The sequence below is a fragment of the Podarcis liolepis genome (assembly GCF_965112155.1).
Source record: "Podarcis liolepis genome assembly, chromosome: 18".
Classification (NCBI taxonomy): Eukaryota; Metazoa; Chordata; class Lepidosauria; order Squamata; family Lacertidae; genus Podarcis; species Podarcis liolepis.
In genome coordinates, this window is record NC_139572.1 from 10,061,153 (window position 1) to 10,286,086 (window position 224,934).

General features: G+C 48.0%; 6 protein-coding genes across 9 annotated transcripts in view; 2 read left to right on the top strand and 4 right to left on the bottom strand.

Annotated features, from left to right (window-relative positions):
- The window catches only part of JSRP1 (junctional sarcoplasmic reticulum protein 1), a 20,647-nt gene extending 5,428 nt beyond the window's left edge, over window positions 1–15,219 (bottom strand). The window contains exons 1-5 of one of the 2 annotated variants that reach the window (XM_083483946.1): window positions 14,646–15,219; window positions 8,504–8,627; window positions 7,241–7,287; window positions 1,575–1,923; window positions 220–372 (exon numbers count right to left, since the gene is read on the bottom strand). In XM_083483946.1, coding sequence (XP_083340072.1) covers window positions 220–372; window positions 1,575–1,923; window positions 7,241–7,287; window positions 8,504–8,627; window positions 14,646–14,753 — 781 coding nt within the window. In that variant the 5' untranslated portion in view covers window positions 14,754–15,219. The remainder of the gene's footprint in view (window positions 1–219; window positions 373–1,574; window positions 1,924–7,240; window positions 7,288–8,503; window positions 8,628–14,645) is intronic. The other variant, XM_083483947.1, reaches the window with a different exon arrangement.
- Window positions 15,220–30,532: 15,313 nt separating this feature from the next.
- On the bottom strand, window positions 30,533–33,793 carry LOC310697532 (uncharacterized protein; the record flags this gene model as incomplete). Its single annotated transcript, XM_083484252.1, has 3 exons — window positions 33,662–33,793; window positions 32,249–32,413; window positions 30,533–30,850 (listed from the first exon to the last, which is right to left on the bottom strand). Exons 1-3 carry the CDS (start codon window positions 33,686–33,688, stop codon window positions 30,533–30,535), a joined length of 510 nt encoding a protein of 169 aa, XP_083340378.1. The 5' UTR covers window positions 33,689–33,793.
- A 13,825-nt stretch (window positions 33,794–47,618) lies between these two features.
- OAZ1 (ornithine decarboxylase antizyme 1) lies at window positions 47,619–56,812 on the top strand. The gene is given in 6 exon segments (XM_083484210.1): window positions 47,619–47,871; window positions 54,693–54,750; window positions 54,752–54,838; window positions 55,025–55,197; window positions 56,074–56,159; window positions 56,292–56,812. Coding segments are annotated over 6 exon segments (660 nt in total). The 5' UTR covers window positions 47,619–47,746; the 3' UTR covers window positions 56,423–56,812.
- A 3,727-nt stretch (window positions 56,813–60,539) lies between these two features.
- Window positions 60,540–117,460, bottom strand: MYO1F (myosin IF). Its single transcript, XM_083483664.1, has 28 exons — window positions 117,232–117,460; window positions 104,406–104,543; window positions 98,624–98,713; window positions 98,373–98,467; window positions 92,797–92,884; window positions 92,132–92,221; window positions 91,684–91,815; window positions 90,858–90,992; window positions 90,081–90,213; window positions 88,567–88,763; window positions 86,797–86,877; window positions 85,589–85,675; window positions 84,652–84,738; window positions 83,576–83,743; window positions 83,220–83,305; window positions 81,443–81,524; window positions 79,898–80,004; window positions 75,688–75,786; window positions 73,095–73,239; window positions 71,392–71,506; window positions 70,286–70,455; window positions 69,789–69,934; window positions 68,375–68,521; window positions 67,431–67,579; window positions 65,448–65,531; window positions 64,547–64,760; window positions 62,555–62,724; window positions 60,540–61,072 (listed from the first exon to the last, which is right to left on the bottom strand). Exons 1-28 carry the CDS (start codon window positions 117,232–117,234, stop codon window positions 60,996–60,998), a joined length of 3,315 nt encoding a protein of 1,104 aa, XP_083339790.1. The 5' UTR covers window positions 117,235–117,460; the 3' UTR covers window positions 60,540–60,995.
- A 3,866-nt stretch (window positions 117,461–121,326) lies between these two features.
- Window positions 121,327–165,981, bottom strand: ADAMTS10 (ADAM metallopeptidase with thrombospondin type 1 motif 10). 3 transcript variants are annotated; one of them, XM_083483662.1, is made up of 25 exons: window positions 165,511–165,981; window positions 158,080–158,382; window positions 155,333–155,700; window positions 150,751–150,910; window positions 146,763–146,980; window positions 145,525–145,608; window positions 144,487–144,632; window positions 143,328–143,371; window positions 142,962–143,067; window positions 142,192–142,338; window positions 139,833–139,974; window positions 137,739–137,846; window positions 137,369–137,514; window positions 137,214–137,277; window positions 135,855–135,957; window positions 135,609–135,742; window positions 134,110–134,233; window positions 133,640–133,720; window positions 132,766–132,929; window positions 131,387–131,513; window positions 129,600–129,729; window positions 126,348–126,552; window positions 125,225–125,401; window positions 124,643–124,799; window positions 121,327–123,420 (listed from the first exon to the last, which is right to left on the bottom strand). In XM_083483662.1, the coding sequence occupies exons 2-25, from the start codon at window positions 158,165–158,167 to the stop codon at window positions 123,311–123,313; spliced, it is 3,333 nt and encodes a 1,110-aa protein (XP_083339788.1). In that variant the 5' UTR covers window positions 158,168–158,382; window positions 165,511–165,981; the 3' UTR covers window positions 121,327–123,310. The 3 variants fall into 3 exon arrangements, 2 of the variants coding, with proteins under 2 accessions (XP_083339788.1, XP_083339789.1); XM_083483663.1 differs by lacking the exon at window positions 142,192–142,338; XR_014520978.1 differs by lacking the exon at window positions 121,327–123,420 and having other exon boundaries at window positions 124,661–124,799; window positions 125,225–125,427.
- A 10,895-nt stretch (window positions 165,982–176,876) lies between these two features.
- On the top strand, window positions 176,877–208,607 carry ZAP70 (zeta chain of T cell receptor associated protein kinase 70). Its single transcript, XM_083483851.1, has 13 exons — window positions 176,877–177,093; window positions 187,886–188,344; window positions 190,911–191,071; window positions 192,824–192,962; window positions 195,288–195,369; window positions 198,288–198,328; window positions 198,571–198,625; window positions 199,815–199,998; window positions 202,234–202,440; window positions 204,765–204,957; window positions 206,232–206,372; window positions 207,277–207,389; window positions 207,708–208,607. The coding sequence occupies exons 2-13, from the start codon at window positions 187,943–187,945 to the stop codon at window positions 207,823–207,825; spliced, it is 1,836 nt and encodes a 611-aa protein (XP_083339977.1). The 5' UTR covers window positions 176,877–177,093; window positions 187,886–187,942; the 3' UTR covers window positions 207,826–208,607.
- Window positions 208,608–224,934: the final 16,327 nt, after the last annotated feature.

Consider the following 224,934-nt stretch of genomic DNA (forward strand, 5'->3'; position numbering starts at 1 on the left):
CAGGTCCCCAGATGTTGTTGAACTACAACTCTCATCACCCCTAGCTAGCAAGGCCAGAGCTCAGGGATGATGGGAGTTGTAGTCCAACAACATCTGGGGACCCACAGCTTGAGAACCGCTGGACTAGATGATCCTCACAGTGCCTTCCAACACTACAATTCCTTGATTCTGTGTTCCAGTAAGCAGCTGGTCACATCCTGAAACATTCTTCTCCCTTACCTTGAACCACCTGGCAGCTGACGCTGAGGAGGGCGAGGCAGGAGGCGACCACGAGGCATTGGTTCAGGGTCAGGCCCTCCCAAGGGAGCGTGTCCTTTGTTGGCCCTGCAGTGCGGGCCTCAACTTTCCTCTTAGCCGGGACGGTCTTTGTGGCTTCCAGGAGAGAACAGAGAGAGGGAGAGAGTTGGGCACACTTGACCAGCCTGGTGTGACCCAAAGGCTGTTTTTGGTGGGTCCATCATGGGGGACATTCAGTATTAAGACACACATCATGATTTGCGATATTTTGCCAGGCCAAAAAAATTATGAAACCGATATCACACTATGGACTTTGAACCAGTTTTGGATGATATATTGATATATTAAAGGTAAAGGGACCCCTGACCATTGGGTCCAGTCGTGGCCGACTCTGGGGTTGTGGCGCTCATCTCGCTTTATTGGCAGAGGGAGCCGGCGTACAGCTTCCAGGTCATGTGGCCAGCATGACTAAGCCGCTTCTGGCGAACCAGAGCAGCGCACAGAAACGCCGCTTACCTTCCTGCTGGAGTGGTACCTATTTATCTACTTGCACTATGACGTGCTTTCGAACTGCTAGGTTGGCAGGAGCTGGGACCGAGCAACAGGCGCTCACCCCGTCGTGGGGATTCGAACCGCCGACCTTCTGATCGGCAAGCCCTAGGCTCTGTGGTTTAACCCACAGCGCCACCCGCGTCCCTTATATTGATATTTTACCCAGCCTAATGAGCACAAGTGCCGCCTTGTTTGTGTTCTCTGTTGCTCATCTCCCTTGTTCCCCTTCCCTCTTAGTTGTTCCTCGCCCTCCAAACCAAGAAAGCTGTCTGGACAGGCACACACACATGCTACAAGGAGGAAAGGACCTTGAGGACTAGCCGCTTACTGTAGTTTTAAGGAAAAGGCCACAACGCAGGAGTAGAACAGCTGCTCTGAATGCAGGGTGTCCTGGGTTCAATCCTCAGTGTCTCCCAGTAAGGCTGGGAATGCCCCCTGTCTGATATCCTGGAGAGAGGCTTCCGAGTTTAAATCGGCTCAGGACCGTGAAGGAAAGGACCATAAACCCATGCAGAAAGTCCCAAAATCTCCAGGTTGGGCTCAGAAAGATTCCATTGTCTGAAACCCGGGACAGCTGCTGCCAGTCAGAGTAGGCAGCCCTGAGCTACATGGAATAATGGTCCGACTCGGTCTAAGGAAGCTGCTAAAGTGAAGGTTGGAACCCCACCCTCCTGCCCCCTGGCCTTGACCCAAATCCAGCCCCCAAGTCCCTGCAATTTCTGCCTATACAAGTAGGAAGCAATGCTGTCGTCACGCGTGCATCTGGCCCCAAGGAAACCGCATACCTGCTGGAGCTGCAGGCCGCACTTTCTCTGCCGGCTTCTCTGCCCGCGCCGCCTTCTCAACTCGGGGTGCCTTTTCCACTCGGGGAACCTTCTCAGCCACCTTGTCCATCCCGGAAGTTTTTTCTGCTCGGGGCGCCCTCTCCACCACCCTTTCAGCCCGCAGGACTTTTTCTGCCACTTGCTCGGCTCGAGGCTGTTTTGCGGGGACCTTTTCGGGAGCCGGGGGCTCCTCTGCTTCCAGCGATGGCTCGGGAAGCGTGGAGGAAGCTGCTTCTCCGATGCTGTCCACAAATTCATCGAGGTCTTGCTCGACCACGTGAAGCCTGTCTACGTCTTTCCTCTCTATACCCTGAAGTGGGAGGAATTCCAGTGGTTTATTTCATCTGAACACTGAAGACATCCTCTAAGCAGTTTTCTAAAATAACACATAGGGCTCATAGAATCATAGAATCATAGAGTTGGAAGGGACCCCAAAGGTCATCCAGCCCAACCCCCTGCAATGCAGGAATCACAGCTAAACCTCCCATGACAGCTGCTCATCCAGCTTCTGCTTAAAAACCTCCAAGGAAAGATAGTGCAGCACCTCCTTTTCACTGCCAAACAGCTCTTACCATCAGAAATTTTTGTTTAGTCGGAATCTCCTTTCTTGTAACTTGAAGCCATTGGTTCGAGTCCTACCCTCCAGAGCAGGAGGAAACAAGCTGGCTCCCTCTTCCATGTGGCAGCCCTTGAGATATTTGAAGATGGCTTTCATATCTCCTCTCAGTCTCCCCTTCTCTAGGCTAAGCATAACCAGATCCTTCAACCGTTCCTCACAAGGCTTGGTTTCCTTAATCGTCTTGGTCTCCCTCCTTTGCAGTGGTGTAGCGTGGGTTGTCAGCACCCGGGGCAAGGCAAGTAATTTGCGCTCCCTAACCTGTGGATTTGCGCCCCCTAACCCTAACCCCCAGGTGTTACGCCCGGTGCAACCGGGCCCCCCTGCACCCCCCACGCTACGCCACTGCTCCTCTGCACGCCTTTCGGCTTTGCCAACATCTTTTTTAAATTGTGGTGCCCAGAACTGGACACACTAGTAAGCTGATTTCTTCCCCAGAAATCCATGTGAATGACTCTTCATTATTTTCAATAGTTGCATCCCATGTTAGACAACGGGGGGGGGGGGACACAGGAGCCCCCCCATTCCTGATCTAGGTAAAGGTAAAGCGACCCCTGACCACTAGGTCCAGTCGCGGACGACTCTGGGATTATGGCGCTCATCTCGCTTTATTGGCCAAAGGAGCCTGCGTACAGCTTCTGGGTCATGTGGCCAGCAGGACTAAGCCGCTTCTGGTGAACCAGAGCAGCGCACGGAAACGCCGTTTACCTTCCCGCCGGAGCAGTACCTATTTATCTACTTGCACTTGACATGCTTTTGAACTGCTAGGTGGGCAGGATCAGGGACCGAGCAACGGGAGCTCACCCCTTCATTGTGGGGATTCGAACTGCCGACCTTCTGATCAGCAAGCCCTAGGCTCCATGGTTTAACCCACAGCGCCACCCGCATCCCATCCATTCCTGATCTAGGAAGTAGCATTTCTCTGCTGCATGGAGGAAATGGAACGATGCCTCTATTCCAAAGAGGCCTTCTCTCCAGAGAGGGGAATGCTTCTTCTTCTTCCATCAGAGATGGGGAAACCTGTCTCCCTCCAGGTGTTGCTGTCTTCTGACTCCCACATGGTTCTCTCTCTCCCCCCCATTTTATCCTCACAACGCCCCTGCAAGGTGAGTGGCCCAAGGCCCACAAGCAAATGGATGAGCATGGGGGTGGTGGGATTCGAATCCTGCTCTCCCCATCTCTAAACCAACCACTGCATCTCAACACAGGGATAACTATTTGTGGCGCTTGGAAGTGTTTGTCGATGCCTCGTGCTGCTAAAAGGCAGAGAGAGATTTCCAGGCGGGACTTGGGGAGAAGAGCAAGAGCAATCTCCTATCAATTTCAAGGATGCTGTTGTGAAGGTTCACGGCTCTGTAGAACAAATTACACAATAGCAGCCTTTGTGTGCGTGTGTCCATTTGATTGGAATTTCAGGGTCCTTGGCTGCTGCTGTTTTCAGCCTGCCTCAGATAAGATGATCTGCACTGTGGGTTGTGCAACTTGGGGAGCGGGAATTTGGTTGTCTTAACACACACACACACACACACACACGAGAATGCTCTTCTGTTTGATTCTTGCTTTTGTCCCCCCCCCCAATAATATTAATTTTTTCCAAATATCTTAAGCACAATACAGCTTAACAATATTATTCTCCTTTCAACGTATATCTTATCTGAATTAACTTCCCTCCACCCGTCTTCTGGCTTCTCTACATTGCTCTTTCTTAACCGTGATTACTATATATACATTCTATAAATGTCTCTAATTCCTCAATAAATTTTTGTATCATACTTTAGACATACATTCCTTATTATATTACAGCATTACATCTTGTGGTCTAACCAAATGTTTACAATAAACGCTACGAGTTTTATTTCAGTCCTGTGAGTGTCTTTATTTATGTACGGTTTTCTCTAAGCATACCATAAATTTGGACCATTCTTTTTGGAATCTCTCCATCATCCTGCTATCGGATTCTTGCAGTTAGGTAAAGGGTAAAGGGACCCCTGACCATTAGGTCCAGTCATGGCCGACTCTGGGGTTGCGGCGCTCATCTCACTTTATTGGCTGAGGGAGTCGGCATACAGCTTCCGGGTCATGTGGCCATCATGACCAAGCCGCTTCTGGCGAACCAGAGCAGCGCATGGAAACGCCGTTTACCTTCCCGCCGGAGCAGTACCTATTTATCTACTTGCACTTTGATGTGCTTTTGAACTGCTAGGTTGGCAGGAGCAGGGACCGAGGAACGGGAGCTCACCCCGTTGCAGGGATTCGAACCGCCAACCTTCTGATCGGCAAGCCCTAGGCTCAGTGGTTTAACCCACAGCGCCACCCGCGTCCCTCACAGTTTTCTCTAAGTATACCATAAATTAGGACCATTCTTTCTGGAATTTCTCCATCATCCTGCTGTCGGATTCTTGCAGTTAGCCTTGCTATTTCTGCATACTCTTGATTCTTGCTTTGGGGCTTTCCAGGTTGCTAGACTAGAGGAGTCGGTGGCCTGATCCACCAGGCTTCTGTGTGTGTTATAGAGGGTTGACTAATGACATCATAGACTCATTGAGCTGGAAGGGACCCTGATGATCATCTAGCCCAACCCTTTGCAATTCAGGAATCTTTTGCCTCATATGGGACTTGAACCCACCACCCTAAGATTAAGAGTTTCATGCTCTTATCAACTGAGCTACCGAGAGTTTGGGGAAAGGGATGTAGCTAATTGGGAATGCACATCCTTTGCATTCAGAGCTGGCACAAAGCAACATTCTTGGTTTTGAAATAAAAAAAATCAGGTCTTATATATATAATAAATGTTCATAAACGTACCAAGCAAACACGTACATAAATATATAAACCACATGTCTGAAGCAGCACAGGGAAACAGCCCTGAAAGCAATTTCTCTGCAAGGTCAAGGAAAATGGAAAAGCCTCCCCATTGTCTTTTCCTTCAGAAATCCTGTCTTAAGGGTATGGCTGTGTATGAATAGGGTGAGCCTGTGACCTGGCTCAGGAACTAGGTATTTGTCATTACAAAAGACTGGCCAGGCTCCCCAGGGTATCCAATCAAGTGAGCATTAACAGGTAACCTGCCAGACAGGAGGTAAACAACGCGCTCAGATTTCTGTTGCAGACCGCCTTTTCTGTGATGTAGGTATGATGTATCTGGGGGTGGTCTTGGACTCTAGGGCGGGCAATTTAAAATGTCTATATAAGGGCGGGCACACCTTGGTTCGGGGTCCTCCTCCTCCTCCTGCGTGTGAAGGGGGCACCCTCTTGCAACAGTTCAATAAAGATCAGGCTTACGAGCTGCTTTGCTTCTCAATATTCTCTGGTTGGCCTCTGTTCTTTTCTCCGACCGATGGAGAACCTGCAAAGGACTCTATAAGGGCTCTTGTGTCCCCCATAAGGGAATAAGGGCAGATTTTCATTTATTACAGTTTCCTAATTAAAACCAGTTCCTTGAGGACTAGAATCTTACTGTATCCCAGGAACAGCTGCAAGGAGGGAGGAGGGAGGACAAGGTTCAAAAATCAGCTCAGCCACAGACCGGCTGCCTGAGCTGCCCAGCAGGACAGCTTGTCCTTAGGCAGAGACTGGTGAGCTCACGCAGGAACGATGTTGGGACAGGCTGCCAAGCGTCAGTCTCTCCTCTCCAGGGACAGGAGGGATCCTGTTTTCTCATTATTATCATCATTATTCCATCTATTAATTGCTTCCTATGAAGTTGGTGCTGGGAATCTCTTTGAGGGGGTTCGTAGGAAGCAATTAATAAATGAAATGATGATGGTAACGAGAAAAAGAATCCCTTCCGTCCCCCGCAAGGAGAGATCATGCTTTAAAAAATAAACAAATTAACACCAAGTTAATGCAAATTTAAAAGTTGACTTCCCGCCCCACTGCCTGATGTTTCACTATTACTGCTCAATATTACAAACATTTCCAAATTACGTTTTAAAAAACCCTGAAGGTTTTTAAAAATTCATTTCAATGGGTCTTCTCTGAGTAGAACTCAGTTGGGACTAAGTTCTGTCCCAGGAGAGCCAGACCCAAGCACATATCTGCGCCACACACGACATTATTCTGCTGCTTTTAACAGTTGTGATGTCACCCAAAGAATTCTGGGAACTGTAGTTTGAAAAGGGTTCTGAGATTTGTTAGGAGACTCCTATATCCCCACAACAGCTACAATTCCCAGAATTCCCTGGGAAGAGGGACTGATTGTTAAACCTCTCTGGGAATTGTAGCTCTCCGAGGGGAATAGCGGGCTCACCTAACAGCTCTCAGCACCCTTAACAAAATATAGTTCCTAACTTTTGTAAAAAAAACACCCAGAAGCCTTTTTATTAGGTATTTTAAGTCAAGCTATACCAAAAGAAATGAGGACTTTATTTATGTATGCCACTACAGCAGCAAGAATGTTGATTGCACAAAATTGGAAGAAAGACTTGAGAAATACCAACTAAAGAACAATGGCAAGAGAAGTTGATGAACTATGCAGAACTGGCAAAAAATGACAGACAGACTAAGAGAAAAAGACAACAAAGACTTTGAAAAAGATTGGGAACCATTCCTATTATATTGGCAGAAACAAAGAAAGGCCATAGACTTGATGGCAGGATTTAAACAAACATCCACATTATCCACATCAGAAAATGCTTAGAAGATAGTGTAATGGGATGGTGTGTTTAATTTTATTTTTTATGTTTTTAGGTTTGATGTTATGTTATTAACAACTTTTTCTGTTGAGAGATAGCAAAGTGGGTGAAAAGGTAAACAAACCAGAAGCGGAAGATGGGGGAAGTCTTGGAGGGGAGGGAGGGAGGAATATATAGTAAACATTAAGATGTATGTCATGAATGAAAAAGAAAAATTACAAACAAAACCAAAAACTACAGTTCCCGTGATCCTTTGGGGGAAGTCGCAACTGTTAAAGCGGCAGAAATGCTGCTTTCAATGTGAGGTGTGGATGTGGGCCGAGAGAGGACTCGGGGCGCAAGGGTCTTAAAGCATTGCCACACGCGGTCATACTTACGTTTGGGGTGCTGTTGATCTCTTCTTTACTTACTGGTATTGCGGCATCTGTTAAAGAAACCCACACCAATTAGCATCACTTTAATGGTGGGACGCAGGTGGCGCTGTGGGTTAAACCACAGAGCCTAGGACAGAAAGTCGGCGGTTCGAATCCCCGCGACGGGGTGAGCTCCTGTTGCTCAGTCCCTGCTCCTGCCAACCTAGCAGTTTGAAAGCATCTCAAAGTGCAAGTAGATAAATAGGTACCGCTCCGGCGGGAAGGTAAACGGCGTTTCCATGCGCTGCTCTGGTTCGCCAGAAGCTGTACGCCGGCTCCCTCGGCCAGTAAAGCGAGATGAGCACTGCAACCCCAGAGTCGGTCACGACTGGACCTAATGGTCAGGGGTCCCTTTACCTTTACTTAATGGTGGGACCAGCGCTGAGATGATGGGGGAGACGATGATCATGGCCAGGTGAGGAGACTCTGACCTGACTTTGGCTTTCTTCTTCCCTCCTCCTCTCTCTTTCCTTTTGTGTCATGTCCATGAGATTAAGAGTTTGGGGGCTGGCTTATCTTTTAATACCTGTATACAACAAAGCTCCTGAACACCAGGTGCTGGAAATCGCAGGAGGGGAGAGGCTCTCGTGCCCAGATATTGCTTGTGGGTTTCCCATAATGGGCCCCAGAGAGAACAGGATGGTGGACAAAATGTGCCTTTGGCCGGACCCAGCAGCCTCGTCTTCTGTTCTCATGGTGTTATGTACTGAGTTGAATAGGATCCAGAATGCAGCAGTCTGATTGGTCCTAGAACAATAGGATCCAGAATGCAGCAGTCTGATTGGTCCTAGAACAATAGGATCCAGAATGCAGCAGTCTGTTTGGTCCTAGAACAATAGGATCCAGAATGCAGCAGTCTAATTGGTCCACAGGAGCCACCCAATCCAACTCCAGGTGGAAGTGAATCCGCAACCGGATTGGCTTACAGGAGAATCCCGGAATTAGCCAATCACGTACAGCCCATTGTGTAAATAATGTATATAAAGCAGACATTCTGGGGGAACTTCCACTCCTCCTCACCACTATGAACTGAATAAAGAGCATGAAATCCACTCTCGACTCCGAGTAGATTTCACTGGCGACGAAGGTGGGATTCGAACCCACACGTGCATAGTATATTTCACATGTTCTTCTGAAAGGGCGTAAGTGGCTTAGGTTTCCTAAGCCATGCTCCTATCCCTGCATTGCAGGGTCCCTTCCAACTCTACAATTCTATCATCAAAATACCTTCTTTTATCTCCTCCTTCAATGGCTTCTGGACCGGAGACTCTTTCAGAGAATCTGGAGACTCCTCGCTCCGCTCCAGGATCTCGCAGGGACCCGTCGCCATGTCGTCGCTGAGGAACCCTTGCTAAACGCAACAGGAGGAACAAGGCAACGATCTCATCCCGACCAGGTTAAGTCACAAAGCAAGCAGAAGGGACCGGAGCCATGCGAATCCCAGTTGGACTGCAACTTTTGCTTGCACTATCTCTGAACAACTCTCAGGACCCTTAAACTACAGGATTCACTGAAACATGGCTTTTTAAAGTGGTCCAAGGCTTGTGTGTGTGTGTGTGTGTGTGTGTGTGTGTGTGTGTAATTTTTAACAACCAAATTATCAATCAATATATCCATTTATACCCCCCCCTTTTATCCCCCCCCGGACTTCTCTCAGCTCCTCTCTTGGGTTCCTTTGCACAGATTATCCTCTGCATATTGTAAAATTGTACATATCATTGCCTTATTTATCATATATTCAACAAATAAATTGGCGGATGTTTATTCGAAACCTGCCAAGCAGTCCAAATCATTTTGTTGTCTTTTTAAATAATTTGTGAAAAATTCCCATTCTTCCTTGAATAATAATAATAATAATAATAATAATAATAATAATAATAATAATAATTTATTATTTGAAGCCTGCCCATCTGGCTGGGTCTCCCCTGCCACTCTGGGCGGCTTCCAACAAAGATTAAAAATACATTAAAATATTGAAGTCTCGATTGTCCTTGTCACAGAGTTTATATGTCAACTTGGCCAGTTCTGCATAGCTCACTAGTCTTTCTTGCCACTGTTCTTTCGTTGGAATTTCCTCGGTCTTCCATTTTTGTGTTAACAAGACTCTTGCCGCTGTTGTAGCATACATATTTTTTTCTTTTCTTTTCTTGGCAGGTCTAAGGCTGTTTTCAATGCATTGAGCAGAGGGGGCCTTTATTGATCCACTGTGTGTGTGTCTGGAGGCAGTTGGAGGATGGATGGTGGCTAATGGACTGAGGTTACTGTTTTTGGGGGACAGGGGGCAGGCAGGTGTGGGGGCTCCCTGGTCCTGAAAGTGGTAACTGTGCCCCTGAAGGACCAGGTGTGCAGCCTGGGAGTCATTCTGGACTCACAGCTGTCCATGGAGGCGCAGATCAATTCTGCATCCAGGGCGGCTGTCTACCCAGTGGCGTAGCGTGGGGGGTGCAGGGGGGGCCGACCGCACGGGGCGCAACATCTTGGGGGGGGGCGCGCTCGCACTCGCAGCTCTCTGCCCCTACCTGGCTCACTCACTCTCTCTCACTGCAGTGCTGGCTGTGCGAATCCGATCTGAGCCGCCGGGTCGCCGCCCACTGTGGAGGGGGGGTGCCAGGCATGCGGTGCGGAGAGAGAGCGAGGGACTATCTGGGGGAGGGACAGTGCAGCGGCCGCCCAGCGCAGCGCTGAGCGCGGGAGAGAACCACACCAGACCAGACCAGGCAGCAGCAAGAAGAAGCTGGCAGCGGCGGCAGGTTAGGGGTTAGGGGGCGCAAATTACTTGCCTTGCCCCGGGTGCTGACAACCCACACTATGCCACTGTGTCTACCAGCTCCATCTGAGACCCTGCCTGCCCGCGGACTGTCTCACCAGAGTGGTGCATGCTCTGGTTATCTCCTGCTTGGACTACTGCCATGCGCTCTCCGTGGGGCTACCTTTGAAAGTGACTCGGAAACTACAACTAATCCAGAACGCGGCAGCCAGACTGGTGACTGGGAGCGGCCACCAAGATCATATAACACTGGTCCTAAAGGTCCCTATTTTCATCCGAGAAATGTTGGAGGGTATGGGGTTATGCGACCTCCGAGCCAAGGAGATAAATAACTACACAACCTTTAGGAGAATGTCTGAAGGTAGCCCTGGATAGGGAAGGTTTTTTTTAAAAAAAATGTTTAATGTTTTATTATAATGTTTTTGTATATGCTGGAAGCCACCCAGAGTGGCTGGGGCAAATAATAAAATTATTATTATTAATGCCCCAAAAGTGGAGAATTGGTTCTCAATCTAGGAGATTCCCTTTTTTAAAATACCGAGGGGTGGGGCAGCTGAAGGTGGGCGGGGTGGTGGTGGTGGTGTAAGTAATATCCCAGGGCCTTAAACGGCAGTCCAGTTTCCACCCCACCTCTCCTGGAAGATGCCACAGCCTTCATTCACACTCGGATATGTCAAACCAGAGCCTTGGCTGTGCAGTCATCGTCAAAAACCCCATGGCAGCCCTTCTAAGAATAGGGATCTGAAACCCAGCACGCTGGACCCCGTCCAACCTGCAAGACGAGCAGCCCCATTTCCCCGTCCCGTTCACAGCCCAAGCAGGTGTTTGGAGACGCAAAAGGAGCCTCGCCGTGGGGAGGAGGTGCAGTGGGAAAGAGCGTGTCGGATTAGGCACCTGGGAGACCCGGGTTCGAATTCTGACCCAGTCTCAGCCACAAGCTCCCTGGGTGTGCCTGCTTGTTCCTTTTTTAATAAACTGATTTACTAACAACAACAACAACGTGCAAAAAAAAAAGCAATCAAAAGATTGTAAACCTTAAAGCGCCGCAGCCCAGAAAGACAAAAGTACAACAACGACAACGTGCAAAAAAAGACAAGCAATCAAAAGATTTTAAACATACAGCGCAGCTCCAAAGGGAGAATAAAGGGTCGACTCATGCAAACATAGAATTATAGAATTGCAGGGTTGAAAGGATAATTCAGTCCAACCCCCTGCAATGCAATGCAGGAATATGCAGCTGTCTCATACGGGGATCGAACTTGCAACCTTGGTGTGTTTTCAGCACCACGCTCTAGCCCACTGAGCTGCCCTTACAGATAATAAAGATTCATTAAAAAATCAAAGCAATCTCCAGCTTTGAGTTTCATCACTACTGAGAATAAAGGTTCTAATAAATATCTTAAGTAAGCCAGATGTTTGCATATACTGGTGGCATAAAATCGTGGCACATACAGTGGTACCTCGGGTTAAGAACTTAATTCGTTCCGGAGGTCCGTTCTTAACCTGAAACTGTTCTTAACCTGAAGCACCACTTTAGCTAATGGGGCCTCCCGCTGCCGCCGCGCTGCCAGAGCACGATTTCTGTTCTCATCCTAAAGCAAAGTACTTAACCTGAAGCACTATTTCTGGGTTAGTGGAGTCTGTAACCTGAAGCGTCTGTAATCCGAGGTACCACTGTATTACAAAAAAATACTTTGCTTTTACGAGATGTTTTTTGGAGAAGGGCAATTCCCAAACAACCCAGCAACCCGTTCCAACAATCCAAATGATTGATTATCAATTATTATGATTACTGATTGCATTTATATGCCACCTTTTTCTCCAAGAATTTCAAGGTGGTGCACATGGTTGTTCCCTTCACAACAGGGTAGGTTAGTCTGGGAGGCAGTGACTGGCTCCCAAAGGATTCGAACTCAGGCCTCCCATGTCCTAGTCTGTTGTCTCTCTCATCTTAGCCTACTCCACAGAGTGGTTGTGTGAGAAGGAAACACGGAGGGGTGAAGATTCTGCTTGGTGCTTTGAGCAGCCTGGCAAAAGGGCAATACAGTGGTACCTCGGGTTACATACGCTTCAGGTTACAAACTCTGCTAACCCAGAAATAGTGCTTCAGGTTAAGCACTTTGCTCCAGGATGAGAACAGAAATCGTGCTCCGGCGGCGCGGCGGTGGCGGGAGGCCCCATTAGCTAAAGTGGTGCTTCAGGTTAAGAACAGTTTCAGGTTAAGTACGGACCTCCGGAACGAAGTAAGTACCGTATTTTTCGCTCTATAAGACGCACCAGACCACAAGACGCACCTAGTTTTTGGAGGAGGAAAACAAAACAAAAAATATTCTGAATCTCAGAAGCCAGAACAGCAAGAGGGATCGCTGCGCAGCGAAAGCAGCAATCCCTCTTGCTGTTCTGGCTTCTGGGATAGCTGCGCAGCCTGCATTCGCGCCATAAGACACACACACATTTCCCCTTACTTTTTAGGAGGGAAAAAGGGAGTCTTATAGAGCAAAAAAATACGGTACTTAACCTGAGGTACCACTGTAAAGAAATTAAGAAAACCGGAGGTGGGAAGGCTTTCAGCTTGTGGGACGGACATAATTTATGAGCTGCCTCCTGCTGAGTCCCATGGCTGCCCCATGGAACAGGGAGCAAACTTGCTTTCTGCTGTTCTGGAGGGTGGGACTCAAATCTTTGGCTTAAAGTTAGAAGAAATGAGATTCTGACTCTATGATTATATGACTCTGTAAGTCAGCGCGCTCTTCCAGTCTAGCTCAGCATCACCTACAGGGGCTCTCTGAGATTTCAAGGTGGGCACCCGTCCCCAGCTCTGCCGGGAGGTGCCGGGGACTGAACCTGCCGCCTTCTGCATGCCAAACAGGTGTCCAACAACTGCTTTCCTCTTAAAAAAACAAAAAACGGCGCAAGACTCTAGTCCTCAATCAAACCACATTCTTATGCTACTTATTTAAACTGAATATTCATTTAATTGGATCTGTGCCAGATGTGGACAAAACACCTTTGATCGTTTAGCAGAAGACGTTCCCTGTATACGCTCAATCTTGGATTTTGGCAGACTTTCAGCTGCAGGTGATTCCACAGTGAGAATCTCACTGTGCTCCTGACTGGGCCATGGAGCCTACTCTGTTATTATTATTATTATTATTACTATTATTATTATTATTATTACTACTATTATTACTATTGTTGTTGTTATCTGCCCATCTGACTGGGTTGCCCCAGCCACTCTGGGTGGCTTCCAGCAAAACATAAAAACACCACAAGACATCAAACATTAAAAACTTCCTTATTTATGTGTACAACGACAGCAGCAAGAATATTGTATGCCCAAAGATGGAAAGAAGAGGAGGTTCCAACAAAGGGAGACTGGCTTTTGAAAATGATGGCGTTTGCGGAGCTGGCAAATATTAGAGACCAAAATGAGGATAAATTCCTTGACTGGAGAGCTGTTACTGAGTATTTAAAGAACTACAGTACCATGTGGAGATGAAAACGCAAGCAGGATTTGAAACATGAGCATCAGAATTCATTATTGGTTAGCATAAAGCAATTTATCCTATTTTTGTAGGAGAACTGTCCTGTTCACATCAACACACTTTTGCTAGAATATGTAAAGCACATTTCTACACACACACACACCAATAATCCTGTTAACTGTAGCTTACTCCTCACAGAGGTGCTTAGGTTCCCAGCAAGCTTACCGTTTTTTCCCGTGTATAAGACTAGGGTTTTTTTTTTACCCAAAAAATCTGTTTAAAATTGGGGCTCGTCTTATACACAGGTAGTGCTGAGGGGGTGTTTTCTTAATTTGGAGTACCCAAATTAAGGGGGCGTCTTATACACAGAAAAATATGGTAACTAAACAGAGTTCTCAAGAGTCTTTGATCTGGGTGTGAGTGTGTATGCACACATGTGTGCATTAAATGGTCTTGGTGTCTGCGCAAGCTAAAAACTCCCTCCAAATCCTTATTTTATATTATTACATGGTTTTTTAGGATCAAGCTTTTGAATGTTGTAAAACACCCTGACTCCCTCACCTTGAACCCGGTACCATTATAAGAGAAGAAGGGCAAGTTCTGGTACCCCTCTCTAGAAGAATGCTACTGGCCATTATTATTATTATTATTATTATTATTATTATTATTATTATTATTATTCACCCTTCATCCTAAGGTCCCAGGAGCGTTACAGCAATTACAACGCAACTTTAAATATCAGAACACAACATTAAAAGCCATTGGAAACAATTCAACATTGCAGAAATAAGTCGGTCCCTAAAAATACACCGCCCAAGCAGGTTGGAGAGGTGAGCATTCCTCAACATTTGCCAAAAGCTGTATAACGAAGTTGCCAGATGTTCCTCGGCTGCAAATCGCCTCAAGGCATAGGTAAAAGGCGATGCTGTTGATCAATCTATTAATTTCATTGACCCAGTAATCAATAACCACTGGTTTGGAAGCGGGCAGAAGTTAATACACTCTTTGCCTGGCTCTTCCCAACGTCGATGGTTACTGGGCCAGGAACATGTCGAGGTTAGTCTGCTTCAGAAAATGGAAATAATAATAATAGAGTGCAATCTATAGTTATAGATACCTTGCCAGCTTCATGCCTGCATTGATTTCTCAGATGGGGAGCAGCCTTCGCCGCAGCTCCCAGGGAGCTGGTGTGGGGCTTTTGCGTTGACGGCTGCTGACTCAACATCAAAGCGTCACCCAAAAATAGTTTCCTTCCCCATCCCGGGCGACCCGTGGAAGGCGGCCCAGCTGGAATCTAGCCGGAGAGGCTGACTGCAAGCCAGCGAAAGGGGAAAATGAATCTCTGGGAGATCCAGGCAGGCTGGCCGAAAGTTCGTGGGAATGTTGCAAGCAGACAGACGTGGTTCAGAAACCAGAAGCTGGGAGTGCTAAGACGCAGACAGACAGACAGACGGCATGCAGTTCATACCCAGGTCCTTTAAATCCGGCCGTCTGGCCTTCAGATTGTCGCCTGGATCAATCCTGCCCCCCCTCTCTCTGTGTGCATGTCTCTCTCTGCACAGCTGAAATATACAGCAACAGGTGTCCTTCCCTTCCCAGGAAAATTCCAGCCAATGACAGGGACTTTGCCGCAGTTTCGTTTTTCGAAAGCCAAGGGGCTTTGCCCTGGTGGGTGGGGAAGACATGCCCTCCAACATTTCTCCAATGAAAATCGGGATGTCAAGAAGAAGAAGAATAGAATTTATTATTTGTACCCCACCCATCTGGCTGGGTTTCTGGGCAGCTTCCAACAGAGTATTAAAATACAGTGGTCTGTTAAACATTAAAAGCTTCCCTAAAGAGGGCTGCCTTCAGATGTCTTCTAAAAGTCTGGTAGTTGTTCTTTGACATCTGGTGGGAGGGCGTTCCACAGGGCGGGCGCCACCACCGAGAAGGCCCTCTGCCTGGTTCCGTGTAACTTGGCTTCTCACAGTGAGGGAACCGCCAGAAGGCCCTCGGAGCTGGACCTCAGTGTCCAGGCAGAACGATGGGGGTGGAGACGCTCCTTAGGGCTTTAAAGGTCATCACCAACACTTTGAATTGTGCTCAGAAACGTTCTGGGAGCCAATTTAGGTCTTTCAGAACCGGTGTTATGTGGTCTTGGCGGCCGCTCCCAGTCATCAGTCTAGCTGCCGCATTCTGAATTAATTGCAGTTTCTGGGTCACCTTCAAAGGTAGCCCAACGTAGAGAGCATTGCAGTAGTCCAAGCGGGAGATAACCAGAGCATTCACCACTCTGGTGAGACAGTCCGCGGGCAGGGAGGGTCTCATCCTGCGTACCAGATGGAGCTGGTAAACAGCTGCCCTGGACACAGAATTGACCTGCGCCTCCATGGACAGCTGTGAGTCCAGAATGACTCCCAGGCTGTGCACCTGGTCCTTCAGGGGCACAGTTGCCCCATTCAGGACCAGGGAGTCCTCCACACCTGCCCATCCCCTGTCCCCCCAAAAAGAGTACTTCTGTCTTGTCAGGATTCAACCTCAATCTATTAGCCAAAGAAGAAGAAGAAGTCGTCAATATGGGCGCCTTCCAACATATTCTAAAACATAAAACATTAAAAATCTTCCTTCTACAGGGATGCCTTCAGATGTCCTCTAAAGGTTGCTTAGTTACTTACACCCTAGGCTTGGAGGCCACATAACTCCCTACCCCCCAACATTTCTCCAATGAAAATAGGAAAGTCCTAAGGAAAAGAGGGACATTCCGGGATCGAACCAGAAACCAAGATGGCTTCTTTCAGGGCTGTCATAAGCATATGTGGCACCAGGGTGCAAAGATCCGCCCGGTGCCCCCCCCCCCCCGGTTGCCCAGTCCCAGGCACGCAGGACGTCTCGCTGGCTCAGCGTCTCGCTGGCTCAGTCGCCCCCAAACTTGCGGCACTGCAGTGCGGGCTCTTCCCCGGACTCAACTCTCAGGCCTGGCGCCCGGGTGCCCTGCACCCCAGCGCCTATGGGTAAAACGGCCCTGGCTTCTATAAATCTGGGACTATCCCTGGAAAATAGGGACACTTGGAGGGTCTGGGAAAAGTGACAGGGGGTGGCAAAGGACAAAGGCACAGGAGGGAGGGGTTTCTTTCATATTGGAGCCGTTCATTCAACGTCTTGGCTTCTTGTTTTTGCTGTCTCAAATCCCCCATTTCTGTGGTTGTTTAAGAGCTGGTCCAGTGCAGTGGTTAGAGTTTTGAGCTGGGAGTGGATTCGAATCCCCCCGCAGGGCCAGGAAGCCTGGGTTTGTCCTCTGGGGGTGGTCACTGTCTCTCTCAGCCGCACCCACCTCACAGGGCTGTTGCATAGCTGTCAACGTTTCCCCTTTTTAAAGGGAAATTCCCTTATTCTGAATAGGATTCCTCACAAGAAAAGGGAAAAGTTGACAGCTATGGGGTGTTGTCGTGGGAGGTTAAAGGAGAACCACATGCGACACCTGGAACTCCTTGGAGAGGAAAATGTGGGATATGAATGCAATAAAATAAAATAAAATATATATTGGGTTGTCACCCTCTACATTCCACTCAGAGCAGACCTGTTCAAATTAATGGACCTACATTAGTCAGGTCCATTAATTTAAATGGATCTACGGCAAAGTGTGACTGCCACTGGGTACGAACCCACTTTAAAAATAAAAATAAAAATAAAATAAAAGCATCCTCGTGGAAATTTTGTCATAATTTTCGTGGAAATTTCTCATGTAGTACACAGATTTTGACTGATGCACACAGTTTTGCAAGCAAGGATAATAACACATGTAGCTTTCACTAATGCAGGTATCTCTATGTGTACTCAGAGCTGATCCATCGAAATGAATGGACCCCAGATTGTAATATCCATCAGGTTCAATGGGTCTACCCTGAGTAGGAAGAGCATTGATTACAACCCACTTCCCCCCAAACAAATACATTTTTGTACACACCGGTTGCAAAACTGCACAGGAAAATCAAGAGAGCTGCAAATGCCAAATGATATTTGGCTTGTGTGCCGCATTAGTCATACTCAGAGCAGGCTAAGTGAACTTAATTGGCTCAGCTAGCTGTGAACCATTCATTTCAATGGTCTGCTCTGAGAAGAACCTGTTTGGTGGGTGGGTTTGAGAAGTCACTGGAGAGTTTCTCATGAAAACACAATTAAAATTCTCCCCCATCCATTAACATTGCAAAATAAAAAAATGGATAAAACTTACACCTCTCTCTTTCTCTCCACACACACAAGATGGGAAATACATTCACATGAGTGATTGACAGCCTTCAAATTTATTTACTTATTTTAGTTTATTATATGCCCTTCATCCGAAGGTCCAAGGGTGACAACAATTTAAAAATGCAACATTTAAAAGGAGTTCTTTAAAACGTAACCAGTGTTGACACAGCTTATATTAAAATTCAATTTCCAATCTTTCTGCAGGGTGTCAAAAAGCTAAAGCAAGGCTGTAGTCCTCATGATCCTGAATAAAGATCTGATTTAAATAGGAACAGGAAAATCTGCCATTATCTAGCTCAACGATGTGTAACACTGACTGGCAGAGGTGCTCAGGCCGGGAACGTTCCCAGTCATGCCTAGAGATGTTCTGCCTGTGATTCCCCCAAGAGCCCTTATAGAGTCCTTACATAGGTTCCCTATTGGTAGGAGAAAATAACAGAGACCAACCAGAGAATACTGAGAAGCAAAGCAGCTAGTAAGCTTGATCTTTATTGATCTGTTGCAACAGGGTCCTCACTCCCCACATGCAGGAAAGGAGGAGGACCCAGAACAAAGGTGTGCCTGCCCTTATATAGACATTTTAAATTCCCTGCCCTGGAGCTCCAGACCACCCCTCCATACCTCATACATACATCACAGAAGGGGTGTAACCTAAGACCACCACCCCAGATACACCATACCTACATCACAGAAAAGGCGGTCTACAACAGAAATCTGAGTGTGTTGTTTATCTCGTCTGACAGGTTACCTGTTAATGCTCACTTGATTGGATACCCTGGGGAGCCTGGCTAGTCTTTCGTAATGATAAATACTTACCGTATTTTTCGCCCCATAGGACGCACCGGCCCATAGGACGCACCTAGTTTTTTTTGGGGGGGGAAATAAAGGAAAAAAATTTTATTTCCCCCCCAGGTGCGCTGTGCTAAGCCCGAAGCTTGGGGCGTGCGGAGCTCAGCGCGCCCCAAGCTTCTGGGTGCCAGCAAGGTCTCCGCTAGCCGTGGGAGAGCCGCGCGACTCCGTGCGGCTCTCCCAGGGCTAGCGGACCGCTGCGCTAATCCCAAAGCTTGGGGCGTGCGTCTTATAGGGCGAAAAATACGGTAGTTCCTGAGCCAGGTCACAGGCTTACCCTATTCAGACACAGACAGACATACCCTTAAGACAGGATTTGTGAAGGAAAAGACAATGGGGAGGCTTTTCCATTTTCCTTTCACCTCGCAGAGAAAACATTTGGTCAGTTTGGGAATCAAAAATGGTTTCAGGTCGGTCTTCCTGTGCTGATCTATGTACGTGCTTGGTTGGTACATTTATGAACATTTATTATATATCTAAGACTTTAAAATTCTTATCAAACTTGCGACTCTTCAATTCTACAATTCTATGAGCTGCAGCTCTTCCCAAAGGCAACAAGCTGATCATAGGGTTAAGATATCAACTCTGATTTTTCTACCCGCCTACCCCTTTGTTCCACCACCCACTGGGTCATGCAACATCTTCCTTGATGGAGAGTTCTGCAGAATTTGAAAGCGGTACCCCAAAGCAATGAATACATTAGAAATACATATTCTACAGTTTCTGAATCAAGGTTCTCTGATCATGTCAATGTTCCTGTTCGGATTGGAACGGGGGGAAATTAAAAAAACAAATCAAGTGAAAAAACAACTCTGTCCTTCTTCAGATACCTGCATTGCAGGGGGTTGGACTAGATGACCCTTATGGCCCCTTCTAACAATAATTCCGTGGTTCTTGGATTCCAATTAAATAGGCAGACAGCGCCCTCTAGTGTTGGCACCAGACGCTCTCATGTTCTGAGTAAATCACGCTGTTCTGTTCTGTCAATTGAACAGAATTTGTCATGCACAGTGGAAGTGGAGGGAAATTATCCAGATAGATCTGCTTATTTTGAATACGCCTACGCAATTTGCACACTACAATTTACCAGAATTGGGGTCTCCCCCCCCCCACATCAGAAGCTTAGCAATCATTAATATTCAGGACAGTCAACAGACTAAATAGGAAGGACCTCTTTGCACGGCACAGTTAATCTAACGTCTACTTTTTGTGTGAGCTGCTTATAGTTTCTATTTCTGACCCAGCGGCATGCGCTATGCTGCCACTCAGAATGCATGAAGGTGTCTTAGACGGAGTTGGGTGCCTGTTTCTGATCAGGGAAAACCTTCACAGTCCTTGACTGGAGATGCTGGGGACTGAATCTGGGACTGCACGCACCACCTTCCCATCTCCAGGGAATCCATCCTTTTTCCCTTACGGGGTATCCATAGAGTCCTTAAGTGGGTTCCCTATCGGTAGGAGAAAATAACAGAGGCCAACCAGAGAATATTGAGAAGCAAAGCAGCCAGTAAGCCTGATCTTTATTAGACTGTTGCAATAGAGTCCCCCCACTCACCCCATGCAGGAGGGAGGCCGAACTCCGAACAATGGTGCGCAAGCCCTTATATAGACTTTTGAAACTGCCCACCCTGTAGCCCAAGACCACCCCCCGAAACATCATACATACATCACAGAAGGAGGCGGTCTACAGCAGAAATCCTGCCTGCCAGGATACCTGATAATGGCCACTGATTGCTCTACCTGGGCAGCCTGGCCATTCTTTTGTGGTGGTTAATACTTTCGTTCCTGAATCCAGGTCACAGGCTCACCCTATTCATACACGAATTTGCCCTTAAGACAGGATTTGTAAGCCTGCTCGTTATTAAATGGTTGCAACAGGGTTCTCTCTCGCCACACGCAGGAGGGAGGAGGAACCCAGAACAAAGGTGTGCCAAGCCCTTATATAGACTCCCCCCCCCACACTGTAGCTCAAGACCACCCCTCAATACATCATACATACATCACAGAAGGGGTGGTCTACAGCAGAAATACATCACAGGAGGCGATCTACAGCAGAAATCTTGTCTGGCAGGAAACCTGTTAATGGTCACTGATTGCATTACCTGGGCTCACCGTAAAGGTAAAGGTAAAGTTAAGTCCAATCACAGATGACTCGGGGGTTGCGGCACTCATCTTGCTTTACAGGCCGAGGGAGCCGGTGTTTCTCCGCAGACAGTTTTTCTGGGTCATGTGGCCAGCATGACTGAGCCGCTTCTGGAGCAACGGAACACCGAAACCAGAGCAGCACACGGAAATGCCGTTTACCTTTCCGCTGGAGTGGTAACTATTTATCTACTTGCGCTGGTGTGCTTTCGAACTGCTAAGTTGGCAGGAGCTGGGACCGAGCAACGGGAGCTCACCCTGTCGCGGGGATTCAAACTGCCAACCTTCCGATCGGCAAGCTCAAGAGGCTCAGTGGTTTAGACCACAGCGCCACCTGCGTCCCTATTCATACCCTAATTCATACCCAAATGTGCCCTTAAGGCAGGATTTGTGAGCACAGAGACAATGAGGAGGCTTTTCCTATTTCCATCCAAACTGCAGAGGAATATTTGAGGTCACTGAAAGAGTCAAAATGGCTTTAGGACTGTTTTCATGTACAGACATGTGGTTTATATATCTATGGATGTGTTTGCCTTGTAAATTGATGAACATTTAATTTATATACAGTCATACCTTGGAATAAATATGCTTCAGGATAAGTATTTTTGGATTGCGCTCTGCGGTGACCCAGAAGTAACAGAGCATGTTACTTTCGGGTTTCGCCTCTTGCGCATGTGCAGACGGTCAAAATGACATCACGTGCATGCGCAGAAGTAGTGAGATACGACCCGTGCACACACAGTCGCATCTTATGTCCTATTCAGGATGTGAACGAGGCTCCAGAACGGAGCCCGTTCACATGCCGAGGTACCACTGTATTTGAGACCTTAAATGCGTGAGAACAAACCACCCTTTAAAGGAGAGTGGGAGGGTTTCAGACCATTGTTGAAACTGTCACGCGAGGCCGTCTCTTTTTCACAGAGCATTCAGCACGTCTGGAAGATCTGTCCCTGATATTCTCAGGCAATATGCTGCTCTGTGTTCTGAAAATGTGATTGTGGGTGCCATCTAGTTACGTAATTACAGGCCCTCCAAATGTCCCTATTTTCCAGGGACAGTCCCGGATTTACAGAAGCCATCCTGGTTTCTGATTTGATCCCAGAATGTCTCACTTTTCCTTAGGCCAGGGGTCTGCAACCTTTAAGACAAAAAGAGCCACTTGGACCCGTTTCCGAAGAAAAAAAAACTGGGAGCCGCAAAACTCGTCATTATAAAAATAACTTTTTTGTCACTTTTTTATTATTTCTTTGTTTGACCCCTCAGAATTACTCCTCCTCATAGAAATAAACGTTAAATTAACAAGTTACCTTTTTGTGTGTGTGTGTTCTTCACTCCCCTTCAAAACAGTGACCAGCGTACATGCCCCCTTTCAATGCAGTGACCAGCGTACATGCCCCTTACAATGTAGCGGGCGGGCGGGCGGGAAGGTGACGTCGGGACGGTGCGTGACTAACGCACGCACCGCCCCCATGCGACGTCACAGCCAGTACAGCGCCCGCCACAGTGGGGAGTGTCGGGGCGCACAATGCGCCTCCTCCCCGCGCTAGTATCCGCCCCGGAGCCACGGCAAAGGTGTAAAAGAGCCACATGCGGCTCCAGAGCTGCGGGTTGCAGACCCCTGGCCTAGGATGTCCCTATTTTCATCAGAGAAATGTTGGAGGGTACAGTAGTACCTTGGTTCTCAAACTTAATCCTTTCCGGAAGTCTGTTCCAAAACCAAAGTGTTCCAAAACCAAGGCACACTTTCCTATAGAAAGTAATGCAAAACGGGTTAATCCGTTCCAGACTTTTAAAAACAACCCCTAAAACAGCAAATTACCATGATGCACTGATGATAGTCACCGATGGGGGGCTTTTATCCATTTCCGTAGTTACACAATCAGTCAATCAGTACCTGAACTGGGTTCCACACAGTCGCAAAAACAAATTAACCAAAAAAGCCTCAAAAACAAAAATGCAAAATAAAGAGCAAAAACAAAAGCGCCAACTTAATCCATTCTGGAAGGCCGTTTGACTTCCGAAATGTTCAAAAACTAAGGCGCAGCTTCTGATTGGTGCAGGCGCCCCGGAAACAATAGCCAACAGCCATATTGGACGTTTGGCTTCCGAAAAACTTTTGAAAACAAGAACACTTACTTCTGGGTTTTCGGCATTTGAGAACCACGGTACCACTGTATTAGATATTCCTATTTTCAGTGGAGAAATGCTGGAGGGTAGGGAGTTATGCAACCCGAGCCAGAGAAGCGGACACGGAGCAATGGATCCAAACTACAAGAAAGAAGATTCCACCTAAACATTAGGAAGAACTTCCTGACAGTAAGAGCTGTTTGACAGTGGAATTTGCTGCCAAGGAGTGTGGTGGAGTCTCCTTCTCTGGAGGTCTTTAAGCAGAGGCTTGACAACCATATGTCAGGAGTGCTCTGAGGGTGTTTCCTGCTTGGCAGGGGGTTGGACTCGATGGCCCTTGTGGTCTCTTCCAACTCTAGGATTCTATGATTCTATGATTCTATTCTGATTCTATGAAATAAGTAACTCTACAAGCCTTAGAAGACATATGAAGGCAGCCCTGTATAAGTAAGTTTTTATATGTTTGATGCTTTATTATGTTTTTATGTGTGTTGGAACCCACCTGGACTTTGGAGAAACGGCTTCTTCCCCCGCTTTGGCCGTGAATCAGCAGAACAAACCAATTAGAGTCCCTTAGCAGTTTAAGAGCATTTAATGATCACAGAAAAGAACACAGCAGCCATTCTCGGAGCGCAGGTGCTCCCAATTAAGTTTTTCTCCTAACTTCCCCCCCTCCGAGTCATCGTCACATCCCCTTCTTGCAACCTGATCTTGCAACCACTGAGCCTTCTGCATAGCAACTTTATCAGCTTTCCATGACTTTGGAGAGATAGGCTGGACACTATCAAGCAAAGGGGAGTCAGTTATCTCTCTCTTCCTGTTCTGCTTCTCCTAGCTCAGGGGTCCCCAACCTAAGGTCCGCGGGCCGGATAAGGCCTGAGGGACTCGTTTATCCGGCCCACAGCGACCCCCACTGCCCGCTCTTTCCGCGCTGCGCTGCGTGACTGCCCCCTTCCAGGTTGGAGGAGCACCGGAAATAGCTTGTGCGCATGCGTGTTATTTGAGCATGCACAAGTGTTCTTTCCGGTGCACATCCGGGTCGGAGGAGGCCTGTGCACATGCGCACAAGCTTTTTCTGGTGTTCCTCCGACCCGGAAGTGCGCAGGAAATAGCGTGTGTGCACGAGTATGGGCACGCGCTTCCCCGCCCGCCGTGCGATCGGTGCTGGAGACACTGACCCGAGGCGCGGTAAGTTTGCTGACCCCTGTCCTAGCTGTTCCCCACTCAGCTCTGCCCAGCTGTTGCTTTCTGAACTATGCCCCTCTGCAAACCAGTTCTCTAAATCTATGCTGCTCCATTGTTCCTGGGCAGCTTCAGGATCCTGGTCAAGAGCAGGGAGGAGGGGAGGTTCCCACCATTCCTCATCAGAGCTCTAATCCTGTCTGGTCTCTGACACCACCCAACCCAGTCAGATGGTGGGGTATTGTTGTTGTTATTAAGCCAGTGTGGTGTAGTGGTTAAGAGCGGTAGTCTCATAATCTGGGGAACCGGGTTCGCATCTCCGCTCCTCCACATGCAGCTGCTGGGTGACCTTGGGCCAGCCACACTTCTTTGAAGTCTCTCAGCCCCACTCACCTCACAGAGTGTTTGTTGTGGAGGAGGAAGGGAAAGGAGAATGTGAGTCGGAAGACCTGTGCATTCTGTGTGGTGCAGCAGCGGCGGCGGCAACTGAGAAATCACATGATGCTTTCATCAGCAGTGCATGATGGGAGCTGTAGGCATGAGCATGGGAAACTGAGGACCTTAGCCACAGTACTCCCAGCATGCACCGGGGCATTTGGAAGACGCAGCTTCTTTCCATTTCACCCTTTTCTGGCCTTCCCATCTGGATCACAGCAAAAAGGGGAACAGCTCCCAGAAAAGGAGCCTGGTGGCCCTCTAACCATTTTATTTTGTACATTTCTTTGGAACTGTCAATTTCAAGCTAGGTTCTGATAAATTTTACGCCCAGTTCTTAGAAGTTTGATTTCATTGGTATTTTTGCTATGTATTTTTTATATTGTATACTGTAAAAAGCTCAGTGTGGGGTTTTTTTACCAATTAAGTGGCACTGTATTTACATTGTGGTTAATAAACAAGGAAACAACTGAGTTAACTTTAACCATCTGCAAGATGAACTTTGCAAGATTTTCATTGCTCTGCTATGGTTAAGGGATCATGCATAGACAAGGTCGCATCCTGCTCAGAACTCCCTTCTGCTCCCAAGTTTCCCCACCCTGCTGCTCCTTGATTTTGCCCTCCTGATTTAGCAGCCGCCCAGGTGGCTGGTTCAGGTTTCCCCTGCCTGCTTTGCAATATGTTAAGTCACCATTTCCAATTGAAACCGGAGAGATTAGCTTTCTTTTCCTGGGCACCTGATTACCTAGATGGGCACCTGTCAGTCACTGTGCTTCCCTAGGCGAGGGATGCATTGAAACCCTCTGCCAGCAAAACTTGCCAGCCGCAGGTCACCTGGGCGACGCCTCTTGCCTGTGTGTGGCTCCCAGTCTTGAAACTTTAAAGGTTCAAAAGAAAAATAAAACGGTCCAGAGGAAAGTTTGCTCGTTCTTGTTTTTTTAACAGATGTTTTGTAGAGCCAAAGTGTGCCTCCATGACGAGAGGTGAAATGGAAAACCACTGTCAACCGAGGCAATCCCCCCCCCCCCCGCAAAGAAAACCCAGGCAGCCAGTAGAAATGTCTAAATGAACTCCACCCTACAGGGCGGAAAAAAATAAATAAATATGTAAACAGCAGGCTGCAGTTTTGTTATTTATTGACCAGATCACTTGGCTTGCTTAGATAGTTTTAGAAGGCTGGATTTATCAGTTTGCAAAAAGTGCAGGATCTCACCTCTCCCTGGAGAGAGCAAATGGCTCTGTAGGGATACAGGCCATTATTTATTTCTTATCAATTTATTTCTTTTTTTCTTTTATATACTTTATTGGAAGATGAAAATAATGTGTATGTAATTGTAAGTGCACACGGTAAAAAAAAGATGTGAGAAAGGGGGGGGGGTAAGAAAAGAAAAATAACATCCAAATAATATATCAAAAGAAAAACCCACTGGAAAAAGAACGTATAAGCATTACCAGATTGTTATTGTTCAGTCTATATATTTCTATATTCTTTATTGAAGATAAAAAGCAATGTGTATATATAGTTGTAAGTGTACAGGTAAAATATGATGTGAAAAAGGAGGGAATGAAAAAAAAGAAAAGAACACCATATACAATATAATTGAAACTTCAAAACAAAACAAAAGCCACCAAATTAAAATTATTCTAAAACCAGCTAACAACTCCTAAAAGCAATTAGCAGCAGCATCACCACCCAGGACAATGATCAGTCACAGATTTGTTTTCATTGTGTTAAAACCAGGAATGGGGCAAAAATCCCAAGACCCCACCACAGCCTCAAACTAAGGCCAGGACAATTGACAATGACAATGACACAGGCACCATACATACACAACAGCAAAGAGGTTCAGAAAAGCAGTCCATAAAATTGTAGCAATAAGCGGATACCATGTACCGTATGGTTTCCTCTGACTATCCAATACAGAATTAAATAATCTCCAAAATTCTTTTGCTGACCAGAGGGACTCGTGGGGAGTGGCACCCCGACGAGCTGGGCAGAGGAGTAAATCCATACCCCAGGATTTTTCCTTATCAATTGTTTAATGTAGGATTTACAGTTTGGGTAACAAACGCCTTTTAAAAACAGAGGAGGGGCTGCATGCTTCGAAGACGGTGCCTGGAATGAGAGGCCTGTTAGGCCAGGTGTGATTTCCTTGAACATCAGAGGGAATGTGCCCAGTTTAGGGTGCCACACTTTAAAGGAGGATAGGGACAAACTGGAACGGGTGGGGAACAGGCTAGCTTGGAAGGGAGTGGACATGTTTAGCCTGGCCGGGGTAAAAGATGCCCCGCTTGCGGGCAGAAGTCCTCTGCCCAACCCACCCCCCAATCTACAAGGTTAACACAAGGCTGCCAGGGTGCCCAGTTGGTGGTGACCCAAGACGGTCACCAACGTGACTCTGACATGTCCCGTTTCCAGGAGGAACTGGGAGACCTATTTGAAAACTGGATTGTTTACGTTCCAACCTCTCAAAGCAATCAGCGGGTCCCCCCCTTTCTTTTGGCTTGGGAGTTCCAGTGAGTTGTGGCTACAAAAATCCCCAAGGGTCACTCCATCCAAGTCTGCAGTTGTTTGACAGCGGCAGGGGTGGAGCCCAGGTGGGGTGGACCAGAAGCAGCGTATGAAAGGTGAAGACACAAGATTTGCCCACCCTGGAAGAATGGCAGACGCAACTGATAGACTATATGGAATTGGCAGAAATGACTGGCAGAATCCGAGACCTGGGAGAAGAGACAGTGGAAAAGGACTGGAAAAAATTTAAGGACTATTTGCAAAAGTATTGTAAACTGTATGAATGTTAAGATGATGCAGGATAGAAAACAATTTGGCATTAGTAACTTAGTGGAAAGAAGTATGAAAATAAGTGAATCATAAGAACAAGGATGAAATTTGATTAATATTATGTCAAACACAAATATCTAAATATTTGATAACAAAGTTCAAAATTGGAGACATAATATTTGAAAGGTACAAAATAAGAATTGAGAGAAGGTGAAGCACTGCTGAATATAACTATATAAATCGGAACGCAGGAAAGGGAGATGTGAGGAAGTCAGAAAGGAAGGTTATGGAAATGTGGTTTTTTGAAACTTAATCATGCTGTATTTCATTTGTTTTGTGTTTATTTTTCTTTCTATTTTGGTGATGGTGTTTTATGTGTTTGGTGATGTGCTGTTTAAAACCTTTAATAAATATTTTATGGGGGGGGGGGGGGAAACAGAAGCAGCGTATGAAAGGGCCTCAGTCCTTCCGGGAGCAAGTTGCTCACTTGGAGCAATCTGTGGCACTGCAGTCTCTGGCCTGCTTTTCCTTGAGGGCTCCTCCTCTGGCCAAGACACCTGTCGAGGAGCTGTCAGGTGAGCACAGGCCATTCACGGGGCAGGAAAGAACGTGAGGCATGAAATGAGCTTGGATGCACAGGAGAGTTCTTCTGGCTCGACTTGCTCCAGCTGGAGACTCAAGTTCCCCTGCTCTAGTTCCCCTGTCACTAGCTCTCCGGGTGCCTCCAGGACAAAGAGAGTTCGGATTCAGGGAGGTGCCCAGCAGGGCTCATAGTGGCTTGGAAGGGCAGGAAGTAAACAAAAATACAATCTAGTGGTGATACAATTGAATGAGTGGTTTTTTAAAACAATGATATTTCTTAGGTTGCTTTTGGTTCAGTATTTATTTGGTAAGTTGTCTGTTTGTATGTGTTTCCAGGTGGACAGGAAGATTACCCCTCCCACAGATGGGCAGGGACCCCACGGCAGCCCTCTGGCACCAGTGGCCAACACAAGCGGGAACTGTCTCCAGAAGAGGGAGCACCAAGGGGGCTCGGAGCAGGAGCAGGCCAGGCACAAGGGGGTCGTACCAGGGACTGGGCTTTACGCTACCAAATGCCTGGTTTAAACAAGGGTGCTTTTAAATTTCTCCTGGAAACTAATAGCGAGGGAGATGGATGCACCTCATGAGTGAGGGTGGTTCACAAACAGGAAGCCACCACCAAAGAGGCCCTGTCTAGGGGCACCACCAACTGGGCACCCTGGCAGCCTTATATTAACGTTGGGGGTGGGTTGGGCAGAGGACTTCTGTCTGCAAGCGGGGCATCTTTTACCGGGACAGGCTAAACATGTCCACTCCCTTCCAACCTAGACTGTGCCCCACCAGTTCCAGTGTGTCCCTATCCTCCTTTAAAGTGTGGCAGCCTAAACTGGGCACATTCCCACTGAAGTTTAAGGAAATCACACCTGGCCTAACAGGCCTCTCATTCCAGGCACCGTCTTTGAAGCATGCAGCTCCTCCTCTGTTTTTTAAAAGGCATTTGTTACCAACAGACAGCTATGGTCCCCGTCCCATCCGCGGCTCCCAAGCTGCCGAAAAGAAGGGGCAAGGGGCGAGGTGGTGCAGCTCACCCCCTCTGTATTTTAATGTTTGAAATGGTTTTGTTTCATATATATAAATTCTTTCAAAAACTTAATTAAATAATTATATAGAGCGCCAGAAAGCGGGAAAAAGAGTCCGCAGTGGAGGTCATCTGCTCGGAGTTGCACCTCAGTAAAGGCACCATCAGTAAAGCCCCTCCTCTGTTTTTTAAAAGGCTGTATTGTATTGGCCACTATTGGCCGGCTACCCCCCCCCCCTTTCAGCGGCTTGAGAGGCACAGTCGGGAGGGGTGCCATTGTCCTGCACCCCCAATGGCCCTTGTGGCAGCATCCTGGGCAGGGTGATAGAGTGCTCTCCATTCCGGGCTTGGAATTTTTGTAAGGTTGCAAATATAAGCTGCACTTTTAACTTTTCCCGGGCAGAATTTGGGGGGAAAGTGTGGCTTATATTCGGGCCAATAGGGTAATTTCTACATTAAACAATGAAAACCCATGTGTGACCGATCGTGTGTCACAACCTCTTTCTGCAGGTTCCTGGGTGGTGATGTTGCTGCTGCTTCTATCTCCTTTTTTGATATACAGGCCGGCCAGTTGCTCCTGGAAGCACGACATGCCGGGGACACATTTGCTGTGGGTGGACGCGACTGCGGTGCTGGCCAATCCACCGTCTCAGCCACCTGGCCAGAGGCCTGCTCCCCATTTGCACCCTGCTGCTGGCTGGGTTGCACCGATACCAATGGCAGTGGTGCTTTCCTGAAGACCTTCTGGACCCAGGAGACGAGGGAACAGAGACCGAGGTGTGAGGGGTCGTGTGAGGCTCTGATGGGGTGCCGGGAGTCTCCTTGACTGAGTTGCGACTCCGAGCAGATGGCTCCCGCTGGGGACTCTTTATTCCGCTTTATGTCTCTGTGAGAAAAGCAAACAAGTCACATCCAGATTCTGGGAAACCGCCATGATTATTACTAACTAATTAATTAATTGGGGGGACCAGCTGGGGAATGGTGAAAAGTAGAAAGATCAGAGCCCAGGGAGTGGGGGTGGGACGACAGTCAGCAGTCAGTGGGAGAAGACTGGGAAGAGGAGGTGTCTTAAGCTGGAGAGGTAACAGGGCTTAGTAAACTGGGAGAGTCAGTGGCAGAGAGAAATCCACAATAGGGGCAGAAGCTGCAGCAGGAGAGTGGGATGAGGGAGGCCAAGAGGCAGAGATGAGTCCGGCTGGGGAAGACTCGCGATTGTCTCCCCCTCATGCTGCAACAAGCTTGCCTCCCTCCTGTCTCCCAGAATAAGGAGAGGCATGAAAAGGGCAGAGCAGAGGTTGACTGCAGGCAGGTGCAGTCTCCGATTGCTTGAGAAAAAGCCTCGGCAGCTGATTTTAACGGAGTAAGACGGAGGAATAAGCTGCTCTAGGCCTGATACTCCACAGGTCTGTGGAGATCGTGTTTTTGCTAATAAAGAGTTAACTCCGTCTTTGAACTGTGTGGTTACTAACCGGCACTCTGCTGCAACACATATGTACATACGTAGGCGCCTTGTTCTAGGTCAACACCTATTGTCCATCTAGACCAGCTATGCCTACTCTGATTGGCCGTGGCTCTCCAGGGTCTGAAGTTAAGAGAGTCCTTTCCTGATCCCTTTAACCAGAGACACTGGGGAATCAAACGTGGGACCTCCTGCCCTTCAATGCCATTGCGCTATGAGACCTGCTGGGCACCTCCCAGAATCCGAACTCCCATCACACCCTACCTGTTCCGCATCTCCAGCAGCCACCATGCTGTCAGAGCAAACGTTGATGGCTCCCGCCTCCTTCTCTAGGCTGGACAGAGAGAGCTGGTTCTGCAGCTGTGACTTCAGTTCCCTTACTGCGGCCTTCTCCTTCTCTGAGCATCCTTGGTGCTTCCTCTTCTGGGTACGCTTCTTGCTCACATTGGCCACTGGTGGCGGCGGGCTGCCGTGAGGTCCCTGCCCATCTGAAGGAGGGGTAATCTTCCTGTCCACCTGGAAACACATACAAACAGACAACTTACAAAATAAATACTGAACCAAAAGCAACCTAAGAGAAATCTCTTTTTTTTTTTAAAAAAACCACTCACTCAATTGTATCACCACTAGACTGTATTTTTGTTTACCTCCTGCCCTTCCAAGCCATTACCATTGCCTCCTTGATATTGCAGCACACATTGAGGGCTCCTGCCTCCTCCTCTGGGCTGGGGGGCAGAGAGCACTGGTTTTGCAGCCACGGCTGCAGCTCCACTGCTGTGGCCTGCTCATGCTCCTTCTCTGAGTCCCCTCCATGCTTCCTCTTCTGGGGACACCTCCTGCTCCCATTGGCCGGTGGCAGAGGTGACAGAGGGCTGTTGTGGGGTCCCTGCCCCTCTGCGAGAGGGATACTCTTCCTGCCCAACCTGAGCCCCCCACCCCCTTTGTCTTGGAGGCACCCAGAGGGTTCAGGTTGTACTTGTGCAAATAAAACCATGTACCCTGAAGACACCACAGTCTCCGCTGACCTTCAGTCCAAAGAAACCGAACCTACGTAAGCACCTGGAACCCTGGGAGATTGGGGCATGCACAACCACATCTCTGCATTTATTTGTGGATGGGTGGAAACCATAATTGTTAAGCAAGAAATGAAATCATTCTCCTTTTTTGGATCTAATAAGTAACAACCTTGTATTAGTTCTCAGTCGTCCTTAATGTGGAGCGATGGGTTGTGCTTCTATTTAAATTTCAGTCCTTATTCCTAAACGTATTGGGAGCTTGGATCCTGCTTGGGAGTTCCCCCTTTGGGCATCTGGCTGGACACAGTGAGAACAGGATTCCGGACTAGGGGCACCATTGGCATGGGTGTCCATTTTTTTCCTTCTTGAAATATAGCAACCCTAGTTAGGGGGCCACCGCCTCCAACTTATGAGCGTCTTCCACCCCTTTTAAGGCCACCCCAGCCTGCCCACTCACCACTTCTAGTGGTAGGCAGTTCCTAGGACTGAATCCCTATGCACTTCTGGCGTTATTCACTCTTGGCTGCAGGTGTTCTTCTGTGTGGAAGTCACAGCCCCTCCAGAGCATCCCTGGCCGAATTATTGTGGGATTATTATTATTATTATTATTATTATTATTATTATTATCATTATCATCTGTCTGCTAATATCTTCCGGGGTAATGCCAGGTCGCTCCTGGAAGGACCCCTCTTCCTTATCCTGAAGCTGTGGGACAAAAACAAAGCAAAAATAGCAACGTGAAGAAGTCTGAAGGACAGAGCAGGCCAAGATGTCCTCAGAGGATCTCTATTTCCTAAATAACTCATGGGAAAGATCTGCCTAGTCCAGCCTCATTTTTCTCACATTGTATAACCAGATATTTCAACTGGATATTGGCCACCAGAGACTTGCCACATACCCCCTTGAGGTGTCCAGAGCCCTCCAAGGTGTCGCTCTCGTAGGCTTCGTAGTCTAAGCTCAGGGGGCTGTCCGGGCCTGCGTCTCTCTGGGGGGCGAGGGGATTCTTCCCATTTGGGGTCCTCCTGCACACAACCTCAGAGTCGCCAATATCTATTTCGGGGAACTGCGGAGGAAGAGGGAAAAGCTCTGAGCAGTGCTAGGAAGAGGGGAGGGAACTTCTGCCTGCAAGCGGGCATCTTTTACCCAGGTCAGGTTAACATATCCTCTCCCTTCCAACCTTTCCTCGTCGGATTGTTCCCCACCCATTCCAGTTTCTCCCTATCCTTCTTTAAAGTGTGGGACCCTCAACTGGGCACATTCCCACTGTTGTGCAAGGAAATCACACCTGGCCTAACGGGCCTCTCACTCCAGGCACCGTCTTTGGAGGATGCTCCTCCTCCTGTTTTTTAAAAGGCGTTTGTTACCCAAACTGTAATTTCTGTATCAGACACGTCCAACCCACCAATCCTGATTGATCAGTTGATCAGGGGGTTGATCTTGGTTGATCGCAGGCCCAAGGCAGCCCAAGCACAGCACGTTCCTCAATAGCCAAAAAGACAATGACTCCACAGCCAGGCACGAAAGAGCTCCCCACCCCAGCTGGTTGGGAGAGAGAGAGAGAGAGATGTGCTGGGGCGGAGAAAGAAGATGGAGGTAAGAAGGAGCTGGGTCTCTGACAAGGGAAGGTAGGATCAAGACCAGCAACAGCATTGCCTCTGCAGGGGTGGAGGGAGAGAAAGGGAGAAGGCAGGATCGGCATTGCCCACCCACCCTGCACTCATCCCTGCCTCCTTGAGGGAAGCAGCCAGCGCCCACCAGCCCACCCTTCAACCATCATGCATTGTCTCCCCTTCATGCTACGACAAGCTTGCCTCCCTCCTGTCTCCCAGAATAAAGAGAGGCATGAAAAGGGCAGAGCAGAGGTTGACTGCACGCAGGTGCAGTCTCCGATTGCTTGAGAAAAAGCTCTGGGGGGCAGTGGACTTTCAGCCTCGGCAGCTGATTTTAACGGAGTAAGACGGAGGAATAAGCTGCTCTGCTCATTAGGCCTGACACTCCACAGGTCTGTGGAGATCATGTTTTTGTAAACTCCGTCTTTGAACTTTGTGATTAGTGACCGGCACTCTGCTGCAACACATATGTACATACGTAGGCGCCTTGTTCTAGGTCAACACCTATTGTCCATCTAGACCAGCTATGCCTACTCTGATTGGCCGTGGCTCTCCAGGGTCTGAAGTTAAGAGAGTCCTTTCCTGATCCCTTTAACTAGAGATCTTGGGGAATCAAACGTGAGACCTCCTGCCCTTCAATGCCATTGCGCTACGAGCCCTGCTGGGCACCTCCCAGAATCCGAACTCACATCACACCTTACCTGTTTCGCATCTCCAGCAGCCTCCATGCTGCCAGAGCAAACATTGATGGCTCCTGCCTCCTTCCTCTAGGCTGGGCAGAGTGCTGGTCCTGCTCATCTGACCATCGAAGAGGTTTCTTCTATTTTTTGCACTTCCATGCTTTGATTGGCGATGGAGGGCTGCTGTGGGGTCCCCGGCCCGCAGGAGGGGTACTCCTCCTTGTTCACTTGGAAACATATATATATATATATATATATATATATATATATATATATATATATATGCAGGTTTCGGTGTCTTCGGGTGTCTTCCCGTGTAAGAGTTGGGGTGTCTAGGCGACGTTTCGACGAGGTCTCACTCGTCATCTTCAGGCTGGTGCTTTCGGCTTCTTGTTACTGGAACAGAGCAGGATCTCAGTGTTTGAGTTCCTATAAATACTGTTGAGGGGGTGTGGTGTATAGCCTCCAACGTTCTGGGCAGAGAGGAAGTTCCCAGGTTAGTGTGCCTTTTCTTCTTTTGTTCCTTAATTACTTGAGGGATATCTTGAGTGATTTCTTGAGTGATATTCTGAGTACCACTTAGGTGGGTCATTAAGTGTGGATTAGGAACTCAAACACTGAGATCCTGCTCTGTTCCAGTAACAAGAAGCCGAAAGCACCAGCCTGAAGATGACGAGTGAGACCTCGTCGAAACGTCGCCTAGACACCCCAACTCTTACACGGGAAGACACCCGAAGACACCAAAACCTGCATTCCTGTACCCGTGAAAATCTACGAAAGCAAATATATATATATATATATATATATATATATATATATATATATATATGACTGGATAAACCACTCATTCAATTGTATCACCACTTGACTGTATTTGTGTTTATCTCCTGCCCTTCCAAGCCACTACAATTGCCCTACGAGAAGTGCTGGGAACCTCAGAATCCGAACTCAAACCGCACCCTACCTGCTTTGCACCTCCAGCCGCCTCAACGCTGTCAGAACAAACATTGACGGCTCCCGCCTCCTCCTCTGGGCTGGGCAGAGAGCGCTGGTCCTTATAAGTAACAACCTTGTATTAGTTCTCAGTCCTCCTTAATGTGGAGTGATGGGTTGTGTTTCTATTGAAATTCCAGTCCTCATTCCTAAATCTATTGGGAGCTTGGGTCCTGCTTGGGAGTTTCCCCTTTGGGTATTTGGCTGGGCACAGCGAAAACAGTCAAGCCAGAGGCTCCTCCCAGCTCTGCCTTGCCCCGCCCAGGGGGCTGGACCACTCGCCACTAAACCCCGCCCTGCCTCTACCCACATTCCACCGCCCCCCTTCACAACCTATTGTCTTCTCCCCGCCTCCTTTCACAATGGCTCACCTGGATTGGCACAGGTGGCCTCACGAATGCCAGTGCTTGCCCCTCCCCTCCCCTTACCTCGCGCTGATTGGCCGAGACAGGGCATAAGGGGCATGGCTTGGCAGGACCAGCCTGGGGGGAGGCAAGGCGACATAAGCAGCTGGAGGAAATTCACCCCCCCCAAAATCTTAATTAACCAAGATAAAAAAAAACAGGTTTTGAACCAAAAACTTCTAAACTGCAAAGTGAACTATTGCAATCAAATAAAAAAATTATATAGAAAATGTACAACCTACTCCTTGAATGGGAACTAAAAGCTGAAGTAATAAAAGAAACAACGATAAAGTGGTCACAAGATCTGGGCAGGACAAAACATTTAGAGAGGTGGGAAAAATTATGGAGTGTTGACATAAATTTTACGGCTTGTTATTTGATAAAAGAAAATAGAATGAAAATGTGTTATCGCTGGTACCTCACCCCAGTAAAATTGGCAAAGATCTATAAAAAAAAATTCAAACCTTTTGCTGGAGATGTAATGGGGACAATGTACCATATGTGGTGGGGGTGTAAGGTGATTAAACAATTTTGGAATATGATACATGAAGAGCTGAAAAGAATATTTAAGAGTACAATTCTCAAAAAGCCAGAAGCATATCTGTTAGGCTTAATAACCAACAATATCCCCAAAGACAAAAGGAATATATTCCTCTATATCAGGGGCGGCCAACTCCCAAGAGACTGTGATCTATTCACAGAGTTAAAAACTGGCAGTGATTTACCCCCTTTTTGGGGGTGAAGGGCAAAAATGTTGAGCTGTTTTTAGGGGTGCCAAAGTTGTTGAGCTTCTAGTGATCTACCAGTGATCTACCACAGATGTCCAGTGATCTACCGATAGATCACGATCAACTGTTGGACGTGCCTGCTCTATATGACTGCAGCGGCTAGATTACTAGTGGCAAAAAACTGGAAATCAGGGAAAATGCCAGAATTATTAGAATGGAGAATTAAGATCTGTGAATTTATGGAGATGGAAAAATTAACAGCATTGATCAGGGGGGTGCTCCAAGCAAAAAATTAATAGAGAGTGGGAGTGTGTAGAGATATATATGAAAAAAAAATTGGATATGGAAATTAATTTTAATATATACTTAAAAGGAAAGACTCGCAAGGGCACAAGATGATATTATAAAGGATATGATTATTAAGTATAAATGACTGCTAACACAACAAGAAATAATAATACAAATGCCAATCAGATCACACAGGGGTGAGGGGAAGTGGGGGGGGGGGAGAGCAGAGGGTGGTATTTGGAAAATCATTAAGAATGTGATATAAATGTAAACTGGCTGACGACGATTGTGCTTGTATGTTGAAATATTTTAAATGATTGTGATTGTAAGTTTCTTTAAATAAATAAATAAATAAATAAATAAATAAATATTTTTTTAAAAAAACTTATGCATTAACTCTGCTTGAAGGGGAGGGGGGAGGTTTAGTTCTGCTGCCTCCCACCTGGCTTGAAAAGGGGGGAGTGGCTTTGAAAACACTTAACCTTTCAAAGACTTGGGGAAATTTCAGTTCTGGGTTTTGGGGTGTGTGAAAGGTGACTTCGATTTCCTGGTCAGAGTTTGAGGCTGGGTAGTAGAGAGCATCTTTGAGGCTCCTCCAAAGGACAAAAAATGGGAGGAGGTTTGTTTCTTTAGGGGTGGAAAGAGCGTTTTGGCTTCCTTTCTCATTGGCATTCCTCCCACCCACTCCAATTTTATTTATTTAAAATATTTATAAGTCAGTTTGGGGGTAAAAAAAGAGATACCTCTTTCAACCATCAATGTATGCAAAGTTAATTTTTAAAAAGAAATATTCTCTCCCTTGATGCCCTGTCTTTTCCTGCTTAAAAATGCAGTGCTTTTTTCTTTTAAAAAATGTTTAGGGGTAATCTCATTTTGACTCAAGAAAATAACCATTTTATAGTTCAAATCAGGAAAAATAAATACAGTAAATGGACAAAAATATGAAGATTCACAAAATGTTTAGGGGTATGCGTACCCCTGCATCCCCCCAGGAAAAAAGCACAGCACTGAAAAAATGTGTGTGTGTGAAAAAATGGCTTGGCACACCATTGTTCTGGGTTCTTCCTCCCTCTTGCGTGTGGTGAGCGAGGACCCTGTTGCAACAGTTTAATAAAGATCAGGCTTACTAGCCGCTTTGCTTCTCAATATTCTCTGGTTGGCCTCTGTTATTTTCTCCTACCGATAGGGAACCCACTTAAGGACTCTATATGAGCTCTTGGATACCCCATAAGGGAAAAGGAGCAGTTTTGTTTTTTTTATAACACAGATGTTTTCTCCTCCTGGTTGTCCTCTCCAATATATATGGGAAGAGTATATAGTGAAATAGCAGGAGAGTCATAGCCCAGCAGGACAGAGCAGAGCAGAAGATCCCAGGTTCAGTCCCAAGCATCTTCAGGTAGGACCAGGAGAGCTGCTGCTGGTCAGTGTAGATCAGGGGTTGGCAACCTGTGGTCCCCGGGGTTGTTTAAACAGCCCACAAGCTGCCCCTGAACCGAGCCGCCTGTTTGGCGAGTCCCTGTGCACTGCGCTAAACCGGTGCAGCGCGGAGTGGGGACTCGCTTCCACGGCACAAGAAATCAAATCGTGTCTGACAGACGCAGACTCGATCCGGCCCACGGAGCGATCTCTGCGGGAGTGAACTGTCCCATGCGAGGAAAACCTTGCCAGCCCCTGGTGTAGATGATACTGAGCAACATGGACTAATGCAAGGTCTGACTCTGCATAAGGCAGCGTATCAAGTTTCTAGATCTCACACTCACAGAATAGTAATAATATCAACATCAACTTACTTGCTGAGGCCCCAGGTTCAGTTCCCAACATCTCCTGATAGGACTGGGAATCTCATAGAATCATAGACTTAAAGAGTTGGAAGGGACTCCAAGAGTCATCTAGCCCACCACCTGCCAAGGGAGCCTGTTCCCCTGTCAAACAGCTCTTTAGGGAAGCTTTTAATGTTTAACAGACTACTGTATTTTAATACTTTGTTGGAAGCCGGCCAGAGTGGCTGGGGAAACCCAGCCAGATGCGCGGGGTATAAATAATAAATTATATTCTATTCTTACTATCAGAAAGATTTTCCTGATGTTGATTCGGAATGTCCCTTCCTTGTAACCTGAAGCCACTGGTTCAAGTCCTACACTCCAGAGAAGACAAGCTTTCTCCCTTCCATGTGACAGCCCTTGAGATATTTGAAGAAGGCTCTCCTATCTCCTCTTTCCCAAGCTAAACATTCCAGGTTCTTTCAAGCGCTCCTCATCAGGCTTGGTTTCCAGACCCTTGATCTGGGGTCAGCAAACTTTTTCAGCCGTGGGCCGGTCCACTGTCCCTCAGACCATGTTGTGGGTCGGACTATATTGGGGGGGGGGAATATGAACAAATTCCTACGCCCCACAAATAACCCAGAGATGCATTTTAAATAAAAGGACACATTCTACTCATGTAAAAACACGCTGATTCCCAGACCACCCGCAGGCGGGATTTAAAAGGTGATTGGGCCGAATCCGGCCCCCGGGCCTTAGTTTGCCTACCCCTGCCCTTGATCATCTAGGTCTCCCTCCTCCACACACCTTCCAGCTTGTCAACATCCTTCTGGTGCCCAGAACTGGACATCGTGTTCCAGGTGTGGTCTGATCAAGGTAGGACAAAGTTGGACTACGACTTCCCTTGATGTGGACATGAGACTTCTGTTGATGTTGCAATGGTGCAAAGGCACTTTCTCTCCCTGTCGGGGCGTAGCTAGCTGCTCTGGCACCCGGAGCGGTGGGAGTGGGGCAATCCACCCAGGGGGGCGCCGTGGCGAGGTGCCCACGGAGTCCCCCTGGCAGATTCAAGCCCCACGCTGCCATTTCAGGCAGCGTGGGGCCCCGAGCAACCGCGTCATTCCCAGGAGAGACGTGTGGCTCGGGTGTGCTGCAGGCCAGCTCCTGTTGTAAGTGCCACCCCCGGCAGTGTGCCATCTTGGCACCCCATCAGGCATGCCACCCGGGGTGGACTGCACCCCCTTGCACCCCCCTTCCTACGCCCCTGCTCCATGTGGGTTCTTGGCTCTCCTCAGCTCTAACCACCCCCGTCAGAACGTACTCTCCTGACAGAATCCAACTCCCAGACCCCATTAATCTCTCCCCCCCACTTCAACTTACCTCCATTCAAACTGTCTCTCCCTCCACTCCAACTGCCGCCCTTGGAACTGTGGCCAATCAGGAGCTGTTGGTAGTTAACTGTTTGCTGTAGTACGACTCGTGCAACACGTTGGCGACTAATATACACACAACAATTACCAAAACAATTATGCATTCTTTATCAATCTCCCGAGAAAAATACAAAACCTTATGCAAAGCCACAGAGACTTGCAAACTACCCAACCTAAGATGAACTTATTATGTCTGATTTCAATGTATTTTCCAAGTGCTTAACTCAGTCTCTTAAACTTAAGCCAAGAAATAGTATTCTCTATGAAATTGAATATCAATATACGTAGCAAGGCTTTGAGATCAGACAACTGAAATATCCCAGAAAACTGCCTTGGGAGTGTGGTACCTGCAAGCCCTAGTAAAAGGGCCCCATCGGGGGGCAAACAGCGGCCTATTGATTAATTTAATAATAATAATAATAATAATAATAATAAATTTTATTTATATCCCGCCCTCCCCAGCTGAAGATGGGCTCAGAGCGGCTAACAACAGTAAAATAATACAGCATTCTACATGTCAGGGAAGAATTAGAGGTTTTCAGTTTATCAGAGGGAGAAAGCATTCCCCAAGGGGGGGAGGAGAGCAGTGAATCTAATAGAAGGGAGCAAGAGGAACAACAGGGAGGGACCGGCTGTTCCCAGGAAAGGCAAGGGTTCAGTTCTAGCTCAGATTCGGAGGAGGGGAGATACAGGCCAGCTCTAGCCAGGAGGTTAGAGAAAAGAGCGGGAAAGCGAAGGGAAAGGCGCCTTCGCCATTTTGAGAGTGGCTGGTCATGGAGAAGCAGAGCTCAGAAGGTATCTGAAAGAAGTGACTCTGAGGAATAATAGTTAGGAACTGTTTATAACAGTGTTTCCCAACCTTTTTTGGGCAAAGGCACACTTGTTTCATGAAAAAAATCTCGAGGCACACCACCATGCCAGATGGGGAAAGGTCACTTTTTACTTATGTAAAAATAAAAATAAAAAAATAGTAACAGCATAGAAGGTAATGGTTATCTCTTTGATGTCTGATGGGAGGGCATTCCACAGGGCGGGCGCCACTACCGAGAAGGCCCTCTGCCTGGTTCCCTGTAACCTCACTTTTCACAGTGAGGGAATTGCCAGAAGGCCCTTGGCACTGGATCTCAGTGTCTGGGCTGAACGATGGTGGCGGAGACGCTACTTCAGGTATACTGGACCGAAACCGCTTAGGGCTTTAAAGGTCAGCACCAACACTTTGAATTGTGCTCAGAAAGGTACTGGGAGCCAATGTAGGTCTTTCAAGACTGTCGTTACATGGTCTCGGCGGCAGGTAGCAGCGCTCACAGCTTACGGACTGCACCGTGTAACAGGTGTCTGGCCCAGCAGCCTAAGGCGGACAAGCCACTGAAACAGGCATTCAGAATCCATTCATTTCATAAAACCTGCAGGGCTCAATCTCTGTGTTTGTGTATGTGTGTGTTTCTGTTTTGCCCAAGGGTCTGGGGGTGGGAGAGAGCTCTTTAGCATGATGCTTTTAAAACAATTAAATTATCAACAAACAAACCTGATGATACGAATAGCAACGTCAGGTGCTACCGGGGGGGGGGGGAGAAGGGGGCCTACTCGGAAGTAAATACTGCGTCCAGGCGCAATTAGCGCTGATTTAAGGTGCACCAAGACTGCCTAAAAACCTCACCAAAGATATGCAACAAAGCGCTTCATTGCAGAGGGGAGAGTTTGTGCACCGTGGAGGCTGGAGGGCTTCTATTCTACATGCGGGGGTTGGGGGGGGGCGAGGAAAATGTGCTCCATGGGGGGGCGGGGAAGGCAAGAAAAGGAGCTGAGCTCTAACTATAGGCTCCCACGCTTGAGCAGGCCCGACTCGGTGGGGCGGACCACCCTCTCTCCTGGAGGAGGAGGAGGAAGAGGAGGAGGAGATTCCCATCCACGGCGTGGCCTCCCGCGCTCCTGAATGGGAAATCTCTGCAGCCCAAGACTCTCCGCGAGGCAGTTCCTCCCTTCCTGCCTTGAGCCGCTGCCAGCCACGTCCCCCTCCCCAGTTATCTGCTGCCTGCCAAGCCCCGCCCCTCTTCATTGTCCTCCCCTTCTGTTTATTCCCCTTCCTCCATCCCTCGCTTTTTTCCCTCTCTTTCCTTTTTTAAAAAAAATATTTTCTCTTTCCCTTCTTTTTTTCCACCCTTTCTTTTTTCTCTTTCTCCCCCCCCCCCCGCCCTCCTGGGTTAAAGGATTTGAGCAATGGGTCTGGAGGTGGAGCTCGTCGGAGGATTAGCCCGACTCGCCCGCCTCCCTCCCACGGCACACTAGGCAACGTCCGGCGGCACACTAGTGTGCCGCGGAACACCGGTTGGGAAACACTGGTTTATAAGAATGTTTTGTTAATACGCAATAAAAAGTTTTATAAAAGAACAAGAAGCGTTTGTGTGGTGATCTGAAGAGGACAACGACCAGTCCTGACACTACAGCATTCTAAAATCAATTCATTATAAAATCAGATCAAATCAAATTAATGGCAACCATTGGACTGCCAGGGCGCAACAGGTGCAAAACGCTGGCACCCTGTCTTCAACTTCATTAGCATCCATCTACAACTTCACTAGCATCTCTCGGTATTGTGAACAACATCGAACTTACCTTTTGTTGGTATCTTCATGAACTTACCTAAAAAGATAAAGAAAACAAAAGACTGAGCCAAGCACTTGAAAAATCCATTGAAATCAGGCATTATAAGTTCATCTTAGGTTGGGTAGTTTGGAAGTCTCTGGCTTTGCATAAGTTTTTGTATTTTTCTCAGAAGATTGATAAAGAATGCATAATCATTTTGGTAATTATTGTGAGTTAACTGTTTACTGGCAAGGAAAAAACCACACACACTCAGTGTCTCAACCTGCTCAGTAAACAAACTTTTCCGTCACAAGTCCCACCCCTGAAAATCATTGTGTGGGCGAGGCTGCATATACCAGCCTCGATGCAGCAATGGGCAGCAATGGTAAACAAGTATTTTGGGGTTCCTGTTTCAATATGCAAATATACATGCATTATGCACACGATAACTTATATATTGTATTTTTCTGTCTATAAGTCACCCCAATGTATAAGACGCCCCCTATTTTTGTGGCAACAACCAATCGCCAGTCCACCCTTGGCACTATCCGTGTATAAGACGCCCCCTAATTTTTGACATTATTTTTTAGGAAAAAACCTAGTCTTATACACGGAAAAATACGGTACTTTATAATACTATTAAGCTATAAACATTATAAAGTTCCAAATGTAACTATATAGCATAACACTTAACTCTATATTCTTTTACATCTATAGATAAGCATTGTACTCTAAAAATACAGGATCCAAATACATTTTAACCACTTCTAAATTTGCATTTTAACTAATTGCATTTCAGCTCATGGGCTTCCCATTGGGGGCATCTGGTTGGAACCAAGGTTGCAGGTTTGATTCCCATATGGGACAACTTGCAGGGGGTTGGAATAGATGACCCTCAGAGTCCCTTCCAACACTAAAATTCTGTTTCTTGATGGGCTGTTGGCTGGATCCAGCGGACTGTGTTTATGCTGCACAATGAGCCCACCCACAGAAAAGCCACACCAGCCTGGAGCGAGATTTCTCCCCACCCTTTGCAAAGATGCATAGCTTTCCCCTGTGTATATAGATTGAGCCTGACCGTGCCGGCAGCACCAGATGGGAGTTGGAGCCCAAACATCTGGATGGCACCAGGTTGACAAAGGATGGTCCGCACCCAAACCTGTAGATTTTGGACTACAAATCCCATCCCTAGGTAGCATGCCCAGTGGTCAGGGATGATGGGAATTGTAGTCCCCCAAAAAAGTCCTCTCCTCCCTGAATTCATCCAAATCTCCTTTAAAGTCATCAAAGTTGGTGGCAGCCACTGCCTCCTGGAGGAGGGAGTTCCAGAGTTTAGCTATGCACTGTGCGCCTTTTGATGCTAACTTCCTTACCGGTCACGATCATTCATAACATCTCAACATCCGCTCGTTTTGCATCACAGGGATTAGCTGTACTCAGGCCGGCAGAATGGTGCTTCCGTGTTTCGAGGGCAGATCTCTCCCTTGCCCTGTTCTCTTTTCTTCTTCCAGGAAGGGACGCCCTGTAGAGTTAGCTGATCCCACCTAATCTCTCTGTTATAGTGGAGCTGATCCACATTATGAAGGACTGAGTGCGCCACACTGTCCTGTTATTGCAACCCACAGTGTCTCCGGGAAATGCGTTGTCCAAGCAAGCAGATGCCTGCGTTGTATGCGCTTTGTCAGGAATGCATCGGGGCTCGCATTCCGCATGCCTAAACACTTCTCTTCCAAATGCGCACATTAGGCAGTTCATGTACGGAAAGCACTGATGCTGGTTTTTAATTATTCCATTTCTCCATCAAGTAGCTGTGCAATAGGCTGGTTCGTTGTACGATTATTTAATATATATTTTATTTTAAATTTTTCAAACCCTTAGTACATATTTGATACCATTCTTTCTAATACATATGAACTTACCCTCCATCCCATGGTTTCCTTATTTCTCCTTACAGTCATACCTTGGGTTAAATGTGCTTCAGGTTGAGGATTTTCAGGTTATGCTCTGCGGCGACCCGGAAGTAACAGAGAGCGTTACTTCCGGGTTTCGCTGCTCGCGCATGCGCAGATGCTCAAAATGACGCCACGTGCATGTGCGGAAGCGGCGAATTGCGACCCGCGCAGACACGGGTTCCGTTCGCTTCAGGATGCGAATGGGGCTCCAGAACGGATCTCATTCGCATCCAGAGGTACCACTGTATCTTGCTGCATATCATACTTAACAGCCCTCTTCAACTTAGCATAATATCTAATTTGTTTTTCACTGCTGTTCACAGTTTGAATCCTACTTGCAAATTTATCTATTATATTTCTGCAAATATTCTATGAAAGGCTTCCCCTCCTCCCTTAACACTGATTCCTCCTGGTCTCTAATTTTTGTTGCCAGACTTGCCAACTCCACATATAACTCAGCCATAGAGCATCTCTTTTGTAGGCATGGAATCCTGAGTTCAATCCCTTGAGCTCCCTTGCGAAGAGGAGCTGCTGCCAGCCAGTGTAGGAAATACTGAATGAGATGCACCAATAATCTGACTCAGCATTAAGCAGCTGAATAAACTGGCCAAGATGTACAAGACTGTATCAAGTAAATTTTGGAAACGCTGAAGGGTCATTTTTTCATATGCGGCAGACTTGTAAAAAAGTGGCAGGCTTTTGGGAGATGATAAACAATGAATTAAAGAACATGTTTGAAATAGTCACCCCCCCCCCAAAAAAGCCTGAAGCAATTCTTTTTGGGAATAATAGGGGAAGAGGTCCAAAAATTTGGTTAAATTGTTTATGTTTCCACTGCAGCCAGAAATGGAAAGAAGTAGTAGTTCCGACAAAAGAGGAGTGGACATTAAAACGATTGTACTGTATGGAGATGGTGAAATTGATGGCAAAAATAAGAGACTTAAAAGACAAAATGTTTGTGGAAGAGTGGAGATCCTTTTTGGACTATCTGAGAAAATATTATACTCAAATGAAATCGCAGGCATGGCTGGAAATATGAGAAAAAGGAATGAGAATGATAAAGGAATATAATGTACGATATGAGCTGCATCAATGATCTGACCCAACATTAAGTAGTTAAATTGTGTTTAAGAGTTCCTTATTCCCCTCGGTGAGCTATAGTTCCCAGAGTTTTCCTAAGAAGAGGGATTGATAGTTAAATCTTCTGGGAACTGTAGCTCTGTGCAAATAGAGAGTCGCCTGGCAACTCTCAGCAATCCTTGTTGTTGTTTAGTTGTTGAGTCGTGTCCGACTCTGGACCAGAGCAGGCCAGGCACTCCTGTCTTCCACTGCCTCCCGCAGTTTGGTCAAACTCATGCTGGTAGCTTCAAGAACACTATCCCACCATCTCATCCTCCGTCGTCCCCTTCTCCTTGTGCCCTCCATCTTTCCCAACATCAGGGTCTTTTCCAGGGAGTCTTTTCTTCTCATGAGGTGGCCAAAGTCTTGGAGCCTCAGCTTCAGGATCTGCCCTTCCAGTGAGCACTCAGGGCTGATTTCCTTCAGAATGGAGAGGTTTGATCTTCTTGCAGTTCATGGGACTCTCAAGAGTCTCCTTCAGCACCATAATTCAAAAGCATCAATTCTTCGGCGATCAGCCTTCTTGATGGTCCAGCTCTCACTTCCATACATCACTACTGGGAAATCCAAAGCTTTAACTATACGGACCTTTGTCGGCAAGGTGATGTCTCTGCTTTTTAAGATGCTGCCTAGGTTTGTCATCACTTTTCTCCCAAGAAGCAGGCGTCTTTTAATTTTGTGGCTGCTGTCACCATCTGCAGTGATCATGGAGCCCAAGAAAGTAAAATCTCTCACTGCCTCCATTTCTTCCCCTTCTATTTGCCAGGAGGTGATGGGACCAGTGGCCAGGATCTTTGGTTTTTTGATGTTGAGCAATCCTTAGCAAACTACAGTTCCCAGGATCCTTTGCCGGAGGGAGGAGGCCATGACTGTTTAAAGTGGTATGATAATGCTTTTAAATATGCAGTGCAGACGGGGCCAAAGATTAAAATATGTTGACGTCTGGATGGCCTTGCCTAACCAAAAGTGATTCAAGCAGGCGCCAGAAAAAGCTCACCCATGGTATCAAGAGGCAGGGAGTTCCAAAGCCTAGGTGCCTCCAGACTGAAATATTTATTTCCTATGACTGATGTGCACAAGGATGGCAGAATACAGCCACAAAGAAAAAAACAACCCCATACCAGTATGGAGGCACCCTTTATTTAATTCAGTGTTGGCCGTTCTTTTTTTCCCTTCCCTTTTTTTGTATGTTATGATTTTGCAATGTTTAAATGTCTTCATCGTACACCAACCTGCGTGTTTCCTGCCCCCGCAATATTTAGTTTGATGGTTGATAAATATATTTTTTTAGAACTAAATAAATGTACAGTTAAGGGTCAAGGGATTTTTAAGTCTGAAAAAGGTTTGGGGGTGTTGTGTGTGTTCTATATGGGTTTCTCAATGTAACCACAGGGAATTGAATAATAATAATAATAATAATAATAATAATAATAATAATAATAAAATAATTCTATACATGGTTGAGGTAACTGGGGCTGCATCCAGTGAAGTCTTCCAAAGAGGAAACCCATTGAAATGAATGGAGCTTACTTCTGACTAAACATGTTTAGGATTTTGCTGTTATGTTGTATACAACCATCATCATCATCATCATCATCATCATCATCATCATTAACCGGCCTTCATCAAGAGATCCCCAGGGCAGTTCACATAATAAAATACAAGTTAAAACACAAGTGAATAATTAAACCAAAGCAATGAAACAATAACTCCCCCCTTCCCATTTAAAAGGCTGTAGGATATTAATCAGCAAATATAACATAATCTGTTACAGAAAATGTGATAAAAGGGGGATAGAACGAAGGATTTTCTGTTCGTGCCTTGAGGAGCTATTCTATGAGGTAAAGAGAAAAGAGTGGGGGAAATCCACATTTTAAGAAATTATCTGTGGAAAATTATTCTCCATGAGAAATATTTGTTTTATGGAAATCCTGTGGATTGAATGGGTCTCTCAGCGTTCATGCGTGATTATTTCAAAAGTATGCATTTTATGTATTTCAGCTGAGGCAATTTATGAGCGTCTGAGGAGAATGTTTTCTAGGAAGGAGTTTATGGATATTTAATATTTATTTATATTTGTTTTACCTAATAAATAAAACTTATATATCAATAACGAGGCAATTATTTATGAGGGAATAGTAATAAAATACCCCCTCGCGCTTCCACACCTGCGCATGCGCACCTTACCTCAACCCACTGAGGCGCTGCCCCCTCCATATCTCTCTCTCATTTTCAACTAACTTCAAGAATGCCACCTTCTCAGCCAATCGAATCGCCAAGATCATCTCCCTCGGCCAATTAGAGAAGTCCGCTTCAGCATGGCTCCGCCTTCCCTCTTTTATGCGCGTTTGTGTGAAAGTATTCTGCGAGCTGCCAATCATCTTAACCCGCCTCCTTCCTTTTCTGCGCCGCGGCCCCTCAGCCAATCAGGAAAGCCCTTCACGGTGAGTGGGGGAGGGGAAAGAAAATATTGTTTACCTCAGAGAGGAAAAACGGTAAAGATGAAAAAAGAGGTGGAACAGGGAGGGGGAGGAGAAGTGGGCGTGGCCTTGCCCTTATTTGCGGAGGAGTGGGCGGGGCAACCCGCCTTATGCTAGAAGGTAGACGCGGCCTTTGCTCCCATAGGCGTAAAACGCGCGAGGTGGGCGTGGCCACAAGGCCCCCGGGCTCCGCCCACCAGTACATAAAGGCGGCTGTCGGAACGTTCCGCTCCGCCATTTTGTGCAGCCGAAGGGAGAAGGAGGAAGGGGAGCAGCTGCCGCGAGGGGGAGCCGAGAAGGAGGAGGAGGAGGAGGAGGCGGCGGGGGGAAAGACCCGACCGGGGGTTCGGCGACCAGGGGGCGGCCCGGATGGTGAAATCCTCCCTGCAGCGGATCCTCAACAGTCACTGCTTCGCCCGCGAGAAGGAAGGAAATAAAAAGACCCACGTCCCCGCCGACATGCCCGCCCTGCCCGCCAGCGCCGCTTTGAGGAGGTGAGGAGGAAAAGAGAAAGGAACGAGCAACCCCAACCCCCCCCCCAAGCAGGCGCCTCGCTTCGCCTGACGGGCCGCGGCCTTGTCGCGCAGGCCACGCCCTATAGGCCACGCCCCTCGCCCGAAGGGCCCGAGAAGGGCGGGGCTTGCTTTGGCCACGCCCCTCCCCTTCTCTCCATGTCCCTCTTTTCCCCCACTAGCACCTCATACATATAAAGAAATACCTGTGTGTATGTATACGTGTGTGCGTATAGGGAGAGGATAGTGATAAAGTAGGACATGTAGGGGGGCTAGAGATGAAACTATACTTTGAGAAAGGGAGGGAGCTCTAGAGCTTTTTTTTTTAAGAAAGGGGGAAGATATTCAAGTATTTTTGAAAAAGGAAGGGGCTGTAAATGTAAAAGTACTTCAAAAAGGAAGGAAAACCCGCGATTTCCCCTCCCCCTTTTTTCTCCGCCGCCCCCCCAGCACCCCATTTTAAAATATTTTGGGGGGGGGGCTTTATCAGGCATAGGGATGGTGGGGGACCGCAGAGAAAAATATGTTTAATGGGGGGGATGATACTAGAGGTTTAAAACTCAGAGAGGGGTAGAGATTTTTTTTAATGGGAGGGGAATTAGAGATGACCAAACTATTTTGAATAGAGAATAAGAGATGTTTTAAAAGCGATGGGATTTAGTAAGGGAGGAACAGTTTTAAAAGCTAGGAGCTAGCTAAAGATATATAAAATGCCCTGAACATAATTTAGCTATAAGGCACCATTTGTGTTTGTTTAGGGACATGTTTAGGTTTCAGCTTCTGCCTGGTTAGGTTCTGTGGGTGATCTTTTACCTAACACCTCCCAAAGTTCTCTATTCAGTAGGGCCTTGCGGTTTGCCTAGGTGCCTCATAGCTAAATTATGTTCAGAGTTAGGGTGGAGGGGAAAAAGTGCTAGGTTTAAGTCAGGGATTCTTTTTACAAAATAATTGTGCATGGTGGTGAAGTGTCTCTTCGGTGCCTTACACTGCCAACTATACCTCATTGACAACCACTACTCATATACTGAGTGTGGGGAGAGGGGAGAGTGAGTGTCACCTTTGTTCATTACAGAACTCAAAATTCTGTATCCATAGGGAGGAAGGGCAGAGTGAGACCCACTTCTGTTAATTAAGAAACGAAACAAATTGTTTGTTGCTCTTTCACAGAAAACCCAACACACTTATAGCACCAACGTTTAGGAAGAAAGGGGCCAATTTTAAAGGTGGAAGGGGAAGAATGTGAGCCTCATCCTTGTTCTTTTGGGAAGTTCAAGTTTGTCCTTCCACTTTCTGCTGCCCGTACACCTACTTGGCAGCCAACACTTAGAGGAAAGTTCCTACCAGTATCTGTTTGCAGGGAATGAGACTTTATTTGATCACACGGGACAAAATAGAATTTTATCAAACACGTGCCTTTGTGTAAAATGACAATTGGCCAACAGGCACTGAACACTCCACAAAGGAGGGGGTACTATTTTAAATATGTATGTATGTATATGCTAGGATGAGGGAAAGTAAGGTGCACTTTTATATTCTATAGTGAGAAATACTTGCCTCTCGTCCTTCATTTGGTACTCACCCCCCAGAGAAGTCTCTGTCTAAATAGTATGAAGGGACAGATGAAGCAAAACCCATATCTGATCATTGCGGGGAAGGATGTGGGGTCTTCCCTCTCCACTGCCTGCCCCAGAGTGAGGCAGAAGCATCTGCTCCCTAGGAAAGAATGAGCTTCTGCTCTCATTTGTTGCAGACGAGGTCATTGGTTACATGAGAGACCTTCCCCTGATCCAGACAAAATACAAATCCTCTTTTTATCATTAGGGGAAAGGCTTCATCCCTCCCTTGAGACGCAAGACATTTTTAGACACCTTACTCAGTATAAGTTTCAGGGAAATGAGTGACATCATAAAGGGAAAATGGGCACCAACTTCCACTCTTTCCTATCAAAACCTTGGGAGCCTTTTGTGAAAAACAGTTCCTGTACAGGGATACATAAAAGTGGAGCACCTGCCTAATTCCTTGTGGAGAGATATTTACAACCCCTTTGTCAATCACGGGGAAGGCAGTGGTTCTACCTTTATTTAGGGAGATCTACATTAATGAATGAAGGGGACGCGGGTGGTGCTGTGGGTTAAGCCACAGAGCCTAGGACTTGCCAATCAGAAGGTCGGCGGTTCGAATCCCCACGATGGGGTGAGCTCCCGTTGCTTGATCCCTGCTCCTGCCAACCTAGCAGTTTGAAAACACATCAAGTGCAAGTAGATAAATAGGTACCGCTTTGGCGGGAAGGTAAACGGCATTTCCATGTGCTGCTCTGGTTTGTCAGAAGCAGCTTAGTCATGCTGGCCACATGACCCGGAAGCTGTACGCTGGCTCCCTCGGCCAATAAAGCGAGATGAGCGTCGCAACCCCAGAGTTGGCCACGACTGGACCTAATGGTCAGAGTTCCTTTACCTTTACATTAATGAAACACACAGGAATTGTAGAGTTGGAAGGGACCACTAGAGTCATCCAGTCCAACCCCCTGCAATGCAGGAATCTTCTGCCTAATGGGGCTCAAACCCACTACCCTGAGATTAAAGAATCTTGTGCTGTAGCAACTTGAGCTTTCACACATATACCCATCTGACTTTTTTTTTTTTTGCAGAATATCCTATGTATTCATACAGCAAAGGCAAATCTTCAGCAGTGCAAATATTCTCACTGATGTGCATTGTTAAAATAACCACATTTAAACAATTCTTCCAAGTGGATATGTGTAACACTAGGGTCCCAAGTAGAGGGAAGCCCCATTCGATACATAGAGAGTGTGTGTAAAAAGAAAACAGTGTCTTTACTACATAATCCAAATCAGATTTCACCAACCTAGTACCCTCCAAATCTTTTGGGCTGCAATGACCAGTGGCAGTCCTGGCTGGCGCTTATGGGAGATGGAATTTCAAAACCTGTGGAGGGCACCAGGTTTAGTAAAAACCTCCTCTAGATTTCCCATGTCATTGAATTCAGAAATGGGACCGCCTTTTAGAAAAGGGGTGGGGGCTTTAAACAATATTTGAGGTGGGGACAAATTCACAAGGCAAGCACTTAATTCACTCTTGCCAGCAGTAGGGCTTAATAATGTCTCCCTCCACTTTTGATCATGTTAGAAGAAGCACCTCAAACTGAGCATTATTGAGATGTAACTGCCTCTGGGAGAGTGGGGAGTTTCCTAGCTGTTGTTCTCTGGGTGTGGCTTGCCCTGAACTTCCTTTCTTAGTGCCATTAGAGATGACATGGGGCCTTGGCCAACTGCACCTTCCCAGAACTGGCGGAAGACCCACTTCCCCTTCCCCCAAACCTGTCGCCTCGTCTGTCTGCTAAGATCTGCAGGTGCACACTTTATTGGCACTACCTAGGAAGGGATGTTCCTTCGAGAATGAGAAATGGGGGTGGAAGTGAATGCTGGAGACATCTTGGGTGGCACTTGCATCTATTTTGCCCTCTAATAGCCCTTCCTCACTTGCCTTGCCGTTCTTCATGAGCTCAGAAGAGATGGTTGTAGCCCCTGCCAGAAGCATTGCAAAGAAGCTTCTCTGTAGTAGCTCATGCCTCAGCTCCCTTTTCTCAAATCTCAGTGCAAAAGTAGCAGCTGATCCAAGAATGGTGTGTGTTTTTTTTTAAAGAAAAGAAATCTGTTTCTCTGAGAAAGACATCTTGTTTTGACCAAGCCAGGGGTGGGAAATTGGATCTCTGACCCGCTTTAAGCAAGGTCCGGGCTTTTTTTTTTTACATGTAATACTTTACACTGTGGCCTGTTCCCTACATAATTAAGAGGTACAGGCCATATTCCTTTCCTGCTCTGGGATTTGGATCTCTGAAGCATAGTGTACAAGGCATATACAGTGGTACCTCTACTTACGCACACCTCTGGTTACGTATCCTTCAGGATACGCATGCGGCAAACCCGGAAGTATTTTTCCGGGTTTCGTCGCATGCACAGAACAGGCACCTCTGGTTGCAAAAAACTCTGGATCCGACCGGAGCTCCGGAATGGATCCCACCCGCAACCGGAGGTACCACTGTAACTGAATGCTGTGGCAATGGTTGCCTTCATGTTCTTCCTGGCACCACTTGCCTAAAATCCTGTTGCAGAGAGCCCTGTTTAGACTAACCTGCCCCCAACATGGTGTCTTCCTTGTCCCTAATCATTGGCCAGGCTGGGTTTAAGTATGCAGTAGCACTTGGTAGTGTAAACTTGAGTCATCCCCTTCTTGGGATGTTGGTGGGGTGAGCAGCTTGGGCAGCTCTTCTCCCAGAGATTGAGTTTGTCCCTTGATGTGCTCTAGGTGTTGATCAGCTAGGTTTGGATAGAGCAGGGTCCTCATAGAAGGGACCCCTTGGGTCATTTAGTCCACCCCACTGCAGTGCAGGAATGAATGCCCTCCTCCTGTCAACTAACCTTAGGGGGTGGGGCTTGAAGCAGACCACTATTTCTCAGAGCAGCCCTGGCAGCGCTGTTGAAATGACCTCAGAACACAATGCAGGGGGGGTTGAGTTAAAGGCAAATGCTTTTTCAGGGAGCTGAGGCTGGAACTGGGTTGAATCCAGTCTGGAATAGTCTCCCTTCTTGCTTTGAATCCTCTCGGTTCAACAGTGGCTGTTGAATTTACAAAGCCAGAGTGCATAATTTGGATCCGCAGACTGGTGAGGCACAGCCAGCCTATGTTTCAAGTGATTCTCCTACTCAGGAGCACCCGAGACATCCATGCTTGCTCAGATCCAGGCTCGCAGGGGCCTGCCTTAGTTAGGTGATCGATGGGGAACTGGCGATTGGTCCCCCACCTGTGGATTGCAGTCTTCGTTACACTGAATAGAAACAGTTGTCTTTAGATAAGCAGCTTGGGCTTCCTGCGTAACAGGGCCAATTCCTTGGCGGACTGCAAGGATAGAGGGGTGTTGAACCCTGGGCGTAATGGCTACTTAAGGAGAGAGCTGAGTTCATGATGGAAAACACTAAGGGTGGTAGATCTTGAACACTAGAATGGACCTTTTTCTGTGGTGGCTCCCCGTTTCTGGAATGCTCTGGCGCAATCCTTTATCGTTAGGCACCAGGTAAAAACTGTCCTCTGTAACCAGGCCTTTAACTATCTGTGGCTTTCTAGAAGTGGGTGGGGTGTCTTTAATGTATTGCGGAGTTGGGAGGGATCCCCAAGGGTCATCTAGCCCAACCCCCTGCAATGCAGGAATCTCAGCTAAAGCACTCATGACAGATGGGCATCTAACCTCTCCTTAAAAACCTCCAAGGAAGGAGATTTGATTTTAATGTACTGATGTGGTGTTTATTATTTGTCCGTTTGGTTGTATGCCATTTTGAATTGCCCTGAGCAAAGATAAAGCAACTGCCAAATTTAATTAAAAAAAAAAAAAAAACATTCCCTGTGGTTTCCTGCCTGGAACCATTCTCCCACTTATCCAAACTGAAACAGCACAGAGCATTGTAAGACGATGGAGTTAGTAACTGGATGTTGGGCCTGTGGCAATTACAATAGCAAATGTACATGGAAAAGGCGCCCTTAATGAGTAGATACTGCCTGTCCGAAGTCCTTAAAATAAGTCACAAACCATTGTAACCCGGAGCAGCATTTTTCTGCGCCTCAGATGACTCAGTCATTTCCCCCCCCCCCCCACATTGAGCAACCTTGAGCCCAGCTTGTGTGGCTGAAGGGGGAATAAAATAAATCGGATTGTTGTGCAATCCTTTGAGCAAAGCACTGCATATCGCGTTAAGGGATTAGTGGGGCGGTTGTTTCTTTTTTGGCTGTTCAAAATGGTGGATGACAGGGCTTCCTCCCCACCCCTTGTTTATACTGTTTTGCAAATGGCTGCTGGCAGGGTGGTTGTGAGAATTTCCCCCAGGGGAACCTTGATCTGCTTCATCTGCTGAGGTGACGCATCCAGTGAGAGCCTGCAGGGTGAAGGATGGTGCAGAGGGAGGGGCTAAGTGGGACAGCGATTATCATCACCCGCTGTTGATGTTAAAAAGGAGACGGAGCCCGTTCAATTCAGCTGGCTTGCTGTTGACATAGCACTGTACGTGAATGCTGCACGGCTAGCTTGCTTCAGCTGTGCGGGACATTTAAATGGCAGCTTAGAAATTCAGAAATAGGGGTTGGTATTTTGCAGCTGCATGTTCCATTCTTAACGTGTGGATACATGCACTTTTTTGTTTCTGTTTTTAAATGGCAGTTCTCCAATTTAGCTTGCAGGCTTGCTGCTCCCAGTATCAAATTCCCATTAAATTCCCAGTAGAAAGAAGCAAAACATATTATGGATTAATGAATTTTTCTGTATTTTATTGCAACCAGTAAAGGGGAAAGGAAAGGGCTTCCAGTTCTATAGAATGTGAGTGCGGCAAGAGTCTAATAGGGAATGAACATGTTTGTGGGCTGATGGGGCAATAGAGTGCTAGTTAAACAACTAGAATGGGAGCCTTTTAGTCCTCTCCCCGGCCCCTGCCTGCTTCATGGGTTGGAGCTCCCGTTAACTCTGAAAACTTAAGCAACTCCCCAGAGAATAGCAGATAGCAAAACAGCAGGCTTGAATATCAGTGGAGTGCATCCAGATTGTTTTGTGTGTTAGCTTTCAACAGACACAAGTGTGACATTTGCATGATTCTTGGAGTTTGACGCAATTTGTGTGGGGGGGGGGTGTTAGTTTTTGGTAGGCTTATTCAAACTTGGAGCTCATGGTACTAGTCCATAAGAAATTCTGATGTCCTCCCTAGGTGTGCAACCCTGACCGCTTTCCCCCTCTCTTTTTCTCAGTTCCAGAGTGTCCTTCAGTTGCTGTAGTAACCTGGGTCCGGGGCCTCGGTGGTGCTCCTGATGCCCCTCACCCACCCCTGAAGATCCCAGGTGGGCGAGGGAATTGTCAGAGGGATCACAATCTTTCAGCTAACTTATTTTATTCCGTAAGTATGCTTGTGCTCTGCACGTGGGGTTAATCCCTGCATATTTTAAGGGTTTTAGAGATTAGGCTGAGATGTGCCCTTTAACTTCAGTGGGTCTACTCTGAACGGGACTCACAGTAGATTCAGCCTAACGTTTTCCCCACAGCCATAAGCAGATTAAAAAAAACACCTTTCTGTTTCCTTTAGGATAATCGGCTGAATGTAACAGAAGAGATAACATCTAATAACAGGACGAGAATCCTGAATGTCCAGTCCAGGCTTACGGATGCCAAACACATCAGCTGGAAAGCTGTGTTGAACAATAACAACTTGTACATCGAAATTCCCAATGGCGCTCTGCCTGAAGGGAGCAAGGACAGGTAAAGGGCGGAAGGAGTTCAGGTGTGCCTCGGTTGTTGTCATGGTCGGAGTGGGGTGAGGGAGGCCGCCAGCAAATTGATAGCTATGGTCATGTCTCGTTCTTGAATCTGTGGCTTTTACAGAACTGCCCTCAGGGTCTATCCTTGATACACTTCTTGGTGTGTTGTGTTGTGTTGTGTTGTGTTGTGTTGTGTTGTGCGGTGTGCTTTACACACTGATTAGGCAGGTTCACAGCGGATGAGTAGTCTTAATTGGCTGCTATGGCTAAGTGGACCCTCTGTGTTTGCAGACAGTGTGCTGCGGGGGGGGGGGGGGTTGATGTCTTTCAGACTGTGCTGCTGGGCTTCCCAGAGGCCTCTAATTGGCCACTGGGGATCAGGTGGTGCTGGTGGTGCAACAGGGATTGGCTGATGCTCTTCAAATACTAGGTGCCCCCCCTTCCCTTTACAGGAGAATGGAGGAATTTCTCGTTAAATTGGTCCTGGGGAACCTGTGCTATTCTACTTTTGTACCTATTAAGTACATACACGTTTCCTGCTTTTCCACAGAGGTGGTGTGGGGGCTTCAAAAAAGAGAGGCCTGTGTTTAACAGGAAAGGAATGCAGTCCAGGTTCTTCTAAGTTCCCACATGTGCCTCTTAATTCCTAAAACCAGTTCTTGACAGTAGCATTGCGGGGCAGAGGCCATCCTGGGTAATTTCTGTAGTCCGTTCAGCCCCAGGAGATTATTAAGCTATAAATGGCAGCTGCTGGCTCCTTAAGGAGCTTCTGCTGCTTTTCCTCTGCCCAAATCAAAACCACAGTTGCATAAAATACTTATTGAGCAGGGAACAAGAGTTTTCACTTGCTTCCTGTTCTCCCCCCCCCCACCTCCAGTTTTGCAGTTCTTCTTGAGTTTGCTGAAGAACAACTTCAAGTGGACCATGTCTTCATTTGCTTCCACAAGAATAGAGACGACAGAGGTAAGAGAGGCTGGGTGTGCGTGCAAGGAACCCGTGTCACCTCCCCGGTGGCATGAGTGGGAGATGGGGGGCAAACGGGGTGTTTAATTTCGTCTGAGGAACTCACCCTACATCTCTTCTCCTCCCTGGCAGCCTCGCTGCTCCGTACTTTCAGCTTCTTGGGCTTTGAGATTGTGAGACCCGGGCATGCCCTTGTCCCCAAGAGACCCGATGCTTGCTTCATGGCGTACACCTTCGAACGAGACTCTTCCGAAGAAGACTAGATTGCAGTGTTTGCCTTGTTAGAGCTTTTCTCTCTCTTGTTTTCTCTTTGTCAAAGATGAATCTGTAGAAATTTTGTCAACATCTTTAAATGACGCGTAGCGCACAAGCGCCGGAAAAAAAAGAAAGAAAGATGACTTGTTCCTTTGTACGAATTATTTGTGACAGGCTGCTGTGGTGGTGTGGGGGGAAAGATGTTGAAAATTTCCACCTGTTTGTCATCTTGTTTTTTTTCTCTCTCCTGGATTTGTCCGCATGTTGTGATTGTGCAAAGAAAAAAAATAAATGCTCACTCCAAATTAGCAGTATATTTCTTGGAAGTTTAATATTGTGTGTTTGTGATACTGAAGTATTTGCTTTTAATTCTAAATAAAAGTTTATATTTTACTTTATTGCTAGTTTTAATGTTTAATAACAGTTGGTATGTTCGGCTAGGAAGGGGTTTTTTAGCCTGGACTTGGAGAGCAGTAGTGAGGCATGTTGGGTTCTCGGCTCCTCTCATTCACAGCTTGTGTGGTGGAGGCAGATGGCAAGATAGATGGGATTCTAGGGTGCTGAGTGGGCCTCTTAAGATTACTTTCCTGTGTCCTGCAAGCAGGGACTTGGCTGTTTCCTAGGTGCCTAGTAGGGCTGGGCGATAGCTGGTGTTCAACATCACAATATATCACCAGCTAAACATCGCGATAATGTATCACACTGATTGAGAAGGATGGAGCTATGTAGAGTCATTGGCCGGCTTCGTGGTTTTTCCCACATTCTGATTTTTGCATGGCACACACAGACACCATGATTTGCAGTATATTGCCAGGTCAAAAATTATGAAACCGATAGCGTGATACGAACTTATATCATCCAAAGCAGGTTTTATCAAGATATCGCCCAGCCCTAGTGCCTGGTAATCTTAAATTGGGACTGGTGTTTGAGTTGTTGCAGCAGTCCAGACAAGCAGCTGTAGGAAATGTGCACGTCTCTGCATTCTTACTTCTCTACCATGTCCCCTCGCCTCAGTTGAGCTTGTTGCTATGAGAAGTCCCAACCCGTGGCTTCTCAACTCCGTTCCTTTAATCCCAGGTGGCGGCTGGTTTTATACTCTGTAATCCAGCCTCTTGCCAGTGTCTTTGTTAAAAAACCCCCCATCCTGTGTTGCCATCTTGAGACAGTCTACTTTTGCCAGTTACACTGCAGCAAACCATGGGTCCACCTAGCTGAGCATTGTCTACACAGACAAATCGGACGCCAAGGCAAAATGCTTGCTGTTGTGATCTTTACCCGAGGGTCACGTACGTACACTGCTCACAAGATAGGTATTGAAGCGACTTTGTAGCATAAGTAAGTACCGTATTTTTCGTCCTATAGGACGCACTTTTCCCCCTCCAAAAATGAAGGGGAAATCTGGGTGCGTCCTAGGGGGTGAATGCAGGCTTTTGCTGAAGCTTGGAGAGCGAGAGGGATCGGTGCGCACCGACCCCTCTCGCTCTCCAGGCTTCAGGAAGACACCCACAGCCTAGGCAGCCCTACGGGAGTTCCCGCAGGGCTACCTACGCTGCGGATAGCAGCCTGCTGCCCCACAGGGAGGGGGTGCCCTGATGCAGAGCGCCCCTCGCGCGGGGCAGACATCAGCCAGCCCCACAAGCTCGGGGGACAGCAGGGAGGCGCAGCACTGCCATCCCGCTGTTCCCCGACCTGGTTCTTTCCTGGTTTTTTCCTTTATTTCCCCCCCAAGAAACTAGGTGCGTCCTATGGGACGAAAAATACAGTAAACAGAATTGTAGCGTTGGGACACTGCAGTTGTCCCATAAGATGATCAAACCTGCAACCTTGGCATTGTCGGCACCACAACTAAACTTGGGATAGGTCCCGTCCCCCGACCTGCTGGAAACCTTAAGGCAGGTGCAGAAAAATAACAGGTGGAGAAACTTTTTCAACCTTAGAGCTACCTTTTAGGGAATTGCTGACAGTGGTGGGTGGGGCCAAAAATTAAAAAGTTATCTGACCAGCAGGATAACTCTATTCTATACCGCAGGGGTCAGCAACCTTTTTCAGCAGGGGGCTGGTCCACTGTCCCTCAGGCCTTGTAGGGGGGCCGGACTATATATTTTTTTTGGGGGGGATTAATTCCTATGCCCCACAAATAACCCAAGAGATGCATTTTAAATAAAAAGCACACGATCTACTCATATAAAAACACCAGGCAGGCCCCACAAATAACCCAGAGATGCATTTTGAATAAAAGAGCACATTCATGTAAAAAAACATTGATTCCTGGACCGTTTGAAGGCGATTGGGCCGGATCCGGCCCCCGAGCCTTAGTTTGCCTACCCATGCTAGTCTACTGAGTCTACCCAGACCAGCAAGAGGTGTTGCCGCAGTTCATTGGCACATTCTGTCAAAGCTAAAAGCGCTCAAGGAAAGTGAGACAGGGCAGGGCTGGGGAGAGTGTCCAGGGCCAGAGAGGAAGGTCTGCAGGACCTCAGTTGTCCCCAACGCCTGAGGTGCCCCATCTCAGCCAGAAGGGGGAAGAGGGAAATGTTTTGGACACATCTTGCCTAAGCCGAAAATTAAAGGGATGTACCGTATTTTGCGCCCCATAGGACGCTCCGGCCCATAGGACGCACCTAGTTTTTTTGGGGGGGAAATAAAAAAAAATTCCCCCCAGGTGCGGGTCTGGAAGAACCAGGTCGGGGAACAGTGGGAGGGCACGCTCTGCCTCCCCGCTGTCCCCCGAGCTTGTGGGGCTGGCGATGGGGAGAAGTGCGCTGATCCCGGGACTGCAGGCAGCTCTGCGCAGCCATCCGGAGTGGGGCGGGACTTAGCGCCCTGCTCCCGATGGCCGCGCAGAGCTGTGCTGAGCCGGGGACTGCAGGCAGCTCTGCGCAACCCTCGGAGCCGGTCTCCCGAGGGTTGCGCAGAGCTTCCTGAAGCCTGGAGAGCAAGAGGGGTCAGTGCGCACCGACCCCTCTCGCTCTCCAGGCTTCAGCGAAAGCCTGCATTCGCCCCATAGGACGCATAGATTTCCCCTTCATTTTTGGCGAAATTATAGGGCGAAAAATACGGTAGATGTTTTTAAGCAGAGGTTGGACGGCCATCTGCCATGGATGCTTGAGTTGAGATTCCTGCATTGCAGGGGGTTGGGCTAGATGACCCTTGGTGGTCCTTTCCAGCTCTACGATTCTATGCTAAAGCTCTCAGTCTGATGCGAGCAAGATGCTGGCTCCAACCCCAATGAATCATAATCATAAAAATAAAGGCCAATGCAAACCTGAACCTCTAGGTTAGAATGACACTGGTCGAAAGATTCCACGATTCTAAGTCCCATTTGTTGAATTAATTCAACTAAATAGTTCCAATTAGATTTTAAATAAATTGCGATGGATGTTTACTGTTTTGAATCTTGATTGCCTTGTGATCTTCCTGGGCGGGCTTTGCAAACCGCTATTCTGAACCAGGTTTTTTGTAGGGGGTGCTGGTCCCCAAAGGTTTGGCAACCGCTGTTGTGGATAAAACAGCCTGGTGGCCTGGCTAAAAAAAAGGATCTTCCTATTTCCCTACGTGTTCTCCCCCACCTTGGAACGATCCGTGGTCATGAGCCCAATCCACTTTACACAACTGGGGAAGTTAAACTGCAAACAGGCACACCCTTGATTTTTAGCAAATCAAAATGGGCCAAGGCTTCCCCTCCCATGAGCATAGCCAGTTTTAGGTTAGGGGGCTGCAGGCCCCACACCTATCCCCATCCTCTGCCTGGCTCGCAGCAGTTCTCAACCTGTGGGTCCCCAGATGTTGTTGGACTACAACTCCCATCATCCCTGAGCTCTGGCCTTGCTCGCTAGGGGTGATGGGAGTTGTAGTTCAACAACATCTGGGGGCCCACATGTTGAGAAAGGCTGGTAGTAGGTTCAGAATGAAATGTCTCAACAACTGTTGTTCTAAATTACTTCCTTTTAAATTACTTGCTTTTGAACTCAGCGAGGATTTCAGTTCCCAATATTCTCATTATTTCTACTTTTAGATAAGTATTTTTATTTACTTGATGGGGGGCAGCTGCTCCCTTGGCTATGCCCATGTGTGCTTCAAATGAGTGTGCTTGCACCCTAAATTGACATTACGAAGAAGACAATGTGCATTTCGAAACGGTGTTTTTAATTCCTTTCTGGGCCTCCCTGCCTCTCCCACTCACCCCCCCCCCCGCCCAAAAAAGCATTGCAACATTGTGCAGAGAACACATCAAGGCGGTCGTTGTGCAATGCCTCCGCCAGCATGCCTCCATAACTCATATCCCTTTAAAAAATACCCTAGTTGCCGTACCCCTTTAGATAGCACCAGAACAGCAAAAAATATCAACACAATGAGGGCTGGGGTGCAAAGGTTGCCTTTGCTGAAAAAACCCCACATGCCAAAGCGTTTGCAGTTTTGGAAACAGTCAAGGAGGCAGCGTTCCTGACTCCCATATGCTTTGCAACGCATGTGGCAGGGGTTCCTTGCGCATGGCGCAAGCTCTCTTTCAAGAGCTGGTTTTGTATGATCTGGCCTGTTTACTGCCCTGCTTGGGCGCTAGGCCACAGGATGGAGCACTGCTCAGATCTTCTGAACATAATTCCCAGGGAAGAGGCCTTCTCTCCCATGAAGCCGTCCTTTCCACCATCCGGAGGGGTCTGCAAAAACAATATAATAATATATGACAAGGTGTTTGTGTTGCTTGTTAACCCCACGTGCCGCCCTCCATCCCTGCTTCGTTGAAACAGCTGCTGTTTACAACCATCTCTTGAAATCTAGCCTTTTTTTGCTCTCCTCCCCTGCCCTAGCTACGTGCATACGCTCCAACATTCTCTGGTGAAAACAGGATCATTCTACAGTCCCTCAAAGTGTCCCTACTTTCCAGGGAAAGTCCTGGACTTTCAGAGGCTGTCCTGGTTTCTGATTTGATCCCAGAATGTTCAGCTTTTCTTTAGAAAGGTACCCCTGCCTGTCAGGGCCAGTCGTGACCGACTCTAGGGTTGCGCGCTCATCTCGCTCAAGAGGCCGGGGGCCAGAGCTGTCCGGAGACACTGTCCGGGTCACGTGGCCAGCGTGACTAAGCTGCAACTGGCGAGCCAGCACCAGCGCCGCACACGGAAACGCCGTTTACCTTCCCACTATAAAGCGGTACCTATTTATCTACTTGCACTTAGGAGTGCTTTCGAACTGCTAGGTGGGCAGGAGCTGGGACCGAACGACAGGAGCTAACCTTGCTGCGGGGATTCGAACCGCCAACCTTGCGATCAGCAAGTTCTAGGCTCTGTGGTTTAACCCACAGCGCCACCCGTGTCCCCAGCTATTCCTTAGGTCGTCCCTATTTCCATCGGAGAAATATACAACCTTTAGAAGACAACTGAAGGCAGCCCTGGATACGGAAGTTTGTTAATGTTTAATGTTTTATTAAGGGTGGCGCTGTGGGTTAAACCACAGAGCCTAGGACTTGCCGATCAGAAGGTCGGCGGTTCGAATCCCCGTGATGGTGTGAGCTCCCGTTGCTCGGTCCCGGCTCCTGCCCACCTAGCAGTTCAAAAGCACGTCAAGTGCAAGTAGATAAATAGGTACCACTCTGGCGGGAAGGTAAACGGCGTTTCCGTGCGCTGCTCTGGTTTGCCAGAAGCGGCTCAGTTATGCTGGCCACATGACCTGGAAGCTGTACGCTGGCTCCCTCGGCCAATAAAGCGAGATGAGCACTGCAACCCTATAGTCGGCCGCGACTGGACCTAATGGTCAGGGGTCCCTTTACCTTTACCTTAATGTTTTATTATGTTTTTATATGTGCTGGAAGCTGCCCAGAGTGGCTGGGGCAACCCAGTAAGATGGACAGGGAATAATAATAATAATCATCATCATCTTGCAGGAATAGGATGTCCCTACTTTCATCAGAGAAACGTTGGAGGGTACGAAAGTGGCAGAGAGAGCGGAAAGGGTGTCTGGTGGGGAGACAGCTTCAGAAGAAGGGGGCAGCCCTGCACACTTTTGCCACTGCCCGCCTGCCCTATGTCTGACCTCAGACCCACCTGTACCTCCCCCCGCCCAGAGAAATGTGGATTTCTGCCTTGCAAAACCACAGCTTCCTCACCCCTTGCTTGCGTGAGTCACAGACCGCATTGCAGACCTACCTTCCATCAATATATCTATCACGTCGCCCGCGTTGAAGCTGATCTCATCCACATCCTGCCCGACGTACTGGTACAGAGCGCGGCATCGTGGCCCAGAAGCCTTGGGCTGCGGCTTGGGCCTTCCCACGGCCGGAGGAGGTTTCTGGCTGATGCTCCGCTTCCTCTGCGTCCTGTTAAAAAGAGGCAGAAGTGAGTCGGCAGCGGGTGCTTGCAGCTCTGGGTTCGAATTCTGCAGGGCACCAGAGATGTTTCCACCTGCAGGGCTCATCCCGTCAGCAGAATGACACAGGGGAACAGAATAAGGCATTGGGCACAGAATCCTGCTTTTCTGACGGGTGCCCAATTGAATAAAATATTGGGGGGCCCAGGTAAGCTCTGTCCTACAGCAGCACACTGCAAACAATTTGGATAGCAATGCCCATCAACATTTTTGGGACCCTCAAATATTTGGCAGGGCAGGAGCGGATACAAAAGGAGGAACAACAAGAAATTTAAAGAATATTTAGCTAAATATTGTAATATAAGATAAATAGAAAATCCTTGGAAGTAACAAATAGGCTTAGGGGTAGAATAAGGATACGGGGTAGTAAATATTAAGGATTAGAATATTAATAAAGGAGAAGAGGTTAGTAAATGAAAGGAGTTAATATTATTAGAAATATGAAGTTGGAGAACTGTTATAAAGGTGATATAATGAAATTCAGTTAGAGGGGAATCGAGGAAGTCAGATATCAATGCTAAGAGAATTAGGTATTTGAAGGAATAATTTTCCTCTGTGTTTAATTTTATTGTATTGTGTTTTTTGTTGTTGTGTGTTTTGTTATGTCCTTTTGTGATCAATGTGGAAAATCAATAAAAAAAATTGGGGGAAAAAATAAAAGGACGAACAATAGACGAAAAGACAGACCCAGATAATCACACAAGCAAGATGAAAAGAAAAACATAATATAGAAATAATAATAATAATTTTATTGTTTATACCCCGCCCATCTGGGTATATACAAGTAATGATTTAAGGTGGAGAGGCAAGCAGCAGAGTAACCTCGTTTGTTTTCTTTCTGTTTTTCTTTTTAAGGAAATAAGTAATTATACAAGCAGGGATTGATAAATAGATGGCTGAGGGGGAAAGGAAAGGGAGGGGGAAATAAATTTTAAAATCTGGAATTAAAGATTAAATATAAGGAACGGAATGTGAATTGGAAATCAATGGCTGATATAAAGCAGTAATTAGAGGAAAGATGAAACACATAGACAATGAAGAGTGGAAAAACTGCGTTAAATTTGATGTAATTGGGTATTGATTTGTTAAAACTAATAAAAAGTATTTGGCAAAATAATAATATGGAGGGGCCAAGGGACCTCAGACCCTAGGAGTTGATTCCCATGGTTCCCAATAAGTTCAGTTTAATTTTCAAACCGACCCCATGATTCTAGTCTTTATGGTTTTGTTATCAAAATCTACCTTTTACTTCTTGGTCGTAAGTAAAACCTCCAAGCGGTTTGCAAATAATAATAATAATAATAATAATAATAATAATAATAATAGGTACGCAGGTGGCGCTGTGGGTTAAACCACAGAGCCTAGGACTTGCCGATCAGAAGGTCGGCGGTTCGAATCCCCGCAATGACGGGGTGAGCTCCCGTTGCTCGGTCCCTGCTCCTGCCAACCTAGCAGTTCAAAAGCATGTCAAAGTGCAAGTAGATAAAAAGGTACTGCTCCGGCGGGAAGGTAAATGGCGTTTCCGTGCGCTCCTCTGGTTCGCCAGAAGCGGCTTAGTCCTGCTAGTCACATGACCCGGAAGCTGTACGCCGGCTCCCTAAGCCAATAAAGCGAGATGAGCACCGCAACCCCAGAGTTGTCCGTGACTGGACCTAATGGTCAGGGGTCCCTTTACCTTTTAATAATAATATTGCCAGCAAAGGGGGAGGGAAACAGCTTTCCTCGCATAGGGCACCCTGGGGCAGGTGATAGGTTTCAAAATCAACACATACCCTGCCATTCCCTGGTCTGGAACGTTGAGGAACTCCATGTTGTGGTCCGAGGGCGTCCTCGCCTTTGCCCGCCGCGTCATGCCCTGTCTGGGGAGAGCGCTGGCCGGGGGCACTTGTCCAGGCCTCTTGGGGGCGCTGTAGGTCTGTTCCTGGGACCTGGTGCTGCGTGCAAATTGTGGTGCTCCGTTCCTGCATGTACCTTGAGGGGGCGCCCCTAAACCGGAGGCGTTACAGAAGCCTTAGCAAATAAACTCTGCAGAGATTCGTGCTGGTTTTGCTCAGCTGCGTACAACCTGAGCCATTCGTTGCCTAGTCGCCTGGAGCAAACTGTCAGCTCACCACAGGTGAGTTAGACTGTGATTAATGCCCCAATTATTAGTAATAATATTGTTGTTATTAAAATTTGTGTACCACCTATACCTGCAGGTCTCAGGGCAGTTACAACATAAAATCACAATATAAAAGTACAAATTACATAATAAAAAGCAACCCATTTTTTTTTACCCACCCTTCACTAACAGGCCCCAGGGTGCATCACAGCGATTTAAACTTCAGTATTAAAAACAGCTTAGAGAAAACAAGATGATCGAATCTGAGTTTTCATCCAGGCCAATAAAAATTAGAGGGCAGGTTTCTAGACCTCATGGAGGAAGAATGCAGGTTGAAATTCCCAGCTAGTCTATGTGAGACAAGGTAACCCCGCAAAATGGGTTAGCAAAATGGTACTTTATCATCTACCCTTAGATCAGAAATGGGCAATTCTGTGGTTTTCTGGATGCTCCAGGACTCCACTTTGCAGAACCCCCTGGACCATTGAGCATGCTGGCTGCTGGGAGCTGGATTCCCTGTTGAATGTCCATTTTTCTCCCTTCCTCCAAGAAGCATCCTTGGCCAGGCTTACCTCTGGGGGCTGATGGGGCGGCTCGTGATGGCGTTGCCTGCTTGTGGCGGCCTCTGTTTTGAAGGGCCCCTTTCCGTGTTGGCTCTGGAGGAAGAAAGGAAGAGATTTCATAGAATCATAGAATCATAGAATCCTAGAGTTGGAAGAGACCACAAGGGCCATCGAGTCCAACCCCCTGCCAAGCAGGAAACACCATCAGAGCACTCCTGACATATGGTTGTCAAGCCTCTGCTTAAAGACCTCCAAAGGAGGAGACTCCACCACACTCCTTGGCAGCAAATTCCACTGTCAAACAGCTCTTACTGTCAGGAAGTTCTTCCTAATGTTTAGGTGGAATCTTCTTTCTTGTAGTTTGGATCCATTGCTCCGTGTCCGCTTCTCTGGAGCAGCAGAAAACAACCTTTCTCCCTCCTCTATGTGACATCCTTTTATATATTTGAACCTGGCTATCATATCACCCCTTAACCTCCTCTTCTCCAGGCTAAACATGCCCAGCTCCCTTAGCCGTTCCTCATAAGGCATCGTTTCCAGGCCTTTGACCATTTTGGTTGCCCTCCTCTGGACACGTTCCAGTTTGTCAGTGTCCTTCTTGAACTGTGGTGCCCAGAACTGGACACAGGACTCCAGGTGAGGTCTGACCAGAGCAGAATACAGTGGCACTATTACTTCCCTTGATCTAGATGCTATACTCCTATTGATGAGGCCCAGAATTGCATTGGCTTTTTTAGCTGCCGCGTCACACTGTTGGCTCATGTCAAGTTTGTGGTCAACCAAGACTCCTAGATCCTTTTCACATGTACTGCTCTCAAGCCAGGTGTCCCCCATCTTGTATTTGTGCCTCTCATTTTTTTTCCCCAAGTGCAATACTTTACATTTCTCCCTGGTGAATTTCACATTCACCTTGGCCTGGAATTGGGATAAAATTCTGCAAAAGGGTCACATGGTCATGCGGATCGTACCCAGCTCTACCTCTCGTTTAAATCGGAACCAGTGAAGGTCTTGTGTGAGCGGCTGGAGGATGGATAGTGGCCAATGGATTGAGGTTGAATCCCGACAATACAGAAGTGCTGTTTTTGGGGGACAAGGGACGGGCAGGTGTGGGGGACTCCCTGGTCCTGAATGGGGTAATTGTGTCCCTAAAGGACCAGGTGGGCAGCCTGGGAGTCATTCTGGACTCACAGCTGTCCATGGAGGTGCAGGTCAATTCTGCCTCCAGGGCAGCTGTCTACCAGCTCCATCTGGTGTGCTGGATGAGACCCTCCCTACCTGTTCCCTGTCTCACCAGAGTGGTCCATGATCTTGTAATCTCCTGCTGGGGCTACTGCAATGCGTCCTCCATGGGGCTACCTTTGTAGGTGATTCAGAAAGTGAAACTAATCCAGAATGGGGCTGCCAGACTGGGGACTGGGAGAAGCTGATGGGACCATGTAATACCAGTCCTGAAAGATCTACACTGCCTCCCAATACATTTCTGGGCACAATTCAGAGTGTTGGTGCTGACTTCTAAAGTCCTAAACAGCCTTGGCCCTCTATAAGGAGTGTCTCCACCCCCATCGTTCAGCCCGGACACCAAGGTCCAGTTCCGAGGGCCTTCTGGTGGTTCCCTCACTGCAAGAACTGAAGTTACAGGGAACGACAACCAACCCAGAACGCTGGTGACTGGGAATGATGGCTGAGAACATATAAGACCTGGTCCCAGTACGTTTCTGAGCATCAGTCAAAGTGTTGGTGCTGGACTTTGAAGCCCTAAACGGAATTGGCCCTGAAGGAGCATCTCCAATCCCATCGTCCATCTCCAAGGGCCTTCTGGCGGATCCCTCCCTGCGAGAAGTGAGGCTACAGGGGACCAGGCAGAGGGCCTTCTCGGTGGTGGCACCCTCCCTGTGAAACACAGATGCCAAGGAGATAAACAGCTATCTGGCTTTTAGAAGACATCTGAAGGCAGCTCTGTATAAGGAAATCCCCCACTCAGCCCCTGCTTACTGGAGTTCTTGGGGAGGCCGCTCCCAATGGATATGGTCAGTGTCTTGCCGCTTGCTTTGAGGGCTGCCACATCGCCCTGTCCACTCACGAACGACACTGTCCGGGTGCCCCCTCCTCCCCACCCTTCTTTCTTCACACGGAACTGTAGTCTGAGGGACGGAGAGAAGGAGAGGAACGATTAGATCCACAAAAACCTTATTTGTTCATTGTTTCTCTCACATCCAAAGTGACTTGCAGTTTGAACCATTTAAGGACATCCAAGAAAAATATAAAAAACAGCTAAACAGATAACTCAGGACATGCTGACCCCATCCCACTAAAAGAAGGCCGCAATTGCAGACCCTCCCAGTGACCCTGTTTTCCTGGGATAGTCCCGGATTTACAGAAGCCATTCCAGTTTCTGACTTGATCTTTTCCTTAAAGGTAAAGGGACCCCTGACCATTAGGTCCAGTCGTGGCCGACTCTGGGGTTGTGGTGCTCATCTCACTTTATTGGCCAAGGGAGCCGGCGTTCAGCTTCCGGGTCATGTCGCCAGCATGACTAAGCCACTTCTGGCGAACCAGAGCAGCGCACGGAAACGTTGTGTATCTTCCCGCCGGAGTGGTACCTATTTATCTACTTGCACCTTGATGTGCTTTCGAACTGCTAGGTTGGCAGGAGCTGGGACCGAGCAATGGGAGCTCACCCCGTCGCGGGGATTCGAACCACCGACCTTCTGATCGGCAAGCCCTAGGCTCTGTGGTTTAACCCACAGCGCCACCCGCATCCCGCATAATATCATACTTTTCACCTAATACATATTGCATAAAGTGCTACTGCTGTTCTAGAGGGGTTCTGAGTTGGAACGGCAGGGCTGAGGAGGGGAACCGGGTCCATTTCCCAGCGACACTTTGGGAAAGGGGCGGTTTGTGTGCTTGTGTGTGTCGCTGGCCGTCCTGCTTACGTGTCGTTGAAGTTCAGGAGGAGTTTGCTGCGGGTCGCCTCTTCGTAGCGCTTGCAGAGCAGGCTGATGAGCTCTGTCTTGAAGATGGATTCCAGGAACGTGTCGGCCTCGGCTTCGTGGAGGACAAAGAAATCGTCTTGCCTCGTGCTGTGGTCGCCGGAAAAACAAAACAAAACAGGAAACAGCCAGAGAAAAGAAGGCGTTAGTCCTTTTGGGAGAGGGAGGAAGTGGGTGGGTCGAGAGGGAGAGTGGCAGGGAGTCCCTCTGACTCCAAGATGGCCAAGCGCGGAGCAGAGGACCATTCCATTTCAATTCTCTGAATCGGAGGGTTGTGGGTTCGAGCCCCACATTGGGCAAAAGATTACTGCGTTTCCGGGGGTTGTGCTAGATGACTCTTGGGGTCCCTCCAAGTTCTACAACTCAGCTTCCTGTTTAAACCAACCCTTTGTTCAAAACAATGAGGACTAGAATCTTGCTTCAGTTTTCAGGGAAGAAGCTTAGAGGTGGCTTAGAGGGAAAGTAACTCATCATGCGAAAGGCTGGGCTGGATGAATCCCAAGCCGGAATTAAGATTGCTGGAAGAAATATCAACAACCTCAGATATGCAGATGACACAACCTTGATGGCAGAAAGTAAGGAGGAATTAAAGAACCTTTTAATGAGGGTGAAAGAGGAGAGTGCAAAATATGGTCTGAAGCTCAACATCAAAAAAATCCCTAAGATCATGGCCACTGGTCCCATCACCTCCTGGCAAATAGAAGGGGAAGAAATGGAGGCAGTGAGAGATTTTACTTTCCTGGGCTCCATGATCACTGCAGATGGTGACAGCAGTCACGAAATTAAAAGACGCCTGCTTCTTGGGATAAAATCAATGATAAACCTAGACAGCATCTTAAAAAGCAGAGACATCACCTTGCCAACAAAGGTCCGTATAGTTAAAGCTATGGTTTTCCCAGTAGTGATGCATGGAAGTGAGAGCTGGACCATAAAGAAGGCTGATCGCCGAAGAATGGATGCTTTTGAATTCTGGTACTGGAGGAGACTCTGGAGAGTCCCATGGACTGCAAGAAGATCAAACCTCTCCATTCTGAAGGAAATCAGCCCCGAGTGCTCACTGGAAGGACAGATCCTGAAGCTGAGGCTCCAAGACTTTGGCCACCTCATGAGAAGAGAAGACTCCCTGGAAAAGACCCTGATGGTGGGAAAGATGGAGGGCACAAGGAAAAGGGGAGGACAGAGGACGAGATGGTGGGACAATGTTCTTGAAGCTACCAGCATGAGTTTGATGAAACTGCGGGAGGCAGTGGAAGACAGGAGTGCCTGGCGTGCTCTGGTCCAGGGGGTCACGAAGAGGCGGACACGACTAAACAACTAAACAACAACAAAGAGGGAAACGAAGAATGTGGCATCTCACCTGAGGGACACTCTGTTGACAGCCTGGACCTCCACTTTCTTTTTCAGGACCTCTCGGATCTGACCTTTCTCAGGACCCTTTTTCACCTTCTCCCGGCCGATCATGTAGAGGTATTTGGGAGTCAGGATGAAGTCCCTCTTGATGGGCTGATGATGATGAGGAGAAGTTGGTTGCCACGACCTCTCGAAGGGAGCGTGTCCCATCCTCCCTTACTCACCTTCCCCCTAAACTCAAAAACCAATATGTACTGGGCAAAAATTTCAGCTACGAACAAGGAAGTCCTGAGTTCGAATCTCACGTGAAGCTGACTCAGTGGCTCTTAGGCATCCCATTCTCCCTCAGTCTTCCCCATCTGTGAAATGGGGATTAAACGCTCCGATCTGCCTTGCACAGAACATTGGCAAGGTAAAACAGAGGCGATGTTTGTGAACATTTCAGTGCTAATGGAAGGGTAGGACTCTGGATAAAGGATTTGGAAGGGGAAACCTCCACCTTACCTTAAAGCGCCTGTCATATTTGGTGACGGAGTCGGCAAAATCGACCCGCTCTCTCCTGGCCAAGAACTGGCGCAGCTCAGGCTTGTCTTCCATGCCCAAATAGTCCCCCACGAAGTTCCGGTTGATGCTGTTGCGCCGCCTCTCTTTGAAGTTGTACAGGATGTGAGATGCTTTGGGGTTGGGAGAAAAAGAAGAGGCCGGTTTGAAAAGCGGCCAGGCAGACCTGGCCTTGGTCAAAATTAAAAACGCAAGGAGCTAGTCCTTAAGACTGCATACCCTTGTGCGTGTTTCTGACCAGTTTTAAAACCACATGGACAAAATTTGAAATGCAAGGCGTTAGTCCTTAAGGCTGCATACTGTGCCTGTGCGTCTGACCAGCTTTAAAAGCACACAGGCAAAATTGAAAAGCCAAGGTGCTAGTCCTTAAGACTGCACACTCTGCTCATGTTTCTGACCAGTTCTACAAACACACAGGCAAAGTTAAAACTGCAAGGGGCTAGTCCTTAATCTTACATAATGTGCTCGTCTTTCTGACCAGATGATGATGATTAATGGCCTCAGCCCTGTATACCTGAAGGAGCGTTTCCACCCCCATCGTTCTGCCGGACACTGAGGTCCAGCGCAAAGGGCCTCCTGGTGGTTCCCTCCCTGCGAGAAGTGAGGTTACAGGGAGCCAGGCAGAGGGCCTTCTCGGTGGTGGCACCTGCCCTGTGGAACGCCCTTCCATCAGATGTCAAAGGAAAAAACAACTACCAGACTTTTAGAAGATATCTGAAGGCAGCCCTGTTTAGGGAAGCTTTTAATATTTAATGCTGTATTGTGTTTTTAATATTTGATTGGGAGCTGCCCAGATGGGCAGGGTATAAATTATTATTATTATTATTATTATTACTTCCTCCCTCCCACCACTCCTACTTGGATGAAATGTAATTAGATTGTAATGTCCTTGGGGCAGAGACCTTGTTAAAATGGCTATAAACTGCTTTAAAGGCCTTCTTTAGGGTGGTGGGAAAGGGAGACAAATGACCTTCCCCCCCTCTCTCTCATCATCCTGCTTCTCTCTTCACCCTCCCTGAAACATTGGGGTGTCTGTGCAAACCCCTTACCTTCTTCCCGCATCTGCTCGTATTTCCGGATCGCGATGTGGCGGCGCCAAGCTTTCTGGATTACCCGGGCGTATCCGTCAAACTTCCGTTCCCGCATCTCCTCTAGCAGAAAGAGCTGAGTGGCGATGAAGGTGGGAGGGGGAGAGAAAGAGAACTAAAGGATTGTATCGGAAGGTGATCTATCCAAAACTAACGGGGGGTGGGGAGGAACTCATTCCCCCTTCCCTTTGAACTTCCCCCCTGCTCCACCCGAATCCTCCTTAAAGGGTACAAGAAGATGTCTTCCACTTAGGGGTGGCTGATGCCCAGATTTATTTCTGTTGATGTTGCGAGTCTTGGGAATCGGGACGGCTCCCGGCTCCAGCAAAATATGCTAGGATGCTCTCAGGGATGAGTTGGACGCAGATAAAGGGTGGGAGGAACCAGCCGGGGGACTCCCAAGGGAGGGAGGCTCAGAGCCCGGGGAGAGGGTTGGGTGGGATGACAATGAGGGAGAAGACTTGGATGGGGAGGTGTCAGAAGTGGAAGAAGTAACAGGGCTTAGTGAGCAGGGAGAGTCTGTGGCAGAGAGCAGTCCAGAATCGGAGGCAGAAGGTGGAGCAGGAGAGGAGGGAGGCCAAGAGGCAGAGAGGGTGAAGAGTCTCCTGCTGCGAGAAGCTCCCCTCCCTGCTGGTCCCCCAGAACCAGGAGAAGCATGAAAAGGGCGGAGGAGAGGTTGGCTTCACACAGGCAGAGTCTCTGATTGCTCAAAAATAGCCCCAGAGAAGAGGGGATTTAGCTGCATCTGGTACGCAGGCTGAGACCCTCCCTGCCCGCAGACTGTCTCACCAGAGTGGTCCATGCTCTGGTTATCTCCCGCTTGGACTACTGCAATGTGCTCTGTGAGGGGCTACCTTGGAAGGTGATTCAGAAACTGAAACTAATCCAGAATGCGGCTGCCAGACTGGGGACTGGGAGTGGCTGATGGGACCATATAACAGCAGTCCTGAAAGATCTACACTGCCTCCCAGTACGTTTCTGGGAACAATTCAGAGTGTTGGTGCTAAAGTCCTAAACAGCCTTGGCCCTCTATACCTGAAGGAGCGTCTCCACCCCCAGCGTTCTGCCCGGACACTGAGGTCCAGCTCCGAGGGCCTTCTGGTGGTTCCCTCCCTGTGAGAAGTGAGGCTACAGGGAATCAGGCAGAGGGGCTTCTTGGTGGTGGCGCCTGCCCTGTGGAACACCCTCCAACCACATGTCAAGGAAATAAACAACTATCTGACTTTTAGAAGACATCTGAAGGCAGCCCTGTATTGGGAAGTTTTTAAAGTTGGATATCTTACTGTGTTTTAATTTATTGGAAGCTGCCCAGAGTAGCTGGGGAAACCCAGTCAGATGGGTGGCATATATGTATAAAATTATTATTATTATTATTATTATTATTATTATTATTATTATTATTATTATTATATTATTAGAGGGTTGGTAACCAGCTTCACTTGCCTGGGCTGCCTCTTCCTCCTCTTCTTCCAGACTCCAGCCCCCAGCCAAGATGGCCACAGAATGGAGCAGAGTGGGCACAGGGGGAGTATAGCCTAGTGGGTTCAGGTGAAACGGGGGAGTAGCAGAAAAGCAAGGCCCTCCGGTTCATGCAACCTTGCTTACACAACAGCCAAACCCGAACCCAAGTCCCAGATCCTCCGACACCAGAGCGTTCTGCTTACCGACTCGGGGTTCTTGACGAAAACCTTGGAGCGGCCCATCTGGTACTGATCCGCGTCCATGTTGACGGACCGCAGCAAGTGCTGGACCCCCTGGCGCTCATCTCCCTGCCACCTGGGCCACGTCTCTGGGGTCAGGATGGCGTACCTGCCGGAGGAGGCAAACACACTTTGCTCAGGACGCCGCAAAGGCACCTGGAGATATTGGGGAATCCCAGCAGGAATGGGAAAATACGGGGGCGTCATTGGTGGGGAGGGCTGGGAGGGACCTGGCTTTTAACATAAGGTTACCAGATTTTTTTCAATGAATCCAGGGGCTAAATAAATAAATACTACACGTTTGGGACATTGATGCTGCAACGGTGGCGGTGGCAGAGGGGTGGTCACCGCCTTGACCTCAACCACCATGTTTCCCATTCCTCCGAGGCGTCTATCTCCTTTTTCCATGAGCCTGGGCAGCCCCTGAGGTGTTGGTTCTTTGGTGGGGGGGGGGGGAGAGGTGTGCGGTGCGTCAGGCATGGAAGGCGGAGAAGGAGGGTTGAGAGCAGCGGTGGTGGCGAGGCTAGGCCAGCGCGATGCCTCCCCTCCCATCAGAGCAGCCCCAATCCCATTCCTACTTGCGTGCAAGCAGGAGGGGACAGGGACCCCTCAGCTAGGAAGGGAGGCTTCCCTTTGCTTAACTGAGAGATCCCTGTCCCCTCCTGCTTGCACACAAGTAGGAGTTGGGAGGCTGCTCCAATAGGCAGCATGAAGCCTCCCTTCACAGCTTAGTTGCTGGGGTCACAAGAGGTGGAGGCAGCCCGGAAGCTGCATCTTAGAGTCCCTGCACCACCATCACATGGGGACTTCCGAGCAGCTCCTGAAACCAGCCAGAGCCAACCGCTCCGGGCTGCTGAGACTGCCGCTGCTGCGTTTCCCAGGGACATTAGATGAAATCCGGGGACATTCCGGGGATGCAATTTGTCCAGGGACTTAGTCGCAAATCAGGGGACTGTACCCGGGAAACGGGGACATCTGATAACCCTATTTAACACCCGCTAAACATCACAATATACTGATATATCCCCATGTCTGAAATAAGGGTGGAGCCAGGTAGTGGCTTCACGGTTTCCCCCCCGCATCGTAAATTTTGCACAGCACACAAACACATGGTGATTCACAATATATGCCAAAAATTCTGAAACCAATACTGTCTTATAATATGAACTTGAAACTGGTTTTTGGTTATATATCGCTCAGCCCTAGCGGTGGGTAGTCTAGAGGGCTCTGAAACCTGCTGCCTTCTCCCCCCCTAATATTCTGCTAAAACTGTGCTTTTAGGGTGCCCTGCGTATCACCTTGCTAGCGAAACGCAGCCGCTTGCCATCTTATTTTGCCCAGAGGTGTATATATGTGCCTATATCACCATATCCAAATGATAAGCAGATTTGTGCGCTGGGCGTGTACCCTGAGGCTTTGCTAGGAGGATTTAAAAACAAAATCAGGCTCTAACCTGGGGGGGGGGGAGTGGGGGCTCTTTTCCAGCCTGGGAGAGTAGAACCAAAGGCAAAGAGGGGGATTGTAACATAAGATGGGGTTTGTTATGTGTTGAAGTTCTCCCCCTGGACACCAGGGGTATTGTGTACAGTGGTACCTCTGGTTGTGAACGGGATCCGTTCTTGAGCCCCGTTTGCAACATGAGCAGAACGCAACCCGCATCTGCGCAGGTCGCAATTTGCCGCTTCTGCGCATGACGTCATTTTGAGTGTCTGTGCATGCGCGAGCGGCAGAACCCGGAAGTAACCCGTTCTGTTACTTCCGGGTCGCCATGGGACGTATCCTGAAAGAATGTAACCTGAACCGCACATAACAAGAGGTATGACTGTATATAGTTTTCACTCAGGTCCGCATCAGTTAATTTAGGCAGGAAATCATGGGTTGTTGTTGTTCCAATGGTGACAGCCGGTTGCCTATAAAAGCAGGTCGGCTGAGCTATTCAGTTCAGTTCAGTTCAGTTCAGTTCCAGCTTTCTTATAAAGAACTACAGTGGTGCCTCGCAAGATGAATGCCTCGCAAGACGGAAAACTCGCAAAACGAAAGGGTTTTTGGTTTTTTGAGTTGCTTCGCAAGACAATTTTCCCTATGGGCTTGCTTCGCAAGACGGAAATGTCTTGCAAGTTTGTTTCCATTTTCTTAAAACCGTTAATACAGTTGTGACTTGACTTCGAGGAGCAACTCATAGCATGCGGTGTGATAGCCATTTTTGAGGTTTTTGAAGCTTTTCCAAAACTTTTCCGACACTGTGCTTCGCAAGACGAAAAAAACCGCAAGACGAAAAAACTCACGGAACGAATTAATTTCGTCTTGCAAGGCACCACTGTACTTGGAGAAATCTCTGTGACATCTGCTATGTCCACCCACTACTTAATAGGGGTGTAGTGGGGTCTTCAGAACCCACCTTCTGTTATAAAGGTGAAAAAGCATGGAAGCCCAGCCCGACAGCCCCTCCCCACTTCCGACCCCCAGGAAGTAATAATAAAATAATAATAATAATAATTGCTTATTTATACCCCGCCCATCTGGCTGAGTTTCCCCCGCCACTCTGGTCTCTGCCTACCTCTGCAGGAATTTGTGGAAGAGCCTGCGATAGGCGAAGCCCGCTCTGCGGACTCGGATGTTCTCCTTCAGCCCCAGATACTCCACCTGGTGTTTCACCCTGAAAGAGAGGAAGAGCTGACTTGGTTCTTTGTTTTCAAGAGAGTGCTGTAAATGTAAATTGCTAAAAAAGCCAATGCAATTCTGGGCTGCATCAATAGGAGTATAGCATCTAGATCAAGGGAAGTAATAGTGCCACTGTATTCTGCTCTGGTCAGACCTCACCTGGAGTACTGTGTCCAGTTCTGGGCACCACAGTTCAAGAAGGACACTGACAAACTGGAACGTGTCCAGAGGAGGGCAACCAAAATGGTCAAAGGCCTGGAAACGATGCCTTATGAGGAACGGCTAAGGGAGCTGGGCATGTTTAGCCTGGAGAAGAGGAGGTTAAGGGGTGATATGATAGCCATGTTCAAATATATAAAAGGATGTCACATAGAGGAGGGAGAAAGGTTGTTTTCTGCTGCTCCAGAGAAGCGGACATGGAGCAATGGATCCAAACTACAAGAAAGAAGATTCCATCTAAACATTAGGAAGAACTTCCTGACAGTAAGAGCTGTTTGACAGTGGAATTTGCTGCCAAGGAGTGTGGTGGAGTCTCCTCCTTTGGAGGTCTTTAAGCAGAGGCTTGACAACCATATGTCAGGAGTGCTCTGATGGTGTTTCCTGCTTGGCAGGGGGTTCGACTCGATGGCCCTTGTGGTCTATTCCAACTCTATGATTCTATGATTCTATGTTTTAGAACATAGGACAGAATGCCTCTTCTAAGGTGCAGCTTGCCACCCTGTGTACCTTTTTGTCTGACCCAGAAGGTAACGTCTCTTAAGATATATGCATTTGTGAAATTATTTCTTTGCCTCTCTGACATTGTAGGAGATGATATAAATAGACAGGATTGTAAGTTGTTTTTATATGCGATGACGGCAGCAATAATATTATTGGCACAAAAATGGAAACAAGAACTACTGACAAAAGAAGAATGGAGGATGAAATTGATGGACAATGCAGAACTGGATAAATTAACAGGAAGGATTCTTAACCTGCGGGACCAGAGATTGATAGAAGACTGGGGTAAATATACGAACTATCTGAAAAGTAATTGTAATGAACAGATTACGCTAGTAGGACTGCAAGAAGTTTTGTAAGGTGGACTATTTGAAATATTGCAAGAAAGATTATGAGGAGAATTATTGGTCAATGATAATTAAGTGTAATAGAGAAATTAAGAAATGCAGAATAAGTGATAAAAACAGAAAATCATCAGAGGCGTTGACGGAAGTCAAAAATGATGTATAAGATAAGAAATTATGTTATATGAATGTTGGAAATGATATGTTAAAAAAACCTATATATATATATATATGAAGGGAATGCCTCTCCTAAGGGAAACTCTGCTCCCCTCTTGTCATCCTCTTCTAAGACACAGCTTGCCTTTCTCATTCCTCACCCTCCCACCGAAGAGAGAATGGTTTTTCTAAGACAGGGTTTTGCAATCCACACTCTCCCTCTCTCAAGCAGCATAGAATGCCTCTTCTGAGATGAGACATTCAATTATTATTATTATTATTATTATTATTATTATTATTATTATTATTATTATTATTATTTATACCCCACCCATCTGGCTGGGTTTCCCCAGCCACTCTGGGCGGCTTCCAACAAAGATTAAAAATACATTAAAATGTCACACTTTAAAAACTTCCCGGAACAGGGCTGCCTTCAAATGTCTTCTAAATGTCAGGTAGTTGTTTATCTCACTCTTCGTGGCCTTTATGGATCTGAAATCAGCATTTGACTCCATCCCCAGATCCCAGCTATGGTCCAAACTGAGTCTGATTTTGCAGGACAAATGACTTCTCTTTCTTATATAAGCCCTGTATAATGGAACCAAACTGCAGGTCTGATGCGGTCGACAGGGACAGCTATCGAACAGCATCGAGATGACTAGGGGGGTGAGACAGGGTTGTATTTTGGCCCCCACATTGTTTTGTCTATTCTTAAATGACCTAGAAGAGAACTTAATGGACCCAGATGGACACATTCCAAAAATAGGAATGAGAAGGACCCCTTGTTGTTATATGCTGATGACACGGCCATCATCTCGCGTTCCAGACCGGGTTTGAATTATCTGTTGAGGAAATTTTCTGATTACTGTTCTGGAAATGGTTTATCCATTAATTATGAAAAATCTAAAATTTTAGTCTTCGAAAGAAGATTCTCCCAGTCTCAATGGGTGCTGGATGGCCATAACCTTGAACAGATAAAATACTTCAGTTATATAGGGCTCACATTCCAGCATACAGGATCTTGGAAGCACCATTGGCAAACCTCCCTTCAAAAGGTGGAGATTACAAAGCTAGCCATACTCAGATTCTTCTTCACAAAGGGCGGCAAATATGTTCCAGCAGCCTTAAGGGTTTTCAACGCAAAGCCCGTTTCCCAACTCCTGTATGCAGCAAATGTCTGGCATAATGGGGACCTGCCTAAGCTAGATGGCTTTCAGGCAAAATTTCTATGATCTCTGCTGCAGGTACCTGCGTCCCCAACTCCGTACTTCTGTTAGAAGCTGGTGAATGCCCAATTTCAACTAAAGCGTGGTGGGCTGCCCTAAAACATTGGCTCAAGATTTCAGTGTTTAATCTAGGGAAGGGTTTGTACCAACACCTGACCAATGAGGAATTTGTCAGCAAATGGCAGAAAACCGTGGCTAAAAAAGCCACCTCTATTGGTCTGTCTCCCCCCCCCCAACTGTATTACCTGGGCTATGAAGGCGCCCAAAAGGTTTTAAAGCAAAGATTATGGGACAATGCACACAGTGACTTGCGATCTCGGTCACACGCAGTCTGTAGTCCACTGGCAGCAGGAGTTCAATATGGGTATGTCTTTGAGTTAACATCTTACATCACTGTATTCTGCTCTTGCCACTGTATTCTGCTCTGGTCAGACCTCACCTGGAGTACTGTGTCCAGTTCTGGGCACCACAATTCAAGAAGGACACAGACAAACTGGAACGTGTCCAGAGGAGGGCAACCAAAATGGTCAAAGGCCTGGAAACGATGCCTTATGAGGAACGGCTAAGGGAGCTGGGCATGTTTAGCCTGGAGAAGAGGAGGTTAAGGGGTGACATGATAGCCATGTTCAAATATATAAAAGGATGTCACATAGAGGAGGGAGAAAGGTTGTTTTCTGCTGCTCCAGAGAAGCGGACACGGAGCAATGGATCCAAACTACAAGAAAGAAGATTCCACCTAAACATTCGGAAGAACTTCCTGACAGTAAGAGCTGTTTGACAGTGGCATTTGCTGCCAAGGAGTGTGGTGGAGTCTCCTACTTTGGAGGTCTTTAAGCAGAGGCTTGACAATCATATGTCAGGAGTGCTCTGGTGGTGTTTCCTGCTTGGCAGGGGGTTGGACTCGATGGCCCTTGTGGTCTCTTCCAACTCTATGATTCTATGATCAAAAACCTGACAGTACCTAACTATCGAAGGCTTTTCACCAAAGCCAGACTAAACGTCTTTCCTTCTGCAGTGCTGGATGGTAGGTTGAGAGGAGTTCCCTACCAGGACAGACTTTGCTCCTGTGCTCAAGACATCGATTCCATAAAACATATTTTGTTGCATTGTGCGAAGTATGAGCAAGCCAGGGCTGAACTGATACTACCCTTGCTGGTGCCTTTCCCGGGAAAGTCAGAGGCTCACTATGTCAGGCTCCTACTGGAAGACCGGACAAAAGCCAGAACATTGGCAGTGGCAAAGTTTTTATCAGACGTTGCAATAATAAATGAGCCCTATATTCCAAACAAAGTGCTTGATTAACCTGGAGGTAGACTGTATGAACTCTGTATTAATTTGTAATGTTTTGTTGGGTCTCTGGACCATAATAAAGATTGATGGTGATGTTTATCTCTTTGACATCTGATGCGAGAGTGTTCCACAGGGCAGGCACCACTACTGAGAAGGCCCTCTGCAGCGATACCTCTGAAACCAGTTGCTGGAAACCGCAGGAGGGGAGAGCTGCTCTTGTGTTCGAATTCTGCTTGGGGGTTTCCCACAGTTGGCCACTGTGAGAAGAGGATGCTGGAACGGATGGGCAATTGGCCTGACCCAGGCAGGACTCTCCTCATGTTCTCAGTTCTCAGTTGTCAGATCTGGGTCTCCCGCCATCCTTTCTTACCTGCTCTCCTCCCAGTCTCTTGGTCTCTTGGTCTCGTTGGGTTTGATGCAGCGGATGTAGTGGGGGGTGCACTTCATCAAGGTGTTCACGAGATCATTGGCCTGCCTCTTTAGGGAAATAATAATAATAATAATAATAATAATAATAATAATAATAATAATATTTATACCCAGCCCGTCTGGCAGGGTTGCCCCAGTCACACATATAAAAACATCATAAAACATCAAACATTCACCATAACAATTTGATCCAATACAAATAAAGCCACAATAAGTTTAAAATAAACAGGTAAAGGTAAAGAGACCCCTGACTGTTAAGTCCAGTTGTGGACGACTCTGGGTTGTGGCACTCATCTTGCTTTACTGGCCGAGGGAACCGGCATACAGCTTCCAGGTCATGTGGCCAGGAGGACTAAGCTGCTTCTGGCGAACCAGAGCAGTGCACGGAAACACCGTTTACCTTCCCACTGGAGTGGTACCTATTTATCTACTTGCACTTTGACATGCTTTTGAACTGCTAGGTGGGCAGGAGTAGGGACCCAACAACAGGAGCTCACCCTGTTGCGGGGATTCGAACCGCCGACCTTCTGATCGGCAAGCCCTAGGCTCTGTGGTTTAACCCACAGGGCCACCCACGTCCCTTAAAATAAAAAACTTTTATCAAATAAAGCTATATTCAATAATCAATTAGAATACAATAATAAACAATAAAATTAAATCAGCAGATTATAATTAAACAGTTTACACTTGTCAATTACAAGAAATAATAGTTAAACTATAATAAGTAAAAATAATCGCAAGTCACAATGCACTCTTCCCAGCTGCTTTTGCTGTTCTCAGAGTCTGAGAAAGGCTCCTAGGGCTTGATCAGGATTCCCAAACTTGGGTAGCTAGCTGTTGTTGGACTACAATTCCCATCATCCCTGACCACTGGTCCTGCTAGCTGGGGATGATGGGACTCGTAGTCCAACAACAGCTGGAGACCCAAGCCTGGGAAATCCTGGTCTGGACGGTGGAGCAAGGCAGGTGGGAAAAGCCATTGCCTGATGGACAGCAGAAGACACAAGTTTTTTGGTGTTACCCAGCCCAGGGGGCAAATGACAGGAAGTCAATCGCAGGAAGCGAGCGGAGTTAACTCTTTATTAGGAAAAGCAGGATCTGAACAGCAGCACCAGGCCTAATGAGCACAGCAACTCTTCTTCAGTGGGTCTTGAAGGTCCCTGCGTCCCCACAACCATCTAAGACCCCTTCTGTCCAGGACTTTCCCCAAGCAATCGGAGACTATGCCTTCATGCAGCCAACCTCTCCTCCGCCCTTTTCATGCCTCTGCTGGTTCTGGGAGACTAGCAGGGAGGGGAGCTGGTTGCAGCAGGAGGGGGAGACATCCGTGACTCTTCACCAGACGAACTTCCTCTCTGCCTCTTGGTCTCCCTCCTCTCCCGCTTCTGCCTCCGATTCTGGATTTCATAATACATGGATAGTTTTATCCCACGCAAATGCTTCCTAGCTTCAGCTATGAAACGGATCAGGCCAAACAAAGACTCACCTTAATTTTGGATCCCGCTGTGGTGGGTCTCCCTTTCTTATCCGCGTCGAGTTTTTCTGGGAAGAGTCCCCGGATGAACCCGCTGGGAGGCGAAACGTTTGGGGGCCTGGTTATGTCAAGCCAATAAACCCCACCCCACGTTCCCCGAAAGAGAGAACTGAGGTAGCAGATAAGGCAGTCAGACCAAGGGAGTTGGTATTATTATTATTATTATTATTATTATTATTATTATTATTATTATTAGCAATCAGTGCCATGTACTTTCCCAAGCGGACTCATGAGGTCTAGAAACTTCATGCTCCATTTTTAAGGCAGAAGCTGGGTGAGTGTGTGAGAGTACACACATAGCCCCAAAGCCAATGTACCCTCTCCTGCTTTTTCTCTGCCCTTTCAGTGACCAAACAGAGGGATTCGGCAATAATACTAATAATAGCTGTTGCCGGGCTACCCCAGCCACTCTGGGTGGCTTCCAACATATATGAAAACATAATTAAACCATAAACCTTAAAAAGCTTCCCTATGCAGGGCTGCTTTCAGATGTCTTCTCTAAAGGTTGAATAGATGGCCAGAAGAGCTTCCTTTTCCAGGTAGGGTCTACCTTCCTCAAACTGCAGTGACTTTGATGCCACCAGGGCAAAACAGTCCCCTGTTGTCAACACAACTCAGGACAGCTGGTTAATTCTGAAATATTTTTGTCCATCCCACTTCCCCTCCTCCCTGCTTGTCGCTGACCCTGGGCATAGCCAGTGTGGTGTAGTGGTTAGAGCAGTGGTTCGCAAAGTGGGTGGTACTGCCCCCAGGTGGTTGTGGTGGGATTAACTATTCTAAATATTAATAATAATAATAATAATAATAATAATAATAATTTATTTATACCCCACCCATCTGGCTGGGTTTCCCCAGCCACCCTGGGCAGTTTCCAACAGAACACTAAAATACAATAACCTATTAAACATTAAAAGCTTCCCTAAACAGGGCTGCCTTCAGATGTCTTTTTGACATCTGGTGGGAGGGCGTTCCACAGGGCGGGCGCCACCACCGAGAAGGCCCTCTGCCTGGTTCCCTGTAGCTTTGCTTCTCACAGCGAGGGAACCGCCAGAAGGCCCTCGGCGCTGGACCTCAGTGTCCAGGCAGAATGATGGGGGTGGAGACGCTCCTTCAGGTATACTGGACGGAGGCCGTTTAGGGCTTTAAAGGTCAGCACCAACACTTTGAATTGTGCCTGGAAACGTACTGGGAGCCAATGTAGGTCTTTCAAGACCGGTGTTATGCGGTCTCAGCGGCCACTCCCCGTCACCAGTCTAGCTGCCGCATTCTGGGTCAGTTGTAGTTTCCAGGTCACCTTCAAAGGTAGTCCCCCATAGAGTGCATGGCAGTAGTCCAAGTGGGAGATAACCAGAGCATGTACCACTCTGGAAGACAATCTGCGGGCAGGGAGGGTCTCTGCCTGCGTACCAGATGGAGCTGATAAACAGCTGCCCTGGACTCACTCACACCTGAGGAGAGAATGCCTCTTCTGAACAGATAATCTCTATGTAGCTCAGAACTGAGTGCCTCTTCTAAACAGACGTGTCTCTCCATCTCTTGCATACTGCAGGGACTGAATCTTATTCTGCTGAGGATAGGGGAACCAGCAGCCCCTCCAGAAGCCACTGAATTTCACCTCCCAGAAGTGTTGCTGGTTTCCCATCCTGGATCTAGCAAATTCCCAGAGCCTGTTTCTAACTGCCAGATGTTTCCGGGGAAACGCACGACCGCAGGGATCCCGGCAACTCACAATTCGCTGCTTTGCATCAACTCGATCAAGTCGGTGAAGAGCACGTCCCGGTTGCGTTCGCAGAAGCCGCTCACGTCGTAGGACACCTGGAAACGAGCGCCATGGAATCTTAGGACGGCAGAGTTGGAAGAGGGTCCCCCAAGGGTCATCCAGTCTAACCCCCTGCAATGCAGGAGTCACAAACAGAGAATCCCCAGCAGGTGCCGCATGTGCAGAAATGAAATGAAGGGGGGAAGGATCCACAAGAGTTTTATTTAAAAATGGGCTTTAAAAGTAAAATAATACGAGGATAGCAAATTAGCTAATTGGGAACCACTGATGTAGATAAGAATAGCGCCCCACAGAGCTCCAGAGACCTTGCCAGCATAATGGTGGATGATGAATCCCATGTTGGACCCATTGAAATGTTCGTGGTTCCCCACAGCCGACTGCAGCTTCTGAAGGAGTGTCTGGTCAGCTCCGTCACCCTTGGCGTACACAGTGGCGCAGACGTCATCCAAGACGCTCATAATGCCCGGAGGATTCTGGGAGTTGGAAGAAAAGAGTGGAGGGGGGCTAATTACGTCCTGCTTCAGCCTTGCTGGCATTCAGCCGCAGGTCTTGTTCCGCCCAACCTCCTTGTGTTTTGCCTGTTCTCTATGTTAGAATTCCTGCTCCATGATTGCAGTCATGGGATTGCTGTCTATCATATGACGGTGTATGTTTTCATTCCACAGAGTGGGAAGTGACGGAGACAGGATGTTTGTGTTCCTGTGTTCCGTGAAGTGAGACTATTGTCCTTTGTTCTTTTTCTCTTTGCTGTCTGATGCTAGAGAGAGAGGGAGCCATGTTGCAGTGCTCCGTGTGTGTTTATATGTAAAGTAGATTAGCCAAAATGCTGAGTTGCTGAGGTCTGTTACACAACTGCACAAACTCTGCGGATCTCTAAGTGTGTCGGTGTCTGTTGGAATTAGTCGCTGTGATGTTCGGGCTGAAGAAAGCTTTTGAAGCTTCCGAACGATTGACCAGGAGGGAGGGAACATGCTAGTTGGGCATGTGTCTCTGCCAGGGTCCTACTCGAGTGTAGGCTGAACTCCTGACACTCTATGCACACATTTTGGGTCACACCCAATTAAATTCTACTCAGAGCAGATGTGTTAAAACGAATGGAACTAAGGTACGCATGCCCTTAAGTCTGAACAGGCTTCCTCTGAGTACGGCTGTGTACACACCACCCATCGCAAGCCCATGAATGCCAAAGAACCACGGGAAATGTCGTTGGTTCAGGGTGCTGGGAATCACAGCTCTCTGAGGGGTGAACTACAGTTCCCAGGATTATTTTTTTGGAGGAAGTCAAGTGGTTTAAATGTACAGGGTATAGCAGTCTATGCTCAACCATTCCTTTACACATTTTTATGTAAAAGGGGACTTTTTTGGGGGGGGGCTCTCTTACCAGCTTGTTTTCGATGAGGTCACACACCACTTTGTTGTTGAAATATTCGATTGGGGTCCATTTGATCCCTTCCTGCACATACTCTTCCTAAGGCAAAGAGAACGAGCTGGAAATGCGAGGTTTTTTATTTTTAAAGAAACCATAATATATCAAGAATTGAGGAGTTAACTCTTGATGTCACCCTGATTGATGTGTGGGATGGGCACACTTGTTGATTTTGTTTTTAGAAAACCCCCTCTTTTCACCTTTAAAGGGGATGGGGGAGGAAAGCCTTTCCAAACTCTGTTTTTTTTTGTTTCTTGCTATATAATATAGTTGTAAGGCTGTCATCACTCTGCAGTTGATGGCTGCAGTAGCTCCAGCATTACAGCAGAATATTGGGCAGGCAAGCCAGCAGGGTATGTTTATGCATTTCATTTAGACTCTGTATTTCTATATTAAAATACATTCAAGGTGGCATGCATAGATATCAGCAACAAACCGGTTAAAGGCGTTTAAATGTTTAATGACTTGTCTATTGCAGGTGGGAAGAGCCAGAAGAAAATGCAAGGGAAGAGTAAAGGTAAAGGGGCCCCTGACCTTTAGGTCCAGTCGTGGCCGACTCTGGGGTTGCAGCGCTCATCTTGCTTTACTGGCCGAGGGAGCCGGCGTACAGCTTCCGGGTCATGTGGCCAGCATGACTAAGCCGCTTCTGGCGAACCAGAGCAGCGCACGGAAACGCCGTTTACCTTCCCACCGGAGTGGTACCTATTGATCTACTTGCACTTTGACGTGCTTTCGAACTGCTAGGTTGGCAGGAGCAGGGACCGAGCAACGAGAGCTCACCCAGTCAAGGGGATTCGAACCACCGACCTTCTGATCGGCAAGTCCTAGGCTCTGTGTATAAAGTGGTCTGGAGCGTTGCATTCGCCCTTCTGAACCCTGGCGTAGACCTCACCTGCTCTGCTTTCAGGGTCAGCTCAATGAAGATCTGCTGCAGCTTTTCATTCACAAAGTTGATGCAGAATTGCTCAAAGCCATTTCTCTGATGGGATGAGAGAGATTAAAAGGCATTACTCCTCTCGCCCTGACCTAGCCACTGTAATCCATGCGACGGTCACCTCCAGACTGGATTATTGTAACTCGCTCTATGTGGGGCTGCCCTTGAGACTGACTCAGAAACTCCAGCGGGTGCAGAATGCCGTGGCGAGGCTCCTTACGGGGTTCTTGCCGCGGGATCACATTCACTCGGTGCTATACCAGCTGCACTGGCTCACGGTGGGGTACAGGATCAGGTTTAAGGTGCTGGTTTTAACCTTTAAAGCCCTATACGGCCTAGGACCCTTGTACCTACAGGGCCGCCTCTCCTGGTATGTCCCACAGAGGACCCTACGATCTTCAAACAAAAACACTTTGGAGGTCCCGGGCCACAGGGAGGTTAGGCTGGCCTCAACCAGAGCCAGGGCTTTTTCGGCTGTGGCCCCGATCTGGTGGAACGCTCTGTCCCAAGAGACTAGGGCCCTGCGGGACTTGACATCTTTCCGCAGGGCCTGCAAGACAGAGCTGTTCCACCAGGCCTTTGGCCGAGGCAGAGTCTGACCCCTCCTTTGGTAATCCTCGCAGAACTCTGGCCCAATGGTTGCCATTAATTTGATTTGAATTGATTTTAAAATGAATTGATTTTAGAATGCTGTGTTACTTTTATTGTTGTTAGCCGCTCTGAGCCCTGCTTTGGCTGCGGAGGGCGGGATATAAATTATTATTATTATTATTATTATTAATAATATCACAGGGAACAGAGACATGCCTAGTTCAGGTCACAAACTGTGGCAATCAGTGTATTGTGATTTTTGGAGACGGCAAGAGAATTAAACCCCCGCACCTATCTTCTAAACCTGGGGTGGTTTTTCAAAGTGAGATCCGTGTTCCCCTTGGGAGAAGATTCCGGGGGCCACAAGGCAGTGGTGGGCGGGGCCAGAGGTCAAAGTGGGCGGGGCAGGGCATGCAAATGTCTCTCCTGCACCCCCCTACAGAGACACCACCCTTGACCCTTCACCCCAGCAAGGCATTATCGGAGTTCAAGGACCCATTTCCAGCCGCGTGAAAAGGCTCAAGGAGGTGTGGAGCAGGGCCTTGACAGGGGCTGCTCTGAACAAAGACACCTACCTGGAATATTTCAAACCCATAAATGTCCAGAACGCCAACGCTGTACTCTTCGTGAGGCTTCTGAATGGCTCTGTTGATGGACTTGAGGCAAAGGAGAGAGGATTGGTTACCATCCAAACATGGCGGAAGGAGGACAAGAAGGTTGTACAAATGCAGAGCGGACAACTGAGGAACAGGCAGCAAAGCAGGCTGCCATCTTGCCCAGCCCGCTAATCCTAAAGGCAAAGGGTTGCTTCCAGCTAAGTTCCACTCAGAGTAAACCCATTGGACTTAATGTGCCCAAGTAAACCCTTTCCATGGATTTCAAGGGGTCTCGTGTAGGACCAATGGTGGATCCTGCCGAATAGTCCCCCCACTCCTCTATTTCAAAGAACCATGGAGCTGGAAGCGACGAACAGGCGGCTCTCGTCTTTCTATGTTCGGATTTTAAAGGATCATACAGCTGGAAGGAAGAAATGGGCCGCCATCTTGTTCCAACACTCTCAGGCTATTCCTCCCTTCCATATTTGGTGTTCAAAGAACCACAGAGTTGGAAGAAAGAAACAGGCTGCTCTCCAAACAAGTTTCATCCTTCCATTAATGATTTTGAAAGAACCACAGAACTGGAAGTGATGAATGGCCCACTCTCACACTTCCATATTTGCTTTCCAAGGTACCATAGAGTCAGAAGAGGGAAGCAGACCAGTCTCACCCTTCCATATTTGATTATGGCGGCTAATGAATTGAGGTTCAATTCTGACAAGACAGAAGTGCTGTTCTTGGGGGACAGGGGGTGGGCAGGTGTGGAGGACTCCCTCGTCCTGAATGGGGCAACTGTGCCCCTGAAGGACCAGGTGCGCAGCCTGGGGGTCATTTTGGACTCACAGCTGTCCATGGAGGCACAGGTCAGTTCTGTGTCCAGGATGGCTGTCTACCAGCTCCATCTGGTACGCAGGCTGAGACCATCCCTGCCCACAGACTGTCTCACCAGAGTGGTGCATGCTCTGGTTATCTCCCGCTTGGACTACTACAATGTGCTCTATGTGGGGCTACCTTGGGAGGTGACCCGGAAACTACAAGTAATCCAGAATGCAGCAGCCAGACTGGGGACTGGGAGTGGCCGCCGAGACCACATAACACCGGTCTTGAAAGACCTACACTGGCTCCCAGTACATTTCCAAGCACAATTCAAAGTGCTGGTGTTGACCTTTAAAGACCTAAATGGCCTCAAAGACCCAGTATCCCTGAAAGAGCGTCTCCACCCCCATCGTTCTGCCTGGACACTGAGGTCCATCTCCGAGGGCCTTCTGGCAGTTCCCTCATTGCGAGAAGCCAAGTTACAGGGAACCAGGCAGAGGGCCTTCTCGGTGGTGGCGTCTGTCCTGTGGAACGCCCTCCCACCAGATGTCAAAGAGAACAACAACTGCCTGACATTTAGAAGACATCTGAAGGCAGCCCTGTTCAGGGAAGTTTTTAATGTGTGACATTTTAATGCATTTTTAACCTTTGTTGGAAGCCGCCCAGAGTGGCTGGGGAAACTCAGCCAGATGGGTGGGGTACAAATAAAAAATTAATATAATACTTTTATAATAATAATAATAATAATAATAATAATAACAACAACAACAACAACAACCATCCAGTTGGAAGCTATGAAGGGGCTGCCATCTTGTCCCAACACTTTTGGGATCCAAAGAACCACAGAGTTGGAAGCGATAGACAAGACTCCCTGTTGCCCCAGTGGCCCCAGCCTCCCCTAACACCCTGGACCAGGATGAGGCCAGCCCTCACCTCCACAAGGAAGTCAAAGACTCGGGAGTACAGCCCCTTGGCCAGGGCGTCGCGGGTGTAGGAAGCTTGCTCGACGTTGAGGGTCACGTTGATGGACTCCTTCCGGTTCCCCCATTTGCTGTCCATTTTCCGGCTGGTCAGCTTGTCGTTCAGCCGGTTCTTGTCGATCCCCAGGAGGTAGGCAGGAAAGGCCAGCACTGGGGTTGGGAGGGAGAGGCAGTTGAGCATCTCTGGAGAGGCCTGTGGAACTCACGGCCACTGCATAACCCTGAATTTCAGGGCTAGGGAATGATCTTCACATCGGTTCGCACACCCTTCCTGGGCCACAAAGGTTGCCTGATGAACATGGGGGCCAGTTGCCATTTTCCCTCAGCCTAACCCATGGGTAGGCAAACTAAAACCTTCGGGCCAGATCAGGCCCAATGGCCTTCTGGATTCGACCCACAGACGGTCCAGGAATCGCCATTTGGATCACCAGCGCGTGCGTTCTTTCCCTCTCCCTCCGTCTCCCTCCCATGGCGGTGCTTCTTCCCTCCCTCCCTCCTCCCGGCTTTTCCCTGCCCTGCCTAGAGGAGGAAGGGGGCTGGGCTTTGATGGTGCCAGCAGCAGCAGCAGCCCTTTTAAGCAGCCCCTGCCGTTCGCAAGACACAGGTAAGCAGCCACCGGGGCTCGTGGGACACTCCCAGCTTTACAGAAGCCGTCCCGGTTCCTGATTTTTATGTAATTAAAATTCCAGTTATGTCTTAAGAATGCCTCATATCTGTGATTAAAGGGAGGAGGGAATGAAGGTTTTATGGTCTTTTTTGGGGGGTCATACGATTGTATATTTTGCTCTAAGACATGGATAGGCAAACTAAAGCCCAGGGGCCGGATCCGGCCCACTCACCTTCTAAATCCGGCCTGCGGACAGTGTGTTTTTACATGAGCAGAATGTGTCCTTTTATTTAAAATGCATCTCTGGGTTATTTGTGGGGCATAGGAATTCGTTCATATTTCCCCCCCTCAAAATATAGTCCGGCCCCCCACAAGGTCTGAGGGACAGTGGACCGGCCCCCTGCTGAAAAAGTTTGCTAACCCCTGCTGTCCTAATCATCTTCTAGCCGTGGTAATCATTAATCAATTTTAAAACATTTATCTCTGATACCTCTTGAAGGTCACTTTGCATGGGAAAAACACATCCTGCTCTCTCCGAGGCTAGGGCTATTTTCTTACACACACACACACACACACACACACACACACACACACACACACACTACTCTCCAGCTGTGAAGCAGGGCGTTGGCGAGGGGCGTGGTTTAGATAAAAGGGGCGTGGTTTAGATAAAAGGGGCGTGGCCACAGAGTCCCGAAAGGCCATGTTTTCTCCCCCTCTGGGCCTGAGGTTCCCCAGCCCTTTTGCACTGCTTAATTTGGAGCAATATTTCATAGGGTCATAGAACTGTGGCATTGGAGGGGACCTCCAAGGGCCATCTAGTCCAGCCCCCCTGCAATGCAGGTTGGCAAGCAACTCACAATCTGGGCTCTCCACCTGGGCGTAGTTGCCCTGCTCCTGGAATCCAATGTTGCCGAGGTGAAGGATGCCGGCTGTGATCTGTAGGATGAGCTGCTTGTCTTGGCCAGAGATCCCGATGACGTCCATGGCGTTCTGGGGTGGTGTGGGGAAGCCCAGGAAAGAGAGAGAGAGAGAGAGGGAGGGAGGGAGGGAGAGAGAGAGAGAGAGAGAGAGAGAGAGAGAGAGAGGGAGGAAGTCCATCTTACAGCTGACTGCGAATAACAGCCAGTGGTTAAAAAGGTAAAGGGACCCCTGACCATTAGGCCCAGTCGTGGCCGACTCTGGGGTTGCAGCACTCATCTTGCTTTATTGGCCAAGGGAGCCGGCGTACAGCTTCCGGGTCATGTGGCCAGCATGACTAAGCCGCTTCTGGTGAACCAGAGCAGCACATGGAAACGCCGTTTACCTTCCCGCCGGAGCGGTACCTCTTTATCTACTTGCACTTTGACGTGCTTTCGAACTGCTAGGTTGGCAGGAGCAGGGACCGAGCAACGGGAGCTCCCTCGCCGCGGGGATTCGAACCACCGACCTTCTGATCGGCAAGTCCTAGGCTCTGTGGTTTAACCCACAGCACCACCTGCGTCCCCAACAGCCAGTGCCCATTGGAGCTGATAGAGAGGCAGGGAGAGCATATAAGGGTGTTACAGATTTGGGAATGGGGGACCCCTAGACCGTGGAAATTAATAAATGGCAGGGTTTTGATGATTCGGGATGTGAAGGGAAAAATATGACCGCACCATTGTCTCGTGGAATTCGCTCCGGTCGTCCGTTCCGTCCACTTTGTACGTTTCTGACTGGGACAGGTAGTAGTAGTAATCTGGGCTCATGATCCCCAAATTGTGCTTCTGGTCTTGGGAGGCTCCCTCGATGAGCTGAAAAACGAGACACGTGGGGGAGAAAAAATATGCAACACAAACACAGATGGCAGGACTACTGAAGATTTCTGCGGTGAGAGAATGTATGGAAGAGGCAATATTCTTTGTGCATGGACTGGCAGCAGGGATGGTATAATGCTCAAGGTTTGGAAGTTGCACTTTTAACAGATCTTGGGCTTGGAAAAGTGCCTGACCATGCCTACTTCTGGCCGGACAGTCAGTGCACAGTGGTGCATGTTGTGAGCTCATCCCCGTGCCTCCTTGCACAAGAACTTTTCTTTAATTTCTCACTAGTTACAGGTAGGTAGCCGTGTTGGTCTGCCGTAGTCGAAACAAAAGAAAATAATTCCTTCCAGTAGCACCTTAGAGACCAACTAAGTTTGTTATTGGTATGAGCTTTCCTGTGGTATCTGAAGAAGTGTGCATGCACACAAAAGCTCATACCAATAACAAAATAGTTGGTCTCTAAGGTGCTACTGGAAGGAATTTTTTTATTTAATTTCTTACCTTACAATAAAATTGCAAGGCTGTCACCACGCTGTACTTCACCTAGCCACCAGTAGGTGGCCATGGCCACTCCAGCATGGTTGCAGAACAGCAGGCAGGCAGGCAAGCAAGCAACAATACATTAGATGTGCTTCTTAGGCAGATACACATGTAGACCCAGTCCTGCTTCGTCAGCTCCTACCTGGTAATAGATATGGAAGTTCCTCTCGCTTTCGTTCTGGCTCACCACACGGGATTTTTCCAGCAGGAAGTTGGAGATCTTCCCTCCATCGGGCTCCCCTCCACGACTGAACTGGATCTCAAAGTACTTCCCCTGGCAGGGCGAGACGGAGACACAGGCTCGTGCTGAATGTTCGCCCTACTCAGAGTAGCCCCACTGAAACCAATGGGCATGAGTCACCAAGGCCCATTTGTTTCAAGTGCTCTCTGAGTAGAACTTAGCAGGAGACAACCCACAGCAGGTTTTTCAGTGTAGGAATCTCAACTAAACCCCCCCCCCCAGCATGTATTTTGGCTGCGTTTGGCCCCCTGCTTTGAGGTCCCCCATCTTGCCCTATTGGCAGCAGCAGCAACCAAAGCTGGAGGCTCCAAGTCTTCGCTCCCCAAACAACGACCCCGCAGAGACTTACGAATCGACTGGAGTTGTTGTTCCGGACAGTCTTGGCATTGCCAAATGCTTCCAGCAGCGGGTTGGACTGGAGAATGATATCTTTAATGTGCTGGAAGGAAGAGAAACCAACATCAGTGGAACTGAGCACGAGAGAGCAAGGCAAAATGGAACTGAGATGTCCTAAACCCTCACAGCATTCCTGAATCTAGTTTCCCCCTCCTTTTGCAGAGTAAATAACTCTGAATTCAACCCAGGATCCTGACCTGGGGAACCCCCAACCTGACCTGTACCAATTCAGGGGCAAGGCGAATGTTCAGTTCAGGTTTTATTATTTATTCGTGTTTCATTAACCTTGCCAGCTGGTGAGCAGAGGGTTCGATCCTGCAGGGCACCGCATCCCCAGCAGCTTCCCTGCAGAGAGCACGCAAGTGAAGGAAGACCTGGCAGCCCCTCTGACCCATCTAAGAGCCCCAGATTGCTCCGGAGACGGCCGGACTTCAGCAGGGGTGATCTAAGGCTGCTTTGAACCTGACTCAACCCACAGCCAGATCCTAAATCGGCCCAAATCAGTTTGTCATCCAGCCAGATGTGGAGCCCAGACCTAGCCCATGGGACAGGAAGCAAGACTTCAGAACTGAAACAAAACACAGAATTCGGATAGGGTCAAAGGGCGAAATGACCTACCTGCACCTTTTCGCCACCTCCGGAAACTTTGGAAATGTACCCCATGATGTATTTGGCGGCCACCGTCTTCCCTGCACCACTCTCGCCGCTGAAAGACACACGTCAAAATGTCAGAAGCTGCCTTGTATACAGAGTCAGACCAACATGGCCTACCTAGTTCAGCATTGTTGACTGCCGTCTGTATCGAGAGACAAGCGTGCTTTTTGGGGTGAAGTCAAACCGCTGCGTGAGCGGCACAGAAATGACCTCCCCGGGGCCCAAGCCTGGTCAGTGTGTCTGGAGGTCCTGGGATGCCCAGAGGGCAAGACCCACCTTCCAGCCTTGCTGGCGTCCAAAGGGAAGCAGAACAAGACCTTTGGCACCATCTTGGCTGCAGGAGTTGCTGGAAGGAGGCATGCAAAGCGCCATCCAACCGCCAGGGCCGTCTTACCCATAGAGGCTAGTGGCGCGGGGCGCCAGGGAAGAGGCGGAGGCTGGAGGTGGCACCTCCTGGCATCAGCTCACCGCCCTTGCCCACCTCTGCCATGCCGCGCTGAAGCAGCGCCGCACCCGGAGCCTCTGCCTGCCATGGCCACCGCGGCACAAAGCGGTCAGCTGAGCTGGGAGGCACCACGTCCAGCCTCTGCCTCTTCCCTGCCGGAGGAGCCGCCCTCTAGCCACTGCCCACATCCTCCAGCCCCACTGGCAGCCCCGTCCTCCCTAAAAAATTATGGGAAACGTAGGGAGCTTTGCACCACGGCGGCGGATATGCTTAAGACGGCCCTGCCTGCCTTAGGGACTTCGCTCTGGATTTGTGTACGGTTCACTCCTGAGCCCTTTCGTCTCCCAAATATATCCCGTAAGGCAGCAGAGATTTGAGACCCCCATTTTCCTTCTCCTAGATAGGAGACAAGCCCCACCGGTCCCTCACTTCTGAAATAAAAAATTTAAGGTCGTATATATATAATAAATGTTCATAAATGTACCAAGCAAACACGTACATAAATATATAAACCGCATGTCTGAAGCAGCACAGGAAAACAGCCCTGGAACCATTTTTTACTCCCAAACTGACCAAATGTTTTCTCTGCAACGTCAAATGGAAAAGCCTCCCCATTGTCTTTTCCTTCACAAATCCTGTCTTAAGGGTATGTCTGTGTATGAATAGGGTGAGCCTGTGACCTGGCTCAGGAACTAGGTATTTGTCATTACAAAAAACTGGCCAGGCTCCCCAGGGTATCCAATCAAGTGACCATTAACAGGTAACCTGCCAGACAGGAGGTAAACAAAGCACTCAGATTTCTGTTGTAGACCGCCCTTTCTGTGATGTAGGTATGATGTATATGGGGGTGGTCTTGGACTCCAGGGCGGGCAATTTAAAATGTCTATATAAGGGCAGGCACACCTGGATTCTAGGTCCTCCTCCTTCTCCTGCGTGTGAGGGGAGCACCCTGTTGCAACAGTTCAATTAAGATCAGGCTTACGAGCTGCTTTCTTTTCAATATTCTCTGGTTGGCCTCTGTTATTTTCTCCGACTGATGGAGAACCTGCAAAGGATTCTGTAAGGGCTCTTGTGTCCCCTATAAGGGAATAAGGGCAGATTTTCGTTTATTACACTTCCCTCTACAGCACGGGCAGAAACCGCCTTCTTGACCATGGGGCCCAGTCTTGGTCTCGTCCATTTTGTCCGCCGGAGTCTGTCTTTACCTGGAGGGGAAGCCCCTAACTTGCTGAGGGTTTGAGACCCACTGGCTCCCCTCAAAGCCCGGGGTTTGGGAAAGCACCAAAGTTAAGGGGACCCCAAGATGCCCTCTTTGCTTATTATGGGAAGCACCCCTTTGCCCCATGCAGTGGCGTAGCGTGGGTTGTCAGCACCCGGGGCAAGGCAAGTAATTTGTGCCCCCTAACCCGTGGATTTTAGCAGGGGGCAGAGAGCTGCGAGTGCGAGCGCGCCCCCCCCAGATGTTGCGGCCGGTGCGGCCGCCCCCCTGCATCCCCCACGCTACGCCACTGGCCCCATGAAACTTGGCTTGCAATGCAAACCGTCTGCTAGAACGCCGCAGACTTCAATGGGGAAGTTGCTCAACATTTTGCAACAAATCTGTTGCAATGATCTCATCAGGGGAAAACAAACAAAACCCCCAAGCCCTAAATTTATACTGTATATATATTTTCCTTTTCCTTTAACAGCAGGCCTCTTCCTAAGTCACTGCAGCCGTGGTAAAAAAACACAACCCCACACCTGCCCCAGGAGTTCTGCTTGAAGGGCAACGGCAGAACTTCTGCTAGAGGAAGAAGTGTGTATGTTTGTATGTTAGTGTCTGCGTAACCTTCGTGCTGAGTTTTGAGTTGCTCAATCATCCCAGATGGTCCACAGATGTTTCATCGGGGGGGGAGCTGAAGTGGTCTCCTGATTGCTGGGTTTCTCTTTCTTGCCATTGGAATGAGACACCCATTTGAATTCGGAGAAGGTTGATAGACTGGGCAGATAAGCTTGTTCTTGGCAGGCAGAACTATGCCACTGAGATGACCATTTATAAAAAAAGAGGCTCAGGCGAGTCGGGAGTCCTCCTTCTATCTGCCAGAGCTGGGATGAGGAAACTGTGGTCCTCCAGTTATCACTCCCAGGTGGCTAATAATCAAAGATGTTGGGCGTTTTGACCCATAAAGCCCTAAACGGCTCAGGGCCGCAATATCTCAAGGACTGCCTCTCTCCATATGAACTGACCCAGACCCTGAGATCATCTTCTGAGGCCCTCCTTTGTGTGCCTCCTCCTCAAGAGGTCCGGAGGGTGGCAACACAAGAACAGGGCCTCTTCTGTGGTGGCTCCTCAATTGTGGGAAGCTCTCCCCAGGAAGGTTCACCTGGCGCCTTCATTATACACAGATGTTCCCTGAGCTAAGAAGAAGCAAAATCTACGGCATGCAAGAGACGGAGAATGCATTTATTCAAGAACAGGGAATGCCTCTTTTAAGAACAGCGATAGGGAAATCTGCCCCTTGTCTAGGTATCACTGGAGGAATGCATTTCTTCAGAAGAGGTCTCACTACTGAGCCTATTATAATGCCTATTATTATTATTATTATTATTATTATTATTATTATTATTATTATTATTATTATTATCATACCACCCTATACCTGCAGGTCTCAGGGCAGTTCATAAGATAAAAACACAAAATAAAAACACAAAATACATAATGAAAATAAAAACACAGACAACCCAATAACCTCCCTCTTCCCCAACACATTTTAAAAGGGCATCAGATGTCAATCAGCCCAAGGCCTGATCAAAGAGGAACGTTTTGCCTGGCGCCTAAAAATAAATAATGAAGGCGCCAGGTGGGCATCCCTTGGGAGAACATTCCACAAACGGGGAGCCACCACAGAAAAGGCCCTGTTCTTGTGTTGCCACCCTCTGGACCTTACATGGAGAAAGCACACGAAAAAGGGCCTCAGAGGATGATCTCAGGGTCCGGGTCGGTTTATATGGAGAGAGGCAGTCCTGGAGGGATTGCAATCCTGAGCTGTTTAAGGCTTTAGAGCAGGAGTCAGCAAACCTTTTCAGCCACCGTCCCTCAGACCTTGTGGTGGGCTGAACTATATTTTTTTGGGGAGGAAATGAATGAATTCCTATGCCCCACAAACAACCCAGAGATGCATTTTAAATAGCACATTCTACTCATGTAAAAACACGCTGATTCCTGGACCACCCACGGGCTGGTTTTTGAAGGCGATTGGGCTGGAACTGGCCCCCGGGCTTTAGGTTGCCTACCCATGCTTTAGAGGACAAAAACAGAGGGCCTGGAAACTGATTGGCGGTTGGACCAGAATATTCTCAACCAGGGAAGCCCTGATGCATCCAGGTTTCACCCTCGTGACAACCCCAAACCTGGGAGAGGCCGTGACGCGGGGCAAGGGACCGAGTGGGGATTAAACCCCACGGTCTCTCTACCTTGCCAGGACATCAGGCTTCCCAGCTGCCAAGCACCCGGATCATGATTCAATATATAATGATTTATATACAGTGGACGCTCGGGTTGCGAACGTGATCCATGTGGGAAGGACATTTGCAACCCGCAGCGCCACATATGCACATGCGCGGGTCGCGATTCGGTGCTTCTGCGCATGTGCAAAGCGCGATTTAGCACTTCAGTGCATGACAAAGCGCCGAAACCTGGAAGTAACCCGTTCCGGTACAGTCATACCTCATGTTACGTCCGCTTCATGTTATGTTCTTTCAAGTTACATCTGCGCATGCGCAGGAGTGCTAAATGCCATAACGCGCATGTGCAGAAGCGGCAAATCGCAACCCACGTGTGCGCAGACGCACCGCTGCAGGTTGCGTTCTTTTCATGTTGCAGACCGGTCTCCGGACCGGATCCCGTTCGCAACCAGAGGTACCACTGTACTTCCGGGTTTGGCGCGATGCGCAACCCGAAATCGCACAACCCGAAGCGTCTGTAACCTGAGGTACCACTGTATTTCAAAAGAGCTTAACACAACTTTTTCCAATTAACCATCAATTCACTTTGGACTTCCCCTCTGCCCTCCTCCACGCTTTCCCTAATTTTCCAAATAATGTTGCCTGTTACACTCCTTCTGTGCCTTCTCTTCTCCACAATATTTTCAAATACAGGTTTTACTCTAAGGCTACTTGCGCCTCAACACATTTTACAGTATTTTTTAAAATGATGGCATATGCTGAAATGGCAAAGCTACCTGGAAGACTTAGAGAGAAGGACAACAGAGACTTAAAAAAAGACTGGGAGCCGTTTATGTTGTATTTACAGAAGCATTGTAAAGAAGTGGACTCACTAGCAGGGTTTGAGCCGACACTTAGAACAAAACAAACATAGAGATCAAGATGTAATAACGGGGAAATAACAAAGTGTAAGAGGCAAATTGAAAACAGTTATGGTGTAAAAATGCTAAGAATATCGCAATATTCAGCTTAAAGAATGCAATATTAAGGTTTAATATTGCGGGACTTGACATCTTTCCGCAGGGCCTGCAAGACGGAGCTGTTCCACCTGGCCTTTGGTTTGGACTCAGTCTGACTCTTATGTTTCCCTCCCCTTATGGTCTTGATCTATGGGCTGCTTTTAAAATGAGGCTGCATTTTAAATTGCATTTTAACCTGTATTTTAAATTGGTTTTTTCCTTTTCCTATTATGTTTTTACTGTGATTTTACTGGTATTAGCCGCCCTGAGCCTGGCTCTGGCTGGGGAGGGCGGGGTAGAACTAAAATTTATTTATAACAATAATAATAAATCAAGCAGTAGAAGTTAATGTGTAAAGAACCAGAAGAGGAAGTTGAGGGAAGTTGGAGTGTCTGTGTTGGGAATTGTATTTCTTCTTCTTCTTGACATAATGTTATTGTGATGAATATAAAATTGTAAAACTTAATATATTTTTTTTTAAAAAAGCAATATTTTTTAAAAATAACCAACCGACCTTTTCCAGTGCTCCTTCAATCCTGCCTCCTAATTTCACTAGTTGGACTTGCCCATTTGGCAGGTTCTGTCAATTTCAGCCGCCAGTCCTCTTTAGCATGGATAGTGATTCCATCCTGTGTTACCCTCCATTTCCTTACCTGATGATGACGCACTGGTTCTCTCCGTCGATGAGCATGTTTCGGTACATGTTGTCGGTCAAGGCGTAGATGTGGGGCGGGTTTTCGTACTGCGCCTAGGACAGAACACCAGAGAGGCGTGAATCCGGGGCTCCTGCTGTTGCCAGACCCGTGTCAGAGGGCAGGGAGGGGCTCGGCCACCTTAAGAAATTGGAGTGCCCACTGGTGGTCCCCCAACCCGTTCTCCCAGCCCCCCAACTCCAGGGCCTTACTGCTCCTTGGTAGAGTTCCACTTCCCGGTCCGTGAAATAGGGCATTTGCTTAAAGGGGTTGACAGAGATGAGGACGGGTCCAATATAGGTCTGAGAATCATCTGTTAAGGAATAATCTGTCTGTCTGAATATATTTTCTCTTTCTCTCTATAGGTAACCTATAGAGAAATATCAACAACCTCAGATATGCAGATGACACAACCTTGATGGCAGAAAGTGAGGAGGAATTAAAGAACCTTTCAATGAGGGTGAAAGAGGAGAGCGCAAAATATGGTCTGAAGCTCAACATCAAAAAAATGAAGATCCTGGCCACTGGTCCCATCACCTCCTGGCAAATAGAAGGGGAAGAAATGGAGGCAGTGAGAGATTTTACTTTCTTGGGCTCCATGATCACTGCAGATGGTGACAGCAGCCACAAAATTAAAAGACACCTGCTTCTTGGGAGAAAAGCATTGACAAACCTAGACAGCATCTTAAAAAGCAGAGACATCACCTTGCCAACAAAGGTCCGTATAGTTAAAGCCATGGTTTTCCCAGTAGTGATGTATGGAAGTGAGAGCTGGACCATCAAGAAGGCGGATCGCCGAAGAATGGATGCTTTTGAATTATGGTGCTGGAGGAGACTCTTGAGAGTCCCATGGACTGCAAGAAGATCAAACCTCTCCATTCTGAAGGAAACCAGCCCTGAGTGCTCACTGGAAGGACAGATCCTGAAGCAGAGGCTCCAAGACTTTGGCCACCTCATGAGAAGAGAAGACTCCCTGGAAAAGACCCTGATGTTGGGAAAGATGGAGGGCACAAGAAGGGGACGACAGAGGACGAGATGGTGGGACAGGGTTCTCGAAGCTACCAGCATGAGTTTGACCAAACTGTGGGAGGCAATGGAAGACAGGAGGGCCTGGCGTGCTCTGGTCCAGGGGGTCACAAAGAGGCGGACACGACTAAATGACTAAACAACAACATAGGTAACCTTGGCTGAAATGCACCTCCCCATCCCAGCTTCAGAAGCCAGCATTCAAGCATGGACCTAAAACCTGGGGAAGATGTGGCTTTCTCGTTTTCTCTGGCTAGGGAGGGTAGGACTCGAACCTGTGGCTTCAGGTTACAAGTGTAATAAACGAAAATCTGCCCTTATTCCCTTATGGGGTACACAAGAGCCCTTATAGAGTCCTTTGCAGGTTCTCCATCGGTCGGAGAAAATAACAGAGGCCAAGCAGAGAATATTGAGAAGCAAAGCAGCTAGTAAGCCTGATCTTTATTGAACTGTTGCAACAGGGTGCCCCCCTCTCACGCAGGAAAGGAGGAGGACCCAGAACCCAGGTGTGCCTACCCTTATATAGACATTTTAAATTGCCCGCCCTGGAGTCCAAGACCACCCCCAGAAACTTCATACCTACATCACAGAAATCTGAGTGTGTTGTTTAACGCTTGTCTGGCAGGTTACCTGTTAACGCTCACTTGATTGGATACCCTGGGGAGCCTGGCCAGTCTTTTGCAATGATAAATACTTAGTTCCTGAGCCAGGTCACAGGCTCACCCTGTTCATACACAGACATACCCTTTAAGACAGGATTTGTGAAGGAAAAGACAATGGGGAGGCTTTTCCATTTTCCTTCGACCTTGCAGAGAAATATTTGAGGTCAATTTGGGAGGGACAAAATGGTTTCAGGACTTTTTCTGTGGGGTTTCAGACATGTGGTTTATATATGCAGTTATATATATATAACCTTAAATTTTTTATTTCACAAGAAAAGCGATTCCGACTCAAAATTAGGAAGAACATTCTGACAGCAAGAGCTGTTCGGCCATGGGATGGAAGGTGGCAGAGTCTCCTTCTTGGGACGTTTATAAGCAGAGGCTGGGTGGTCCTCTGTCAGGGATGCTTTATCTGTGACTCACGCCTTGCGGGGGGTTGGACTAGATGACCATTGGAATCCCTTCCAACTTTACGACTGTATGATTCTATGAAATCAGAAGCCGGGGTGGCTTCTGTAAATCCGGGACCATTCCTGGAAAATCAGGACACTGGGTGGGTTGATCCTTGCTGAATTCTGTAGGACACTGACAAACTGGAACGTGTCCAGAGGAGGGCAACCAAAATGGTCAAAGGCCTGGAAACGATGCCTTATGAGGAACGGCTAAGGGAGCCGGGCATGTTTAGCCTGGAGAAGAGAAGGTTAAGGGGTGATATGATAGCCATGTTCAAATATATAAAAGGAGGTCACATAGAGGAGGGAGAAAGGTTGTTTTCTGCTGCTCCAGAGAAGCGGACACGGAGCAATGGATCCAAACTACAAGAAAGAAGATTCCACCTAAACATTAGGAAGAACTTCCTGACAGTAAGAGCTGTTTGACAGTGGAATTTGCTGCCAAGGAGTGTGGTGGAGTCTCCTACTTTGGAGGTCTTTAAGCAGAGGCTTGACAACCATATGTCAGGAGTGCTCTGATGGTGTTTCCTGCTTGGCAGGGGGTTGGATTCGATGGCCCTTGGGGTCTCTTCCAACTCTAGGATTCTAGGATTCTACGATTCTAAGAAGCAGCACCGGGACTAAGGAAGAGGAAGGTGACAGCTCCCAGGTTGGTTGTAAATAGCACAGCAAGCAGGTGAGGGCCGGGTGATGGCTGACCGAGGCGAGAGGGGCAGTGCCCCATGGACCCCGAGGTGCCATGGCATGTACAGCTGGCCCTATGCCTGCAAACTCGGTCGCCCTGCAAGCTAGAACCAGCCAGCCGTTCTCTCTGGCGCCATCTACTGTTGGGCTCCCGGGCTCCCACCCTCCCAGCAACCGCCACCACCAATTGCACTTGCAGCGTCGAGAGGCAGTGTCTGTGATTCTGCTCTGCATGGTCCCTAAGCATCCGAGGCGGACCCAGGTTCGGATCCAGCCCTCAGGGGGCGAACCTGACCTTTGAGCATCACCCTGGGCACCTGACTTATGTGGGTTGTGGCGATTCTGGATGACTCAGGCCACAGTACGGAAGTCCTTTTCACAACGGCTGCTGTGGGCGGCGCTATTTTTAAGCAGGAAGATGAAAGCGAGACAACTTTTCAGTTTCGGTGTGTGCGCGTTTATCCCACATAGCTAAAGAGTCCCGTGACTTTGACTAAGCCCATCTCCATCTCTCTGGCATGCTAATTCTTAGAACTTCTGTGGACCTTCAGATTACAGTGGTACTTCGGGTTAAGAACTTAATTCGTTCTGGAGGTCCGTTCTTAACCTGAAACTGTTCTTAACCTGAAGCACCACTTTAGCTAATGGGGCCTCCCGCTGCTGCTGTGCAATTTCTGTTCTCATCCTGAAGCAAAGTTCTTAACCCGAGGTACTATTTCTGGGTTAGCGGAGTCACTTCTCAGAGCAGCACCATGGGATTTCACAGAACTGTGGAGTTGGAAGGGACCCCCGGGGGTCATCGAGTCCAACCCCCCCGCAATGCAGGAACTCACACTGGGAAAAGAGTCCCTCAATGGGAGCATCAAAATTTTTGGGAAATGGGCAGAGAAATGGGCTTGTGGAGCAAAGAGGAGGCTTTCAGAGCTCTGCCGGGACTGCCAAATTTGGAGAGGATGACGGGAGAGGAAGAGCAGGGGGAGGAACGTACTTGGCCACAAACCACAGGGACATCTGAACGGAAGTGACACAGGGGGACAGCAGCACAGGCAAGAGCAAAACTATAAATTTAAGAAGGATGTAGACAAAGGCTGCCTTGGAAATAACCTTCAAAGTCAACAGGTTACTTCCAAAGGTACCCAAACAGAGGAGAAAGGCAGCCATCTGCAGGCCCAGGTCCACTTGATATGCCCGGACCTGTCCAACATAAAAAAATTCTTACTGATAACAAACGGGCTACTTCTGACCCTCGTGGAAAATTCTACACCTCAAGAAAGAGACATATAGAGGCAAAAATGAACAACCTCCCCGAAGCAGCTGATATAAATCATCCAGTACTCCAGTGTTTCCCAACCGGTGTTCCGCGGCACACTACTGTGCCGTGAGACATCGGCTGGTGTGCCGTGGGAGGGAGGCGGGCGAGAGGCGGCGGCGGCGAGGATCCGGCGGGGGTGGGGGGAGCGGGGGCCGTCGCGCGCAACCGAACTCACTTGGCGCGCTGCCGGCTTGTCCTCCTTCAACCCGGGTCGGGCCAGGCCTGCTCACGTCCCCGGATCCCCTAGCAGCAGCCGCACGCTCTCCAAAAGCGCAACGCTGCGCGCAACCGCTCGGCCAGCTGGTGCTCTGCGACTCCGCCCTTTCCCCTCCCAGCGCCGGAGGGTTCGCGCGACCGCAGCTGTTCCCTTTCGCAGCGCGCGGGAAACAATTCCAGGCCAATTGCCTTGTGCCGAAAAGCACCGCCTCTCCTTCTCCAGCTCAGGCCCGGGCCGCCGGCTCCCCGAATGACGTCACGGGGGCGGGGCTTTAATGGTGGTGTGCCGCGAGATTTTTTTCCGGTAAACAGGTGTGCCGTTGCCCAAAAACGTTTGGGAAACACTGCAGTACTCAGTAAGAAATCACAAAGACAAAAACCTAAGCAAAGAAGAAAAGCAAAAATATCAAAACACTAAGGAAGTCAAAGATAACCTACTGTGTCTGCAAAAAACAATGGCAGACACTTTACAACCTAATCTCATCATCCTCTATACCTGGCTTCAACAAATCCACCGCAGTAAAGAAAAAGGCAAAGTACGTAGGAACAATCAAGGCAAAGCCCCAGTCTATATCTGAGAAGGAAACCTCAAACCAGAGCTCTGAAAGAAACACAACAATGGAAGTAACTTCCCGGAACCCTGGAAGGATACCAATGGGCAACACAGGTAGTAGAGAGGTGGTGACCCATAATATCAATGGGAACATACTACAGGTCCGGCAAGTTTCGAGCCAGAAAAAAGGCTGGAGCTTGTTATTAATTCCCCCGAAACTTGTACTCACCAACTACCCAAAACCGATAGATTGCATAGAGCATCTCTTGAACATCTTAAATGACATACTGCCAGGTGTAGTAAAGCCAAGTGATATTGTTTCTATAGAGTATTTATACTATGATGGTCACTCGGTACGAGGAATGATCACCTTCCATGATCAAAATCTGGCCAAACTTATCCACAGAGCAAGACAACTACTCACAAAGGAAAGGATAGAAATACTAAGATTCTTCGAAAATAGGGTACCAAAGACCTCCCTCTTTGAGGCCAAGGGCGATCAGCCAATGGCAAATGAGGATCAGAAAAAGGATGTTGACAAGCTGGAAGGTGTGCAGAGGAGGAGACCGAGATAATCAGGGGTCTGGAAACCAGACCTGATGAGGAACGGTTGAAGGAGCTGGAAAAGAGGAGGCTGAGAGGAGATATGGGAGCCACCTTCAAATATCTGAAGGGCTGTCACATGCAAGAGGGAGCAAGCTTGATTTCTCCTGCTCTGGACAGCAGGACTCGAACCCATGACTTCCAGTGACAAAGAAAGGCGATTGTGACTAAACATCACGTAGAACTTTCTGACTGTAAGAGGTGTTCGACCGTGGGATGGAAAGTGGCGGACTCGCCTTCCTTGGAGGTTTTGAAGCAGAGGTCGGGTGGCCTTCTGTCATGGATGCTTCAACTGCATTGCAGGGGGCTGGACTGGATGACCTCTGGGGGTCCCTCACAACCCAACAATTCTATGATTCTAATTCACTGCCCGAAATGAAAACCTGGATCAGTCAGATGCCCCGACTCTGATCACGGCGGGCGCAGGTGGCACCAACGGCTAGAAGGGAACGCAAGAAAGAACGACGGAAAGGACGAGAAGGATACGAAGATATAGTCATCCATGAACCGCTTCTTGAGATTTTCGACGATGGCGTCTTCGTTGATCTTGCTGAGGAGGACCATGTCGTCCACTCCGCTCTGCTTGACATTGTGGCTTTGCCAATGGAACCGCTCTTTGCTGCCCTGGAAAGATTTGAGAGAGAGAGAGAAGAAAGCGGAGTCAGGCCGGCAGAAGTGGATCAGGAGTTCAGATGGATGGATCTGTCCATTTACGCTTTCATTAAGCCTCTGATTCCACCCCGCCCCCCAGTTTCAACTATTTTGTTATTTATTACCATGGAATCGTCGAATTGTGGAGTTGGAAGGGGACCCCTGAAGGTCATCCATCCCAACCCCCCGCAATGCAGGAATCTCCACTGAAGCATCCAGGACAGATAATAACGCCATCCAACCTCTGCTTAAAAACCTCTAACCCTTAAAAAAACCCTTCACTGGAAGACCACAGGGCGGTCCGCAACACAAAAATGCAAAACGAAAACACAAAATAAGCAAAAACAAAACAAGAGCAAAGCAACAACCCCCCCTCCCACAAACACAGACCCCACCCCCAATATTCCTCAGGTGAAAATAAGGGCATTTCTCACTCCCATCAAGTGGCCCCCCCATTTTTGGCACACAACCCCGCCCCCCGGCAGAGGATTTCCACCACTTCACCAACGGGACACACAAAGCCTGAGAAAACTCCTTAACCCCTTGCAGCTGCCATAGGGCCATTCTGGGATACAGCACAAGATATTATGGGCTGTCCTGTGAATCTGCTGGATGAAAGAGCAGAAGAACGTTCCCTCGGGAGAGTGAGGAAAATTCCCAGGGATGATTCACACCCTGGCCGGCACTTTCTTGATCTCTGTTAAGTTGTGGGTGAACATATCAGACGACACAGCGATTCTTCAAACAGCTCTTGTTTATTCACAGGCCAGAACAGAACTGAACTGAAAGGTTCAGTCAGCCTGCTTATATATAGAGCTCCAGTACAACGTTACTGTAACAATTTTCTAAAACTATCCAATCAGTGAACGTCACTTTCGATCCCTTATTTGCATAACTATCTACAGTATCCCCCTGCTGGCCCAGGGTGAGAACTTCAGTACATAACACTCTCCTGCCCTCGGGCAGAAGATATAGAAGCACGATGAGTCGCACCAACAGGGTAAAGAACAGCTTCTATCCGTAAAAGATCACAACAGGGCAACGGACTTTTGGGTTTGGTGTGCGTGCGTCAGTAAACGAGGGGAATTAAGACTAAGAGAGCTGAGTGGGGGTGCTCTGTAATCTCACTGTAGACAAGTTGTACAAGTGACAATAAAGTATTTCAATTTCAATAAATCAGAAGCTGGAGAGGCTTTTGTAATTCCAGACAGTCTGCAGACCGCCTGAGTGTCCCAACTTTTCCAGGGACAACCCCGGATTTACAGAAGCCGTCACGGTTTCCGATTTGATAACGGAACGCCCCGCTTTTCCTTGGGGTGTCCCTATTTTCATCGGAGAAATGTTGGGGCATAGGTAACCAAACCACCTTTGGAAGACATCGGGAGGCAGCCCTGCAGAGGGACGTTTTTTAAATGTTTTACAGTGGTACCTCAAGTTACAAATGCCTCAGGTTACAAACGCTTCAGGTTACAAACTCCACTAACCTGGAAGAGTTACCTCAAGTTGAGAACTTTGCCCCAGAATGAGAATGGAAATCGTGTGCCAGCGGCGCAGCAAAAGCACACCTCTAGTTAAGAACGGACCTCCGGAACGAATTAAGTTCGTAACTAGAGGTACCACTGTATTATGTTTTTATATATATTGGAAGCTGCCCAGAGTGGCTGGGGCAACCCAGTCAGATGGGTAAGTATTATTATTATTATTATTATTGTTGTTGTTGTTGAACAGGATGTCTCTATTTTCATCGGGAAAATGTTGGAAGGTATGTACAGTCCCTTACCCCACCAAAATTCCACCTTGCCCAAATCTTGCAGGATAAGGATACCCATACGACCCTGAAAGTGGCTAGGTTCCTGGTCGCTGTCCTTACCCAAAAGCGTTGCCAAGGAGCACCACAAGCTAATTAAGGCGTAGTATGCCATTCCATCTTATAGTATTTTGTTATAGTAGTGTTTTAGCGGCTGTTTTTCCCCACGTGCACAAGCTGTTATTTATGTCTTGTTTTTATCTGTATGGGCCTATGGCCGTAATAAATAATAATAATAATAATAATAATAATAATAATAATAATAATTATTATTATTATTATGTACAGTCCCTGGAACACCAGGACGCTTGGAGAGTATGCAAACACAGCAAAAAGGCCCTGGATAGTTTTACCAGCCAAAGGCCTGGTTATAGAGGAATGTTTTTGCCTGGCGCTGAAATATACAACAGCCGCTCGGGTTGCGAATGTGATCCGTGCGGAATGCACGTTTGCAACCCGCAGCATTCGCAACCTACAACTGCGCATGTGCAGGTTGCGATTTGGCACCTCTGCGCATGCGCAAAGAGCGATTTAGCTCTTCTGCGCATGCGCGATTGCCAAAACCCAGAAGTAACCTATTCCAGTACTTCAGGGTTTCAGCAGACTGCAACCCGAAAAAACACAACCTGAAGCGGACGCAACATGAGGTATGACTGTGTGCCATGGGGGAGAGCATTCCAGCAACGGGGAGCCAACGCAGAAAAGGCCCTGTTCTCGTGTTGTCATCCTCCAGACCTCATGGGGAGGAGGCACAGAAAGAAGGGCCTCAGAGGATGATCTCAGAGTCCGGGGCAGTTTATTTGGGGAGAGGCGGTCCTGGAGGTATTGCTCCGTGCAGTGGGCTCATTCCTCAACACGCATCTCTTGATCCTCCATTCAGCCAAGCAAAAATTACAGTCAGAGTTGAAGGGCACATTCTGCAGAGGCAAAAACGCTCTCCAGGAGGGCGTGCAGAGCCAATGAGGGCCATGGGTTGGGACAAGGCTTGCGGGGAGTTATGAGGGCCAGGCAGAGAGGTCCCAGGGGCCGCATTCGGTGTCTTCTCCACCCCCCACTGTAGTCACCGACAGAAGTATTTCCGAAGGGGAAGTTTTAACTGCTCTTACATGCAGCTGATTGCTTAAGAGGTGGTTTAGCTGCAGTGGGGCAATTTTGGAGATCTTGGCCTGTCGAGTCGTTTTGGTCCTTTTAAGATCGAGGGCTGAGATCCGACAAAGTCAGGCTCAGAACAGACCCCCTGGCTTCAATGGAACGAGGCAGGCCTGAAGATTTCAACAATCTATTAATAAATTAATAAATAAACAAACATTGCCCCCCTTGCCTATTTAAGAATGTATTGTTGCTGGGCTGAAAATAAGATGGAGAACTTCCAGGGACAGGCTGGGACCAGAGAATTCGGGACTATTCGGGAGGGAGGCAGGAAGAATTCACCTCGACCTCCTACAGGATTCCCAAAACACAGCTACCCTCTGAAATCTGGGCATCTCTGAGTTTTAGGACCCAGTTCTCCAGCCTCTCCCCTTCTGCAAATGTGTTCAGCAATATGCATTGGGTTTTGGGGGGGGTCAGTCTGAATGATGTCCCGGGTCCCTTCCAGTTCTTGAGATCCTATAACTGTTTTGGGTGGGATGCACAAATTTCTGTTTAGGTAGAAATCTGTGATGTAGGTATGATGTATCTGGGGGGTGGTCTTAGGTTACACCCCTTCTGTGATGTAGGTATGATGTTTCTGGGGGGTGGTCTTGATCTACAGGGTGGCAAAGTCTTTATAAGGCCTTGCGCGCCATTTTTCTGGGTTCCTCCTCCTTTCTTGCAAGTGAGGGGAGCGCCCTGTTGCAATAAATCAATAAAGATCAAGCTTACTAGCTGCTTTGCTTCTCAATATTCTCTCCTACTGTAGGCTGAGCTCAAGGCAGCACTACCAATAGGGAACCTATGTAAGGACTCTATATGGGCCCTTGGATACCCTATAAGGGAAAAGGGCAACTTTTGTTTACAGCACACGAGAGCAAGCTCTTTGGCTTTTATCCCTCTGCAGGACTTTTCTGATTTCCATATATGCCTTGGGGAGGGTGAGGGGACGGAATGCACATAGGCCAATTTGCTGATGTTTAGGGATTTTTATAGAAAAAATAATTTGCAAATGGGTGAGGAAATGCGGTGGGGTTGAGATGAAGAAAAAACAGGAAGCCAAGAGAAAGCGAAGTGAGGGCAGACCACCACAGATGGGGAGGGATTTCTGGAGATCCTCAGATCTGGCTGCTAAACTCAAAGGCCTCTCCTGCCTTCACTGAAACCCTCGTCTGCCCCCAAGGAATTTATTTTGGACGTAGTGGTTTTTGATTTATTGTGGATTGCTAACTTGTTGATTAACCTCACTTGCAGATATTGGAAATGTCAGAATATTATACGTTCAGGAACTGATGAGCGGCTAGCCAATGCTTCAGGATAATAAACAACAACAAAATATTGCAGTAAGGTGAATTGCAAGGAATGTGAATTAGATATAACTGGGAAACCAATGCAGCAACAAGAGGAAACGATGGACACATCGAGAACGGAACCAATTTTTGGAAAAGCTGTATGGAAATTGCTTTCATTTGTGGTTGATGTTCAATTTGGCAAAAAAAAAAGGGGGGGCAGGGGAGAAACCATAGTCTGCCCCTTTCTTGGTGTGGTCACTGTTTGCAAAAGCACCCGGCATCCTCCAGATCGTATGCAGAACACTCTTCCTCTGTGGTTTGGTTGCTGCGGCTTGGAGAGCTTCGGTTTAAAGGAAAGGGGAACTGAGGTAGCTGTGTTGTGAGTGTGTTTGTGTGTGTTGTGAAACCTGTCTCTGCGTTTCCCAGGACATGGTTTCGAAAAGGCGGCCAGAGAGAATGGGGCCGACAATCAGCCCCAAAGCAGTGAGTCCCCCCCCCCCCCAAAATGGCATGTCCTGTGGATCGCTAGGTCAGCGGAGGGTGTCTCCCGCTGCAACTCTGTATGAGTCTCCGTTCCAGGCCTGGTCTCCTCTAAATCAGCAAGCGCCCCACCCCGGGCAAGACCGCCGCCACCCATGGGTTTCCTGTGTCGCATGCAAACTTCAGAGGCAGCAAGGAGGCACACTTCCTGTGGTTAAAGTTAGAGGAGCGATCAAGGGCCTAGTCCTCAGTGAGGTGGCAAACCCGACTCTGGGGAGTGCCGCTTCAGAGTGTTGCAGGAATTTATGTATAGGTTGGGAGGGGGTTGCCCCTCCAGCAGATATCAGGCACATGCAGCCCACTACCAAAACCAGCACAATCGCTTTTGTGACTTTTGTGAGTTGTCCCCACAAAACACTACATCACAGTTTCTTCCTATCTATTCAAAGGGCCTTTGCTGCACGATACCAAATGTAAGAATCCACTGATAAATGTATCTCTGTACTGGCTCACAGGAAAAACTTCGGAAATTCATACAGACACGTGAGCTCAGCTCCTCAGCAGCCCCTCTGCCCGAGTGATAATCCCTGCCATCCTGATACCTGAGTGCCAGACAGGTAGCCATTCCAGAAATAGCAAACCCAGATGAAGACAAAAGGGTGTGATTAACTTGGCTGGGAAACAGGGAAATGTAAATATCTTTTTTGTTACACTTGATGGGTGTTTGGTGGAGGGCAAGAGGAACCATGGGGCAGGGTCCAGGATGCTCAGATTCCTGCCACTAGACCTCCCCTTTCATGATGTAACCATGATGTATTAGTGATACAGTTTGGAGGGTGTAACATGGGGGATCAGCAGCTAATAAAAGTTTGGGGGCTCTTTTGTTCGGGGCTTCCATCTTGTTCCACCTTGTGGCAGGTGGGAGTCCTGTCCCGACAGTCTTCAATCAAGACCAAGCCGACTGGCTGCTGTTTTGCTCTGGTATTCCTGGCTGGTGTCCTTGTTTTTTGTCCAAGGGAATCCTCAGATTTCTCCATTAACAAGAGGAAGAACCTCCAAGTGTCCCTGTTTTCCAGGGACAGTCGTGCACTTACAGAAGCCGTTCCAATTTCTGATCTGATCCTGGAATGTCCAGCTTTTGCTTAGGACGTCCCAGTAAACATCGGAAATATCTGGCAGTGCATTCTTGAGCCTGTGACGGAGGGAGGTGGATAAAACTAAAGTTGGCATCCAAACCTCTGACCCTCACAGAACCATAGAGTTGGACGGGGTCCCAGGGGTCATCTGACATCCAGGGATCTTTTGCCCATTGTCGAACCCACAACCCTGAGAGTCTCATGCTCTACTGACTGAGTAGTAGGTAGCTCATAACAGCTGCATTGATTTATCTATTCATGTTTAGTTTTAATGTATTAATGATTATTCTGGGCAACTTACAAACATTGCCTTCCGGGATGGGCGGGGCCAGAGGGAAAAGTGGGCGGAGCAAACAGAAACATTACAAGAATGTTTTAGCAGGTGCCAAAAAAGGGACAGACACCTGTTGTCAATAGGCGGGGAGTTCCAAAGATCGATTTCTTACAAATGAGGAATTGGTATTATGTGGCAGCTGTTGACAGGCCCAGTTCTGCAGATAGAAGAGGTCAAGGGGGCGCGTATAGGGTATGGCAATCCCACAGGTTAGGGGTGGCTTAGTTTTAGGGATGGACATGATCAATATTTCTTTCTCTGAGTTTCTTATCTGCCCAGATTTAAGTCCTCCACCTTTCTGCATCAATGTGGATCCTCGTGAAAATACCTGTGCAAATTCACCAGAGCTTTAGTTTCAATTTCTCCAAATATGCACGTTTTCTGTAAGCCATTTTCCCCATGCTATTTCCACTATTATAGATATCTGTGTGCACATCCGTAATTATACAGATTTTGGGAGCTGGATCACCGCATCGCAAAATTCAGAAATGTGCAAATTTCGAAAGATCGCTGCAAATTTCGGTCTTGCAAAGTGTAGGTCTGCGTTAAGCGAACCAAATTCCTCCTCTTCCTCTTTCCTCCTTTGAGTGCCGTGCTCTTTTCAGTCCTCATTTAAAAATACACACATTTAAAAATACGAGTGCGAGAAGAGAAGCTGGATCGGGCCCCCAAAAGGAAGCCCATAAGCAAGAGTGAGTTACGCAGCTTCCTAAAGTAACCTCGCCAGATGATGTTTCCCCCCACCTACCCTCCCGCACTGATGGGTCTCTATACTCCTCTTCTGACCTCTCCATTCTGTTTTCACACCTCCCACCACTGTCACTTTTCTTCCAGCCTCTCATACTGTCCACACCCCATGCTGTTAAGCTATTATGGGATTGTTTTGGTGTTTCTGGCCCCTCCCACACACCCCCTTAAGATCTTTTGCCTATCTGCAAACCTCAGGGGTTACTCACAGTTTACTGATATTCCTGTCTTAGAATCATGAAATTGCAAAGTTGGGACCTCCAAAGGTCATCCAGTCTAACCCCCTGCAATTCTGCCCACAACCCTCCCTGGTAGGGCTTGAACCCCCAACCTCCTGGTTCACAGCCAGACGCACTGACCCATTTGAGACCTTTTCTCCCTGTGAGTGTAAAGAAGAGGCAAATTGGCTCTCCCCCCTCTCTCTCTCAGATCAATCCATGCACACAGAAAGCTAGCGCGCAAGGAGAAGGTTGGCATACTAGTTTTCTGGAGTGCAGTAGAAGCATTCCATCGCTACAGCCTCATGTGCTGCAACTCTGGCATGAGAACCGCCATTCGCCGCAGAATGCACAAAGAATGCAAAATTAACAAAAAATAAAATTCTCTCCTCCTGCTGAACCCCCTAATGGTTTTGTCAGATCTTTGGACAGTTAAGTAATAAATCTGATCCTCTCTCTGCAGATCTCAGTTTCTGCTGTCCTCGGGTGCAAGGTGGTTCTTTCTGTTACGCTTTCAGATCCGACTAAACGTCAGGAACTTCCTAAATATCAGGAAGAACTTTCTGACAGTCAGAGCAGTGGACAGTGGAACGCCTAGGAATGTGGCGGACTCTCCCTCCCATTTCCAAACAGAAGTTGGATGGCCAGGGATTCTTTATCTGTGTTTCCTGCCTTGCAGGGGGTTGGACTGGATGACCCCTGGGGTTCCCTTCCCACTCTACACTTCTATGCTTCTATAAGCTGGAGCTTTCAAGCAAGTCGCTGGTTTAATTGTTATGTTGGCATTAGAACCTTAAAAAAGCATTGCTTGACATATAAACTGTTTTTTTTATGACAGAATGCAAGTGTAAAAAAATGGAAGTGTAAAAATTCCCGAAGGCTGTCAAAGCCACTACTTCTCAATTTTTGCAATGTATGGATCATTTTGTAAGTAGAAAAATGAAACCTTCATAAGCACAGGAATAGCACAGCATCTAACCTATGGGAATGAGGGTGTTATTCCGCTGCTTTCCTTTTTCTTTTGATTATGTATATTGTGTTTTTATATTGTGATTTTCTCTTGCAACTGCCCTGAGACCTGCGGGTATAGGGACGTATAATAATAATAATAATAATAATAAAAATAGCATATAAAATTTTATTTCTTAATTGAATTATTAATTATTATTATTTCTTGGGTGGATAGCTGTTCAGTGGAAAAGGCAGGACAGGAAGACTTTGAGTAACAACCTAAATACCTGCATAGAGATCTTTCACTTCCTGTTGTTTTAAAGCTGCAAAGCTCAGCCCCCTGCGTGCTTACTCAGAAGTAAACGCTGCTGTGCCCACTGTGGCTTACTCCCAGATAAATATGCAGAGCAGCACCGAGCGGCGAACTTTCTTCCAACGCGAGGGCCGCATCTCCTCCTGCGAAACTTTCTGGGGGCCAGCAATCAGAGGTGGGCGGGGCGAGAAGTAAAAGTGGGCGGGGCACCAGAGGTAAACCGCGCCTCCTCGCCATAGCCAAGTTTCCACACACCCCTCTCTGTCTGTCCTCCATCCAGGCGAGTGAAAGACAAGATTGGGGTATGAGGACACATTCCCGGCTGTGGGAAAATGCTCAGGGGAGGGAGCACGACCTGGAGAGAGAGGGTGTGCGGCCTCAGCACATTTCCGAGGGCCAGACAGATGCGTGGAGGGCCACTCCCAAGGGGTCTAAATTGAAGCTAAATTGAAGCAGGTGATACTTAGGGAGGTTTAAAAAAAGCAAAGCAAAATGTGAAAACAGTGTGTTTGTCGGCTGTTGAGGGATTGACAGCAATCACTTCCCCCCAACATTTCTTGGGTGAAAATAGGAACTCCCTATTCCATAACCACACAGCCCAGGACTTGCCGATCAGAAGGTCGGCGGTTCGAATCCCCATGACAGGGTGAGCTCCCGTTGCTCGGTCCCTGCTCCTGCCAACCTAGCAGTTCAAAAGCACGTCAAAGTGCAAGTAGATAAATAGGTACCGCTCCGGCAAGAAGGTAAACGCCGTTTCCTTGCGCTGCTCTGGTTCGCCAGAAGTGGCTTAGTCATGCTGGCCACATGACTATACACCAGCTCCCTCGGCCAGTAAAGCGAGATGAGCGCCACAACCCCAGAGTCGTCCGCGACTGGACCTAATGGTCAGGGGTCCCTTTACCTTTACCTTATTCCATAACAACAACAAGGCGTCTGTGACATTGCTCTGCCAGAGAGGAGCATCACAGAATCACAGATGTGGAAGGGACCACAAGTGTCACCTCGTCCAACCCCCTGCAAGGCAGGAACCTTTTTGCCTAACGTAGCACTCGAATCCGTGACCCTGAGACGCATACCCTCCAACATTTCTCTCACGAAAATAGAGACTCTGGGCGGCTTCCAACACATGTAATAACATCATAAAAACATGAATCGTTTAAAAACTGCCTTCAGGTGTCTTCTAACGGGTGCATAGCTACTTATCTCCTGCGCTTGGGGATGGCACAACTCCAGACCCTCTAACATTTCTCCGATGAAAACAGGGACATCCTAAGGAAAAGTGGGACATCCCTGGATCAAATCAAAAACCGGGACAGCTTCTGTAAATCCCTGGAAAATAGGGACACTTGGAGGGTGAATGCCTGGATAGCTCTGTGCTGACAATGCCAAGGTCGCAGGTTCAATCCCCGTATGGGACAGCTGCATTGCAAGGGGGTTGGGCTGGATGACCCTCAGGGTCCCTTCCAACTCTACGGTTCTATGGTCTGACTTCATTTCCTGGTGATGCTAACCTTCCACAGCAATTAACGCCACCCAAAGTGGCCTGGGGGGCGGCGAAGGTGCTGAGATTCCTCTCGGATGCCTGTGACAAAAACTACAATCCCCATTTCCCAGCCTGGAAAGAGAGAGCGGTTGTTAAACCCCGCAGGCTCCAGGAAGTTCTCAAAGAGGACGCAAAGGCAGCAACCAACCCCTTGTTTATAGTTACCAGAATCTAGTACTCCAAGGTAGACTGCCTTTGCATTGAGAGCTCTGCTGGGTCAGAGCAAAAGCCTGCCAAGTCCAGTGGCCAATCAGACTCATGGGATCCTAGAATCGTAGGATCTAGATTCGGAAGGGACCTCCAAGGGTCATCTAATCCAACCCCCTGCAACGCAGGAATCTCAGCCAAAGAGAGTCTCTCCCTCAAGCCTACAAGCAGGGTATGAAAGGAATGAGGTTAATCCCGAAACGCGGTGGTTGCTCCCTCTCCCACTCCCTCTGGTTTGGGTTCTTTGAGGTAGACTTCCTTAGATCATGGAGGCTCCGTTACACCAATAGCGATCGAGAGATCAGCTTTCCTTCCCCAAATCTGTGGAACTCCCTCCCACCAGATGTCAAAGAGAAAAATAACTACCAAACTTTTAGAAGACATCTGAAGGCAGCCCTGTTTAGGGAAGCTTTTAATGTTTAATAGGTTATTGTATTTTAGTGTTTAGCCAGATGGGGGGTATAAATAAATTATTATTATTATTATTATTATTATTATTATTATTATTATTATTATTATTATCTCTGCAGTCTAGTGGACATTACTACATCTTCTGGCAGGGAATCCTGTCAGTTAGAGGAACAGGATTCCCCCCCCCCCAGCCTGTGGACCGGCATGTGGGTCCCTCGTGGGCACTTTGGGGTCATGAGGCAGGGCTGGTGACGATCCCGGCTTGTGGGGAGAGTCACAAGGCCTGGAGGACTTCATTCAAATCTTCAGATTATCCACTCACTGTCTGCTTTCACAGTGCTTTCACATTGCAGAACTTGCACGACTGGTCTGAGATTCTGGCCTGAATCTACTGCTAAGTTTGTTCATTCTGAATCGATTGTTCTGAATCTCCTGATGGGTAGGGATGCCCCGGGGTCCGAGGATCACAGGAAAGGGAGAACAAAACATTATTTCAAGCCATTTTCTCCCTACTAATTTTAAACTCTGTGTTCTAACTTTAGTGTGGCTATGCCCCAGATATACATCTGAACCTTGGACCCAATTGTTAAGCGCGTAAGGACAAAAGAAGCAATTATAATTTAACAGTTTTCATGTAACTCTATTTTATCAAAGCAACTTGAAAAAAAATTATGATGGGAAGATCTCACACAGGTGAAGGGAAGCAGTGGGGAGGAGGGGGGGTTAGGTTGAATTTGGGGTGGGGGAATAATATATGGATATAATAGATTCTTGTAGAATAGTAATATATTGTAACCAGAAAAGAAGTTTAAAAGGGGAAGTAAATGTACTTTTAGTATTTTCATTATTGTAATAGTTATAATTATTTCTTATCGGTGGAAGGCAATGTTAATTTAGGCTTCTTTGTTTTGCTGTCTGTATAAATTATTTAAAGCCAATAATAATAATAAGAAGAAAGACATCTGAACCTGAATGGGGGGTTTACTCTGTCTTTAATTAGCACAACAGAACGTCAGGATAAAGGCAGGTCTCGGTGGGAGTTGGAAGGGCCCTCAAGGGTCATCTAGTCCAACCCCCTGCAGCGCAGGAATATGCAGCTGTACCATAACAACATACAGTGGAAACAGCATCAAACAGAATCTGCCCCTTCAGTAGCTTGGAACAGGGCTTCTGCCTCAGATCGTTCCAAGGGTTGGTTGTGTATTCGCCGTTAGCCACAGAGTAGACCCTCTGAAGTGCGTGGACATGACTAACTTAGGCCTGTGACTCTGAACGTGTCTACTCTGAGTAAAAACCCAGCGGGATGCAACTGATGGATGCCAGTCAGAGTGGCGGGGGAGTGAAAAAGAGCAGAAACCACATCATCGACCTCATAAGGACTAGCCACTTGAGCTGCCCAGCCACCTTCTTGCGCCGAAACACATAGAATTGAGGTCACAGCCCAGCACTTCTGCAAGTTGCTTTTGGGAAGAAGGCTGCAAGCGAGGCCTGCTGGGTTAGGCGTCTCCTCTGGACAGGGAAGCTTAATTTTGCCTTTTTTATTTTTAGCAAACCAGCTGAAGAACACCACCCACCCTGGAATGAATCAGGAAGACCGAAATACACATGTGTCTGAATTGCACATCCTTGCACAAAAAAACAGAAGCAACGTACCAGACACACAGAAATGGCAGAATTCCTTTTTGCCTGGGTAAGTACAACTTAATCCATCACCTCTGAATACACATAAACACACACACATATATATAACGGTGCCACCTTAATTTATCTGAAATAAGTTCCCATCGATTGAGTTTTTGAGTAAGCATACTGAAGACTAGAACTTTTATTTCCCTCCCCAAATTCTCATGCCAAGTGGATGCCAAGCGGTAACTTTCCTTCAAGTAACCCTAGCCGTTTAAGCAACAAGTGGCAAGCAATTTGTCAGGGAATTTGGGGTGTGTGGGGGGCTTACCCCTACCGAACCCCCCTCTCTGACGCCAGACACCTCTGGAACTCGGTCCATTTTGAGCAGTGCAAGCTGGGTGGCAAACCGGTTCCCAAAACAGGAACCGCCACCGCTCACCTTGCCACCCTGAAGCACAGACTTACCATGATCTCTGCTGTGCCCACTCCCCAGGTTGGTGCTGAGACCCCCGCGATGGGTCACTGAGGTTCTCTGTGGGTCATAGATGCATTCCTGGCGCAGGGCAAGGAGCAAGCGGGGAGAGATCTCTCAGCGGTGAGCTTCAGAGCTGTGCAGGCAGCAAGAGAGAAGTGGAAGCTCACCAGAGTCGCAGCAAGTTCCTCTATCCGGCCCTCACCCCCCTCCCCGCCTTAATCTCCCCCTTACTTCCTCCTTCAGAGTTGTGCAGAGTTGTGCAGGTAATAGGCCTCTGAGAAGAGGAGTCAGCGCAAAACTGCACTTTTATTTCAGGATGACACTCTCGAACCCAGTGCCGGAATAGAATCGTAGAATTGGTACCCAAGGGCCATCTAGTCCAACCCCCTGCAATGCAGGAATCTCGGCAGAGGCACAGTTAATAGTTAATTGATCCCCCTCCTCCAAGTTTCCTGTTCTGGAGGGGGGTCTAATTTTTAAAGAAAAATACACACACAGAAGGGACACGGGTGGCACTGTGGGTTAAACCACAGAGTCTAGGACTTGCCGATCAGAAGGTCGGCGGTTTGAATCCCCGCAACGGAGTGAGCTCCTGTTGTTCGGTCCCAGCTCCTGCCAACCTAGCAGTTCGAAAGGACGTCAAAGTGCAAGTAGATAAATAGGTACCACTCCGGCGGGAAGGTAAACGGCATTTCCATGCGCTGCTCTGGTTTGCCAGAAGCAGCTTAGTCCTGCTGGCCACATGACCCAGAAGCTTTACGCCGGCTCCTTCGGCCAATAAAGCGAGATGAGCGCCACAACCCGAGTTGGCCACGACTGGACCTAATGGTCAGGGGTCCCTTTACCTTTACAGACACAGGCCTGGAAATGAGGCCAGATGAGGAACGATTGAGGGAATTGGGTATGTTGTTCTTGAAGCTACCAGCATGAGTTTGACCAAACTGCGGGAGGCAGTGGAAGACAGGAGTGCCTGGCGTGCTCTGGTCCAGGGGGTCACGAAGAGTCGGACACAACTAAACAACAACAACAGCCTGGAAAAGAGGAGACTGAGAGGAAACATGATAGCCATCTCCAGCCCTAGGAGTCCTCATAGGGGAGCTGTTCCTGAAGGAAGAACTGTGAGGGGAGAGACTCCATCAGGCAAGGCCTCCTTCCACTTGCCTTGCTCCACCCTCTAGTCCCTGCTTTGCAATGTGTATTGTATTATTTTATGTACTGTGGCTTACTGTTGTTTTATTGATTATAGTTTAGATATTATTTATTGTAACTGTTGAGTGGATTTCTGTTTAACTTTTATATGTTGGTATTGTTATACTATTCTAATGATTGCTGAAGGGACGCGGGTGGCGCTGTGGGTTAAACCACTGAGCCTAGGACTTGCCGATCAGAAGGTCAGCGGTTCGAATCCCCGCGACGGGGTGAGCTCCCGTTGCTCAGTCCCTGCTCCTGCCAACCTAGCAGTTCGAAAGCACGTCAAAGTGCAAGTAGATAAATAGGTACCACTCCGACGGGAAGGTAAACGGCGTTTCCGTGCGCTGCTCTGGTTCGCCAGAAGCGGCTCAATCATGCTGGCCACATGACCCGGAAGCTGTACGCCGGCTCCCTCGGCCAATAAAGCGAGATGAGCACCACAACCCCAGAGTCAGACACGACTGGACCTAATGGTCAGGGGTCCCTTTACCTTTACTAATGATTGCAGAATGTTACTTTTTTATGTAGGTTGCCTATTTTAAAATTGTTTTATTATCACATTTTTTGTATTGCATTAGATTGTTATAAGATTTTTTGTTTCTTCAGCTTGTAAACCGCCTTGAGTATTGTTAAGATAGAAAGACGGTATGCAAATTAAAAATGATGATGATGCTCTTCAAATATCTCAAGGGCTGTCACATGGAAGAGGGAACAAGCTTGTTTTATTCTGCTCTGGAGGGCAGGACTCGAACCCATGGCTTCAAGTTACAAGAAAGGAGATTCCGACCAAACACCAGGAGGAGCTTTTTGGCAGCAAGAGACATTTGACAGTGGAAGGGTCTCCCTCAGGAGATGGTGGATTCTCTTCCTTGGAGGTTTCTAAGCAGAGGTTGGGTGGCCATCTGTCATGGATGCTTGAGCTGAGATTCCTGCATTGCAGGGGGTTGGACTAGATGACCCTCGGGGGTCCCTCCCAACTCCACAGTTGTATGACTCTATGATTCTGTGAAAAAGCTCTTTCCCTTGTGATGGAGTGAGATGGTGGCTCCAACCGCAATGAATCAAAATCATAAAAATAAGGGCCAATGGAAACTTGAACCTCTAGGTTAGAATGGCTCGTCAAACCGGGTTCTGAAAGTTAATTAGTGCCCCCGCAACAAATTACCGGTTCAGAATGTGGCTCATTTCCTTTTTTAAAATAAACATTAAAAATTGTTAATGTGACAGTGCAATGGCATGGTTTGAACAACAGTGAATTGAGACGATGTACAGATAATTACATGAAAATAAGGGTCAGAATGACTCTGTTTGGGAACAGTTACCAGCGCAGAAAACAAACAAACAACCTAAACAACTAACAGCGATGTGATGGAAAGTTGGGGTTTTCAAGCCCAGTAAATTTTAATAATAATAATAATAATAATTTATTATTTGTACCCTGCCCATCTGGCTGGGTTTCCCCAGCCACTCTGGGCGGCTTCCATAGAAACCAAAAAACACTAAAATATCATACATTAAAAACTTCCCTGAACAGGGCTGCCTTAAGATGTCTTCTGAATTGTTTGTAGTTGTTTATCGTTTTGACATCTGATGGGAGGGCGTTCCACAGGGCGGGCGCCACTACCGAAAAGGCCCTCTGCCTGGTTCCCTGTAACTTGGCTTCTCGCAATGAGGGAACCGCCAGAAGGCCCTCAGGGCTGGACCTCAGCGTCCGGGCAGAACGATGGGGGTGGAGACGCTCCTTCAGGTATACTGGACCGAGGCCATTTAGGGCTTTCAAGGTCAACACCAGCACTTTGAATTGTGCTCGGAAACGTATTGGGAGCCAATGCAGGTCTTTCAAGACCGGTGTTATGTGGTCTCGGCTATGTTTAAGAACATAAGTTTGCAATGAAAAATATATTTGTTTGTGTGTGCCTAAAACTTCTGTCCTCTTAAAAAGTTGATGGCAAAATAAGGGTGGATGAAGGGTTAAGGATGCAATCTGCTCCAGTTAAATTTTGCTTTTCTCTCTTCCCACTCCTTTTGCTTTTAAAAACACCCCCCTGCTGCCCCCAATTAGAAATCAGTCTCTTGTTGCACCAGAGTTGGTGGCACTCACTGGGTGTGTGGATGTGACACGGAATGTACTGCTACCAGTGGGATTCCTGCTGTCCAGGCTCTGTGAGGGAAAGTTGTCAGTTTGGCTGGGAATGAAACTTTACAGGGGTGCTGACTGAGGAGTGGGAAGAGGTCCCAGGAAGTCCAAGGGACAAAAGGACAAGGAGCCCAGAGGCCAGGGCATAGCTGTCAACTGTCCTTTATTTGGCGGGAAAGTCCCTTATCCCAGCGCCGTGTCCCGCCGCTGTCCCTTATTGATGATGTCCCTTAAATTTCCCGGGTTTCAAAGGAAGCAGCTCCTCTCCCTCCCTCCCTGCCGGCCAGGGAGGAGGGAGGCTCCAACTGTGTTGCTTGGCTGCGTTGCTCACCCAATAAGGAGTCTAAGAACGACTGGGGGGGTGGAGCTTGCATGCCTTGTGCTGATCAAATCGGCCACGTTGCCTGGGGACTCGCCTTTGCTCAGCGCTTCCCAGCAGAGAGGTGATGGTGGTTTTCCTTGAGGCTTGAGGCTTCGTTTGGCTGCTGGCTGGGCTTTCTGCCTTTGGCTCGGAGGGGCTCAGAAGTTGAACATACCTGTCCTAGGAAAAGCCCTTATTTTGGCTGCTGATCCCTTATTTTCGAGGCTGCTGGTCCCTTATTTTCCAACTCAGCACAGAACAAACCTCAACTTCACCATGCCCATTAATGCCAATGGGTCTGTTTCAGGTGGAACTAAAATAGGATAAAACCGTATGTTTTTACATCTCCCCAACACCAGACATAGATGCCAGTTCATAATAACTCAGAACCAGGGGTGGTAGGTAGTTTTTTTTATTGTAAAAATCATGCTGTAATTTCTCTCTCTCTCTTTCTCTCTCTCGCTCACTCTCATCGTGGAAACAGGATTTTAAACAACTTCTATAATAACAATATTATTAATACAATATATCTGTATATATTTATATATGAAATGGTGAAATCTGACCCTGCCCACCAGAGGGCGCTCTGAGCAGATTAAGAAAACTAGCACCCGACTATCAGCTAGGAAGGTTCCTTTGGCGAAATGACGGATCTTCGTCTGGTTGTGTCCGGGACCCAAAGGAGAGCAAGTGACCAAGATTTTGCTGGCGGCCAAAATCCAAAACTGTTGCTGGGTATCACCAAAGCTGAAATTTGAACTGGATTCAGTGAAATTTTGAGGGAATGGGAAACAGTTTATGAGTAATTCATTGCCCAAATCCTGCAGGTCCCTTAGACTTACCAGCGGGTTGTGGGGTACTTTGTGGGGTGAGGGCGATCTCTAACCAGATGGGAGAGGGTTTGCCATGTGAGATCCACAAAAGGGGCAAAGGTGAACCAACCAGCCTCCCAGGGGCATAGCAAGGGTTGCCTGTGCCCAGGGCAACCTGTGGAACATTAGCACTCCCCGAGTCCCTTCCGCCAGTCCCGTATTGAACAAAGTCAACAAAAGACTCTGCCATGTTGACCTCTGTCTCTTCGATGTGCGCATCTCGAATGACTTGAGACAAGCATGGGGACAGCGGGACAGGGAATTGGTCAGGAGAGGGTATCTTTTGAAAGCTTGTGCAGAGGGCACCCTAGCAACCAGTCGCCACCCAAATCCATAGCTGTCAACTTTTCCCTTTTTTAAAGGGAAATTCTCTTATTCTGAATAGGATTCCTCGCAAGAAAAGGGAAAAGTTGACAGCTATGGTTGCCAAATCCGCCCATGCAAACACTGGGAGATTTTCTGTGTAAGCTGGTACTATTATTATTATTATTATTATTGAAATTGTGCACAGAATTTTGTGCCACTGCAACTCCCCCACCCCACTGTCTGATTCTGAATTTCTAATTTTGATTGCTCTGGAATTTGGCATGCTGCCCTACACCTCCTTAAAAAGATCATTCTGGAATTGAAACGTACGCAGCTTCACTGTAGGTTTGAGTCTCCCAGGACAGGAAGGGACCTCCACCAGGTTTGTGGGAAACCAAGTGAGGTGAAAGAGTTCCCCCCTCAAAGCACCAATTTATCATTCACGTCCGCAAATTCAAAGGGAAGACCAAGGAAGCATGTAATCCCCAAATTCAGTGGGACATAAACAGTTCTAAAAAATATCCTAGGATCTTCCCTCACTCGCAGGCTCTCTCCGCAAACCCCCGGGCTCTGAAAACAAGAGTCTGTGTCCAAATTCCTGGATCTTCCTCTTTTGCAGCTTTGGACAACCCCAGACCTGGAGATGAACAGGTAAGATCCTGTCACCTGCTTGTTTCTCTTAAGCGAGCCTCAAGCATGCGTGGCCTTGCTGCATTCTTTTCACGGCCATTCACCTGCAGTTCAGGATCCCTGCCCGACTCCCAGACCCAGACTCCTGTGCTATGCCTCCTCTGTGGGGCTCGCAACAGCCAACCCACTGAGTAGGGGAGAATTCTGGGACTGGAAAAATGGGGGGGATGGGATGCTGATGGGGCACTAGTGACTTGGGTGGGCTACTCCCACACTGTCGGGTGGGCAGGGCCACGGCGGCACCCAGCTGTGATACTAAAATAAATAATAATGTCAGAGTTTCAAGTAATGCACTCCACAGCGCCTCGCCCAGGTCCTTTGCCCGAGGCACAGCGGCCCCTCGCACCGCGCTCTGCTGCGCCCCCCCCAAGAGATTCTTGCCTGCTCGTTGGCGGTCCTGGGGGAAGGGATGGGCGGTGGGGTGGGGGAAGGGCACAGCCACCCCTTGACCCGAGCCTTCCCGATTTCCTTGAGGCGCCGAGAGCTGCCCCCCCCCAGCCACCGCTGCCAGTTTAACGCCCCTGGCAGGTTTTGCAGCACATCTGTCGGAAGTAAGGCCGGCTACAGAACTTGAACTTTAGCACCAAAGGGCAGTAGGCGACCTTGTTCACATCTTTGCATTCTGGAGAGGAAGAAAACAGAGGTGGTGGGGGAAAGAGAATGTGTGATGTTAGTGGGTCAAGAGTAAGAGGGGACATGAAGAAGTTTACGAAATCATGTGCGGCGTGGAGAAAGTGAAGTTTTGCTCCCTCTCTTGTCACGCTAGGATGTGTGGACGTCAGATGAAGCTGGATGCCGGAAGATTTGGGGCAGATGAAAGAAAGGACTTCAAGCAGCACAGAGATGAGGTGTAGAACTCACTGCCTGGTAGGCCAGGGGCTTGGGATGGCTGGGCTAGGTATTTGTTGACTAGAGACCCCAGCCCCTTCCAGGCTTTAAGGGTTCTAGCTGTGGGGATGTCTCCTCCAGGCTCTCCTGACCCTTTGAGGAGCCTGGCAGCTAAGGACGGTCTTTTTGGGGTTCAAGAGTGACAAGGCATCTGCATAAAGTGGACCACGGAGCAGGTCCATCTCCTCCTTGTCGCTGCCATCGTCAGAGGACTCTGCTCCCAAGCATTCCTCGTCTGGGACTAAGGCAGTTAGGCCTCGGACCCTTGTACCTACGGGACTGCTTCTCCTGGTATGCCCCATGGAGGACCTTAAGGTCCATATATAGCAACACCCTAGAGGTCCCGGGCCCTAAGGAAGTTAGATTAGCCTCAACCAGGGCCAGGGCCTTCTCAACACTGGCCCCGCCCCGGTGGAACGCTCTGCCTCATGAGACCAGGGCCCTGCAGGATCTGATTTCCTTCCGCAGGGCCTGTAAGACAGAGTTGTTCCGCCTGGCCTTTGGCTTGCAGCCAATTTGATTCCCTCCCCCTCTCTCTTTTTCCTTTCTCCTCCTATGAAGAGACTGCATCCTAATGTTTTAATGTTGTATCTTAATCTTTTAAATTGTATTTTAATCAACTTGTTTTTATTGTTGGTTGTTAGCCGCCCTGAGCCCAGTCTTGGCTGGGGAGGGCGGGGTATAAATAAAATTTTATTATTATTATTATTATTATTATTATTATTATTATTATTATTATTATTTAGGTGAGACCCAGGCCAACCCCTCCCCTGCCCGGCTGCCCTTCTGTGGTCTGCAGGTTCCGGCCCATGCCACGGGTGTAAGTCCCAACAACTGGCCCCGACACCCCAGGGTTCTGAGTTAGGTAACAATAGCGTTGTCTCATGGGGAACAAAGTTTTTTGCCACCCCAACCCCCGGGTGCTTGATACAAATGTTGGAGCAGCACGCAGGTACCTTCGGGGTTCTCTGTGGGTCCCGAGTCACACTTGCTCTCGCACTGCTGTGCCGCTGCAGGCTTGAGGGCTTCTACGCACTCCCCGGAGGGCTGCCCCGTGTGGGTCATGCACTGGACCGAACGGCGTTGCTGGCCAAAACTGCACTGCCCAGAGCACTTTGGGGAAGAAGAATGCAGGAGGGTTAGGATGGGCTAAACTGTACGAAGTAAGATTGTAGTCCTCACGATTTAAATAGAAACACAAGAAGCACATAGAGGGACAGACGGATAGAAAAATGAAATAAATAAAAAATAAATAAATAAATACTACATAACATTTAGGAATTGCCTGAGGACATTCCTGTTTATCTGTTGGATTATCTATTGACTCCCCAAGCCATCACCCTTGGTTTGTCCCAACCAGTATGGCTCCCCAGTGCTTTCACCATTGGTCTGACCCACTCAGTATGACTCCCCATCCCCTTCACCATTGGTCTGACCCAACCAAGATGGCGGACCTCCATTGACTCCCCGCAGTGGCTTGGCCTAGTGGAGCAGTCTTTGCCAGCTCTCAAAAGTGAAAGAGAGCAGCGGTTCCATACCTCTCCCCACTCGCCGGTGACCCACCGCGGGGGTGGACAACGCCGAAGGCTGCACCTTATACTGGTTGGGGGCTTGGCATCCTCGGGACACTGGGAGGTGGGCAAGGTGGAGGTGTGGTCGCCGCTCTTGCAGAGGACAATTCGGTGGCGGAAGCCCGGCCCACAGTTTGGGGTGCACTGTAGAGAGAGGATGCTGTTATGGACTGGGGCAGAGAGAGAGAGAGAAAGGATGGCTGAGCTGAGCTGAGCTGAATTGAACTGAGCGGCTCGTCTGGCACATGACCCAAATGTTTCGTCGTGACAGGGGGTAGTGTGATAAGAATTTTAAAGTCATAGATATATAATAAATGTTCATAAATGTACCAACCAAGCATGTACATTGATCAGCACAGGAAGACTGACCTGAAACAATTTTTTATTCCCAAACTGACCAAATGTTTTCTCTGCAAGGTCAAAGGAAAATAGAAAAGCCTCCTCATCGTCTTTTCATTCACAAATTCTGTCTTAAGGGCATGCCTGTCTGTGTTTGAATGGGGTGAGCCTGTGACCTGACTCAGGAACTAAGTATTTGTCATTACAAAAGACTGGCCAGGCTCCCCAGGGTATCCAATCAAGTGAGCATTAACAGGTAACCTGTCAGACAAGATAAACAACACACTCAGATTTCTGCTGTAGACCGCCTTTTCTGTGATGTAGGTATGATGTATCTGAGGGGGTGGTCTTGGGTTACACCCCTCCTGTGATGTATGTATGATGTATGGAGGGGTGGTCTGGAGCTCCGGGGCAGGGAATTTAAATTGTCTATATAAGACCTTGCGCGCCATTGTTCTGGGTTCCTCCTCCTTTCCTGCGTGTGAGGAGAGCACCCTGTTGCAACAGATCAATAAAGATCAGGCTTACTAGCTGCTTTGCTTCTCAATATTCTCTGGTTGGCCTCTGTTATTTTCTCCTACCAATAGGGAACCTACATAAGGACTCTATATGGGCTCTTGGATACCCCACAAGGAGAAAAGGGCAGATTTTTTTACTGTTTATAACAGTAGCTACTTGTTTAATCGGTGCGTGTGCTTGTGTGCCATGCTGAGTACATATTAGACATTTAAAAAGACACAGAGGCTCTTACTTCAGACCAGTCGAGGGCAGCCCATTCTGGGGGGCAGGTCTGGTTGCCGCAGGGCTCCAGCACGCGGGGGCGTGGGGAGTTGCAGGCGGTGTCGTCCAGGATCTTCTCCTCCGTGGTGGAGATTTTGCGCCGGCAGGTCACGCTCCGGGTGCGGACGCCTTGGTTGCAGCTGCGGCTGCACTCGGACCAATTCCCGATCACCCAGCTGATGGAGGCGAGAGGCAGAAAGGATAAGCTTGCTTCCCCGGTGTGCTGGGAAGGGTGTGGGGAGAAGGGGCAGCTAAAGGCCCTGGCGGTGGAAACGCCCAGAGGAAGGAAATTTGGGAGTTTAAATGAGAGAAGTAAATTTGCTCGGGGCATGTTGCAAAGTCTCCAGAGCTTCCAAGGGGATGGGGCGACTCCCCTATGAGCAAAGGCTGCAAAGTTTGGGACATTTTGGAGAAAAGGCGAGGAAGAGGTGACATGACGGGAGTTTATAAAGTTACGTGTGGCATGGAGAAAGTTTTTCTCCTGACACTAGTACTTGTGAACATCCAGTGAAGCTGAACATTGGAAGATTCAGGGTGGATAAAAGAAAGTCCTTTTCCAAATTGCGCATGGTTAAACTGTGGAACTCCCTCTCATCACAGGGATGGCTGCCAGCTGTAAAAGAGGATATTTTTAAAAGACCAATTCATGGAGGGGAGGGCTATTGATGGCTAGGGCTGGTCAATAAATTGATATATCACCCCAAACCAGTTTGAAGTCCGAATGATGATATCAGTTTCATAGTTTTCGACCTGGCAATATATCGTGAATCATGATGTGTGTGTGTTTGTTATGCAAAAATCACAATGTGGGGAAAACCGTGCAGCCAGCCAATGCCTCTACCTAGCTCCATCCTTTGCAGTAAATTGTGGTGTTTATTTATCTGGTGATATATTGTGATGTTGAAAACCAGATACAATGGTACCTTGGGTTCAGAACTTAATTCGTTCCAGAGGTCCGTTCTTAACCTGAAACTGTTCTTAACCTGAAGCACCACTTTAGCTAATGGGGCCTCCTGCTGCTGCCGTGCCCCCGGAGCAAGATTTCTGTTCTTATCCTGAAGCAAAGTTCTTAACCCGAGGTAATATTTCTGGGTTAGCGGAGTCTGTAACCTGAAGCGTATGTAACCCGAGGTACCACTGTACAGTCATACCTCGGGTTAAAGATGCTTCAGATTGTGTTTTTTCATGTTACAGATCGCTGAAAAAGAGCGTCCACTATATTGCCCAGCCCTAGCTATTAGTCACAATGGCTGTGATCTGCCTTCACAGCTGGAGACAGTAACGTTTCTGGACACCATTCGCTCTAAACCGCAGGAAGGGAGAGGTCTCTTGTGCCTGGATCCTGCTTTCACACAGGCAACTTGCTTAGCCACTGGGAGAACAGGATCCTGGACTCCATGGGCTGATCCACCAGGCTCTTCGGATGTTCTTATGAGCTTCTGTTACTGAATCTGTATTTAAATTAGAATCAGGGCTTGGTGGATAAACCACTAACTGGATTTCTATCAGTGGCTGCATGGATGGTTATAGCCACATTCTGGAAGGATTCGGTTCAAAAAAGGAATGGCGTTTTCCTTACGGGGTGGGGGAGGGGACTGACTCACAATATTGGCAAGTACCCAGGACACCTTTCTGGGGAAATGGTGGAGCTTTCACCCATTCAAAAATCATCCAAGAAATCAAAAGCCAAAGGTTTATGCTGGTTTGCGGATCACTTAAGATGCATTCTGCTCTAAGTTGTGGTGTACATAGGACAATACAGGTTTCCACAATGTATTTCAGGGGAGAAGATAAATAAATACAGTGGTGCCTCGCAAGACGAAAAGAATCCGTTCTGTGATTCTCTTCGTCTAGCGGTTTTTTCGTCTTGCGAAGCAAGCCCATTGAAGGATTAGCGGATTAGCGCTATTAGCGGCTTTTAGCGGCTTATCTGCTGATCGGATCAGCTGATAAGCGGCTTAGCGGCTTAGAAAATGGGGGGGGGAGGGGGAAAAAAACAGCAGGAACTCGCAAGACATTGTCGTCTTGTGAAGCAAGCCCATAGGAAATTCGTTTTGCGAAGCACCTCCAAAACGGAAAACTCTTTCGTCTAGCGAGTTTTCCGTCTTGCGAGGCATTCGTCTTGCGGGGCACCACTGTATTTCAAAAAGAAAGGGAAAGATATGCACAGGTGTATAAAAACAAGTGACCCTCAAATGTTTTCTTGGAGGAGGGGAGAGTTGGTATTTTCCCTGTCTCAATTGGATTGTTGTTGTTATTATTTAAATTTGTATACTGCCCTGTACCTGCAGGCGTCAGGGAAGTTACAACATAAGATTACAATATAAAAACACAGAATACATAAAAAAATGCAAACAAAAAAACCCAATAACCCCCCCAACATATTTTAAAAGGCCATCGGATGTCAATCAGTCATGCCTGGGAGAAGAGGAACATTTTTGCCTGGCACCTAAAGGTGTCTAATGAATGCGCCAGGTGGGCATCCCTGGGGAGAGTGTTTCCACAAATAGGGAGCCACTGCAGAAAAGACCCTGTTCTCGTGTTGGCACCTTCTGGACTTCTTGCGGAGGAGGCAAATGAAGAAGAGCCTCAGATGATGAATGCAGAGTCTGGGATAGTTTATATGGGGAGAGGCAGTCTTAGAGGTATTGCGACCCTGAGGAGTTTGGATTTGATATCCCGCCTTTCACTCCCCTTCAGGAGTCTCCAAGTGGCTAACATTCTCCTTTTCCCTTCCTCCCCCACAACAAACACTCTATGAGGTGAGTGAGGCTGAGAGACTTCAGAGAAGTGTGACTGGCCCAAGGTCACCCAGCAGCTGCAGGTGGAGGAGCGGAGACGCAAACCCGGTTCCCCAGATTACGAGACTACCGCTCTGAACCACTACACCACACTGGCTCTTTTAGAGGTCAAAACCAGCTCTTTGGATTGGGCCTGGAAACTAATTGGCAGCCAGTGCAGTTGGACCAGAATATTCTCAAAGCATTTTGCCCGGATGAGCAACCAGGATGCTGAATTCTCCACTAGCTGAAGTTTCTGAACCATCTTTAGATACAGCCCTGTGTATAACGCATTGCAGTAATCTAACCTCGAGGTTACCAGAGCATAAACAGTAGTTAGGCTTTGTTTGCCTGTTGGATAAAAGAGTCTGGGCACTGGGCCTCTTTTGGGGTGCCCCTCCCCCTAGGATGCATAGGCCCCCCCCCGAAAGCATCTAACTTACGCTGGTGGGCAGGGCTCAGTGTTGCACAATCTCTGTCTCTCGGGCAGCTTAGTGTCGGGGCTGCAGAGGTGGTTGAAGACCGTGGAGCTGTCGGCTTGGTTGCGGCAGACGACGGGCTGGACCTGGCTGCCTGTAAGGATGGCGCTGAGTGAGGATGCTGAGGTCTGAGCAGCGAGAAACAGCAGCAGCTTCTCACTCACTCCCCACACCCTAGGTACCAACTCTCTGGGGCCCTGGGTGCTTGAGCATCCACAAAATTCCCCTTGAAGGGGGATGGCACCCAGGGTCCCAGGCACCCACCGTCGCGGGGCCAAGTTGGCACTCCTGCCCCCCACACCCCCAGGTTCCATAACACCCCCTAGCCAAACAGTCTGCTTTTCAGTGGTAGGAACTGCCTGCCCTCATCCTCATAAAATGTGTTTTCAAAAAGATGTGTGGACAGAAGGAAGGGTTCATCTAGCTCAGAGCTGGCTACACTGACTTGGAGATTGAAACCTGGAATCTTTTCAATGTAAAGCAACTGTTCCACCACTGAGCTACTGAAGTAATTTTCAAGTCCTTGTGTTCCCAAAACAGGGACAGGATTTTTCATTCTATTGAGTCAGGCTGCTGGTTTGTCTAGCTCACTGATTGGCAGCGGTTCTCTAGGGGTTCAGGTGAGGTTTGCTCCCAGCCGCACCTGAGATGCTGTTGGGGATTCGAACCCAGGACCTACTGCGTGCAAAGCAGATGCTCTGCAGTTGAGCGATGGCCTTTCTCCTAAATAAAAAAAATCCTTCCAGTAGGACCTTAAAGACCAACTAAGTTAGTTCTTGGTATGAGCTTTCGTGTGCATGCACACTTCTTCAGATACACTGAAACAGAAGATGCCAGATCCTTCTATATAGTGAGAAGGTGGGGAGGGGTATTACTCAGAAGGGTGGTGGGAATGGGAGATTGGCAGATAGCTGAGATGAGCCTGTAGACGACTCTTAACGACTGCAATAGGTCTTACAGGAAAAGGCAAGGGGTGAGAAGGTGAGAAATGGCTCAGTCATGTATGATGAGATAAGAATCCAATGTCTCTGTTCAGACCAGGTCTCTCCATGGTTTTAAGTTTGGTAATGAGTTGCAATTCAGCAGCTTCTCTTTCCAGTCTATTTCTGAAATTCCTTTGTAGTAAAACAGCTACTTTGAGATCTTGTCTAGAATGTCCTGGGAGATTGAAGTGTTCTCCTACTGGTTTCTCTGTTTTGTTTTGTTTTTATTATTATTATTTTGACTATGGCAGACCAACACGGCTACCTATCTGTAACTTTCTCCTAAAGAAAAGGAGCAAGATTCTAGTCCTCACAGTTCTGTATGGCTTAAACTGGAACATGAGGATCTGCCTTGGAGCAAGTCTTCCCAAAGGTCCAATGAACGTAGCAGAGTCTCTACACTGCTGTCGACACAAAAATGGCAGGGGCTCTCTAGGGGTTCAGAGAGGGGCCCTACCTGAAGATGCCAGGGTTCGAACTGGGAACAGGCAGAGTAGGCACCAGCCCATGGGCCCCACTCCTTTTAGAGGCCCCACGACAACAGATCAATATAAGATTGATGTGATATTGAAATAAAATTGGCTTATTGAAATTGTTGGTTGGTAAAAGCAACAACATATTAGGAGATAATTTGCACAGCTCCCCCCCCCGAGATTTTTACTACCCAGTGGCCTCCACGGGGTTTAATCCAGGGCTGGAACCGGGGACCTCCTGCAGGCATACCGCTGCCGCACCTCTGAGCTGGGCCCTTCCAATAAAGAGTCTTACCTCCGCCACAGAGGGCCGAGCATTTTGTCCACGAGACATACTGCCACAAGTACTGGGCGACGGAACCACGGACGATGGGTGCATTGAACTTGTAGCGGATTCTCTGCAGTTCTTCCCTGACGAGCACCTAGGGGTGGGGGGGAGAGGGAATAGGGAGACATGGTTGGTGGAGAACCCCACACTTTCCCAAAAGGACCTTGGAAGCAGAATTATCTGCTGGAAAATAAAGTAGCTGTTCTGTCGCGTGACTTGTGGGACGTTATTGCAAAACAATTCATGTTTTGCCAGATGGGCACACGAAGGGGCAAAGGTTCACAGAGGTTTCCTACAAAATTTGCTAGAAGGAACTCTTCCTGAGATCACTTCCTTTGTCTGTCTTGGCAGGAAGCTGTAGTACTAAATCCTTCTTTCCTGTCTCAGCATCTCTCTCCAAGTTGGCCACACATGCATGCCTAGTTCAGGCACCATTTTTGAACTCAAGATTTTGGACTTTTGTAACTTAGATAGTGGTTATAAGTCTGCTTTCATTTTGCTATTGTACCTCCTTCTTCAAGACCGAGCTTATGTAAGTAAATACTACTTTTACTTCTTCACAAAGCAATGTCATCATCATTATTATATCATTATACTGAAAAGTTGGAAGGGATCTTGAGGGTCATCTAGCCCAACCCCCTGCAACGCAGGAATTTTTTGCGCAACACAGGATTCGAACCCACAACCCCAAGATTAAGAGTTAAATGCTCTACCAAATGAGCTATCCCAGGTCCGTGGGACTGTTATTTTTAAGGGGGAGAAAAGGGGTACTGCCGGGGAAAACCCAGTCTGCCTTAAAGCACCCCAGATTATTGTTTCTAGAAGATTAAATCACCCTTGTTTTAGCTTCCAAGTTGAAAGCTACAGAGTATGGTAGTCTGCTGATCTCACGCACGTGAGCAAGGAAAGATAACAACTAAATAATATATGCTCTCCTAAGGCCTGAGGTCTACATTGCATGACCCCCGCGCCTACAAGCATCACACGACATCCCAATTACATGGCCAATCAGCTTTAGCTGTGTGCTGAGGTCAAACAAGGGCAAATGGAGTCTGTTAGTGGGCATGACCATAGCTGTCAACCTTTCCCTTTTCTTGCAAGGAATCCTAGTCAGAATAAGGGAATTTCCCTTAAAAAGAAGGGAAACGTTGACAGCTATGGGCATGGCGTCCTTTACTGGTCGCAGGGAGAATCTTGGCTTATCAGGGATCACCCTAAAGCAGTGTTTCCCCAACTTTTTCGTGCCCCACCACAAAAAGCACTCTTCAGTAGAGCACTGGTACCTGCTTTACAAAGACTGATAGTCTTAGATACCGCATTTAGTAACCCCTGTTCAGTCAACGAACCATGACGATGAGGGTGACGTTGGTGGGGCCCAGGGATTCCAGGGACTCCAGCTCGTCTTGAGCGCGTCTGTAGTGGAAGGTGGTCCCGGCGATGTCAAAGCGCCGGGGTGGGTCAATGGAGAGCTTTCCGTTGACAAAGTACTCGTCGTTCTCCCCTCTCAGAGCTGGAAAGAGAACCCGGGGTGTGCGTATGTGTGACCAAGTCAGGGGTGGGCTGAAGCACTTACATCCCACCCCCCCAAAGGATACAGGGATATTTTTCATTAAAATCATAATTGTATTATTTGTTCCCCACCCATCTGATTAGGTTGCTCTAGCCACTCTGGGCAGCTTGCAACAAAATATTAAAAGCACAATAAAACATCAGCCATTAAAAACTTCCCTATATGGGGCTGCCTTCAAATGTCTTCTAAACATCAGATAGTTGTTTATTTGCTTGACATCTGACCACCGAGAAGGCCCTCTGCCTTGTTCCCTGCAACCTCACTTTTCGCAGGGAGGGAACCGCCAGAAGGCCCTCAGAGGTGGACCTCAGTGTCCGGGCTGAACGATGGGGTGGAGATGCTCCTTCAGGTATTCAGGGCTGAGGCCATTTAGGGCTTTAAAGGTCACAACCAACACTTTGAATTGTACTGGGAGCCATTGTAGGTCTTTTCGGACCGGTGTTATATGGTCCTGCCAATGGCTCCCAGTCACCAGTCCAGCAGTCGCATTCTAGATTAGTTGTGGTTTCCGAGTCACTTTTGAAGGTAGCTCCACGGAAAGCACATGGCAGTAGTCCAAGCGGGAGATAACCCACATGCAAAACCAGAGGTTGGAGGTCACCTCAAGGACAACCAGTCTGGGGTATCCCTCCTTAGCTAAGGTTTCTCACCAAGGTAGTTCAAGGAAAGGTTGAGCTCCCGGATGTCGATATGCACCGATCCTTTGGGGATCCATATCACCTCTTCGTAGCCTGTGCGGCAGATGGACATAATAAACCAAGGTAAGTTCTAAGGGGTGCTCAATGTTCAAAAAGCCAAGAGAGAAAATTTGGTGCAGGGAATTGCAAAGCACATGAAGAATTGTGTTGATGCTGTCTTCTACTAAGTCAGTACTGGGATGGGAGACCAGGCTTCAAATTAGCGTTTTTTAAGGGCACTGGTCAATAGGCATTACAGGCATTGGGCAATAGGTGCTATGCACAGCTGGGAACCTCCCCAATCAAGTTCCACCTGTGCAATTTATTTTTGAAAGCACCTGCCTTGGAATAGAAAAACATTTGCCTACAACATGTCAGAACCGTCTTGGCCACTCTCTGAGCTGTACATTTGTCCACCCATTGGGTCACCAGGCAAACCTCACCTCCGTCCGGCAGCGAGTGGTTGAAAAGTCCTTCAATGGTCTCGCAGGAGCTCCCGTCCCCTCCGCAGACTCGGCACTTGTCCTCCTTGGTGTCCGAGCCCAGGATGCGGTCGCAGCCCACGTGCTTATAGGAAACAAAAGGAGAGGTTTGACGGAGGAAGTTCTTGGAAGAGTTAGGGATGGGCGATATCGGGTTTTCAACATTGTGATAGATCACCAGCTAAATGCTGCGATATACTGATATATCACGATGCCTGAAATAAGGATGGAGCTATGTAGCGCGCCAGTGTGGTGTAGTGATTAAGAGCAGTAGACTCGTAATCTGGTGAACCGGGTTCGTGTCTCCGCTCCTCCACATGCAGCTGCTGGGCTAGTCACACTTCTCTGAAGTCTCTCAGCCCCACTCTCCTCACATAGTGTTTGTTGTGGGGGAGGAAGGGAAAGGAGAATGTTAGCCGCTTTGAGACTCCTAAGGGTAGTGATAAAGCGGGATATCAAATCCAAACTCCTCCTCCTCCTCCTCTTCTTCTTCTTCTTCTTCTTCTTCTTCTTCTTCTTCTTCTTCACAGATTTCCCCCGCATCAATATTTTTGCATAGCACATACACACATCGTGATTTGGGATATATTGCCAAGGTCAAAAATTAAGAAACTGATATCATGGTATGATCTTCAAACCGGTTTTGGACGATATATTGATATATCGCCCAGCCCTAACGAGCACCAACCTGGATAGCCTTAAAAGAAAGCAGGCCTTTCTAAAGAGGAATGGTAGAAGACAAGAGCCTGGTTTTGGTTTGGCCAATGGCCCGTTTGCTCCAGCATCCTCTTCTCACAGTGGCCGGCCAGATTCCTCCAGGATGCCCGCAGGCAGGAGACAAAGGAGCAAGCCCTGTGCCTCTCACTGTGATGCATAAAAAACTAAGAAGAGCCTGCAGCTGGGACTCATCTAGTCCTGCCTCCTGTCCTCGCAGTGTCCAATCAAATGCCCCCCTAAGAAGCCCAAGCAGGATGTGAGAGTAATAGCCTTCTCTTGCTCTCCACCATTCTAAGGTAGACTGTCTCTGCCTATGAAGGCTCTATTTGTGAATCGCCAGAAACTAAGTGCCAACCAGATGCCCATGATGGGAAGCCCGCAAGCAGAAGCCGACCATCACAGCAAACCTCCCTCCTGTGGCACCCAGCAACTGGGATTTCAGAGGTAGACTGCCCGAGTCCAGGAGGTGATATGCAGCCATCGTGCCTAGCAGCCACTGACAGCCTTATAGTCCCTGAATTTGTCTAATCCCTTCAGTAAGCCTGATCCAGCAGGCTCTTCTTATGGCCTTAAATCATGCCCCCCCCTCTAAATGGAAAAGCCCCCCAATGCATAAATCTTTCCTTGTAGAGAACGTGGACCAACCTCCCCCTCCCGACGGTCCCAGAAGCCGCCCATTAAACCTCAGTCAGTCGGAGGCCTACTGGCAGCGAGGAGGAGTGGTTACAGCGCTGGAAAATCACCTTGCACTCTCCATTGACACAGATGTCGTTGGAGTCCTGGCGGCAGGGTGTTCCATCCACCACGGCTGCCGCCCTCTCCGTGTAGAAGTTGAAACCTTCCGCCAGGCAGTTGAGCGAACAGGACTTGACGCCTCCTGCGGAGAGGTGGCAATTTCAAACCACTAGATCAGAGAGGCTGGATTGGGAATGGGTGAAAGTTGCCCCACGCCCTCCCCCCAGGGTGTGTGTGTGTGGAAACGGCCTTACCTCCTCGGTACGTCTTCCAGGTGTAATACTTTCCTCGGAAGGGGATATTATCAAACTCGGCACACTGCAGTTCTCGGAAGTCTTGCGAGCCTGGTAGGCAGTCCTGGGGCGGGGGCACAGAAAGATCACCAAATTTATTATCGGCTCTCTGGGGCTGAGAGGTGTTGCTTCTTTTAATGCCTGGAAGCAGAGATGGCGCATTCTGGACCCCACAGTTGACTTTGCTGGGAGGTGCAAGGCAGACGCTCCATGACTGAGCTATAAGGCTGGGAGCTGTTGTCACTTCTCACATCTGCTTATCATTATTAATATTTATTAAATTTGTATACCTCCCTTCACCCGAAGTTCACAGGCAGCTCATGACATAAACATTCAAAACAAGAACCCAAAATACAGTTATTGATTGGGGGGGGGCAATCCTAAACCCTAGAAATTGACAAATGGTAAGGTAAAGGTAAAGGTACCCCTGACCATTAGGTCCAGTCGTGGCCGACTCTGGGGTTGCGGCACTCATCTTGCTTTATTGGCCAAGGGAGCCGGCTCATGTGGCCAGCATGACTAAGCCGCTTCTGGTGAACCAGAGCAGCACATGGAAACGCCGTTTACCTTCCTGCCGGAGCGGTACCTATTTATCTACTTGCACTTTGATGTGCTTTCGAACTGCTAGGTTGGCAGGAGACAAATGGTAGGATTTCGATTAATTGGGATGTGGATGAAAGTACAGTATGCAGAGCTGTGCCAGACAGGAATTCCCTGGGCTGGCTTCTGCAAACCAGCCTGGCTAGCAAATAGCAAATCTGTCAACAATGGCACCGGCTTGAGCCCTAGATTATGGGTGCCCTGTGGCAAGCACAAGATGTACAAAGAACAAATCTGTTAACATGACAAAAGGTGCTGATGTGCCATCAGAGAGGAATTCTGTGGCCTGGGGAAGCAGACGGTGCCAAGGTGATGGGTGTGTGTGTGACAGGGAAAGAGTCTTTCAGCAAGGTGTGCTGGGAAGAAGAAAGGGAGAGAAGGATGGGATCCATCTTGGGCAGGCTGGCTGTAGGCCAGCTGGGAGAGATACCTTGGACTCCAGGGCTGCACAAGCCCCTCTTGAAATGACCATGCTGTAAGATCGGGACTCCCTCCAGGCAGACTGAAGGTGTAAACAGGGGAATAAACCACATTTCTTAAAGCTATGGCAGTCTCCACCGTGTTGCAATTCTCCAAGAGACCACAGACCCTGGGTGAACACTCAGAAACCCTTGGGATCTTGCTGCCTCTCAGCAGAGAGTGGGGGTGGTGCTCATCATTCGTAACAATCCATTCCTTTGCCCCCACCGTCCTCCCATCCCAGAATCCCTTGCTACTCACGTCAGTGTTACAAGACCGGTAACGCTTCCGTTCCCCGAGACAGTATTTCCCACCAATCGTCGGCCTTTGAAAGAGAGAAAAGGAGGAAGACATGGAAAATGGTGTCCCAGGGAACACAGGAGATGTCTTGGGTGTTTATGCAAGTGTCCACTTACCGTGGGCTGTCGCAGTGACGGATGGATGAGGAGACGCCTCCCCCACAAGTCCGGCTGCACTCTCCCCATGGTGACCACGTCCCCCAGGCTCCGTCCACACCCTCTGGCCGTGTGCCGAAAGGAACACACTCCCGTTTGTAGCACCACTGGCGGTGGATACAGAGGATGGAGGGAAGAAGAGAGACCCACCGGTCAACAACAACACCCCCCACCTCGCTGGCATTCATGCGTCTGACCTCAGCAGGACTGCATGATTATGGGTACACTGGCCGCCTGGAAGGGATCCCAAAGGCCATCTAGTCCAACCCTCTTGCAAGGCAGGAATTGCTGTTGTGGGTTAGGGTACAGCAAGGGTGGCCCTGCCTCTTACCCCCCTCTCGATGGTGTTAGTCTGACAGATGGTCCCCTCGGCCGCCGGGATGCTGTTGGTGATGCATCGGTTGCTCTTGCTAAGGCACCAGAGCTCGTTGCAAACTTCCTGGAGGAGGAGGAGAAGAAGGACCAGTGGGTGGGTGGGGGCGCAGGCGGAGCTGGGAGGAGGGGTGCACGGCCGCAGAGGTTGGTGGTGCTACGTGACATCTTGGACTAAGGAGGGAGGTGGCAACTGATGACTGGAGACTGAAGGAAGGATTAAAGAAACACAATAGGTCTCTGTGGAGACTAGGTCTGGGAGATACCTGGTTTTCAACACCAGCTAAACATCACAATATATCACAAGGTCTGAAATACAGTGGTGCCCCGCAAGACGAATGCCTCGCAAGACGAAAAACTGGCTAGACGAAAGGGTTTTGCGGTTTTGAGCTGCTTCGCACGACGAATTTCCCTATGGGCTTGCTTTGCAAGACGAAAACGTCTTGCATTTTTTGCAAGTTTGTTTCCTTTTTCTTAACACCATTAATACAGTTGCGACTTGACTTCGAGGAGCTACTCATAGAACGTGGTGTGGTAGCCTTTTTTGAGGTTTTTGGTGATTTTTGAAGCTTTTCCAAAACTTTTCCGACACCGTGCTTCGCAAGACGAAAAATTCGCTAGACGAAAAAGCTCGCGGAACGAATTAATTTCGTCTTGCGAGGCACCACTGTAAGGAGCTATGTAAAGGCATTGGCTGGTTTCATGGTTTCCCCTGCATCATGACTTTTGCATAGCACACATACACAGGCTGGGAGCCTCAATGTCGCTCCTCTGTAGGCTTCAGCCGGGGCAAAAAACCTGACTAGCCCCACCTCCCCGTAGCTACGGCTCTGCATTAAAGTCAGTGAATTGTAGCAAACTGCACTAAACTCAGTAGACCCATTAACATCAATGGATCTGTCAAACTATGCTTTTACTCAGTGGAGTCATTTAAGTCAGTGGGTTGCCTCGAATTATATCATGCTGTGAGGAGCTCCTTGGGGTATAGGAAGGGCTACAAAGGAAGAAGGTTGCTGATTCCATTTCCCCACCCCCACCCCACCCTCTCACCATTCCCCATCCATTAATAAGCAAAAATACTGCTTTTGAAAATCATCAAAGTGGAGAGAAAAAATTGGTGGAATTCTCATGGGTGGAGTACAGGGGTTAATATACAGTCGTACCTTGGAAGTCAAACAGAATCCGTTCCAGAAGTTTGTTCGACTTCCAAACGTTTGAAAACCAAATCCTGGCTTCTGATTGGCTGCAGGAAGCCACGGAAGCCACGTCGGATGTTCGGGTTCCAAAAGAACATTCGCAAACCGGAACACTCCCTTTCGGGTTTGCGGTGTTCGGGAGCCAAAACGTCCAAGTTCCAGGGCGTTTGGGATCCAAGGCACGACTGTATTCCTTTTGAGGTGGTCAAGGGGTAATAATAATAATAATAATAATAATAATAATAATAATAATAATAATAATTGATACGCCCCCCATCTGACTGGGTTACCCCAGCCACTCTGGGCGGCTTCCAACAAATGGAAATACACTTGGAAGCATCCTTCCATTCATTCTGCAGAGCTTTGCAGTCTTCCCAGGTGCCCACAGTGCAATCAAATCAGTTCAGTCACAGAATCAAAGAACTGTAGAGTTGGGACTCCAATGGTCATTTAATCCAATTCCCTGCAGTGCAGGAGCCACATGCAAAGTATCCCTAAAGAACTGTGTTGGTAGTGCTTCCCATGAAGAAGCTTTTTCTACATCAGGAAGTGTGGTCACCCAGGGAGGCTGTGGGGCACAGAGGACATATTGCCTGGGGAAAATGTTTATTGGGAACGAAACATACACCTGCCTAAAAATGTCCAGAAGTCTCTCCAGGAACTCCCAACTGCCCTGTGAACCAGGCAGAAAAGGGGGAAGCCTCTTTCGCAGGAGGAGAGTGGTTTTTAAAAACAACAGGGCTGTGGCTGGTTTAAAGGCTGGCCGGTGGGCGCAAAACGCCTTGCCCGATGGGGTAAGCCCACCCCTCCACCCCTCCACGTTGGGAATCAAGAGTAAAAGCAGGAAGGCTCTCTACCCCATATTTACACTGGCGAGATTTGACTCCGTACTGAAAGCGGCACTGCTCATCTGCATCGTAAGCCTGTCCTGGGGCCACCGTTGGGTAGACGAAATCCTGCTTGGGTGGAGCATTGTTCAGGCAGAGGCCCATCCCAGAGCTGGAGCAGCAGAGAGAAACAAAGGAGAAAGACATGATGGTCTGAGTGCGAGAAGAGTTTTATTTATAATGAGCTGCAATTCCACATCAACGTAGAGAAATTATGCAAAATTATGCAAGCATAGCCTAAGTAGCTGGCTTCATTCTTCATCTTGTAGAGCATGAAGCTCTTAATCTCAGGGTCATTTCAAGTCCCATGTTGAACAAAAAGATTCCTGCATTGCAGTGGGTTGGACTAGATGACCCACAGGGGTCCCTTCCACCTCCATGATTCTGTGATTCTGTCAGACACCTAAAGTAGAATTTGGAATGGTAGCATTAAACCACCACATATTTTAATCTATAGTTTTAAAGACTGAAGCAATGGAACAAAACACACTGAATAGCCATTTCTAGTTACAAACGCTCAGTAGAAGAGTCGTATTAATCCCTTTGAACATGATCCAACTCAGCTGTTTCCTTGATTTTGTCTTGGAGTGAATCTCCTCAGCATCATCCAGAACCAAGTTCAAATCCAATAACAGTAAGAGCTGTTCGACAGTGGAATTTGCTGCCCAGGAGTGTGGTGGAGTCTCCTCCTTTGGAGGTCTTTAAGCAGAGGCTTGACAACCATATGTCAGGAGTGCTCTGATGGTGTTTCCTGCTTGGCAGGGGGTTGGACTCGATGGCCCTTGTGGTCTCTTCCAACTCTAGGATTCTATGAACACAGCCTTCTATCCTTGTGTTCACCTCTTCATACAGTCCCACCTGAATTCTGGACCTGTTTTGTAGGTATCTGAAGATGAGGTTGATGGGCTGCGCCATTGCTTTCTGCATCTTCTGGCCTTGCCCGCCATGGCCGACACCTGGGCTTGGAATGACCCCCCCCCCCACAAGACAACCCTACTTCTAAGGGATGGGGGCCCCTTCTAAGAAGACGCGTGGAATCATAGAATTGTAGAGTTGGACTGAGGATCATCTAGTCCAATCCCCTGCAATGAAGGAATCTTTTGCCTGACATGGGGCTCGAACCCATGAACCTGAGATTAAGAGTCTCGTGCTCCACCAGCTGATCATTGGAAAGAAATGGCCACCAACCTAGATGGCCTTAAAAAAGGATTGGACTATATGGAACTTGCCGAACTGACTAGGAGACTCTGGTGGACGGTGGAAGAAGATTGGAAGAAGTTTAAAATATATTTGAAAAAATATGTTACTATTTAAATCTTAGAAAAGCTTTGGAAGTGGATATAGGCTGTAGGGTTAGAAGTAGAAGATAGCGTATTTTAAAATAGTATTATTTGTAAGGGATAATATGTGAAGATTTTAATGGTAAAAGTAAGTGTGATAAAAAATGGTTAAAAATTATGATATATGTAAACTGCTAAAGATGAGGTAAAACGAAAATCAGATAGGGGGGAAGCTCACTAAACAATGCTTAGAAAAAATAAGGATAAGACGAGAATTTGTTTGTATTGTTTGTTTTTCTATTTGCGTTGGTTATTAGTGATATAAAATGAATAAAAAAAATTGGGGGGGGGAAGAATTGGACAAAATCATGCAAGGAAGGGCTATCGATGGCTACTGCCCACAATGGTTGCGCTCTCCTTCCACAGTTGGAGGAAGCAATGCTTCTGAGTACCAGTTGCTGGAAACCGCAGGAGGGAAGAGTGTTCTTTTGCTCAAATCCTGCTTGCTGGTTCCGCACAGGCATCTGGTTGATCACTGGACCAGATGGGCCCCTGGACTCATCCAGCAGGACTCTTCATATTCTTATGCACAACAATACTAAGTATGGAAAGCAGGACCCCAAATAATAAATACAGTGGTACCTCAGGTTACATACGCTTCAGGTTACATACGCTTCAGGTTACAGACTCCACTAACCCAGAAATAGTATCTCGGGTTAAGAACTTTGCTTCAGGATGAGAACAGAAATCGTGCTCCGGCGGCGCGGCAGCAGCAGGAGGCCCCATTAGCTAAAGTAGTGCTTCAGGTTAAGAACAGTTTCAGGTTAAGTACAGACCTTCGGAACGAATTAAGTACTTAACCCGAGGTACCACTGTAAACCCAGAAGACCCCCAGCATGCAAAAGGAGCCCATTGTGTCATTTTTGTGTCCACCACTTAAAGGCCAGTTATGGAAAACTTTTGGAACAAAGAGACAGGGGAAATGGAAGTAATGGGGTGGTGTGTGTGATGCTTTGGAGACGCACAGCGGAAAACAGGCAGCCCCTTACTCGAGAAAGCTGGTTATATAGTCCCTACTGCACGTGGACCACACAAAAGGGTTGGTTTTCATGGTGATGTGAGCCGCCATCAGCTTGGCTGTCTCCTGCCCCCGGGAACCACAGCTGTTTCCGACGCCGTCGTGGTTCATGCCAAACCTGGAAGGAGAAGCGTGAAGCCAGAGAAAGAAGGAGCCAGTGTGGTGTAGTGGTTAAGAGCGGTAGTCTCGTAATCTGGGGAACCGGGTTCGCGTCTCCGCTCCTCCACATGCAGCTGCTGGGTGACCTTGGGCCAGTCACACTTCTCTGAAGTCTCTCAGCCCCACTCACGTCACAGAGTGTTTGTTGTGGGGGAGGAAGGGAAAGGAGATTGTTAGCCGCTTTGAGACTCCTTAGGGTAGTGATAAAGCGGGATATCAAATCCAAACATGCCAAACAGGATTATTTGCTGCCTGCTTGGGAGTAAACAGAGCTGCAAGTGGAGAGTCTATTCTGGAATAAACTGGCTGTCAAGTGGGGGAGTCTATCCTGGAATAAATTGATCAGCAAAAGGGGCGTGTATCTCTGAGAAAACTGTCCAACAAGTAAGAGAGCCTAACCTGGCCATTCGGATGTCTTTGACATCTTTAGTACCCCTGCACCAACCCCTCCCACAAGCCCTCTTTTGGGCCTGCGGTTCAGAACACTGCAACATAGCAGAAGTGGCCCTAAAAAACATTAACCAGACACAAGTCCAAACAATTTCCACATCAACCCCACAACCAGGTCTGAACTCTGCTCACGTGTGGCCGATCTCGTGGGCGATAGTGAAAGCTGTCGCCAGGCCGAGGTCTTCGTTGATGGAGCAACTCCGTTCCCGCTCACACATCCCACCCACGGGCGCCAGTCCTGGGAGAAGCAGAGCATTGTCACAGGGAGATGTTATGTCAAAGCAGATTCAGCCACGAGATCCAAAATCCTGATCTGCACATTGCTCTGGAAGGGTAGTTTGTAGCAAAGTCCACCCTCTCCCCAACTGGAATCTGTCCTAGGTTGCGTCACAAACTGATATTGAAATGATGCCTCCCACTCTGCTCTAAAGCGGGGGGGGGGGGGGGGGTAGAAACTGAGCGTTTGAAATGCATTGTGGGAAAAGGCTCCCTACCTACCTAGAGTCCCGCACGGTTTGTTTTTGTAGATGCAGATATCGTATCTAAAAAGCAGGTGCGAGAAGAAGGGAGATACAATTAAGGCACGTTCCATCCTGCCAACTGAACACATAAACGGGGGGCAGGTGGGGCTCGTCCACCTGGGAAGGGAGCCCACCCAGGAGAAGGAAAACTCTGACCCTAAACCTCCGCTGTCTTGTGGCCGAGACATCATTGGGAGAGGAAAAGGCTCAGGAGTAGACCCTCCACAAAAACGGAGCGGAGTCCCTAAGACAGCTGGATGGTGCCTGGTATGCCTCCTTCTGGCAACTCCTGCAGCCAAGCTGGTGCCAAACGTCTTGTTCTGCTTTCCTTTGAGCCACACCAGTGAGGCCACAATGAGGGTCTGGTCATCTGGGCAGCCCAGGACCTCCGGACACACTGCCCAGGCTTGTGCTCCAGGGAGGTCACTTGGGTGCTGTTAGTGCAGCAGTTTGACTTCACCCTTGGAGGCACACTCCATTGTCTCTCATGACAGACAAATGCCAACAACAACAACAACAGCTATTATGGAAATTACAGTTCCGGTGTTTTATAGCTCTTATTTTGGAAAGAAGTGATGTTTGCTGCTCTTATTCTTAAAAATGGAATAAAAATTATTTAATTATGTTAAACAAACAAACATGAAGACAGAGAAACCTTTGGGTTGAGAGAGAATCTCAGCTTGCAAGGGGTTCAAACATGGACATAGCCATGGGTGTGCAGGGGGGGCAGCTGCCCACCCCCAATCAAGTAAATAAATATAAATACCTGATTAACCAATTGCTTTGCAGAAAACTTGGTTCTGCCCCCCCATAATGCCTGCTACCCCTAAAATAATTCCAACGTGGCCCACAAGACCATCTCCCCCAGCCCCGCCCACCTGTCAGCCCTGGGTGACATCAACTGATGGGCAGCATTCAATCCTGCTGGAGTCCGCTTGGCCAATGCATTCCCTGGGGCTGGGAGGATTGAACCACCCTCTCAACAGTGGGCGAGTGGAGGGTTTGATGTCTGGGGGGCAGTCTGAGGTTGGTGTGCCAGTAGCATGCCCCCCCCCCCCCCGCACAATCAGGATGAAACAAGATGTTTCAACTTTGGAGCCAACTGTTCTTTTACCACCAACATGGTTCCGGTATACCTGGTGATCAAAACGGCGGTGTCGTGATTGGCAATGCCGTTGTCCGGGATGGCGTTCCCGTTCCCATTGCGATTCACAATGGATTTCTGCCACTTGCAGAAGCTGTCGAGAGACTTTCCGGCATGGTGGTTGATCTCCAGGGTGGGCTGGAGGAAGAGGGAGAATCGTAAAGGTTTCAGAGAGAGTAAACGTATCAAATTCTCCCACTCTTTGAGACCTCCTGGACAGCATCGTTTGGGGCATGTGAGGAAGGACATTTTCTGTGGCTGCACCAAGACCAGGGAGACAAAGCCCCGTGGCACATGGGGTTTCAGGCACTTACCCAGGGTCTATTTCCTTTGGAGGGTTGAGACACGGCAGAGACCACTGCAGCTTTAAGAAATATGGTTTACTCGCTTGTTTACACCTTCAGTCTGTGTGGCGGGAGTCCAGATCTTACAGCATGGTCACTTCAAGAGAGGCTTGTCTCCCACAGAAGTGCTGTCATGGAGTCCAAGATATCCCCCCCCCCCAGCCAGCCAGCCTGCCTGCAGCCTGCCTGCCCAATATGAATCCCAGCCTTTCTTCTCCCTCTTTCTTCTTCCCAGCACATCTTACTAAAAAAAACACCCCACTTTTCCTGTCACCTCAAGCACACACTGCATCACCTTCGCAACACCTGTCTCCCCAGGCCAAAGGATTCCTCTATCCACATCTTTCATTATGGTAACAGATTTGCTCTTGTTAGGCCGGCCAGGCTGGTTTGCAGAAGCCAGCTCAGAGATTCCCTACCTGGCACAGCTCCATACCCCAATTAATCAAAATCCTACCATCTATTAATTTCTAGGGTTTAGGGGGATTCCCCCCAAAACCTATAGCACATCTCTTATCACCTCCTCTGCAAATATGCTCCTCTTCCCCCACTTTAAAACCAGGGAGAGGACCTAGCAAGCAAGCAACCACCGCCATTTTCTGTTCCCCCTTTTTGCCACCATCATTGTCTGGGGAAGCTTCTCAGTGATACCTGCCCCGGTTCTTTCTCTTGGGGCACCCCCTCACCTGGTCCTCTGTCAGTAGGATGAGCCGGGTCACCAGTATGTTGACAATATTGCCCAGACTTGAGTCTTGGAAAAGTTTAGCAACCTGACCTCCAGGAAACAAGGAAAGACCAGTGTTAAAAAACAAGACGGTTGGTGGCAGCTGAACGATGATGGGCTTTTGTATCTTTTTCAATGGGACAGAGGAAGCTGCCTTAAAACAAGACAGACCATCGGTCAGTGTAGCTCAGTAAAGTCAGCACTGACTGGCAGCAACTCTCCAGGGTTTCTATCTATCTGGAGATGCCAGGGATTAAACCTTTTGCACACAATGCAGATACTCTACAGTGAGCTAAAATATTTCTTAAAAATAAAGCAAGGTCCTAGTGCTCAATATTTATTAATATATTTGCATTTGTTTTTGTACATGAAGTTGCAAACCGTACAAGTGTCCCTATTTTCCAGCATCATTTCCGCATTTACAGAAGCCGTCCTGGTTTCTAAGTATCTCAGAATCTCCTGCTTTTCCTTAGGACGTCCCTATTTTAATCGAAGAAATGTTGGAGGGTATGCAATTGCTTTTTACAACTGTAATTGGTTTAATTGAAAGCATGCCCTATTTTGTGTATAGTTTATACATACACACACACACATACATATAACTATACTATATATGCGTATGTATATATACATATATATATGTAGATATGTATATAAATGTGTGTAGTGTGTGTATAACTTAAAAGATGCTTCATAGGAAGCGATTAAATTAATGAAATATATTACACACTATTATACACACGGGGCTGCTTCCCCTACTTCTGTTGCTCACTAACTCCAGCTACCCCCACCAACCTCATGCTAACCCCAGCACCCCTCTTGTCAACCCTCTTTACATCTCACCCAAACCCCATCCTCTCACGACTCCTTCAAGCCCCACATCCCTGCTTTATTCAAACCTCTGCTTTCATTTATAGCCACCATTTTGCTCTCCTCCCTCGCCCTGAATTCATGCAAATCCAAGCTTGTGTTGGGGCAATTTGTAGCTGCGTGACGACAGCCTTACGTTTCTATGTATATAGGAAGATACATTTCCCAAATGAAAACAAACAGCTAAACTAGGCAGACCTATGGCAAATTGGAGTCAGCCTCCAATAATCGGAGCTAATAATTATCCAAATTGGAGTTAGTTGATGTGTGTAAATGGACTTCAGGAAGCGCTAAGGTACCAGTGGCTGGGTGCTTGGTTATAACACTTACAATATTCATGATGGCCAGGATGTACTGCTCGATGTCCCGCCGGCCGTGGTACCCCACCATCATTTTGTCGGCCACCACGAGGGTCTCCACGTAGCGCTCCGTGCTGACCGACCTCTTCAGCGGAAGCTGCCCCCGTTGGGTGAAGTTGCTCAGCGTCTTCGCTGGGGAGGGTTTCAAGGCCCGCAGCCACCACGGGCGGCCCTTCCACGGCTTCTCGTCTGAAGGGGAAACGGCTGTGAGGCAGACTTTCTTTCTCCTCTGTCCCCCCACAGCGCTTTTTTGGGCAAACCACTCACAATCCCGAAAACCTGCTAGGCCTGACAAATCCAGGTCTGGCTAGTCTCTAAAACACACTAGGCCTGGTCAATCCCTGAGGCTTAGTAGGCCAGGTCAACCAGCCAGCTAATCTTTAAGATGGACTACTAGGCCCTATCAAACTCTAAGGCCTAGTAGGCCCGGCCAGTCCATGGCTTGGCCAACTCCCCCCCCCCCAAGGCCTGGTCAGTCTCTAAATCGTACTAGGCTTGGCCAATACCTGAGGCCTTCTAGGCCCAGAAAATCCCAGAGACCTACTAGGCCCAACCAATCTCCAAGGCCTAGTAGGCTTGGAAAATCCCTGAGGCCTACTAGGCACAGTCATTTCCTGAGGCCTGCTAGGCTCCAGTCAATCCTCAAGGCCTTCTAAGCCTAGAAAATCCCTGAGGCCTACTAGGCCCAGCCAATCCTCAAGACCAACTAGGCCTGAAAAATCCCTGAAGCCTACTGGGCCCAGCCAATCCTTGGCCAATTCCTGAGGCCTACTAGGCCCGGGCAATCCCCAAGGCCCAGTAGGCCTGGAAAATCCCTGAGGCCTACTAGGCTCAGTCACTTCCTGAGGCCTGTTAGGCCCAGTCAATCCTCAAGGCCTTCTAAGCCTGGAAAATCCTTGAGGCCTACTAGGCCCAGCCAATCCATGGCCAATTCCTGGGGCCTACTAGGCCCAGCCAATCTCCAAGGCCTAGTAGGCCTGGAAAATCCCTTAGGCCTACTAGGCCCGGCCAATCCTTGGCCAATCTCCAAGGCCTAGTAGGCCTGGAAAATCCCTGAGGCCTACTAGGCTCAGTCATTCCCTGAGGCCTACTAGGCTCCCCTAATCCTCAGAACCTACTAGACGGGAAGGTAAACAGTGCGCTCTGTTTCCGTCATGGTGTCCCGTTGCGCCAGAAGCAGTTTAGCCCTGCCTGCCACATGAGCCGGAAAGCTGTCTGCGGACAAATGCTGGCTCCCTCGGCCTGTAAAGCGAGATGAGGGCCGCAACCCCAGAGTCGCCTTTGACGGGACTTAACCATCCAGGGGTCCTTTACCTTTCCTTTACTAGGCCTGAAAACTCCCCAAGGCCTACTAGGCCAGCCAGTCCTCAAGGCCTCCTAAGCCTGGACATTCTCTTAAGACCACCTAGGCCTGGACAACCGCCCAGTTTAAGGGCCATGTTATGTACTGAGTTGAATAGGATCCAAAATGCAGCAGTCTGGTCCCAGAACAATAGGATTCAGAATGCAGCAGTCTGATTGGTCCCAGAACAATAGGATCCAGAATGCAGCAGTCTGATTGGTCCTAGAACAATAGGATCCAGAATGCAACAGTCTGATTGGTCCTAGAACATAGGATCCAGAATGCAGCAGTCTGATTGGTCCTAGAACATAGGATCCAGAATGCAACAGTCTCATTGGTCCTAGAACATAGGATCCAGAATGCAGCAGTCTGATTGGTCCTAGAACAATAGGATCCAGAATGCAGCAGTCTGATTGGTCCTAGAACATAGGATCCAGAATGCAGCAGTCTGATTGGTCCTAGAACAATAGGGTCCAGAATGCAACAGTCTGATTGGTCCTAGAACATAGGATCCAGAATGCAGCAGTCTGATTGGTCCTAGAACAATAGGGTCCAGAATGCAGCAGTCTGATTGGTCCACAGGAGCCACCCAATCCAGCTCCAGGTGGAAGGGAATCCGCAACCTGATTGGCCTACAGGAGAATCCCGGAATCAGCCAATCACGTGGGGCCCATTGTGTAAATAATGTATGTAAAGCAGACATTCTGGGGGAACTTCCATTCCTCCTCACCACTATGAGCTGAATAAAGAGCATGAAATCTACTCTCAACTCCGAGTATATTTCAGGCCACTTCCAGATTTCAGGAACAGTAATGGGAACTAAACCGGCCGGGATCAGGAGGCAGAGGAGCATTTGAAAGAGCCCAGAATGCAGAGCGCCAGTTGCTTGTTTTGGGGATTGTTATCTCTCCAAGAGACAAATTGGAAGCAGATTCGCTCCTGCCCAGAGAATGCAGGGAATGACCAGAGTGCTTGAAGAGGGCAGCAGAAGGCCGCTTGGCGGCATTCAATGCAAAATGGCTTTGACAGTGTCCTCTTCTTTACTCCTTCTGGTGCGGGAATCCGATCCTTTGGATTCCAGCTCCCAAGTTAGCGGGAGGCGTGTGTCTCCCCCACAAAGGCAAACCGGAATCCAAAACCACATCCTTGAACCAAGCGTCTGTTAGGTCAAAATGCATTCCTCACTGAGCCTCCCAGATGGCTTTCAAAATTACTACCGCCAAGCAGATTTCTGGCCTGTTTCGGCTCGAGGGCCACATTCCTATCTATGCAACCACTCAGGGGCCACACGCCAGCCGCGGGCAAGACCAGAAAGTGGCGGACTCTCCCTTGGAGATTTATAAGCAGAGGTTGGGTGGCCATCTGCCAGGGAATCTTTAGCTGCAATTCCTGTATTGCAGGGGGTTGGACTGGATGACCCTCAGAGGTCCCTTCCAATTCTACAAATGGGTGCTTTCAAAAAAAATACGTTGATGGTTGTTCAGTTGTTATAAATCATATTTCGCAGTTGAAATCAGCTTACATCAATCAGTCAAGACTCCTAGCTTGACGCTATTCTCTTTTTTTGTGGCTGGATGCTCGGTGGAAAAAAGCAGGACAGGAATACTTTAAATAAACTTCAAAATACTTACATAAGGGTGTTTCACTTCCTGTTGCTTTGAAGCTGCAAAGCCCAACCCAATGCGTGTTTACTCAGAAATAAACCCCTCTACGCTCAGTTGGGGCTTACTCCCAGATAAATATACAGAAAAGAGTGGGGGAACGTTGCACCGCCTGGGGGCCACATTTCATCCTTGGAAACCTTCCAGGGGCCAGGTGGGTCAAAAGGCAAAAGCAGGCAAGTTTCTACACTCAGAAACACCCATAGCTGTCAACTTACAGATTTGAAAATAAGGGACCAGCAGCCTCAGAAATAAGAGATCAACAGACAAAATAAGGGATTTTCCAAGCACAGGTATGTTCAACTTCTGAGGCCCTCCAAGCCAAAGGCAGAAAGCCCAGCCAGCAGCCAAACGAAGCCTCAAGCAGTGGTTCCCACAGCGCAGCAACCCGGCAAAGGGGATGCAGCAAGGAAAACCACTGTCACCTCTCTGCTGGGAAGCGCTGAGCAAAGGCGAGTCCCCAGGCAAGGCGGCCGATTTGATTGGCACAAGGCATGCAAGCTCCACCCCCCAGTCATTCTCAGACTCCTTATTGGGCGAGCAACGCAGCCAAGCCACACAGTTGGAGCCTCCCTCCTCCCTGGCCGGCAGGGAGGGAGGGAGAGGAGCTGCTTCCTTTGAAACCCGGGAAATTTAAGGGACATCATCAATAAGGGACAGCAGCGGGAAACGGCGCTGGGATAAGGGACTGTCCCGCCAAATAAGGGACGGTTGACAGCTATGGAAACACCCCTTCTCTTTATCCTCCATCCCAGCAAGAGAGGCAAGTAAGGACCGTATCCCAGCCATACGAACGCCATAGCTCAGCTGGGAGAGCAGGAGACTCTCAGGGAGGTGGGTTCGAGCCCCATGTTGGTTGGAAGGTTCCTGCATTGCAAGGGGTTGGACTAGATGACCCTCGTGCCCCCTTCCAATGTCTGTAGTGTTTATCCACCCGGATCTGGCCCACGGCATACCTAGCACCCCACAGGCGGCGTCCATGTGTGGGTGCTGGAGAGATGATCTCTTGTAGACCACATGGGGACTGCCTTCGCTCTTGTGCCCCCCACTGATATTGGTGCCGGGGCTCAGGGGCTCAATGAAGTACTCCTCGCCGTCTGCGATGATCACACCATGCTGGAACGAGAAGAGGAGAGGAACGTGCAAAGCGTTTATACGTGGGTCTGCCTCTGAAGACGGTCCAAAAACTTCAGCGGCCAGATCACTCACCAGAACAAGGCGGTTTGAGCACAAATCCTGGCACAACCGCACTGGCTGCCAATTAGTTTCCAGGCCCAATTCAAAGTGCCGGTGCCAACCTTACAAAACCTAGCACAGCTCAGGACTTCAATACCTTAAAGACAGCCTCTCCCTGTATGAACCAACCCGGGCCCCACGCTTGTCACCGGAGGCCTTTATGTCCCCCATGCCAGTGGCAGCAAAAGAACAGGGTCTTTTCTGTGGTGGCTCCCCGATTGTGGGATGTTCTCCCCAGAGAGGCTCGCCTGGCAGCATCACTACATGTGCCAGGCAAAAATATTCCTCTTTGCCCAGGCCAATGGCTATTAAATAATCTATGGCCTGTGAACGTGTGGCAAAGAAGACCGTTAAGACGACTGCTTTCTTATTAGGCTGTCAGTATGCTTTTTATTTATATGCTTTTATTTATATGCTTTTTTGGGATGCGGGTGGCGCTGTGGGTAAAACCTCAGTGCCTAGGACTTGCCGATCGTATGGTCGGCGGTTCGAATCCCCGCAGTGACGGGTTGAGCTCCCGTTGCTCGGTCCCGGCTCCTGCCCACCTAGCAGTTCGAAAGCACCCTTAAGTGCAAGTAGATAAATAGGTACCGCTTTATAGTGGGAAGGTAAACGGCGTTTCCGTGTGCTGCGCTGGTGCTGGCTTGCCAGAGCAGCTTCATCATGCTGGCCACGTGACCCAGAAGTGTCTGCGGACAGCGCTGGCTCCCGGCCTCTTAAGTGAGATGGGCGCACAACCCTAGAGTCGGACACCACTGGCCCGTACGGGCAGGGGTACCTTTACCTTTATGCTTTTTATTATGTTTGTATCACTGATGTTCTGAAATGTGTTTTTAATGTTGTACACTGCCTTGGGATCTCCTGATAAAGAGTGGTATATAAATTGGAATTATTAATAATAATAACAATAATGGCTATTAGCCATTAACGGCTGTGGTTTGCAGGCAAGGCAACAAATGTTTTGAATACCAGTTGCTGGAAAACACAGGAAGGGAAAGAGCTTGTGATTGGGTCCTACTTGCCCACAGGAAACCTGCACTGCAGCTCGTTGGACTAGAGGACCTCTGGGGGTCCCTTCCAACTCCACAATTCTATGATTCCATGATCTGGACGGCCACTGCGAGAGCAGGATCCTAGGCTACATGGGCCGCTGCCCTGACCCAGCAGGCTGCTCTTACGTCCTTATGTTTTGCACCCCAGGGTGACCCTGCCCGCAAGCCACGAGGCGACCCCCCTCTCCTCCTTCCCGGCTGCTCTCTCTCCGGCTGACGCTCAAGTTTTCGGCCGGACTCCTTGCCAGCCTAGCCTCACACTACCCCGCTTGTCCTCGGAAGCGTGACTTGCAGCCAAGAGCAACAAAGCTTTCATCCGGAAAGGAAATCCACAGCAAGGCCATCAACACCGCCCCTTTCTAGGGCTGGGAAACCAGAAACTTTTCATTACACGCACACAGAAGTGATTCAACTCTGGTTCTTTGTGGAGGGGGCTTGGAGGGAGAGAGAAAAAGTTGGGGGACCCACAGACCAACTGATAACCATGCTAGAAGATTTCCAAATGCTTTAAAAGAGAGAGAGAGAGCAGGGGGAACTCTTATTTTTTTAAGAGTTAAAATTGCCCTGGGAGGAGGGCTTCCCTTCCCATCTTATCCCGCGCTGCTCGACAATATTCCTTTTCATTCCGCTGCAGAGACAGGAGAGAAATTCGGCCTGCGTTCGGAGTCGCATCGGAAAGGTTGCAGTGCCTGCGGCATTCAAGTTTAGGGAATTCGTGGGCATGCGATGAAGCTGAACGTTGGAAGATTCAAGACAGATAAAAGGGAGTCCTTCTTTACGCAGTGCAGTGTTAAATGATGGAACTCCTTGCCCCAGGAGGCTATGATGGTCATCAACTTGGATGGCGTTAAAAGAGAATTAGACAGATTCATGGAGGAGAGGGCCATCAGCGGCTACTAGCCAAGGGTTGGCCACTGTGAGAAAGGGATGCTGTGCTAGATGATTCAGCAGGCTCTTCCCAGGTTCTTAAAATGGTGTCCGGTGGCATTTAGGTAAAGGGTAAAGGGACCCCTGACCATTAGGTCTAGTCGTGGCCGACTCTGGGGTTGTGGCGCTCATCTCGCTTTACCGGCCAAGGGAGACGGCGTACAGCTTCCAGATCATGTGGCCAGCAGGACTAAGCCGCTTCTGTTGAACCAGAGCAGCGCACGGAAATGCCATTTATCTTCCCACCAGAGTGGTACCTATTTATCTACTTGCACTTTGACATGCTTTCGAACTGCTAGGTGGGCAGGAGCAGGGACCGAGCAATGGAAGCTCACCCCGTCGCAGGGATTCAAACCGCCGACCTTCTGATCGGCAAGTCCTAAGCTCTGTGGTTTAACCCACAGCGCCACCCGCATTTAAACATTGGCAAAAACCTGCACCTAGATCTCAGGAACAATCCAGCCAAATCTGGTTGGTATCGTTGCAGTTTTGAAAGTTTTAGTCCACCATCTTGATTCAGAATGGCACCTGGCAGTATCCAAATACAGTCATACCTCAGGTTACAGACGCCTCAGGTTGCGTTTTTTCAGGTTACGGACCCGCTGAAACCCGGAAGTACCAGAACAGGTTACTTCTGGGTTTCAGGGGCTGCACATGCGCAGAAGCGCTAAAACGTGTCTTGCGCATGCGCAGAAGCGCTGAATCGCAATCCATGTGTGCGCAGACGCGCCACTGCAGGTTGCGAACGCTGCAGGTTGTGAACGTGCATCCCACACGGATCATGTTCGCAACCCGAGCGTTCACTGTATGGATGAAAACCTGCACCTTGATCCCAGGTACCGTCTTGTAGACCTCCAAGTGTCCCAATTTCCCAGCCGTCCCGGTTTCTGATTTGAACCCAGAATGTCCTGCTGTTCCTTTGGAAGTCCCCATATTCGTCAGAGAAATGTGGGGGGGGGGGTATGCAGTTATGCAACCCCTGAGCCAAGGAGATCCAGTAACTAGACAACCTTTAGAAGATTTCTGAAGGCATAGGGAAGTTGTTGTTGTTGTTGAACAGGTAAAGGTAAAGGGACCCCTGACCATTAGGTCCCGTTGTGACTGACTCTGGGGTTGCGGCGCTCATCTCGCTTTACTGGCCGAGGGAGCCGGCGTACAGCTTCCGGGTCATGTGGCCAGCATGACTAAGCCGTTTCTGGCGAACCAGAGCAGCACATGGAAACGCCGTTTACCTTCCCGCCAGAGTGGTACCTATTTATCTACTTGCACTTTGACGTGCTTTCGAACTGCTAGGTTGGCAGAAGCAGGGACCAAGCAACAGGAGCTCACCCTGTTGCAGGGATTCGAACCGCTGACCTTCTGATCGGCAAGTCCTAGGCTCTGTGGTTTAACCCACAGCGCCACCCGCGTCCTGTTGTTGAATAGGATGACCCTAATTTCCCCGGAGAAATGTTGGAAGCTGTGATCTTGCAAAATCTGGCAGCGAGGTCTTAAGAGGTGCCTGAAGGCATCGTGAACAGGCAAACTACTTTCCAAAATCAGCAGGAAGAGTTCCTGCCGTGCCCAGGTCCTGTTTGTGGGCTGGCAGCAGGATGCCGGACTGGATTTTAGCATGACCCAGCAGCCAGGATCATCTTAATTTCTTACTCCAGAATCCGTTCCGGGATCTTGCATGGTTAGGAAACTGTCTGGGGGTGCATGTCGGGGGCGTTTACTGAGTTACCGCCATGTCCTCAGGCTGGGAGCCAAAGAGACAGTGACAACAGGAGGAGGCATTGCAAAATTTTCCTCCTTGAATTGTAAAGAGGGAAAGAATGAGTCTCGGGTTGAGAAACCAAGGAGAATCTTCCAATGTGAAGAGTGGAAGGAGTCGCCCACGGAAGGTCTGCAGAAGCTTTTCCCCGAAGTGCAAACCTTTTCCACTCGGAAGGAATAGCGTAAATCTCTCTTTGGGAGTGATAATAATAATGATTTTATTTTTTATGTGCCACCCATCTGACTGGGTTTACCCAACCACAGTGGGCGGCTCCCAACAAAATATTAAAAACACAATAAAACATTAACCATTAAAAACTTCCCAATACAGAGCTGCCTTCAGGTGTCTTCTAAAAGTTGTGTGAGGTTTTTTTAATCTCTTTGTTCCGCAGGGAGGGTGCCACTGCTGAGAAGGCCCTCTGCCTGCTTCCCTGTGACTTCACTAGAATCTTACATTGTTTTTAGGGAGCAATGAGGACTAGAACGTTGCCCTGTTGTTGTTGGGTTTTTTTAGGGGAGGGTCCCAGGCCTAGCACAGACGAGGCTGAGCCGGGGGGGGGCAGCTTACCAGCCCGTTGCAGTTGCTGATGGCGACTTTGGAGCTGAGGTACTCGTCTTGCAGGTGGCCAGAGTAGTGGCAGTCCTCGTGGAACTCATGCTTCCGGTCGACCCCGTCGTGCCGCCAGTACTCCACCCGGAACCGCTCCGCCAGCAGGTTCGTGTGCAGCGTCAGGTTGAGGAGGAACTGCGCCCGGTGGGCTGAGACCCTGTAGAAGACCTGCTGCTCCCGGGGGGGCTCGTGGGAGGGGGCCCCCGTCCCGCGCCGGGCCCGCCGCTTTCGCGGGCTCTTCACGTCAAACGTCAGGAAGTCCCCATTCTGGTCCACCTGCACGGGGAAGGCGATCTCATAGTGGTCGAGGCTTGAGAGGAACTCCTCTGGAGCAGGGGGAAGGAAATGCAGAGAGAAAAAAGAAATGGGTGAATCGGGACCTTGGTTCAGTGCCCTGGCCATTCCCAGGGTTTTGCTCGGCGTGGCAATGCACGTTCATTCCGCAAGAGAGAGATGGGGTGCCCCTGGGGCCTTCTAGATGTTGTTGGGGTCGAGTTCCCACATCCCCTCTGACCAATGGCCACACTGGGTGCTGGGAGACGGGAATCCAGCTGCTCCAGCAGCACTAAGTGGACCACAGTTTTTGCCTAAGAAGAGGCATTCCCTGCTCTCATGTGAACACCCCTTCTAAGTAGAGGCGTTCCTCCGACTATATCTGGATGGATAAAGGCCTAGTGAGCAAAGCAAATCATCTCTGGCAGGTCTTGCCCCCCATGAAGCAGCTGCCTCAGTCCCATCCAATCCAGGATTTCCCCCAAGCAATCGGAGGCTGTGCCTGCACACAGGCAACCTCTCCTCTGCCCTCTTCACGCCTCTCCTGGTTCTAGGGGACAATAAAAGAAGGGAGCTTGTCACAGCAAGAGGGGGAGACACTCGTGACGCTTCACCATCTCTGCCTCTTGGCCTTCCTCCTCTCCTGCTGCAGCCTTTGATTCTGGGCTGCTCTCTGGCACAGACTCTCCCTGCTCACTAAGCCCTGTTACCCTTTCAGCTTCCAACATCTCCTTACCCCAGTCCTCCCTTTTCTCCTTCTGCCCACTAATGACCGTACAGGCACTGAGGCTTCTTCCCTTCAGGGTCTCCCAGCTGGTTCCTCGCACTGTTCCTCTGTGTCCATCTAGTATGTGACATCCCAGAAGAGGCAGTCTCCCATCTCCCCCACCCAATTTGGCCTCTGTCCTCGCCGCTGGAAGGCTGCCCAGAAGTAAAGGCAGTCCCCAGGTCAAGAAAGCTTCCTTTCCCCTGCCTTGAGGTCTAGTAAGTAAGTCGTTATATTGCGGTCAATGACCAGTATCAAAACATTGAACACCAACTGCAAAATTAAAAAACACAGAACAAAGTAAAATAATCTAAAATCACATATACATAAAAATAAGGGGGGGGGGGCTTTCTGACCTAGGAATGTTCGCCGGACAATGTGTTATAATCCTGGGTAATAATAGTAATACCTGACCCATCTGGCTGGCTTCCAGAAAATATGGAAAATAATAAAATGGGCTGCCTTCAGGTGTCTTCTAAAAGTTGTGTAGTTCTTCATCTCCTTGACATCTGCTAGGAATTGCGTTCCACGGGGAGGGTGCCACCACCGAGAAGGCCCTCTGCCCAGTTCCCTGCAACCTCACTTCTCACAACGAGGGAACTGCCAGAAGACCCTCAAAGCTGGACCTCAGTTTCTGGGATGGACAATGGGTGTGGAGACGCTCCTTCAGGTCTACAGGGCCGAGGCTGTTTAGGGCTTTAAAGGTCAGCACCAAAACTTTGAATTATGCTCAGAAATGTACTAATCCTTGCATGTCGTATTTTACCGTATTTTTCGCTCCATAGGGCGCACCAGACTATAGGGCACACCTAGTTTTTAGGGGGGGGATAAAGAAAAAACATTTTATTCCCCCCCGGCCCCAAAGAGCAAAGAAGCCAAGACAGTGAGCGGGATCCATCCTGCTCGCTATCTTGGCTTCCTCTTTAGCCACGCGCAACCTCTCCAGCCGGGATGGATCCCGCTCGCTGTCTTGGCTTCGTTTTTAGCTGCAGGGCTAGGGCGGGGGAAGCCCGAGCTTCCGCCAACCCCAGCCCCCAGAACAGGTCCGGGAGCTTGCGGGGCTGGGGGCACGCTCCAAAGGCTTGATAGCTGCCTGAAGCCCGGGGAGCGCAGCGGGAGTTGGCACTGCGCTCCCTGGGCTTCAGGCTTCAGGCTGTATCCGCAAGCCTTTGGATTATGGGGGGAACTCCTGCTGTGCTCCGAAGGCTTGCGGATAGCTGACTGAAGCCTGGAGAGCGAGAGGGGTCGGTGCACACCGACCCCTCTCGCTCTCCAGGCTTCAGCGAAAGCAACATGAAGCCTCCGGAGCACAGAGGGAGCGCTCCATCTGCGCTTCGGAGGCTTCCCATTGCTATCGCTGAAGCCAAGGAGCCTGCATTCGCTCCACAGGACGCACACACATTTCCCCTTCATTTTTGGAGGGGGGAAAGTGCGTCCTATAGAGCGAAAAACATGGTAACTGCTGATGCCCCAAATTCGGCCACCTTGTGTGTCACACCAGGATTGTTATCTAGGAGCGACAGAGTGGCAAGAAACTGTTCGGTATATTTCAGTATATTTATGGAGTGTATTGGCAGAATCAGGTCAGAGTGTAACTCTCTATAAAACTAGCACTGAGGACTAGGAGCTTGGGGCTCCACCTTGCACCACCGCTCCCCCACCATACCTTGCGACTGGAAGGCGTAGCCTGGGAGGTTGCCCACGGACACGGCCGAGACGAGGGTCCAGGTCAGAAGCCTCCAGGCCGTCGCCATAGTGGGCTAGGATGCTCGCTGCGATGGGGGCTGCGTTGGACCAGGCCGAGGGGGTCTGCCCCAACATTGCTTTCGCTGAGCCGCCACGCTTGCTTAGACAGGGGTCCCCCGTTCCTGGGTGTCCATCCTCGGCCGCTGGGTGCTCTGCAGGAGGTGGCAAGGGCGGGGCGGGCGTCCTCTGCGCTCAGCATGTGCCAGGAGTCTGCGGCATCGCTCTGTCGGAGAGGAGCGTCACAGAATCACAGAACAGGAGAGTTCGAAGGAACCACAAGGATCATGTTGTTCAAGCCCCTCCAACACAGAAACCTTTTGGCCAAGCGTGGGGCCCTGAGATGCACGCCCTCCAACATTTATCCGATGAAAATAATAATAATAATAATAATAATAATAATAATAATTTATTATTTGTACCCCACCCATCTGGCTGGGTCTCCCCAGCCACTCTGGGCGGCTTCCAACAAAGATTAAAAATACATTAAAATGTCACACATTAAAGACTTCCCTAAACAGGGCTGCTTTCAGATGTCTTCTAAATGTCAGGTACAGTGGTACCTCAGGTTACATACGCACCAGGTTACATATGCTTCAGTTTACAGACTCTGCTAACCCAGAAATAGTACCTCGGGTTAAGAACTTTGCTTCAGGATGAGAACAGAAATCACGCGGCGGCAGCGGGAGGCCCCATTAGCTAAAGTGGTGCTTCAGGTTAAGAACAGTTTCAGGTTAAGAACGGGCCTCCGGAACGAACTAAGTTCTTAACCTGAGGTACCACTGTAGTTGTTTATTTCCTTGACATCTGATGGGAGGGCGTTCCACAGGGCGGGCGCCACTACCGAGAAGGCCCTCTGCCTGGTTCCCTGTAACCTCACTTCTCGCAGGGAGGGAAGCGCCAGAAGGCCCTCGGCGCTGGACCTCAGCGTCCGGCAGAATGATGGGGGTGGAGATGCTCCTTCAGGTCTACTGGACGGAGGCCATTTAGGGCTTTAAAGGTCAGCACCAATACTTTGAATTGTGCTTGGAAACGTCCTGGGAGCCAGCGAAGGTCTTTCCAGACCGGTGTTATGTGGTCTTGGCGGCTGCCCCCAGTCACCAGTCTAGCTGCCACATTCTGGATTAATTGCAGTTTCTGGGTCACCTTCAAAGGTAGCACCACGTAGAGAGCATTGCAGTAGTCCAAGCGGGAGATAACCAGAGCATGTCCTATTCAATAACAACAGCAGCAGCAATTGTTGTTTTATTGTTTATATCCCACACATCTTGCCCCAGCCACTCTGGGCGGCTTCCAACATATGTGAAAACATATTAAAACATTGAACACCAACAACTTCCCTATCCAGGGCTGCCTTCAGTTGTCTTCTAAAAGTTGTCTAGTTACTGTGGGAGTCACATGAAGCACCGCTGCCTCTGCCATGGAAGCAGAGCTGTTGTGGCTCATAGAGGAGATTTTGTGGCTCAAGAGAGAGAAAGATAGTGGGGGAGAAAGAAAGGAGGACAGAAACTGCGAGGTGCTTGGGACACAAAAACAGTGGGGAGAGTGGCAAGGGAGAAGGACACAGAGAGGATTAGTTTACATCTTAATTCTCCCCCCCCCTAAAAATCCAGATTGTTGTTGAAGGGAAGGAGAGCGAGAGCGTCTGTTCCCAATTTTGCCACTGGGTCTGCAGACAGCTCGGCCGCGCTGGCTTTGGATCCAGCTGCAGAGGAGAGTAATGGGAAGCAGATGGGCTGGAGGGGTCCCTCTCCGCCTGCGAAGAAGCGAGGAAGGATTTTTGCAAGGCAGGCAACGGGACCCGTGGGCCTTGAGCTCTAGTTTTGCAGACCGGGAGCTCGGAAATGTGGTTATTTCATCATCGGGCGATTGCTGACCAGTGGCGTAGCGTGGGGGGTGCCAGGGGTGCCGGCCGCACCGGGCGCAACTTCTGGGGGGGGCGCGAGTCCAGAGGGAAGGGGAACGCCCCTCGCTCAGCCCGCGCATCCCTCGCCCGCCGGCAGCTTCCCCTCCTCGCCTCGCTCAGCGCCGCCGCCGCGGATGCCGCCCAGACCCCCCAGCGCCCAGACCCCCCAGCGCCCAGGGCCATTTCCCGGGGAGCCTCCTCTGGCACATGCCCCGCGCAGGAGGAGGAGGAGGCGGCTCCGGGATGCTCCCTCCCGCCCCGGGAGGCAGAACGCAACGCACAACACACACACCCCCTGTCGCCCCCGCGGCAGAGCAAGGCAGCCAGACGCGGAGCAGGGAGAAAGGCTCGGGCTCACCTTGGGGCAGCCTCCGTAGGAGGAGGAGGAGAAGCCGCCGCTGCCGCTGCCGCTGCCGCCGCCTCCGTGCACCCCCAGCACCGGGAGAGAGGCCGTTGGCCGCCCGGCGGGCCGTGATTCCTTCCTCCGCCGGGCGCCCAAGGGGAGGGGGCTTCGGCTGCCTCGGCCCGCGGGGGCTCCACAAATAATAAATTTAATAAATTCCTTTTTTTAATAAGATATTTATTAAAGTTTTCAATTTTATACAAAGAGAAAAATGCAAAAAAAATAGAAAATATATATATTAAAAACACATAAAATTCACAACTTATTTTTCAATAACATATTTCCCTGACCTCCTCATACCTCCCCTTCTTGTTTTCTAGTTCAAATTATTTGTTCAGCAAATCCTTATCTCATAGCATTACCGCTAAATAACACCTTATTTTCTATCCAAGTTCTTGAAACTTAAACTTTTACTTTAAAAAACCATTTTTTCATAACCTTTTATACCATTACAGCTAGAAACCACTTAATTTCAATCCAACATCATTCAACATTCCTTAATATTGCAGTATTTCTGTAAATAGTCCTTAAATTTCTTCCAATCTTCTTCTGCCGACTCTTCTCCCTGGTTGCGGATTCTGCCAGTCATTTCTGCCAATCCCATGCAGTCAATCAACTTCATCTGCCATTCTTCCTGTGTGGGTAAATCTTGCGTCTTCCAATACTTTGCAATGAGTATTCTTGCTGCTGTTGTAGCATACATAAAAAAAGTTCTATCTTTTTTTAACACCAACTGGCCAACCCAGTGGCGTAGCGTGGGGGGTGCAGGGGGGGCCGGCCGCACCGGGCACAACATCTGGGGTTAGGGCAAATCCATGGGTTAGGGGGCGCAAATCCACAGGTTAGGGGGCGCAAATCCATGGGTTAGGGGGCGCAAATTACTTGCCTTGCCCCGGGTGCTGACAACCCACGCTACGCCACTGTTGCTGACCCAGGGTAGGCCCATCCAAGTTGACGGCTTTAAATTCAGTGGGTCTACTCTGAGTAGGACTCGGCTGGGGGATTTTGGCATAGCAGGCTCTCGTCTGTTTCAGGGTCTCTCTGTCCCCCATCTTAAAAACCGACTCTCCGCAACTGGGAGCCAGTAGTGGCATAATGGTTAGAGTGTTGTACTAGGACCTGTGTCCTGGGTTCAAATCCCCCCCACTTGGCCACAAAGCTCACCAGATGCCCTTTGGGGAGCCAGTCTCCCTCTCTCTCAGACTATCCTCCCCCAGGACCAGGGCCTTCTCAGTGATGGCTCCGACCTGGTGGAATGCTCCGTCTCATGAGACCAGGACCCTGCAGGATTTAACCTCCTTCCGTCAGGCCTGTAAGACAGAGCTATTCCACTTGGCCTTTAATTTGAATTCAGACTGATTTCCTTTCTCTTCCTTCCCCCTCTCCTTTTATGAAGATCACCCGCTCTGAGACCCCACAGCTAATTCTCCCCTGGCCTCTTGCTGGCCCAAGTAGGACCAATTCAGCCAGCTAGCCCTGGGGGTTATCTAATGCTTATATCCCCTAAACTGAATTTTGAATTTTACTGTTATTCATGTTTTTATACTGTATTTTATGCTGCTTTTATAAGTGTGTGTTTTAAATTTGTTTTTAGCTACCCTGAGCCCGGTTTTGAAACAGGAAGAGCGGGGTATAAATAAATATTATTATTATTATTATTTATTATCCTACCTTGCAGGGTTGATGTTGGGGGGTTAAGTGAGGAGGGGGAGTACTGTGTATGCCACCCCGAGCTCTGCAGAGAAAAGGTGGGATCTAAACGCAATAAATAGATAGTTTTCAAGAGCAACAACCACAAAAGTCTCAAGGAAATTGATCAGAGAGGTAAAGGCATGAGAGTGAAATAAAACCACAGCATCACAGAACTGTAGAGTTGGAAGGGGCCCTCCAAAGGTCATCCAGTCCAACCCCCTGCAATGCAGCTGAAGCATCCATGACAGATGGCCAGTGGCGTAGCGTGGGGGGTGCAGGGGGGGCCGGCCGCACCGGGCGCAACATCTGGGGGTTAGGGTTAGGGGCGCAAGTCCACGGGTTAGGGGGTGCAAGTCTACGGGTTAGGGGGCGCAAATTACTTGCCTTGCCCCGGGTGCTGACAACCCACGCTACGCCACTGCAGATGGCCACCCAACTTCTGCTCAAAAACTTCCAAGGAAGGGGAGTCCACAACCTCTGTTCCGTTGTCAAGAAGCTCTTACTGCCAGAAAGTTTTTTTCTCCTGATGTTTAGTCAGAATCTCCTTTCTTGTAACATGAAGCCATGGGTTCGAGTCCTGCCCTCCAGAGCGGGAGAAAACCAGCTGGCTCCATCTTCCACGTGGCAGCCCTTGAGATATTTGAAGATGGCTCTCATATCTCCTCTTTTCCAGGCTAAACATACCCAGCTCCTTCAACCGTTCCTCATCAGGCTTGGCTTCCAGAATGTAGCAAAACCTACATACTGCTTGATTGTGGTAAAACCTCTGAGCATATACATAATTTTATTTGTATGCTGCCTCTGAGTAGGACAACTCTATGATTTGAAGACGAGTGAGGAGTCAAGGGTGTCCCACAAGCATGTGAAGAGCGCAAGGACAGACCAATCTATCCATTTTGGTTCCTCTCAGCTCCTCGTCCTTCCATTCTTAAAGTTCAAATTCTGCAGGCTGACACATCAGTTGGTGCCTTGTTTTTTGAAAGTCCTCATGAAAGTTCACTCGCCCTTTCCTGCAGATTTCTGCAGGCTTGACTAATAGACCAATTTTGGTTTTGCAAAGCATTTTTTTTCCAAAAGAGCACCTTATTTTCTCTTCCATCACCCAGGACAGCCCTTTTTGCACGTCACCTGGCCAGAGAACCATTTTACAGAATTGGGAAAAGTGCACATTTCAACGAACAGCTCCTTTGGTTTTTTTTTTTTGTGTGTCATTTCAGAAAATGCAGTTCGCCTCAGTGCAAACTGAATAGATTTTTCCCCTCTCCCCATTCCTAGATATCCCTTTCAGAGAAGGTCGCTACCTGATCAGAAATTCAACTGCCATGTCCCTGAGTGCCTTCGTGCCAAAAAGGGCACCGCGGGGTGAACTGCTTACCCGTCAGGCAGATATTAAAGGCTCAGAATATAAAAAGAGGCCATGGCCTTTAGCTTTGAAACATCTGAAATGGAGGTAAAAAGAGAACGCTCACCTCCAGCCTCCTCCTAACCCCGGCTCTCATTTCTAATTAATATTAAGCCCAATTATTTACACTCTCAACCCACCAGACGTCACTGAGCAAATGGCTTGGCTTTTCAACTCGACTAAAGTTTGCTTGGATGATTAAAACAACAGGTTGCAAGGGATTAATTGAATCGAGCGCCTGTGGTGCGGTGGAGTGTGGGTTTAAAAAAAGAAAAAATTGGACGGAAGGGAATGCTTTTAAGGATCCAATCAGAGCATATGACCCAGAGCTCCGAGCCAGATACCCAGCTTGAAGAAGAAGAAAAAAAACCACACTGCTGTTGACTTATTTTTCGTGGGCACCCGAAGAGCGGCCGAGACGATGGAGCACGTTTAAGCTTGTTGGGAAGGTAGACGTGTAATCCCGCAATGCCCAATTAGCAGATGCAGGTAATTAAAAGGTTGTCAGAAAGTTGGGAGGAAAACACACACACAGGGGTGCCAACTTAAATAAAATATGGGGGGGGGGGAGCAGGTAAGCCCCACCCTCCATAATTGATCACATGGTGCAGTATCCTCATGCCGTTTGAATGGCAATGCCCATCAATACCTCCATTGCTGCCTCTCCCCATATGAACCGACCCAGACTCTGAGGCCCTTTTTCATGTGCTTCTTCCATGAGAACAGGGCCTTCTCTGCAGTGGCTCCCCGCCTGTGGGATGCTCTCCCCAGGGAGGCTCGCTTGGCGCCTTCATTAAACCCCTTTAGGCGCCAGGCCTTTGGCTGGCTGATACCCAATGCCCATTTAAAATGTGGTTTTTTTGGGGGGGGTGGAGTGATTGGGTTGTTCTTGTTTATGTTTTTATTATGTATTTTATACTGTGGTTTTATGTTGTAACCACCCTGAAACCTGCTAGCATAGGGTGGTACGCAAATTTAATTAGTAATAATAATAATAATTTGGGAGGGGGCTGGCTCTTGCACACAAACCCCACACCCAAAGCCACCATATAAAGGGAGACTGATGTTGGAAGACTGGCCAGGCCCAAGGAGACAGTCAGGGGTGGGCATACATTTTGGGGGCTGGCCGGGGGGGGGGACTAGACTTTATTTCACCCAGGTCAAAGACCCAGTTTGACACCCCCTACACACACAGAGAGAGGCTGGGGTCTCCATGGCACCCCTTTGGAGGCCCAAAACCTGGCAGCCGCCCCCCCCCACTTCATAGCTACGGCTCTGGGGGGCTGTTATGGGGTTCCCTTTGCAACCAGCAACCTGGGCAGTCCCTGTCCCTGGCATTGCCCTACAACAGATGACCACACTTGAAAATAAAATAAAACAACTACTACATCTCAGATTTTGATGAACATGTCAAAGCCACTGGTGGGAATAAATATTTCCTATGCCTTATACTTTCCAAGAAGCGCGGGGTACCAGTTGGGGAAATGCTATACTGTATAAATGCATGAATTCAGCCGCTTTTAGGACCCCTGGGTGATGAGGGACCCCGAAAGTAATGCTTCCTTCCTTTCCTAGTCCATCCTCCACTGCAGATGGTCGAGATCAGCCCTGGAGATTTTTGCATACGTGTAGAATTTTGGGAACGCGAGGCGAACATACTTGGCATCTTGCAGCAATGTTTTCCCACCCACCCAGAAGGCAGCAAGCCCTTCCCATTCCCCGGAACACAGGCAGAGAGAGACAGAAAGCCCCAAGCAAGACATCTTTTCGGGTGGGGGGCCGGGGGGAGACCGCGTCCCCGGCCTCATCCCCCAAACCGGCCGTTTTTGCGCACGGTTTCTGCAACTCCGTCCTTGGAGCGCTTCATCACATCCCCCCCACCCTCCAGCTTTGCAAAACCAGAAAGTTTCCAAAGGAAGAAAAAAGTATTAAATAAATTCCCTTCGCATACCTTTCTCTAATTTTGTTTTTTTGATTTTTCTTCTCCCCGCCCCGGGTTTCTTGCCGGAAATTTCGGTTGGTCGGATGAGAGGTTATCCAAGCGCAGGGCGCAAAGTTTTTCCCCCAAGCAACAGCTGGAAAGAGAAGAAGAAGGAGAGAGAGAGGGAGAGAGAAGCGGCAGAGGGGGGAATTCAGGGGAAACGCTCCTCCTGCAAAAAGTCTTGAGCTAACGGATTCGTTGCAAGAAGGAGAAGAAAAAACTGAAAGAGGGAGAGGAAGAGAGAGACTTCTTTTCAGGAAGCCAATGGAGGTTGTAGGAAGCAGACCGGGTTGTTTAGCAAAAAAAGAAGGGGGATTTTGCCAGGCTAATTAAGAAAAATAAAAGCCACCACAGTGCTTCCCCCCACCTTCACCCAAGGAAAAAAGAGAGGGAGAGAGAGCAAGAGAGAGAGAGACCTCCTTCTCTGGTGACGCCATTGAAAGGCAGGTCTCTTTCTGTTACAGATGTAAGGCACCGCTGGGCTGCTAAACCTCAGCGGGAAAGGGAGGGGGAGACAGATGTGCACCCTCCAGCATTTCACCGGTGTAAATCATCACCATCAGACCTTTTATTGCCATCGCATACAAACATCCATAACATATCAGTACCAGGGCTTTGCAGAGGCCCAGGCCAGGTAGATAATGTGCCCCCCTTTTTTTACCCTGGGATAACTGAAGTCTTATAAATAAGTGAGTATATAAATAATTTTAACAAAAGTTATGCTGACAAATAATTTTATTTCAAGGCTTGAACCGTATCTGCATATAAAGACAAAATGGAAAATATGGATATACAATAGTGCTTTTTAAAAATACATAGGGAATGTATGCTGACCCTTTGGAATTGGAGGCCCGGGCCAAGTGGCCCCCCCCCTGCCTGGGCCTGATCAGTACAGAGTTACCCCTTCCCCCGTGGCACAAAACATTTACCCAAAAAAGGAGAGGCAGAACAGACTATTGCCACAACCGGTGTAAATAGTAATGTCTTGTTCAATAATAATAATAATAATAATAATAATAATAATAGTAATACCCCATCCATCTGACTGGGTTGCACCAGCCACTCTGGGCAGCTTCCAACATATATAAAAACATAATTAAACACTGAAAAACTTCCTTATCCAGGGCTGCCTTCAGATGTCCTCAAAATGTTGTAGTGACTTATCTTCTTGGCTCAGGGGTCGCATAACTCCAGAACCTCCAACATTTCTCCAATGAAAATAGCGACGTCCTAAGGAATAGTGGAAACAGGATGCGGGCTTGCCAATCAGAAGTTCGGCGGTTCGAATCCCCGCGACAGGGTGAGCTCCCGTTGCTCGGTCCCTGCTCCTGCCAACCTAGCAGTTCGAAAGCACGTCAAAGTGCAAGTAGATAAATAGGTACCACTCCGGCGGGAAGGTAAACGGCGTTTCCGTGTGCTCCTCTGATTCACCAGAAGCGGCTTAGTCATGCTGGCCACATGACCCAGAAGCTGTACGCCGGCTCCCTCGGCCAATAAAGTGAGATGAGCGCTGCAACCCCAGAGTCGGCCACGACTGGACCTAATGGTCAGGGGTCCCTTTACCTTTAAGGAACAGTGGGACATTCCAAAATCAGATCAGAAAACGGGACGGCTTCTGTAAATCCGGGACTGTCCCGGGAAAACAGGGACACTGGGAGGGTCTGCTGATGGGAGGAGAACAGCACATCTAAGGTCGGGGGTGGGGAATGTAATATTTAGAGCAGGGGTCTGCCCGCTGTCGCCACCTACTCTTACCAGCGCTGCGCTGCACTGCGCAACTGCCCACTTCCGGGTCGGAGGAGCACCGGAAATACCCGTATTTTTCACTCTATAAGACGCACCAGACCACAAGACGCACCTAGTTTTTGGAGGAGGTAAACAAGAAAAAAAATATTCGGAATCTCAGAAGCCAGAACAGCAAGAGGGATCGCTGTGCAGTGAAAGCAGCAATCCCTCTTGCTGTTCAGGCTTCTGGGATAGCTGCGCAGCCTGCACTCGCTCCATAAGACGCACACACATTTCCCCCTTACTTTTTAGGAGGGGAAAAGGGAGTCTTATAGAGCAAAAAATACGGTGCCTTGTGCGCATGCACAAGCGTTATTTCCAGCGCACAGCCGGGTCGGAGGAGGCCCGTGCACATGCGCACAAGCTATTTCCGGTGCTCCTCCAACCTGGAAGTGCGCCGGAAATAGTGTGTGTGCACGTGTATCGGCACGCACTCCCCTGCCCTCCAGCCCACTACATGGTCGGCCCTGGAGACACCGGCCCGAGGTGCAGTAAGTTTGCTGACCTCTAACTTAGAGAGCCCGCAGGATCAGTCCAATGGTCCATCTAGTCCAGCATCCTGTTCTTACAGGGGCCAACTAGATGCCCCTGCCAGCAGGATCCGTGCACAGGAGCAACTCTCCCCTCTTGTGATTTCCAGAGACGAGGATTCAGACGGTCTTGTAGCTTGCTCATCAGAAGCCCACATCCTCGCCAAAACATCCCTGCCCACACCCTGCCCACATGCCTGTGCATGAGATGCAGGTGGCACTGTGGTCTAAACCACAGAGCCTAGGACTTGCCGATCAGAAGGTTGGCGGTTCCAATCCCCGCGACGGGGTGAGCTCCCATTGCTCGGTCCCTGCTCCTGCCAACCTAGCAGTCTGAATGCACACCAGTGCAAGTAGATAAATAGGTACCACTGCGGCAGGAAGGTAAACGGCGTTTCCGTGGGCTCTGGTTTCCGTCACGGTGTTCTGTTGCGCCAGAAGCGGCTCAGTCATGCTGGCCACATGACCCAGAAAGCTGTCTGTGGACAAACACCAGTTCCCTTGGCCTGAAAGCAAGATGGGTGCTGCAACCTCAGAGTCACCTTTGACTAGACTTTATACACACACACACACACACACACACACACACAGTGGTACTTCAGGTTACAGGCGCTTCAGGTAACATACGCTTCAGATTACAGACTCTGCCAACCCAGAAATAACCTTGGGTTAAGAACTTTGCTTCAGGATGGGAACAGAAATCATGCTCCAGCGGCACGGCAGCAGCAGGAGGCCCCATTAGCTAAAGTGGTGCTTCAGGTTAAGAACAGTTTCAGGTTAAGAACAGACCTCCGGAACGAATTAAGTACGTAACCAGAGGTACCACTGTATATAGATCTCTCTCTCTCTCTATATATATATATTAGTTTTTTAACATATTATTTTCAACAATTATTAAACATACTTTTGTATCTTATACAATATTTTTTTTACTTCCATCAATCACATCTGAAAATTTTCCAATCTTTTCACTTAATTTACATTTCTTGCTTTCACTATTACATTTAAATCTCATAACTGATGTCTCTCTTCTTTCTCTTCTTTGCAATATTTCTTATATTTCTCCTTACAAAACTTATTGTTGTCCTACTAGCATCATTTGTTGATTACAGTTGCTCTTCAAATAGTTCGTATATTTCTTCCAATCTTCTGTGAATCTCTGGTCCTGCAGGTTTCGAATCCTTCCTGTCATTTTATCCAATTCTGCGTAGTCCATTAATTTTGTCTGCCATTCTTCTTTCGTCGCGCCTTTGACTGGACTTAACCGTCCAGGGGTCCTTTACCTTACCTTGACATTTACCTTTACCTTTTACCTCACCCAGCCTGTATTTGAAGTAGTTCTTTCCCTCTCATTAGTTGTCTCACTTACCCAATTCTGGGTAGGAAAACAGGGTGAGTTTTTTAATCCATTCATCCCTTATTGGCATAATACTTTTTAAAATGTAACTTCAAAATGCAGAGCATCTCAATTTGATCTCTTCCACAGAAGCCTGCGACAGGTGATGCAACTGTGATGGGCCTTGTCAGGCAAAGGGGTCCTACTCTGCGGGAGCATAGAAGCGGGCCTACGGAACTCCCTGCCACAAGGCATTGCAATCTGTGCTGGCTTGGGTGGTTTTTAAAGAGGGCCCCTAATGGGTTTGCCTCCACAGGACCTTTTCCCTATGTTCCTAACTCAAACCAGATCTTTATTCAGGATCATGAGGACTACATCCTTAGTTTACATTTAGAGGGAAACGTCACTATGGAAGACAGAGGGTGGGGAATGGATTGGGGAGTCTGCTTCCCATTTTTGAAAAACAGCGCTGTGCAAGAGTAAAAAAACAGATAATGTACATTTCTCATAATGTCACAGGGTGAAATCACTTATTAAAAGCTGACTCCCCTTGCAAAATGGTGCAGAGGCACAGGGTGGGAATGCATTTAAATAACATTAATGATAATAAATAGATATATTTATAAGGGGCCCTTTATGGGATTGGACATGTGTTAGTGTTCACTTTCAAAGTGCCCTCTGGTGGCCAAAGAAGGGAAAGCTTTCCTTTTTTCAGATATATTTTATTGTTACTGCTTTTTTAAATAAATATTTTAAAGGAAAAATCTCAAAGTGATTTGCAACACATGAAAACATCAAAAAAACCACTCCAGATTAGTATTTCAGATCCTTCTCTAAGTTTTGCTTTCCCCTAATTTATTAGACTGGCTTAATTTATAGAGCTGCCCTATAGCAGAAGGACTCTAGAAATTTCACAAATACATTCCAACACATAACAGATTTTTCTTTAATTTTGTTGACTTCCCATCACATTTTCCAGGGTTTTTTTTTATTTATTTATTTCTTCCCCTATCTGCTCTCTCTTATATCGTAACAATAATGAAATAATCTCCATAGTTCAAACCCTGCTTGCGAAAACATCATTCTAAAATAAGAAACACGTCCTTCTTTCTGTAGGTTTCCTCACCCTGAAAGCATTTAAAGACCTGCTGCGATGGGCGCGTCGGTACTTTTCCCTCTCCCACCATTGGGCCCGCTCAGATAAATTGTCCCTCCCTCACTGAACAACCCTTTACCCAAAGGTTTCTTTTCCTTTCCTCTTCAAATTCTAGCCCAGAGTATCCTCACCTTTGTGAGGGGATAACTAGTAAGTTGGAGTCTCAGACAGAATCATAGAATCCTAGAGTTGGAAGAGACCCCAAGGGCCATCGAGTCCAACCCCCTGCCAAGCAGGAAACACCATCAGAGCACTCCTGACATATGGTTGTCAAGCCTCTGCTTAAAGACCTCCAAAGCAGGAGACTCCACCACACTCCTTGGCAGCAAATTCCACTGTCAAACAGCTCTTACTGTCAGGAAGTTCTTCCTAATGTTTAGGTGGAATCTTCTTTCTTGTAGTTTGGATCCATTGCTCCGTGTCCGCTTCTCCGGAGCAGCAGAAAACAACCTTTCTCCCTCCTCTATGTGACATCCTTTCATATATTTGAACATGGCTATCATATCACCCCTTAACCTCCTCTTCTCCAGGCTAAACATGCCCAGCTCCCTTAGCCGTTCCTCATAAGGCATCGTTTCCAGGCCTTTGACCATTTTGGTTGCCCTCCTCTGGACACGTTCCAGTTTGTCAGTGTCCTTCTTGAACTGTGGTGCCCAGACAGGTTTCCTTTAAACAAACAATAATGATTTATTTAAGGCAAAATAGTATATAACACTCATGGATTAGATTTAGGTAACTTCAAGAATACAGTGCAGTTTCTCTTTAATTCAACCTCAGTTGTTTTTGCATTATAGGTTTGGTTCCTTTATACCAGGGGTCAGCAGCGGGGGCCAGTCCACTCTCTCTCAGACCTTGTGGGGGGGCGGACTATATTTTTTGGAGGGGAAATGAACGAATTCCTATGCCCCACAAATTACCCAGAGATGCATTTTAAATAAAAGCACACATTCTACTCATGTAAAAACACGCTGATTCCCGGACCGTCTGAGGGCTGGATTGAGAAGGCGATTGGGCTGAATCCGGCCCCCGGGCCTTAGTTTGCCTACCCATGTTTTATACCTTGGGTTAAAGTTGCTTCAAGTTGAGCATTTTCAGGTTACACTCTGCGGCGACCCGGAAGTAATGGAACATGTTACTTCCGGGTTTCGCCACTTGCACATGCACAGACTCTCAAAATGACATCATGCACATGTGCAGAAGCAGTGAATCGTGACCTGCGCAAGCGCAGACGCGAGTTCTGTTCTGCTCTGGATGCGAATGGGATCCATTCCAGAGGCTCATTCGCAACATGAAAAAGAGCGCAACCCGCAGCAGTGCGTCTGCACACGCGCAGGTTGCGATTCGCCGCTTCTGCTTGTTACGGTAAAATCTGGGTGCGAGGCTGCTCTGCCACCCAGCTCGTCGGACTAAGTCCGCGGTTCCCTGCGGAAGAAAATGAGCTCAGCCGGAGACAGGAGCAAACTGCAGAAGATCCAAATTTATTGCGCAACAGGTTCAAGGCGAGATTGAACCGCGAGAAAGGGGTGACATGAACTTTTGAGATTTCCCTCCATGTCCCAGAATACAGTGCAAAATACATCCCAGTTACATCATGAATACATTAAGGAGAGGTTGGGTTACACAGATTACATCATGAATACATTAGGAAGAAGTTGGGTTACACCGGATTAACATATGGAGGAGGGAGGGGAGAATATGCAGAGCTGGAGATATGCGCAGATAAGCACATCCTGAGAAGACAATGGTCTATGTACGCATAGTCTGTCACCTGGCATCGCCCGGAGGAAGGGCTTGGCAGAGCGATTTGACAGGATTAGGGTCTTGACACCTTGCTTGAGGGATTATGGAGGACAGGGGAGGTGTCATGGAGTCCTAGAGCAGTGTTTCCCAACCTTTTTTGGGCAAAGGCACACTTGTTTCATGAAAAAAATCTCGAGGCACACCACCATTACAGCCCCGTGACGTCAGCGCGCAGCGTCACGCCGGGAGGGACATGAATTGCTAGCAAATTACATAATCACCTCCTTGAGGGCTGGCTCATCTTCTCCGAAGGCAGAACCCCATTAATTAACAGCACAGACTCACACCATAGCCAAGACGAGGGGGGGAAACCTCAGTCATGCACAGTCATGCACATGTGGGGGCTAAATGAGGACGAAGACCGGGCAGAGAGCAGGGTTCAAATCACCCCACCTGGCAGGACAATCCCTGGGTGCTCCCTTGGGCCACTCGCCTGACCCACCTCGCAGGGCTGTTGTTGCGAGGATAACACGGGGAGAACCACGCGCGCCCCCGGGAGCTCCTTGGAGGAGAAAGCGGGCGATGAATGCAATGCACGAAATATATGAGAGGCGACCAGGTTTTGCAGGTGAGGGGCCCCCGCCAGCCTCCGCTTCCAACACCCGGCGCAACGACGCCGAAGTTTCCCCCCGGGCTCGGCTTGGGCAGCAGCGCTGCTCCCCCCCCCCGGTTCCCCTTCGCCCTCGCGGCTCTCTCTGCCGCCCACTGGGGACCCCCCTCACCTGCCAAGTCCGGAGCGCCGGTGGAAGTTGCATGCATGCATGCAGGGCGCCGCATTGCCATTGCACTGCACTCCATGCAACGCCTGCACGCATGCATTGCCTCGCACGCACACCAAGGGGTCTCCCCGCGGTCCGATGCGTCCCCTCCGGCGCGGATGCAGCATTGCAAAAATAACACCCCCCCGACGCAGCCCTACCTGGGGGGCAGCCTCCGCCGTTCCGCCTCCGCGGGGATCCCCGCGCTCCATCCTGCCGCCCGATCTCCGCGGGGGTGCAGGCAGGCTGCGCGGGGTCTGCGCGGAAGAATCCCTGCCCGCCCGGCCGCCGCCGCCGCGCTCATTCCATGGCCGGGAGAAGAGCGCTTCAAACAAAACGCCCAGCCCGCCAGGCCACGCTGGGAAACGTGGTTCGCGCACCCCGCGCAGGCGCGGAGCCCAAGGGCGAGGGGACTACGGATCCCGACAGCCCCCACGCCGGGGACGGAGGGGGAGAGGCCGGGTGCAGGGATGGAGGGACGGGTGGGCGAGCGAATGAGTGAGTGGCAGCCGCCAAGCCTTGGCCGAGAGCCAGGAAGGGCCTCCCCGGAGGAGGAGGTAGGCGCAGAGCGGGAGGGAGGGAGGGAACCCCAGGGGTCATCTAGTGACGGCGCCCCAATCGAAAATTTGACTTTTTTAAAAAAAAATCTTTCGAATTTTTAAATTTTTCCCGCGGCACACCAGGCAACATCTCGCGGCACACTAGTGTGCCACGGAACAGTGGTTGGGAAACACTGTCCTAGAGAAATTGAGCAAATTGGCACGTTGATTTTCTATGAATTTTATAGATTTTAGTCCCTTTTGACATTGACAATTGGAAATAAATGGATATATTGTAGCGAAGAAGGAGGTGAAGAAGACATGCCCCCCCCTCCATATCATGCTCATATGCGTGATGTCATTTTGTGAGACTGCGCATGCGCAAACGGCGAAACCCAGAAGTAATCTTTTCCGGTACTTCCGGGTTGCCACAGGATGTAACCTGAAAGAACATAACATGAAGCGAATGTACCGTATTTTTCGTCCCATAGGAGGCTCCGTCCCATAGGACGCACCTAGTTTTTTTGGGGGGAAATAAAGGAAATTTCCCCCCCTTTATTTCCCCCCCAAAAGCAGGTCGGGGAAACCGAACCAGGTCGAGGAACAGCGGGATGGCGGCGCTGCGCCTCCCTGCTGTCCCCCGAGCTTGTGGGGCTGGCCCATGTCTGCCCGGCGCGAGGGGCACTCTGCTTCAGGACGCCCCGCCCGCCAGGTAGCAGGCTGCTATCCGCAGCGTGGGGAGCCCTGCGGGGAACTCCTGCAGGGCTCCAACATGCTGCGGATGTCTGCCGGGCGCGGGGGACGCTCTGCTTCAGGGCGCCCCTCGCGCTGGGCGGCAGGCTGCTATCCGCAGCGTGGGGAGCCCTGCGTGGAACTCCTGCAAGGCTCCCCACGCTGCGGGTGTGTGCCTGGCGCGGGGGGCGCTCTGCTTCAGGGCGCCCCTCGCTCTGGGCAGCAGGCTGCTATCCGCAGCGTAGGTAGCCCTGCGGGACCTCCTGTAGGGCTGCCTAGGCTGCGGATGTGTTCCCAAAGCCTGGAGAGCAAGAGGGGTCGGTGCGCACCGACCCCTCTCGCTCTCCAAGCTTCAGCAAAAGCCTGCATTCACCCCATAGGACGCACCCAGATTTCCCCTTCATTTTTGGAGGGGAAAAAGTGCGTCCTATAGGGCGAAAAATACGGTAACCAGAGATACCACTGTACTTTCTTTCAGTTATCCACCCCCTTTAATAATCCTGCTGCTGAGGTACTTTAAGTAATAGACCCAAGGGCTCTCCACATCCCCTTCCTTCACTGGGTCTGGGACGTTCTTCTTTTCCTTGGAAGCCTCTCTCCCCCCAAGACTAGATTTGAGTCCCAAGGAGGCTGTTCATTTCCAGCTCCTACTTCTCCTGGCTCAGCCTCTGCCTCCCAGTAAAATCCTGGTCTATTCCTCCTACAGGACACCACACTCTGTCCTTCGCAAGTTGTTTTTACCCAGAACCAACTCTTTCTCCCATTCACTCTTTATTCCTTAACCTGTCTCCTATCCTACCTCCCTAGGTAAAGGTAAAGGGACCCCTGACCGTTAAGTCCAGTCGCGGGCAACTCTGGGGTTGCGGCGCTCATCTCACTTTACTGGCTGAGGGAGCCGGCGTTTGTCTGCAGAATTTTTTCCGGGTCCTGTGGCCAGCATGACTAAGCCGCTTCTGGCGAACTAGACCAGCGCACAGAAACACCGTTTACCTTCCCGCCGGAGCAGTACCTATTTATCTACTTGCAGTGGTGTGCTTTTGAACTGCTAGGTTGGCAGGAGCTGGGAGTGAGCAATGGGAGCTCACCCCGTTGCGGGATTCGAACCGCCGACCTTCTGGTCGGCAAGCCCTAGGTTCTGTGGTTTAACCCACAGCGCCACCCGCGTCCCCTACCTATCTCCTAACCCAGCCTTTCTCAACCTGTGGGTCCCCAGATGTTGTTGAACTACAACTCCCATCACCCCTAGCTAGCAAGGCCAGAGCTCAGGGATGATGGGAGTTGTAGTCCAACAACATCTGGGGACCCACAGGTTGAGAACCACTCCAACCTCAATTCCAACCCTCCGAAACCAACCCTCTCAACTCCCACAACCACTGTCTCTCCCCAGATCCTCTCCTTTTAAACTCTCCCTCCTGGAACCACGGCCAATCAGAAGCTGCCGTCCATTAACCATTTGCTGGTGGGGAAATAAAGGGGGAAAAAGAAACACCTTTTGGTCCAAACGGTCCAGCAAAACCAACTTTTTCGTCACGCCTGCCTCTTTCTGGCTGTGGCTAATCACACGGCTCCTTGTTATCCAATCACCCGGCGACCCAGGGTGAGAGGCTCCGCCCGCCTAGGTGGGCATCCAATATTCTGGCTCCCACAATGCCCTGGGTTGTTGATTCTGTTGCCACAGAGATGCCCTTTTGTCTCTGACCAAACCCAGTTTAATGTGACGACCTCCTTAGGCTGCACTATTCCTTTGAAAAATCAGATTTGAAATAAGAGTGCCTCTAGGCATGCTCAGAGTGACATTAACTCGCACTTCTAAAGCCCAGTCTTTTCTTCTGGGGGAGGCGGCGCAGACTTCATGTAGTTATATTGGCTTTAAATTACTGCCCCTTGGTTAGAAAACTATTATTATTATTATTACTATTATTATTATTATTAACTCACCCTTTCCCATTAATTGAAAACAAACCCTTTCCCCCAGACATGAAAATGAACGCTAATTAGGTAAACATATGTCAAAAGTGCTCGATTGATTTAGATGAGGAAATGTGGAGTTCTTGTCCCTTGTTGCAATGGTCTTCTGGTAAAGATACGGATTTAGAGTATCATCTCAATCCATAGAACACGAGACCCGGAATCTCAGGGCTGTGGGTTCAAGCCCCATGTTGGGCATTCGATTCCTTCATTGCAGGGAGTTGGACTAGATCACCCTTCCAGCCCTATAATTCTTTGATTCAATATGCCAAAACCCAATTGGACATTTTCATTTGTATAAAAATCATTATTTCTCCTTCCTGCGCTGCTGGCAATCCATCAAATTCTTTGACCCAAGGCTTCCAATTTTCCTTTGGAATTTCCACATGCGATGATTCCAACCACTAGGTCGTGTTGCTCCCCCTGACCCCAGGCAAGATGCCTTACCTACCAGGCAGGGAATCGAGACCTGCAGGTTTTCCCATAAGAGTCCGGGAGGAGAGTTATGGCTCTACCGGTTGAGTTACTGTCTGCGGCACAATACTCACACAGTGCAGGAGCTCTCCGTGAGAAAGGAAGTGGCGAATGTGAGTTTTTCAGGCCTAACTTGCGCTCTTTACACCTTCTCAAAACCAGAAGCCTTTCTTCAAAAGCGCTTTTTCAACCTTCCTGCTTACGTAGTACGGAAATTGGGTCAAAACTTCAAAGACACCCCCACCTCACCCTGTCGACTCTGCAGAGCAAACTCAGCCATTTCACTGCCAGAGACCAGACCTCTCTCTCTCTCTCTCTCTCTCTCTCTCTCTCTCTCTCGTTCCCTTTACACCCCTAAAAACTATCATTTTGCTTTGGGATGGACATCTGACTCCATTCATTTCCGCTTAAAAAGAAAGATTCAGACAGAAACATTTACGGAAGTGTCCATTGTCTTCCCTGCCCTCTGATTCAGGTAAGGATCTTGATATATTTGATGCACAGATAACCATTTTTCTCCCCATTTAGTGCTGAACTGGCGCTGGTCCGCATTGGTAAGAAATTGATGTTTCATTGTGGTGGCATCTGCCCTCTGGAACTCCCTGCTTATTGACATCAACAGAAGTCTAGTGTCCACATCAAGGGAAGTAATGGTACCACTCCATTCTGCCTTGGTCAGGCCACAACTGGAATACTGTGTTCAGTTCTGGGCACCAAAATTTGAGAAGGGTGTTGACAAGCATGAGGAGGGCAGAGGAGGGCAACCAAGATGATCAAGGGTCTGGAAACCATACCATATGAGGAACGGTTGAAGGAGCTGGGTATGTTTAGCCTGGAAGAGAGGAGACTGAGAAGAGATAGGAGAGCCACCTTCAAATATCTCAAGGGCCGCCACACGGAAGATGGAGCATCTTGTTTTCTCCTGCTCTGGAGGGTAGGACTCGAACCCGTGGCTTCAAGTTACAACAAAGGAGATTCTGACTAAATGTCAGGAATAAATTTCTGACAGTAAGAGCCGTTCAACAGTGGAAGAATCTCCCTCAGGAGGTGGTGGGCTCTCCTTCCTTGGAGGTTTTTAAGCAGAGTTTGGATGGCCATCTGTCATGGATGCTTTAGCTGAGATTTCTGCATTGCAGGGGGTTGGACTAGATGTCCCTTGGGGTCCCATCCAACTCTACAATTCTGTGATCAGGGGACACCTTCTTCACTGTACTCTTTCCTGTGCTCAGCTAAATACATTTTCGTTGCTGTTTAGACAAGCCTTTCCAGACATGTGGAATCATAGAGTTGGAAAGAATCACAAGGGACATCTATTCCCACCCCGTGCCGTGCAGGAATGTTGACGTACTTTTTAATCTGTTTTCATTTTGTCACAGGTTTTATCTTTGGAAAGTTTTAAAGAATCCCCCCTCGATACTTTTAACGGCCTTAATTCTATTGAGAAACACCACTTTGAGATTGTTGTTCTATAGTCAAGTGGTATAGACATTTTATGGAAAAAGCACACAACAACAAAAAATTGGGGGGTTCAAGGTGGGGTTTCAGGGATCGAACTTCAAGGGGGTCCTTGGTTGTTAAACATTGTTTAGGGTGGGCTGGCGTTGGGTTTAGAGAGACCGGTGGTGTGATTTCGTGTAAGACAGCTTCCTATTTAAATCAGCCACTTATCCAAAACCACAGGACTAGAAACTTCTTCGCAGGAAGAAGGTCCTGGGTTCAGTCCCCTGCCTGAAAGCCTGGAGACCCACCTTCAATCACTGCAAATAGTCCTGAGCTCAATTGAGCCATAGTCTGACTTGGTATATATTGTTGTTTTGTTGTTTAGTCGTTTAGTCGTGTCCGACTCTTCGTGACCCCCTGGACCAGAGCACACCAGGCCCTCCTGTCTTCCACTGCCTCCCGCAGTTTGGTTAAACTCATGCTGGTAGCTTTAAGAACACTGTCCCGCCATCTCATCCTCTGCCGTCCCCTTCTCCTTGTGCCCTCCATCTTTCCCAACATCAGGGTCTTTTCCAGGGAGTCTTCTCAGGAGGTGGCCAAAGTCTTGGAGCCTCAGCTTCAGGATCTGTCCTTCCAGTCAGCACTCAGGGCTGATTTCCTTCAGAATGGATCAGTTTGATCTTCTTGCAGTCCATGGGCCTCTCAAGAGTCTCCTCCAGCACCAGAATTCAAAAGCATCAATTCTTCGGCGATCAGCCTTCTTTATGGTCCAGCTCTCACTTCCATACATCACTACTGGGAAAATATACTACTTGGTATATATAGCCAGAGTTTTTGTTAGGGGGGCAGACCTTTTGTTGAGCGGGGGCAAAACCTCAGTTTGCTATGCATTTTTATTGATTTTTATTCATTGGGGGGCAGCTGCCCCTCCCTGCCCCCCTTGGCTACACCCATGTATATGTCGCTATCTAAATCAGAATCATGAGGACCAGACTAACTTTAGATTTACAATGGAAGGCCACAGCTCAGTTGCAGGAGAATCTGATGAAAGGCAGCGTCCTACATTCCCAGTCAACCCTATCAAATGCTTTCTCCAGAACCGCCAGGACTTTACAAACTTAGTTTTACTTCCAGGGCAAGGCAGGAGCTCCCTGGCTACTTTGCCTGCAGAAGGTCCCATGTTCAAGCTGCCAACCAGTGTAAACAATACTGAGCTTGATGGCCCAGGGGGTCTGACACAGTGCAATGGAGTTTCTTTTTAAAAAATAAAACAAAATGACCAAAAAATCCACATTAAATTCCAGTGCAAATTTTAAAAGATTTCTTTCATATTGTTGACTTCGCATCCCATTTTCTGTTATGTTTTTCTTACCCTCCCCCTTTGCTGCATTCTGTCTTCCCTCTGTTTTATCATAGTCACAACACAATGATTTTTAATTATTTTTGTTGCTCATAGTTCGAAACCTGATCACAGACTCTTCATGTTCTGTGTCCTGCTCGGAGCAAAATCATTGCAGGCTGTTTTATTTAGCTCCTTTGATTTCAGTAAGTTCCTCTGTGCTTACTTAGCCGGACACTACTCACAGTCCTATTCAGAGTAGTCCCCGTTGGACTCGCTTCGGCCCATCAGTTCCAATGGGTCTTCTCTGAGCTAAAATTTGTCAGTGTTTGCAGAGGAAGCGGAGTCTTGCGATTGACATCTATACTGTGACTTGGGGTTGATTTCGGTTTCTCTCAAGTTTTCCACCCTTCCACTTTTCAGTTTGTCATGTTTCCACATCCGTTTGCTAACTTTAATAAAATAATTTTAAAAGCCCTGATGGAAGTTCATCAGCAGTTTTGCCTCCCATCGACGGGTTTCTGTGTGGAGTTTCCCTAATATGATGCATCTCCACGTGTTATTTTTGTGAATTTGTGCACGATTGCCGATGCACATTTCCACCGAGTGTCTGCACATTTTGAGCTGTGCTTCATTTGCGGGGGCTACATCATTCGAGTTCGGAGGCTTGTGAAATGAAATTATGAAGTTGCTAACCAGCTTCTTCTGGCTGGCAAACATGAATGCCACTATTGGTGGTGAACGCTGGGCCAATGTGATTTAGGGACAAGTATTGACTGCTTGGGTCTTGCATGCTCAATAGGGTTATAACTTTCTGACTCCCCCCCCAAAAAAACCCCTGATTTCCTGTGTCATAAAGGGATGAACTTTTGCTTAGAAACACTGAAATAGGGACTAATTGTTCTCAGTTGTGAAAAAAGGTCACCCCGAAAGTTGGAGTCACCATATACCGGTATGTACTTTGAAAATGGCTTCAAGAACTTCTCACAAAAATGCTTACAAAAAAGCATTGCAGGTGTTGGAGAATCACTGGAAGCAGGAGCCATCCGTACTCCAGACACCAAGAAGTGATCCGTGCGCAGAACACGCGGTCCAAGGGATGCGGGAATGTTATGGTGCTTGCAGCAGAAACAAAGTCCAGCTGCAACCTTGATTTATTCTAGGGGATAAGAAGTGATGTACAATGTACAAAACATTGCACAAGTATTAGAAAATTTGCAAGCTCTATTTTCCCCATATTATAATACATGCTATGCATATTACATGATATGTTAAAAAGGTAAAGGACCCCTGACAGTTAAGTCCAGTTGCAAACGACTCTGAGGTTGCGGTGCTCATCTCACTTTAGTGGCCGAGGGAGCCACAGACAGTTTTTCCAGGTCATAGAAGAGTTTGAAGAAGAGTTTGGATTTGATATCCCGCCTTTCACTCCCTTTAAGGAGTCTCAAAGCGGCTAACATTCTCCTTTCCCTTCCTCCCCCACAACAAACACTCTGTGAGGTGAGTGGGGCTGAGAGACTTCAGAGAAGTGTGACTGGCCCAGCAGCTGCATGTGGAGGAGCGGGGAAGCGAACCCGGTTCACCAGATTACGAGACAACCGCTCTTAACCACTACACTGGCTCTCTCATGTGGCCAGCATGACTAAGCTGCTTCTGGCAAACCAGCGCAGTGCACGGAAACACCGTTTACCTTCCCGCCAGAGCGGTACCTATTTATCTACTTGCACTTTGACGTGCTTTCGAACTGTTTAGTTGGCAGGAGCAGGGACCGAGCAACGGGAGCTCACCCCATTGCAGGGATTTGAACCGCTGACCTTTTGATTGGCAAACCCAAGAGGCTCAGTGGTTTAGACCACAGCGCCACCCGCGTCCCTACATATGTCCCTGTATGTTATACAGCTACAAATACAAAGATGAATGTATTGATTTCAGGGTGACCTTTTTTTCCAAAATATTTGGAAATGACAGCTCATTCCTTTGTTTTTAGGCAAAAATTCATGAGGCTGTAAAAAAGTTATAACCCTAATGCTCAACCTGTATAGAAATGGGCCTTTTGTTTTGTTCCCCCCCCTGCAGAAGAGAAAAGGCTCAGGACAGGTTGAGGGGGTGTATCCAAGCACCCACACAGTCCCAAAGCAAGACTCTGGGGCAAACTTTTCCAGCAAACTATTTTGGGGTGGGGGAACTTACCCATTCAACCTATAAAAATAAACTGCCTTGGTCTCCCCCTCTGCCCCAAAAAAGGTTGAGCAATTGTACATTTCCGAGCACAATTCAAAGTATTGGTGCTGACCTTGAAAGCCCTAAACGGCCTCGGTCCTGTATACCTGAAGGAGCGTCTCCACCCCCATCGTTCTGCCCGGACACTGAGGTCCAGCTCCGAGAACCTTCTGGTGGTTGCCTCCATGAGACAATCAAAGTTACAGGGAACCAGGCAGAGGGCCTTCTCGGTGGTGGCGCCCGCCCTGTGGAATGCCATCAGATGTCAAAGAAATAAACAACTACTAGACTTTTAGAAGACATCTGAAGGCAGCCCTGTTTAGGGAAGCTTCTAATGTTTGATGCATTACTGTATTTTAATATTTTGTTGGAGGCCACCCAGACTGGCTGGGGAGGCCCGGCCAGATGGATGGGGTATAAACAAACAAACAAACAAACATATTATTATTATTATTATTATTATTATTATTATTATTATTATTGGGATGCAAACATGTGCACAGTGATCTTTGCTCCGAAAGCAACACCCAAACCGTCCCGTGTTTTCCTGAACCATCTTTTCCAGCAAACTTTCTTATTACATTTTATATTCTTTATTGCTAAATAAAATGTAGAAAATGCACATAAGATACAAAAAAATAGGAAAAAGCAAGAAATAATACCCATGTAGAAAACAAAACAGAAAAAAAATGTGTACATTACAAAAAAAGGCGGGAAAATGTTATTGTAGTTAACCAGACCTTAATCTAATGTGGTATTTATAAATCTGCCCATGGCATGTGGACATCTTTTCCAGCAAACTTTGCGGGGGGGGGGGGGACCTGTAAAAAAAGAAAAAAAGACCAAATCAATTTCTCTCCAGAAAAAGGCGGAACAAAACATGGGAAATGTTGAGCACGTGGGACCCAAACATCCACAAAGTGTCTTTTGCCGTCAGAGCAACATTCAGATTAACTTGAGCATTGTTTTCCAGGAAACACCAACTTTCTTACTTACTTTACTTTCATTACTTTCTTAATGGTAAAAATTAGTAATGATCTGGCCTGCTTTCAAAAGTGCAAACATATCTTCCCCGAGGACCAGGCCACATTTAGCCAACACTTCCTGGAGGCCAGACACATCGGCTGCCTGCTGAGCCGGCAACTGCAGCTTGCCTGCCTCTTCACACCCACCAGCCACAGCGATGTGCAGGAATTTCCAACCACAAACATGTAGTTGCATGGAGGCTGGATGGCTGTTGTGATCGCACACCTTTTAAAGATAGTGTATGCTAATCAGAGACAAACACAGAAGGTTTTTTTGTTTTACTGGTTTTTCCACCTTCCTTGGTTTCCCCTGCAGGCAGAACAGATGCTCTCCCACTTAGGACCCTCGTACCTACGGGACTGCCTCTCCTGGTCTGCCCCGCGGAGGACCTTAAGGTCCATAAATGACAACTCTTTGGAGGTCCCAAGTCGCAAGGTGGTTAGACTGATCTCAACTAGGGCCAGGGCCTTTTCAGTACTGGCCCCGGCTTGGTGGAACGCTCTGTCCCAAGAGACCAGGGCCCTGCGGGACTTGACATCTTTCCACAGGGCCTGCAAGACAGAGCTGTTCCACCAGGCCTTTGGTTTGGACTCAGTCTGACCCTTAAGTTTCCCTCCCCTTATGGTTTTGATCTATGGGCTACTTTTAAAATGAGGCTGCATTTTAAATTGCATTTTAACCTGTATTTTAAATTGGGGTGTGTGTGTTTGTCCCGCCCCCGCCCCCCCAATTATGTTTCCATTGTAATTTTACTGGTGCAAGCCGCCCTGAGCCCGGCTTTGGCCGGGGAGGGAGGGGTAATAATAATAATAATAATAATAATAATAATAATAATAATTAGCTCCCCAAAAGGTAAAGTAGTAGTAGTAGTAGTAATTTTATTACTTCAACCCTGCCCATCTAACTGGGTTTTCCACTGTGCTTGGAAACATACTGGGAGCCAGCATAGATCCTTTAGGATGGGTGTTATCCAGTCCTGGCGGCCACTCCCAGTCACCAATCTGGCTGCCGCCTTCTGGATTAGTTGCAATTTCTGAGTCACCTTCCAAGGTAGCCCCATGGAGAGCACATGGCAGTAGTCCAAGCAGGAGATAACCAGAGCATGGACCACTCTGGCGAGACAGTCCGCGGGCAGGGAGGGTCTCAGCCTGCGTACCAGGTGGAGCTGATAAACAGCTGCCCTGGACACAGATTTAACCTGCACCTCCATGGACAGCTGTGAGCCCAAAATGACTCCCAGGCTGCGCACCTGGTCCTTCAGGGGCACAGTTACCCCATAGAGGACCAGGGAGTCTCCCATACCCAACTGCCTCCTGTGCCCCCAGAAACAGAACTTCTGTCTTGTCAGGTTTCAACCTCAACCCGCTGACCGTAAACCACTGCAAATCCTGTGTGCCATTGTACTGTGGTGGTTGTTGTTTAGTTGTTTAGCCGTGTCCGACTCTTCGTGACCCCATGGACCAGAGCACTCCACTGTCTTCCACTGCCTCATTGTACAGTGGTACCTCGGGTTAAGAACTTAATTTTTTTTGGAGATCCATTCTTAACCTGAAACTGTTCTTAACCTGAAGCACCACTTTAGCTAATGGGGCCTCCTGCTGCCGCTGTGCTGCCAGAGCACAATTTCTGTTCTCATCCTGAAGCAAAGTTCTTAACCTGAAGCACTATTTCTGGGTTAGCGGAGTCTGTAACCTGAAGTGTCTGTAACCCGAGGTACCACTGTAATGGATTGTTTGAAGTCATTTCTGCAACAGGGAAATAAAATTTTAGCCTCCCCATTCCCCACCCTGACTTGCCCCGTATTTTGCCCGACCAAAGGGGGCGAGAAGGGTCATCAAGTCCAACCCTCTGCAATGCGGGAATCTTTTGCCCATTGTGAGGGTCGAAGCCACGGCCTCGCCAACTGCTCTGTCCCGGAAGGCTTGAGAGCAGCCTGGTGTCAGAGGCTTCATCTCGTAGCTACATTTGCACAGCAAGCCCCCGGCACAAACACAGAGCGACCATCTGCCTGCTCTTAAGTCACGTCTTCTGACGACTGAGCTTCCTGCCGCAACTTCCTTCCCCCCAAATGACATACGAGCACCTTCTGATTCTTCAAGAGCCTCCCAGGATCAGAAGAGGAGTGCGAACACATGGATGCCATAAATTGCAAAATCTATCAAGCATGTAGAAGAGACTCCCCAGATGGAAGCTTTTCCAGTGTTTGGGACCTTTTAGCTTAGAGAAAAGACGAAGAAGAAGAGACACGACCCTAGAAATTAGTCATGGCATGGAGAAAAAAAGCAGAGGCATCACCTTGCCGACAAAGGTCCGTATAGTTCAAGCTATGGTTTTCCCAGCAGTGATGTATGGAAGTGAGAGCTGGACCATAAAGAAGGCTGATCGCTCAAGAATGGATGCTTTTGAATTCTGGTGCTGTAGGAGACTCTTGAGGGTCCCATGGACTGCAAGAAGATCAAACTGATCCATTCTGAAGGAAATCAGCCCTGAGTGCTCACTGGAAGGACAGATCCTGAAGCTGAGGGTCCAAGACTTTGGCCACCTCATGAGAAGAGAAGACTCCCTGGAAAAGACCCTGATGTTGGGAAAGATGGAGGGCACAAGGAGAAGGGGACGACAGAGGACGAGATGGTTGGATAGTGTTCTCGAAGCTACCAGCATGAGTCTGACCAAACTGCGTGAGGCAGTGGAAGACAGGAGTGCCTGGAGTGCTCTGGTCCAGGGGGTCACGAAGAGGCGGACATGACTAAACGACTAAACAACAACAATGGAACCCACCTACACTTCAAAAGTCACCTTCAAAGGTAGCCCCACTGAGAGCTCATGACAGTAGTCCAAGCAGGAGATAACCAGAGCATGGACCACTCTGGTGAGACAGGGCGCAGGCAAGGAGGGTCTCAGATGGAGCTGGTAGGCAGCCGCCCTGGATGCAGAATTGACCTGTGCCTCCATGGACAGCTGTGAGTCCAAAATGACCCCCAGGCTGCGCACCTGGTCCTTCAGGAGCACAGTTGCCCCATTCAGGACCAGGGAGTCCCCCACACCTGCCTGCCCCCTGTCCCCTGTGATAGGAATTTTGAGGTCTTAATTATATGGTAATGTTCATAACTGCACATACATAGACCAGCACAGGAAGACCGACCTGAAGCCATTTTATTCCTAAACTGAGCAAATGTTTTCTCTGCAAGGTCAAAGTGGAAAAGCCTCCCCTGCACCTCCATGGACAGCAGTGAGTCCAAAATGACCTTAATAATAATAACAAATGCTAGGATAAGCTAGGATTCTTTTTGCACCAAAAGAAGTTCCCACCAAAGAAGAAGTAAAATGATTCACTACGTGGAATTGGCAAAGCCAAAATCAGAACCAGTGAAGGCGGTGAAGGTCCTGCGTGAGTGTCTGGAGGCGGTTGGAGGATGGATGGCGGCTAACAGATTGAGGTTGAATCCTGACAAGACAGAAGTACTGTTTTGGGGGGACAGGGAGCGGGTTGGTGTGGAGGATTCCCTAGTCCTGAATGGGGTAACTGTGCCCCTGAAGGATCAGGTGCGCAGCCTGGGAGTCATTTTGGACTCACAGCTGTCCATGGAGGCACAGGTCAAATCCGTGTCCAGGGCAGCTGTCTACCAGCTCCATCTGGTACGTAGGCTGAGACCCTCCCTGCCCGCAGACTGTCTCGCCAGAGTGGTGCATGCTCTGGTTATCTCCCGCTTGGACTACTGCAATGCACTCTACGTGGGGCTACCTTTGAAGGTGAACCAGAAACTACAACTAATCCAGAATGCGGCAGCTAGACTGGGGACTGGGAGTGGCCACCGAGACCATATAACACCGGTCTTGAAAGACCTACATTGGCTCCCAGTAAGTTTCCAAGCACAATTCAAAGTGTTGGTGCTGACCTTTAAAGCCCTAAATGGCCTCGGTCCAGTATACCTGAAGGAGCGTCTCCACCCCCATCATTCTGCTGGACGCTGAGGTCCAGTGCCGAGGGCCTTCTGGCGGTTCCCTCATTGCGAGAAGCAAAGCTACAGGGAACCAGGCAGAGGGCCTTCCTGGTAGTGGCGCCCGCCCTGTAGAACGCCCTTCCAGCAGATGTCAAAGCGATAAACAACTACCTGACATTCAGAAGACATCTTAAGGCAGCCCTGTTCAGGGAAGCTTTTAACGTGTGATTTTACTGTATTTTTGGTTTTATGGAAGCCGCCCAGAGTGGCTGGGGAGGCCCAGCCAGATGGGCGGGGTATAAATAATAAATTATTATTATTATTATTATTATTATTATTATTATTATTATTATTATTATAAAAATGGAAGCCTTTTTCGGAATATTTAAATAAATGTCATAGTATGATGAATTCGCGAGCAGGATTTGAACTACAGTGGTACCTCAGCTTACAGACGCTTCAGGTTACATACACTTCAGGTTACAGACTCCGCTAACCCAGAAATAGTACCTCGGGTTAAGAACTTTACCTCAGGATGAGAACAGAAATTGTGCGGCAGCAGCGGGAGGCCCCATTAGCTAAAGTGGTGCTTCAGGTTAAGAACAGTTTCAGGTTAAGAACGGACCTCTGGAACAAATTAAGTACTTAGCCCGAGGTACCACTGTACAGGTGACAGAAGGAATTAGAGAATATTGTATGATTGTAAAGTTATAAGAGAGAGAAGACAGGGATCAGCAAGGGGGAGAAATGAAAAATAATATGGAAAATGGGATGGGAAGTTGCCAAAGCAAAAGGAAAGTCTACTATGCATTGGAATGGGTATGTGAATTTTTGAGAAATTTAATTTAATTTTTTTTTAAGGATATTGGTTTTTTATTTTTTTATTTTAAAGATGGCGCTAGTCCTCGTGAATTCTATTTAGGCACCTGCCTCAGTGCGGTCTACACTGACTTGGCAGACTTGGGTTTCCAGGAGGGGAAGTCAAAAAACCCAAGAAAAATGTTTTGGAGGGCATAGAGTTTGCGGTTGACCACAAACCTGACATGAGCCAACAGTGTGACGCGGCAGCTAAAAAAGCCAATGCAATTCTGGGCTGCATCAATAGGAGTATAGCATCTAGATCAAGGGAAGTAATAGTGCCACTGTATTCTGCTCTGGTCAGCATGCACGGAAGTGGCAAATCGCGACCCGCACGGCCTTCTGATCAGCAAGTCCTAGGCTCTGTGGTTTAACCCACAGCACCACCCGTGTCCTTTGGTATGCAATAGTAACAATAATGCCTGCCTGCTCCTGTTTCCCAGGTGTTTCCCTGAGCATCCTATGACTGCTGCTTGGGCAGCCCCAGGACCTGCCGTGCGATGCCCAACCCGGCTGCCCACCTGCCCTTTTACTATGGCAGCATCTCCCGCTCGGACGCCGAAGAGCATCTCAAGTTGGGCGGAATGATGGACGGCCTTTTCCTGCTCCGCCAGTGCCTTCGCAGCCTGGGCGGCTACGTGCTGTCGGTCACCCACAACCTCCGGTTCCACCACTACCCCATCGAGCGGCTGATGAACGGCACCTTTGCCATCGCGGGCGGCAAGGCGCACTGCGGCCCCGAGGAGCTCTGCGAGTTCTACTCCAAGGACGCCGATGGGCTCTGCTGCCCGCTCAAGAGGCCGTGCAACCGTCCCGGCGGCCTCGAACCCCAGCCGGGCATCTTCGACTCCATCCGAGAGAACATGGTGCGGGAATATATCCGGCAGACGTGGCAGCTGGAGGTACGGGCAGGATCGGGGCCTTTCCTGTGGTTGGGGGGCAGCAGAGGGGAAACATTGCGGCCAGCGGTGAGGCGTTCACAAAGTCAAGGAAGGATTGAACTCTGATTAATAAGAATACACACAGAGGCTTGAAGCAGCATATGATAGTGTCTCTCTGTGCCTGTCTCTCTAGCCCCCTCGGCCCAGGTCGTTTTATTCACAAAAGAACTTTTTACAGAGTGTTCGTAAGAACCAATCAGATTTCTTCTGAGCATTTCCACAAACCCACATGGGGAGAAAGTTAAACTAATTAAGCACACATATTTCTGGGGTAAACAAAGAACAGAACTACAAAGGAGAACATTTGGCAACCCTGGAGGTGATAAACAAGAAATATACATGATAAGGAGGACAGTGATCATTATCACTTTCATGTGAGATCTGTTTCCTGGCCCTAAGATGACCCAGGAGCCTGCCTGGCGAAGCAACTGGGCTGTGTACGTGCCTTGTGAAGCAGGAGAGATGGACCAGGGATGCAGAGGTGTGGATTGATCAAAAATCATATCAAAATAGTTTAAACCCAGTCAACGCAATGCTTTCATTGCTGACACAGATGGCTTACTCTATATTTGTTAAAATAAAAAATTCCTTCCAGTAGCACCTTAAAGACCAACTAAGTTAGTTCTTGGTATGAGCTTTCGTGTGCATGCACACTTCTTCAGATACACTGAAACAGAAGTTGCCAGATCCTTCTATATAGTGAGAAGGTGGGGAGGGGTATTACTCAGAAGGGTGGTGGGAATGGGTGATTGGCAGATAGCTGAGATGAGCCTGTTGACGACTCTTAACGACTGTAATAGGTCTTACAGGAAAAGGCAAGGGGTGAGAAGGTGAAAAATGGCTTAGTCATGTATAATGAGATAAGAATCCAATGTCTTTGTTCAGACCAGGTCTCTCCATGGTTTTAAGTTTGGTAATGAGTTGCAATTCAGCAGCTTCTCTTTCCAGTCTATTTCTGAAATTCCTTTGTAGTAAAACAGCTACTTTGAGATCTTGTATAATAATTCCTCATAGCAATCCACCTGATCACTACACAGCGGAATATGGAGCGGCCCCCAAGGACACGGGCAAAACGTCCAAAGAAGCAGCAACATTTTTGAAAGTTATTTTTTATTCATTTTCAAATTTATAACACATCCACATCAAATTGAAAGTGATTTAAAACACACACCCCTCAAAACCCCCCACTGAATCCCCACTTTCTCAGGTATATTCCAGTTCATACCCTTTTACATGCTACTTATTTTACAGATTTATTTCTGCTTCACATCCATTTTGTTAAGCAAAATTCTCGTCCCTCAGCTGTCCCTTTACAGACTCCTGCATAAGGATTAAACACAATTACATCAAATAAAAACAAGTGAGCGGTTATAGTAATTTAAACATTTCGTTTTTCTTTCCAACTTGGTGTAGATTCATTCTCTTATCCCTGATAGTTTTGCCTGTTTGCGCAAACCCTTTTTCTTTCCATAGGCAAACCAGATTATCTCCTTTCAATGTTCAGTCTTTGTTATAAAGGTAAAGGGACCCCTGACCGTTAAGTCCAGTCGCGGACGACTCTGGGGTTGTGCGCTCATCTCGCTCTATAGGCCAAGGGAGCCGGCGTTTGTCTGCACACAGTTTTTCCGGGTCATGTGGCCAGCAGGACTAAGCCACTTCTGGCGAACCAGAGCAGCACATGGAAACGCCGTTTACCTTCCCGCCGGAGTGGTACCTATTTATCTACTTGCACTTTGAGGTGCTTTCAAACTGCTAGGTTGGCAGGAGCAGGGACTGAGCAACGGGAGCTCACCCCATCATTGCAGGGATTCAAACCGCCGACCTTCTGATTGGCAAGCCCAAGGCTCTGTGGTTTAATCCACAGTGCCACCCGCGTCCCATGAGCCTCTTAAATCCATTATTTGCATTCCATTGGAGTTAAAGCTTTTACAAACCCTCCGTTTCCTATTGGAGGGTACCACAAAGCAGGACTGGGTGATATCTGGTTTCCAACGTCATGATATATCACCAGCTAAACATCGTGATATACGGATATATCACGATGTCTGAAATAAGGATGGACCTGTGTAGAGGCATTAGCTGGCTTCACAGTTTTCCCCGCATCAGTATTTTTGCATAGCACATGTACAGACACATACACACACACACACACACACACACACACACACACCTGTGATTAGCAGTATATTGCCAGGTCAAAAAATATGAAACTCTACAATTCAATGCCACTAGATAGTCATTTACATTTACATTTCCAGCACGCCCCTTTCTTTGAGGTAACCCCACTGCCCTCCAGGAGACCATAACACCCAATTTGAGAACCCCTAGTTTAGAACAACGTAGAATTACAAAAGCAGTTCCTTCCATCTCCAACATCCAGGCATTGAGTGCTGCTCTTATGTAGGAACCAACTGGGGTTAAATGGGAGGCTGATAATTTCCCCCACCAGGCACAGCTTGTCTTGGAGGTTTAAATAATTCCCAGAAAGGCAATAGAGTCTCTGCTCTCTCCTCTTCCTTCTTCGTAGGGGGACACCCTTGAGCAGGCCATCATCAGCCAGGCCCCCCAGGTGGAGAAGCTCCTGGCCACCACAGCCCACGAGAAGATGCCCTGGTACCACGGCCCCATCACTCGAGCGCAAGCAGAAAGCAGACTCTACTCAGGCTCGCAGCCTGATGGGAAATTCTTGTAAGCACGTTGTCAGGGCAAAGCTTCTTGTCTGTTGTCCTCCTCCTCCTCCTCCTCCTCCTCCTCCTCCTCCTCTTCTTCTTCTTCTTCTTCTTCTTCTTCCTCCTCCTCCTCCTCCTCCTCTTCTTCTTCTTCTTCTTCTTCTTCTTCTTCTTCTTCTTCTTCTTTCTCCTTCTCCTCCTCCTCCTCTTCTTCTTCTTCTTCTTCTTCTTCTTCTTCTTCTTCTTCTTCTTCCTCCTCCTCCTCCTCCTCCTCCTCCTCTTCTTCTTCTTCTTCTTCTTCTTCTTCTTCTTCTTCTTCTTCTTCCAAATCATTTTTATTGATTTTCCAAATTTTAACGAATCAACCACAAATTAAAACACATTCAATACAATCTTCCCCCAAAATGTCTTCCTGCACTCTGTCCTCGATATGTCCATAATTTCCTCTCGTTGCTGCATTGTTTTCCCAACCTGTCTGTCGTCTTTCTGTGTTGCTGCCATTATGCAGTTGGGGCACCCATCTGCCTCGCTTTGCAGATTTGGGGCATCTGTCAACCAGGGTGAAGGAGTTGGAATGGCCGAGTCCAGGAACTGCCATCCTAATGTCTCCTCATTTGGCCTGCGAGGCCATTTCAGCCAAGCCCACCTCCCTGTAAGGATGTCAGAAAGAATCCACTTCCATTCCGACCCAGCGTTGCCACTGTTGGCTCTGCTGCAGTTCAGTTTCTGCCCGGTACTAACAGACCCTCCAAGTGTCCCTATTTTCCAGGGACAGACCCAGATTTACAGAAGCCATTCCAGTTTCTGATTTGATCCCAGAATATCCCGCTTTCCCTTAGGACGTCCCTATTTTCATTGCAGAAATGTTGGAGGGTAATAGTTATGAGACCTCCCAAGCCAAGGAGATAAGTAATTAGGCAACCGCTAGAAGACATCTGAAGGAAGTTTTTTTCATGCTCAATGTTTTATTATGTTTTTATATATGTTGGAAGCTACTCAAAGTTTGCTTTGCTTTCAGAACCCCTTACGGTTCATGTTAATTGCTACCTGTAACTAATGGAGCCAATTGGGTTGGACTAAATGACTCTTAAGGGATGCGGGTGGCACTGTGGGTTAAACCACCGAGCCTAGGCCTTGCCGATCAGAAGGTCAGTGGTTCGAATCCCCGCAACGGGGTGAGCTCTTGTTGCAGCACATCAAAGTGCAAGTAGATAAATAGGTACCACTCTGGTGAGAAGGTAAATGGCATTTCCGTGCGCTGCTCTGGTTCACCAGAAGCGGTTTAGTCATGCTGGCCACATGACCCAGAAGCGGTACGCCGGCTCCCTCGGCCTGTAAACCGTTAGGTCCAGTCGCCGACGACTCTGGGGTTGCGGTGCTCATCTTGCTTTATTGGCCGAGGGAGCCGGCGTACAGCTTCCGGGTCATGCGGCCAGCATGACCAAGCCACTTCTGGCGAACCAGAGCAGCGCACGGAAACGCTGTTTACCTTCCTGCCAGAGCGGTACCTATTTATCTACTTGCACTTTGACGTGCTTTCAAACTGCTAGGTTGGCAGGAGCAGGGACCGAGCAACGGGAGCACACACATTCGTGGAAATATCAGACAAAATTGCACTATCTCAGGGGACGCTGCTTTGCATAGGGAAGCTGAGATTGATCGAATGAGAAACAGAAAATGGACGCATTTGCCAGGCCCCTTAGAGAAAAACTAGGTGCCCCTTAGTAGGAACAGAACTGATCCTGACAACTTCCATGCCATTTCCCTCCAGGCTGAGAGAGAAAAAGGAGAAGGGCTCTTACGCTCTGTCCCTCGTCTACGGAAAGACCGTTTATCACTACCGGATCGGACAGGACAAAGCAGGAAAATATTCGGTGGAAGACGGAACCAAGTTTGATACGCTGTGGCAGGTGGGTTGTGTGAGTGTGTGGGGCTGGAGACCCTCCTCCTTCTGGGATTGCCTGCATTGCAATGAAGAGAAGAGAATCATTGAATTGCAGAGTTGGAAGGGACCCTGAGGGTCATCTAGCCCAACCCCCTGCAATAGTTTTTTGTTTTTTTTAAGGCAAGATGGCACTGCCACCCAAGAAGGTGTCAGCAAACAAGGGCAAACCACAAGGTTTCCAGGGGTACAACCTTTGTTGGGGGATGGGATGGGTGGACACCTAAAGGGAGGGGGAGCCCCCAAAGCAGACCCATTTGGACTGATTACTATGATAAAACTTTATTCGCATTAGCCAATGGCCATAGCAACAGTAAAACATTACAGTATACGCAGGAAAGGAAATTTGATATAAGAGCACAATTTAAAGTCCTGAGTCAGCTGTCAGTTAGTGGCCCTTATTCTGATGGCCCCTGCTAGCAACCTTTCCTGTTATCTGCTCATTTTGATCTGATAGAAGAAAGGTCATTGTGGCAGTGGTTGAGCGCCCTGGGATGGTTAGTACGAGTGGGGTGAGGATCTCGTTCCTCAGGTCTTTGTAGAGAGTACAGGTCAGGAGGACGTGTGCCGCTGTTTCGGTGCTACCGTCCCCACAGGGGCAAAGACGTTTCTCAGACGGGATCTTTAGGAATCGACCCTCAAGTACCGCAGATGGCCAAACATCCAGTCTTGCAAGTGTAAAAGCACATCTGTATTTTGGGATAATAAGTTTGGGCAGATATGGGGCCAGAGAATCAAAATGGAGAGGTGGAAAATGAACATACCAAGGGCAGAATTTCCTTGTAGTGGCCAGGTTGTTCTGATGCTCGATATTGTGTCCAGAGGAGGACAACCAAAATGGTCAAAGGCCTGGAAACGATGCCTTATGAGGAACGGCTAAGGGAGCTGGGCATGTTTAGCCTGGAGAAGAGGAGGTTAAGGGGTGATATGATAGCCATGTTCAAATATATAAAAGGATGTCACATAGAGGAGGGAGAAAGGTTGTTTTCTGCTGCTCCAGAGAAGCGGACACGGAGCAATGGATCCAAACTACAAGAAGATTCCACCTAAACATTAGGAAGAACTTCCTGACAGTAAGAGCTGTTGGACAGTGGAATTTGCTGCCAAGGAGTGTGGTGGAGTCTCCTACTTTGGAGGTCTTTAAGCAGAGGCTTGACAACCATATGTCAGGAGTGCTCTGATGGTGTTTCCTGCTTGGCAGGGGGTTGGACTCGATGGCCCTTGTGGTCTCTTCCAACTCTAGGATTCTATGATTCTATGATCTTTTAGACGTTGACCAATTAGACTGTTTGCTATAGTGGGGCCTATAGTGAGTAGGTGTTGTGGGGATAGGCCACTAGAGTGAAGTTTTTGATAGACGGTTTTAAGCCAGGCATTTGGACTGAGTATGTGTGGCAGCTGTCAAGGGAGACAAACAGAAAACCAGATGGGCAGCGGAACCCAATGGAGTGTCATGGAAGTGGACCATTAATTGCAGCTTCCACTCATCAGCATGACTAATAGCCATGTAGAGACTTGGGGAAAAACAGCAATAAGACTCAATAGATCCAGTGGAAGTTTTCTTGACGGCTCTGCGGATTGGAGGGGATTTAGAAGCATGTCAGTGACATGCAAGGGGTAGCAGCCAAGCATCAATCACCATGCGGCCCTCAAGAGGACTCTGTGCGGACCTTGGAAACCTCCCCAGGACACACCCCTCCCCGGCTTTGCTTTGCCACTTCCGTCTAATATTATATTTTATTGAAATAATTTCGATTGTATATAAATAAAGTGATACGGGGGGGGGGAGTGAGGGGTGTGTATATTCCTAGCTAGGAGTGAATGGAGGACAGTGGGGTGTTGTGTGTTAATTTCCTAAAGTTATATTCTGCTCGGTTGTGCAAATAAAACCTCAAAGCAATCTGAGCGTGGGTAGAAATTATCCTGCTATACTCAGATATAGCCTGTGGCTCCGCCCACTTTCCCCTGGCTCCGCCCACTGCTGTCAGGCGGCCCCTAAGAGGCTGCCAAGAAAGGAATGTGGCCCTTGCATTCATGAAAACTGCTGTCATTGTGGAGGAACCCTTCCCCTGGACTATCCCTAGCTGGGCTTATGATTTCGCCTCCCGTATTTCATCTTGCAATCTTCAAGGACATCTTGGGATTCGAGCAAAAGAAGAATGTGGAATAGGCAAAGTTGAGCCCTTAAATAATAATAATAATAATAATAATAATAATAATAATAATAATAATAATAATAATCTATTTCTGTTTCTGGGCTTCTAATGCCCTTCTCCTCCCTTCCCAACTGCAGCTCGTGGAATATCTCAAACTGAAACCGGATGGCCTGATCTATTATTTGAGGGAAAGCACACCGAATCCCGATATGCCAACAGGTGAGACCCCAATATTTGCCACCTGGAAAATATTGGAACCACTTTCAGGGGCAATTCAAGAGTTGTTGGTTTTTGTTTTAACGTTTAGTGGACTTTGTTAAATAGGGACTAGTTTCTTTAAAAAACATATGTGAATTTTTCATTTTTATTTATTTATTTTTCAAGTTTTGATTTTATTGGGCAAATTCGAAAAGTGACGTATCATAGAATTTACATTGAATATTGAAAAGACCAGAGGTCACAAAAAAACAAAACAAAAGCAGTAATAATTTTCCATTTTGATAAAATATCGATCACCTTCTGTTCTATTATTCTACATTTGTATCTTTATACATGACTTCCCGTCTGCACCCAATTTACATACCTTTTTATAACACCGATCATACTAAAATAAATTTCTTATTTCAATAAAGTTCTTCATATACCTAAAGTCTTTTTTTAAAAAACTAAACCTTACATCTTGTTTTATTCCCCACATTATATTATATTATTTACACAGAAATCATTCAAACGCTACCCATAGTTGCCACACCGTGATTGTAATTCTGTAAATATTTTTTAAACATGTCCCATTTTGGAGTAAAGCATTGATTGAAATTGCCTCTCTGTCTGTTCATCAATTATGCCATCTCAGCATGTAATAATAATAGGGGTTGCTCGTGCGTAAGTTGCCGCCTCTCCTGGCTATGTTGCCTGGTTGAACCTTTTCTGTCTGGACAGCCCTTCACTTTGTGGCTGTTTCAGTCGCTAGCAGAATCCGTCAGTGGGCGTTTCTTAAGCCTTTTCCAGCATAAAAGCTGTTTGACGCCAAGTCTCCTCCTACTCTCCCTGCATGGAAGTCTTCTGCGCAGGGAGGGTGTGGGTAGCGGAGGACCCGTGCTCTCCCCGCTGGTCTCCGGCGAGGAGTCCTGGAGCCCCCTCGCCGATTCCCCCACCTGCCCCCCTTTATCCCTGGTGTTGCTTTGATTTCCTTCCCCAGCTGATGAGCTGCCTCTCTCTCTGCTGGGTCCCTCTCCAGCATCACTTGGGAGGCTTCCCTCCGCCTCTGGCTCCGATGTCAGTTCCCTGACACAGCATATTCTAGGATTTTATTTAACCGCTCTGATTTAGATGGTACCTGATCCTCCTTCCAATTCATTGCAATCAGGGTCCTTGCGGCCGCAGTGGCATACGGAAATATTTCCTTTTGGCCTTTTGGTATTTCTTTGTCTAGAATGGCAAGAAGGAAGGCCTCCAGTTTCTTTGGAAAGGATACTGTCAACCTTTTCCCCCCAATTCGTCATATATGATATTCCAGAATTCTTTAATTTTTTTACAGAGCCACCACATGCGGTTTGAATTTTTCAAATTTTACAAGCATCAATTAAAAAGCGAAGCAAAACAATACCCATATCCAATTCTTACTTGTAACCAGGGCCGTCTTAAGGATATCCGGTGCTGTGGTGCAAAGCTCCCCCTTTCCCAGAGTTGTTTCCCCCCTCCAATAATATATAATATTTTCAGTAAATGAACGTAGTAAAAAAAGGAAAAGTTTAACAATAATAAAGACATACAAAAATAAAAGGAAAAAAAAGAAAAATAAAAGAAAGAGAAGAAAAAGTGCATACAACTTATTACCACTTAATTAATTAAAATTAAGTACCATCCATCTTCATAAACATAGTATATGACTTCCTCAAATCTCTTCCATCTGAATTTCTTAGTAATTATACGTAGCAGTTTCCAATATCAGTGTTTCAAAAGACCATATCACAGTCCTAATCATTTTACATAACTTTCCTTATCGTACAATTTCTTATTTATAAATTTAATTCTATTTTTATCCTTGGCCTAATTGTTTCTTTCAAGTGATTACATATCTTTAATATTACAATATTTATTCAAGTGGTCTTTAAATTTCTTCCAGTCTTCTTGATGTTCCTCTACTTTCTGGTCGTGGATTCTCCCGGTGAGATCAGCCAGCTCCATAAATTCCATCATCTTCAATCATCTTCATCTGGTTTCTCTTCAGATCATATAAATCTTTCGCCTTTTACTTTCCCAGAGTTTTCGACCTTTTTTTATTGCTGGAGGAGGCTGGCAGCGGCTGGAGGGCAGCTCCTCCGGCGGGGAAGAGGTGGAGGGTGGACGCAGCGCCTCCCGGCTCCGCTGGCGGCTTCGTGCCACGATGGCCACAGCAGGCAGCACACCAAGCAAGCAGGCCTGCGTCGAGCGAGCGAGGGCGTGTGCACCGCTCCCGCAGAGCGCCGGCTCGTTTTTTCCCCTTTTAGCCTTCTGGCGCCCCGCAGAATTCGGCACCTGCAGGCTAAAGGGGAAAAAACCGAGCCGACGCTTTGCAGGAGCGGCGTACCCCGCCTCGCTCACTCAGCACACTCGTTCGGTGTTCCCCAGACTCTCGCCTGACACCCTCCAGAACTTGGCGCCCCGCGCCACTAGCCTCTATGGGTAAGGCAGGCCTGCTTGTAACTAGCCTTTATTGGCATAAGTTAAAACAGTAAAATCATACAAAGTCATACACTGATAATCCAAACATATACAATATATAAAAGCCTAGATAATTCAAATTTTTTACTAAATCCTTATTTCCCATTTTTGACTACAAGTTCTACTAATGAGTCTAGTTTCCCCCCAATAGTTTTTCCAATAGATACTCTCTCCATTCTTTATTAAAAGTTACTTCTCCCTGGTTTCTAATTCTTCCCGTATGTTTTGCCATTTCGGCATAGTCCATTAATTTTATCTGCCCCTCTTCCTTGGTCGGGACTGTATCTTCTTTCCACCTAGTTCCTTCCAAGCAAGGTTCATGAGGTCTGGAAACTTGGCTTTGTTTGTTTGTGCATGGGAGAGCTAGAAGGACCATAGCTCAGGCTTGTCGTTTGCAGGTGTCACCTAAGCAAACTCTTTCCTCCTGTTTCCAGAAACTGCGACACCTGCCCCACCGGCTCACCCGTCTGCATTCGTAAGTATCTCTTTGTTTGCTTCCTCTCAAATTGTCGCAGTCGGGTACCGCCTTTCAGGGTCGGTTTAAGGACCAGGGGACCAAGATCCTGGGTGAGAGATCAGCCGTGGCTTCCATCAGCGGCCAGGGAAATCCCACTGAACCGATCTCTGTACGGAAGCGAATCCTGAACCTTCAAGGGGTGGAGTAGATGGCCCCAGGGTCAAACTCTGCAATTCTGTGATTCTACGTTTCCTTGCCAGGCTCAACGGAGACTCGTATCACAAAACTCCGATGGTTACACACCTGACCCCATTGGTGAGTAAAGGCAAGGGAATAAACCAGCACCCCAAGGTGAATTGTTGTGTTTTTATAGATAGATAGATACCGTATTTTTTGCACCATAACACGCACTTTTTTCCTCCTAGAAAGTAAGGGGAAATGTCCGTGCGTGTTATGGAGTGAATGCCTGCGGGTGGCGGGGGGGATCTGCTGCAGTCGTGAGCAGAGGATCCATGATTCCCCTTCCTTTCCTCCACCGTGGCTCGCTTTGAAACAGCAAAACGGGAGAAGAGTCGCTGAGTGGGGAGGAGAGAGGGACAGAGAGCCTGCTTCTTTAAAAGAGCAAAGCGGGTGAGGAGAGGAGCCTTCTCCCCTTAAACCCCTCTTCTGCATTATTAGCAGCATCCTTCTCCACCCACCCCACGTGTGCTCCTTGTCCCTTGAGTGCTTTTCCTTCCCTCCCCACTTAAAACGTGCTTACAAAGCACGGATCCACATGGATCCTCAGGATTTTTGCACTGGGTCACCCCAAATTCACCATCAGATCACATAGCATGTCCATGGCTACATCTTGCACCAAAAAAATCACACACCCACTGTTGCCTGGGGCCGCAGTGGTGCAAAAACGTGGTTACAAAGCATGGATCCACATGGATCCTCAGGATTTTTGCATTGGGCTACTCCAAACTCACTGTCAGATCACATGTCTGTGGCCACAGCATGAACCACAAAAATCATATATCCACTGTTTCGTTTAGAATATTTTTTTCCTTGTTTTCCTCCTCTAAAAACTACGTGCGTGTTATGGTCTGGAGCGTGTTATAGAGCGAAAAATACGGTAATTTATTACGGTCGGAGACCATCTTATAAAACACACTTAGGGGTACAATCCCAGAAGGAAAACAAACATTTAAAACAATGTACAACAATAAATTTAAAATTTATAAATGTGATAAGCATATAGACACTTAAAACTTAAGATAAGCTACCACAGAGAGATGACCCAGAGTCACTCCTGGAACCGAGTTTGGGGATTTTCTTAACGAACTAGTTTGGGTCAGGGGATGGTCTGCGCCTACAGATCTGTACACAGAATCTGGTGACCATCCGGGAAGGGGAGGAAGGGAAGTCAATGTTCAATTTAATTTAACGCTTTGCTTTGTTTATGTGACTATGAAAATTATAAAATTCATTTTTTAAAAAAATCTCTTGGGGATGGGCGCAGGCCGTGGGAAAAAGGGCCGGATCCTGCCCATGGACACATCCTGCTACGAAAGCCCTTACAGCGACCCCGAGGAGCTGAAGGAGAAGAAGCTATTCTTGAAGAGGAACAACCTGATTGTGGAGGACATGGAGTTGGGGGCAGGCAATTTTGGCTCCGTCCGGAAAGGCGTTTACAAGATGAAGAAGTAAGTTTGCCTCATGGTGAGCGAGAGCAATGACCTGGCTACCTCAGCATTGCCTGCACTGACTGGCAGCAGCTCTCCAGAGAGTCAGGCAGGGGTCGTCCCAACTGCACCGGGAGAAGCTGGGGGTTGATGTTATATGCAGAACTGGGGCTCAAAGTAAGATTCCAGTCCTCATGGGGCTAACAACCCCCCAGCCCCATTTTAAAATGGATGCTGCCATATAATGGATTGAGGTTGAATCTCAACAAGAGATAAGTACTGTTTTGGGGGGTGTTGTAAACAAAAAATGCCCTTTTTCCCTTATAGGGTATCCAAGAGCCCATATAGAGTCCTTACATAGGTTCCCTATTGGTAGGAGAGAATAACAGAGGCCAAGCAGAGAATATTGAGAAGCAAAGCAGCTAGTAAGCCTGATCTTTATTGATCTGTTGCAACAGGCAAAATAAAAAAATTCCTTCCAGTAGCACCTTAAAGACCAACTAAGTTAGTTCTTGGTATGAGCTTTCGTGTGCATGCACACTTCTTCAGATACACTGAAACAGAAGTTGCCAGATCCTTCTATATAGTGAGAAGGTGGGGAGGGGTATTACTCAGAAGGGTGGTGGGAATGGGAGATTGGCAGATAGCTGAGATGAGCCTGTTGCAAGAGGGTGCTCCCCTTCACACGCAGGAGAGGAGGAGGACCCCGAACCAAGGTGTGCCCGCCCTTATATAGACATTTTAAATTGCCCCCCTGGAGTCCAAGACCACCCCCAGAAACGTCATGCATACATCACAGAAGGGGTGTAACCTAAGACCACCCCTCAGATACATCATACCTACATCACAAAAAAGGCGGTCAAAAACAGAAATTTTAATATTGTTGTTCTCCTGTTGTTGTTTATCTCCTGTCTGGCAGGTTACTTGATTGGATTTCCTGGGGAGCCTTTTGTAGTGATAAATACTTAGTTCCTGGGCCAGGTCACAGGCTCACCCTATTCAAACACAGACATACCCTTAAGACAGGATTTGTGAAGGAAAAGACAATGGGGAGGCTTTTCCACTTTGACCTTGCAGAGAAAACATTTGCTCAGTTTAGGAATAAAATGGCTTCAGGTCGGTCTTCCTGTGCTGGTCTATGTATGTGCAGTTATGAACATTACCATATATCTAAGACCTCAAAATTCCTATCACAGGGGGCAGGGGGCAGGCAGGTGTGGGGGCTCCCTGGTCCTGAAAGTGGTAACTGTGCCCCTGAAGGACCAGGTGCGCAGCCTGGGAGTCATTCTGGACTCACAGCTGTCCATGGAGGCGCAGGTCAATTCTGCATCCAGGGTGACTGTCTGCCAGCTCCATCTGAGACCCTCCCTGCCCACAGACTGTCTCACCAGAGTGGTGATCTCCCACTTGGACTACCGCAATGCGCTCTATGTGGGGCTACCTTTGAAGGTGACTCAGAAAAAAACAACTAATCCAGAACACTGGTGACTGGGAGCGGCTGCCGAGACCACACAACAACTGTCTTGAAAGACCTACTTTGGCTGCCAGTACATTTCCGAGCACAATTCAAAGTGTTGGTGCTGACCTTTGAAGCCCAAAAGGGCCTTAGCCCAGTATACCTGAAGGAGCACCTCCACCCCCATTGTTCTGCCCAGACACAGAGGTCCAGCTCTGAGGGTCTTCTAGCGGTTCCCTCATTGTGAGAAGTGAGGTTACAGGAAACAAGGCAGAGGGCCTTCTCGGTAATGAATAATGTGGAATGTCCTTCCATCAGATGAGGAGGTAAAAAAACCTATGGAAGACCTTTTGGTGTTTCCCTCACTGCGAGAAGCGAAGTTACAGGGAACCAGGCAGAGGGCCTTCTCGGTGGTGGCGCCCGCCCTGTGGAACGCCCTCCCACCAGATGTCAAAGAGAACAACAACTACCAGACTTTTAGAAGACATCTAAAGGCAGCCCTGTTTAGGGAAGCTTTTAATGTTTGATGTATTACAGTATTTTAATATTTTGTTGGAAGCCGCCCAGAGTGGCTGGGGAAACCCAGCCAGATGGGCGGGGTATAAATAAATTATTATTATTATTATTATTATTATTATTATTATTATTATTATTATTATTATTCCAGTTTGGGTGGAATGCCTCTTTCAAAGAGTCTTCCAAAGAGTCCTTTAAGAGCCCAGCCTCCTTTCCCTTCTTCTTCTGAAAGGCCAATGCCAGCTGCCACCCATGGCCATAACCTCTGCTCCCCTCCTCCCTAGGAAGCACATCGACGTGGCCATCAAGATCCTGAAAAGCGGGAACGAGAAAGCCGAGAGGGACGACATGATGAAGGAGGCGCAGCTCATGCACCAGTTGGACAACCCTCACATCGTCCGCATGATCGGCGTCTGCGAAGCAGAGGCACTCATGCTGGTGATGGAAATGGCCTCCGGAGGGTCCCTCAACAAATTCCTCTCCTCTAAGAAGTGAGTCGATCCCACCGCAGATTGGATCTGCAGGTCCCGGGCGGAACTGCAAAACCAGTCCTTTATTTCCAAGGTTTATGGACAACTCTTCTTCTCCAAAGAAGGTCAGAAAGCGGGTGGCAGATCGAGGAAGCAATTCATCCGTTGAATAAAAGGGGCTACAAATAGGCCCTAATGTGACTTCCTTTAGAATTGTAGGTTTGGAAGGGACCCTGAGGGTCATCCAGTCCAACCCCCTTTCTGGAATAGAAATGTCTTTGTCAAGTTCAGCAAGGGAGGGGCCTGTCTCATCTCAGCCGTGAGGGAGTTTTACGATATTGGGATCACACTATAGAATACTTGGCTCCTGAGAGATGTGAGCCACGGGATACCACTAACCATAGAAGCATAGAATTGTAGGGCTGGGAGGGACACCTTCTGCAATGCAGAACTCACAGCTCAGGAATCCCTGGCAGGTGGTGCCCCCAGCCCCTGTTCAGAAACCTCCAATGAAGGAGAGTTCACCACCTTCTGAATGTTAGATTTCCTGCTCCCTGGCTGCAGTCATGGGATTGTTGTCTATCACATGACGGTGTATGTTTTCATTCCACTGAGTGGGAAGTGACGGAGACAGGATGTTTGATGCTAGAGAGAAGAGGGAGCCTTGTTGCAGTGCTCCGTGTGTGTTTATATGTAAATACACATAGATTAGCCAAATGCTGAGTTGCTGAGGTCTGTCACGCAAGGTGTGCAAACTCTGTGGATCCCTAAGTGTACTGGTGTCTGTTGGCATCGGTCTCTGTGATGTTCGGGCAGAAGAAAGCTTTTGAAGCTCCCTAACAATCGACCAGGAGGGAGAGAACATGCCAGTCGGGCATGTGTCTCTCCTAGGGTCCTACTCGAGAGTAGGACGAGCTGCTGACACTGAGGTCATAGAATTGTCGAGCTGGAAGGGACCCTGAGGGGTTGGACTAGATGACCCTCAGGGTCACTCCCAATTCTGTTTCTACCAAACAAAATGCAAGTAAGACCTCCTTGGAAGTCCTCAGGCTAAGAAACTTTCTCCATTTTGGACTTTTTGAGTGACAAAAGAGGAAGGCTGGGCCTGGGACGGAAATGTAACAAAATGCCATTTAGCAGAATAGTACGAAAACTGTAATTTTAATTCCAGCCAGAAATTTTCTTTTCCCCCCCTTCTTCACAGTTTTCATTTTGTATTGTGCTTTAAATGGTTGTGATCCACTTTGAGAACACGTATGAGGGGCAAGATATAAATAAATTAAAAATCCAAATATACAGTACACATTTATCTGTAAGATGTACATGGAACAACATTCTCTCCCCCCCAACACCTTCTGAATGGTATTCCAGAAGCCAGATTTGTGTCTCATTTTACACAGATCAAAAACATAAAGATGCTTAACATCATTTTCACTATTTGACATCTTATTAAAGACAGGAAACATTGCTATGAATATTTTTCCATGAATTTAAACTGTTACTCTAAACAGGGTTTAGCCAGAAATTTTCATGGAGTGTTTATATTAAATAATATAATAATGGTAGTACTAACAAGTGACAGAGAGGGTTGTGGAGGTAAGTTTATTCTATCTCTATCTCCCCCCCCCCGTCTTGCTTTTTCTCTTTTCTTATTCTCTTGATATGTTGATTTTTATCATTCTTTCATACATGAGTTTGGATTTTATTGTTTATTTTTTTAATAATAATGTTTATTAAAGTTTCACAAACAATAAAAAGTTCCAAAATTTAAACATAAGAAAAACTACAAAAATATAAAAATACAAAAACAAAACACATAAAAAATACACAATAGAAAACAGTGAACAAAAGAAGGGAAGGAAAAAAAGAACAAAAAGAAAAACCAAAAGGCAAAACAGAAAATAGATTAGTATTTTCATATCTTATACTTCATTCACTAGTTTCTTGACCTCCTCACACCTCCCATTTTGTATTCCAGTTCAGATATTAAATTCAGCAAATCCTTACCCTCTAGCATTTATCCTCACTCAAGATATTAACCTATTATAAATATCAATTTTCCAATTATCAATCCCTATTTACATTTTCTTAGAAATCTTTTTACCAATACCACTTATTTTCCATCAGACAAAGTTTTAACATTCCTTAATTTTACAGTGCTTCTGCAAGTAGTCCTTAAATTTCTTCCAGTCTTCCTCCACCAATTTTATTGTTTAATATCTTAAACACACACACACACACACAAGTTTCCTCTTCCCTGTTCTAAAGCAATTGGCTTCTCCAGCTCAGGAACCCTCATTAAGTCAATGCCTTAACCGTGGAAGAACTTTCTTCCCCACCCCCAGGGATGAAGTCCCCGTGAATAATGTGGTCGAGTTGATGCACCAGGTGGCCATTGGCATGAAATATTTGGAAGAGAAGAACTTTGTCCACCGAGACCTGGCTGCCCGGAATGTTCTGCTGGTCAACCAACACTACGCCAAGATCAGTGATTTTGGGCTGTCCAAAGCTCTGGCCGCTGATGACAGTTACTATCTGGTGAGAAAAACGGGTTAGGGATCCATTGAAGGTCAGAGAGTGATCTGCTGGGATGCAGGAATGGTTTAGATTAGGGCTGGGCGATATCTGGTTTTCAACACTGTGGTATATCACCAGCTAAACATTGTCATACACGGATATATCACAATGTCTGAAATAAGGAAGGAGCTGGTTTTCAAATTTGTGATATATCATGAGCTAAATGCCAAGATATACTGATATATCTCAATGTCTGAAATAAGGATGGAGCTATGTAGAGGCATTGGCTGGCTTCACTGTTTCCCCCACATTGTGATTTTTGCAGAGCACCCCCCCCCCATGATTTGCAATATATCACCAGGTCAAGAATTATGGAACCAATATCATGATATGAACCTGAAACTGACTTTGGATGATATATTGCCCAGCCCTAACACACATCATGATTCGCAATATATTTATTGCCGGGTCAAAAACTATGAAATCAATATCACAATATGAACTTCAAACTAGTTTTGGACGATATATTGATATACCGTCCAGCCCTAGAGATATCTAAGGGAGGGGGGGGGGCAGAGACTGCTCAACTAGATCCTGAGAAAACAAGAAGGCATTTGACTATATCGAGGTGACTCCATCTACAGCATGGTTAAAGTGTAAGCAATAAGTTGTTGGTGGTGGTGATGGTGGTGATGATGGTGTTATGAACTAGGACCTGAGCGAACAGGGTTCAAACCCTCAGTCAGACTCACCTGGCGACTTTGGGGTGAGCCACAGTCTCTTAATTTTCCTCAGAATAATAAAAATGGGCCAAAGGAGAGTCATGGATGCCATCTTGAGTTCCTGGGAAGAAATCTGGGATAGAAACGGAATAAAAAACAGGTCTTGCCCATTGAAATGAATTTCTAATGACTTACCTCTGGATCTGAGCTGTTGGGAATCACAACTGGGGAGAGTTGCTGCCGTTGCATTCAGAGGTCAGGGCATATTGTCAGATGCCATGAAGACAGGAGGGTGGACTGGATGGGCCCCCTTTGTCCAGATCCAGCAGCCAGGCTCCTCTGAGTTTCTTACGACTGCTAAATAGAGCTTCCATGAGCAGAGGCAGTCTACCTTAGAATGACGGTTAACAAATGAGGGAGGAAGCCTTTGGTTGGCCCCTGTGAGGAGAGCATGCTGGGCTAAGGTGGGGCCTGCTTGGGGAGAGCGAGTCGTCCACCCAAGTCTTCTCCTTCTGCATCACGCACATTACCTGGCGATTCCTCACTGCCCCTCTTCTGTGCCTTTCAATGCAGGCCAAGACAACAGGGAAGTGGCCGTTGAAGTGGTACGCCCCAGAGTGCATCCTCTTCCGAAAGTTCTCCAGCAAGAGTGACGTCTGGAGTTACGGAGTCACGATGTGGGAGGCGTTTAGCTACGGACAGAAACCCTACAAGGTGAGCACCCCTAAGCTGAATAGCTCGGGAGCCCCACACCCTGAAACATTCCACCAGGCTCACCTTATATAAAAACTGCTAGCACATTCGCAAACGAAGCAGAGTCTGCTTTGGTTTCTAATTGGACGGGGGACTGCATGCTTCTGCGCCGCAGGGGGTTGGACTAGATGACCCTCGGGGGTCCCTTCCAACTCTACAGCTCTATGATTCCATGAGAATCCATCTATCTGTCCATAAGAATCTATCTAAAGTAAAGGTAAAGGGACCCCTGACCGTTAGGTCCAGTCGCTGAAGACTCTGGGGTTGCAGTGCTCATCTCGCTTTACTGGCCATGGGAGCCGGCGTACAGCTTCCCGGTCATCTGGCGAACCAGAGCAGCACACGGAAACACCGTTTACCTTCCCGCCGGAGTGGTACCTATTTATCTACTTGCACTTTGATGTGCTTTCGAACTGCTAGGTTGGCAGGAGCAGGGACCGAGCAACGGGAGCTCACTCGAATCATTGCAGGGATTCGAACCGCCGACCTTCTGATCGGCAAGCCCTACCTAGGCTCTGTGGTTTAACCCACAGCGCCACCTGCGTCCCAAGAATCTATCTACCTATATGTTTATTCTTATTTAATAAAATTTATATATATATATTATTATATTTATTATTTACCATGCAGTTGTTGTTGTTAGAGCATGAGACTCTTAATCATATGCATTGCAGGGGGTTGGACTAGATGTATAGCTGTCAACGTTTCCCCCTTTTTAAGGGAAATTCCCTTATTCCGAATGGGATTCCTTGCAAGAAAAGGGTAAAGTTGACAGCTATGACTAGGTGACCTAGCTCTATGATTCTATTATTCTCTGCTCTTAAGACAAACCAGTCAACCAGTTTCTCTGCCACCATTCCACTAGAAAATGAAAGGACCGGAGGTGATAACGTTCCTGGAGGAAGGGAAGAGGATGGATTGTCCCCCCAAATGCCCCCCAGAGATGTACAAGCTGATGCAGCAGTGCTGGACTTTCAAGTAAGACTCTTCTGCAGGCCAATATCTGGGATTCTTTTAGTTAAAAAAACATTTATTCAAAAGTTACAGTACAACTTTCCCCTTGCCATAACATCACTCTGTTAGCCAAGAAATACCCACACCTGATATCTGAGACAGGGAATGCTTCTTCGTGCAGAACAAAGTTAAGTTGCGGAACTCCCTGCTGCAGGGTTGGGAGAGGCCAGTGCAAGTATGAGCCTCCAGGACGCCGGCCCCTTTTGCAACCTTCAAATCTCGTTGACAAATATGCAGCTTCCCCCGCTTAATTTTCTCCCTTCCATTTCCCTCCCTTCCCAGGTGGGAAGACCGGCCGGACTTTTCCACGGTGGAGACGCTCATCCGCACCTATTACTACAGCATCGCTGCCCGGACAGAGGAAAGGCAAGAGGAAAAAGTGAAAACTACGTCTGATTGAGCTCCGGACACCCACCCATATCCCTCCGCAGCCAAGACATCTTTCCGCCTTTGGGAAGGGATGCCTTGCAGGCTGCGCTGTTTCTCTGCGGCTGCAAATCCAGAGTTGGTGGCGACAAAGCTCAGTCTGCCCTCGCCCAGGCCCACAACTGCCTGTCTTCTTGTGTGCAACCAGCCCTCCTGCCTGTCAGCTCCCTCCCTCATCCTTGGTCTTGAACAGCTTCTCTGCCTCTCGTTGACTCTGGTGCCCCCTACTGGCGGTCCTCCTCTTGTACCCTGCACACTGTTGATCCAAATTCAGTAGCAGCTCCAGGTACCCCTGTCCCTTCCCCCTCCCTCAGCGAATATGAACATGAGAGCCTGCGGGATCAAGCCAATGGTCCATTCAGTCCAGCATCCTATTTCCACAGTGGCCACCATGCAAGCAGGATCCGTGCGCAAGAGTTTCCAGCAACTGTTGCTCAGAAGCATAGCTGCCTCTGATTGTGGCGGCAGAGCCTAGAGATTGTGGCTAGTAGCCTTCATAGAATACAATTCATTGGAAGGGACCCCCAAAGGCCACCAAGTTCTAGAGTTACCTGTTTTGTTATACATAATGTACTTTTTATTGACTTTCCTAATTTTTCCAAATGGACTTCAATTTAAATAGTTGCATTGTTTCATGTATTGACTCCCCACTTCCAAATTGTTTCTGTTTATACCCTTTTCTACTGCGTTATAAATCAAACTCAAATGTCTAATACAATTACTTTATCATTTTACTTTCGCTGCTCCGATCTTGAATCCTTCCTGCGATTTCTTTCTTTTTAAAAAATATACAGTGGACACTCAGGTTGCGAACGTGATCCACGCGGGAAGCACATTCACAACTCGCAGTGTTTGCAAACCGCAGCACCATGTCTGCGCAAACGCGGGTTGTGATTCGGCGCTTATGCACATGTGCAAAGCGCGATTTAGCGCTTCTGCGCATGTGCAAGCGCCGAAACCTGGAACTAACCTGTTCTGGTACTTCCAGGTTCGGCGTGGTGCACAACCCGAAAAAATGCAACCTGAAGCGGCTGTAACCTGAGATATGACTGTACTCCATTCTTCTATAAAACGTTCACCACTTTGACCTCTTAATATTCGTGCCATCTTTGCATAGTCACAGAATTGTAGGGTCAGAAGGGATCCCAAAGGATTATCTAGTTCAACCCTCTGCAATGCAGGAATCTTTTTGCCCAGCGTGGGACTCGAACCCCCAACTCTGAGAGCCTCAAACTCTACCGACTGAGCTATACCAGTCCATTGAGTAATCTCTTCACTTCGAAACCCTGCAAAGGAAAACCCTCTAAAGGAAATATAAAGGAGGATGAAAGCATTAGGATTATTTGTGTGCATAGTTATGGATCTCTCTCACATTAATAACTCACCTCTTGGATATTTAATTTTTCATTTGTATCTTCAAAGATGTTTAATCAAGGAGTTTTTTTTAAGGGCTGAGGTCACTCGGCCCTTTTTCCCCCCCTGCGGGGTCTGGGAACGCCGGCCAGCCCTCACCTCTGATCAAAGCAAGAGGCAAGCACAACACTTCTGACAGGACAGGCAGCCGTCCTCTGCTAAAAGGTGACCAGCCCTGGAGAGATAGAGATCTGATGTATTATTAGTTACAGGTGAAAGCTTTAGGTTCTCACTGTAAAGTTATGTTCTTGTTTGTTTAATTCGGGGGTGGGGTGGCGATTGTGGCAATGCTCATTTATGGTTTTGCAATAACGCTCGTGGAGACGCGGGTGGCACTGTGGGTTAAACCACAAGAGCCTAGGACTTGCTGATCAGAAGGTCGGCGGTTCGAATCCCCGCAATGACGGGGTGAGCTCCCGTTGCTCGGTCCCTGCTCCTGCCAACCTAGCAGTTCAAAAGCAAGCCAAAGTGCAAGTAGATAAATAGGTACCGCTCCGGCAGGAAGGTAAACGGCGTTTCCGTGCGCTGCTCTGGTTTGCCAGAAGCGGCTTAGTCCTGCTGGCCACGTGACCTGGAAGCTGTACGCCGGCTCCCTCAGCCAATGAAGCGAGATGAGCGTCGCAAATCCAGAGTCGGCCATGACTGGACCTGGTGTTTCCTGCTTGGCAGGGGGTTGGACTCGATGGCCCTTGTGGTCTCTTCCAACTCTATGATTCTATGATTTTAATGGTCAGGGGTCCCTTTACCTTTAAGCACGCTCGAACATTATAAATCATAGAATGTGCATATTCGGAAGGCACGCCAAGGGTCATCTAGTCCAACCCCCCCTGCAAAGGAAGGACCACAGCCAAAAAGGTCTTTTAAAAAGGCAGATCTGAATAAGTTGCCAGTCTAGGGATGGGGGGGGGGGGAGGAGATTGATTCAGTTCACATCCAAAGAGAAATCTGTCGAATTTGCAGTTTTGCAAGCAATCTGAGACCCAAAAAACGCCAATCTTTCAAAATTCACAGGTATCTAAATTTTGCACCGTGGCTTGCTAACACACCACCATTGACAGAAATGGCATATTAGGGGAATATCCACACAAAAATTAATACATTGTGGAAAATAACATCCGCAAATGCATTATAAATGGCTCAGGACCGCAATAATCCAGAATGCTGCAACCAGACTGGTGACTGGGAGTGACTGTTGGAGCCATATAACAACGGTCCTACATTGACTCTCAGTACATTTCCGAGCACAATTCAAAGTCTTAAACAGCCTCAGCCCTGTATACCTGAAGCAGCGACTCCACCCCCATCACTCAGCCCAGACACTGAGGTCCAGCTCCGAGGGCCTTCTGGTGTTTCCCTCACTGTGAGAAGTGAGGTTGCAGGGAACCAGACAGAGGGCCTTCTCGGTGGTGGTGCCTTCCCTGTGGAATATCCTCCCGTCAGATGTCAAGGAGATAAAAAAACCCTATAGAACTTTTAAAAGACACCTGAAGTATTGGGAAGTTTTTAATGTTTGACATTTTTTTTTATTATATTTTGCTGGAAGCCTGCCAGATGGGCAGGGTATAAATAATAAAAATATTATTTACTATAGAACTGTAGAGTTGGAAGGGACTCCAGTGGTCATCTAGTCCAACCCCCTGCAATGCAGGAATCTCAGCTAAAACACCCATGACAGATGACCATCTCAGGTTCTATTGCATTTTTAATATTTTGTTGGGAGCTCTCCAGAGTGGCTGCAGCAACCCAGTCAGATGGGTGGCACATAAATATAAATATAATAATAACAACAGCATTAATAATAACAATAGCCCAACGATCTCATCTAGGACTTGTCCACACCTCCAGATGTTGCGTGCCTAGGAAGCATGCTCCAAGCAGTTTTGCCCCTCTTTCCCCCTAGGAAACCAGAGAAAACCCGATGGACACTTGATCTGATTCACCAGCAAACAGACAGTGGGGACTTCGATGTCCACCTTACGTCCTGTTTCTCTTTCTGCCATTTCAGAAGCCAGTGCAACTTTGTGGAATTTGTGTGTATTAAGTCCCCTCCCACCCCACTCCTTTTCCATTTCATTCTGAAACTACTCCTCTGTCTTCCCCAGAAATTACTTTTCCGTTCCGGAAAGCCCCCAGAAACTCCTGTGATGTAAAAGTTTCGAATTCAGCCATTGCTAAATAGGATGCCCACGAATGAATGAATGAATGGAATCTGCATACCCTTGTTATAGGAATTCTAAGGTTTTATATATAAAAAATAAAAGTTCATAAACGTACAAGGCAAACACATACATAAGTATATAAAACACGTGTCTGAAATAGTACAGGAGAACAATCCCGAATCCATTTTGACTCTCCCAAATTGACCTCAAATATTTCTCTGCAAGGAGGAAGGAATTGGGAAAAGCTTTCCAATTGCCTTTGGCCTGTAGGGGCTTACACCTCCCTCCCTGCAAATACAGTCTGGCAAGTATCTGTTAAGCTGAGTACACTCTCAATATAGATTCAGGAACTAAGTATTTACCATCTCCAAGGAATGGCCAGGCTACCCAGAAAAGGCAATTGATAAGGCATGATCAGGTATCCTGGCAGACAGGAGAGAAGCAACACACTCAGATTTCTGCTGGAGACCACCTCCTTCTGTGATGTATGTATGATGTTTTAGGGGGGTGGTCTTGGGCTCCAGGGTGGACAATTTCAAAAGTCTATATAAGGGCTTGGCACACCATTGTTCTGGGTTCCTCCTCCCTCCTGCATGTGGGGTCTGAGGACCGTATTGCAACAGATTAATAAGATCAGACTTACTAGTTGCTTCTCAATATTCTCTGGTTGGCCTCTGTTATTTTTCTCCTTCCGACAGAGAACTAAGGACTCTATACGGGCTCTTGGGTGCCCCATAAGGGAAAGGGGGCAGTTTCCCCCCCTTATAGCAACCTCCAATATTTCGCCAATGAATATAGGGACGCCCTATTCCATGTGGTCCAGGAGCAAAGGTTGGGTTGAAAAGTTTGCAACCTGCGTGGCTGCCTCGCTCATCTGATCGTTGGCGCTCTCTCTTTCTCTCTTTTTCACACAGAACTTCCCCGGTGACTCATTTCCCACCCTCTGATCTTAGAAATAAACCTGCTGCCCTGTGGATCAGCCACTTTGACCCGGCCTTTCCATCTGGGGAGTCGGGTTCAAAAGGGAAATGAGATCTCCACCGGCGCCCCTTTTTTACCGCCTCCCTTCCCTTCCTCCCTCTCTCTCTCTCCTTCACATAATTGTGAGATGATCACCCATTTTTCTTAGACTGGAGACAGACAGACAGAGTTGAGACCTTTGGGCGTCCCCAACCCACTGCCCTGGTTCATCTTAGAAAGATTGCGGGAACCCTATTCTCATCTTCCAAATGTTGGCAGGTAAGTTGGACTTCCTCCTCATAGGGATGAGCTAGAAATCAAATTCAGTTCGCCCTCAGCGGCGGACCTATCAACATTTTCCTATATAACTTTTAATTAATTCCCCCCCAAACATTTTTACCATAACCTTCAAATCAAATGCAGTTTCATAACTGACTTCCTCCCCTCTACAATTACTCAAACCTTTTCTACTGCATTATATCTTTATCTCTTACAAAAGAAGTTTCTCTATTACAATTATTTTTCTTCCGCTGCTTTCATCTCGAATCCTGCCCGCGATTTCATTTGGCTGTAATGTTTTTTTAAAAAATAGTCCATGAGATGCTTCCATTCTTCTATGAAAAGTTCATCATTTTGATCTCTTAATTTTGTGGCCAGCTGTGCCATTTCTGATAGTCCATTGCTTTCAAAAGCCGCTATATTATTATTATTATTATTATTATTATTATTATTATTATTATTATTATTATTAATTACCTTCTCTTCTTTCCATTCCTGTGCATATAATATTTTAGCTGCTGTCGTCACATACATAAATAATTTGGTCGTTTTCTTTACCTATTGACATTTTCCAATGAACGAACCGAAACTCGGCCATCTTCCAAAATTCACACGGCACAAATGTCGAAGGATGGCATACGATTCACAGGATTGTACAGTTGGATGGGGACTCCCAAAGGTCATCTAGTCCAACCCCCCATTATATGCTTTGGTTATGTACCTTCGTTTATATTAAATCTGCAAACAGAGAGATAGATGCATAAAGTCACGGTCGAAATTAGTCCTGCTCAAGGTAGGCCTATCAAAATATTTTATTTTTTATTATAATTGCATGCCAAAAGGATGGTTCTTTCTCTCTCGTTCTATGTATTCCTTTGGTTCTATACAGAAATATTTATATTCAATCTGTAAATTAACTCAAATAACTCCCTTGCTAACAGCTACCTGCTTAGTCACAGTTCAAGGCTGGAGGAGGCTTCTATGTACTCTATTACAAATCGGTTTTTAAAAGCCATACTTAGAGCCGCATAAGAGTAATTGACCCACAGACTCCGGGTTCTCAGAGGGAAAGTGGATCTGTTGGACTTTGCAGCTGTCTGATGGGTTTGGGACAGCCAATTTAATGACCAATGCCATCCAAATACAATTTCGCCTTGTGCTGGTTTTTATTATATGAGTTATATATATATATATCTTTTTCCATATAGAAAGTTACATTTGCTATTCAACAGGTTTTTTTAATATAAATTTTTATTAGTTTTTTAACATACCATTTCCAACATACTTTTACATCTTATTCAATTTTTTTTACTTCCACCAGTCCTGTCTGAAAATTTTCCAATCTAATCTCTTAGTATGCATTTCTTATTTTCCCTATTAAATTTCAAACTCATAACCAATATCTCTATCTTTTTCTATGCTATTCAACAGTTCTGTTCCAATTCAACCAAACTAGTGTCTTCCCGCTCACCCAACATCAATGCTTTTAACTCAAATTGCACACAATTGCGTTTTAAGGTTCCAGTCCTCAGTGTCTTATCTGATTTCATCCTCTCTAGCACATTTCTTAATACGTTCTGCTGTTTTCTTGCTCTTTGAACCCTGCTGTGGTCTTTGCGTATGGGAAATAACTTTTCATATAGTCTAGGAATGGGTCCCAGTCTTCTTTAAAAGATTCTAAATCTGGGTTTAGTGCTGTCAGTTTTGCCATCTCCAAGTATTTCAATTTTTTGAGATTTCACTATTATTCCCAGAAGGAAGGATTCTGGCCCCTTGGGAAAAATCACTTTAATTTTTTTCTTAATTTCATTATATAGCATATCCAATAAGTGTTTTTGATCCACTGTTTAGGTCTTTTATTGGAATAGTGTTGTATTGCTTACTTTCTACAAGTTTCTTCTTCTACGCATTTTTCCATCTCCTTATCTTATACCTGGTCTTGCTCAACAGTTTCTTCTCATTCCTTCTTTGTCAAATTATTGGAATAATTCAGACTTGCTTGTTATACATTTAAGAAAATAATAAAAAATGTTTAAAAAACCAACCAACCTGTAAATAAAGAGATAATTAGGTTGGGTCATAGCCAAGGGTAATTTCCCCCAGGTTAGACTGACAGAAATATGTTATTAGTTTCATTTATGGAAGCAAACCAAGGATGGTTCTGTGCATATATGTCTATAAAAATCACACACACACACACACACACACACACACACACACACACTCCTTTGGTTCCATGCTGTACAAATATTTTTATATTAAATCTTTAAAGAAAGAGATAACTAGGTCAGGTTTTAGCCAAGTTTTGTCCTACTCAGGGTAGACCAACTGAAAGGAACAGAGACTGCAAATTTAGGTTTATTGCTCTCAAGGGATCTCCTCTGAGTATAAATTTCAGCAGCGTTTAGTGAATTCTGTTTTTAAAAATTCTCACAAGACTTCTTCAGAATTATAGTGTGGATTTTTCCTAACACACATTTTTCTAGGCAGTTTTGACTAATGTACCCATTTTGTGCAAGTGATTTCCCCTAGCACAATGCGTTCTTGTATGCTAGTTTCACTAACAAGTTAATTTAAAAACACACTCCCCCTGCCTGAACATATGCATTTCTGGAAATGCAGATATGTGCAAATTTCTGATAAAATTCAGTTAAGTGCAAATTTCAGATAAAATTCAGATTAGTGCAAATTTCAGATAAAATTCAGATTAGTGCAAATTTCAGATAAAATTCAGATTAGTGCAAATTTCAAAAGGCAGCCCACTTTTGGTTCTTGTATTGCTTCAGAAAGTACGAATTTGATAGTGTTCAGATGCAAACTGAATCCAATTTCTTTCCCCATAGAAATCAAAAAGTTTCCTCTCAGGACAGCTTAGTTCATGGGTAGGCAAGCTAAGGCCCAGGGGCCGGATCCGGCCCAATCGCCTTCTCAATCCAGCCCACGGACAGTCCGGGAATCAGCCTGTTTTTACATGAGTAGAATGTGTCCTTTTATTTAAAATGCATCTCAGGGTTATTTGTGGGGCATAGGAATTCATTCATTATTTTTTACCAAAATATAGTCCGGCCCCCCACAAGGTCTGAGGGACAGTGGACCGGCCCCCTGCTGAAAAAGTTTGCTGACCCCTGGCCTTAGCTGAATACAGTGGTACCTCGGGTTAAGAACTTAATTCGTTCCAGAGGTCCATTCTTATCCTGAAACTGATCTTAACCTGAGGTACCACTTTAGCTAATGGGGCCTCCTGCTGCCGCTGTGCGATTTCTGTTCTCATCCTGAAGCAACGTTCTTAACCCGAGGTACTATTTCTGGGTTAGCGGAGTCTGTAACCTGAAGCGTATGTAATCCGGGGTACCACTGTAATAGTTTTCTAACAAAGGGGCAGTCATTTAAAGCCATGACGACTGCGCCGCCTCCCCCAGAAAAAAAGACTGGGTTTTAAGAGTGCGAGTTAATGTCACTCTAAGCATGCTTAGAGTAAGGTTACCAGATTTTTTTCAATGAATCCGGGGACACTTTTCAGCTTCAGTGGATTTTGTATGGGGACTGATTTGTAAATCCGGGGTCTGTCCCTGGCAAACAGGGACATCTGGTAACCTCAGCTTAGAGGCACCCTTATTTCAAATCTGATTTTTCAAAGCAATAGTGCAGCCTAAGGAGGTCGGCACATTAAACTGGGTTTGGTCAGAGAAAGGGCATCTCTGTGGCACCAGAATCAACAACCCAGGGCATTGTGGGAGCCAAAATATTGGATGCCCACCGAGGTGGGCGGAGCCTCTCACCCTGGTCCCTCTCGCGCAAGTGATGCCCAGTTGGGTCTCCGGGTGATTGGTTAACAAAGAGCCGTGTGATTAGCCACAGCCAGAAAGAGGCAGGTGTGATGAAAAAGTTGGTTTGCCTGGACCGTTTGGAAGCAAAGTTCTTGTGTGTTTTTTTTGGTGTTTTTTTTTAAAAGATATTTTATTAAATTTTCACAGTAAAAGACAAAAAAAGTAAAAAGTCACACAAAACAACAAACAATACAATACAAAAATACAGATGTAAAAACATAGAACATAGTTAAACCTTCTTTCCATAACCCTCTTTCTTGACTCCCTCACATCTCCCTTTCCTGCATTCCCGTTTACCAAGTCATGTTCAGCAATGCTTCACCTTCTCTCCAAATTTATTTCAAATTAGACATTTCAGCTATTATGTCTCCAGTGTTTCCCTTTGTTATCAAATATTTAGATATTTAAACTTGACATAATATTATTCAAATTTCATCTTTGTTCTTATAGTTCGGTTATTTTCATATTTCTTTCTGCTAGGTTACTAATGACATATTACCTTATATCCTGCATCATCTAACATTCATACAATTTACAATACTTTTGCAAATAGTCCTTAAATTTTTTCCAGTCCTCTTCCACTGTCTCTTCTCCCAGGTCTCGGATTCTGCCAGTCATTTCTGCCAATTCCATGTAGTCAATCAGTTGCATCTGCCATTCTTCCAGGGTGGGCAAATCTTCTGTCTTCCAGTACTTTGCGATGAGTATTCTTGCTGCTGTTGACGCATACATAAAGAAAATTCTGGAAGCAAAGTTCTTAACCCGAGGTACTATTTCTGGGTTAGCAGAGTCTGTAACCTGAAGCATCTGTAACCTGAGGTACCACTGTACGGCCCAGTCTAATTCATCTTAACAGTTCATTATCTCAGCAGTGAAAAGGTGTCCAAACTAAACTCTTGCTTCCTATTGCTAACAGAAGGGAATTGGGTCTTTTCAAATTGTTCTGCATCATATAAATCCCTCTTTGTTTTTCATATAAATGCATATTTATTTATTGCATTTATAGCCTACCTTTCTCCTCAAGGAGCTCAAGGTGATTCTCCCCTCACCTCATTTAATCCCCACCACAACCCTGAGAGGCAGGTTAGGCTGAGAGGCCCCCCTCTCCCCCAAGGTCCCCCAGGGAGGGTCAGAACTGAGTGGGGATTCGAACCCTGCCCTTCCAGGCGCCCTTCCTCTTGGGGTCCCCTGCTCCTCTGCAGTTCTACGATTCTGTTACCTGCCTTTCTTTTTTTAAAATTTTTTTATTGGTTTTACAAAATCTTTATAGGCAACACAAACAAATAAAGAAACAAACAAACATGTATAATTTCATATACTTTTTTCATAAACCTTGCTTCGTCGACTCCCCCAAACCTCCCCTTTCTACATCCCAATTCCCAAAATTATTTCAGCAAATCCTAACCCTTAATTTTATCAGATTTATCCCTTATTCTTTCCTTTTACTTAATCTTTTACAGCTGTAAACCCCTTCCCCCCCCTGAAAACCTCAACATTTTAGCTTTCATTCATTTTACAATGTTTCTTAAGATAAATTTTAAACTTCTTCCAATCTTCATCTGCTGTCTCTTTCCCCTGATCACGGTTTCTGCCAGTCATTTCAGCCAGGCTATTACCTGCCTTTCACCCTAAGGTCCCGAGGCAGGAGAAAACACACAATGAATGTTCACAGGCAATATCTGACCTTCCAGGTGCCCCTATTTTCCAGGGACTTTCCCAGATGTACAGAAGCAGTCCCGGTTCCTCATTTTTTACTGTAATTAAAATTCCAGTTATGTCTTAAGGATGCCTCATATCTATGATTAAAGGGGGGAGGGAATGAAGGTTTTATGGTCTTTTTGGGGGGTGTCATACTGATGTATATTTTGCTCTAGGACTTCGGTAGAGTAGACAATCTAAGGCCTGGGGGCCGGATCAGGCCCAATCGCCTTCTCAGTCCAGTCCACAAACGGTCCGAGAATCAGTGTGTTTTTGCATGAGTAGAATGTGTGCTTTTATTTAAAATGCATCTCTGGGTTATTTGTGGGGCATAGGAATTCGTTCATCTCCCCAAAAATATAGTTCAGCCCCCTACAAGGTCTGAGGGACAGTGGACCGGCCCCCTGGCTGTGAAAAAGTTTGCTGACCCCTGCTCTAGCAGGCTTAGTTTTGTCAGAATCGAGTCTACACTCGGAGTTAATGTTAAATACATTACTTTTGGTAAACGGGCCACCGTAGCTGGGAGAGGACCGTGAAAATTTGTGTCCTTGCTTTTTAAGACTTGTTTTCCCAGGCGCTATCTGAAACCAAAGTGGCGCATGGATTGCCAGATGTGGATTCTTTCTCATTCTCTGATGTATGACGTTACCCCATTTTTTTCTGAATTAAAACTCCCCTTTTGTTTAGAGTTGTTGGGTGAGTTGTTGGGGGGAAGGGGAGAGATACAACTGAGATCTGTAAAATTATGCACGAAAAGGAGACACCCGATTCCTCCCCACTCCATCTCTCAGAATTTGAAAAGCTGAGGGTCAGAAAGGAAGCACAAAATTGGGAGATTTGGGACAAGTGAAAGAATAATAATTCTTCTTCCCTTTCTGAACTATTTCCAGCTCTGCAAGAACATTTTTGTGACCAGAACTGCGCACAGTATTTCTTTCTTTTTTAAAAATAATAATTGTTATTTGGTTTTACAAAATCAATCACACAATTAGCATTCTTGAAATGTTCGAATCTTTCCTCCTCCCCTCCATGGATTCTTAAAATACCTATATCAACTGCATATTATAATTCATCCAAATTTCAGTTCTCCGTTGTTTCCAAAGCCTTTGTAACATTGCAGGAGTTACTTAAAGGCTGCAAGGGAGTTCAAGTGTTCACAGTGTTCTTGCAAATACAATCTATATTTATCCCAATCTCTGCTGAAGTTTCGGTCCTCCAGATTTCTAAGTTTCCCGGTCAATCTTGCCATCTCTGCGTAATCTAGTAGTTTCACCTGCCAGTCTGCCTTCGTAGGCATCTTGTCATCTTTCCATCTCTGGGCGAACATCATACTTGCAGCCGTTTTGCACACAATATTTCAACTGTGGTCTCAGCCTGGGTTATTATGCCAGCAGTTTTATTTGCTAACGATCCCTAGTGTGCAATTTAGTGGGCAACAACCTAACTAATCTTCAGATACTTAACCCGCCATCGTGGGTTGCAAGTTAGCTGAATGTTTCACTGCCATGCACTCTCTCTCTGTGTCCTTGTTCTTTGATAAAGTGGAATTTATCGACCTGTGGTGGAGAGATCTTCCAAGCACCAGCCTCATTTCATAACCCCCAACGATTTCCTCTTCTCCCACGCCAGTTACCGGAACTTAGGTATCAGTAAGAGATTGACAAAACAATCTGTGGTTTGCTCTGGCAATGGTGAGATTGACGTTTCCATGGAGAAAAGTCAACTAGTTCGTGGCGAAAAGGCATCTCTTCTAGGTAACTGCCATTCGCCTTTCGTTTTGCGAGGTGGGTTTTGTTCCAGGCACCGTTCCTTCCCAGCAGCTGACGTGTTTGGGGGAACAGGGCAAATCGGCCCCCAAGTCCCGCCCAGATTTCTCCCCCAGGTGACCCCAAATGACGTACATAGAAAGAAGAGTTGGCGTTTTATATTTTCATGCTGAGCTGAGCTGGGGTTCTGTAGTAAGAACATAAGATGAGGAGTCCTGCATTACCGGGGATTGGACTGGACTGGATCTTAGAATCAAGAACTGTAGAGTTGGAAGGGACCCCAAGGGTCATCTAGTCCAATCCCCAGCAACGCAAGTCAGCTAAAGTGAATTCACATGCCAGTTTCAGACCCAGCTCCTTCGACCGTTCCTCATAGGGCTTGGTTTCTAGACTCTTGATCGTGTTGGTTGTCCTCCTCTGCACATGTTCCAGCTTATCAACATCCTTCTTAAATTGTGATGCCTAGAACTGAACACAGTTAGGCTTGCTATATTTCAAAAAGCAACATTCCTGACACCCTCAAAGTTGTTGAGCTTAGCAGATGAGGCACGCTTAGCAGGGCTTTATGAATAACCGCCCCCCCTGGTGGAGGAGACCCACCGGCTTTCTTGCCACAGGACTGTGACACCGCAGGGTGAAGGCCACCCTCCCAACTCTGACAGAAAGTGGTCTGAGCAAGGCAGAATAGAGTGGTACTATTACTTCCCTTATGAGGGATGCGGGTGGCACTGTGGGTTAGACCACTGAGCCTTGGGCTTGCTGATCAGAAGGTTGGCGGTTCAAATCCCCGCAACGGGGTGAGCTCCCGTTGCTCGGTCCCTGCTCCTGCCAACCTAGCAGTTCGAAAGCATGTCAAAGTGCAAGTAGATAAATAGGTACCGCTCCGGCGGGAAGGTAAACGGTGTTTCCGTGCGCTGCTCTGGTTCGCCAGAAGCGGCTTAGTCCTGCTGGCCGCATGACCTGGAAGCTGAACGCCGGCTCCCTCGGCCAATAAAGCGAGATGAGCGCCACAACCCCAGAGTTGGCCACGACTGGATCTAATGGTCAGGGGTCCCTTTACCTTTTTATTACTTCCCTTGACAGTCAACTGCTATTGGTGCAGCCTAGAATAGCATTAGCCTTTTATGCTGCTGAATCACCCTGTGGACTCATGTTCAGTTTGTGGTCCACTAAGATCCCAAGACCCTTTTCACAGGTACTACTAGTAAGCCAGCTGTCCCCCATCCTATATCTGGGCACCTGGTTCTTCCTGCCTAAGTGCAGAACTTGACATCTCAGGGAAAGAGCAAGTGTGTGAAAAAAGGAATGAGCATACATTTTATTTCTCTCTCGATCTAGTCCACATTATCATCCAGATGTAGCACAAATGGCTTAAATTTTCTGTTTTACATTGTCAGCCTTTCCACGTGACACATTTCATATCACAAGACTTTTGTGCTGCTGGATCCAAAGCATGTTCTCTCAAAAATGAGTCTGGGGGATGCTATAGCTGAAACGCCTGCATTGCAGGGGGCTGGACTGGATGACCCCTGGATGCCCCTTCCAACTCTACAATTCTTTGATTCTATTATTCTTTCTGTCCATGAATCGCCCAGCATTCAGCTTGGCTAGATGTTCGCAGGTTCTTGTGTTTCAGAAGTTGTGAATTTGACAGATTCAATAATATATATATATATATTTAAATAATTTTATTATTTGTACCCCGCCCATCTGACCGGGTCGCCCCGGCCACCAAATTGGAGTCACGAAGCAGAGAGGGCAGTGTGAGGTTCTGGTTGTAAGGTGTGAAACAGTCTGGGTTGTGTGGCTGTCAAAACAAAGGACGTACCTGTTGCCAAGTCAGTCTGTTAATAATAGCTGAGGTCTGTGGCTTGCAGCCATGCGCTTGCTGCTTGCGCCAGAGGAACCCTTGTCATGGCACAGCAGACAGTGGCACCCGTCTTTTGCAGCCCACCAGAAACCAGAGGTGTTCCTCACACCATCCTCGCTCCTGATCACAATGTGGTTGGGGCCAGCAACCCAGAGTTCTAGGCTTGGAGACGGAAACCTGGGATCCCAGGCCAAGACACACGCTGTCCAGAACTGCAGGTCGAGAGCCTGAACTCACGAGGCCAGGAGAGTGTGGTGCAGTGGTTAGAGTGATGGAGTAGGAGGGGCAGACCCATATGACTGTGAAGCTCAGTGGCAGACCCCATTTTCCAGGGACACTCCTGGATTTACAGAAGCCGTCCCAGTTCCTGATTTGATCCTGGAATGTCCAGTTTTTCCTTGTTGTTGTTGAGTCGTTTAGTCGTGTCCGACTCTTCGTGACCCCCTGGACCAGAGCACGCCAGGCACTCCTGTCTTCCACTGCCTCCCGCAGTTTGGCCAAACTCATGCTGGTAGCTTTGAGAACACTGTCCCACCATCTCGTCCTCTGTCGTCCCCTTCTCCTTGTGCCCTCCATCTTTCCCAACATCAGGGTCTTTTCCAGGGAGTCTTCTCTTCTCATGAGGTGGCCAAAGTATTGGAGCCTCAGCTTCAGGATCTGTCCTTCCAGTGAGCACTCAGGGCTGATTTCCTTCAGAATGGATAGGTTTGATCTTCTTGCAGTCCATGGGACTGTCAAGAGTCTCCTCCACCACCAGAATTCAGAAGCATCAATTCTTCAGCGATTAGCCATCCCTATTTTCACTGGAGAAATATTGGAGGGTGTGGAGTTATGCGATCCCCAAGCCAAGGAGATAAATCATGATACAACCTTTAGAAGACACCTAAAGGGGGGAATATGGGATGCAGGTGGCGCTGTGGTCTAAACCACTGAGCCGAGGGCTTGCCGATCAAGAAGGTCGGCGGTTCGAATCCCTGCGACGGGGGTGAGCTCCTGTTGCTCGTTCCCTGTTCCTGCCAACCTAGCAGTTCGAAAGCACATCAAAGTGCAAGTAGATAAAAGGTAAACGGCGTTTCCGTGTGCTGTTCTGGTTTGCCAGAAGCGGCTTAGTCCTGCTGGCCACATGACCCGGAAAAACTGTCTGCAGACAAACGTTGGCTCCCTTGGCCAGTAAAGTGAGATGAGCGCCGCATCCCCAGAGTCATTTGCGACTGGACTTACCTGTCAGGGGTCATTTATCTTTACCTTTTTAAAGGGGGGAATGGGGACGTTCTGGGATCAAATAAGAAGCCGGGATGGCTTTTGTAATTCCCTGGAAAATAGGGCTACTTGGAGGCTATGATCCCTGCCTTAAGAACCTCCACATTTCATTGGATGACTCATCCCCCCCCAACCCACCCAAATGGCAGTTTTTCCCCAGAGTTTATGATTTCACGCTTTCAGGTGGTGCCCAAGGAGCTGAAGAGGAAACCTCCTGGGGGCGAATGGGTGCAAGAGAAGCTGTTGGCAAAATGCTGATTTGTCCCTTGATGGAGGAGGGGCCACCCCCTGCTCCTCCGCTGAGTCCGCGCCCCCATCAGCGCCAGCGACACGACAAGGCCGCAGAGGAGCCTAGTAAGGAACCGCAGACCTGAAACGAGGGCAAGGGGACCGTGGCCCTGAAATATAACGCCTGGCAAGAGGCTGTGAGGCAGCAGCTGGCCATGATCCTCTCCCAATTATCATAGAATTGTAGAGTTGGAAGGGACCCCATGGGTCATCTAGTCCAACCCCCTGCAAGGCAGGAAGCTCGGCTAAAGCAACCAGGACAGATGAACTAAGGGGGCAGTGAAGCAGGGATGGGGGGAACATGGCCCTCTAGATGTGATTTGGAATAGAGGGCTTGTTTGAACAAGGACAACTAAACCTGCCTTGCATCATCAAACCAGTGGTATATCTAACTCAGTGTTGTTGACACTGAGTGGCAGCAGCTCTACAGGGTGTCAGGGCATCAACTGGAGCTGTCATCAGGGATGGAAGCGGGGGGCCATTTGCACGCTCCAGCCTGAGCTATTGCCCCTCCCATAAAGATAACGTAACATCCTAGTCCTCATGGTCCTGAATTTAAAAAGTCGATTTAAATGGGAACCTTTTACTCCCTGAGCCAGTATTGTCTACACTGACTGGCAGCAGCGCACCAAAGTTTCAGGCAAGGGGGATTTCCAGCTCTACTGGCAGAAACGCAGACTCAAACCTGGGACTTTTTGCAGAGATTCTAGTCCTCATGAATCTTGGGGCAGGGGGGAGGTTGAAATTAAAGGGGAAGCTGCCTTATTCTAACCTAGTGTCGTCTTCTCTGAACGGCAGCAGGTTTTCTGGGGTCTCAAACAGGGGTCTGCCTCAGATTTCCCAGCAGGGGCGCAGAGTTCCGCCCGACATTGTGGGTGTGATGTCACACGTGTGACACACATGGGAGACGTCATACATGTCAGAAGGCTGTGAGGTGAGGCAAGGCCTGCCGCCACCGTGGGGAAAACCAGCAGGGCCTGGCCCCTCAGGATTAGGGGGGGGGGCTCAGTTTCATCCCCAAATACTTGAGGGGCGGTGGCTGAGGTGTCCCTTTCATAGAATCATAGGAATGTAGAGTTGGAAGGGACCCCATGTGTCATCTAGTCCAACCCCAGCGAGGCAGGAATCTCAGGCCAAGCATCCCTGATGGTTTTGACGAAGCGAGATTTCTCACCCCTATTGAACCCATTTTTTTTTCTTTCGCAGAAGGCAGTGAGCGGACTGGGGAGGGTCTCCAGGCCCCCCGCGGGGTCTTCAGCCCCCTCGCCGGTCGCCCCACAACAGCCCCTCTCCCCAAGGGGGCTCTGCGGAGGAAGCGGCAGTTCACCCCCGATGACAAAAAGGACACCACCTACTGGGAGAAGAGGAAGAAGAACAACGAGGCGGCCAGGCGGTCCCGGGAAAGGAAGCGCTTCAACGATTTCGCCATCGAGAGCCAAGTGGCCACGCTCCAAGAAGAGAACCTGCGCCTCCGCTGGGAGGTTCTAGAGCTGAGGTCCCGGTTCAGCCTCGCCGACTTGGAGGCCCACTGTGCCCAGCAAACCCCAGACCCCCAAGTCTTCC

Coding starts and splice junctions, on each gene's coding strand:
- MYO1F (XM_083483664.1), bottom strand. Junction 88,764..90,080: donor CCAGGTGGAGAGCCCAGATT/GTGAGTTGCTTG, acceptor TCCCAACCCCAG/TGCTGGCCTTTCCTGCCTAC. Junction 73,240..75,687: donor TTCCACAAATTCCTGCAGAG/GTAGGCAGAGAC, acceptor CTCCTCCGGCAG/GTACGCCATCCTGACCCCAG.
- ADAMTS10 (XM_083483662.1), bottom strand. CDS start 158,167: ATGGCGACGGCCTGGAGGCTTCTGACCTGGACCCTCGTCTCGGCCGTG. Junction 142,339..142,961: donor GCCCACGAGATCGGCCACAC/GTGAGCAGAGTT, acceptor TTCTCCTTCCAG/GTTTGGCATGAACCACGACG. Junction 132,930..133,639: donor CCTTTCCTTGAACTACCTTG/GTGAGAAACCTT, acceptor TTCTCTTTCCAG/CTCTGAGAGGGGAGAACGAC.
- ZAP70 (XM_083483851.1), top strand. CDS start 187,943: ATGCCCAACCCGGCTGCCCACCTGCCCTTTTACTATGGCAGCATCTCC. Junction 188,345..190,910: donor GGCAGACGTGGCAGCTGGAG/GTACGGGCAGGA, acceptor CCTTCTTCGTAG/GGGGACACCCTTGAGCAGGC. Junction 207,390..207,707: donor CAGCAGTGCTGGACTTTCAA/GTAAGACTCTTC, acceptor CTCCCTTCCCAG/GTGGGAAGACCGGCCGGACT.